We start from the raw sequence: 288,358 nt of genomic DNA on the forward strand, positions 1-288,358 counted from the left end.
ACTACCTGGTCCATTTAAACTCTCAAATATAGTTGGTGTAAGTTGCTATGCAAATGTAGAAATTAGTATTCTATTTCAATTACCACCAATTGTTGACAACATTTACTTACACAGTACAGACCCATTGTGTATGCAAATGTTAGTACTTCAGAGAAATGCAGCAAGCAATCCTGACAACACGTATAGTGTTTATGGAATAAGACAACAATTGGACTACAGTGCTGGAATGGTGGAATTAACTATAAACTCACAGGAAGACCCACAAGAATTTCTAATGTACTTACTACACGTACTGGAAAATAAAAACATACCTATAAATGAAATCTTCCAGATTTCATACATGTGGAAACATACATGCACTCTCTGTAACAATGTGACACAAGAAGAAATCCCCAATGAACGCTTCATATATATATATCAATACCTAATTGTGAATCCGTTCCATTTCAGCAACTTGTACAAAATGCAAACCATGGTAGATTATGTTCTACCTGCAATTCAGATAATCGCTCCACGTTAGTAACACAAACACATAGTAAAATAGTAAATACGTAATACTAATGCTTCTACGTTACAATGCAGATGGTACCAAAAACAACTGCCAGCTGACTGGATTCACACATGGTCAAATATCACATGGTAAGAAAACCTTCACAACAATAGGTATAATCTACCACGCAGGAGCCACAACCAATTTAGGGCACTACACTGCATATATAAAAAAGAAATGTGGATTGTTTGAATGTAATGATAGTACCATTACTCTAAAGCAGAGATTACCAGCGCTTATTTAATGTTCTTAAAACCAAAATTTGATAACTAAACTGTACTTAAACCTTAAGTAAACTTGTAGTAAAAAAATATAAACTGTTAGAATATTCCAAAAGCTATCTAACTGCCCAAAGATTGTACAACAACTAATCAGATAAATGAATACCACTAAATAAGAGCAAAAAATAGAGAGTTATAATACGCCAATTGGTATCTAACTGTCCCAAAATGTAACAATATCCAAACGGATAAATCCATACCACTAAAATATATCTTAAAAAATAGACAGTTAGAATACGCCAATTGGTATCTAACTGTCCAAAAATTTAACAATATCCAAAAAGATAAATCAATAGCACAAAATATATCAATAAATAGACAGTTAGAATACGCCTAATGGTATCTAACTGCTCCAAACTTTCATAATATCCAAACAAATAAATAATATGTTACTGCTCCAAAAAAGTGCAATAACCCAATGTATAAAGCATTAGCCAGAAGCAACAAGTGAACACTGAAAACAAACAAACAAACAAATAAACTGTAGTATAACAGAAAAAGTTTTTTTTTTAATCCAACATGGATTTTTTTTTCTCCCACAGACCCAATGATTTTAGCAACGAACACAGAAACTGAGCAAATTGCACAGTACTCTGGTTTGTGATCTACTAAAAAAGAGGATCCCAAAAAAAAAAATGTTCATTATACAATGCAATAAGTCATTACAAAATATTAATACTAACATGCTATTTTCTTTTATCACAGAAATTAACAAGAAATATATGTACTCCAGTTACTAAACCAAACAGTAAGTATATTATACACTCTATGCCATGGCCACAACCATCGCAGCATATCACACCAATAATATCTTATAACTTTGTTCCTTATAAATTTGTTTTTGACCCAAAGTTATAAGCAACTATAAGTGTGATATGCTGCGGTGGTTGTGGCCAGGGTATAGAGTGTTGGGTACATGACCAAACGGTCATGCACCCAACACTCTATGCCCTGGCCACAACCACCGCAGCATATCACACCCATAGAGTCAAACATTTCAACTATGGCCTATGGAAACTTTTAATGTCGGCAGACATTACCAGTGTTCTTCGAACACTTTCAACTTGCCAGTGAACAATACGGACAGCGTCTTCAGGACACCCCTTACGAACATTTCAGGACACCACAAGTGTTCTTAGAACACATTCAACTTACCATCGAACAATACAGACAGCGTCCTCAGAATACCCCCATTTTGTTTATTTGCAAACATTTCAGGACACCACGAGTTTTCTTAGAACAGATACAACTTGACAAAGAACAATACAGACAGCGTCCTCAGAACACCCCCATTTTGTTTATTTACGAACATTTTAGGACACTGCAAGTGTTCTTAGAACACATTCAACTTGACAAAGAACAATACGGAAACTGCGTGTGTTCTTAGAACACTTTCAACTTGCCAGCAAACAATACGGACAGCGTCTTCAGGACACCCCCTACGAACATTTCAGGACACCACGAGTGTTCTTAGAACACATTCAACTTGCACTGAACAATACGGGCAGCGTCTTAAGGACACCCCCTAAGAACATTTCAGGACAACGTGTGAGTTCTTAGAAAACACCCCCATTTTGTTTATTTGCGAATATTGCAGGACACCGCGAGAGTTCTTAGAACATTTTCAACTTGTCAACAAACAATACGGACAGCATCTTCAGGACACCCACTGCGAACATTTCAGGACACCACGAGTGTTCTTAGAACACATTCAACTTACCATCGAACAATATGGACAGCGTCCTCAGAACACCCCCATTTTGTTTATTTACGAACATTTTAGGACACTGCAAGTGTTCTTAGAACACATTCAACTTGACAAAGAACAATACGGGCACCGCATGTGTTCTTAGTACACTTTCAACTTGCCAGCGAACAATACGAACAGCGTCCTCAGAACTCCCCCATTTTGTTTGTTTGAGAACATTTCAGGACACCGTGAGTGATCTGAAAACACATTCAACTTGCCAGCGAACAATACGAACAGCGTCTTCAGGACACCCCCTACGAACATTTCAGGACACTGCGATAGTTCTTAGAACATTTTCAACTTGACAACGAACAATACGGACAGCGTCTTCAGGACCCCCCCTATGAACATTTTAGGACACCACGAGTGTTCTTAGAACACAATCAACTTGACAAAGAACAATACGGACAGCGTCTTCAGGACACCCCCTATGAACATTTCAGGACAATGCGAGAGTTCTTAGAACACTTTCAACTTGACAACGAACAATACGGACAGCGTCCTCAGAACACCCCCATTTTGTTTATTTGCGAACATTTCAGGACACCGCGAGTGTTCTTAGAACAGTTTCAGCTTGCTTGCAAACAAAATGGACACATATTGAGTCCTCAGAACACCCCCCATTCAGTTTATTTAGAACATTTCAGAACACCCGTGATGTCCGCAGACAAATCGAACACAAAAAGAACGTCTACCACATAAAAAAGCACAACATTTAATCTATCTCATACCCTCCCAATCTCTCCAAACACAGCTACGCACCAACACACTCTACTCAATACACATTTGAACAAACTTTCACCGCGCTGTCCGCGGACGTCCGCGAATCCAAGATGGCAGCCTCTACCGAAAATCTGACGCGCTTCATGCTTCACACCGTCCAATCAGCGAACATGCTGCATGTCCGCAGATATGACATAAGCCGCTCGGCCAATCAGGACACTGTCTGCGGAGCGAACAGGGAAGTGTGTCCGCAGACCGAACAAAGATATCACTAATTCTTTTTACCTACATTTTGGTCATTTTAAAAAAAACTACTGGACGGATTTTCACCAAATTTGCAAAAGCACGCTTTCGGGACCAAGCCGCTGCTCCTGGTCCAAATTTGGTGAAAATCCGTCCAGCGGTTTGGGTTGTAGGCGCAAGCAAAACATTTTTCCCGTTCAGTCTATGGGAAAAAAAAGTTTTGGGACCCTCTATAACTTTTTCCCCCCCTGGACGAATCCTCACCAAACTTTGCAAAAACAATTCAGAGTGGGCCATATTCTTTTTTTGCAAAGATTGGTGAGGATTCGTCCTGGGGAAGCGAAGTTATAAGCCGCCCAAAAAGTGCTCTTCTTATGTAAACTGCAACTTACCCATAACTACATGGCCACTACCGTGACCATATAATTCAGTGAAAAAACTTTGTTAAAGGAATGTTATGGTTAAGTTGTGCTCCTACAAACCTATGAAATTCAGTGAAAAATCTTTGTTAAAGGGACGTTATGGTTCCAAGTGAAACCGAAAAACCCCTGAAATTCACCAGTTATGGTAAACTAGGCAACCATAACTCGCGCCATCACCGTGCACTAATAAGACTAACACTCACGACATCAAAGATGACATCACAAATGTCATTGATGACATCAATGATGACATCACATGTGTATTTACTTTTCATGAAATATGTGTACAAGGGATTCTTATTATAATGTTGAGAAAAAAGTGTCAAGGATCATTTCAATAAATATCATAACCTAATTAGTGCATTGAACGATGCATTGATATAAATAGCATTCTATTATGGGGTTCTATCTAGTATACTAAGCTACTCATGCAGAAACATAGCATTGTGTGCAGCATACATGATGAAGGTACATACTTACCAACCCTACAGATTTAGGCACTAGGCTTCTGCCTTTTAAGCAGTCCTACCGCCTACAGATTTCAGTGACAGATCCTACTGCTTTTTACAGTGGCAGCATGTAATTTTTGTGACTCTAAGGCAGGCTTCAGGACAAAGCATGCAACACATTAGTCTGTCTATACAGTGGACTGGTAGGTGATTACTTTAATTCGACTCAGACCAATCCACTGAACTGACCGCTACTTGACTCTGTCCAGCACTCTTGCCGGGACAACTCTTAGGTGAACAACCAGTGAAAGCAAGTGGCAGAGTGTGACACCATCACACAGCATCTGCTGACAATTTGGTGTTAAGTTACCATTCACAATTATTCCATTTTGACATTTCAACATCTTTCCATGTTGTGCTGTTTGCATGTTTTGTATTTCCCTGTGATGTCATTGTTATGGGAATTATTATTTTTGAAACTTGAAAAATCCTACACATCTTTTTGGTCACAGAATGTTGGCAAGTATGAAGGTATAATATTCATAATGTTGATATGTTGAATAATGAAATAATAATTTTTGTATTAATATATTTTTGTGTACTGTGAAATATGTAATAAATAGATAATTAAACCCATGTATTACATAATTGCATTACTACAGACAAAACACAAAGAGACAAGAACACATACAAATATGGGTATATACAGGGAAAGTGAAGTTAGCAAAAAAGCAGAAGTAGTAGCAGAAAATGTTCATAAACTAACTGATTATCTTTATGCAGAGAAATGATTGCTCTGTTTCAAAGCTGCCATTTACCCTATGTATATGTATCACATGATGTGATTGGACCCTAAGGAAAGTAGTGTGAGTACAATGTATACAAATATGAGCATATACAGGGAAAGTACAGCCATAAAAACAACAGAACTATCAGAACGCGCTGATAAATCCATTGATTATCTTTATGCACAGAAAGAATTTCTGTCTTTCAAGCTTGTGTCTTCCCCTATATATATGTTTCATTTGATGTGACTGGACGCTGAGGGAATTACTGTAAGAACCTACTTGAAGGATAGGTCTACAAATAAAATAACATTTTTAGTTTCTGACTGTTACTGAAGAAAACCATGTGGCCTAAATATGTCAGTAAATGAAAAAAGAGTGAGCCAGACATGTGATGTCATCAGTGATGTCATCAATGAAATTTGTGATGTCATCTTTGATGTTGTGGGTGTTAGTCTTAGCAGTGCACGGTGGTGGCGCGAGTTATGGTTGCTTAGCATACCATAACTGGCAAATTTCAGTGGTTTTTCGGTTTTACTTGGAACCATAACGTCCCTTTAACAAAGTTTTTTCACTGGATTTTATAGGTTTTTAGTAGCGCAACGTAACCATAACGTCTCTTTAACAATTTTTTTTCACTGAATTTCATAGGTTTTTAGTAGCGCAACTTAACCATAACGTCCCTTTAACAACATTTTTCATTGAGTTTCATAGGTTTTTATTAGTGCAACTTAACAATAATGTCCCTTTAACAAAGTTTTTTCACTGAATTTCATAGGTTTTTATTAGTGCAACTTAACCATAACGTCCCTTTAACAAAGTTTTTTCACTGAATTTCATAGGTTTTTAGTAGCGCAACGTAACCATAACGTCCCTTTAACAAAGTTTTTTCATTGAATTGCATAGGTTTTTATTAGTGCAATGTAACCATAACGTCCTTTTCAATAGATGAAGACCACTAGCATCCTAGGTCCTCAAAGTGGGAACGCCGGGTGATAAAAAAAAAGATTTTTCTTCCCAAACTGGTACGCCTGCGGCGTCCCGGTGTAGGAAGGAAACTCTTTTACCAAGAAGGCCACCATGGAAAGGGAAACCAGGGTGTATAAAGAAAACACAACAGGGCATCAGCGGGGGGTGGGAAGGAAAAGGAGGGAGACACGGGGCATGAGCGGGGGTGGGGGGAACCGAGGTAGACATGTGGGCATGAGCAGGGGGTGGGGGGGAAAAGGAGGGAGACACGGGGCATGAGCGGGGGGTGGGGGGGAACAAGAGAGAGACGCGGGGCATGAGCGGGGGGTTGGGGGAACAGGGGAGACACGTGGGCATGAGCAAGGGGTGGGTGAACAGGGGAGACAAGGGGCATGAGCGGGGAGTGGGGGGAAAAGGAGGGAGACATGGTGCATGAGCGGGGGATGGGGTGAACAGGGGAGACATGGGGCATGAGCCTGGGGGTGTGGGGGAAGGAGGGAGACATGAGGCATGAGCAAGGGGTGGGGGTGAACGAAAGTAGACATGGGGCGTGAGCAGGGAGTGGGGGTGAATGGAGGTAGACACGGGGCATGAGCTGGGGGTGGGGGAACAAGAGAGAGACATGGGCCATGAGCAGGGGGGTGGGGGGAACAGGAGGGAGACACTGGCCACTAGCTGGGGGTGGGGGCAACAGGAGAGACACGGGGCATGAGCGGGGGTGGGGGCGAAAAGGAGGGAGACACGGGGCATGAGCGGGGTGTGGGGGAGAAGAGGGGAGACACGGGGCATGAGCGGGGCGTGGGGAGGAACACGCGAGACATGGGGCATGAGCAGGGGGTGGAGGGGGAAGGAGGGAGACATGGGGCATGAGCGGGGGTGGGGGGGAAAAGAAGGGAGTCATGGGGCATGAGCGGGGGGTTGGGGGGAACAGGGGGAACACGTGGGCATGAGCTGGGGGTGGGGGGGAACAAGAGAGAGACACGGAGCATGAGCGGGGGGTTGGGGGGTACAGGGGAGACATATGGACATGAGCGGGGGGAACAGGGGAGACATGGGGCATGAGCGGGGGGTGGCGGGGAAAGGAGGGAGAAACAGGGCATGGGGTGGGGGGAATAGCAGGGAGACACAGGGCATGAGCAGGGGGTGGGGGGGAACAGGGGAGACACGGGGCATGAGCGGGGGTGGGGGGGAAAAGGAGGGAGACACGGGCCATGTGCAGGGGGTGGGGGGAAACAAGAGAGAGACACGGGCCATGAGCGGGGGGTGGGGGGAACAGTACGGAGATACGGGACATGAATGGGGGGTGGGGGGAACAGAGGAGACATGTGGGCATGAGCGGGGGGGAACAGGGGAGACAAAGGGCATGAGCGAGGGTGGGGGGGAAAAATAGGGAGACATGGGGCATACGCGGGGAGTGGGGAGGCACAAGAGAGAGACACAGGCCATGAGCGGGGGTGGGGGGAACAAGGGAGACACGTGGGAATGAGCAGGGAGTGTTGGGGAACAGGGGAGACAAGGGGCATGAGCGGGGGGTGGGGGGGATACAGGGGAGACATGTGGGCATGAGCAGGGGTGAGGGAGAATATGGGAGACAAGGGGTATGAGCGGGGAGTGGGGGGGAAGGAGGGAGACACGGGGCTTGAGCAGGGGGTGGCAGGGAACAGGAGAGACATGGGGCATGAGCGGGGTGTGGTGGGAAAAGGAGAGAGACACGGGGCATGAGTGGGGGTGGGGGGAACCGGGGAGACATGGGGCATGAGCAGGGGGTGGAGGGGAAAAGGAGGGAGACACAGGGCATGAGCAGGAGGTGGGGGAACAGAGGTAGACACGGTGCATGAGCGGGGGTGGGGGAACAAGAGAGAGACATGGACCATGAGCTGGGGGTGGGGGGAACAGGAGGGAGACACAGGGCATGAGCGGGGGGTAGGGGGAACAGGGGAGACACAGGGCATGAGCAGGGGGTGGGGGAATGGGAGAGAGACACAGGGCATGAGCGGGGGTGGGGGTAACAGGGGAGACACAGGGCATGAGCGGGGGTGGGGGGGGAAGGAGGGAGACACGGGGCATGAGCGGGGGGTGGGGGGAACAGGGGACACACAGGGCATGAGTGGGGGTGGGGGTAACAGGGGAGACACAGGGCATGAGCGGGGGTGGGGGGAAAGGAGGGAGACACAGGGCATGAGCGGGGGGTGGGGGGGAAAAGGAGGGAGACACGGGGCATGAGCGGGGTGTGGCGGTAACAATAGAGACACGTGGGCATGAGGGGTGTGGGGGGAACAGGGGAGACACAGGGCATGAGCGGGGGATGGGGGGAAAAGGAAGGAGACACGGGGCATGAGCGGGAGTGGGGGGAATGGAGGTAGACATGGGGCATGAGCGGGGGGAACAATTGAGACATGGACATGAGCTGGGGGTGGGGGGTACAGGGGAGACAAGGGGCATGAGCAGGGGGAGGGGGGAAAAGGAGGGAGACACAGGGCATGAGCGGGTGGTAGGGGCAACAGGAGGGAGACACATAGGCATGAGCAGGGGGTGGGGGGAACAGGGGAGACAAGGGGCATGAGCGGGGTGGGGGGGAAAAGGAGGGAGACACAGGGCATGAGCGGGGAGGGGGGTATAGGGGGAGACAAGGGGCATGAGCGGGGGGAAAGGAGAGAGACACGGCGCATGAGTGGGGGGTGGGGGGGAAAAGGAGGGCGACACAGGGCATGAGCAGGGGGTGGGGGAAACAGGGGAGACAAGGGGCATGTGCGAGGGTGGGGGAAAAGGAGGGAGACACGGGACATGAGCGGGGGGTGGGGGGTACAGGGGAGACAAGGGTCATGAGCGGGGGGTGGGGGGCAACAAGAGAGAGACACGGGGCATGAGTGGGGGTTTGGGGGAAAAGGAGGGAGACACGGGGCATGAGCGGGGGTGGGGGGAACAGGGGAGCCATGTGAGCATGAGCAGGGAGAACAGGGGAGACACGGGGCATGATGGGGGGTGGGGGAAAAGGAGAGAGACACGGGGCATGAGCGGTGGGTGGGAGGAAAAAGAGGGAGACACGTGGCATGAGCGGGGGATGGGGGTAACAGGGGAGACACATGGCATGAGCAGGGGGTGGGGGGAACAGGGGAGACACGGGGCATGAGCAGGGGGTGGGGGGACACCGAGGTAGACACGGGGCATGAGCGGGGGTGGGGGGAACAGGGGAGACACGGGGCATGTACGGGGGAAGGAGGGAGACACGGGCATGAGCGGTGGTGGGGGGGTACAGGGGAGACACGTGGGCATGAGCGGGGGTGGGGGGGAACAGGGGAGACAAGGGGCATGAACGGGGGTGGGGGGAAAGGAGGGATACACGGGGCATGAGCAGGGTGTGGGGGGGAACAGGGGAGACACGTGGCATGAGGGGGGTGGGGGGAACAGGGGAGACACAGGGCATGAGCGGGGGGTGGGGGGAAAAGGTGGGAGACATGGGGTATGAGCAGGGAGTGGGGGGAATGGAGGTAGACACAAGTCATGAACGGGGGATGGGGGGAACAGGGGAGACACGAGGCATGAGCGGGAGGTTTGGGGGAAAAGGAGGGAGACACGGGGCATGAGCGGGGGGTGTGGGGAACGGAGGTAGACATGGGGCATGAGCAGGGGTGGAGGAATGGGGGAGACACGGGGCATGAGCAGGGGGTGGGGGGAAAAGGAGGGAGACACAGGGCATGAGTTGGGGGTGGGGGGAACAGAAGTAGACACGGGGCATGAGCAGGAGTACGGGGGAACAAGAGACAGACACAGGGCATGAGCGGGGGGTGGGGTAACAGGGGAGACACATGGGCATGAGCGGGGGGAGCAGGGGAGACACGGGGCATGAGCTGGGGGTGGGGGGGAACAAGAGAGAGACACGGGGGATGCGCGGGGGTGAGGTGAACAGGGGTGACACGGGGCATGTGCGGGGTGTGGGGTAAGAGGGGAGACACGGGGCATGAGTGGGGGGTTGGGGGTATGGGAGGGAGACACAGGGCATGAGCGCGGGGTGGGAGGAAAAGGAGGGAGACACGGGGCATGAGCGGGGGTGGGGGCGAACAGGGGAGACACGGGGCATGAGCGGGGGGTGGGTGGAACAGGGGAGACACTGGGCATGAGCAGGGGGTGGGGGGAAAAGGAGGGAGACACTGGGCATGAGCGGGGGTGGGAGGGAAAATGAGGGAGACAGGGGGCATGAGCAGGGGGTGCGAGGGAAAATGAGGGAGACAGGGGGCTGGGGGTAACAGGGGAGACACGTGGGCATGGGGGCGGTGGGGTATGAGAGGGAGACACAGGGCATGAGCGCGGGGTGGGGGGTAACAGGGGAGACACGGGGCATGATTGGGGGGTGGGAGGGAAAAGGAGGGAGACACGGGGCATGAGCGGGGGTTAGGGGCAAACAGGGGAGACACGGGGCATGAGCGGGGGGTGGAGGGGAACAGGGGAGACACTGGGCATGAGCAGGGGGTGGGGGGGAAAGGAGGGAGACACTGGGCATTAGCGGGGGTGGGGGGGAAAAGGAGGGAAACACGGGGCATGAGCGGGGGGTGGGGGGAACAGAGGTAGACACGAGGCATGAGCGGGGGTGGGGGAACAGGGGGGACACGGGGCATGAGCGGGGGTAAGGAGAGAGACATGGGGCATGAGTGGGGGTGGGGGGAAAAGGAGGGAGACATGGGGCATGAGCGTGGAGTGGGGGAACAGGAGGGAGACATGTGGGCATGAGCAGGGGATGTGGGAACAGGGGAGACATGTGGGCATGAGCGGGAGGTGGGGGGAACAGGGGAGACAAGGCGCATGAACTGGGGTAATGGAAAAAGGAGGGAGACACGGGGCATGAGCGGGGGGTGGGGGGAAAAAGAGAGAGACACGTGGCATGAGCGGGGGGTGGGGGTAACAGGGGAGACACGGGGCATGAGCAGGGTGTGGGGGGAACTGAGGTAGACACGGGGCATGAGCGGCTATGGGGGGAACAGGGGAGACACGGGGCATGTACGGGTGATGGGGGGAAAAGGAAGGAGACACGGGGCATGAGCGGGGGTGGGGGGGAACAGGGGAGACATGTGGGCATGAGTGGGGGGTGGGGGGAACAGTGGAGACAAGGAGCATGAGCGGGGTGGGGGGAATGGAGGGAGACACGGGGCATGAGCATGGGGTGGGGGGAACAGGGGAGACACGTGGGCATGAGGGGGGTGGGGGGAACAGGGGAGACATGGGGTATGAGCGGGGTGTGGGGGGTAACGGAGGGAGACACAGGGCATGAGCGGGGGGGTGGGGTGGAACGGAGCTAGACACGGGGCATGAGCGGGGGTGGGCGGAACAGGGGAGACACGGCATGAACGGGGGTAGGAGGTACAGGGGAGACAAGGGGCATGAGTGGGGGGGAAGGAGAGAGACACGGGGCATGAGTGGGGGGTGGGGGGAAAGGAGAGAGACACGGGGCATGAGCGGGGGGTGGGGAGAACAGGAGGGAGATACGTGGGCATGAGCGGGGGGTGGGGGGGAACAGGGGAGCCACGTGGACATGAGCAGGGGGTGGGGGGAAAGGAGGGAGACACGGGGCATGAACAGGGGGTGGGGGGGAACAGGGGAGACATGGGGCATGTGTGGGGGGGTGGGGGATCAGGGGAGACATGGGGCATTAGCAGGGGGTGGGGAAAAGGAGGAAGACACGGGGCATGAGTGGGGAATGGGGGGAACAGGGCAGAGACACAGGGCATGCGGGGGGGGTGCAGGGAACAGGGGAGACACGGGGCATGAGCAGGGGGTGGGGGGAACAGGGGAGACATGAGGCATGAGCGGGGGTTGTGGGGGAAAAGGAGAGAGACACAGGGCATGAGCGGGGGTGGGGGGGAACAGGGGAGACACGGTGCATGTGCGGGGGTGGGGGGAACAGAGGTAGACACGGGGCATGAGCAGGGGTGGGTGTAACAAGAGACAGACACGGGGCATGAGCGGGGGTGGGGTAACAGGGGAGACACGTGGGCATGAGTTGGGGGAACAGGGCAGACACGGGTATGAGCTGGGGGTTCGGGGGAACAAGAGAGAGACACAGGGCATGAGCGGGGGGTGGGGTGAACAGGGGAGACACAGAGCATGTGCAAGGTTGGGGTAACAGGGTAGACACGGTGCATGAGCGGGGGTTGGGTGTATGGGGGGAGACACAGGGCATGAGCGCGGGGTGGGGGTAACAGGGGAGACACAGGGCATGAGCGGGGGCTGGGGGGAAAAGGAGGGAGACACGGGGCATGAGCGGGAGTGGGGGGAATGGAGGTAGACATGGGGCATGAGCGGGGGGAACAATGGAGACATGGGGCATGAGCTGGGGGTGGGGGTACAGGGGAGACAAGGGGCATGAGCAGGGGGAGGGGGGAAAAGGAGGGAGACACAGGGCATGAGCGGGTGGTAGGGGCAACAGGAGGGAGACACATGGGCATGAGCGGGGGTTGGGGGGAACAGGGGAGACAAGGGGCATGAGCGGGGGTGGGGGGGAAAAGGAGGGAGACACAGGGCATGAGCGGGGAGGGGGGTATAGGGGGAGACAAGGGGCATGAGCAGGGGGAAAGGAGAGAGACACGGCGCATGAGTGGGGGGTGGGGGGGAAAAGGAGGGCGACACAGGGCATGAGCAGGGGGTGGGGGAAACAGGGGAGACAAGGGGCATGTGCGAGGGTGGGGGAAAAGGAGGGAGACACGGGACATGAGCGGGGGGTGGGGGGTACAGGGGAGACAAGGGTCATGAGCGGGGGGTGGGGGGCAACAAGAGAGAGACACGGGGCATGAGTGGGGGGTGGGGGGAAAAGGAGGGAGACACGGGGCATGAGCGGGGGTGGGGGGAACAGGGGAGCCATGTGAGCATGAGCAGGGAGAACAGGGGAGACACGGGGCATGATGGGGGGTGGGGGAAAAGGAGAGAGACACGGGGCATGAGCGGTGGGTGGGAGGAAAAAGAGGGAGACACGTGGCATGAGCGGGGGGTGGGGGTAACAGGGGAGACACATGGCATGAGCAGGGGTTGGGGGGAACAGGGGAGACACGGGGCATGAGCAGGGGGTGGGGGGACACCGAGGTAGACACGGGGCATGAGCGGGGGTGGGGGGAACAGGGGAGACACGGGGCATGTACGGGGGAAGGAGGGAGACACGGGCATGAGCGGTGGTGGGGGGGTACAGGGGAGACACGTGGGCATGAGCGGGGGTGGGGGGGAACAGGGGAGACAAGGGGCATGAACGGGGGTGGGGGGAAAGGAGGGAGACACGGGGCATGAGCAGGGTGTGGGGGGGAACAGGGGAGACACGTGGCATGAGGGGGGTGGGGGGAACAGGGGAGACACAGGGCATGAGCGGGGGGTGGGGGGAAAAGGTGGGAGACATGGGGTATGAGCAGGGGGTGGGGGGGAATGGAGGTAGACACAAGTCATGAACGGGGGATGGGGGGAACAGGGGAGACACGAGGCATGAGCGGGAGGTTTGGGGGAAAAGGAGGGAGACACGGGGCATGAGCGGGGGGTGTGGGGAACGGAGGTAGACATGGGGCATGAGCAGGGGTGGGGGAATGGGGGAGACACGGGGCATGAGCAGGGGGTGGGGGGAAAAGGAGGGAGACAAGGGCATGAGTTGGGGGTGGGGGGAACAGAAGTAGACACGGGGCATGAGCAGGAGTACGGGGGAACAAGAGACAGACACAGGGCATGAGCGGGGGGTGGGGTAACAGGGGAGACACATGGGCATAAGCGGGGGGAGCAGGGGAGACACGGGGCATGAGCTGGGGGTGGGGGGAACAAGAGAGAGACACGGGGGATGCGCGGGGGGTGAGGTGAACAGGGGTGACACGGGGCATGTGCGGGGTGTGGGGTAAGAGGGGAGACACGGGGCATGAGTGGGGGGTTGGGGGTATGGGAGCGAGACACAGGGCATGAGCGCGGGGTGGGAGGGAAAAGGAGGGAGACACGGGGCATGAGCGGGGGTGGGGGCGAACAGGGGAGACACGGGGCATGAGCGGGGGGTGGGTGGAACAGGGGAGACACTGGGCATGAGCAGGGGGTGGGGGGAAAAAGAGGGAGACACTGGGCATGAGCGGGGGTGGGAGGGAAAATGAGGGAGACAGGGGGCATGAGCAGGGGGTGGGAGGGAAAATGAGGGAGACAGGGGGCTGGGGGTAACAGGGGAGACACGTGGGCATGGGGGCGGTGGGGTATGAGAGGGAGACACAGGGCATGAGCGCAGGGTGGGGGGTAACAGGGGAGACACGGGGCATGATTGGGGGGTGGGAGGGAAAAGGAGGGTGACACGGGGCATGAGCGGGGGTTGGTGGCAAACAGGGGAGACACGGGGCATGAGCGGGGGTGGAGGGGAACAGGGGAGACACTGGGCATGAGCAGGGGGTGGGGGGGAAAGGAGGGAGACACTGGGCATTAGCGGGGGTGGGGGGGAAAAGGAGGGAAACACGGGGCATGAGCGGGGGTGGGGGAACAGGGGGGACACGGGGCATGAGCGGGGGGTAAGGAGAGAGACATGGGGCATGAGTGGGGGTGGGGGGAAAAGGAGGGAGACATGGGGCATGAGCGTGGAGTGGGGGAACAGGAGGGAGACATGTGGGCATGAGCAGGGGATGTGGGAACAGGGGAGACATGTGGGCATGAGCGGGAGGTGGGGGGAACAGGGGAGACAAGGCGCATGAACTGGGGTAATGGAAAAAGGAGGGAGAAACGGGGCATGAGCGGGGGGTGGGGGGAAAAGAGAGAGACACGTGGCATGAGCGGGGGGTGGGGGTAACAGGGGAGACACGGGGCATGAGCAGGGTGTGGGGGGAACTGAGGTAGACACGGGGCATGAGTGGCTATGGGGGAACAGGGGAGACACGGGGCATGTACAGGTGATGGGGGGAAAAGGAGGGAGACACGGGGCATGAGCGGGGGTGGGGGGGAACAGGGGAGACATGTGGGCATGAGTGGGGGGTGGGGGGAACAGTGGAGACAAGGAGCATGAGCGGGGTGGGGGAATGGAGGGAGACACGGGGCATGAGCATGGGGTGGGGGGAACAGGGGAGACACGTGGGCATGAGGGGGGTGGGGGGAACAGGGGAGACATGGGGTATGAGCGGGGTGTGGGGGGTAACGGAGGGTTGACACAGGGCATGAGCGGGGGGATGGGGTGGAACGGAGCTCGACACGGGGCATGAGCGGGGGTGGGCGGAACAGGGGAGACACGGGCATGAACGGGGGTAGGAGGTACAGGGGAGACAAGGGGCATGAGTGGGGGGGAAGGAGAGAGACACGGGGCATGAGTGGGGGGTGGGGGGAAAAGGAGGGAGACACGGGGCATGAGCGGGGGTGGGGAGAACAGGAGGGAGATACGTGGGCATGAGCGGGTGGTGGGGGGGAACAGGGGAGCCACGTGGACATGAGCAGGGGGTGGGGGGAAAGGAGGGAGACACGGGGCATGAACAGGGGGTAGGGGGGAACAGGGGAGACATGGGGCATGTGTGGGGGGGTGGGGGATCAGGGGAGACATGGGGCATTAGCAGGGGGTGGGGGAAAAAGAGGAAGACACGGGGCATGAGTGGGGAATGGGGGGAACAGGGCAGAGACACAGGGCATGCGGGGGGGTGCGGGGAACAGGGGAGACACGGGGCATGAGCAGGGGGTGGGGGGAACAGGGGAGACATGAGGCATGAGCGGGGGGTGTGGGGGAAAAGGAGAGAGACACAGGGCATGAGCGGGGGTGGGGGGGAACAGGGGAGACACGGTGCATGTGCGGGGGGTGGGGGGAACAGAGGTAGACACGGGGCATGAGCAGGGGTGGGGGTAACAAGAGACAGACACGGGGCATGAGCGGGGGTGGGGTAACAGGGGAGACACGTGGGCATGAGTTGGGGGAACAGGGCAGACACGGGTATGAGCTGGGGGTTCGGGGGAACAAGAGAGAGACACAGGGCATGAGCGGGGGGTGGGGTGAACAGGGGAGACACAGGGCATGTGCAGGGTTGGGGTAACAGGGGAGACACGGTGCATGAGCGGGGGTTGGGTGTATGGGGGGAGACACAGGGCATGAGCGCGGGGTGGGGGTAACAGGGGAGACACAGGGCAGGAGCGGGGGGGAGGGAAAAGGAGGGAGACACGGGGCATGAGCGGGGGTGGGGTTGAACAGGGGAGACACAGGGCATGAGCGGGGGGTGGGGGGAACAGGGGAGACACTGGCCATGAGCGGGGTGTGGGGGGGAAAATGAGGGAGACACCAGGCATGAGCGGGGGTGGGGGGAAAAAGGAGGGAGACAGGGGGCATGAGCGGGGGGTTGGGGGGAACAGGGGAGACACGTGGGCATGGGGGGGTGGGGTCAACAGGGAGAGACTGGGCATGAGGGGGGGTGGGGGGGAAAAGGAGGGAGACACGGAGCATGAGCAGGGGGTGGGGGGAACGGAGGTAGGCACGTGGCATGAGCGGGGATGGGGGGAACAGGGGAGACACGGGGCATGAGTGCCGGGGAAAGGAGAGAGACATGGGGCATGAGTGGGTGTGGGGGGAACAGGAGGGAGACACGTTGGCATGAGCGGGGGGTGGGGGGAACAGGGGAGACATGTGGGCATGAGCGGGGGGTGGGGGGAACAACTGAGACAAGGGGCATGAATGGGGGTGGGGGGAATAGGAGGGAGACACAGGGCATGAGCGGGGGGTGGGTGGAACAGGGGAGACATGTGGGCATGAGCGGGGGGTGGGGGGAACAACTGAGACAAGGGGCATGAATGGGGGTGGGGGGAATAGGAGGGAGACACAGGGCATGAGCAGGGGGTGGGGGGGAAAGGAGGGAGACACTGGGCATTAGCAGGGGTGGGGGGGAAAAGGAGGGAAACACGGGGCATGAGCGGGGGGTGGGGGGAACAGAGGTAGACACGAGGCATGAGCGGGGGTGGGGGAACAGGGGGGACACGGGGCATGAGCGGGGGGTAAGGAGAGAGACATGGGGCATGAGTGGGGGTGGGGGGAAAAGGAGGGAGACATGGGGCATGAGCGTGGAGTGGGGGAACAGGAGGGAGACATGTGGGCATGAGCAGGGGATGTGGGAACAGGGGAGACATGTGGGCATGAGCGGGAGGTGGGGGGAACAGGGGAGACAAGGCGCATGAACTGGGGTAATGGAAAAAGGAGGGAGACACGGGGCATGAGCGGGGGGTGGGGGGAAAAAGAGAGAGACACGTGGCATGAGCGGGGGGTGGGGGTAACAGGGGAGACACGGGGCATGAGCAGGGTGTGGGGGGAACTGAGGTAGACACGGGGCATGAGTGGCTATGGGGGGAACAGGGGAGACACGGGGCATGTACGGGTGATGGGGGGAAAAGGAGGGAGACACGGGGCATGAGCGGGGGTGGGGGGGAATAGGGGAGACATGTGGGCATGAGTGGGGGGTGGGGGGAACAGTGGAGACAAGGAGCATGAGCGGGGTGGGGGGAATGGAGGGAGACACGGGGCATGAGCATGGGGTGGGGGGAACAGGGGAGACACGTGGGCATGAGGGGGGTGGGGGGAACAGGGGAGACATGGGGTATGAGCGGGGTGTGGGGGGTAACGGAGGGAGACACAGGGCATGAGCGGGGGGGTGGGGTGGAACGGAGCTAGACACGGGGCATGAGCGGGGGTGGGCGGAACAGGGGAGACACGGGCATGAACGGGGGTAGGAGGTACAGGGGAGACAAGGGGCATGAGTGGGGGGGAAGGAGAGAGACACAGGGCATGAGTGGGGGGTGGGGGGAAAAGGAGGGAGACACGGGGCATGAGCGGGGGTGGGGAGAACAGGAGGGAGATACGTGGGCATGAGCGGGTGGTGGGGGGGAACAGGGGAGCCACGTGGACATGAGCAGGGGGTGGGGGGAAAGGAGGGAGACACGGGGCATGAACAGGGGGTGGGGGGGAACAGGGGAGACATGGGGCATGTGTGGGGGGGTGGGGGATCAGGGGAGACATGGGGCATTAGCAGGGGGTGGGGGAAAAAGAGGAAGACACGGGGCATGAGTGGGGAATGGGGGGAACAGGGCAGAGACACGGGGCATGCAGGGGGGTGCGGGGAACAGGGGAGACACGGGGCATGAGCAGGGGGTGGGGGGAACAGGGGAGACATGAGGCATGAGCGGGGGGTGTGGGGGAAAAGGAGAGAGACACAGGGCATGAGCGGGGGTGGGGGGGAACAGGGGAGACACGGTGCATGTGCGGGGGGTGGGGGGAACAGAGGTAGACACGGGGCATGAGCAGGGGTGGGGGTAACAAGAGACAGACACGGGGCATGAGCGGGGGTGGGGTAACAGGGGAGACACGTGGGCATGAGTTGGGGGAACAGGGCAGACACGGGTATGAGCTGGGGGTTCGGGGGAACAAGAGAGAGACACAGGGCATGAGCGCGGGGTGGGGGTAACAGGGGAGACACAGGGCAGGAGCGGGGGGGAGGGAAAAGGAGGGAGACACGGGGCATGAGCGGGGGTGGGGTTCAACAGGGGAGACACAGGGCATGAGCAGGGGGTGGGGGGAACAGGGGAGACACTGGCCATGAGCGGGGTGTGGGGGGGAAAATGAGGGAGACACCAGGCATGAGCGGGGGTGGGGGGAAAAAGGAGGGAGACAGGGGGCATGAGCGGGGGGTTGGGGGGAACAGGGGAGACACGTGGGCATGGGGGGGTGGGGTCAACAGGGAGAGACTGGGCATGAGGGGGGGTGGGGGGGAAAAGGAGGGAGACACGGAGCATGAGCAGGGGGTGGGGGGAACGGAGGTAGGCACGTGGCATGAGCGGGGATGGGGGGAACAGGGGAGACACGGGGCATGAGTGCCGGGGAAAGGAGAGAGACATGGGGCATGAGTGGGTGTGGGGGGAACAGGAGGGAGACACGTTGGCATGAGCGGGGGGTGGGGGGAACAGGGGAGACATGTGGGCATGAGCGGGGGGTGGGGGGAACAACTGAGACAAGGGGCATGAATGGGGGTGGGGGGAATAGGAGGGAGACACAGGGCATGAGCGGGGGGTGGGTGGTACAGCAGAGACAAGGGGCATGAGCGGGGGGAAAGGAGAGAGACAGGGGGCATGAGTGGGGGGGAAAAGGAGGGAGACACGGGGCATGGGCGGGGGGGTCGGGGGAACAGGGGAGACACGTGGGCATGAGCGGGGGGTGGGAGGGAACAGGGGAGACAAGGGGCATAAGCAGGGGGGTGGGGGGTACAGGGGAGACAAGGGGCCATGAGCGGGGTGTGGGGGGCAACAAGAGAGAGACATGTGGCATGAGTGGGGGGTGGGGGCAAAAAGGAGGGAGACACGGGGCATGAGCGGGGGGGTGGGGGAAACAGGGGAGACACAGGGCATGAGCAGGGGGTGGGGGAAACAGGGGAGACACGGGGCATGAGCGGCAGATGGGGGGAACGGAGATAGACACAGGGCATGAGCAGCGGTAGGGGGAACAGGGAGAAACGGGGCATGATCGGGGGGTGTAGGGAACAGTAGGGAGACACAGGGCATGAGCAGGGATGGGGGAACAGGGGAGACATGTGGGCATGAGCAGGGTGGGGGGAACAGGAGAGACAAGGGGCATGAGCGGGGGGTGGGGGGGAAAGGAGGGAGACATGGGGCATGAGCGGCTGGGTGGGGGGATCAAGGGAGACACGGGGTATGAGCAGGGGGTGGGGGAAAAGGAGGGAGACACGGGACATGAGGGGGATGCGGGGGTACAGGGGAGACACGGGGCATGAGCGGGGGGTGGGGGGAATGGGAGTGAGACACAGGGCATGAGTTTGGCGTGGGGGGTAACAGGGGAGACACGGGGCATGAGCGGGGGATGGGGAGAACAGGGGAGACACAGGCCATGAGCGAGGGGTGGGCGAGAACAGGGGAGACACAGGGAATGAGCGGGGGTGGGGGGAGAAGGAGTGAGACACGGAGCATGAGCGGGGGGTGGGGAGGAAAAGGAGGAAAGGAGGGAGACACGGGGCATGAGCGGGGTGAGGGGGAACAGGAGAGACACGTGGGCATGAGGGGAGGGTGGGGGGAACAGGGGAGACACGGGCATGAGCGGGGGGTGGGAGGGAAAGGAGGGAGGGAGACACGGGGCATGAGCAGGGGGTGGGGGGAACAGAGGTAGACACGGGGCATGAGTGTGGGTGGGGGGAACAGGGGAGACACAGGGCATGAGCGGGGGTGGGGGGTACAGGGGAGACAAGGGGCATGAGCGGGTGGCAGGGGGGAAAAGGAGGGAGTCACGTGGGCATGAGCGGGGGGTGGGGGGAACAGGGGAGACACGTGGGCATGAGCGGGGGGTGGGAGGGAACAGGGAGACAAGAGGCATGAGCGGGGGTGGGGGAAAAGGAGGTAGACACGGGTCATGAGCAGGGGTGGGGGGAACAGGGGAAACACGGGGCATGAGCAGGGGGTGGGGGAAAAGGAGGGAGACACGGGGCATGAGCAGGGGTTGGGGTGGAACGGAGGTAGACACGGGGCATGAGCGGGGGTGTGGGGAACAGAGGAGACACAGGGCATGAGCAGAGGGTGGGGGGAACAGGGGAGACACGATGCATGAGCTGGGGTTGGGGGGAAAAGGAGGGAGACATGGGGCATGAGCCGGGTTGGGGGAATAGAGGTAGACAAGGGGCATGAGCGGGGGTGGGGGAACAGGGGAGACACGGGGCATGTGCAGGGGGTGGGGGGAAAAGGAGGGAGACATGGGGCATGAGGGGGGGTGGGAGGAACAGGAGGGAGAAACATGGGCATGAGCTGGGGGTGGGGGGAACAGGGGAGACACGTGGGCATGCGCAGGGGGTGGGGGGGAACAGGGGAGACACGGGGCATGAGCGGGGGGTGGAGGGGAAAGGAGGGAGACACGGGGTATGAGCGGGGGGTTGGGGGAAAAGGAGGAAGACACAGGGCATGAATGGGGAATGGGGGGAACAGGGCAGAGACACGGGGCATGCTGGGGGGTGCGGGGAACAGGGGAGATACGGGGCAGGAGCGGGAGGTGGGGGGAAAAGGCGGGAGAAACATGGCATGAGCGTGGGGTGGGGGGAAAGGAGGTAGACAGAGGGCATGAGCGGGGGTGGGGGGAACAGGGGAGACACAGGGCATGAGTGGGGGTAGGGGGTACAGGAGGGAGACACGTAGGCATGAGCGGTGGGTGGGGGGGAACAGGGGAGACACGTGGACAATAGCAGGGGTGGGGGGGAAAGGAGGGAGACACAGGGCATGAGCAGGGGGTGGGGGCAAGGAGGGAACAGGGGAGACATGGGGCATGAGCTGTGGGTGGGGGGGAAATGGAGGGAGACATGGGGCATGAGCGGGGGGTGGGAGGGAACAAGAGAGAGACACAGGGCATGAGCGGGGGGCGGGAGCGAACAAGAGAGAGACATGGGCCATGAGCAGGGGGTGGGGGAAACAGCAGGGAGACACGGGTCATGAGCGGGGGGTGGGGGGAACAGAGGAGACACAGGGCATGAGCAGGGGGTGGGGGGAATGGGAGGGAGTCACAGGGCATGAGCGGGGGGTAGGGGTAACAGGGGAGACACGGGGCATGAGCTGGGGGTGAGTGGGAAGGAGGGAGACACGGGGCATGAGCGGGGGGTGGGGGGAAGGGGAGAAACGGGCATGAGTGGGGGGTGGGGGGAACAGGGGAGACACGGGGCATGAGCGGGGGTGGGGGAGGAAAGGAGGGAGACACGGGACATGAGCGGGGGTGGGGGGAACAGGGGAGACACGTGGGCATGAGGGGGGTGGGGGAAAAGGGGAGACACAGGGCATGAGCGGGGGTGGGGGGAACGGAGGTAGACACAGTGCATGAACGGGGGTGGGGGTAGCAGGGGAGAGACGGGGCATGAGCAGGGGGTGGGGGGTACAGGGGAGACAAGGGGCATGAGCGGGGGAAAGGAGAGAGACACGGGGCATGAGTGGGGGGTGGGGGGAAAACGAGGGAGACACGGGGCATGAGCGGGGGTGGGGGAAACAGGAGGGAGACACACGGGCATGAGCAGGGGTGGGGGGGAACAGGGGAGACACGTGGGCATGAGCGGGGAGTGGGGGGGAACAGGGGAGACAAGGGGCATGAGCAGGAGTGGGGGGGAAAAGAAGGGAAAAACGGGGCATGAGCGGGGGGTTGGGGAGTACAGGGGAGACACGAGGGCATGAGCGGGGGGTGGGGGGAACAGGGGAGACAAGGGGCATGAGCGGCGGTGGGGGGGAAAAGGAAGGAGACACGGGGCATGAGCGGTGGGTTGGGGAGTACAGGGGAGACACGTGGGCATGAGCGGGGTGTGGGGGAACAGGGGAGACAAGGTGCATGAACGGGGGTGGGGGAACAGGGGAGACACGGGACATGAGCAGGTGGTGGGGGGTACAGGGGAGACAAGGGGCAGGAGCGGGGGGAAAGGAGAGAGACACGGGGCATGAGTGGGGGGTGGGGGGAAAAGGAGGGAGACACTGGGCATGAGCGGGGGGTGGGGGGAACTGGAGGGAGACACACGGGCATGAGCAGGGGTGGGGGGAACAGGGGAGACACGTGGGAATAAGCGGGGAGTGGGGGGGAACAGGGGAAACAAGGGGCATGAGCGGGGGTTGGGGGGAAAAGGAGGGAGACACGGGGCATGAGCGGGGGGTTGGGGAGTACAGGGGAGACACGTGGGCATGAGTGGGGGGTGGGGGGAACAGGGGAGACAAGGTGCATGAACGGGGGTGGGGGGGAAGAGTGAGACACGGGGCATGAGCGGGGGGTGAAGGGTACAGGAGAGACAAGGAGCATGAGCAGGGGGTTGGGGGCAACAAGAGAGAGACACGGGGCATGAGTGGGGGGTAAGGAGGGGGACACGGGGCATGAGCGGTGGGATGGGGGAACAGGGGAGACATGTGAGCATGAGCGAGGAGAACAGGGGAGACACGGGTCATGAGTGGGGGGTGGGAGGGAAAGGAGGGAGACACGGGAGATCAGCGGGGGATGGGGGAAAAGGAGGGAGACACGGGGCATGAGCAGGGGTGGGGGAACAGGGATGACACTGGGCATGAGCAGGCTGGTGGGGGAACAGGGGAGACACGGGGCATGAGCTGGGGTGGGGTGAATGGAGGTAGACACAGGGCATGAGCGGGGTGGGGGAACAGGGGAGACACAGGGCATGAGAGGGGGGTGGGGGAAAAGAAGTGAGACACGGGGCATGAGCAGGGGGTGGGGTGAACAGGAGGGAGACATGTGGGCATGAGCGGGGGTGGGGGGGAACAGGGGAGACACATTGGCATGAGCGGGGGGTCGGCGGGAACAGGGGAGACAAGGGGCATGAGCGGGGGTGGGGGGAAAGGAGGGAGACATGGGACATGAGCAGAGGTTGGGGGAACTGGGGAGACACGTGGGCATGAGGGGGTCGGGGGAACAGGGGAGACACGGGGCATGAGCAGGGGGTGGGGGTGTTAGAAAGAGTTCTCTGTTTAGGCTGAATTTCCTAACCTAGTGAGTCCCCCAGCAGCTTTGCTGGATTTCTGGAGTTTGTTTTTTCCATCCTGCCAAGAGTGAGACTCTTTTTCTCCCACTCTTGGACATGAATGTGGTTAATTCCTTTGAATGTCAATGTGTTCTATGGGCTATGGGGTCTTTTACTCCATAGGGTCTCATATGTTTTACTATGTGTGTTACACCGCACCCTCCGTGCTGTAACACTGGGGCGTCCTAGAGGATCCCCACCATAGACTCCATACCCTGGGACCGACTACTGTCTCCCAGGGCATGTAAAGTCACCATTGGCTTTACTAGATCTAAATTTACTAACAGAACTAGTACAAACCATCCTATTGTGGACGTACTAGTAGGGGTGATTCGATTAGGCCTGGGTCTGTTATTCGAGGGGGCACTGTCCCGTCCCCCCTCGTCGAGTTTTGGCTGGTTGCAGTGGAAACTACTCGTTATATTAGACCCCGAATATAACTCTATGGGATTCTTCCCATTGTTGGAGGTTAATACTCTTTCTCGTTAATCTCTAACATACCACCGGTTTATTTATCTTAAATAAATCTATTGGTTGGTATTTTCTGCCAGAACTCGGTTTTTAAAATGGCGTCTGTGTTCATTTCTGTGACTCCTAAACCAAAGGTTGAGCCCTTTGTTCCACTTTTGGCGGGCTTCTGCACAGAGGCCCTCCAAAGTGGTGCCATTCTGTCTGGGTACCACAGGGGGTGTGGGAGGGGGTTTAGGCACCCTGGACTGAGTTGCCTTGCCAACTCAAGTCGCACTCTGGTGTGATTGGCCCAAGTGGTGAGCCACCCCGCTCACCACTTAGCGTGTTTTGATTGACAGCTAGGCTGATTGAATGGGGGTTTTCTGCATAAAAGCAGGGCTTTTGGGACTGGATCTTCAGAAGTTGCCACAGGACCTAAGAATCCGACGAGGGTAAAGCTGAGCTGGCCTGCAACGATGACACCTCCGGTGGAGCCCTGCTGAACCGACTCACCACTTCCCGACGACAAAGGAGATCTCCCCGCCGGAGAATCTCTTCCCCTGACTGATGGGAACAACGACTCCCCTTTGCTTTTTCTTCACTTCCAGAGTGTAGTGGTCGAATTGCCCGTGCTGAGCACCCCGGCAACCGGATAGCCACTAACCCGTACTGCGACCAAAAGGTGGTGCCTTGTGACTGAGCACTCCGCGGCTGGTCTCTTCCCTGGTGGTGCAACCATCTTCAACTTTCCTTCTACGACGAGATCATCTCTTCTCTTGGCAAAGCCCCGACTTGCATCCACCACCAGGAACAACTGCCCCCGCCGGAGCTGTCTCTCCACAAACAAGATACCATGTCCGCCTGGCTTCCCTTGTGTCGGTTAGCATGAGGTGTCTTAATCCTCGCCTCTCCATTGGGTCGCCTCCAAGCCTTCTTAACTTTCTGTTCTGAACTGGTCCAATCTTTCTATAACAATGTGCGACAAAGACTCAAAGTGCATTTCCGCTGTGATACTTTTTGGGACATATCGCCTTGCCTCTCTCCGAGTGGGCCTGGCCTCTGAACTTTGCGATCTACAGTAGACCCTGCCTTACTTGCCTTGCATTTGTTTGTAAAAGTGTTGGTACCAAGTTGATTTCATACCCTACCTTTTCTCTACCGTCCTAACGAATAGTAGAGTGCTCTCTAGGTTAAAGCATTCACCTCTGTCTGCAAATAAGTGGTGCCATTGAACTAAGACTTGTCGAACCATTGGGATTGATTTTTCTTATAGTAATTGTGATTGAAGTTGTTTGCCGTATAAGTGCCAGTGTATTTTTCATAGATGTGTTTTTATAAATAAATAACTATATATCTTTACACCGAATCTCTGTTCCGTGTTTGCTTGTTCTACTGTGTAAATTGCCCTATTTTGTATACTCTACATGCTGCCTAACTCTTCTTGAGAGAAGTCTGACTGCTCAGCCACAGCTACCAAGTGAATCTGTGTGGTACAGACTGCTACCAAGTGGGTTTACTGCCAAACACCTGTAGTCCTAAATCTTTTGCAGTGGTCCCAGAGGGAACTGCACAGGTTTCCACCTAACACTGGTGTACAGCGCGGGGATTTGTATCGAGTATACAGTTTAGAGTGCTTTTCAACACTTTAGGATAACTAACCACAAAGCTTAGCAATAAAAAGCAACTTTCAAAAACATGTCTACTATGGAAGTTTACAGTCAAGAGTCTTTGTCAGGTGAAAATAATGAGAGTTTACGAGCTCTCTGTAGACAAGAGAATCTTTCTGTAAGAGGCAAGAAAGTAGAACTGATAGCGAGATTGCTGGGAAACCAAAGTCTGGGTACTGGTTCAGAGGAACCAACTTCTCCAGCGAATGTAGAAAACAGTGATGATATTGATTTGAATCAAAGTATTGATAATGAGTCAGAAGAGGAAAGTGAACCTAATGAAGTTAGCCACTCTGAGCCTCTGTCTGCCTTACCAGCTGTACCTACAGGGCCCATACCAGTTCCCACATGTAACCCTGCTTATTTTGAACTTGAAAAAATGAAGCTTGAATTAGAATACAAGCGTTTCTTAGCTCAATCTGAAAGAAACCAAGAGCTAGAGTTCAGACGGATGAATGCCCCGGCTGAGCAGAAGCAAGCTGAGTTAAGGCTCAGAGAAATAGAACTTAATCATGAGTTAGAGATGAAAAAGTTATCTGTGGAAAATGCTTCTCTCTCCTCTGGTTCCTCTAGAAGTTCCAGTCGCAAAAGACCCTGGATGCCTAAGGAATTAGTGGGTATGTATGAATCGAGATTGGATGTGTTGGATTGGTTAAAACTGTTTGAATATTATCATGGGCTCCAGGACATCACAGGGAATGAGTTACTTCCCTGGTTGTTATCTAGGCTTCCCCCTGTTGCGACTGATGTGGTAATGGAGTTGGGGGAGGTGGATAAGAAGGATTACGAAAGTGTGAAACTAGCTTTGATAGATAGATTTGGGAAGACCCCTTCCCAGTATCTTAAGAGGTTTAGAACCCTCAAAAAGCATGATGGTACCCCTTGGGCTACCTGGGTGAGTGAAGGGTTGAAAAACGTAGAGGGATGGATTAAGGGTTACAAAGTGAACACTTATGAGGGTATGAAGAATATTTTTATGTTGGAGTCTATTTATGATGCCTGTTCTCCTGAGCTCAGACAGCACTTGGCTGATTCAAAGGAATTGGTTTCCAGGGAGCTAGCTAAGGCTGCTGACTTGTGGGTTGCCAACAGGGCTACTCATAAGGATTCTGGGGAAACTCAATAAAAGGATGAGGGAAAACAGTCTAAGAAAGACTCAAAAGAGAATTTGAATAACTCAAATTCCAAAGAGGGCCCCAACAAAAACCCAGAAGGGTAAGCCACAAGGAAAACCGCAGCAGAATAGTGTGTCTTCTGGTGCCAAACCGGAAGGAGGCCATAACAAGCCACGATTCCAGAAAGCATTCGGTAAATGCTTTGTTTGTGGCGCTACTGACCACGTGAAAGGAAATCCCAGATGTAAGGGTAAACCTTCAGGGGTCCAGCTTGTCTCCTTAACCTTCGCTCCAGAGGAGGAAGTCCAAATGGCAAGTGGAAACTTTCTACTGCTGGCTGATGAACCCATTGGAGTCTCAGCCAGTGTTTCTTTAGTGCCTCTGGGTTTGTGGGAACAACAGAATTTAGATGTCTATAACTCCATCCCCGATAATACTAAAGAGCATTATAAGGACAGTGTCCAGGTAAATGGTCAGGAGACTCCTGCCATTAGGGACACTGGGGACAGCATAACTGTGTTGGATATATCTTTTCAGGCTGAGGATGTTGCTAAGGCACCCAAACGCCTCACCAAGTTAGCTGGAGGGCCTGTGCAGATGCTTCCCCAATTACCAGTTCTCATCCAGTGTAACAACATGACTGTGAAGATCCCTGTCAGCATACAGAGTGAGGTACCAGGACGCGTTCTGTTGGGTAACGATTTGAAAACTCTCTGAGTTGTATCGCATACCCCCAGACCTCCTAGTAAACGGTTACAGGAGCTAACCAGACCTGCAAGGGAGAGAACCATGCGAGGTACCCTCCAGGAGATGATGAAGAAAGATATCACTCCTGCTCCACTGGAATTGGCAGCTGCTGTCTCCAAGAAATCAGAAGCGAAAGGGAAACCTAAGACTTCTATACCGAAACCAGCAGCCAGCATTTCAGTGCAGCCAACAAGGACTTCCCCTCGGTTGTCCAAATTTACACCCGTAACTCCCCCTCCAGCTCAGGCTGAGAGGGAGGTACAACCCTGTTTGGTAGAATTAGACTCTGAAGAGGAGCTAATGGAAGGCCAGGAACTCATTGGAGATCTGGATCCTATTGACCATCCTGAGCTGCAGTCTTTACTGGCAGAAGGTGGACCCAGCAGGGCGGACTTCAGTAAGGGACAGAGAGAATGTCCAACTCCGGAAGGTCTTCGACCCCAGGCAGAAGCTCAGGCTGAAGGGCAAGAGCCTGGGAAATACAGTTTGCACTGGGAAGAAGGCCTCTTCTACAGTGAACCGACTGAGTTTGCACCTGGAGACTACAAACGACATGTAGTACCCCAAGAGAACAGACCACCATTCTTGCAGTTAGCCCACGAGATTCCTTTGGCTGGTCACTTCAGTTTCAAGAAGACTAAGGAAAGGATTTCTCTCTACTTTTATTGGCTGAAGATGGGGGCCGAAGTAGAAAAACACTGCAGGAGCTGCCACACCTGCTCGACCTCTGGTAAGGTTGGCTCCAAGAATGTGGCACCTTTAGTGCCTCTCCCAGTTGTGGGAGTCCCATATGAGAGAGTAGGGATTGACATTGTTGGTCCCCTTGATCCTCCAACCTCCTCAGGCAACAGGTTTATACTTTTTGTAGTAGACCATGCTACTAGGTATTCTGAGGCAAATCCAATGAGGACTGTTACAGCTCTGGCTGTGGCTAAGGCCCTATTTGTTATTTTTACTAGGGTCGGGTTTCCTAAGGAAGTAATCTCTGACAGGGGTTCAAACTTTATGTCCCACTACATGAAAGCCATGTGGAAAACCTGTGGAGTTACTTACAAGTTCTCAACGGCTTACCACTACAAACCAATGGGTTGGTAGAACGGTTCAACCAAACCATGAAGAGCATGATAGGTGCTTTAGAGGATCCCCTTAAGCGTAAGTGGGACCTTCTACTGCCATGCCTTCTCTTTGCTTATAGAGAAGTCCCTCAGGAGGGAGTAGGTTATTCTCCCTTTGAGCTTCTCTATGGTCATCCCGTCAAAGGTCCATTGGCCCTGATTAAGGAGGGGTTGGAGAGTGCTCCTTCCCCCAAGCCAGTCAGAGTGACTGACTACGTGATAGGTCTCCAGAGGAGAATGTCGCACATGATGACAGAAGCAAGCGATACCTTGAAAGCTGGACAAGCATTGGTCAAGCACTAGCAGGATCAAAAGGCTAACATGGTTGAGTTCGCTCAAGACCAGCTCGTTCTCGTTATGATCCCAACAAGGCAGAGGGCCTTGCAAAACAAATGGATGGGACCCTTCATAGTTGTGGGTAAACTCAGAGAGGTCAACTTTCTGGTGGACTTGGGCAATCCCAAGGAGGCTCCGACAGTCTTCCACACCAACCGACTCAAAGCATATGTTTCAAGACCTGATGTAGGAGCGTTACTTCTAGCATCATCAGAGGAAGAAGAAGAGAGTGAAGCTCTTCCGGATATCCTCAGAGGCTTACCTTTAGATGAAGAAATTGAAGGAGTAAATCTCTCTTCAAATCTGACACCTGAGCAACAAGAAGAGTGCAAATCTATGTTGAATCAGTTTGCCTCTCTGTTCTCGCTTTCACCAGGCTTGACCCCTTGGAGCCAGCATGACATACTCACTGGTGACTGTCCGCCAGTCAAAAGCAGAGGATACCGAATGTCAGAAAACGTACAAACCCACATCAAAGGTGAGGTCAGCAAGATGCTTGATCTCGGGGTAATGGAGCCCTCTACTAGTCCATGGTCTAGCCCATATGTGTTAGTACCAAAGGCCGGATCTAAAGAACTTAGATTCTGCGTGGATTATAGAGCTCTTAATGCAGTCACCAAGACTGATGCCCACCCTTTGCCAAGAACAGATGAGTTGGTGGATAAACTTGGCGCAGCCAAGTTCCTCAGCACATTTGACTTGATGTCAGGCTATTGGCAAATAGCCCTGACAGACCATGCCAAGAAGAAAACTGCATTTTCTACCCCCGTTGGCTTATACCAGTTTAAGGTAATGCCTTTCGGATTGAAAAATGCACCTGCTACATTTCAACGGATGGTAAACCAGGTTCTGAATGGGATGGAGGACTTCTGCATGGCATACTTGGATGACATAGCTGTGTTCAGCAATTCCTGGGAAGAACATGTAACCCACCTGAGAGATGTTTTGCAGGCTCTTGGACGTGCCAATCTGACCATAAAGGCGAGTAAATGCCAAATTGGACAGAGTAGGGTAGTCTATCTTGGACATGAGGTAGGAGGTGGAGAAATAAAGCCTTTGCTCAGTAAGATTGAAGCTGTGCAAAATTGGACAACACCTACTACTCAGACCCAAGTAGGAGCCTTCCTAGGCCTCATTGGGTATTACAGGAATTTCATTGAGAACTATGGGACCACAGCTTCTCCTCTGAATGTCATCTCCTCGCCCAAATTTCCTAAAAAGGTTACATGGAACGAGGAGTGCAATCAGGCTTTTGAAAACCTGAAAAAGGCTCTTTGCCAAGCCCCGGTACTCAGAGCTCCCAATTACCAGCAAACTTTCATTGTGCAGACAGATGCTTCAAATGTAGGAATAGTTGCTGTACTCAGTCAACTGGATGGGAAAGGTAGGGAGCACCCCGTTTGCTTCATCAGCCGCAAGCTGAAGGATCCTGAAACAAGGTGGGCAACAATCGAAAGAGAATGCTTTGCTATCGTGTGGGCTCTGAAGAAGTTTAGGCCACACTTGTATGGTTCTACTTTTGTCATTCAGACTGACCACCAACCCTTGAGATGGTTAATGCAAATGAAAGGGGAAAACCCAAAACTACTGAGATGGTCGATCTGCCTGCAAGGGTTTGATTTCAACATTGAGCACAGGTCAGGGTGTCACCACCGAAATGCTTATGGTCTCTCTAGGATGTATGTCATCGACTAGAGGTATGAGATTCATCCAGGAGTGGATTAAATCCTCCTGTCCCTTAGTCTGGGGGGGGGGCGCGAGTGTTAGGGAGAATTCTCTGTTTAGGCTGAATTTACTAACCTAGTGAATCCCCCAGCAGCTTTGATGGATTTCTGGAGTTTGTTTTTTCCATCCTGCCAAGAGTGAGACTCTTTTTCTCCCACTCTTGGACATGAATGTGGTTAATTCCTTTGAATGTCAATGTGTTCTATGGGCTATGGGGTCTTTTACTCCATAGGGTCTCATATGTTTTACTATGTGTGTTACACCGCACCCTCCGTGCCGTAACACTGGGGCATCCTAGAGGATCCCCACCATAGACTCCATACCCTGGGACTGACTACTGTCTCCCAGGGCATGTAAAGTCACCATTGGCTTTACTAGACCTAAATTTACTAACAGAACTAGTACAAACCATCCTATTGTGGACATACTAGTAGGTGTGATTTGATTACTCCTGGGTCTGTTATTCGAGGGGGCACTGTCCCGTCCCCCCTCGTCGAGTTTTGGCTGGTGGCAGTGGAAACTACTCGTTATATTCGACCCCGAATGTAACTCTATGAGATTCTTCCAATTGTTGGAGGTTAATACTCTTTCTCGTTAATCTCTAACATACCACCGGTTTATTTATCTTAAATAAATCTATCGGTTGGTATTTTCTGCCAGAACTCAGTTTTTAAAATGGCGTCTGTGTTCGTCTCTTTGACTCCTAAACCAAAGGTTGAGCCCTTTGTTCCACTTTTGGCGGGCTTCTGCACAGAGGCCCTCCAAAGTGGTGCCATTCTGTCTGGGTACCACAGGAGGTGTGGGAGGGGGTTTAGGCACCCTGGACTGAGTTGCCTTGCCAACTCAAGTCGCACTCTGGTGTGATTGGCCCAAGTGGTGAGCCACCCCGCTCACCACTTAGCGTGTTTTGATTGACAGCTAGACTGAATGAGTCAGGGTTTTCTGCATAAAAGCAGGGCTTGTGGGACTGGATCTTCAGAAGTCTCCACAGGACCTAAGAATCCGACGAGGGTAAAGCTGAGCCGGCTTGCAACAACGACACCTCTGGTGGAGCCCTGCTGAACCGACTAACCACTTCCCGACGACAGAGGAGATCTCCCCGCCGGAGAGTCTCTTCCCCTGACTGGTGGGAACAACCAGTCCCCTTTGCTTTTTCTTCGCTTCCAGGGCGTAGTGGTCGAATTGCCCGTGCTGAGCACCCCGGCAACCGTATAGCCACTAACCCGTACCGCAACCAAAAGGTGGTGCCTTGTGATGGAGCACTCCACGGCTGGTCTCTTCCCTGGTGGTGCAACGATCTTCAACTTTCCTTTGACGACGAGATCATCTCTACTCTTGGCAAAGCCCCGACTTGCATCCACCACCAGGAACAACTGCCCCCGCCGGAGCTGTCTCCCAAATACAAGGGACCGTGTCCGCCTGGCTTCCCTTGTGTCGGTTAGCGTGAGGTGTCTTAATCCTAGCCTCTCCATTCGGTCGCCTCCAAGCCTTCTTAACTTTCTGTTCTGAACTGGTCCAATCTTTCTATAACAATTTGCGACAAAGACTCGAAGTGCATTTCCACTGTGATACTTTTTGGGACATATCGCCTTGCCTCTCTCCGAGTGGGCCTGGCCTCTGAACTTTGCGATCTACAGAAGACCCTGCCTTACTTGCCTTGCATTTGTTCGAAAAGTGTTGGTACCGAGTTGATTTCATACCCTGCCTTTTCTCTCCCTTCCTAACGAATACTAGAGTGCCATCTAGGTTAAAGCATTCACATCTGTCTGCAAATAAGTGGTGCCGTTGAACCTAGACTTGTCGAACTATTGTTAGGGGGATTGATCTACTTATAGTAATTGTGATTGAAGTTGTTTGCCGTATTAGTGCCAGTGTGTTTTTCATAGATGTGTTTTTATAAATAAATAACTATATATCTTTCCACCAAAGCTCTGTTCCGTGCTTGCTTGTTCTACTGTGCAAATTGCCCTTTTTTGTATACTCCACATACTGCCTAACTCTTCTTGAGAGAAGTCTGACTGCTCAGCCACAGCTACCAAGTGAATCTGTGCGGTACAGACTGCTACCAAGTGGGTTTACTGCCAAACACCTGTAGTCCTGAATCTTTTGCAGAGGTCCCAGAGGGAACTGCACAGGTTTCCGCCTAACAGGGGGGAAATGAGGGAGACACGGGGCATGAGCTGGGAGTAGGGGGGAACAGGAGAGACACGGGGTATGAGCAGGGGGGGGAGAGAAGGAGGGAGACACGGTTCATGAGCGGGGGTGGGGAGGAACAGGAGGGATACTTGGGACATGAGCGGGGAATGGGGAAACAGGGGAGAAACAGGGCATGAGCGGGATGGTGGGGGGAACAGCTGAGACACGGGGCATGAGCAGGGGGTGGGGGGAACGGAGGTAGACATGGGGCATGTGCGGTGGGTGGGAGGGAACAAAAGATAGACACAGGGCATGAGCGGGCAGAGGGGGTAACAGGGGAGACACATGGGCATGAGCAGGGGGAACAGGGGAAACACAGGTCATGAGTGGGGGTGGGGGGAACAGGGGAGACACGGGGCATGAGCAGGGGGTGGGGGGAAAAGGAGGGAGACACGGGGCATGAGCGGGGTGTGGGAGGGAACGGAGGTAGACACGGGGCATGAGCGAGAAATGGGGGGAACAGGGGAGACATGGGGCATGAGCAGGGGGTGGGGGAAAAGGAGGGAGACACGGGGCATGAGCGGGGGGTGTGGGAGGAACAGGAGAGAGAAACATGGGCATGAGCGGGGGTGAGGGGAACAGGGGAGACATGTGGGCATGAGCAGGGGGTGGGAGGAAAAGAGGGAGACACAGGGCATGAGCGGGGGGGTGGGGTGGAACGGAGCTAGACACGGGGCATGAGCGGGGGTGGGCGGAACAGGGGAGACACGGGCATGAACGGGGGTAGGAGGTACAGGGGAGACAAGGGGCATGAGTGGGGGGGGAAGGAGAGAGACACGGGGCATGAGTGGGGGGTGGGGGGAAAAGGAGGGAGACACGGGGCATGAGCGGGGGGTGGGGGGAACAGGAGGGAGACACGTGGGCATGAGCGGGGGGTGGGGGGAACAGGGGAGGCACGTGGACATGAGCGGGGGGTGGGGGAAAGGAGGGTGACATGGAGCATGAACAGAGGATGGGGGAACAGGGGAGACACCGGGCATGAGCGGGGTGTGGGGGGAAAAGGAGGGAGACACGGGGCATGAGTGGGGGGGTGGGAGGATCAGGGGAGACATGGGGCATGAGCGGCAGGTGGGGGGGAAAGGAGGGAGACACGGGGCATGAGCTGGAGGTGCGTGAAACGGAGGTAGACACGGGGCATGAGCGGGGGGTGGGAGGGAACAAGAGAGAGACACGGGCCATGAGCGAGGGGTGGGGGGAACAGGGTTGAGACACGGGTCATGAGCGGGGGGGGAACAGGGGAGACACAGGGCATGAACAGGGGGTGGGGGAAATGGGAGGGAGACACAGGGCATGAGCAGGGAGTGGGGGTAACAGGGGAGACACGGGGCATGAGCTGGGGGTGGGTGGGAAGGAGGGAGACACGGGGCATGAGCTGGGGTGGTCGAATGGAGGTAGACACAGCACATGAACGGGGGTGGGGGGAACAGGGGAGACACAGGGCATGAATGGGAGGGTGGGGGGAAAAGGAGGGAGACACAGGGCATGAGCGGGGGTGGGGGAACAGGAGGGAGACACGTGGGCATGAGCGGAGGGTGGGGGGGAACAGGGGAGACATGTGGGCATGAGCGGGGAGTGGGGGGGAACAGGGGAGACAAGGGGCATGAGCGGGGGTGGGGGGGAAAAGGAGGGAGACACGGGCATGAGCGGGGGGTGGGGGGTACAGGGGAGATAAGGCGCATGAGCGGGGGGGTTGGGGGTATGGGAGGGAGACACAGGGCATGAGCACGGGGTGGAGGGTAACAAGGGAGACACGGGGCATGACCGGGGGGTGGGAGGGAAAAGGAGGGAGACACTGGGAATGAGGGAGGTTGGGGGGGAACAGGGGAGACACGTGGGCATGAGGGGGGTGGGGGAAAAAGGAGGGAGACACTGGGCACGGGGGTGGGGGAACAGGAGGGAGACACAGGGCATGAGCGGGGGTGTGGGAACAGGAGGTAGACACGTGGGCATGAGCGGAGGGTGGGGGGAACAGGGGAGACATGTGGGCATGAGCAGGGAGTGGGGGGAACAATGGAGACAAGGGGCATGAGCGGGGGTGGGGGGAAAAGGAGGGAGACACGGGGCATGAGCGGGGTGTGGGGGGTACAGGGGAGGCAAGGGGCATGAGAGGGGGGTTTGGGGGTATGGGAGGGAGACACAGGGCATGAGCAGGGGGTGGGGGTGAACAGGGGAGACACGGGGCATGAGCGGGGGTTGGGGGGAACAGGGGAGACACTGGGCATGAGCGGAGGTTGGGGGGGAACAGGGGAGACACGTGGGCATGAGAGGGGTGGGGGGAAAAGGAGGGAGACACTGGGCATGAGCGGGGTTGAGGGGAAAAGGAGGGAGACACGGGGCACGGGGGTGGGGGGAACAGGAGGGAGACACGTGGGCATGAGCGGAGGGTGGGGGGATCAGGGGAGACACATGGACATGAGCAGGGGGTGGGGCGGAACAGGGGAGACAAGAGGCATGAGCAGGGGTGGGGGGAAAAGGAAGGAGACACGGGGCATGAGTGGGGGGTTGGTGGTACAGGGGAGACAAGGGGCATGAGCAGGGGGTGGGGGGAAAGGAGGGAGACACAGGGCATGAGCGGGAGTAGGAGGAACAGGGGAGACACGGGGTATGAGCAGGGGGCGGGGGGTAAGGAGGGAGACACGGGTCATGAGCGGGGGTGGGGAGGAACAGGAGGGAGACTCGGGGCATGAGCGGGGGATGGGGGAACAGGGGGGACACGGGGCATGAGCGGGGGGTGGGGGGTACGGAGGTAGACATGGGGCATGAGCGGGGGGTGGGAGGGAACAAAAGACAGACACGGGGCATGAGCGGATGGAGGGGGTAACAGGGGAGGCACATAGGCATGAGCGGGGGGAACAGTGGAGAAATGGGTCATGTGCGGGGGTGGGGGAACAGGGGAGATACGGGGCATGAGCAGGGGGTGGGGGGAAAAGGAGGGAGACACGAGGCATGAGCGGGGGGTGGGAGGGAACGGAGGTAGACACGTGGCATGAGCGGGGGGTGGGGGAACAGGGGGACACGGGGCATGAGCAGGGGGTGGGGGGAACAGGGGAGACACGGTACATGAGCGGGGGTTGAGGGAGAAGGAGGGAGACACGGGACATGAGCAGTGGATGGGGGAACAGAGGTAGTCAAGGGGCATTAGCGGGGGTGGGGGGAACAGGGTAGACACAGGGCATGAGCAGGGGATGGGGGAACAGGGGAGACACTGGCATGAGCGGCGGAAAGGAGAGAGACACGGGGCATGAGTAGGGGGCGGGGGGGAAAGGAGGGAGACACAGGGCATGAGCGGGGGTGGGGGGAACAGGAGGGAGACACGTGGGCATGAGCGGGGGGTGGGGGGAACAGGGGAGACACGTGGACATGAGCGGGGTGTGGGGGGAAAGGAGGGAGACACAGGGCATGAGCAGGGGGTGGGCGGGAACAGGGGAGACACCGGGCATGAGCGGGGTGTGGGGGGAAAAGGAGGGAGACACGGGGCATGAGCGGGGGGTGGGAGGGAACGGAGGTAGACACGGGGCATGAGCAGGGGGTGGAGGAACAGGGGAGACATGGGGCATGAGCAGGGGGTGGGGGGGAACAGGGGAGACACGGGGCATGAGCGGGGGTTGGGGGAAAAGGAGGGAGACACAGGGCATGAGCGGGGGGTGTGGGAGGAACAGGAAGGTAGAAACATGGGCATGAGCGGGGGTGGGGGGGAACAGGGGAGACACGTGGGCATGAGCAGGGGATGGGGGAAAGGAGGGAGACACAGGGCATGAGCGGGGGTGGGGGGAACGGAGGGAGAAACGGGGCATGAGCGGGGGTGGGGGGAACAGGGGAGACACGGTCATGACCTGGGGTAGGGGGTACAGGGGAGACAAGGGGCATGAGCGGGGGGGAAAGGAGTGAAACATGGGGCATGAGTGGGGGTGGGGGAAAAGGAGAGAGACACGGGGCATGAGCGGGGGGTGGGGGGAACAGGAGGGAGATACGTGGGCATGAGCGGGGTGTGGGGGGGAACAGGGGAGCCACGTGGACATGAGCAGGGGGTGGGGGGAAAGGAGGGAGACACGGGGCATGAACAGGGTGTGGGGGGAACGGAGGTAGACACGGGGCATGAGCAGGAGGTGGGAGGGAACAAGAGAGAGACACGGGCCATGAGCGAGGCGTGGGGGGAACAGGAGGGAGACACGGGTCATGAGCGGGGGTGGGGGGAACAGGGGAGACACTTGGGCATGAGGGGGGGTGGGGAACAGGGGAGACACAGGGCATGAGCGGGGGTGGGGGGAACAGGGGAGACACGGTCATGACCTGGGGTAGGGGGTACAGGGGAGACAAGGGGCATGAGCGGGGGGGGGAAAGGAGTGAAACACGGGGCATGAGTGGGGGTGGGGGAAAAGGAGGGAGACACGGGGCATGAGCGGGGGTGGGGGGAACAGGGGAGCCACGTGGACATGAGCGGGGGCGAGGGGAAAGGAGGGAGACACGGGGCATGAGCAGGGGGTGGGGGGAACAGGGGAGACACCGGGCATGAGCGGGGTGTGGGGGGGAAAAGAGGGAGACATAGGGCATGAGTGGGGGGGTGGGGGGATCAGGGGAGACATGGGGCATTAGCGGGAGGTAGGGGGAAAAGGAGGGAGACACGGGGCATGAACTGGGGTGGGGGAACGGAGGTAGACACGGGGCATGAGCTGGAGGTGGGAGGGAACAAGAAAGAGACACGGGCCATGAGCGAGGCGTGGGGGGAACAGGAGGGAGACACGGGTCATGAGCGGGGGGTGGGGGGGAACAGGGGAGACATAGGGCATGAGTAGGGGGTGGGGGGGAATGGGAGGGAGACACAGGGCATGAGCGGGGTGTGGGGGTAACAGGGGAGACACGGGGCATGAGCTGGGGGTGGGTGGGAAGGAGGGAGACACGGGGCATGAGCAGGGTGTTGGGGGGGACGGGGAGATATGGGCATGAGCAGGGGGTGGGGTGAAAAGGAGGGAGACACAGGGCATGAGTGGGGGTGGGGGGAACAGGGGAGACACTTGGGCATGAGGGGGGTGGGGAACAGGGGAGACATGGGGCATGAGCGGGGGGGTGGGGGGAAAAGGAGGGAGACACAGGGCATGAGTGGGGGTGAGGGCGAATGGAGGTAGACACAGCGCATGAACGGGGGTGGGGGGAACAGGGGAGACACGGGGCATGAGCGGGGGTGCGGGGTACAGGGGAGACAAGGGGCATGAGTGGGGGGGAAGGAGAGAGACACGGGGCATGAGTGGGGGTGGGGGGAAAAGGAGGGAGACACAGGGCATGAACGGGGGGTGGGGGGAACAGGAGGGAGACACGTGGGCATGAGCGGGGGGTGGAGGGGAACAGGGGAGACACGTGCATGAGCGGGGAGTGGGGGGGAACAGGGGAGACAATGGGCATGAGTGGGGGTGGGGGGAAAAGGAGGGAGACATGGGGCATGAGCAGGGGGGTAGGGGGTACAGGGGAGACAAGGGGTATGAGTGGGGGGGAGAGGAGACAGACACGGGGCATGAGTGGGGGGTATGGGGAAAAGGAGGTTGACACGGGGCATGAGCGGGGGGTGGGGGAAACAGGGGAGACATGTGGGCATGAGCGGGGGGTGGGGGGAACAGGGAAGACAAGGTGCATGAATGGGATGGGGGAAAAAGGAGAGAGACATGGGGCATGTGCAGGGGGTGGGGGGTACAGGGGAGACAAGGAGCATGAGCAGGGGGTGGGGGTCAACAAGAGAGAGACACAGGGCATGAGTGGGGGGAAAAGGAGGGAGACACGGGCATGAGCGGGGGGATGGGGGGAACAGGGGAGACACGTGAGCATGAGCGGGGAGAACAGGGGAGACACGGGGCATGAGCAGGGGATGGGGAAAAAGGAGGGAGACACGGGGCATGAGCGGGGGGTGGGGGAACAGGGAGGATACGGGGCATGAGCAGGGGGTGGGGGGAACAGGGGAGACACGGGGCAGGAGCGGGGGGTGGGGTGAACGGAGGTAGACAGAGGGCATGAGCGGGGATGGGGGGAACAGGTGAGACACAGGGCATGAGCGGGGGGTGGGGGAAAAGGAGCGAGAGATGGGGCATGAGCAGGGGATGGGGTACAGGAGGGAGACACGTGGCATGAACGGGGGTGGGGTGGAACAGGGGAGACATGTCGGCATGAGCGGGGGCTAGGGGGGAACAGGGGAGACAAGGGGCAGGAGTGGGGGCGGGGGGAAAGGAGGGAGACACGGGGCATGAGCGGAGGTTGGGGGGGAACAGGGGAGACACGTGGGCATGAGGGGGGTGGGGGGAACAGGGGAGACACGGGGCATGAGCAGGGGGTGCGGAGGAAAAGGAGAGAGACACGGGGCATGAGCGGGGGTGGGGGGAACAGGGTAGACACGGGGCATGAGCAGGGGGTGGGGGGAAAAGGAGGGAGACACGGGACGTGAGTGGGGGTGGGGGGAACGGAGGGAGACACATGGGCATGAGCAGGGGATGGGGGAACATTGGAGACACATAGACATGAGCGGGGAGTGGGGTGGAACAGGAGAGACAAGAGGCATGAGCAGGGGTGGGGGGAAAAGGAGGGAGACACGGGGCATGAGCGGGGTGTGGGGGGAACAGGAGGGAGACACATGGGCATGAGCGGGGGGTGGGGGGAACAGGGGAGACACGTGTGCATGAGCGGGGGTGGGGCAGAAGAGGGGAGACAAGAGGCATGAGCAGGGGTGGGGGAAAAGGAGGGAGACACAGGGCATGAGCGGCGGGTTGGGGGTACAGGGGAGACAAGGGGCATGAGCAGGGGGTGGGGGGAAAGGAGGGAGACACGGGGCATGAGCAGGGGGTAGGGGGGAACAGGGGAGACACGGGGTATAAGCAGGGGTTGTGGGGAAGGAGGGAGACACGGGTCATGAGCGGGGGTGGGGAGGAACAGGAGGGAGACTCGGGGTATGAGCGGGGGATGGGGAACAGGGGCGACACAGGGCATGAGTGGGGGGTGGGGGGATCAGGGGAGACACGGGGCATGAGCGGGGGTGGGAGGAAACGGAGGTAGACATGGGGCATGAGCAGGGGGTGGGAGGGAACAAGAGACAGACACGGGGCATGAGTGGGGGGAGGGGGTAACAGGGGAGACACATGGGCATGAGCGGGGGAACAGGGGAGACACGGGGCATGAGCGGGGGCTGGGGGGCTACAAGAGAGAGACACGGGGCAGGGGGTGGGGGGAACAGGGGCGACACGGAGCATGAGCGGGGGTGGGGTGATCAGGGAAGACATGGGGCATGAGCGGGGGTTTGGGGGCAATGGGAGTGAGACACAGGGCATGAGCGTGGGGTGGGGGTTGTTAGGCGGAAACCTGTGCAGTTCCCTCTGGGACCACTGCAAAAGATTTAGGACTACAGGTGTTTGACAGTAAACCCACTTGGTAGCAGTCTGTACCACACAGATTCACTTGGTAGCTGTGGCTGAGCAGTCAGACTTCCCTCAAGAAGAGTTAGGCGTATGTGGAGTATACAAAATAGGGCAATTTACACAGTAGAACAAGCAAACACGGAACAATGCTTCAGTGTAAAGATATATAGTTATTTATTCATAAACACACATCTATGAAAAACACTTGGGCACTAATACGCCAAACAACTTGAATCACAATTACTATAAGAAAAATCAATCCCTCTAACAATAGTTCGACAAGTCTAGGTTCAATGGCACCACTTATTTGCAGACAGAGGTGAATGCTTTAACCTAGATGGCACTCTAGTATTCGTTAGGACGGGAGAGAAAAGGTAGGGTATGAAATCAACTCGGTACCAACACTTTTACGAACAAATGCAAGGCAAGTAAGGCAGGGTCTACTGTAGATCGCAAAGTTCAGAGGCCAGGCCCACTCGGAGAGAGGCAAGGCGATGTGTCCAAAAAAAGTATCACAGTGGCAATGTACTTCGAGTCTTTGTCGCAAATTGTTATAGAAAGATTGGACCAGTTCAGAACAGAAAGATAAGAAAGCTTGGAGGCGACTCAATGGAGAGGCGAGGATTCAGAAACCTCATGCTAACCGACACAAGGGAAGCCAGGTGGACACGGTACCTTGTTTGTGGAGAGACAGCTCCGGCGGGGGCAGTTGTTCCTGGTGGTGGATGCACGTCGGGTCTTTGCCAAGAGAAGAGATGATCTCGTCGTCGAAGGAAAGTTGAAGATCGTTGCACCACCAGGTAAGAGACCAGCCGCGGAGTGCTCCGTCACAAGGCACCACCTTTTGGTCAGGGTACAGGGGTAGTGGCTATCCGGTTGACGGGGTGCTCTGTATGGGCAATTCGACCACTACGTCCTGGAACGAAGAAAAAGCAAAGGGGACTGGTTGTTCCCACCAGTCAGGGGAAGAGACTCTTCGGCGGGGAGATCTCCTCTGTCGTCAGGAAGTGGTGAGTCGGTTCAGCAGGGCTCCACCAGAGGTGTCGTCGTTGCAGGTCGGCTCAGCTTTACCCTCTTCAGATTCTTAGGTCCTGTGGCGACTTCTGAAGATCCAGTCCCAAAAGCCCTGCTTTTATGCAGAAAACCCCCATTCATTCAGCCCAGCTGTCAATCAAAACACGCTAAGTGGTGAGCGAGGTGGCTCACCACTTGGGCCAATCACACCAGAGTGCGACTTGAGTTGGCAAGGTAACTCAGTCCAGGGTGCCTAAACCCCCTCCCATACCTCCTGTGGAACCCAGACAGAATGGCATCACTTTGGAGGGCCTCTGTGTAGAGGCCCGCCAAAAGTGGAAGAAAGGGCTCAACCTTTGGTTTAGGAGTCACAGAGACGAACACAGACGCCATTTTTAAAAAATGAGTTCTGGCAGAAAATACCTACCGAAAGATTTACCTCCAACAATGGGAAGAATACCATAGGGTTATATTCGGGGTCGAATATAACAAATAGTTTCCACTGCCACCAGCCAAAACTCGACGAGGGGGGACGGGACAGTGCCCCCTCGAATAACAGACCTAGGAGTAATCGAATTACCCCTACTAGTACGTCCACAATAGGATGGTTTGTACTAGTTCTGTTAGTAAATTTAGGTCTAGTAAAGCCAATGGTGACTTTACATGCCCGGGGAGACAGTAGTAAGTCCCTGGGTATGGCGTCTATGGTGGAGGTCCGCTAGGACGCCCCAGTGTTATGGCACGGAGGGTGCATTGTAACACACATAGCAAAACATATGAGACCCTATGGAGTAAAAGACCCCATAGCCCATAGAACACATTGACATTCAAAGGAATTACAAACATTCATGTCCAAGAGTGGGAGAAAAAGAGTCTCACTCTTGGCAGGATGGAAAAAAACAAACTCCAGAAATCCAGCAAAGCTGCTGGGGGACTCACTAGGTTAGGAAATTCAGCCTAAACAGAGAATTATCCCTAACACTCGCCCCCCCCAGACTAAGGGACAGGAGGATTTAATCCACTCTTGGATGAATCTCATACCTCTAGTCGATGACATACATCCTAGAGAGACCATCAGCATTTTGGTGGTGACACTCTGACCGTTGCTCAATGGTGAAATCAAACCCTTGCAGGCAGATCGACCATCTCAGTAGTTTTGGGTTTTCCCCTTTCATTTGCATTAACCATCTCAAGGGTTGGTGGTCAGTCTGAATGACAAAAGTAGAACCATACAAGTATGGTCTAAACTTCTTCAGAGCCCACACGATAGCAAAGCACTCTCTTTCGATTGTTGCCCACCTTGTTTCAGGATCCTTCAGCTTGCGGCTGATGAAGCAAACAGGGAGCTCCCTACCTTTCCCATCCTGTTGACTGAGTACAGCACCTATTCCTACATTTGAAGCATCTGCCTGCACAATGAAAGCTTGGCGGTAATCAGGATCTCTGAGTACTGGGGCTTGGCAAAGAGCCTTTTTCAGGTTTTCAAAAGCCTGATTACACTCTTCATTCCATCTAACCTTTTTAGGAAATTTGGGCGAGGAGATGACATTCAGTGGAGAAGCTATGGTCCCATAGTTCTCGATGAAATTCCTGTAATACCCAGTGAGGCCTAAGAAGGCTCTCACATGGGTCTGAGTAATAGTGTTGTCCAATTTTGCACAGCTTCAATCTTACTGAGCAAAGGCCTTATTTCTCCACCTCCTACCTCATGTCCAAGATAGACTACCTTACTCGGTCCAATTTGGCATTTACTTGCCTTTATGGTCAGATTGGCTCGTCCAAGAGCCTGCAAAACATCTCTCAGGTGGGTTACATTCTCTTCCCAGGAATTGCTGAACACTGCTATGTCATCCAAGTCTGCCATGCAGAAGTCCTCCATCCCATTCAGAACCTGGTTTACCATCCGTTGAAATGTAGCAGGTGCATTCTTCAATCCGAAAGGCATTACCTTAAACTGGTATAAGCCAACGGGGGTAGAAAATGCAGTTTTCTCCTTGGCATGGTCTGTCAAGGCTATTTGCCAATAGCCTGACGTCAAGTCAAATGTGCTGAGGAACCTGGCTGCGCCAAGTTTGTCCACCAACTCATCTGTTCTTGGCAAAGGGTGGGCATCAGTCTTGGTGACTGCATTAAGAGCTCTATAATCCACGCAGGATCTAAGTTCTTTAGTTCCTGCCTTTGGTACTAACACAACTGGGCTAGACCATGCACTAGTAGAGGGCTCTATTACCCAGAGATCGAGCATCTTGCTGACCTCACCTTTGATGTGGGTTCGTACATTTTCTGACATTCGGTATCCTCTGCTTTTGACTGGCAGACAGTCACCAGTGAGTATGTCATGCTGGCCCCAAGGGGTCAAGACTGGTGAAAGCGAGAACAGGGAGGCAAACTGATTCAACATAGATTTGTACTCTTCTCGTTGCTCAGGGGTCAGATTTGAAGAGAGATTTTCTCCTTCAATTTTTTCGTCTAAAGGTAAGCCTCGGAGGAGATTCGGAAGAGCTTCACACTCTTCTTCTTCCTTGGATGATGCTAGGAGCAACACTCCCACATCAGGTCTTGAGGCACACGCTTTGAGTCGGTTGGTGTGGAAGACTGTCGGAGCCTCCTTGGGATTGCCCAAGTCCACCAGATAGTTGACATCTCCGAGTTTACCCACAACTCTGAAGGGTCACATCCATTTGTCTTGCAAGGCCCTCTGCCTTGTTGGGATCATAACGAGAACGAGCTGGTCTTGAGCGAACTCAACCATGTTAGCCTTTTGATCGTGCCAGTGCTTGATCAATGCTTGTCCAGCTTTCAAATTATCGCTTGCTTCTGTCATCATGTGCGACATTCTCCTCCGGAGACCTATCACGTAGTCAGTTACTCTGACTGGCTTTGGGGAAGGAGCACTCTCCAACTCCTCCTTAATCAGGGCCAATGGACCTCTGACGGGATGACCATAGAGAAGCTCGAAGGGAGAATAACCTACTCCCTCCTGAGGGACTTCTCTATAAGCAAATAGAAGGCATGGCAGTAGAAGGTCCCACTTATGCTTAAGGGGTTCCTCTAAAGCACCTATAATGCTCTACATGGTTCGGTTGAACCGTTCTACCAACCCATTGGTTTGTGGGTGGTAAGCTGTTGAGAACTTGTAAGTAACTCCACAGGTTTTCCACATGGCTTTCATGTCGTGGGACATACAGTTTGACCCCCTGTCAGAGATTACTTCCTTAGGAAACCCGACCCTAGTAAAAATACCAAGGAGGGCCTTAGCCACAGCCGGAGCTGTAACAGTCCTCATAGGAATTGCCTCAGGATACCTAATAGCATGGTCTACTACAACAAGTATAAACCTGTTGCCTGAGGAGGTTGGAGGATCAAGGGGACCAACAATGTCAATCCCTAATCTCTCAAATGGGACTCCCACAAATGAGAGAGGCACTAAAGGTGCCACATTCTTGGAGCCAACCTTACCAGAGGTCTGGCAGGTGTGGCAGCTCCTTCAGAGTTTTTCTACTTCGGCCCCCATCTTTGGCCAATAAAAGTGGAGAGAGCCTTTCCTTAGTCTTCTTGAAACTCAAGTGACCAGCCAAAGGAATCTCGTGGGCTAACTGCAAGAACTGTGGTCTGTTCTCTTGGGGTACTACAAGTAATTTATAGTCTCCAGGTGCAGACTCGGTCGGTTCACTGTAGAAGAGGCCATCTTCCCAGTGCAACCTGTATTTCCCAGACTCTTGCCCTTCAGCCTGCTCTTCTGCCTGGTGGCGAAGACCTTCCAGAGTTGGACATTCTCTCTGTCCCTTACTGAAGTCTGCCCTGCTGGGTCCACCTTCTGCCAGTAAAGACTGCAGCTCAGGATGGTCAACAGGATCCAGATCTCCAATGAGTTCCTGGCCTTCAGAGTCTAATTCTACCACACAGGGTTGTACCACCCTCTCAGCCTCAGCTGGAGGTGGGGTTACGGGTGTAACTTTGGACAACCGCGAGGAAGTCCTTGTTGGCTGCGCTGGAATGCGGGTGGCTGGTTTCGGGCTAGAAGTCTTAGGTTTCCCTTTCGCTTCTGGTTTCTTCGAGACTGCGGCCGACAATTCCAGTGGAGCAGGAGTGATTTCTTTCTTCATCATCTCCCGGAGAGTATCGCGCATGGTCTTCTCTCTTGCAGGTCTGGTTAGCTCCTGTAACCGTTTACTAGGAGGTCTGGGGGTATGCGATACAACTCCGAGAGTTTTCAAATCGTTACCCAACAGAACGCGTCCTGGTACCTCACTCTGTATGCTGACAGGGATCTTCACAGTCATGTCGTTACACTGGATGAGAACTGGTAATTGGGGAAGCATCTGCACAGGCACTCCAGCTAACTTGGTGAGGCGTTTGGGTGCCTTAGCAACATCCTCAGCCTGAAAAAACGATTTATCCACCACAGTTATGCTGACCCCAGTGTCCCTAATGGCAGGAGTCTCCTGATCATTCACCTGGACACTGTCCTTATAATACTCTTTACTATTATCGGGGATAGTATTATAGACGTCTAAATTTTGTTGTTCCCACAACCCCAGAGACACTAAAGAAACGCTGGCTGAGACTCCAATGGGTTCATTGGCTAGCAGTAGAAAGTTTCCACTTGCCATTTGGACTTCCTCCTCTGGAGCGAAGGCTAAGGAGACAAGCTGGATCCCTGAAGGTTAACCCTTACATCTGGGATCTCCTTGCACGTGGTCAGTCGAGCCACAAACAAAGCATTTACCGAATGCTTTCTCTAATGGTGGCTTGTTCTGGCCCCCTTCCGGTTTGGCACTAGAAGACACACTATTCTTCTGCTGTTTTCCTTGTGGCTTACCCTTCTGGTTTTGTTTGGGGCCCTCTTTGGAATTTGAGTTATTGGATTTCTCTTTTGAGTCTTTCTTAGGCTGTTTTCCCTCATCCTTTTTCTGAGTTGCCCCAGAATCCTTATGAGTAGCCCTGTTGGCAACCCACAAGTCAGCAGCCTTAGCTAGCTCCCTGGAATCCAATTCCTTCTAATCAGCCAAGTGCTGTCTGAGCTCAGGAGAACAGGAATGATAAATAGACTCCAACATAAAAAGATTCTTCATACCCTCATAAGTGTCCACTTTGTAACCCTTAATCCATCCCTCTAAGTTTTTCAACCCTTCACTCACCCATGTAGCCCAAGGGGTACCATCATGCTTTTTGAGGGTTCTAAACCTCTTAAGATACTGGGAAGGGGTCTTCCCGAACTTAGCTATCAAAGCTAGTTTCACACTTTCGTAATCCTTCTTATCCACCTCCCCCAACTCCATTACCACATCAGTCGCAACAGGGGGAAGCCTAGAGAACAACCAGGTAAGTAACTCATTCCCGGTGATGTCCTGGAGCCCATGATTGTACTCAAACAGTTTTAACCAATCCAAAACATCCAATCTCGGTTCATACATACCCACTAATTCCTTCGGCATCCGGGGTCTTTTGGGACTGGAGCTTCTAGAGGAACCAGAGGAGAGAGAAGCATTTTCCACAGACAACTTTTTCATCTCTAACTCGTGATTAAGTTCTATTTCTCTGAGCCTTAACTCAGCTTGCTTCTGCTCAGCCTGGGCATTCATCCGTCTGAACTCGCACTCTTGGTTTCTTTCAGATTGAGCCAAGAACCGTTTGTATTCTAATTCGAGCTTCATTTTTTCAAGTTCAAAATAAGCAGGGTTACATGTGGGACCTGGTATGGGCCCCGTAGGTACAGTAGGTAAGGCAGACAGAGGCTGAGAGTGGATAACTTCATTAGGTTCACTTTCCTCTTCTAACTCTTTATCAAGACTTCAATTCAGATCAATACCATTACTGCTTTCTACATTCGCTGGAGAAGTTGGTTCCTCTGAACCAGTACCCAGACGTTGGTTTTCCAGCAATCTCGCTATCAGTTCCACTTTCTTGCCGCTTACAGAAAGATTCTCTTGTCTACAGAGGGTTCGTAAACTCTCAGTATTTTCACCTGACAAGGACTCTTGACTGTGTATAGTAGACATGTTTTTGAAAGTTGCTTTTAGTGCTAAGCTTTGTGATTAGTTATCCTAAAGTGTTGAAAAGCACTCTAAACTGTATACTCGATACAAATCCCACCGCTGTACACCAGTGTTAGGCGCAAACCTGTGCAGTTCCCTCTGGGACCACTGCAAAAGATTTAGGACTACAGGTGTTTGGCAGTAAACCCACTTGGTAGCAGTCTGTACCACACAGATTCACTTGGTAGCTGTGGCTGAGCAGTCAGACTTCCCTAAAGAAGAGTTAGGCAGTATGTGGAGTATACAAAATAGGGCAATTTACACAGTAGAACAAGCAAACACGGACTGAGCTTCGGTGTAAAGATATATAGTTATTTATTTATAAAGACACATCTACGGAAAACACACTGGCACTATTACGGCAAACAACTTCAATCACAATTACTATAAGTAAATCAATCCCACTAACGATAGTTCGACAAGTCTAGGTTCAACGGCACCACTTGTTTGCAGACAGAGGTGAATGCTTTAACCTAGATGGCACTCTAGTATTTGTTTAGGATGGGAGAGAAAAGGCAGGTTATGAAATCAACTCGGTACCAACACTTTTATGAACAAATGAAAGGCAAGTAAGGCAGGGTCTACTGTAGATCGTAAAGTTCAGAGGCCAGGCCCACTCGGAGAGAGGCAAAGCGATATGTCCCAAAAAGTGTCACAGTGGAAATGCACTTTGAGTCTTTGTCGCAAATTGTTATAGAAAGAATGGACCAGAACAGAAAATTAAGAAAGCTTGGAGGCGACCCAATGGAGAGGTGAGGATTAAGACACCTCACTCTAACTGACACAAGGGAAGCCAGGCGGACACGGTACCTTGTTTGTGGAGAGACAGTTCCGGCGGCAGCAGTTGTTCCTGGTGGTGGATGCACGTCGGGGCTTTGCCAAGAGTAGAGATGCTCTCGTTGTCGAAGGAAAGTTGAAGATCGTTGCACCACCAGGGAAGAGACCAGCCGCGGAGTGCTCCATCACAAGGCACCACCTTTTGGTCGCGGTACAGTGGGTAGTGGCTATCCGGTTGCCGAGGTGCTCTGCACGGGCAATTCAACCACTGTCCTGGAACAAAGAAAAGGCCAAGGGGACTGGTTGTTCCCACCAGTCAGGGGAAGAGACTCTCTGGCGGGGAAATCTCCTCTGTCGTCGGGAAGTAGTGAGTCGGCTCAGCAGGGCTCCACCGGAGGTGTCGTCGTTGCAGGTCGGCTCAGCTTTACCCTCGTCGGATTCTTAGGTCCTGTGGCGACTTCTGAAGATCCAGTCCCAAAAGCCCTGCTTTTATGCAGAAAACCCCCATTCATTCAGCCTAGCAGTCAATCAAAACACGCTAAGTGGTGAGCGGGGTGGCTCACCACTTGTGCCAATCACACCAGAGTGCAACTTGAGTTGGCAAGGCAACTCAGTCCAGGGTGCCTAAACCCCCTCCCACACCCCCTGTGGTACCCAGACAGAATGGCACCACTTTGGAGGGCCTCTGTACAGAAGCCCGCCAAAAGTGGAACAAAGGGCTCAACCTTTGGTTTAGGAGTCACAGAGACGAACACAGACGCCATTTTAAAAACCGAGTTATGGCAGAAAATACCAACCGATAGATTTATTTAAGATAAATAAACCGGTGGTATCTTCGAGATTAACGAGAAACAGTATTAACCTCCAACAATGGGGAGAATCCCATAGGGTTATATTCGGGGTCGAAACCACATAAAAGAAAACATTTAGGTGCCGATTCATGGAACAAACGTGCGCCTAAAATCCCAGCGCAAGCAGGCGAAAGGTGGCGCAAGCGTGAGAAAGTAAGCGCACGCGCACACGTTCGATTCAAGGAAGGCGCTGCGCGTGTATACCACTGGTTGTGCGCCAAATCCGTGCACGGCGCACGCGGTCGCACACGTCATCAAACGGCGTGTGCTACGTGCACAGCGAAAGCGCACATAGTGCGGCGCACACAACAAAAGTGGGCGGAACAGTGAGCGTAACACAAGGAATGGGGAATAACGTGTGAAAAAGAAGGCATAACTGGGGAAGTACTGCAGGGAACTACACGGAACGCCCAAACGCACGTGAACAACCCATATTCATAGATCTGAATATGGGAAACCTGCACACGGCAAAAGACGCTCATAGGCTCAACGCATCCGCCACAGGAAGGCAGGCGGAAACATCCCCGAGCACAGTATAAAAGTGCGCGCAAACAACAAACACATATATACTGCTACAATGAATGCCTCATTTGTCGCAGCACTGATCGTGGGACACCGCAGGAGTAGGATAATAGCCAGGGCATGCATTTTTCAACCCGGACAAGCCTTTTTGGCATGCCTGACGACCAGGTCTACGGCAGGTATAGGTTTCCACCTTGTATCATCCTAGACGTGGTCAGGGAGTGGGAAGATGGCCTTACATCCCCCACCCTCTACTCCCAAGCATTGAGCCCCTTGGAGAAGGTGCTCAATTTCCTGCATGTTTTGGCCACTGGGTCATTTCAACGGACTACTGCCATAGTGGGGGGGGTCTCACAGGCCATGCAGTTACGCTGCCTACACCAGGTCTTGGCAATCATGACAGCACGCCCCTCAGTCCGCAGGCACATATACATGCCCAGAACACCTGCAGAAAGACAGGCCGTTGTCCAGGACTTTTAGAGGGTGGCACACTTCCCCAAAGTGCTCGGTGCCATAGATAGCACCCATGTGGCCCTACATCCACCTAGGGCCACTGAGCACATCTACCGAAACTGCAAGCACTGGCATTCAATCAACGTGCAGGTGGTATGCGATGCAAAGGGAATCATCACTTCTGTCTATGCAAACTACCCTGGCTCCACCCATGACAGTTTCATATACAGAATGTCCGCCCTGAGCCGGGCCCTGGAAGCTGGGCAGCATGGCGACACATGGCTCCTAGGTGAGTACAAATGCCTGTGCACATGCATGCATGTCACACACAAATACACAAACCCCAATAATCACAACCATCATCAACTCTCCAGCGGACAGTGCCTACCCTCTGAGCAATCACATGATGACGCCAATCCGGAACCCCACCACACCACCCCAGGTAAGATACAACGCTGCCCATATTGCAACCAGGGCCAGAGTGGAGCGGACATTCGGAGAGCGCAAGTCACGCTTCCGCTCTCTTGACCGATCTGGCGGGCAGCTACTCTATGCACCCCCAGTAGTGTGCAGGATCATTGTGGCAGCATGTGTCCTGCACAATGTTGCACCACGGCAGGGCATCCCGGTGAACATGGGGGTGCCCCCACACCCCCAACCACAGGCACAGGTGCTGCCCATGGGATGGGACAGGGCACGTGGCTAGGCAGCCCGGACCCAACTTGTGGCCACATTTTTCACCTAAACTCCCACCCTTGTGGAGTGCACACAGGCCTGGCACATACCAGGTGACAATCGATGATGACAACAAGACCGTCAACTGTCACAACCTTACCACCCTGAGAATGTTGCCATGGAAGTGCCACATTGTGTGCATCCCTAGCTACTTAAACATAAGCAATCCTGTGTGACCAAAAGGCACACATGCAAGGTGTGAATCACACAGACCTGCAAAACAGGCCATGACTATCACTGCTATGTCACCCAAACCCTCCCAAACTACAACATGACATGGCAAGCAATAGCTATACACCAACACAGTACCAATAAGGTACACATTGACATGTGAAAAATGTAAAGTGGCATCACACAATGATGCCTGACATGGAATCAGATCAAATGACTGACCAACAACCTCTCACCCAAAAGAAGTTATACCCAAATGCATTCCAACAGTTGTAGTTGTAACATAACTATGAATGCCTGTCTACATGCACATTGTGCATTGCGAAATCCACACTGCAGCTTCTGTGTGCCGTGCCCACCTCATGCAACACACTGCTCAGCGCACAGCATCGTGAACAGCCATTGTGTGTGACGCACACCCTGAGCATCACATCCAAGCGACAAAATACATCAACAAGCAAATCACGCAGGTACAGGATCCACAATTGATCATAGATCATGTGCTGCAGAGACACAGTGGGCACCAGAAGGCAAACAGAATGTACATGTGGACATGGAAGGGTGGCTGTACATGTAGTGGATCATAGAGCGAGTGTGTGGGTCAGTAGGGACATGCACTCAATATATGCATGTGCAATCAAGTGACCATCAGTTTCCTCTACACATCACATGTGAACATTCACCATGTGTACACCCTAGCATGTCAAGCCACAACTATTCCCTCACACCTGAAAGGTAAACACAACACATGAACAGGCATTGATCAGCAGAATACATCATGTACATAGGATACTGCAATTACAATGTCAGGGTGTGCATCACACTGTAGGGCAAGGCAACTGTCAACAACAAAACATCCCCCCTCCCTCACAAATCACCATGAGCCACTGACCAACTTCACCTGGGTTATCTAGCCTTCATCCTTGAAGTTCGCCTGGCCACAAGATCACCCTTCGCCTTTGTCACCATCTCCCACCTTGTGTGCAAAAAGTGTCCAGCACCCTCAGAGGCCGCCTTGACTTGCAAAAATACCACATCAAAGAGAACTCAAAGCAGGCCAACACAGAAGCCAAGCAAAAAGCCTGCAGACAGCAGAACAAACCAGAAGACCCTCCAGTAGATGACTTGAAGTAGCAGTACGTCACAAAGCCAAAGTACTACCACAATGACGTAACAACCAAGGTAGCACAGTAAACAATTTCACAACAGGATGTGTACCCTGTGTGGTACATAATATAGAATAATGCACCAAGAACTGATGTATACTGTCACTGCTCCCGTGTACAGGTGCAGGAGTGGCACGAACCAACCACCCCCACCGTGGCTGGGTGCCTGCAAGGCCAAACTCACACAGGCCTCTGAGACCCTGATGGGGAAGGAGGGTCAGGGATATGCAGTCGGGACAGGCATTGCTATACTGGATAACCGGAATGAGAGGCAGGAGAGGGGAGTAGGATTCACATGGGAAAGTAGGAAATGCACAAAACTGTACCACTCACATTAACACATACACAAGTACACCAAACCTGATCATCATGCACATAGTAACAAATTACTCAAATGGAAGACAAACAGAAACTTATCTCTGGGGTGAGTGCTGGCCTCCTGCCTGCGCAGTCTCAGATCCGGTAACAGGAGCAGTTTAATGCTGCAAAGAACACACAGTTACTAATCTGTGCGTGCCTATAACACACAAACACACCACCATATATACCCCAAAGTAACAAAATACTCTACAAACAAACAATCTGGTGTAGATGCTTCGTACCCATACGTAACATTACCCCTGTGATGGTTCATACACAGTCAATGCAGGAAGTCATGCGCCGCTGGTTGTGTTGCAAATGGAAGACCAATGTGTCACAAATCACACAACATGCAATGTTCACTGGGTAAGCAGCCAGACGCATATAGCAAGCAATGACTTCAGAACAAGTCGTGTTCCACCATGACCCAAAAAAAGTAGGTAGCGCATGTGTCAAATTCTACATGGTAATGAAATGCACTGCACACAAGTCTGTCCCTTGCTGTCTGTCCCTGTGAGCTGCTTCTTTCCATGTCTCGGAATGCTACATGGCTAATACAAGTGCCTCAATGGACCATGGTGGACCGGAGGGTATGTGCCACTGGCACTGCAGGTGCCCCAGACACATTTCCCATCAACTAGCCATTAGTCCACCAACGCATCTCATCTGTATTGTGCGCTTCAACACCAATATTTGTCCAAGCTCACCGTCAGTGCTGCTACTAAGCATGCATGTGCAACTGGCCAGGTGGAAGGTCTGCTGCGTTGTGGCCCCCCTGTCCTGCTCACCTTGCGTCAGCTGTTTTCGGATGTATGAGCGGAATCCCTATGCCTCTGCTTGCGCACACATGTGCATGTGGGCACCACCAATCGTGTCCAGCTTCCAGGCGTCCAATGGTCCCTGTCTGCTGGAAAAGGTGGCCTGGAGGCTCAACCACCTGCAGAAAGGGTATGAAACACATTATTAATGCTTTAAAATCATCTGTGTGTTTCTCTTCAGGCATTACATGACTGGACCATGTCAGAGACGTACAACACAAATCACACCATCAGTCCGTCTTTCACAGACAAACTGTTGAGCACACCATCTACGCCATGAATTGCAACAAACACATGTACAGTATGGATAATAAACATACTACACAATGAATAGCAATGAATGTACACATCAATCATGAAACCCTCCATCTAGCGAATGAAGAACAGTGGTCAATAACAACCCTATCATCCCCACTAGGGGTTTTAACACAAGTTTCACAGCAGCAGACATGCCACAGATATGATAGTCCATGGCCCTTGTGTAATAGGCTGTTACACCGAACCATTCTTGGGAGCCCATGGATAAGGGAAGCAGGAGTGGCATATGTGAGTCAAGGACCTCAAGCTGCAAACACATTCACAAGACAAGCTTGAAGGCCCAGCTGGATTAGACAGCGGATGCTCTCAAAAGCCACAAAGCACCACACCGTCACATGAAAGCACAATAGACAAACAATTTCAAACTATATTAGCTAATTACACTAACTATGAAAAACCTACATTACCTATTTAAACTAACTATCAAAATGAAACTAAACTAACTAAACTAAAAGAAAAATCAAAAATGGCCACATACGACCTGGGGGGGAGGCACCCAGGAGGGGGGAGGTACAGGGTGCTGCTCAACACCCACATGCGATGATGTTGAGGAAAAAAAAACCTCCATGGGCTCAACGCCTGCACAGCCCTACCTATGTGGGAGATAGATTGTCATCCGAGTCTGGCTCTTCCTGGAAAGGAGGACGTGGCACAGGAGCCTGCCCACGCCTAGCTGCAGCTTGCCCCTCGTCGGCAGTAAGTCTGCCGGACGGGTGAGCCTGGTTCTGTGCGGCGATCACATGTAGGTCTGCATGCAGAATCTCCCGTGATACACATGCTTCCTCTTGCAAGGTAGCACATGTAACATGGAGTTCATCCTGCAAGGCCTGGCTGGACAGCTGCTGCACCTCCTGGCAAGCATGTAGCTCAGCCGAGATGGTACGCTCAAGCTGCGCAAACCTCTGCTCTGCCCGCTCCCTCTGGGACATCAGAAGGACACCCAGAGTGGATCTGAGGGAAGCATACACTTGCCTCAGGGCCTCCATGTGTACCTCTACGTGAGCAGCAATTGCTTTACGCAGAGACGACATTTCAGCCTGGCGTGCCCTGTCTGAGGCCGCCATGCCCAGCCTGAGCGAGCGGGCCGTGCGGCCTGCTGCTGGAGAAGCACCTGCCTAGCAGCGGGGAACACGGATTGGGCCACACGCTCCATGCTCTCAGCGATGTTCTCTATTGCTGACCCCTGCCATTCAGAATTGGCAGTCATGTCTTACTCCCACCCAGTATACTGTGGTTGTGCATGGCGACCGCGTTGCTGGGCTTGACCCCTGTGGGACCCAAGGACTGGGTGTCCTCGTTGTGTTGGCACCGCCCGTGACTGCACGACTACATGCCCCCGTCGATGTGATGGCCCAGGCGCATCAGTGACTGGTGTGGAGGGTGACCCTGTGTCCCGATCCACCACAGGCAGCGGTTCCAAGACTGTCTGACCCCTCAGTGCAGGTGTCACGGACAGAGGAGTGTCCACATCAGAATCACTCACCCCTGACATATGGACCTGATGCTCATCCAACTCGACATGGATGTCAGAGTGGTCATCAGGGCTGGACTCATTGCCAACCAGAGACAAGATGGACTGTAGCACATGTGGGTTTTTGTGGCCTACCACCCCATGACCTCCACTTGTGCCGGGTTGCTGTAGTGATGACAACCCTGTGCCTGGCATTATAACACCATCCTCTGGCTCCATTGTGTCATCATCTGAAAAGTAGAGAGAAAGAAGGTCACTACACATGTTAGAAGCACACACAACACACACACAGACACCAAACACATCAAGCAGACATGTCACACACAAAATAGAACCTGCAACCGTCAACTTGAAATTGTTTCTGTGATTAGACATGTTGAAAGGTGTCAGTTTGCACTGAAGTGGGTCGATGCTGTGCAGCAAATATGTACGTTACTCACTATCTACATGTACAAGAACTTCATGATGTGTGTCAGAAAATGTGAAGGCAGTGCTAGGTCAACTTCAGGCATCACATGCAATGTGCATTCTACAAGTATGTCTACAAGTAAACCACCCCTCCCCCAAGTGCAAATACAGGGATGCCTAGAATGGTATCAAAAGGCTGAACATAGACCTGTGTATTGACAGACAGTGTTGACTAGCATCAACTGCATCATGTGAGTTAAGTGACAACACAGCAAATGATGATGGGACAGTAAGCAGGACACATGATGAAACCTTTGGAGTACACCCACGTGTGAAGAAGACACTACACCAGTTGGACAGAGTCATTGGCCATTAAACAGGCTGAGGCCTGTGACCCACACAGACCGTCACACCCTAAACATGTGTGTGACGCAGGACTGAGCCACAGTGGAAATGGGAAGGCTGATGAAATGCCATGCAATGTAGGTCCCCTTGACTCCTACCACAATGATCATCCAGTCAAGGACACATAGGGGCATGAGTGGAATACACATGGAGCATGAATGGGCACTCATGCCCCTGCTGGGCATCTGACCTCTGAACAGTCCAAGTGAGACACCCTTCATCAAGTACAAAGGATGTACCACACAGCATATGTCTGGCAGATTGGTTGCTGGAAGTCAGCATGTACACAGGACGCATGAACAGGGAAGTACTCAACGGCAAAATTGAAGCATACCAGTGTTAAGGTGGAATTGGGGTGCAGAATGGGGTGGAGGGGCAAGGGAGCATGCCTACATGGAGCACCCACATGCAGGCACAGGACACATGTACGTCAGTCATGCAATGACATAGTCCCTGGGCTGAGAGGAAGGTCACCCCACGCTACATGCTGAAGGGCCAGTGAGCTGGAACATGGACTTGAGGGGCATCCTGGTGACCAGCATGTGAGTAGGGTGCAATAGTGGTGATGCGGACAGTCCCCGTCCGCTACACATGTCCACCATCCAGCAGAGCAGACATGCATCAGGGAAGCATTGCATTACTTCCACATCAGAACCATGTACACGTGACATGTAGTGGCAGTCATGCACAACACATCACACAAGTGAAACACAATTGTCCACAACAAACACGCAGCAACACTCACTGGACTGGGCATCAAAGTCCGGAATCTCTCTGACTCCTTCTACCGATTCAGATGGTATGAACTCTGCAATGAGTGACTCATGCGGAGTGAGGTCTTCCTCCTCAGGTGCAGGCCCACTGCCAGTCACCAGAGTCAAGTTGTAATTTGAGGCACGCTTAGCCTTAACGCTGCGTTTGAGGTCATTCCAACGCTTTTTGCACTCTTGCACCGTGCGCACCTCATGGCCGAATGCACTCACATTTTCTGCAACTTGCTTCCAGTGGATATCATGGTGGGCAGCCGTAGTCTGACAATTAGGACCCACTAGCATATCACGGCTGTGGCCCAGCACGTAGTCCACGAGGCAGTCCAGTTCCTGGTTGCAGAAAGGCTGCAGGTGCAACCTTCCTCCTCTTGGATTGTGGCGCAGACCCTGGCTGGCAAATGCCGCCCTGATCACTATGGCCAGTAGCACCGGTGGATTGAGCCAAGGGAGTGGCTGTTGGAGGGTCGACCAAAGGCCTGACTTGCGTCAGTGGCAGCTGGCTGCCCTCTAATGGGCCATGCGCAGCAACATCTGCTGTGGCAGGGCCATTGACCGCGACTGTCCTGGTTGGCAGACTCACAACCAGGGTGTTGTTGGTTGCATCTGCCCCTGCACTTGCCAACACCAGGCTGGTCGGGGCAGCAGATGACATTACTGCCCCAGGGACACGTGTCTTGGTTAGGGCAGCCCTGCGTGCACCTATGGTTTCCCTCCTGGCCTGTTGGAAATCTTCCAAGGGCTCTTCAAGTGCCAACACAGCCTGCGCTAGCAGACCCTGAGACTGGGTGGTGGTGTCCACAGCTGCACCTGCAGCTACCACTACCCTTGAGCCCGTGACAGTTGATGAAACAGACTGCCGGGTCACACGGGCGCCAGTGTCAGATGCAGAAGCTGCATCTCCCGAAACCACAGGGGGTGGTGGCAAGACTGCACTGACACATGGCACAACATAGTGCTCAAGTGGCGCACCCCTGCCTCTTCCCCCTCTGCGGCCAACCTGAACACCCTGGAGTCCCCCTACTCCCTGGTCACCCCAGCCACGTCCCTGACCATGCCTGCCAATGAGGAGGACGCCCAGCTGAGGCGCCCCTTACCTTTGGTGGCCTCCCAACCATGGCACAGATGGAGTAGTGCCGGCACAGATGGAGGCGTGCCAATGGGAGGTGTACACCACAATTGTCCTGGGCAATTTTTTGTGAAGGGGGTGGGATGCAAGATGTTAACAGCCCCCCTGCACCTGCAAGGCTGTATGTCAACCCGGTGATGTAGTGACAGGTCACGCAACGCTCAAGCACCCCAAAACTACAGTAAAACCATGCACACAACCCTGCAGCCTGCGTGCGTGAAATCAACCTCCCGCAGTACGCGGTGGCCCGTAACATGAAAAACGTGTACGCGTGGGACACCCAGGCTACTATGACCTCGAAAACGGGTGTGATACACAGGGGCACCCACAGTGGGAAAAATAGCACGCGCGACTCACCTTCTGACTAGCGGGATAATGAAAAACACACGTAGCCAATACCCCCGCCAAAAGAAGAGATACGTCCTCGATCCGCTGTGAAGTTGTGATGGTGCGCGAAACAGCACGAAGCAACAACACACGTCGGCCTCCACGAAAGGCACGTACAGCGAACTGCTGGCCACGCTCACCTTTAACCCATGCTTAGGGAAACGCCCGGGCGCGTCACATCACTTACGCGTCGGCCCTTTCCTCAGATTACACACATTCACACGCAGACGTGCAATTTTTTCACGCGCGCTGAACCACTATGCCCACGTCACGAGGGAAACGCCCGCCCGCGTAATGTCACAGACGCGCTTACGCGCTAAGGGCCTTTCCTCGAATTACACGCAGACGTGCCATTTTTTCACGTGCCAAATCACTTCGTATCAAGCTGGCCACGCAACAACACACGGAAGACCACGCTCCTGCCCTGAAGGCCGAATTACTGCCCCACAGGGCCCCAAACACGCTCCCACCTGCCATCTGCTGCTGCCTGCCTGCTGCCCACGTGCCCTGCTATTTGCTGCCTGCACATCAGCCATCAGCAGGGTGCAGTTGTTGTGACCACCTCTGCTGGAACTGAAGACTCCCGACTGGGATACCATCGCTCCACAGCCCAGCCCCAGGACCCAGTTGCCCACCCACACCTGTCTCTGGGGTTGCCTTGTCGGGCACACCACCATCTGGCACCACTGGAAACCCCCAGCCAGAGAGGCAGAGGGCCACCAGCTTCAGTGACAGGGAAGTTGGTGTCCTGGTGGAGCAAGTCCTGGGCAGTATGATGCCCTCTCTGGAAGTTCTCGCGCCGACTATGAAGGACGGACCAGGATCTGGATGATACATCGTGACTGATATGATATGATAAGGCATTTGTAATGCGCCTATACACAAGTGTTTCAAGGCGCGACGAGGCAGGGGGGGGAACAAGGGGAGACAGACAACGATCTTACTAGGCCAGGTGTCATTCAGATCGCGCAAGTGCAAGGGTAGAGGGGAAGGGAAAAGTGCATGGGGGAAGGGAGAGGGGAAAGTGCAGTACAGGGTTATAAGCATACAGCATACAGGATAAATAACAAGGGCCAGCTGGTGGCAAGTGCGAGGTAAGTGCAGACGAGTGCTGGGAAGGGGGGCTGTATGGATACAGACACAGTCCCGTAGTGCAGGGGTTGCCGTGGAGGCAGTGCAGGGGAGAGTGGCTGGGCCGAGAACGGTGAATGGCCCAGTTGCAGATTCAGTGCAGTTTCAGTAGTATTAGCAGGGGAGAGGGGGAGAGAAAGCGGAGGCAAAGAGGAAGGTTTTGAGGTGCTTCCGGAACCGGAGGTGGTTCTCCTCAAGTTTCAGGGAGGTAGGAAGGCTGTTCCAGAGGGAGGCCCCTGCAGTGGAAAGAGATCTGCCCCCAACTTGTTGTTTGGAGAAGCGGCTGACCCTGAGGGAGTTGGAGGCGGATGAGCGAAGAGCTCGAGAAGGAAGATATTTAGGAAGAGAGAGTTGAAGGTATTTTGGCCCAAGGCCCCAGACGGCCTTGTGGACAATGCAGAGGGTTTTGAACTTGATCCTCGCAGTCATTGGGAGCCAGTGTAGTGATTTCAGTCCTGGAGAGATACGGTCCCTGGGCTTGAGGCCAAGGACAAGTCTTGCAGTCCTGTTCTGGATGAGTTGCAAAGGGCAGAGAGTAGAGACGGGCAGATTAAGATAGAGGCTGTTACAGTAGTCCAGCTTAGAGAGAACCAGGGCTCTAGAGACAATGAGCTTCTGGGGGAAGGAGAGGAAAGGAAGGATACCTCTGAGGAGGTGTAGCTGGTAGTGTGACTTCTTAGATACGTCGGATATGTGAGGAGAGAAGGAGAGTGTGGAGTCGAAGATGACCCCAAGGTTTTTTGCCTTGCAGGTAGGAGTAGGAAGAGGGCCCAGAGAGGCCGGCCAGAGAGCAGCAGGGAAGGAGGGAGTGGGAGTGCCGATGAGTAGAATCTCAGTCTTACTGGCATTAAGGCAGAGGTCGTTGGCGGCACACCATTCCTGGATAGCAGAAAGACAGTCAGAGATGAGGGAAGGAGAAGAGGAGGCCGAGGGTAGCCTGAAAATGAGTTGGGTATCATCCGCATAGCACTGAAAGTAGGGGCAGAGAGCGGTGATGTGGTGGGCGAGAAGTGCCAGATACTGCCATCAACGAGGAGGGTGTGGCAGTCCGTGACATCACACATGTCAAGAAGCACTGGGAGGACTTCAGGTCCAGGACCCTCAACAAGGCCCGGCACCTCTTGAAGGCAGCGGATGCCAAGGGGCGCCGGGGCCACCTGTCCGACCACCAAATGAGGGTCCTGGAACGCATATGCCCAGCGCTCCACATCCAGGTCCTTGAGAGGCAGACACATCTGGAGTCGAGCGGTAAGTGTACATGCATACTGATTGGACGCTGTGCGTGTCTTGGTGTGCCAGTAGTGTGCAGGTTGCACATGTGTTTTTGTGGGGCCATGTATGGATGTGTATGTACAGGGGCGTGAGGCTTACACATGCAAGTCCTCTCCTGTATGAGACACATGGATGGTGTATGTGTGGGTAAGCTTGCAGCCCAAATGCAGATGTGGGAGCACACATGTTTGAATTACTGTGTATGTACGTTGCCATGGTTGTGGTGTCACACATGGATGTTGGTTCCAGCTGCATGTATATGCACTGTGTACATGTGCATGTGTGTGCATTTGACAAGTGTGCAAGTGTGATGCAACATGAATGCATGTGACACTGATATGTAGAAGGCTGAATGCCAGATGTGACATGGATGGCGATCTCATCACTGCGACAGTTGGTGGAGATGTACACATGCATGTAAGTGTGGTGGCGTGTGTGCATGTCTTGTGCACTCCCCGTGTTTCATGTGATGTAATGCTCACCTTCGGCTGTTCATGCTGTTGTATGTGTATGGATGGTGCTGCCTGGTGCAATATTGCTGTGGAATTGCTCATGTGTGTGAGTTGAAATGACATGTGTGTTGGGGATTGTGTTGCCATGTCTGAAGTGTGACACTGCCACTCATGTGCAACTGTCATGTGTGTATCAGTCCATTGTACAGTGCCCTGGTGCCTGTGTCCTATCTCTCCCTGTCTGCATCATCAACTGATGAAGGTGCGGAGAGGGTGCTGTGGAGCAAGGTGGCAGGGATCGCACTGCCAGCTGGAGAAGCAAGGCCCAGCTCCCCTTCTAGGTTGTCATCTCGTCACGGAGTGAGGAGTCCGGTGCCGCATCCTAGTCCGCAGCTGCCGAAGGTAGGTCCAAGAGGTGGAGGTCGGAGTTGGACTCCTCCGCAGCAGAAGGGGCAGCTGAGACCCCACAGGGTCCGACGGAGGAAGATGGCATGGAGTCATCCAGGTTGGTGGGGGGTTTGGTGGAGGAGGAGGCTGTGGAAGGGACATACACGGGGTCTGGAGGTGGGGATTCCACTGGTGCTAGTGGTGCAGTGCAGGGGCAGCACAGGCCACCGCGCAGGTGCCTGTGTGTAACATTTCGGGCCCGCACTGTAGGCGCACGGCCCGTTCAAATACATTCAGACGGTTTGCGTCTCCATTCCTCCAACGTTGGAGGTTGCGGTGGAGACTTGGGGCTCGCCTCTCTCACCTCGGCTCCGAGTCAGGTGGAAGTCAGCTGACGGCAACACACCGAGGCCGCACCCCTCCAGCAAGGCATTCATAAACGCCAACCGCGCATCAGAACGCTACTTCTAATTAGCGTTCCTCATTTTTTCTAAATACTTATCTTGATTCCTGTTACCAGACTTCGGACCTCGACCCGACCTTGCTACTTTTCTACTCCCTTGGATTTGTCGAACTGGTTCCGGTTTCCGTACCGGTCTTTTGGAGGTAATTCCTCCTTAAAGTCTTCCCTGCTTACTGCAGCGTTCTAGACTTTCCTTTTTTGCTTGCTGCCTCTTCCGCTGTTAATATTCATTTCGGAGCTGCATTCATTCTCTCCTCCAGCGGCAACAGGAAACCTAACATCACCTCCAATACTTCTCTCCTGGAATTCTTGACACAGCCCTGTCAGCCTCAAGGTGAGATCCCAATCCTGTTTTTGTCAACACTGTATTACCCCTGCAATACATTCAGACTACCGCTTAGCTAACCCAAGGGTGGGTTGTCATTATTTCTTGACACTCTTCTGGAAATCAACCCATCTGTTTCCAAGTGGACCTTTTGATCTCAACACCTAGTAGTGACTCTTTCTGTGTGGAACTGTACGCCTTGGAAACCTTGTGCACTGTGGATGCTATCCTGTTGTTAATGCACCATCCCGGCTCTAGTTTGCATTCCGCTTGTCGTCCGGGGTACTTCCCGCTACTAACCTTCCTATTTGATATTTTCTCCTGTCGTTGTTTCTCAACCTCTTGGCCCTTCCTGCCTCATCGAGGGTAAGAACATAATAGGGTACTTATATAGGAATTATCCTATCACCTAAGGGGTAACTGGTTCCTTCTTGTTTTATCTCCTTTTTTGTTTCAGTTGTTGGCTATTTGGTACAGATCCATTCCTATTGAATCCCAAGTTCTGTCTAGGGGAATACAGGTAGAGTAACTTACTACCCCCATTTGTTCTGAAGGTAGTCCCTTTTCATCTGACTAACCTGTTGTTGTTTTTTCCTTACAGTCTTGGCGTAGCGGTGTGGGTATCTCCGCTCTTTTGAGGAAACCACCATTCTGTCTGTCATCCTACACAGCAGAAGGGTATATTGCTAAAAAGAGTTCCTCAAGTTGAGGTAGCCTGGTTCTGGGTGTATTCCTTTTGGGAAAAACACCACAGCTTGGGCTGAACTATTATCCAGAGCAGCTCCCTATCATCTGTGCATTTAGCTTGAGCAACACCCCGGCCTGTTCAGCTGTCGGTGAGTTACAGAATTAGAAGCCATGGATCTTTCGGAGATGATATGACAGATACTGCAGGTAGTTGCAGATTTAAGGGCTGAAATGTCTTCCATGAAGGATAATTTCCGACAGCGCGTTGACGTTATCCATTCGCTGGTGACCTCCAGTCAACAGGGAGAGGAAGCATCAGGAGCTACTGCTTCTGGCTCTGGTTTTCCTCCATCCAGACAGGAGGCTACGCGAAATAGTGCTTTCAGCACAATTCCCATTAGCTCCACTTGAGCGATTTATGGGCGACCCGAAGCATTACCGGACGTTTGTCAATCAGTGCAAATTACACTTCTTGTGTCGGTCCACTTCATTCCCCACCTCTACCACCAAGGCTGCTTTTATATTGTCCCATTTGGAAGGTACTGTTGCTGCATGGGCTAATCCTCTGCAGGAAGCCAACAGTCATGTACTGTCTAATTGTGAAACATTACTAACCGCCATGAGCAGGGTTTTTGATACTAGGTATACTTCCCAAGCCTCTGATCTGGAACTCCTCAAGCTTAGGCAAGGTTCCTCTTCGCTACTCACTTGCCTAGCCCGTTTCAATCAGTTAGCAGCCGAAACTGATTGGCCCGAAGAAAAGGAATAGGCCGTGTTTTATCAGGGCCTTTCTGACAAATTGAAAGATACTCTATCCACAGTACCCATTGTGCCAACTGTGTTCGGGGAACTACTGGACATGGTTCTTCAGATTTATGCCCGTAGGGCCGAACGGAAGGGTGAGAAATGTTCCAACATCCTTCCTCTGCTTCCAGAAGCCCCTACGGCAGTCGTCCCTGTACCTGAGCCTATTCAAATAGGAGCCGTTAGAGGACCTCTAACTCTGGCACAATGGGAATACCGCCGTAGTCACAATCTTTGTATGTATCGTGGGTCTTCTTAGCATCTTATTCCTGATTGCACCAAAAAACCCAAGAAGAAGTCGGGAAACGCAAGATCCCGACAGTAGACAGAGTCCATACGTCGGGAAGGCTTGCTTTGGACTCCCGCCTTCACAAGAAGACAGCGTTAGTTTATCTATCTGCTATATTTACAGTGGCTCCTGGTCTTTCATTCCCGGTGTCGGTGGTCATCGACTCGGGTGCCACTGGAAACTATATTGACCAACATTTTGCCATTAGTTCAGGGATCAAGCTGGTCGAAAAGTTACAACCCGAATCCGTCAGTGCGGTGGATGGTTCTGCATTGGTATCCGGTCTAGTCACTCAACAGACCGTTCCTATTTCCATGTGCACGTTGGAGGGACATTCCGAAGACATTGTTTTTGACGTTATCATGGCCCCTGCATACAAAGTCCTTACATGGCTTTGGCTACATAATCCTGCTGTAGACTGCGCTTTGGGTTTAATCCAATTTCCTTCCTTGTTCTGCAACAGTACGTGTCTTTCTACTCTTGAGATCGCTTCTGGGGTCCCTAGTCAAGCCTTATCTACTATACCTGCATGCATCGGGGCAGTCACACACGTCCCGACTCCGGCTGTCCCTGCGAATATGGCAAGTACCTTGATGTATTTGATAAAGGGAAAGCTGAGTCGCTACCCCCCCACCGAATATACAACTGCCCTATTGATCTCATCCCTGGGGCTAAAATTCCATCTGGTCATGTTTATTCTTTAACATTGAAGGAAGACCAAGTATTAAAGGATTATCTGGTTAAGTCCCTTGCTATGGGGTTCATTCGCCCCTCCAAATCACCTGCTGCCTCTCCATTATTTTTTGTGCCCAAAAAAGAGGGTGATCTACGTCCTTGAATCGATTACCGAGCCCTGAACGAGGTGACCGTCAACAACCAGTACCCGCTACCCCTGATTTCAGTCTTGGTTGACCAGTTGGGTACTTCCAAAATCTTCTCTAAGCTTGACTTGCGTGGTGCATACAATCTTGTTTGTATTCGAAGCGGCGATGAATGGAAAATGGCATTCAAGATAAGTTTTTGTTTCTATGAATATCTGGTCATGTCGTTTGGCCTCTGCAACGCCCCAGCCACCTTTCAGGCGTTCATGAACGACGTATTTCATGACATCCAAGACCAATACGTCGTAATTTTTCTTGGCGATATCCTCATCTATTCAAAGTCCTTGCAGGAGCATGTACAACACGTGTCTAATATTCTACAAAGGTGTAAAGACAGTCACCTGTACGTAAAGGCCGAAAAGTGTGTTTTTCATGCCACAGAAGTGGAATTCCTGGGCTTTGACATCACTAATCAGGGAATTTGGATGAGTTCCTCCAAGGTGAAGGCAGTGTTAGAATGGCCCATTCCTAAAACGGTGAAAGCGTTACAATCCTTCCTAGGGTTCGCTAATTTTTATCGCCGTTTTATCCAATCCTTTTCTGCCATATCAGCACCACTTACTGCTCTTACCAGTTCTAAAGCCGCATTCTTGTGGACTCCTGCAGCTCAAACAGCTTTTGATCAGTTGAAAGAGGCTTTTACTACGGCTCTGGGTTTCAAGCATCCCAATCCTGATCTGCCCTTCCTTGTGGAAGCCGATGCCTCGGGTTACGCTATAGGAGCAGTACTGTCCCAGTCTTGTCCACAATCAGGGGAGACTCACACGGTTGCTTTCTACTCTCACAAACTATCCAATTATGAGAGAAACTATTCCATCACGGAACAGGAACTTTTGGCCATTAAGGACGCCTTCATGGAATGCAGACACCATCTTCTGGGGGCCAGACATGTAGTCACCGTCTATTCCGATCACAGAAGTCTCCTCGCTTTCAAATCCATGAAGTGTCTTACTGCTCGACAAGCCCGTTGGCACTTGTTCTTTTCACAGTTTCAATTCATTATCACCTATCAACCAGCACGTTTGCATGTCCCTGCAGATGCATTGTCAAGGCAGACAGATATGGTCCAATCCCAGGAAAAGAATCCTGTTGCTCTTCTACCTGAAAAAGTCATTTGTGGCTGTTCTGTGCAACCTTCATTGCGTTCCATTATTGAGGACTGGGTATTATCAAGTCCAGCAGAACTGGATTCTTTAAACCTCGTCATCCAAAATGGTTCACCCTTTATTCAAGGTTGTGTCTTTGTACCGCCAGGCCAGGCACGCTTGCACGCCTTACAATGGGCACAAGACTCTGTTGTCGCGGCACATCCCGGTCATCAGAAGACATTAGAGTCACTCCGGCGTTGGTCTTGCTGGCCTTCGATGTCCCGAGACGTTATGGACTACCTGTCAACCTGTGCTGTATGTGCCCAATGCAAACCATCACGATCAAAGCCTATGGGTCTTCTGCAACCCCTACCTGTTCAGTATAAGCCATGGCAGATGTTGTCTACGGATTTTGTGGTGGAACTTCCTTCTGTTGACGGATTCGACACCATACTGGTTGTCATTGATTACTTTACCAAGTATGCCGTTTTTGTTCCATGTTCTGGACTTCCGTCAGCTCCTGCTTTGGCCACACTCTTTTCCGCTCATGTATTTAGACACTTCGGTCTCCCTTCTATTGTTGTAACTGACAGATGTTCGCAGTTTACTTCAAAGTTTTGGAAGGCCCTTACCTCGTCTCTTAATATCGAGGATCGTTTTTCTTCCGCCTTCCATCCACAGACAGATGGTCAGACGGAATGCCTGAATTCAACCATGGAGCAGTACTTAAGGTGCCTATGTCTGCAGTTTCAATGCATGTGGCTATCCGCCTTACCTCAAGCGGAATTTGCTTATAACAACTCAGCTGCGGGTTCTTCTCCATTTTTTGCTTTACATGGTTTTCATCCCCACTCTGCCACTAGAACCATCCTTGCCTTCCGGCAATCCGGCTGCTTTTGCCTGCATCCGGGGTATGGATCAGGTGCATCGAGATGTTCGTCTGCACCTTCAATGCGCCCAAGCCAGGGCTAAGAAATACGCTGATGCCCGTCGATCTTCGGCCCCTGCGTATTTGCCCGGTATGAAGGTTTGGTTATCCACTCGGAATTTGAAAATTCCTGGAAAGAAACTATTAATGCCTAAGTTTGTGGGTCCTTACCTTGTTGTTTCTGTGATAAATCTGGTGGCAGTCTGCCTAACTTTGCCCCCCTCTTGGTGGATACACCCGGTCTTTCATGTTTCACTGTTGAAGCCTTGCCATCCTGGTACCCGGCTGTTGCATAGACCGGACCCTATCTTGGTTGATGGAGAGGAGGCATTCAGGTTTCCGCTATTCTTGACGTCCGGTTGTCCAGGGGCAAACCGTTCTATTTGGTGGATTGGAAGGTTTACAGGCCTGAGGACCGGACCTGGGAACCTTTGGATCATATTCATTCATCTGATTTACTGCGGTCATTTCATGGTGCCAGGGGGTTGCCCTGGCCTTTGGGGGTGGATGCTGTAACATTTAATGCCTTGCTGTAGGCGCACGGCCCGTTTAAATACATTCAGATGGTTTCCGTCTCCATTCCTCCAACGTTGGAGGTTGCCGTGGAGACACAGGCTCGCCTCTCTCACCTCGGCTCCGAGTCACGTGGAAGTCAGCTGCCGGTGACACACCGAGGCCGCGCCCCTCCAGCAAGGTATTAATAAATGCCAACTGCTCATCAGAACGCTGCTTCTAATTAGCGTTCCTCGTTTTTTCTAAATACTTATCTTGATTCCTGTTACCAGACTTCGGACCTCGACCCGACCTTGCTACTTGTCTACTCCCTTGGATTTGTTGAACTGGTTCCGGTTTCCGTACCGGTCTTTTGGAGGTAATTCCTCCTTAAAGTTTTCCCCGCTTACTGCAAAGGCCTGGACTTTCCTTTTTGCTTGCTGCCTCTTCCGCTGTTAATATTCATTTCGGAGCTGCATTCATTCTCTCCTCCAGCAGCAACAGGCAACCTAACATCACCTCCAATACTTCTCTCCTGGAATTCTTGGCACAGCTCTGTCAGCCTCAAGGTGAGATCCCAATCCTGTTTTTGTCAACACTGTATTACCCCTGCAATACATTCAGACTACCGCTTAGCTAACCCAAGGGTGGGTTGTCATTATTTCTTGACACTCTTCTGGAAATCAACCCGTCTGTTTCCAAGTGGACCTTTTGATCTCAACACCTAGTAGTGACTCTTTCTGTGTGGAACTGTATGCCTTGGAACCCTTGTGCACTGTGGACGCTATCCTGTTGTTAGTGCACCATCCCGGCTCTAGTTTGCGTTCCGCTTGTCGTACGGGGTACTTCCCGCTACTAACCTTCCTATTTGTTATTTTCTCCTGTCGTTGTTTCGCAACCTCTTGGCCCTTCCTGCCTCACCGAGGGTAAGAACTTAATAGCGTACTTATATAGGCATTATCCTATCACCTAAGGGGTAACTGGTTTCTTCTTGTTTTATCTCCATTTTTGTTTCAGTTGTTGGCTATTTGGTAGAGATCCATTCCTATTGAATCCCAAGTTCTGTCTAGGGGAATACAGGTAGATTAACATACTACCCCCATTTGTTCTGAAGGTAGTTCCTTTTCATCTGACTAACCTGTTGTTGTTTTTTCGTTACAGTGTTGGCGTAGCGGTGTGGGTATCTCTGTTCTTTTGAGTAAACCACCATTCTGTCTGCCATCCTACACAGCAGAAGGGTATATTGCTAAAAAGAGTTCCTCAAGTTGAGGTGGCCTGGTTCTGGGTGTATTCCCTTTTGGGAAAAACACCACAGCATGGGCTGAACTATTATCCGGAGCATCTCCCTATCATCTGTGCATTTAGGTTGAGCAACGCCCCGGCCTGTTCAGCTATCGGTGAGTTACACTGTGTGTAATCCTGTCCCCGATCCTGTGACTGCATCATCCTGCACCAGCAGGGATGCCTACGTCCAGACCCGTTTTCAGGGGGGATCTGCTTACAACAACTGGCCTTCCTCTCCCTGTGGAGGTGGCTATCCGGGACTGGGTTGAGCCTGTCCTGAGTGGGATGGCGTTGCGTCAACGGGGCATGCGAGATTACCTGCAGTGTTTTCGTGAGGACACTGCACGTCATCTCGAATGCCTCATTGACTGCGTTGACCTACTGGGATGGGTCACCAGGGCCGGATTCCTCTGTTTGCTGCACCTTGTTCCGGCCCCCTCCTCACCTGAACCCCCTATGCACCAGTCGTCCTCCATGCCATCTTCCCACCCATGTATCACCTGGGTACCCTGTGGAGCTGTCTCTGACCCTGCGGCCAGGCTGGTGGAGGACACATCCCTGCCACAGTCGGAACTCGGACGTCCAGTAGGGGTGGCCACCTCAACAATTGCACCCCAGCCGGAGGAGGACATGCAGGCAGCAAGAGCCTGGGCACAGGCACAGCAGCAGCAACAAGGTGGGAGCCATGATGGCTCTGGGCCTCCAACATCGGAGGGGCAGGAATCGGCCAGAGGGCAGGAGGACCCAGGATTGGAAGTGTCTTCCGTGTGGCAGCGGTTGGGCCAGGCCATAGATGCGGAGCGGTAGCGGGCAGAAGAGGCACGGCTCACAATGCTCAGGGCGGAGAACTCCATGCGGAGGGCTCTGAGGCAGGCCTAGTCCCTCAAGGCGATTCGCAGGGAGTTGGAGGTCCACATGTCATCGTCCCTGCAAACCCTCGGGGCCATGGAAGAGGACCGCCTCCGGGACATCGAGCAGGAGTTCGATGATGCCCTGGCCCGGGAAATCAGGAAGTGAGCCGTCGGACTAGCCCGCTGCCATTGTAAATAGTTTTTAGAGTTAGGTTTCCTTTTCCTTTGATTTGTGGTGAATGGACTATGCCACACACATTTGTATATTGTTTTTTTTATTAGGTAGTTTCTTAGGTAGGCTTAAGTTCTATCGTTGGGCTTATGGACCCTTGACAATGTATTGTACATAGTTGGACAATGGATTTATTTGAACTTTTTCTTTTGATTTCACCATGGATAATTGGATTTTTCTTTTTACGTTTCATTTGGATTTGCGTTGGTGGAAGGAGAGTTTGGACTATTTTTCTTTCGGATTTATTTGGATTGGTTATACTTTTCATTTACGCGTCTTTTGCACATGCTTTTCATTTCATGTTTGCTATTTTGTTATGCTTTCATTTCATTGCTTTATTTTTGTACATAATACATTTTGATATTTTAGTTCCATGTGTGGGATTCGCTCATTGGGTTAATGCATGTGAAAATGTGGGTTTACAAAATCAATGCCAACCAGTGTGTATGTGTGTGAGACGGACATGTGTTGATGTACATAGTTGACTTTTGGTTTGTGTCTTGAGATAGGCATGTCAGTGGGGTGGATTGAGAAATCATTGCGTCTCAAGAATGGGGTGGCATGCTGTGGTTTTTTGGTGTACAAGTGGGCCATGATTGTGCATCTTTATTGCATGTAGACGGGGACATGAGTGGGGGCCTTCTGGCAGGCGCCCCTCACTGCTGGGGGGAAGGGGTGCAGGGGTACATGAGTGGGACATGAGTGGGGGCCTGCTGGCAGGTGCCCCTCACTGCTGGGGGGTAGGGGTGCTGGGGGACATGAGTGAGGGCCTGCTGGCAGGTGCCCCTCACTGTTGGGGGGTGGGGGTGCAGGGGGACATGAGTGGGGGCCTGCTGGCAGGTGCCCCTCACTGCTGGGGGGTGGGGGTGCAGGGGGATATGAGTGGGGGCCTGCTGGCAGGTGCCCCTCACTGCTGGGGGTGGGGGTACTGGGGGACATGAGTGGGACATAAGTGGGGGCCTGCTGGCAGGTGCCCCTCACTGCTGGGGGGTGGGGGTGCAGAGGGACATGAGTGGGACATGAGTGGGGTCCTGCTGGCAGGTGCCCCTCACTGCAGGGGGGTGGGGGTGCTGGGGGACATGGGTTGGTGATCATATTGCAACGTGACATGTGGCTTGGCTGGGGGGCATGCCCATGGTGGATGGGCTGCCTGCGTAACATGGCCAGGGGTGCAGGGTAGTCCCCTGTGGTGTGGGCTGCCTGCAGGGGCCGTGGAGGGGGTAGAGGGGACACCTGGGAGGACCCACACTGCCAATTCACGTGGAGGACTCCCCGCGCACCCCACTGGATACACGTACCCCGCTCTGCCAGCAAAATTGGATGTGAAACTTCATGCGCACCCCCAAAATACACGTACCCCACTCTGACAGCGAAATTGCGTGTGAAACGTCTGACAGCGAAACTGCGTGTGAAACTTCACGGGAACCCCAGTAATGCACGTAACCCGCTCGCACAGGGCCAATCGCATGTGAAACTCCCCGCAAAACCTCAGTAATACACGTACCCTGCTCGCACAGGTCCAATCGCGTGTGACACTTACCACGAACCCCAGTAATACACGTAACCCGCTCGCACAGGGCCAATCGCATGTGAAACTTCCCCCGAACCCATGTAATACATGTAACCCGCTTGCACAGGGCCAATCGCGTGTGAAACTTCCCGCGAACCCCAGTAATACACGTAACCCGCTCACACAGGGCCAATCGTGTGTGAAACTTCCCACGAACCCCAGTAATCGACGTAACCCGCTTGCACAGGGCCAATCGCATGTGAAACTTCCCGCGAACCCCAGTAATACATGTAACCCGCTTGCACAGGGCCAATCGCGTGTGAAACTTCTCACAAACCCCAGTTATGCACGTAACCCACTCCCACAGGGCCAATCGCGTGAGAAACTTCCCACGAACCCCAGTTATACACGTACCCTGCTCACACAGGGCCAATCGCGTGTGAAACTCCCCACGCCGGAGTGTACATGTATTCAGAGGGGTGTGTGGGGAGTTTTACAGGTGTTTTCGTGGTTGGGGCCTGTACACCATGTACAGGATTTGTGTGCTGTGCATGGCGCAAGGGGAGGGGTTGGGGCATAACTGGCGCTGCTGCAGGGTCACTGCGCCACTCTGCGCCACAGCTGGTTTTGGATGTTGAATTCCATGAATACGCTGTGCGCGGAAATGGATTTTAGCGCACGTAGCTGATGCAGACTGTCACACGCGCACACTGTGCGCCAGCCGCGTGCGACACTTGTGCGCTGGATTCTATGAATTACCCCCTAAAAATCACTGTCCCAAATGTACCTGTTCCCCTCTCCATATCCCAGTAAATTATCTCCTAACCCTCCCCATCAAGAAAAACGTTATGATGAGACTTCCATCCCTTCAGTACCCCTATCCATCATCTCCAAACCCCTAATTCCCCTGTATTTGTTTCAGTTTCTACTTCCCCCTCTCTTTCATAAATTTTATATTTGTATACAATAATAAAATATTATGTGTGTTGTTGCTTTATTCCTCTGTGTCTTATTTTTTTTTTTAAAAGGCAGTTTAGATGTCTGTGAACAGTGTGGGTGTCTGGAATGTCCATAATTAACCAAAATGGAGGTGTCCTAAGGACACTATACCTGTCCGTACTGTCCGCAATCAAAAGGGAAATGTTCTTAGAACACACTCGATGTCCGGGATGTCCGTAATTAACCAAATTGGGGGTGTCCTAAGGACACTATTCCTGTTCTTACTGTTTGTAATTAAAATGGGAGTGTCCACAGGACACAGCATCCGTTTGCATGACCGTAATTATTTCAATTAAGGTGTTCTAAGAACATCCCCCTGTTTGCAATATCCGCACCCAGAATAGATATGTCCGTAGAACACTTATCCCATCTGCCTGTCCGCAATGTTATGACGCACATTTATTTTATTCGGGGTCTCCGACACTGTCCGTTGAACACCTGCACACATGCATACCACACCCGTGGGTCCTATGAACATTGCACCTGTCCGTAACTGTCCGCCGCACATGTATTGCACTTTTAACCTTTTAACTGCCATGGGTTTCCCCCACAGTGCCAAGGCCTTTTTGGTGATTTCAGTATTTCACCATGCAAAGCCTTCTAACATGTTCTCCTTCATTAACCCCTTAAGTGCCAAGGATGAGCTATCTCATTCTTGGAACTCAGGAGGTAATCCCAAGGACGAGATACCTTGCCCTTGGCACTTAAAGGGTTAATTAGTTTGGGGACTAGAACACTGTCCGTAGAACACCAGCACGCATGCGCAAAGCTGAGCGTGTGTCCTTATTTGCAGACACTGTCCGGGCCCCCGAACATTTTAAAAGTGCTTTATTGGACAATCCAAGGTAGTTTACAGTAAAAGTTCACCATTGCACATGTCACAGACAATGTCCCTGTTGATCTACATACTTTTTGGAACTTTTTTGAGCCTTTTTTTGGTGTTCGATCTGTCCGTAGACAGCACAGCTGTCCGCAAAGCGTGCACCAGCATGCCTATAAAAGGCCACACACTCGAATTGCTCCTCATTGTGCTTCTGGCTACCTGGTAGAGCATTGCTTCTGACCTGCATTCACTGCATTGCTGCTGACTTCTGCCTGCTATCCTCCAGATGGAAACCATGGCTGCTTCGGCTTCATCACTGGCCGCACCCCCTCCACCACCACAACCTCCCCAAGGACCTGCAGAGGGGAACAGGCGTGAGGATGCAGAGGAGACGGATGAAGAAGATGACGAGGATGAGGTAGTGGAAGTCCCTACTACCAGCACTCGCCGTGAGTCTTGGGTGTGGCGGTTATTTACCACCCTTGATGGAGTGCCAAAAGCTTGTGCGAAATAGATGATCTGCAATCAGTGCATCATGGTGCTGAGTTGTGAAAGGCCTGGTTCCTATAGCTTTGGTACGACATCAATGAAGTGACACCTGAAGTCGTTCCACGGTTTGGCTATTCATAAGGTTCTACCTTGCGATAAATGTAGTAGGTTGAGTTCCCCTGCAGCATCCACCATTTCCACTCCTGCCACCACAAGAGACACTCCTGTGGGACAGCACATCTCTCCAGCTGCCTCGCAGGCCATTCATGATGCTGTTGACCCTTATCTTTCGAGGGTCACAATATTGTGCATGTACTGCGACACAGTACTCTGCAGGGGGGAGAATCTTCCCAGTGCTTTTGAGACTATGGTCAAGGAGCATGAGAAGAACTGCCCACTACCAGAATAAGGCCCACCCTACATCTTCCACTCTCTACCTGCGCTTTCTTATCCCCGTGGTTGGTGTCCCTTCCTTACCCTCCTTTCCCCTCCTTTCCTTATGTGTCGTGTTTAAAAAAACAAAAAATATATAAAACAACAAAAACAAAACAAAAAAAAGGCTATTTCCAGACCCGCATTTCACAGTTTAAAAATATAAGTGACAAATAAATAGTGCAGGGCCCTGCGCATTTTTTTAAGAATTCCGCGGACATTAACATTTTTGAGGGCATGCCCTATTAGAACTATTGCACTTTTCTCTGAAAGGAAGTGGTGGCTCTGAAAAGAGCCTTTTGGTGGAGTTTTTGTGTTTCATAAACTTCAAATGATTAACACCTTCTGCAAAATGTATTAATGTAATTCCAAAAATGTTGCAATGCATTTTGTATATTTCGAAGAAAAATCTGATTGCCAGCATAAGTAAGATGTCCTCCATCTCTGCGAAAAATGTATGTGCTACGTAAATTTTAAATAAATATTTTCATTGTGAAAAGAGGACATGTCAACATCTCTTAAAAAAGGCACAAACAACCTTATTGACTTTGCACCTCGCTTTCACCATTTGTGGACCAAGTGAAGAAGAACGCAGCCACATTTGTCTCTGTGCAATACGGGAAAAAAATACTTGGGAATTTGGAAACATGTCCATGACCTTCACAAGTCCTTCTTTCATTGCAAATTGAAAAGAAAACTGTTCCCTCCACAATGAATAATAATAATGTCTGGACAACAATGTGTCACCAAAGTAGCATAAAGAGGTACCAAATACAGCCACTTAATTCCACGCACTCCATGCCAGCACACTTACACTTGAGGGAATCCAAGATGTGCAGCCACTCCACAGCGTTCTGCATGCATCCATGAGTCTCCCAAAATCCAGATAATCTGTTTTTTGAAACACAGAGCCATAGCTATCTGTTCTTCTCTCAGGAAAAAAACTTTCTGACAAACTCTCTTCTTACACAGCACACCAAGTAAACCGTACTGGCCAATCCCTTGCTCTCCTCAGTCTCATTTGCATGCCTCTCAACCCCAAAATCCCCATATGTAATATGCGTTGTCAGTGGACAACCGAAGGGTCCGCGGACAAATTGAAAAATCTGATCATGGTGAATGTAACTGTAAATAGTGTAAGAGCCCTCCCTGTTTTATACGTGCAATAAGAATAAATGAGACACACCCCAGATGGGGAATGAGGCTAAGAGAACAGGTTGTGAGAGTTCAAAAATGTTTATATAGATTTGGCATCCAAAGAACTCTGCTGCCCGAGAGCCCCATGGCAAACATCTCAATTACATGATATTATAAAGAGAAAAATCATCATAAATGACGTAATTAACATAGGGTACTAAATCGATGCAGGATTGGGTAGGCATTATATGCCTATATGTCCATGGAGTCACTGTCTCATCCGTATTGGTTGCTTCTTTGGTTGGAGTGTGGACATCACATGGTCCGGCTGTTAGCGTCCAGGAGGGGTGAAGGTCAGGTTGCTGCGAAGTGGGGTGGCCACAAACTAAGCTAACATAATACATCTTATTGAAGCATGCACTAAATAATGATCATTGCAACTCTTTTGAACAAATCATTGTAAATCTATCAACTTCATTCATGTATTTACATCATTATTTATTGAGGCTTATATGGGGCATCAGGTTAATGCTCTTGACCGATATGATAACATTGATTGAAGCAAAGGTCTGGACTCGTAAAGAATCTAAGGCAGGTTGGCGTTTGTTAGTAGTAAGAGCCAATATACTGCAACAGAGGTCTAATGTTAGCTGGGGGCCCGCTAGGTGGGCCCCCAGCTAACATTAGACCTCTGTTGCAGTATATGGCGAGGTTGCATATCAGGTACATCAAGAGAATACCTTGCAGGGACACAGGGTTACACTGGCAGTAATTTTCCAATAACAAGGGTGAGGGGGCATAAACAGATTTGTGGAGAGGATGAGCTACAGGGCCTGGCTCAAGCCGGTTCACACGTGGGGCAGTGATCTCAGAGGGAGAGTAAGATGTTACATTTGTTCTTTGGTGCAATTACCTCCGGCTTGAGCGTGAGAATGGAGCTGCAGAGTTTTGCAGACACGGTGAGAGAAAAGGTGGGGGCCATGTGCACAGTGTGAGCGTTGCTGCAAAGGGGAGAGAAGCCTTTTCGTATTATCGCATTGAGGCCTAGTTACCAAGATGGAGTCAACGGGGCACAAAATGGATGCCACGTGTCCTGCACAACAGCCCATTCTACGTAAATGCCAGCCAATGCTGGTATTACATAAGGGTGACGGGGGCACTCCCCACCATTGGAGGCACATGGTCCAAGTTTGTACTAAGGAAAAGGAGGGACGGGGGCCTACAGGCCCCTCACTCCCACACAATCCCACTTAAGTTTCATCTAAAGTAACAAACTATTAGTTCTTTTTGTTCTCTCTTTGATAATACTCAGCTTTTTCTAGCGCTTCATCCCATGCTGGTGTACCATTTATGGGCATCCATGTCCTACATACGCTTTTCAGACTGTTCCCTTTTTTTGCATATTCGTCAGGGGTGCATGTCATGTATATCCCTCCATCCCCATCCAGGTTCACCCATACTTCATTGTACAATTGTAGCTCCCTTGGTTCTTTTATGGTGGTGTGATATAAGTTGTCAATCCTGTCCCCATTCTGGCGGTACACGGCTGTCATGCGATATTTTAGTGGGTTGGGTTCCCCAGTTTGCATTTGTGCATCTATCATAGTTGTTACCGTTACCTGTCAGCCCATCGTTATCATCATCATAGCTGAATTAGGCATAGATTTTGCATAACATTGGATACCTTATTGTTGTCACACAAAGAAGAACAGTATTATGAAGACGATGATAGGAAAACATATTTTTATCATGGTGTTGAACCAGGACGGTATCCAGCTGAACATGTTGTCAAACCAAGTGCTTGGTTCTGCTCCTCCTTCTTCCAACATTCTTTCTCCCAGGCTATGTACTGCTGAGATCACATGGAAAAGGGTTCCATTATCTGCATCTTCAGAGGGGCACAAATGTGCAACATGCACTTCCGATTTTTCCGCAAACACTGCCATCCATCGCTGTGAGGAGATCTAGGACGTACCGGTTCTGCATTGTCATTAGGGGCAAAGCACAAAGTTCCACTTTTATGACATGGAACCCTTCTTCAGTGTCATTGGCGAGTTGGATTAGCTCCCAGCAGACTATTTGTAACCACTTGGCGTTAGTTCGGGCCTGGAGCCCTGGCATTAGGAGCTAAGAAAAGAATGTCACTGCGGAGTTAAAGAGCTTGTATTTCGCCGGGATCTCAGCAAGAAGATGATTCGGAGGAGATGTAATTGGATGATCTCCTTTTGTGAGAGAGTCTGTCTTTTAAGTCATTGTCTGATAACAGTTCATATGCTGGGGGCTCTGTTGCCACAGGTTGGGGAGCTTTAGATTTGTCAGCCGATTGCCCTGGCTGATTCTCCTTTTCCTCCTTGGATATGGCTTTCCGGAATTACCATCAGAGCTGAATGTATGGTGGCTAGGGTGCAAGTGCCCTCCATGACACCAGGATGTGCAGGTATGCTTGTTTGCCACAGATCCAATACATATCGATGTGGGCCGCTGTGCCTTTCTTCATGTCTGGGATTATGATTGTCTTGTTGCATTGCTTGTTGGCACCCATGGGCACTTTTCCTTCTCCGTGAAAGCATAGTTCATGTGGTATTTCTTTTTGCGTCTTGATTGGCTTTTCTAGAGCAGTGACACAAGTGAGTTTGGCAATGTGCTGGGACCAGACGGGGCAACACGTTTCCTTTATCCACTGAAAGTTCTCTTCAGTGAGTCCTCTGAGTGCTTCAGCTTTGCACTCCATTGTTTCGTCATGCCATTTGTTTTCCGCGAATCTTGTTCCTTTTATGACGAAGAATGTTTCTTTGATGCAAATTACTCCTTGGCGTTTGCTTGTGCACGTTCTCTCGTTCTGCAGCATCTCTATTGTAACTGTGTGTGCCTGAAAGGTGCTCCAAATCATACACAATACGAGATGAATTAGACATTGGGCGTCTGACAAGGGTACCTCTTGTGGCACCAATATTTTTGGCATTCCTGATGCATGCGGTATGAGTGAGCGGACATAGCAGCTCTCATTCGTGGCTTGTTTTGCTATGGCACTCATGTCGGAGTACCATTTATTTGACTGGTCGGGGTGGCGGGGGTCTTCTATTTCATCTAATCCCAGGCCATGGTAGATGTCATATTAATTCCCACCCGCCCCCTTTTTCATATCCTGGACAATACATAGGATAGTGTAGTACCAGGCCATAAAGAATAACATTACAGAACACAAGATAGCAGAGTACTTCAATGTACACTCAACATTATGGTACTTATCAGCCCTATTGGCAACCCTATCGCTAACTAACATTAATCCATTATCTGTGAGCGCGCTCCTTTCGGCCATTATGTTACCTGGAGGGGAGATATAAAATGGTTAAGTGACGAGCATACATTAATTCATTTTATTACATAGTTCATTATCTTTTGTCATATTATCCTTATTAGATCTTATTTGTTGCTCTGCATGCTTCTAGTATACCTCTTTTCTATTCACTCTACACATTTCTTATAATGAGCTACTAACATCATTTCTTTATATACACAGTTTCTTTCATTTTTTATTGACATTGATGTAGAGTGGAGAAGGAGATACTATAAAGAATGTTATTGACGGAAACATAAGTTAGAGGGATAGAGAGAGAGAGAAAGAGAGAGAGAGAGAGAGAGAGAGAGAGAGAGAGAGAGAGCAATTTCAGTGTTGCTTATTTGCTCACACTGAGGGAGTGCACTATCACATGCTATCCTGACATCTGAGAAATGCACCCAATATTTCAGTCCCTTTATTTTTACAGCTGTGGGGGTACAATAAATGACCTCACAAGGTCCATGAAACCTCGGTGAGTTTCACCTCTGAACAAAACATCTTACATATACATTTTATCCTGTCATTAGTGGGCCCTCCGGAGTGTCTGGGGCCGGCATTGCAGTATCTGTCACAGCATTTTCAGTAAAAGGTGGTGCAATTTGTCGTGCTATGCTACGTACTGTGAGTGTCAACTGGGTAAGGTATTCCTTAAATACTTCCCCCAGTGCTTTGGCAGCCCGGTGCGCATCTGATGCTTTTATTATTGGGGAGGGTGGCGTATGAGTATTGCCTGCCCGTCACAATTTCGTGGGGGCTTGAATGGTGGTCCTTGCTTGGCTGAGTTCTGGGTTGAAACAGTGCTAGGGTCAGGCAATACACCCAGTTTTTCTTAAGTGTGTTGCACAACTTTGACAATTTACTTTTGAGCAGGTTGTTGATCTTTTCCTCCACCCCGTTAGACATTGGATGATAAATAGAACACAGTTTGTGCTTAACCCCTAAGAGTGATGTCATTTCTTTGAAGAGGTCATTCACAAAATGTGTGCCGTTGTCAGATCTTATTACATCGCAAATTCCCCACCTTGAGAACACCTCCTGTACCAAAAACTTTGCAGCACACTTCACGTCTGGGTGGGGACATGGTCCTGCTTCCACCCACCTTGAAAAAGGGAACTCCACCACAATCAAGTACCTTGCCCCATTACATCTCTCCCCCATGTCCGCATAGTCGATTGGAGCTCTCTAAAAGGCCCCACAGGACGCAGTAGAGTTCCTTGCAATGTTGTTAGGGTAATCCCTGAACTGTATGTTTGGCATGTGATGCATTCTATGATAGATTTTGACAGATGTTACTGCAGGTTGGGAACAAACCAATGTTCTTGTATGTCTGCCGAGATATGTTGTTTCGCTACATGGCCCGGGAAATGCAGCTGCTGGAACGCTACTTCTAATACCTCCACTGGCATCACTACCTTCCCAGTTACTTCCTGTCTCCAGATCAGATCTGTTAGTGATTGTTTGCACCCTCGTTTGGCCCACAACTCTTGCTCTTCTAATGTAACTCTATTATTTGCGTTATTGGTGTGTTGCTATACCCTTCTTCTGATGGTTGTGCGTTGGGTGTTTTGACAATACATTCAATTGTTTGGGGTACATTGAGATACGAGGCGTCTTTCGCTGCTGCGTCTGCTGCCGCATTTCCCAATGAGATCACATCTGTTTTGTTAGCATGGGTTTGGCATTTCACCACTGCCACTACTGATGGTTCCGCTAATGCTTCTATTAGTTCATTTAGTAATGCAGCATGTTGTACTGGAGATCCATCTGCCCTTCAAAACACTCTTCATCGCCATCGTGATAATCCTGAATGTACTGTTGTTGTGGCATGTGTTGAATCTGAATATATTGTTACTGCACATCCTTTTGCTGCATGCAGTCCTTCAATTAATGCCATTAATTCCGCCACTTGTGCGGAGTAATGAGAAGGAAGGCATTTTTGGACAATTATTTCATAGTTCTCTTCCTTCATTCTTACCACTGCAATCCCCATGTGTTTTTCGCCTGTTTCAGTGTCTATGGATGCTGACCCATCTATGAAGTATATTTCGCCTTCCTGTAATGCATTCTCACTTGCTTTACGGATATCATCTTCCTCTCCCTCGTATGTAGCACAGTCGTGTTCCTGCATGTCTTCTACAGTGCATGGTTCAGTAATGAATGTGGCTGGGTTTACTATTTTACATCTGACCACATGTACATTTGGGCTGGAGATTACTATTTCGTAGGCTGTTCCCCTCTGTGTTGTCAATGTTGATTTGGATCTTTTCTAAAATTGCAAAGAGTGAATGCTCTGCGTACAGCGTCACTGAGCAGCCCATTACAATTGTGGCGCTTTTTTCAATGTTGAAGGCCAATGCAGCAAGAGCTTGTTCACACGCGCACTGGCCTTGCATTTCCGCGTCCAGTATTCTGCTGTAGTAGGCCAAGTGACGTTTTCTGTGTCAATACTGCAGTCATTAATGTGCCATTGCAGTGTGAATTCCCTGTCATAATCTGGGTTCTGCGTGTGCAATCAGGTCTTGTAACTTGAAGTACATTTGTCCATTTTATTGGGGCATTATTGTTTTGGGACTCTTTTAGTGCTTGCAGCAGGGGGCGCGTATATGCTGCGTAATCAAGTATCCATGCGTGGCAGTAATTACAGATGCAGAGAAACTTTTGCATGTCTTTTACTGTTTTTGGTATTATCATGTGGCGTATGGCAGCTGCTCTGTCAGGAAGTATCCTTTTGCCCATCTTTAGATATTAGTTGCCCTAGGTACAGACCTTCAGCTAGGCATTTTTTCAATTTTCCTTTGTCTACCTTGTATCCTTTTGTGGCTAGCAAATTCAACTGTGTTACAGAATCTGCTCTACACTGTTCTTCGTTTTTGCTGCAGATGAGCAAATCATCTACGTACTGTATTATCATGTTCTCTACATCAATATTTCTAAGATCTTCGTGTAAGATCCTATTGAAAATGCTGGGGTTTTCACAATATCCCTGCGGTAACCTGCAATGTTCGTATCTGTTTCCCCCTAGCGTGAACGCTGTGAGGCACTGAGAGCCTGGGTCGAGTGGGATTGAAAAGAAAGCGTTTTTCAGGTCCACCACCGTAAAGCATGCTGCACAGTATTGATGCAGGGTTAGGCACTAATGGGAACTCTTTCTGGGTGATGTCATTGAGTGGGCAGAGATCTTGTATCATTCTCCATGTCCCTCGTTTTGCTTTTTTGATCAGAAAAATCACTGTGTTACATGGGGAGTTGGATGGTACTATTATTCCCTATTTTAGTAAAGCACTTATTGTTTCTCTGATCCCTTCTTCCGCCTCCTTTGATAGTGGGTACTGCTTAACCCTTGGGGGTATGGCACCTGGCTTCAATCTTATTTTAATGGGGGTCACTTCATGCACTAATCCTACATCATTGGGACTTGTTGTCCAAATCTCAGGCAGGACCCTTTCCATGTCTTCCTCAAATATGGTGGGCGGTACGTTGACACTAGCATGAGTGGATTGTGTATCTCCCTGTATTGGATCATGATGTTGCATGGTATACTTATTTCCATTATTATTTCCCCATCACTCTCACTATCCGTGAACAGCTTTTCAGTTAAATCGTGCAACATTATGTTTGGGTCTATGCATAGTACTGTTCTCCACTCGCATCCATGTGTGTCCAGTCCTTTTACCACAATACGTTTGCTTGAGACCTGAACCCTCTCTAGTTCAATGGACAAAATGGTTCCTGGCACAACATCTGTATTTACAATTGGACGAAAGATAAAGTCTGAGGGCACCCTCCATTCCTTTCTTATTATTTCTGGCACCACTTGAGCTAACAGTCTGATGCCGTAAATGAACGTATCCATGTCAATGGGCACCCCTCTTACTCCAACTTCGTTTGTCATAGTGCTGATCATTAACATTGCTCATACGGGGCATACTCCTGGGGTTGAGCACACTATTCCATGCTCGGTAAAAGAGATCATCATATTTAACTTACTCAACAAATCTCTACCAAGCAAATTGATTGGCACGTCTTTGTGATACAGTAAGGGTCCGCACACTGTTTTCCCCCTACTGTTATGTCAAGATCCTTTGTGTAAGGAACTTTTAAAATAGCCCCAGAGAACCCCTGCATTTCCAAATTTCTACCCGAGAGCGGTAACCGCCCTTCCATGAGACATGAATTTTCCGCTCCTGGGTCTACCATGAAGATAAACTGCTTGTTTCCTATCTCTCCTCCCACTAGTGGTTCCTCTTCTGCATGTAGGGTACTGAATAGGACTGGACACGCAAGTGCTCTCTGTGGGCTGTCCTAATATGCATATGTCTCAGTTCCTGGTACTGAGAAAACTTTGTCTCCTACCACCGCTGTGCCGCGAAAAGGTGCAGGTGCACCATTAGCTGATGTCGCAAAAATGTTATTGTTCGCATTCCCTACTGTATTTTTTCTGGCCATAGGCTGTTGCGCTCCCCTCTGTTGTGGCTGTTGTTGCTGGGGTTGCTGTCTCTGCTGCATTTGGGGCTCATTGTAATATTGCTAATTTTGCCCACCTCCTCCCATAGGTAACCCGTAGGGGCTACCCGGGTGTGGATGTCTGTACTGCTGTTCACTTCCCATAGGGGTCTGTCCTTGAAAGTAACCCATGGGTCACATTCTACAATCTCTTGAGTAGTGCCCCACCTCCCACAGTTCCAACATGACCCTTGTGGTCCTCCTCTCAGCCCAAACCCACCAAACCCTCTGTTTCCCATGCCTCTGAATCCACCTCTTTGTCCCCTGTACCCACCTCGTCCTCTTGTTGGTCTCCCCTGCCAGTGGGGCCTTCCGTATGTTTCAGCCATTCTTGCTGGTGCGTTTCCTGCTCCGTCATCCCCTTCACTGCTTCTATCAGTTGTTGTTGCTGTGTTCAACGCTGCAGCCTTCACTAATTTATTCTGCACTAACTTTGCTTCGTCTGCCAACCTTTTCTGTGCTATCTCCCTTTCTCTTTCTTTGATCCTCCTACAATGGTGTACAATTATGCTTTGAATCTCAGGCCAGCCCTTCGCTTCTATCCCACCTATTTTATCCAAGGCCTTCTATACCTCCTTCGGGAGCCCTTTTTTAATTATAAAGTAGAACAAGGCAGTGGATTGATCCCACACCGTACCCGTTTCACTTCTCCACAGGTCTTGCACCTGGAGGATAAATTGCATAGGCTCCTCCTGCTCTCCCATCGTGCACTGATCACTAAGTGTAAATCTGAAATGTCTGGAGACATTCGCCGCAATGCATCCCATAAGTGCGCTCGTACATTATTGAATGGCAATCCATCATGGTGGTCACAACTCATTGTCACTCCCGGGAACCCCGCTTTCACCCAACCTGGGTATGCCTGATCACCAACTGCGGAGACCAACAAACATTTTACATCCCCTATTGGCAATGGGACTCCTGCTATGTTCTTTTCAAATGTGTGTATCCATTTCCCCACCCTGCCTGAGAGTGGGGGGAGAAGTTTCAACAGGTTGTTCTTATCCATTTGGGCCCATGGAATGTAGTGCGGCCTTCCCACCCCTTTGTGTATCCTTGGCATATGTTTTTTGTGCTTTCTCCCTGTCTTACTTACTGTCCCCTTCTTTGTCTTACTCACCAGCATGTTTCCTACTCGTTGTCTTAACCTACCGTGCCATCTTGGTGGCACCCTTTCATCTAGCTCATCGAAATGGAATGACAGCGGGGATCCCACCGCAGCTACACCTTCTTCATATTCATCTAAATCGCTCCATACCTCCTCTACTTCTTCTTCCTGCTCCCTTTCTTCTTGTCCTTCCCCACGCTGGCTCTTTGGGGTTGTTGGTCATATTATTTTCACAGGCTTACAATTTAAATGGAACAGAAACTCTCCCAATTGCCACTCCTGCTCTTGCCCTCTTGGTATTTGCGCTGACTGTGACGGTGCTGGCGTCGCTGATTCTCCTGCGACACTCGGTCGGGGTGTGATGTTTGCTGCCGCCAGTGGTGACACTTCCCCTCCCGCTGGCAACATCTGGCCCCTATCGCATAACGCTCTTAATCGTGTTATTTCTATCTGCGCGTGTGCAAGCTGTTTGTCTAAGTCCCCAGTTAGTCATGCTAAATTCACTGGTGGGGTGCTCGTTGTGCTGTAAAGCACCCTCTGTCATAAGGGGTTCATGCAGTGGCTGCTGCCTCTGCTGGGGTGGTCGGGATAGGGCACGTGGGCACATATTGGGGCTCGCTGTATCCTACCACAGGCCTTGTCATCAGCGGGTATATTTTAGTAGTATCATTCTCAGTGTGGTTGTCGTACATTCTCCTCTTGCTGTTCCACCTACCTCTTCTGGCGCTTTCTCTTTCTCTACTGTTCTATTCATACTTACCTCACCTACGGGAGTTATTTCCTCAAACATCCGCCACAAATCTAACACTTCCCTCCTGTTCTGTAACTTTTTTCCCTTATATCTCGCCAGCAAATGTGTAGATACTAGATCCAGTACCCTCTTATCAAAAGACCCTCCCTCCAGCCATATGGGTGTTACGCTGTCTCCCTTTATTTCCGTTACCCATTGATCATGGTACTTCTGTATCTTCTCGCTATACATATGGGAAATGTTGGCAAATGTGCGCTAAAGGTGTTACTCCCCCCCTGATAATACAATTTCCTGTGTGTGTGTGCACACAGACGCTTGGTTGACACTCTTCTCGCTTCAATGTTCTTCTTACCTTTTGGTACCAAGGCTTTTTTCAACACCCTTTCCCCTTTTCACCACTTACTGAGACCGTAAATTATTTAAACTATGGCCATCCGTCATTTACCATTATTTAAAACATTTCCGTATACATTGCATTTTCAATTTTCTAAATCAACTTTAATTTGTTTTTCAACTTATATACACATAGATGGTTACTAACAGATAAACATGTAACACCTTGACACACATGAAAACATAAAACATGAAAATGCATAACATGTAACATATACTACCTGCACGCTTTACCCCCTCTTCCGATTACTTTAGTTTGTTACTCCCTGCTCTAGTTTTCTCATGCACTCCCCACCTCTTACTCCCCTCTCGCTACCTTACCAAGAATTCTGCTCACACAGAAAAAGAATATTCTAAATTACTACATATATGAGACTCCTACTATTTTGTATTTATCTTCACTTATTTATCTGCACTGGATGAGACAATGCTACGCGGCGCCGCCTTCTACCCCATTCGGGCTAGGATTCCTCACTCTTCTCTTACATCTTTATCTCCACCAAACCTAATGGCTTATAAAGGATAGATCAGAAAAACCTCAGTATCAGACACACAGACGCTAACTTCCTTCTTTCCCGCTCTGTTACCTGTTCCCCTTCTTCCTTAGCCCTTCCCTTACCTCTTGGGAACTTTCGCAACCGGTACTCACGTGTTTAGTAGGGTGGTCCGAGGTTCACCGTTCACGGTCTATCCACAATCTGGTCCACACCCCAACCAAGCCGTGGCCCGCCTCGCCGAACAGCTTTTTTCAGTTGTGTATTCGTTAACCAGGAACTCTTGGACCCTTCTCGTTGTGCGCACAGGCTGGTCGACCGCGGAGGCAATGGTTTTGCTGGGGGCATCCCTGATCTCGCCGCACTGCATTGGCCTCAAGGCACCCTTCCCAAATCACGTTGTGGGGGGTCACCAAATGTAAGAGCCCTCCCTGTCTTATACATGCAATAAGAATATATGAGACACACCCCAGATGGGGAATGAGGCTAAGAGAACAAGTTGCGAGAGTTAAAAAATGTTTATGTGGATTTGGCATCCAAAGAACTCTGCTGCCCGAGAGCGCTCTGGCAAACATCTCATTTACATGATATTATACAGAGAAAAATTGTCATAGATGATGTAATTAACATAGGGTACTAAATCGATGCAGGATTGGGTAGGCATTATATGCCTATATGTCCATGGAGTCACTGTCTCATCTCGATTGGTTGCTTCTTTGGCGGGAGGGTGGACATAACGTGGTCCGGCTGTCAGCGTCCAGGAAGGGTGAAGGTCAGGTCGCTGCGAAGCGAGGTGGCCACTAACTGAGCTGACATAATACATCTTAGTGAAGCATGCACTAAATAATGATCATTGCAACTCTTTTGAACAAATCATTGTAAACCTATGAACTTCATTCATGTATTTACATCGTTATTTGTTGATGCTTATATTGGGCATCAGGTTAAGGGTTTTGACCAATATGATAACATTGATTGAAGTAAGGGTCTGGACTCATAAAGAATCTAAGGCAGGTTGGTGTTTGTTAGTAGTAAGAGACAATATACTGCAACAGAGGTCTAATGTTAGCTGGGGGCCCGCTAGGTGGGCACCATGGCGAGGTTGCATATCTGGTACATCAAGAGAATACCTTGCAGGGACACAAGGTTACACTGGCAGTAATTTTCCAATAGCGAGGGTGAGGGGGCATACACAGATTTGTGGAGATGGATGAGCTACAAGGCCTGGCTCAAGCCGGTTCACACACGGGTCAGTGATCTCAGAGGAAGAGTGAGATGTTAAATGTGTTCTTTGTTGCAATTACTTCCGGCTTGAGCGTGAGAATGGAGACACAAAGTTTTCCAGACACAGTGAGAGAAAAGGTGGGGGCCATGTGCGCGGTATGCGTGGCGCTGCAAAGGGGAGAGAAGCCTTTTCGTATTATCGCAGTGAGGCCTAGTTACCAAGATGGAGTCAAGGGGGCACAAAATGGATGCCACGTGTCCTGCACAACAGCCCCATCTACGCAAATGCCAGCCGATGCTGGTATTACATAAAGGCAACAGGGGCACTCCCCACCATTGGAGGCACATATTCCAAGTTTTTACTAAGGAAAAGGAGGGACGGGGGGCCTACTGGTCCCTCATTCCCACACAATAATGTGCTCCATTTCCCCTTTGAGGTTGGCTTAGAAAAGAGCCTTTTTTTGTTTTTTTTGCAGATGCTTGAGAGACACCTTTTATTTTTGTATTTTTTTTTTCTTATTTTACTCCAAAAATCTTCACATTAGCTTCTACAAAGCAACCCTTATGTTCCAAAACAGCATGGAACTTACCATAAAAGATAAAAGAATACCATCTTCTGTAAAATAAACAACATTACCAGAATCAATGTCCTCATTATTACAAAAGAACATACAAGCTCTAAGCTTGGAAGCAAACTTGCCTCGGTGAATTGAACACCTAGAACTATTGTCCCATATTGCCCTAGGTATTAAACTAGAAAAAATAACTTTGGCATTTGGAAGTACTTTCATTACTGCTTGAACCAAGAGTTCTAAATCTGCCAACAAAGTAGGGGTACTGACATAGCTCAAATGCAAAGCACCACAGTGCAAAACTACCACATGGGGACTGTTCACCCTGCCCATATCTTCACAAACTTGTAAAATTCCCTTCCTGCACATTGAAATCAGGCACAGTGCTCCACGCCACTCCACTGCTTTAACATCAAAATGGTTTGCCACATTCCTGCATTTAGCATACTCCAAAACATGCACAAACTTTCCTCCAAGCACCAACACCCTGACTTTCTCCACCTCTGCCATCTTCACTACACACAGTCTCCTTCAACACAAACCACAACCTTAACACCTGATTGGCTAATCCTTACAGTCTATTTCCATGCCAAATATGTTCCGAAGTCCCGTATGTGGCACACGCCCTGCCGCGGACAGCCACTGTGCCCGCGGTGCGTGTAACTCTTGGACCGCCCTTCTACCCTTTCCACTTCCGCCTCTGCACCATTCCCTCATTGGCTACAGCTAAGCAGTCACACAGCCATTCACCAATCACATCCAAGAACTCTACATCTAACTCCATCATCATAGTTCAGCACTTCAGATGTACTGTTGATCACTCTGAGTACAAGTCTCATGTTTTGGAAAGCACCTACTACAAAAACTACTGAACAACTCTCCAAGATTTCTACTTGCAGTTTCATGCATATCCACATGCATGAACACAAACTACAGGTATGCATATTTTCTGCACAGTACACACACAGCTATCTAAAAAAGTGTAATTTCATATTAAAAGATGGAAAAAATAACATTATCATTGTAGAAAAACACTTTGTAGTGTATTATAAAATTACACACAGCTGGATGAATTCATGCATCTTTATACACTCACACAAATAGACGCTATCATTAGAAAGGGTCCCATCTGAAACAACACCACTGCCTCTACATCAAATCTTTCTGCTTTATTACCCACACCTTCACAAATGCATGCATTCCATGCTTTTCTATACAGTTTCTGCCATTTACCCTATAAAAATAGCAAAATAAGTATATGATTATTTCTTCTATCACATAACATCCAATAACACAGCCTTAAGAAGCCAAGTGCACAACCCTTAAAACCTACCATAGAAAATGAATCTTAGAAGCTCTCATAGACAGTGCAATCTTTCTCAAAAGAAAGTTATTTATTTTCGTTTTAAACAGAATGAAACCACTAACAAAACTAACTACTAAACTACAAAAAAGACTTCTCAATGAATGTAATGTCAACAAAAATAACCTCTTAAATATCTGTGGCGGTGAATTTATATACTATGGTATGTGTACTTTTCAAGTTATCTTTAAAAAGAAGAGTATTGTTAAAAGCCAGACATTGGGGGGAGGAGGGGAAATAATGAGAGGACAAGTAAGTCATGAGTATTTGCACACAATGTGGCAAGAGAGTTGGCAATCGTGGTCACTGGTGCAGTTATTTGCCCCTGATTGTGCCTGCTATTCAGGGCACAAGTAAAGGACACATGTGGGTGGACAGCATACATTTTATTTCAGAGGGTGGACGCAACCCCTTGGGGTTTTTTGAGGTTGGCAATCTTGCTCAAGTATTTGGCAAGCAGGATTTTACACAGTTTGTCATGTTCCCAGTGCAGACGCTTACCCTGCATATTTATTGGAACATTTCCTCTCTAAGGTTATTTTTCTGGTGTCCATTACTTTTTTTAAAAGTCAAAAACTATTTTGTCTTGTGCACTTTCTTCTAAGGGGAAGGCCAATTGAACTAGATTTGTATAGTTCACTTTAAGATATATGTTCACTTACTGTGCGAATTGGCATGGATGCCAGCTTGTGATTTCCGCTTTGGGAGTACATGGGCATATGTGATTCTTGCAGCCAGTCATTTTTTTCCCTCTATTCTGTGATACTTAAATGCAGTTAGTTGGGGTTGTGTGATGTATCAAAACAGTCACCAAGTGACAAGGAGCTTTATCATGTGATATCATCATTGTGGTCATAGGATTTGCAACAGGGGATGCAAAGTTAAGGAGGCCTTAGCTGCATTTCAAAGGTTTTGTTGCATTAATTTCTCACCTTAACGTCCCTGCAACTAAAGTTTTTTCATTGAATTTCAAAGTTTGTGTTACAATGTATTTCTCATCTTAATGTCCCTGCAACTAAATTTTTTCCTTGAATATATAGAAGAAGACTGATAGTTCCTTATCTTGACAATAAAAAATCTATTTGATGACAAGGAGGTGTTGTGAACCAGAAGGAGGACTCAGACTACATTGGGTCATGTAGTTAGGTAGTATTTAAAGTAAAAGAAAAATGCCTAGCTTGCTCTATAGCTACAAAAACTAAGGGTGCACATAAAGTCTTAAATGCCAAATCTTCAGTCCGAATCCTAAACAACTAACTGTCCCTCCACTTTAGAAAACCACAAACTAAAAGGAAAAAGCCGATCCTTGCACACTAGCCTCGGCAGCATTTCTGCCTGGCCCAAACTATATTAGACTTGTTTTATGTCTTCAAAGTTTCCTTTTTACTTCAGGATATTAATTCCAGTCTTTGTAAAAAGTTATGACTTTCAGTCTCTCCTTTTAATAAAGAAAACTGCCTCTTAATGCAAACATTGAACTCCCTCCAGGATTTTTTGCAAACACACACATTCAACTTTGAGGCATTGGCACTCTCTCAAAGTCCTGAAGTACTCAGATAGGTTGTATTTCTTTCACACATGTTATTTCATATAGGGCTGCTATCCACCCTGGTCTGTAAAACTTGTAATGCTTCCATGTTTTTTTCAACTCTAATTCAAAGTGTTAATGTCCCTTTCTTTCCTCCTTACATGGGGTATTCATGCACTCTGGTTTCTCAGGCTCCCGTAAACTTCATAACCCTCACAGATGTTATTCGCAATGTTCATATATCTCGCAATCGCCCTTTTATATGGTGTTTGTACATTCTTGTTCCTAAGGTTCCCCTAACATGGATAGCTTTCATAGCTGTCAATTACAATGTTTATATCTCTCCCATTCTCCTTTCATAGGATATTTGTATATTCAGGTTTATCAGGCTCCTGTAACCTGGATAGCTTTCAAAGATGCCACTCATGTTTGTATCCCACCCAACCCATTTTGCATAGGATATTTGTATATGTGTACCAGTATCCCGTAAGCATGTTGCCTTTGCCCCTCTGCTACTTGGCTTGGTAGTATGGTCCGATGTGTGTGGAGCTCTGGGACTCAGGCTCCCTCATACATTCTGGTCTCAGCTTCCCTTCTCAGGCTACCAGCCCACCATTGCTTATTAGTGGTTGTGCCACCAGATGAGACATGAGGATTCCTGTCTTAGCTTCCTCTCCAACCTCGGTTCCTCGGTAGGGTAGAATGCCGACTCCTAGCATTTCACTTGCCCTCCTTGCTGTCACTGACTCGGTCCAGCATGGCTCTTCCCCTCAAGGACGTCAATGATGCAGAGGCTCACCTCTGTATAGTGGTTCTCTACTCTCCATAGGAGTTTCCTCTCTTATACACCTCACATGCGTAAACAGCACAGTGTCCTTCTTTGCTGATCATGGCATTCAGGCTGTGTTGAGAGTTGAATGTAGCCAATTTATGTAAAGAAGGATCTTTGTCAAATATAGTTGTTTCAGGAGATATTAAAGTATTTTCCACATCCATGTATGCAGACAAGGTGGTTTACATTGGGAGTTTCAATCTGGAATGGGAGTCCTTTTCTCGAGATTGGATTCACCCCCACTGAGGTCCCCCTTGCCCAGACTCTTTGGGTGGGTCTTGCTTAACAGGCTCACCTCCCTTGCTTCACAGAGGTTTGCTCCCCTCTCAGGAGGAGGGATGAATTGTCAAGATTCATCACAGAGGTGAATTACTTTGCTAATTTGTCAGAAGCTTAGACTTAGACTTGGACTTTTTTGATTAAGATGTTATGGTCCAATATGCCAAATTCTGAATTTAGATCCAACAGCATAAGGTCACCCGAATCCCCACCACAAATAATGTTAAGCAACACATATTTTAGGATGATTAATACCAGTTCTGTGCTTCTGCTGGTCTGAGGCTGGATTAACCATCCCCCAGGAGAGTATGCTGTCCAGCAAAGTTTATCATTTTGACAACAGCAACTTTTTACAATACCTTCAACAAGAACAGCACATTATTAGTTGGATGTTAACTTGGACAAGCCATAGGACATAGGATGTTCTTCTTCAATAACAGAGTAACCCATTTGTGTTTCAAGGCATTATGATCTACTGCCTTATCGAATGAGGAATTTATGAGCACTAATCAGTGAAGGGAATTTTGAGAAATTGATCAGAGTTGTCATGTCTGGATGTTGCAAACCCTACTTCTCTGATGGTGGAAACTGCGTAAGCCTGTTAGTTGGGATAGTGATGCATGAAGCTGGGATATTGGTTTAAGCATTTTGTCGGTGTATAGAAACTATGCATGTATTTGAACCTATAGGTCTTCCAGTCCTAGCCTTACATTTCAGTAGAGTGAATTTAAAATCATGAAGTGTATTATATGGTTCAAAACATTTTCAACAATAAGGCTGTGTGTTTCTACTGACAACCTTATTTCCGGACCGCCAGAATTGGAATGAGGCCAGTTTCCCATATTGTGGGTCATAATCAAAGGCCCCAAACCAATGGAACTGAAGGGCCATGTGAAAAAGGTCATTACCAAAGGAAAAGCAGCATTTGAATTCACAAAGGCAGAAGAAATTCAAAAGTCCCTTTCACATGAAAAACAGTATTTTCAAACACTGACAGCAAAGCGGCTCTGCATTTGTGTTTAGGGATTAGAAAAATACATAAGAGCAATGTTCCCCTGCTAGCATAAAGATTTCAGGTAAAAGACATGATGGTGTGTGTGTTGACAAAAAGTGATGTATATTATGCTACACGTGCGACATACTGGCAAACATTTGAAAAGAAAAGCCCACTGTGTTGCCATGAAAAGTTCATGTAGTCCTTGTCGTTTTGCAGTGCAAATCCAGAGAAAGCTAAAACAAACATTTAATCTAAGTGCAGATTGGAAAAGCACATACCATTATTGGCTGATAAATAAATGCAGAATTTTCACTGAAACTGCCACCCATCAAAAGGAAGTGCTGTGGGACAATTTGAACCCACTTTTCAGCAGAAAAACGAACAGCAGATAATTAAAAGTGTATTTTATTTATGACAGAAAGAAACAGACCTGCCCTTTCAGTGGAAGAGCAAAGTGAACCCTGATCAGTAAAGCATACCAAATGTCACTGAATCGAGGCTGATGTTAGAGAATGCAATATGTAGACCATCCAAGAGATTATGGCATGAAATGGCAACTTTTGCAGCATTAAGCCTTATTTTTTGCTGCATTTTTGCAGCACACTTTTTATTAACTGGAGGGTCTAAGATGGCAAATTGCAAGAAAGGAGTAGTATCGAAGGCTACAAGAGAGCCAGGTTGTCATTATGTTCAACTTTTGTTTCAATTTAAAAGGAAGAGTCCCAGATATCTCTGGCTTGGCAGAATAGTGTTTGTTTTGGCTATGTGTTTGGTTTAATGTGCATGCCTATTTAATATTATTGACAGTATTGATCGTTATCAATTGTAATACTGAAAAAAAACCTTCTGTATTCTCCAAACCCCAACCACACCACACACTTCTCTCACCAACACAAATCACATGTCTCACCAATTCCCCATCACAACTTGCCTTCCCGGACCTCTCACTCTGTCATAAAGATACTCATGTGCTCTGTCACACTGCCAAGTCACAAGTTACACTCCCCAGTCCATGCCGCACTCCAAATCATACTCCAAACTCACATTTAATGCTCCCCAATTCCCCCGCAGTATACAGTGCTTCATTCTTTCATGCTACTTCTGCATCTTGCATTCTTTCTCCCATTCTATCGCATTCTTCCCTCCTCCTTTTTCCCAATCTGCAGCTTACTGCCTCTTTCCAGCCAACCATTCCCTCTCTGCTTTTTGGCCCCCTGCTCCCCCTAAGCCCACGCGCACCTCTAGTTTATGTACCTCCATTCCTTCTCTGATTTCTGGACCGCTACTCCCTCTCTGATGTCTGGTCCACCGCCCCATTGCTTCTCTTTGCTCTCTTGCCCACTGCTTCCCCGTCGGACCCACTGCTCTCCCTCTGCTTTTTTCCCTACCTCTCCAAATCTCACCCCTTACCCCTTCTCTCTCCGGTCCCTCTCATATTGTGACCATTTTTACATTTTATTAAAATATAGTTTAGGGCACGGATCCTCAAAAAATGGGGCATCTAAAAAAAGAGCAGAGTATGTGCTATTTTTAGATAACCCATTTTTTGGAAATAAGCAGGTCACCTTATTCTCAAAGGTGACCTACGCATTTCCACAGGGCTGAGCTGCGGCACAAATGATGTTCCGGCCACTGGCACCCACCTTTTGTGTAGGAAGCGCACTTCTGGCAATGTCCTACAGGCTCCCAGCACATTTCTTTGTGAAGGGCCATTAAGGGGCCTGCCCCTGTAAAATTCAACCTAAAAACACATTTCTGCAAGTGAGATAACAGCGGTTAATAACTCTGCTGTCACAAAAAAAAGTATGACCAGGTCAGGAAGACCCTATCATGCAGCAGCACCCACTGTGTGCCTATTTGCAGCAGGTGCATAGGGTTCCCTGAAATTTCTCAATTTCTGCACATTTAAAAGCGTATCTTGTTTGTAAATTTGGGATGCACTTTTAAATGTGCATAAACAGACCCTGATTTGCGTAACAGGGTGAAATAAGCCATCTGATAGGGTGCATATAAGATGATCACACTCAGATGTCCTTTTTCATTGTGCCATAGTGGACTGTGCTGCTTTTCTTTTGATGCAGGAGATGAGATGTGCTTGCGCATTCCATTTCTTGCATCACATTGTTTTGGGAGAACGTTACCTCGTGTGTTTTTTTTTTAATGGTAGTTTTTGCAAAAACTGCCATTTTCTTGGGTGTTTATGCAAAAACTGCAGTTTTTGTGCACTTTAAAAAAAAAAATACCTGCCATTTTCACAGCAATTATTGCGGGAATCGAAAAATCTCTATAAACCGGAGGCTCTGAATATGTGAGTTCCTTTCAGCCAAGGACAAATGGTGGATCTCTGGCCAAAATGTACGAAGGACTTCGACACGGAAGGCCTGGCTTTCATCCCAACTGTTTACAACTGCAATAAAATGTGGCCCAGAGGGTGTCGAAAACACAGTTTCCCTAGACCTGCTGTCTGAGGGCAGTTCTGAGCAGGACAAATGCTCTGGCTGGTGCATTACCAGAATACAGTGGGAGGAGTGAACACAGGGACTATAATCAAGGCTGAACTCTGGAGAAAAATAATACAGGAAAATAGAAACCTTTTCTTATTAAAAGGTGCATTAGCACACATTTGTAAAACTAGAATTTTAACTGCTCAGGAAAAACGAAATTGCACAGCATTGTATATGTAATGGAATTTGGTTGTTGACCAGTTCTGATTATTTCTTGAAGTGAACTCTTTAGGAAGAAAAGTATTGTAATTTGTGTTTTTCCCAACCCCTAGAAGTTAATTGTGAGCCACAAAGAAAGTGTTGTGTGTAGTTTAGTGGGCTTGCTATTACCTATAATTCAACTAAATACGAATATATATTTCCTGTACACTGACCTGGGTCTTGGCTCATTGGCAGCTCAGGGGGGAAGGATTCAAGGGGCATGATATGAGGCTGAAATAGTGCTGAATAAAAGAACTGACATTGACAGTTTTTTGTGTGACACTTAGCTTGGGGAGGGAAGGAACTCCCTGTCTTGAGGACACTTAGCTTGGGGAGGGAAGGAACTCCCTGTGTTGAGGATGGTCTCTCAATAAACTGTTACAATATATAGTATTCCCACTTGGGGCATTTCATGCACATAATCAAGTACTCAACATTTTTGAAGGTACTGTGAGAAACCTGAAGGTGTCCCACTTATTAGTCCCCGTGGATCTGTCTTCCAGGTTGCCAGGACACTGCCATCGCTATTGTATCCAGTTCCTGGAGGTGAACCAGTGGAGGAGGATCACCTCAGCGAGGAGTCTTCAGGGAGTTGAAGTGGGACATTGCGGGTTGAGACACTGTATCCTCTTCCTTGTAACACCTTTTCCCCATCCTACCTCGTAGGATATTCAGAAGCTCTAATGACCTTTTCTGACAGGAATACTTTCTTACACCATTATAGACAACTGACTAACACCGGAGCCGTTTACCTGACATCTCCCAACATGAGTTAGGCAAAGTCAGGCAATTGACAATAACCACTCACACCGGGTGGCGCTTTACCTTCCCCGCAGGGATAAAATGCGGAGCACGGGAGCACACTACAAGCTAGGCAGAACGCACGAGAAGACACCGAACCAGCAGTTCAAATGGAGAAGAAAGGTAGATATTAAAGCAGAGCAAACTGTAAACAGTGTGTCGAAGTAGCTATATGAACCCGATGGAGGGATGCCCAGGGGAGAGCTAATGTTAGTGATTCCTGCACCGTGACAAGAGAAAGTTGAAGTGTTTGACTTACAAGAGTAAACCCAGATATGGTTGTCCATAGTGAGAAGTTGTTCAAAAGGACATTGAGATGCTAGAAAAATGTAAGCTGTACTTGAAAGGCCACAGTGAATCCGACAGAGGGAAGCCTGAGTTGCAAGGGGGATCCAGCATGGCAGAGCGAGATCCTGGGGGCGAAGAGCAATCGCCCAAGGATGCAAGATCACAAGAGAACTTTTGTTTGTTTGTTTATTACTTGGTCTCAGCACTCCTTCTAAGACAAGAGTCTTTTGCAGGGAGGAGACTTAGGGCCTCATTACACGGATGGCGTTAGGGATTTACCGGTACCGGTAAAATACCGGTACCGGTAAATCCCTACCGCCTTACTAAGAGGTCCCTTTGTGGGTTGGGGGATTTAACGCCTGTTTTTTGCAGGTGTTAAAATCCAACCCGCTAAGGGACCTCGGAGCTAATTATGGCACCGCAAAATTGCGATGCCGTAATTAGCGCCTTCCCCATTCCCATAGAGCCCTATGGGGCAGAAATGGGAATGGGGAAGGGCAATGGCGGATGGGGGATTTACCGCCCCTCCAACCTTGGAATGGGGCAGTAAATCCCCTTTCCGCCACGGCGGTGCCGGTATTTTACCGGCATGAGCCATGGCGCTAATAGCGCCATGGTTCACCGCCTACCGTGTAATGAGGCCCTTAGTCTCTAAAGGTTTTTGATACTGTTGAACTGGAACTGTGTTTTGACCAGGCCAAGGAGTGTGCTGTGCTCGAGAGACCCGCGTGTCCCATGCTTCAAATGTGAGGAAGGGAGACCCAGCCATACCATCCTGATTTATAATTTTGTGAAAACTTCTTTTTTTTCTGGCACCGGACCCCATGCACCTGGACCTCAACTGGTCTTTCTTTAAAGTTCTCTCAACTTGGAGGATTTGACGTGACCCTTCTAGGACCACTCTGACGCCTTCCGCTACCCTTTCTAGGGCCTTCTGGTTCTTGTAGTTTCAAAACAGGTCCCGGTCAGAGTCTTTCGAATGAGCACCCATGTGGTGCCGGACCCCTCTGCACCTGGACCTCAACTGGTCTATCTTTAAAGTTTAAACACATACACAAATTCTCTCTCCTTCAAATTCCTTGCATTCCAAATGTTGCCGCTTGCTACTTTGGGCTCAAAACAGTTCAGTTTGCTTTCTGGTTTCTCCGACTCACCGGATATTAAATACCTACATGTTTGTAGTCATGCACTGTCTGGGGTTCATTGATAGTATCTTTCTAGCATGTGAACAGATTAGGTTTCTTATATTTTTGCATTGTATGGTTCCATTCACTGTAATTTTCTTTGAGATTGGGTGTTGTCATCGAAAACCTCTTTCAATCATTCAACGTGCTGGTGAATGGGTTGTAGTTCCTGTGCTTAAATGGCAAAGGGATGAGTATTGGTTTCTAAACTCTTAGTCAGTCCCATTTTCCACGTAAACCAGCAGTGATCTAATCGAAGGTAAAACAGGCACAACATGAACGGTACACCTGTTTAGTCTTGTTAAGGTAGCATGGTCTGAGGGCATGTATACTCTGAGAGGGGTGTGAGTCAGCAAGGTGACCGGAGAACATCACAGGGTTAGGGCGCTGGTCTTGGAAGCAAGACCCTGCAGAGCAACAAAGGTTTGAATCCCGGATCCGTATTTAGAAACCAAACTTGCATGTGTTATAAAAAATCAATAAAGAAAAATAAGGTAGCATGCTAAACAGCAATAGTACTGTGGTACCAAAACAAATGATATACTAAATGACAGTTCTATGAAAAAAATAGGAGTCTTTAATTAAAAAATTACAAGCCTTCTATTAAAAATACTAACAGCTCACCACTGCTGTAAAGGAATACAGGGAATATGAAAGGGGTACTATGGTTATGATGACAGGGGTATTCAGTCAATTGCCTTAGCAGCAACGTTCAACCTCAGTTATGTTTTTTGAAAAGATAAAGATTTGAGTTTTAAATGTTACGAGGGTCTTTAAAACCGGACGAGGGTTGCAGAATCGCTATAGATATCTTTGAATCTTGTTCTTTATTCCTGATAGCATTGAAACTGCTTGTGTGCACTTTTCAGTGGGATAATTCAGCATCAAAATGGTTCAGTCGCTTACCAATGATTCAAGCCTGTGTTGAGATGGTCAAGTTGGGCACTTCCCAAATGGGTGGATAGGGGAACTCATGACAATCAAGTAGTGCGCTTTAAAATGGGTTGAGTTGACATCAACACATTTAAATTGGGCACTTTTCAATGGTCGAAGTCAGGCACTTCCCAATGGCTCAACCCAGCATCAAGAGGGCTGAGTTGTACACTTTCCAATGCGTTGAGTAGCTGGCTCAAAAATGGATTTTTGAACTTTGAAAAACATAAATGTCAAAGGCAGCTTTGTTGGACTTGAAGCAGCTCAAAATGTATCAAAAGTAGTTGAGCCAGCCAGCTCTAAAGTGGTTTGAGGTGGAAACAGAGCGCAAAGCTTTGATCCTGGTCGATCTTGTGCTGTTGTTGAAGCTGTAGGACCTTGTCCAGGGTATCAGAGGATACGGTGATTACTTCTTCTGCCCTTTGCAGCTAAGAGGGTTGTGAGAGACTGCTTGCAGGGATGCCACTTGCAGTAGGAAGAGTCCTGGGTACCAGTGTCTAGTCAACAATTAGGCCTCTACCAGCAGCACCTCACTTCAAATGTTCCCCTGAAGTGGTTGAGGGGAAGGTGTGACTCATTTCTTGTAAAGCTTTAACTTTGCCTCAATGGCTGAGGACTGTCATACAACTGCACCCCAATAAAGTTAAAGAAAAATCATTATTCTTCCTAAGTCCAAAGATGATTGACGTAAGGAGTAGTGCATGCCTTAGGAATCTCAACGATGGTGGAACACTTTACCTGGCTGCATCTCCTTTCTAGTGTTACATTAAAAATCCCCTCTCCTGGTATACCTTAAACAAAAAAGATTCTATGAATGTGTGCCAACTATTTTTCGCTGACCCACAGTTTCACAGAATCTTTTTAGCTGACTTGTCTGCTTTCTTTGTTGCAGAAATGAAGGGGGAGTGGCCCCCGCAATCCTCCCTTATTGCCCCACCTCCACATATTATCTGCAATTTTGCAGCAAAAACAGTGGAACAGAAAGTTGGCAAATAACAATTTGGTGAAACTGTAGGTCAGCAAAAGTGAGCTAGACCACATACAATCCAGTCATTATCTTCCAGTCATGGTTTTCCCATAGTGGCTTCATTTGATGCAGGGGGCCTGTCCTCTGGGCCTTGGAAGATGAGATGTTAAGCTTTACCAGGCAGAGAACAAAGGGATCATCCAGGGTAGAACCCAGTATGTTGTTGTTGGTCTGTTCCAGACAGTAATACAGAAAGCACTGACAGTAATAGGGTCACTGGAAAACCTGCTGAATAAATCGGAAGGCTTTGGCAGCTTATACCTGAGTCACCACGCCGTCCACTATATCAAATAATTGTAGCTTTGTATTTATATTTAACCACATTGCCACTAGGCTTTGGGGATACACAGTTATATATAACATAGATTATGGGAGCCCATGGTAAAAGACAGACCATGGCTGTGGGAATTGATTTGGATTCCAGAAGGCTGTTTGTTAGGAATATACTTGACATGCACATGAAAGCTTAAGTGCCTGAGCATAGTGCACCAATGTTTGTTGTGGACAGAGCCTGTATGTAGCAGCATGATGACAACAAGACACCTAGCAGTGAAATGATACACAGTGTCGCCCATCGCTCTATTAGGCACATCTTGGAGCAACTTTTCAGCCAAAATGGTAGTGCTCTGTGTTAGGCAGAATCATATGCAGTACCCTTTGGGAACACCACACACAATTAAGACTACAAGTGCAAGTACAAATTCACTTTTGGTACAAGCCTGTACTACACAGTAAAGTGGTAGTGATGGCTGAGCAGCCAGACTTATCTCAAGAGTAAAGTGAGCAGTATCAGAAGTTACACAAAGGACAGCAATGACTATGGTTCAAGCAAACACTGATTCAAGGTTTCTGAGTAAAAGAATATACATGTATTTACACCGTCAGTTATAAAACAGTTCACTAATATAAAGAAGCAGAAAATCACAATCTTAATACACTACACACCACCCAATCAATTCTGGACAAGTTAAGCTCAAAATGAAGTGTGAGCAAAATGGCACTCCAGCAATTTAAAAAGGGAGACAAAGACAAGATTATTCAAAATCAAGCAGCACCAACAAGTAATAGGTAGGGCAATCTAGAAAAGGCTTACTACAACTAGGATGCAAATCTATAGGCCTGGGCCACTGTTAATGGTTCAGAGCATTTGCAGAGGATCACACAGTTCAGATTAGTTTGCAGTTAAGTCCTTGCCAAGAGTTTGAAACGAAGTTGGTCGGAAGAAAAGTTATTTAAAAGAGTAGAGAAGGGCAAGCCCTCGGATTGGTGAAAGATTTAAAACCTTTCACCGCGGTCAAACAGAATGAACAACCATATTTGAGCAGTAACTTAGTAGAAGAAGAATGCTGTAGCTGAGGCAGAAGTTCCTGGCAGGTCCTGCAGGCTCACGATTCCTGAAGCGACTGTCGGACTGACAAGGAGGAAGACTGGAGGGTCCTGCACTGCCCAGGGAAGAAACCAGCAGCAGAGCAAAGTGACGAATGAAAGGTACGCTCCTTAAAACCCAAACAGGGCCCGGTCCTCCTGGCTATCCAGTTCACTGCAGCGACGAACAGCAAATTCGACCTGGAGAGGGACGTCTTGCTTGGTGTTTGGTGAACTGGTTGGTCCCACCAGCTCAAGGAGAGACGATTCCTTGCAGATCTTCCCTGTCTTCGAAGTTTCAGGCGATTCGAACCTGGAGCAGGGCTTCACTGGGAGGTTCAGTAGTTGCAGTAGTCCTCTTCCTTCAGCTTCTCTTCGGTTCTCTCAATCCAGTGGCGACTCTGCCTTCAAGTCCCAGAGACCTGCTTTTAAGCAGTTTTCCCCCATTCAAACAGTCTGGCTGTCAATCACACAGCAGGGTGGATGTCCTGGCAGGACAGCCACCTAGCCAATCAAACTAGAGTGTGACTTGGGTCTCCAAGGAGACCCTGTGCAGGGGGCCTAAAACCCCTCCCTCACATCCTGTCTATCAGACACTCAGGCAACTAAGGAGGGCTTCTGTGCAGAAGCCTGTCAAAGGATGGTGAACAATGGAACCAAACCTGGTTTGGTGCGCAGAGTAAAACACAAGAAAGACCTTTACAAAGGAAATGGCGAATAAAACCAACTGGAATCAAATAAAATTAAAAGGGGTCCAGCGGAATAAAGTTTGAGGCTACCACCATAGCCTCTAACAGTACCAAGGCTATTTCCATAGTCTGCGGTAGGAAATAAATGGTAGAGACCACTGCCACCAGCCAAATCTTAGAGAAAGGTGAACAAAATAATGTTCCATGAGAAACAGACAAAAGGGATAAATATGAACCCTTCCAGTACTTTATGGACAATAGTTTGTAATGGGTCTGTACATTTAAAAAGACTAGTAAAGTCAATGGAAACTTTACATGTTCTGGGAGACAGTAGTCAGTCCCAGAAAATGGAGTTCAGATTGGGAAGTCTAAAAGACAACCCTGTGCCACTGCACTAAAGGTGCTGTATGACACATAGTAAAACGATGATGCCTATGGAGTAGGTGAGACTCCACAGTCTATGAACACAAAAATATAAAACACACAGCAAAACACATGTAAGAGTGGCAAAAAAGGCTCACACTCTTACCAGGTGAAAAAAAAAAATCCTATCAACCCAGTAAAGCTGCTGAGGGACCCAGTAGATAAGGGAAATTAGCCATTCTGGAGAATTCTCCCTAACACTCTGAGTTAATTAAATTTCTGTTTTGGGATGAGAAAAAATAGTGCTATGTCTAAATGTTCTTTCCTTTGCAAGTACAGTAGGCTGCAGTGGGAGCTTAGCTGGCTGTCAATTGATGCAGGCAGAGGGCAGTGAACTGCCTACGACCAAAAGGCACAAATTGATACAGACAGAGGAAAGTATGTACTATTTATTTATATGGAAAAATAATGTTCTTTTGATCACAAAAGAAAATACAATATATAAAATATCAGATTTGGCGGGCAGCAGGGAGTTACATACAATGGGATGAGTATGTGTGACATTCTGACCTGTTTGTAGTTGGGAGAAAATGGAACAGTAACTGTGGATAAAAACATGGGTGGACTAGATGAAGGACAATCAACATTAGATATTTTTAAGTGCCAGTAGTTGATAAAGCCAGCTGTATTTGGGATGTGACCATGTTAGACAAAGTGTTAGAATGGAGGCAGATAAAGTGAGGGACAGTGGAATGGTAGGGGTGAGGGAAACATATTAGTGTGAAGACAGATGAGAGGTAGGTTAAGAGTATAAACCAGAGGGAGGAGGTAGGCTTTCAATTTGACTTTGAACAAATAGATGTGGATTGTTTCTCAAATGTCCTGGGGAAGAAAAAGCCATGCAAGAGGAAAGAAAGAGCAGACTTGAGAGGAAGCACAGGGTGGTCAATGTGTCACAAGGGTAGGTAAGTACTAAGAGTAGAGATTACTAGAAGGCTTGTACAGTTGGATAGAGGAGGATAGATATAGTGGTGCCTTAAGAAGGATAGATTTGCGAACTAAGAAAAGACATGTAATTCTGCCCCTTTTTTGCATCATAAGCCATCCAGCATGGTGACAGTAAGAGGAAGTAGGTGTGAAGCAAGGGCATTCAAACAGAGTAATGGTTTCAAAGTTATTGATCTTGTGAAGAGGACAGGAAACATAGTTGGGAAGACAGTTTGATATTTTGATAGAGATATCAGAAGAGAGTTCTGGAAAAGACAAGATGATTTGGGTGTTTTCCGAGAAGAGTTGGTATGAGAACCCAAAGGAGAAGATTTGTGCCACAAGTGCAGAGTTGTAGAGTGTAAATAGGAGAGGACCCAAGACAGAGCCTTATGGAACACCAACAGTTAAAGGAGTGAGTTGAGAGTTATTGTCGTTCCAGGAGACAGAGAATCAGTTAAGTGCTAGGTAGGATTCAATCCAGTTAAGGGCTTGATCATGAATCCTGAGAAGAGAGAGAATATTAAGGAGATCAAAGAGATCCAGAGTCCAAAGGCAGCAGACAGGTAAAGAGGAATTTGATAGAGGATAGGATGAAGTGCTTAGAAAAGGCAATGAAGTTGGAGAGAGTCATGAGAGCAGTTTCCGTGGAGTGACAGGAGTGTGCACATGCCTGTCATGGGTCTCCAAGGTTGTGGATGTCTAAGGAAAATTCCCCTTTCCAGCACTTTAAAGTAAGGCAGAAAGATGGACAAAGGGTTAAGGTTTGCTCCAGGTTTGGGTTAGCCATTTACTTTTTTGGAGAGGGATGACCATGTCAGTTTTGAAAATGGAGGGAACGCAAGTAGATTCAGGAGACTTGTTGAAGAAATCAGCGAGGTGAGTGGCCCCTAAAGGGGCAATAGGATTTACTAACTGAGGAACAAGAGGGTCTAATGAAGCACAATAAGGGTTATCTTTCATCAGTAGTGCTAGGGCTTCTTCAGTATAGTGTGACTAATGTGGGAGATAAAGGCAGAGGATGATGATAGTACGCAGATTGTAAAATAAAGGAGAAGGCAGTGTGAGAAAGGTCAAGGAGAGAGTCTTTCATTTTGGAAATGTTTTCAGAAAAGCATTAAGCTATGTTGGTAGCTGTAAAAGTGGAGTTGATAGTCATAGGTTTAGGAGGAGTTAGAGGTGAGCTTAGAGTGCCCTGTAGCCGGTGAGCATGGTTGGATGAGATTTGATGAAGACGAGGTAGAATTCCCTTTTTCTCAATTGAGGGAGTACTTGATAGAGTTCAGCGCAGGTAGAGTTGCAGGTCCTCATGTGAGTGGGCACACCTCGATTTGTGCAGCAGCTAAATGAGTGGAGAATGGGTGATAAAGTAGTGATTGGAAGCTGGAGAAGGCAGTGATAGCGGAAGAGGCATCCAGTGTGAAGGAGGACAGTGGGAACTGTAGGTCAGTGAGAAAGGGAGGAATGGCATAAGGTTTACATTTCCTTTTAGTAATAGGTGAGGCATGTGGTGGGGAGAGGTCATATGGTGGAAAGGAGATTGTGGTGGAAACAATGGAGTAATCAGATAGGGATGGTGTGGCAGTAGTATTAGTGGCTGAGAGAGAGGATTAGATGAATAAGAGTTCCAAAGAGTTACCCTTATGTGAGTTGGTAGAATTTGGATAGAGTGGAGAGCGTGGTCACTAAGAAAATTCAGATTTCTGAGAAATGGTTGGTGAGGGAAGGTTTAAGTCACCTAATAGAATGAAGTGATGTTTAGTGAAAAGAGAGTCAAGGCGTTGCCCAAGTTCATCAAAGAATGGTCCAGTGGGACCACGACAGCAATGATGGAGATGATGTAAACCGAGAAACGGGCAGCAATGGTAGAGATGGTGACTTCAAAAGAAGTAGGAGAGGACGTGGCATTGAATATTTGTGAGCCGATGAGGCAGGAAGAGAGTAGGTGTTTGATGCCTCCACCTCTACCAATTTGATGAGGAAAGTGAATTAAGTATTATTTTGAGTCATGTAGGGCCATCAGGGTTGCTGTGGCAGATGGAGAAATCCAGTTATTAGCATACTTGATCACGGCCATTGACCACATAGTTATGTTAATTTTTGGGGTGAATTTTGGTCAATTTTAATTAAACATATATGTGAGGTGGGGTAAGGGAATAGGTTAAGGTGGGGTACGTGTTGGAGGGTGGGGGTTGTACCCCCACATTATTGACCAAGAAAACAAACATAAAAATATGTTCAATCCATAAAAGGTCAATTTGTTTCAATCAAGTTGAAATCCAGGTTTCAGTGATAGCAAGGGGATCTATGGGAGGGGAGCTGACATGAAAGTAGTCAGTGATAAAGACTGTGTTGTGGCACACAGACTGAGGGTTCTAGAGTGCAATATTCAGTTGATCTAGTGAGGAACAGAAGAGAAGTTTAGTCTCAGTGCCGAGTAGCTGTGCCCAGTGGCTGCATTGTGTTTTTATTCTGTCCTGATAAAATTGAATTTAGCTGTGTGCACTACCCTCTGCCTCCCTCCCCTCCTTTTTGCCCCCCACACAACCCCCCTTCCTTCATTGCCTGTGTGCCTCAGAACTTCAGACTGGTAAGTGTCCTCCCCACAACTGCAGCTAATTATGTTGCTATCTATCTCTCCAATCTTCTCTAACTGATTCACTATCTGTTATCCATCTCCTATCACTAAATCTTGCTGGAAGAAACTCAAGAAGGACATACTGGGCTCCAACCCAGGCCTTCCTATTGCAGGCACCTATGTCACAGCTTCCACCAGAGAGACGCTCACAGACATCCTCTTTTTCATTAACGCACCTGACCTATGGACTTGCTACATGGTCAGCTTTCTCTCTCCTATCACCTCTTCTCCCATTACTGGTGTCATTCGCTGGGAGGTTCTCCTTGGTATCTTCGCGATTTCCAGAGTCATCATTAATGTCTATTTCAATGTAACCTTCATGGTTCAGGGTCCTCAACCCAAACTTCTTCTATTTGACAGGCTCCTCCCTCGCCTCTCTAACCTTAACTCTCCCAGCAGACAGGCTCCCCTGCCTTCTGTGCCTATTTCCCCCCTGCACAGGCTTCCTTGCCCACTGGGCCTTCCTACTCTGCTGCACAGGCTCCCTTGCTCACTGTGCCTCCCTCCTACTCTTCATAGGCTACCTTACCCACCATGCTTGCTTCCTCCTCTGCACAGACTCCCTTGCCCACTGTGCCTCACTCTTGCTTTGCACAGGATCCCGTGCCCACCGTGACTTCTTCGTCCTCTGCCCAGACCCCCTTGCCCACTGTGCCTGCCTCCTCCTCTGCACAGGCTCCCTTGCTAACTGTGCCTGCATCCTCCTCTGCACAGACTCCCTTGCCCACTTTGCTTCCCTCCTCCTCTGCACAGGCCCCCTTGACCACTGTGCCTGCCTCTTTCTCTGCACAGGATCCCTTGCCCACTGTGCCTTCCTCCTCCTCTGTACTAGTGCCATTGCCTTGATGCAACGTCCTGGCTGCCTTGATGGCCTTGGCTCCATTGCCATTCCCTACTATCCCTCTGGCCGTCTTGTCATCCTTGGGGGGACCACCATCCCCTGCGCCCCCCATGGGAGACCTTCAAAGATGGCAAGCTGCTCCACATTGCCATGTTCAACACTCACTCGGCTTTCAAACACTCGTCTGACATCTGAAACCTCCTCTAACTCATGGATAATGATGTGCTTGCCATCATGGAGACTTGGTTCAAGGATAGCTCTGTCACAAGCTTTGACACACTCCTCCCTGAGTGCTACAAAAACTTTTCTGCACCCAGGCAAAAGAAGACAGATACTGGAGTGGCGCTGATCTTCCTGGAATGGATACCTGTGTCCATCATCCCTACTCAGGTCTACCCCTCCTTCAAGTGCCTAGTGTGCAGGTTCTCACTCTCTCAAAATCTTCTCTCCTCCTGGCCACGTTTTATTGACCATATATTCATACAAGGAAATCAGACTCTATTATTCTTATTTATATATGAATTGCATGGTGTCAATAGACCTTGTGTAGGGGACCTTCTAAAATTTACCTACATTGAATTGGCACTTTTTATTGACCACCAGGACAGTCCATTCTTTTCCTCTCAGAATGGGCTGACCTGGCCTCCTCTCTACTCTCCTCCTCTCAACTACTCTTGATGGGTGATCTCAACATCCATCTGGATTTCCCTGACTCCTCAGGACCTTTATACCACTTATGCGACTCACTCTCCCTTTCTATCATACCCTATGGCTCCACGCACACCGCGGGCGACACTTTGGATGCTCTCATCTCTACTGACATCCCTCTCTCGATCCCTCTCACTACCTCTCTCTCCTGGACTGACCACTCTCTTCTCTCAACTCACCTGAAGCTCACCTCTCCTCTTACAGCGGCATACCCAACACGTCCACTTGGCTTCAAAGTCACCAGACCCATGAGACTAGTGACAGTGGCTGCATGTGCCTCCACCTACTCTCCTCCTCCCATTCCTGCAGCTGATTCCCACCATGACACAGCCCTCGCTAACCTCAATTTCTCTATCTCCATCACCCTTGATACTCTTGCCCCTGTCATGAGGGTCTGTCTGAAGCCTCCCAAAAAGTGCAACTCTTGGAATGACTCTGACCTGGCTGTCCTGAAACGCAAGTGTTGGGCAGCTGAGTAGAAATGGAATTAGTCAGGTGACCCCACTGATAACTGGCCTGCCACCTCCTTCAAAGGCTATACTGACTCTGCATCTGCTCCAAGAAAAGAGCCTTTATTCAAGCCAGCATCTCTGCGGCTTCAAGCAACACGGCCAAGCTTTTCAAAGTGTGCAAGGAACTGGCCAATCCTGCAGCAGCCTCTTCTTCTGTTACACCCACCCAGGACCTCTGCTTGGCTCTGGCTGCACACTTCATCACAAAAACACAAGTCATCCTTTCCTCCCTCCACTCCACACCAAAGTGTACACCAACACTGGAGCCTCCCTTTCCCTCTCCTCCACTTCCCCTCTGTTTTCACTCATCCATCTCATCCGTTGAGGTCGCCAGACAGGCCCAGTCCATGAAGGCTTCATCCTAACAGGTGGACACCTGCCCCGCCAAAACCATTAAGGAAAACATTGACTCCCTCGCCCCAGCCTTGGCTGATCTTTGCAATCTCTCCTTTTCCACTGGGGTTTTCCCAATGGCTCTGGAGAACTCCCTTGTGCACCCTCTGCTCAAGAAAACCTCTGCCGACCCCTTCATTCCAATAAACTACCACCCTTTTTCTATCACTCCTTCCCTGGGCAAATAGCTGGAGAAGTTGGCTATCTCTCAGCTGACCCTCCACACTGAATCTGTTCGGTGCTTCCACAACCATCAGTCTGGCTTTAAAGCATCCAGAGGCACTGAAACTGCTCTTCTGAACACTTGTGAAGACTTTCTCTCAAACTTAACCCTCCCTCTGTCCTCATTCTTCTTGACCTCCCCTGTGCCTTCACCACTTTTAACCACAACATCCTGATTGCACATCTCCATGACACCCTGTGAATCACAGGTCAGGCTCTGGAGTTGTTAATGTTCCTCTCTGACCGCCCGTCCCAGGTGGAACACGGATCCTTTCTCTCGATTATCGCTCACTCATCCTGTGGTGTTCCCCAGGGATCTAACCTATCCCCCTGGTTCCTCAACGTCTACATTGCTGCATTGGCATGGGTGACTGCCACTTTCACCTCTAACTTTCAGTGCTATGTGGATGACCCACAGCTATCTTTCAGGCTACCCACAGCCTCCTCCACCTCCTCTCTCATGTCTGACTGTCTGCTATTCAGTCATGGTGTGCTGCAAATGACCTTTGCCACAATGCCAGTAAGACTGAGATTGTTCGCATTGGGACCTCTGCTCCTGCCTTCCCACTTTCACTCTGGCCGGCCTCCCTTAGCCCTGCACCTGCACCCACTTTGGAGGCTAAAACTTTGGGTGAACTTTGACTCCACCCTCTCCTTCTCCTCCCACATTTTGGACATCTCTAAAAAGTATAACTGTCAGCTTCACCTCCTCCGATTTACTCTACCTTTTCTCGCTTTCCCCCAGCGGCTCATCATCTCCAGAGTCCTGGTTCTCTCTAGGCTGGACTTCTGCAACAGACTCTTCTCAACCTCTCCGATTCTGCCCTGCGCCCTCTGTAACTCATCCAGAACAGAACCGCAAGACTTATCCTTGGCCTCAAGCCCAGGGACTGCATCTCTCTGGTGCTGAAATCCCTTTACTGGCTCTCCGTGGCTGAAAGGATCAAGTTCAAAACCCTCTGTATTGTCCACTAGGCTTTCTGGGTCCTGGGACCAACCTATCTGCAATGTTGCTTACCTAAACACTGTCCACCCAAGCCCTCCGCTCCTCAATCTCCAATCTTCTGCGAGGGAGCCGGTTCTCCAAGCAGAAATTTGGATTGAGATCCTTATTCTTAGCAGGGGCCTCTCTCTGGAATAGCCTCCATGCCACTCTCCATCTTGAGCCTGATCTCAGTGTTATGTAAACTCAGCAAGATCTTCCCCTTCTCCTCTTTCTTCTCTCTCCCTCTATCTGCTAACCTATCCCTCTGCTCTTTCCCTCTCTCACTCCTTTTCCTTACAGCTTGCTGACGGGCCACTTGGTGTACCTCAGAGTTTCACAGGTCCCTGACACCTCTGCCAGTCCTCTCTCGCACTTGCCTCATTGCCCTGCACTCATCCCCCCTCACTGAACTTGCAAAATGGACCGAGAGTGGTTCCACCGACTGGGTGCACTTGGACCTCCCCCTCCTTGCAACCATCTGTGCACCTGCACGTACCGAATTCACTGGTCCTGAAGATCGTCTGTCTGTTCTCCCCTGTCTTTCACCCCTTAATTGCACTTGGTAAAACTGCAGAATCGTCACCAGTCCTATTTTCTCTGTCTCAACTGGAAATTGTATTATTGGCACTTACTCTGCCTGTGCAGATTATTATCCTCTCAGAATTCCAAGGGCTCTGAATGACTGTTGTTTTTTCCCCATGTTCCCGCCCTTCAAAAGTGTTTTAAACACTTGCCTTGTGTATAGGCACTTTATAAACGAACATTACCATTATCATTACCAGGGGAAGCGAGGCTTTGGTGGATAGGTGTTAGCGGGTGTTTAGTTTGCTTGTCATATTTGTTTGTTAGTAGTAGGAGTTGCAAGAGAGATGGGGCGTGGGAATTTTGAGACTTGAGTATTATGAAAGCAAAAGGAAAGGAGAACATTGTAGCATGACTCGGAAACCATAGGGAGCGGTGAGTAGGAGGAGTAGCAGGAGCAAATGCATTATAGGTGAGTACCACAGTTTGTAGTGACAGTACAGTAATTAACAAGCTTGGGATACTCCCATGTACAGCAGGGTGGAAGGCAAAAGCAAAGCTCACAGGTAAAGAGGAAATAAATCTGGGCAATGCTGATCTTCGACCTTTACTGTTCTGCCCTATACTGGGACACACCAGGCTGGATGACCCTAGGGAGTTCAGATAAACCATCTCACACTCTTGTCACAGGATCACCTAGTCAATCAGTGGTTGTTCTTTTGATGCTGTCTCTGGTGCTGCTGCGATGAGGCAATTTCTTCCTGTTTGATGTTCCCAGAGGAGTCTCTTGTGAAATGTAACTGGCGTTGGTGATAAACTATGATGGCCACAGGAAGTGATGTTACAGACAGCTAATGATTTCATGGGCAGGAAGTGATGTTTCAGGCAGGAAGGGATGTCACAGTCAGGAAGTAAACCACAAACGGGAAGTGAATCCACTAACAGGGAGTGAAGCCACAAACCAGAATCAATGTCTCATGCTCGGGTCACCTGATTGCCTAGCCAATCAGTGGTTGGTGCGAGACAGGCATGGAATCAAGAGAGGTGACATAGGCAACATATGTACAGTTCCAAACAAATGTTTATTAATGATCATAATGGTGTAACGCCTTACTTGCCCCATGCTATTGTGGGATATTCCCCACCTAAATAAACTAAGTATCTCTCTATTCCTGAAATATCTCCACTGGCTCCCGGTGGCTGCAAGGATCAAGTTCAAGACCCTCTGCATCATCCACAAGGCTTTTGGCGGGGGCCTACACTACATTCAATACTCTCTTCCAAAATACCTTCCTGATTGAGGCCTTTGCTCTGCTGCCTCCAACTCTCTGAGGACCAGATGTTTCTCCAGGCAGAGAGTAGGGGGTATATCGCTTTCCTCTGCAGGTGCCTCCCTCTGGACTGGCCTCCCTGCCCCTCTCAAACTTTAGCTGAACCACCTGAAGGTCTGGTAGCAGCTCAAGACCTTCCTTTTTTCCTCTGCTTTCTCTCCCTTCCTTCCCTGCTGACCTACCTATTCGCGGTGCCAACTGGCAGCTTGGTTACCCTCTTTGTGTACAGACTCCTCTTTGACCAGTGTCTCTAGTGGCTGTAACTGTGACTCCTACAGTCCCCCGCCTGCTTGCACTTACCCAGTGCCGCACTTCCTTGCACTTACCCAGAGCCGCGCTGCCCTGGCTGCATTACCTCAGAGCAATGAAGCCCTGACCACACTTCCCCTTTCCCTCCCCCTTGCACTTCCCCATCCCCTCCCCCTGCAGTTTGCATTATGCACATGCATGATCTGAATGACACAAGGCCTAGTAAGATTGTTTGTCTAGTCCTCCCTCTTTACCCTCCTGTGTTGTCATGCTTAGAAACACATGTGTATAGGTGCGTTATACATGACTTATATCATATCAAGGAAAATCTGTATCTACAAGTCCAAAATATGAATATATCTGTAGCAAAACCTATGCTTGTCCTCACAACTATAACTAAACATGGTGAGGGAATCTTCTCAGCAAAATGTAGGTATTCAAAAGTAAAAGTTAAGCTACTTCCAGCTTGGGTTCCTCTTGAGTTCCCTATTTCAATTTCAATGCAGTTCCAATAGAGATTCACTTCAATAGTGTTCGGTCAAGTTCTGATATTACCTTCTCCAAGTTCAAATGTATCACAATTCACATAAAGAGGAAGTCTTTGGATTCCCTTGCCCAAGTTCAAATGAATCACAGTTCACACACAATGGAGGTCCTTGAGCTTTCTTCTCCAATACTTAGCACTCATGCTGGTTTCATCTGTGCAAAGTTGTCTGCTTGACCCACCTTTAGGTTTGCTTTACCAATTGTTTCATACTTCTTTTGCGGCTTGTTCACCATTCAGGGTTTCCTGTTCTATATGCAGTTGTCAGACCACACAGTCTACCCATCACAGGTCACGTAAACAGTAACCCAATACTTTGTCTTTGTCTTGATGCTTAATGGCTGTATCTTTCACATTAGGACACTTTCCGGTCTAGGCGCACTTTTCAGATCAGACAGTCCAACCATCGCAGGTTGCACAACCATAAATCCCCCCCCCAAAGCTGTTGCTCAATGATTCTCAAAACAACTCTTCAATTTCATAATAGATCTTAAGTTCTGTTCATATTGCGTTTTTCTGGAAGTGAGACATTTGATATGTCTATTTCACTTAAAGTATTAATGTACCATTCAGTATATCATAGTTTGGTCAAATAGTAGCTTTCTTTCAGTTTGGTATTCAATATATGTAGCATTGACTTGTGCTCACTCAAATAGCACCTTTCTTTCAGTTTGGTGTTCAATAGATGCAGCATTTTCTTGTGTTTATTCAAATAACAACTTTATTTCAGTTCGGTATTCAATAAATGCAGCTTTTACTTGTGTTCATTGACAGTTACTTATTTCCGGTCCCTTCAGAGCGCTCTAATCTTCCCAGTGTCTTCTGACACTTACCAGCTCTTAGCAGCTCCTTCCAGCAGCTCTCCTGAATGGTAAACCAAACCGGCAGTTCGCCGGGCACGTCGACATCCACACCGATTTCTGTCCTCTGCTCCACCTCTGCTATACAGCAGGAGCTGCTGCCCGCATTTCAATACGAGGGCGCTGGGTCCTGCACAGTCCATCTAGCAGGTCTCCCGGGAACGTTGCCAGCGTCTTGGATTACTAGTCCTCAAGCACATCAGATTCTCTCCTCTCTCTCGGTTCTGCTCTGCTGCTGCTTGTTTGCTTTTGGGCTCCACCTTTTATACAGTTTTCCATTCTTAACCGGCTGCAGGTGAAGTGAGTTCAACTGAATTGCCTGACCTTATGTAAGCCTGCTAGTGTGACATGCCTTATCTTCATTACTAGATGCCACCAGGCTCCTGTCTTTTCCAGTACTGGATTAGTGTTTGCAATAGGAAGTGTACACTAGTCTTAGCTGCCTCTTCCCCTTCTCAGTACTTGTTGTGAAACTACATGAAAATATAGAATAAGACAGACAATGTTCCATAAAGGCTGAGGGAGGGTCGGCAGGTCAGTGTGTGTGAAAGGGTGATACCATGTCTAGCCTTCAGGTACCCTCTCTCCAATCCCAAGCAACCTCCACCTGGTGTAAGTGATTTCAATCTGGCACACACCCAAGTCAAAGCCCAGCATGTAGTGCACAACTGAAACCCTTATTTATTTTTGTCTATAAGTTCAATATTCTGAAGGATATACCACTCATATCACTCCCTACTCCTGGAACCCCCCGATCACACTGAAACAGGAATCAGGCTGGTTTGCAAAGGTAAATATTTATTTATGTATTCAAATTTTAATCACAATATGTTTTAATAGATAAACAACAATCACTAATGGGGTGACAGAACACAGAAGAATATCTTTAATACACTAGGAATAAATAAGGAGCAAAACAAATGCAGCACAGAAAATAATACTTTTGTGTTGGTTCAGTTCAGATAGCACTATGGTTAGAGGTTCCCCCTGAAACACCCTTCAACCCCCAATAGGCAATGTAAGAGATGGGAGGAGAGAGCAGGTATTCAGGAATAGCACAAATCAAACAGAATATCAGTCCCACCTTTCCCACCTCAAACACAAGAGAAAAACGGAATTGACTTTTCAGCTGTCAGCTGGCTTTAAAATGTTCTTTAGAATTGACTGGGCAAAAACACCAAATATGGTCAAAACTACTTACATTTTTGTAAATTCCTATGGGAGACACTTTGAACAGTTGCACACAATCACAAGCAATAATTTAGTCCAAAGAAAACATTTGAAATCTTAAAGTCCAAGTAGGAAGCAGTTCACAGCTATTTCACATGTGTAAAACCTTTCAATTTTTTAAAATCGCAGCAAAATTTTCGTTGCGTGATTTTCGCTATAACGGTTCTATGGATAGCTATGGATGTTAGGTACAAGTAGGAGTTGAAATTTCGTTTCTATCACAAAAACTGAGGGAGTTATAGAGGTTTTAGTAAAGGTTGTTTTTGTAAAATAGGTGCAAGAATGGAAAACAGAAATGCACTTTTGAAAACGGCAAATGGGTTTGCTTACACTATAGGATGACCATGAAAAAGCGAATACCACTGAGGAATCTTTCAGTAACCTGATCAGTGTAACCCGCCCACTGTGGAAACTCGACTTCTTCAGATGAGAAAAGAGTCAGTGCAAAGATGGTTCTAACAATACTGGTTCTGAATGAAAGATAGGATGGGTTTGAGATAGGGATAAGACAATGCAAAGATACTCCTGACAATACCGGTTCTGAATGAAAGATTTTTAATTGGACCGTCAGTTCTGATCATGGATTGGGTCTGGTCAAGGAAAAACAGCACATCAGGCACGGTACTGAATCAGCTAGGCCAGTCACTGGATTTGTGCAGGATCGGCCTCCTAGTCTGTGGGCGTTTGAATCAGCTGGCTGGTGAGTTACTCAGGCAAGCCTAGTGGTGGCAAGCCAGAGGATTTCAGGATACTGGTTCAAAAGGAAGGCCTTCTCACACCACCCAGTGCTTCACTGGGTAGAGAGAATACATTTGAGGATTAGGGCCTTGCTGGAAATCAATAGTTATCTATTGCTGCCAAGAGTCTGGGCCTCTGGATCTGGAAGAATATTAAAGCTGGATGTAGAATGCTGGATCAGAGTGCTTCGCCGGAATCAGAAAAGTGAGTGGATCTATGATTCCCTATGTGTTGTCAGCTGACTCTATTTATGCTATACAATGACATCACAAAGGGGGTGTATGGGCTGGCTTAGCTAACCCTGCCCCTGTGAGCTGGGATTGGACCAAACTTCATCTACGCCTTGCAATTTGAGTGATTGGATCGAGGTCGGATGATGTCACATTTTATGGTTTACTTTACAATCCTCAGAAATCTCCCTTTAGCCACTGGTCTCAAAATCGGATTTGATATTAAATGGACATTTCTACATTGGTCACCTTTATACAAATCACACACAAAGATGCCATATTTTATGTAGCAGCTATTCCTCAAAACCCCACAGCGATGGGATCTTGTCTCAGCTCTCTACATAATTTTGTCCTTTTCGCTATGAACACAATTTCCAAATGTTATGAACATTTCCACAAATGTATGTGTTTAACATAGGGTTGTGCATGTAAATTTTCACAATTCTAACATGAATACATTTTCCATAAATCCACATATATTGCCATTTCTGTCCAGAAAATGTCACACAGTTCTACAACCTCTTCACACATGCAGCCAACAATTAAATTAACAACTCTGTCCTTTTTAGATTTTCCAACACTTTTAATAGCAAGTTATGAGTCTTTTAAAAATGGATTTTTGTTCATGTTTAGCAACAGATGGTCTGTCCCTTTTTGTCTCCCTGCAGTCCAGGGGCATCCCCCTCCTTGTTTGTTCCTTCCAGAGGCCATTTACAACCACCTTCACACCTCCAGTCTCCTGGGCTGCAGCTCTGTCATTATTCCTTCTCTTTCCATTGACAAAAGTCTGGGCTAACCTGCAATTCACACCTCCCAGTGAGTTTTTGCTGAGAGGAAGGCCCTCCTTATGGTAGAAACTTGTTTTTACAGTTCCTGCAGCTCAGCCAAGCTAATTAACTCCTTAAAGCCAGCAAAGACCTAATGTATTGCATTAAACATACATACATTTCTTTCTTAGCCTTAAAATCTGTGGGATCAAAAACACAAGTAAAATCTGTATTCCTTTTTGGCAACAATCCTTTTTATGTTTGCTAATCCAGCAGACTCTTTTTGGTTTTAGGTCACTTTTAAAGTTTCATAAGTAACTCATCTGAGAGCTGTCATTCAGGTAGCCCCAGGTACTGCACCCAGATTTTGGCATAGACTGTCAGTTTTCAGACAATCCAGTTTGTCTGAAGAATGTTTTGCTCTTTCCATTTGGACTTTGTATGTTCACAATGTTTCATTAGATACATGAATGTTATCACCAGGCAAGATTTTGAATGTTGAGAAGTGTTGTGTTATAGGCATTTTGGAGTTTTTAGCAACAAAGAAAATGTCATGTGTGGGCACATATTGGGGTTTCACTTGCAAAGTGCTGCTTCTCTCCATGCACTTTGTTTGCTGGTCATGGGGCCCACGGGCCCATTTTCTGCAGAGTGTACTCTATTTCCCCGCACATGCACCATGGGTGGCAGGTTGTGCATCCCTCTTTTTGTGTGCTGAAGCACAAAGTTTTTGTAGGTTTGTGGCACGCACAAGGGTTTTGCCGCCATTGTTGCCGTTTCATTCACCATAACTGGCAGGGTGATGCCGCATAGCATAGCGGAGTGGGTCAATACATCCCACAGAGCCCCCCCTCCCGACTTGATTTTGACCTCCCATCAAGGGGAAGTCAGGAGATTGGGATGTTCTTTTTCTGTCCGTGTGGAGAACTTCAGTCGCTTCTCCTGTCAGTGCTGGTTCTGGTTGGGAGTATGGAGCGGCACTCCGGGCTCCTTCTGTCTTCCTCCCGGTCCCCAAGTGGTCCTCCTTGGTAATCCTTTGGATGATTCTTAGTCCAGATGCTAGAAGATAGAACAGAGAATGGTTATGGATATTTTCTCACTACTGTGTCCACACGTCATCTGGTGATGTCAGCAGTGGGAAAGACACTTGCATTGGTTATAATTGACAATGTTCCCCATCTATGTTTACTAATGCTCTTAACACTCATCTTGCACATACACAGTGAACCTTTAGTGATTCTTCTATGTTTCCGGATTTTCCCCCTCTGGGGTTCCAGTTGGCTCCTCTATTTGCAGAAAAGTATGCCTGGAATGGCAACTTTTCAGCTGGTTCATGTGGACCCTCTTGTCTTCCCATTCTGCCAAACTGCCCTTGTGGATGCGGATTCTGTAGGCGATTGGTGAGATTCTGTCCACAATTTCGAAAGGACCCCGCCAAGTTGGGAGGAATTTGCGCTCTTTGGCTTGGTTCCTTTGGAAATTGTACAAGTAGACTCGGTCTCCTACTTGATATTCTTTTTTATTTGTCTGGAGTTCATAGTGGGTCTTCATACTGTCTGCAGATTTTTCTAGAATCCGCTGAGCATAGGCAAAAGCATGGTGAAGATGTTTTCTCAGATTCTCAACATACTCATGATTTGTGGAGGCATTTATGACGTCTACTCTTGGGTTCTGTAGAGCCGATGCTGGGGTAACACCATCATTCGTTCAGTCATTAGCTCAAATGGAGACATTTTTGTTGCTGATGGCCATCAGGACAAGGGGTCATCGAATTTCCCAACTTGGCCCAGAATCTGCCACAAACTTTTATTTTTATATGCTCACAATAGTCTTACTGTGCCTCTCAACTCCACCACTAGAGGATTTCTGGTAGGCAATGTGTACTTTCATTTTTACCCCAAGTATCTCCCACATCTTTGTCATCACTTCACTGGTGAAGTGGTTACCTCGGTCTGACTCAATCCTTTGGGGTAGTCCAAAACGCGAGAAGATGTGATTGATCATCAGGTCAGCTGCAGTTTCTGCCTTGCAATTTGGGGACGGGCGACATTCCACCCATTTAGGGAACAAGCATGTTACGGTCAACATGTACTTGTTCCCCCTAGGGGAGCGAAATATGGGCCTGATAAAATCAACTTGGAAATCAGACCAAGGCAGTGTCATCCCCCTCTTTTGGAGGGGAACACGGTGTGTGAGTGATGTTGGATGAAATTGTGCACACACAAGACACCCCTTCAAGTATGGGTGGAGGTCCTGCCCCATGTGTGGCCATTATGCAACCTCTCGCAAGATTTCTAATGTCGTATGAAACCCCTGATGACCAGCTGTGGCCGCATCATGAGCACGACTTAGCATCAGACCTCGGAATGATGTAGGGACCACCCACTGGTAATGGTCAGATATGGATCTCCTCACCAGCAAACCATCTTGGATTCAGACCATTTTTGGACATTTCATCAACACTCTGAGGTCCTCTTTCCCCATGTAATCGCTATCCGTCAGGGGAAGGTTCTCAGGGTCCTTAATTTGTTGATAAAACTTACAAATTATTGGATCCCCTCTTTGAGCCATACTCAAATCAAAATCTGGTGTCTCCTTACTCCATTGTGCAGTTGAGAGTTCATTGTGAGCATTTGTCTGGGACCTAGTGGTAGAAGTGACCTGGATTTCCCCAACAGGGACTCGAACTCAAGTAGATTCCCTTGGATGGCTCCGGTTTTGGCCAGCTGATCAGCTAGATCATTTCTAGTTTTGTCTGGTCCCTCTACTTTAGAATGACCCTTAATCGATTTCCAGCAGACGGTCATCCCATTCGAGGTGACCAGATCATCAATATTTTGAATTAATTTTCCGTGTTTTAAAGGTTTATTATTGGCACATAGCATGCCTCTGGTTTTCCAGTTAACCAGGTACTCCACAAACCCATTCCGTACATAATGTGAATCAGTGATTATGACTAGTTCGTGGAGTTGGTGTTGGACGGCAGTGAGGATGGCTTGATGCACAGCCATCAGCATTGCCACTTGACTACTTCGAGGACCGATTTTGTACCCAGCAGAGGATTCTGGGGCATCATTCACCCATCCAATCCCCACGCCGGCCACAAGTTCCTTTTCCCCATTGTTTTCAACCTGGTAGGAGCACCCATCCACATAGACAGTGGGCATTCCCTCACAGTTGTCTTTTTCATAGACTTTGTGAGGGGAATTAAGGTATGCCTCCATGTTGTCCTTGATTTTAAGGCTTTCGTCCTCAAGACAGTTTTCTCTGGCACAATCATGCAAGTCAGACAGACCTTGAGCGAGGGGACTCTTCTTTTTATGGCCATATCTGACCTCCACAGGAAAGCCTTGCATTGACAGAATCCAGGAATTAATTCGGGAATTACTCACATTTCAAGCCGGATTCTGTCACTTTGAAGATATTGCAAAGGTTGGAGTGGAATCTCCACTATGAAGTGTTCCCCCTGGATAAACAGGAGGTAATTCTTCAATGCCCACACGGTTGCCAGAAGTGCCTTCTCACAATCGTTCAATTTTTCCTCCACAGAGGATAAAGTCTTACTCGCATAGGAGATTACTTTATTGACCTTGTCATGCTTTTGATATAATACTGCAGTCAAGCATGTATTTGAGAACCCTGTCTCCGAGAAGAATTCCTTGTTTTTGACACGGTAAGCTAGGCAAGGCACTTGTGAGAGGCTTCTTTTGAGTTGTCTTACTGCCTCAGCTTTTTCTGGATCCCACTCCCACTTGACCCCCCTTCAACAGATGGATCAGGGGTCTTGTGATCTCTGCGTAATCCTAAATTAACTTTCTGCTGTAATTAGTCAGTCCACGAAGGCTCCTTAGTTCCAGCAGAGTTGTGGGGTCTTTTATTTTCTGGAGTGCTTCTACTTTCTTTTCCTGGGGACAGAGAACCGCAGGAGTTATCTCATGCCCCAAGAAATTGACATGGGTCCTACACCACTGTGCCTTTTGGAAAGAGAGTTTTGCTCCGGCAGCCCTCAACTGTGTCAGAACACAATGGATCTCTGCTATGTGTTCCTCCACAGTTGAGCTTTTGATTAGAACATCATCTACATAGGCCAGGTTGCCCCTTTCACCCAAGTCGGGCATGGCCTTATGCAGAAAGATGTTAAATTAATTGCCAGAATTGATTTTTCCGAAGGGAGTCCGGGTCCAAGTGTACTTCTGCCCCCCGAAGGTAAAGGCCAGCTTGTATTGGTCCTCCCTACTGACAGGTACAGTCCAATACCCATTGGTCAGGTCAATTGCAGTGAATACCTTTGATCCCTGGATCTTGGCCATCCCTTTGTCAATGTAGGGAAGAGGCCATGAGGATGTATGGACCCGTTTGTTGAACACCCTTAGGTCAGCACAAATTCTCCACTGGCCATTTGGCTTCAAAATCCCCACCACTGGATTATTGAAGGTGCTGTGGACTGGACAAATTATCCCACGGGACTCAAGGTTCTTCATTATTTCAGTAAGGGACTCCATTGATGCAAGAGGCAAGCAATATTGCTTCACAAACACTGGAGTCATGCCAGGGTCTGTGGGAATTGTTGTTGTGTGGATGTCGGTGCGACCACAGTCATGTGAGTCCACCACAAAGAGTTCTTGAAAATCTAAGAAAACGTGTTTCAATTTTTGCTTTTGCTCCCGAGTCTCACAGGCATCAGCTAGGTTGACTCTCTCTTCAACCATCAGCCTGAAGCCTGGAAAGACTTCTGGTTTGGCTATCTCAGCGGCCTCCTCCAGCTCAGTGGAGAATCCCTGGTCAAAGTATTGACTTGGACTGATGGCTTCAGGTGGGGAAGGCAGTCCAGGTGGACTTGAAAGATCACCTCATCCCTCCTGAAGTCACAGCTCACATCTTCCTTACCATAAGGGCAGGAAAAATGCACCAGGAAATTCCCCCCATGCCGGTGAAGATCCTGGCTGGTGTTGTGTCATCATCGCTATCACTGTCAAAACTGTCATTGGGGATCAGTCCTATCAGTTTGTTACCTAAATCTATGGAAAAATGTCAGTCATCAACTGCCATTCCAATAATGGTGCCTGTGCCCAGAGTGATACTCTTTAGGTCACTTTTATCCACCTCTACTGGAATGGCATCATGTTCTGTATTGAGTCGTGGTGTTGGGTTTACCCCTAATGAGCATTGAGGTAAACATAGGCGTTAGGATTTTCAGTTTCTGTCCTCTTTTAATCTTTACTTCAAGTGAGAATTGTCGGGTCCATTCTGGGATGGTGACTTCCTCTCCAATCTGAATTTCAACTGCGTATGGCAGTAGATGAGCTGACAGAAATTCTTTCTCTGGGTCATCAAAGTCCATGGGATTACCCACTAATCGGGACCAGACTTTGAACTTTATTAGTTCCAAATGAATGGCAAAGCGTTTGAGAATGTCACTGCCTAAATAACATGCAGCAGGGACATCTCACACGACCCAACAAATATGGACTATGCTCTTGTTGCCTATGGAAATTTTGAGCATACACCTGCTTGGCAGGTGATGTTTGGAATTGGGTGTTTCCGAGTCTATTTCCCATTTGACTAACAGCTTAAATGTGGGAATGGCTGGATCTTTTGGGAGTTTGCGGAACATGGCTTCGCTGATGAATCTCTTACCGTTGTTCACGCATACTCCTGCGAGAACAGAGTCCTTCTCTTCATTTAACTGAATAGGGATGAACAACTGCTCTCCAATTTTCTGAATATCAGCTAAGCTTTGAGCTGATTTCTCATCATTTTGGACCATAGGAGTAGGATTTTCTGATTGTGAATTTGTATAGAATTTCACAGTGTTCCCTTCCAGTGTGGAATGCCACCTTAGACTGGAAGGAAGGTTGATTTTCAGGTATTGAGAGGACTCCCCATAACCAGTTTGTTGTCCTACTGCAATTACTGTCACGTCTGGGATTTGGTTATTCTGGAAATGGAATTCAATTTGGTCAGGTTTTTGTTCAACCATTTGGCCTGTGCCATTTAAACTAACATGGTTGACACTATGTTTTACTTTTATTGGTCAGTTAATCTGGGTCCAGTCGACCTTGTTTACACAATCTATGAGGGGAGACAATCTACGCAGGATGTCATTCCCTAGTAAACATGGTGTGCCCTCTGGAGTCACTACTATGACCGGGTGCTTTACCTTATGTCGCCCAATTTTAATGTCTAAATCCACAGTTCCTTAGATCGTCACCAGAATTGGTTTGACCAAGGTGATTTTCTTGCTGATCATTTTGGGGTTTTATGATGGGTGGTTTTAACTTAGTCCCCACATCTACCCAGTCTTGATCAGGATCTCTTGGGACCCATTTTTCTTTGGGAGGAGTTCCCCCATCCCTGAAGGAGAAGATCCTTTTCCCAGAATCCTCTGAGGACCCCTTTCCTTCAAATTGGAAGATTTGCACCTCCTCCACAAAATGGGCCTTTTTAGGCTCTTCATTTCTCCTACCCGCCCTCTGTTCCTTAGGTTGCAGACTTTCGGGAGTAGGAGATTTTGGTTCCGGTTCCTGGGTTTCCAGGGGCTTTTCACAAATGGGCAAGGAAGCTTCCTCTAAGGCTTTACACCCCTTTCCCCTTGTGCCTCCTCCCTAGGAACCGGTGGGTTGTCGGGATTCTTCCCCTGTCATTGTTCTGTAGCACCGGACCCTTGATTTGAGGAGTTCTGAGTCACCATGCTCATCTGAGGGTTCTGTTGAGCCCTCAGAACCTAACCCAGATCCTGTGCCAAGTTCTGGATCTGGTGCTCCAGTTGGGACACCCGCTCTGGCTAGTACGGGGTCCTCCGGTCTACCCTGGGTTGATCACAGGAAGGGTAACTGTCCTTTCTCCCATAATACCACTGGTTGGGATAGTTTTGATACCCCTCCACCCTTGGCCTCCCCTTTCCCGGATTTGGCTGTCTGGGCCCAGGAAAGTGGGGAAAGAAAGAAGGGATGTTTTGGGGGTTGAGGTTTGGCGGATACTGGGGAAAGATACTCAGCCCGGCATTTGGGAGATTATTGCCCTCCTGTGGAAAGTGTGGAGGGAAGTTTCCTGGGTTGGTAGCTGCCTGGTTGGATCCCCCCTCTTGGGCTGGAGGAGTCCACACATAGCCGAGGATGGGTCTGTTGCCCTTGTAACAGGGGCTGATGTAGTCAGGGGAGTTAGGGGTCCCATTTGTGGGTTTACCTCCCTGAGTCCCTGTTTGGGATTGGCCCGAGGGCCTTCTGGGTCTTGGGTTGGTAGGATTCTGTGCAGGAATGTTTTTAGGCCCCCCCATCTCCAGATCTAAAATGGGGGCAACCTTCACCTCTGCCACCTTAGCAGCAGCAGGGGTTTTGGTTGGTTTTGGGTTTTCATTAGCATTGTTACTCTCTACTGGCTTCTGCACTTCATAAATGGGGGTCGCTTGTTCAATGACCAAGTCTAGTGTTCTTTTCTCATGAAAGTCCCTCACCAGCTAGGTCATAATGTATTTAGGGAGTGCATGAAAGAAGGTATTGACAAATTCCATACTGTCATTGTGCACCCTCTTGGTAGTCTGCGCAAAGGCACATTTCAGCTCTTAAACAAATTCTTGTGGAGCCTGGTCTTCCCCACATTGAAGGTTGTAGGCTGCCTTGTGGGCCTCTTGAGGGTTTCTATGGATTGAAAAATGCTTTAAGATGGCCGCCCTAGAGGTGGACCACCTTGAATGGTTCTGATCCTCCAGCCCCGCAAAGAAGCTGGAGTATTCAGGTGAAAATGTCCACTTGACATACTGAATACAGCTATGGTTGCCCTTCAGGTGGAAAGTCTCCATCATTTGCTCAAACAGCTCAAGGTGCTCCCAAACTGAATATTTGGCATTTTTATGATAGGGTGTGATGATACTCCTAATAGCCTTGATTTGCTTCAGGGGATCTTTCAGTAAAGCTCTCTTAACTTTGTTGGCCTTTTTAGCTTTGGTCACCCTGGCCAATCATCCTCTGACTACCAGAGGTGGCTTTCTGTTCCTCTAGGGTCTCCCTGATTCTGCAAGCTTGGGAATGGCTGGCAGAATGTGGGGACCTAGACTCTTGAAACGTGTGGTGCTCAGAAGAGTCTCCTGACTCTTCCTTGCTCCCAGGATTGGCTGAGTAACCCCCTCGTCCCCCACTGTCCTAGCTGGGAAGGGTTTTTTAAGATGCTCTTTGTGGGCCTAGTCTCATGGAATTCCCCACCAAATTTGACTGACTGATCTCTTGGTAGGTGATATTTCTGAGGATCCAGTTCTCTGATTCTCCCCTTACTGAAGTCTCCCTGATCAGAGACGCTGGCCCTAATATTTGGGAACCTGTACATAGATTCCCGCCCATCCATTTCTGGGAGGCGCTGACCTGTCGGTCCCATGCTTCCCATTGTGTTGAAGTCTTCCATCCCTGTGGCCCTTGGTTCATATGAGCCCGTGGGCATGAGGGTGGCAGAGTCCATGGAATTGAAGGGATTGAAGTCCATGATGCCAGGGGTCCTGAGATTATGCTCAGGGGTTTCTATTTCCCATCTTACCTCATCTTTTTCAGCCCTATTTCCTGATGACATGCTAAAATCTGACCTTTTTGCTCCTCTACTAAGGCCTTACTGGTCTTTATGAGTTGTTCTTGCATGGCTATTTGTTGGTGGAGCTGGTCATTTTTTTCACAGAGAGCCTCATTGTCTCTCTGTGCTTCCTGCCTTAATTGGGAGTATTGGGCCAGTATTGGACTCACCTCCTGAGTTTGGTCCTTACCGCTCTTATCATTCTTTTCCAAGGCATCCTCCACCCGCCTGGTGTGCTCTAGTAGCTTTTTGTAATCCATTTTGATTTCACCAAGTTCCAGAAGGGCCAGGTAATTTTCTTCTAACTTTATTTTTAAATGGCTGACTTCCTGGCCTAAGGCGTCCCTCTCCTGACTTAGAGTGCCCCTCTGTGCAGCCAGGTCATCCCTCTGCTTTTTAAGTGCCCCAGCTTTCTGGCGCTCCTCACCAAATCTGTTTGGGATTCTAGGTCTTTAATAATTAATTTATTGTTTTCCTCTTTTAATTTGTCTATGTTGTCTTGTAAGACACCTAACTGTTCTGCACAGACTTTGTTAATATGTAATTGCTGCTCGAGCTATTGTTGCTCTGTTGGAGAGAATCCAACCTTTCTTGACACTCGTTTTGCAGTGTATGTACCTGGGCATCTTGCTCTGCATTCTTTTGCAGTAAGAGCATCATTTCTTCTTGGAGCTTGGTGGCATACTACCTAGCCTCTGTTTTAGATTTCTTGCTATCCTGGAGCCTTTTCTCTGCAGAGTCCAGATTACTCTGGACATTCTGCAGGGCTTCTGCTTGCCTCTTCGTGAAATCTACATGGTCTGCATACTTTTCCTGTATGACTCCTATGTGGAGGTACAGGTAGGCCGCTATTTTGGCAATTTTGCATTGCTCCTCTTTTATTTTAGGGGTCATATACAATTCGCTAAGTGCTTGATGTAATGGCCCCTTGTCCTGCCAGTTATCAAGATTGATTACAGGGATTAACTGTTTTATTCCCTGCAGCCATACCAGTTCGTCCTGTTCTAGCCATTCACCCCTGACAAACAATTTGTGCAGTAGGTGTTCCCTTGCAATATTGATTTCCACTGGGGTCGCCATTCCGGAAATATAAATTTCCTTCTGGCTTAGCTCAGGGTTACTTTACTTTTGCAAACAGGCCCAACTCCTTTGAGTATTTCTTTTGAGGGGTGCTTATACAGTGTAGCACAGTATGGTAACCCAACAAGGTGTATGGACTCCGTCAGCTAGCACGCTGTGTTAGACTGTCATTAGTGGCATGTCTAAATCAGAATCGCAATGAGCCCCCAAGCTGTACGTGATTTCAATCCGGCACACACCGAAGTCAAAGCCCAGCATGTAGTGCACAACTAAAACCCATATTTATTTTTGTCTATAAATTCAATATTCTGAACGATATACAACTCATATCATACCCTTATCCTGGAATCCCCCGGTCACACTGAACCAGGAATCAGGCTGGTTTGCAAAGGTAAATATTTATTTATGCATTCAAATTTTAATCAAAATATGTTTTAATATATAAACAACAATCACCAATGGGGTGACAGAACACTGAAGAATATATTTAATACACTAGGAATAAGTAAGAAGCAAAACAAATGCAGCACAGAAAATAATACTTTTGTGTTGGTTCAAATCAGATAGCACTATGGTTAGAGGTTCCCCCTACAACACCCTTCAACCCCCAATAGGCAATGTAAGAGATGGGAGGAGAGAGCAGGTATTCAGGAATAGCACAAATCAAACATAATATTAGTCCCAACTTTCCCCCCTCCAACACAACAGAAAAACGGAATTGACTTTTCAGCTGTCAGAATGGCTTTGAAATTATCTTTAGAATTGATGGGGCAAAAACACCAAATATGGTCAAAACTACTTAAATTGTTGTACATTTCTATGGGAGCCACATTGAACAGTTGTACACAATCATAAGCAATGATTTAGTCCAAAGAAAACATTTGAAATCTTAAAGTCCAAGTTGGAAGCAGTTTAAAGCTATTTCACATGTGTAAAACCTTTCAAATTTTTAAAATCGCAGCATTATTTTCCTTGCGTGATTTTCGCTATAATGGGATTGGGTTCTATGGATACATATGGATGTTAGGAACTGACAGAGTTAAAGAGGTTTTAGTAAAGGTCGTTTTTGTAAAATAGGCACGAGAATGGAAAACAAAAATGCAGTTTTGAAAATGGCAAATGGATTTGCTTACACTAGAGGATGACCATGAAAAAGCGAATACCACTGAGGAATCTTTCAGTAACCTGATTAGTGTAACCTGCCTACTGAGGAAACTCGACTTCTTCAGATGAGAAAAGAGTCAGAGCAAAGATGGTTCTAACAATACCGGTTCTGAATGAAAGATAGGATGGGTTTGAGATAGGGATAAGACAATGCAAATACACAGTGGGCCACAATTCTTCCTATTAATACTCACAGGATAAGTTTTTAAATTGGACCGTCGGTTCTGGTCATGGATTGGGTCTGGTCTAGGAAAAACAGCACATCAGGCACGGTACTGGATCAGCTATACCGGTCATCAGATTTGCGCAATATCGGCCTCCTAGTCTGTGGGTGTTTGAATCAGCTGGGTGGCGAGTTCCTCAGGCAAGCCTAGTGGTGGCAAGCCAGAGGATTTCAGGATACTGGTTCAATAGGCCTTCTCACACCACCCAGCACTTCACTGGATAGAGAGAATACATTTGAGAATTAGGACCTTGCCGGAAATCAATAGTTCTCTATTGTTGGCAAGAGTCTGGGCCTCTGGATCTGGAAGAATATTAAAGCTGAATGTAGAATGCTGGATCAGAGTGCTTCGCCAGAATTTGGAAAGTGAGTGGATCTATAAGTCCCTATGTGTTGTTAGTTGTCTCTATATATGCTATACAATCACATCACTCAGGGGGTGTATGGGCTGGTTTAGCTAAGCCTGCCCCTGTGAGCTGGGATTGGACTAAACTTCATCTCTGCCTTGCAATTTGAGTGATTGGATCAAGGCCGAATGATGTCACATTTTATGGTTTACTTTACAATCCTCAGAAACCTCCCTTTAGCCACTGGTCTCAAAATCGGATTTGATACTAAATGTACATTTCTACATTGGTCATCTTTATACAAATCACACACAAAGATGCCACATTATATGTAGCAGCTATTCCTCAAAACCCTAAGCGATGGGATCTTGTCTCAGCTTTCTACCGAATTTTGTCCTTTTCACTATGAATACAATTTCCAAAGTTTATGCAAATTTCCACAAATGTGTGTGTTTAACATAGAGATGTGCATGTACATTTCCACAATTCTAACATTAATACATTTTGCATAAAACCACATAAATTGCCATTCCTGTCCCGAACATGTCAATCAGTTCTACCATCTCTTCACACGTGCAGTCAAAAATTAAATTAACAACTTTGTCCTTTTTATATTTTTCAACACTAGCAAGTTATGAGTCTTTTAAAAAGTGTTCTTTGTTCATGTTTATCAACAGATGGTCCGCCCTTTTTGTCTCCCTGCAGTCCAGGGGCATCCACCTCCTTATTTGTTCCTTCCAGAGGCCATTTACGATGACCTTCACATCTTCAGTTTCCTGGGCTGCAGGTCTGTCATTGTTCCTTCTCTTTCCATAGACAAATGTCTGGGCTAACCTACAATTTAGATCTCCCAGTGAGTTTCTGCTGAGAGGAAGTCCCTCTTTCTGGGAGAAACCTGCTTTTCCAGTTCTTGCAGCTCAGCCAAGCTAATTAACTTCTTAAATCCAGAAAAGACCACATTTGTTGCATTGAACATACATACATTTCTTTCTTAGCCTTAAAATCTGTGGGTTCAAAAACACAATTAAAATCTGCTTTCCTTTTTGGCAGCAATCCTCTTTATGTTTGCTAATCCAGCAGACTTTTTTTGGTTTTAGGTCACTTTTAAAGTTTCATCAGAAACTCATCTGACAGCTGTCATTCATGTAGCCCCGGGTACTGCACCCAGATTTTGGCATAGGCTGTCAGTTTTCAGACAATCCAGTTTGTCTGAAGAATGTTTTGCTCTTCCCATTAGGACTTTGTGTGTTCACAATGTTTCATTAGATACATGGATTTTAGCACCAGGCAAGATTTTGAATGTTGAGAAGTGTTGTGTTATAGGCATTCTGGAGTTTTTAGCAACAAAACAAATGCCATGTGTGGGCACATTTTGGGGTTACACTTGCAAAGTGCTGCTTCTCTCCCTGCACTCTGTTTGCTGGTCATGGAGCCCAATAGCCCATTTTCTGCAGGGTCTACTCTATTTCCCTGCACAAGCACCATGGGTAGCAGGTTGTGCATCCCTCTTTTTGTGGGCTGAAACACATAGTTTTTGTAGGGTTTTGGCGCGCACAAGTGTTTTGCCGCCATTGTTGCTGTTTCTTTCACCATAACTGGCAGGCTGATGCCACATAGCATAGCAGAGTCCGTCAATACTGTAAGTGGTTTCAATCCAGCACATCACCTAAGTCAATGCCTAGCGTGTAATGCACAACTGAAACCCTTATTTATATATTTGTGTCTAAAAGTTATTTTATTCTGAAAGATGTACCACTTATATCATGCCCCTCTCTTTGAACCCCCCCCCCCCCCGGTCACACTGAACCAGGAATCAGGCTGGTTTCCTAAGTTAAAATATTTATTTATATATTCACAATATATCACACTATTTTTAATGGGGATACAATAATAAAAACAATGCAGCACAGCAATAATACTTTTGTGGGTGTATGTTCAAATCAAATGGCCATGTGGTTACTATTTCGAACTGCACACCCCTCAGCCCCCCAATATGCAATGTAGAGAAATAGGAGGAGAGAGAACAGGTTTCATGAATGCAGAATTCAAATACAAGGCCAATCCCAATTTCCCCCCAGCAGGCACAAGAGAGAAACAGAGTTGATTGGCAAACTGTCAAACTTGTTTTTAAAGTTGTCTGAGAATGGATTGGGTAAAACACTAAATATGGCTTAAATCACTGAAATTGTTTAAATTCTAATGGGATCCGCTTTATATGGTTGCAGAAAAACACTAGCAATGATTTGAAACTAATAAGCAATGTGTAACCTGAAATTTGAGGTCGGGTGAAATCAAAAGCTGTTTTAGATGTTATAGATTTTGCCAAAATGAAAATATGCGGCAAACATTTCCACACGCTGTAATCTCAATCACGGGAGAATTATATGGATTTGGAGTGGAGTTTTGGTTCTGTGGAAAGCTGTGGATGTTAGCTACAAGCAGACGTTTACATTTTGTTTCTAGCATAACATTTGAAGATGTTATGGATGTTTTTGTGGAGGTTGTTTTTTCAGATACAGGTGCAACAATTAGAAACAAGGATGCACTTTTAAAAGACAAATAGGATTTCTTTACACTAGAGGGGGACTATGAAGAAGCAAATACTACACGGGGGCACAGCCACTAGACCAGGACGACTCTGGATCAAGTTTTTGCCCGTCGAGGAGCTTGCCTTCTTCAGATGAAATATATCAGTGCAAAGATATGTTTAACAATACTATTACAGAAGGAAGATAGTAGGGATGAGATAGAGAGTTCAGGCAATTCAAAATAATTCTAACAATGCAGTCTGGATATAAGAGAGGATGGATTTGAGATAGGGATTGACTATGGATTTGAGATAGGGATTGACTAAGGATAGCACATAGGCTATTGACACAGTCCTATACTATGGATACACACTATATATGTTTGAACAGAACCGTCAGGAATACTGGTCAGTCAATACTTCTGGACAGGAATTTTGCTGGGCACACCGGATTGAACAGGGTCTGCAATCAGCAAGGCGCTCTGGTCACCGCATGACACGACTGGACAGGATCGGCACAGCACGGCACAGGATTGGGTTTAATCTGCTCTGGTTCTGCAGATAATTATTTAGCAGGCAAGCAGTTACAGCACAGCCCGGCTGTTTTCTTTGATGTTCCGCTTTGGTGGTGGGATTCTAGTTCTGTAAATTCAAGGCCTAGTTGAAAATGGTTCAACTAATGGAATGAGCCTTTCTGCTTGCAAAGTTTCTGGAGTCTGGAGCAAGGAATATTGATGGATCTCCTTCAGGGTGCTTCGCCAGGATTGGGGTAGTGGGTGAATCGTGTGTCTTTCTAAGTCCTCAGCTGTCTCTTTTCATGCATTTGGTAAAGGGGTGTGTATGCTCTATTATCCTAAATGCTCCACCTTGGCTGGCTATAAGCTAGAATCTCCCCTCTCCCTTGATTGGAGGAGTAAACCGGGTGTTACCATGATGATGTGGTTTTATGAGTCAGAGAATCCTCCCTTGGCTTTTGAACATGAAATCTACTTTTAGTATAATACATATTTACAATTTTACGAACTTTATAACAATAACATATCTAGATCATATATTTTGTGGAGCACATGCTCTTCCAAGCTCCATCATTGTAGGATCTTGTGTCGGCTTTTGACAGAATTCTGCCCTTCTGGGCCGGAACACAATATCTAGTTTATCACAAAATTTTGTACAACTGAGCGCATTGTATCTGGGCATAAGCATGTGAAGTTTCATACTTTTGGACATAATTACCTTTGGTATAAAAACACAATTTCTACAGTTACTTCCCAGAACATAGTACAGAGTTCTGGCTTCTCTTAAAATGTGCAGCCAAAATTTAGGTTCAGAAGTCTGGGGTTTGTTTGCAATTGTACACAGTAAATTATCAGTCTATTTAGAAATATGCTTTTTGTCCAATGTGAATCAAAAAAAGTTGTCTGTCCCCGCCTCCTTCTCGCAGCTCAGAAGCAATCTCCTCCCCTTTCCTCCTGGCAGAGGCCATTTACAATCATTTCTGATTATTATCTCCTTGCCTTGGAGGAAGTTCATTGTGCCATTCCCAGAGCAGCCCAATTTTCCCTCCCCTCTTAATTATCACATGAATGTGAGTTCTTGATCTAGAGAGAAGAAGGGAGGTGTCTGGTCCTGTGGGGGAAGTTGTTTGTGATTTTGGTTTGGAGTCAGGCTTACTTTAAATGCCATTTTGTTACAAATTTTTCTTTGTTTAAATAAACTTGCAAATTTCAAACCAGGAGCGAGAACACTTATTCCAGACTCTAAACCATGAAGTTTAAATTATTACAACCTAGGTTTCTCTTGATAACAGGTCCCTTAGATATCAGACATTAGGTTTCAGTGTACAAGTTTAAATACTTATGAGGCAAACTACTGACAGCTGTCATACAGGCGGCTGCTGGTACTGCGCCCAGAGTTTGACAGATCCCACAGGCAGGCACCTTTTGCTGCGGGTGTTTAGATGATAAATTCAGCTTTTCAGGATACTGCAATTTCACAAGGATTTCTTGAACTCAGTGAATTGTGACACCCAGCAAGAAGATTGGATGTTTGTGGGTGTTTTGGATCAGAATTCTGTATTTTCAGCAACCAAGAAAAGATTTACAAACAAGATTCCGGTTTTCTTTCAGCAAGCACTGCTTTTCATGCAGGCTCCATTTTTACTAGTGGGGCAGCCCAGTGACATGTTTCAGGAGTGTGGTCTCGCTTCCACCACTGACAACATGCATGGTAGATTTGGCAGCCAAATTTTTGTGCTTTTTAGAACGCAATTTTCATAGGTTTTGGCACGCTCAGGTGTTATGCAGCCATTTTGATGATTCTGGTACTACCAGGACCCAGGGGGGCCGCAAGGCAGAGCATAAGTGGGTTAATACATCCCACAAAGCCCCCCCTCGTGACTTGACTTTTGAACGCCCGTCAAGGGGAAGTTGGGAGATTGGGATGTTCAGTTTTTCTTTTTGGTCCAAGGGACAAAAATGTGTCTGCTTCTCCCATCAGTGCTGGATCGACAGGTTCTCCTCGCCGGTTCCGGATGAGAGTATGGAGCGATACCTCGGGCTCCATGGGTCTTTCCTTCCGGTCCCCGAATGGCCCTCCTTCGTGCTTAAGATCCATGGTTTCAGTCCTATGATGACAAAACAGAGCATATTTGTGGACATTTCCCCACCACTATTGATGTAGTGGGGTAGACGCATACATTTAACATATAAATGACAATCTTTCCTGCTTATAATTATTACTGATTACAACAGATGGAATGGTTTTTACAGTCAACATTTTCTAGGGAGCTGGAATGTCCCCCTCTGGGTTCCCAGATGAATCCTCTAGTTGCTGCAGAGTATGCCGAGGATGGCAACACTTCTGCTGGTTGATGTGGACCCACTTATCTTCCCCTTCTGCCAAACTGCCTTTTGGGATACGGATTTTGTAGGCGACTGGTGAGATTCTGTCTACAATTTCAAAAGGACCCTGCCAGTTAGGAAGAAATTTGCACTGTTTGGCCTGGTTCCTCTGGAAATTGTACAAGTAGACCTGGTCTCCTACTTGGTACTCTTTTCTAGTTGTCTTAAGGTCATAGTGGGTCTTCATACTGTCTGCAGATCTTTCTAGATTCCGCTGAGCATAGGCAAAAGCATGTTGAAGGTGTGTTCTCAGATTCTCAACATACTCATGGGTTTTGGAGGCATTGATCAAGGTCTGCTCTTGGGTTCTGTAGAGCAGATTCTGGGGAAGCACCATCCTTCTTCCAGTCATCAGCGCAAACATTGACATTTTTATTGCAGAAGAAGGCGTAGATCTGATGGCCATCAGGACAAGAGGTAATCGAATGTCCCAACTTGGCCCATAATCTGCCACAAACTTTTTTAATATGCTCACAATTGTCTTGTTGTATCTCTCAACTCCACCACTAGAGGCTCGTCGGTAGGCAATGTGTAGTTTCCTTTTGACCCCAAGTATCTCCCACATCTTTGTCATCACTTCGCTAGTGAAGTGACTACCTCGGTCTGACTCAATCCTTTGGGGTAGTCCAAAATGCGAGAAGATGTGGTTGATCACCAGGGCAGCTGCTGTTTCTGCCTTGCAATTTGGGGCCGGGAGACATTCCACCCATTTAGTGAACAAGCATGTCACAGTCAAAATGTACTTGTTCCCCCTAGAGGAGCGAATCACGGGCCCGATAAAATCGACTTGTAAATCTGACCAAGGCAGTGTCGTCCCCCTTTTTTGGAGGGAAGCATGGTGTCTGAGAGATGTTGGCTGAAATTGTGCATACACAAGACACCCCTTCAAGTATTGGTCGAGGTCCTGCCCCATGTGTCGCCAGTATGCACCCTCTTTCAAGATTTTAAGTGTGGTATGAAACCCCCGATGACCGGCTGTGGCAGCATCATGGGTGTGACTGTTAGCCAGAATCCTGTGCAGTGCCCTTAGGGACCACAACACACAATTAAGACCACAGGTGGCAATACAAGTTTTACCTTTGGTACAAGCCCGTACTACTAAGTTATAGTGGCAGCAGTAGCAGAGCAGCAGGCTTATCTCAAGAGTATATGAGCAGTAGCAGAGATTACACAAAGGGACCACAGTTATGTGACGCAAGCAAACACTGACTCAAGGTTTCAGGTAAAAAATATAAGTACATTTATTTTTAAACTATCAGTTATAAACACAACACCTCTATTAAAATTTAAACAAAACCACAAGTTAAATATACTACAATTAACCAATTCACTTTGTACAGTATGTCTCAAGGTAAGTACCCTGTGTTTGGATGGGTATTACCCGAATTGTTCGTTTGCAATTGTTCGAATGCACAATTGCACGAATTTAAAGGGACACAATTGACCTTTTCACAATTGACCGCATATATATATATATATTTATATATTTCGCTTTGGTAGGGTTTGGGGCGGGTTTGGGTTGGGTGGGGGGTTGCGGGGGGTTTCCCCCCGCATATATGTTACAATTGACCTTCACAATTCGGTCAATGTGAAAAGGTCAATTGTAATTCGAGCAATTTGGAAACTAACAATTTGTATACATCCGTTTGGATGAACCGGTGTTATGAACAAAACACGATATCGCGGATACGGTTGCAATCACTTTTTGACAGTTCGGTCTACTCAATAAATGCATATCCGTGACATGAAATGCGACCGGGGCAAGAACACACTGATCACCTGAGATACCCAGAGGGAGTTGGAGGCAAAAATCACAGGCAATATTTAGGTTAGGCAGACAGCATCAAGAAACACTCAGAAACAGGAGACAAAAGTCAAAGGGTCGGAGCCAGGGTTAAGTGACACCGGAGACCTGTTGCCAAAGATCACACCGTTAGACAGTTCACGATTCAACGTAGCCCAAAAGTACTTGGATATTGTCAATGTTCGGAAGCAAAAATTATAAGAAGGAGGGAAGACAAGGACAAGCCTTGAGGTTGAAGCAAAGGGATCACCCAGTTTCCTCGAGTAGAGCACAGTACCTTATTTCCACGATGCAGCTGGTGCCCTGGCAGTTGTTCCTGTTGGTTTTCCGCAGACCCATGATTCCTGGAGCTTTGCCGGGAAGGAGGACGCCTGAAGGGGGTCAGCACCACACAGGGATGAAGCCGGCAGCACTGACAATGGATAAAAGGTGCGTTCCTTAAAAACAGGAGAGGCTTGGCAGGTGGCTATCCGGACCACTACAGCAGTGTGCAGCGATTTCGACCACGGTGGAGATCTCTGGCTGAAGAAGATGAGCTGGTTATCCCCTCTTAGTCGTCGAAGGGTAGATAGCTCAGGACTACAGTTCTCTCCACTTCTCTTCGGTTCCTTGTAGTTCCAGAGGCGACTCTGACTTCTAGCCCAAGAGACGTGCCTTTTATGTGCAAAAAACCCCATTCACACAGCCTGGCTGTCAATCACGCAGCAGGGGGGTTGTCCAGCCGGTACAACCACCTCAGCCAATCATGGCAGAGTGCAACTTGGGTTTCCTAGGATACTCTGTGATGGCGGTGACTACACCCCTCCCTCACATTCAGCCCACCTAGACACCCAGGTGCCTTGAGGAGGGCTTCTCTGCAGAAGCCCGCCAAAAGACGGTGAACAAAGAAGGCGAACCTAGTTTGCCGTGCAAAGTAAAACACAAGAAGGACTTTAACAGAAAGAAATGGCAAATAAACACAACCGGAACCAAAAGAAAGAAGATTTGGTAAATCGGGCTTATGTTCGAGGCTAATATAATAGCCAAAAACAGTACCACGTTTATCTAATATAATCGTGGTAGAAAAGTTAGGGTAGATACCACTGCCACCAGCCAAGTCTAAATGTTAAAAGAGCGAAACAATGCTCAGGGAGGTAAAGACAGAAAAGGGGTACAGATTATCCCTTTGCAGTACTCCATGTAAGATGGGGTGTACTGGGTCTATGGTAAAAATGACTATGTAAAGTAAATGGCAACTTTACCTTTCTCTGGGGGACAGTAGTCAGCCCCAGCAAAATGGAGTCAGAGGGAAGTCTTAAAGACAACCGTGGGTTACTACACTGAGGGTGCGGTATAAACCATATAAGAACAGGGGCACCTGGAGTGGTGTGCTCCAGTGCGCAAGATCACACAATGAGAAAAAACACATAGGCCAAAATACACGTAAGAGTGGAACAAGGATGTGCACTCTTACCAGGTGGAAATAATAAACTGAGGTGGGGACCACCCACTGGTCATGGCCAACTAGGGATCTCCTCACCAACAAACCGTCTCGGATTTGGAACATTTTTGGACATTTCATCAACACTTTGAGGTCCTCTTTCCCTATGTAATCGGTATCTGTCAGGGGAAAGTTCTCAGGGTCCTCAATGTGTTGATAAAACTTACCAGTTATTGTATCCCCTTTTTGAGCCGTAATCAAATCAGCATCTGGGGTATCCTTACTCCATTGTGCAGTTGAGAGTTCATTGTGAGCATTTGTCTGGGACCTAGTGATAGCAGTGTTCTGGATTTCCCCCAAAAGGGACTCGATCTCAAGTGGATCCCCTTGGATGGCTCCTGTTTTGGTAAGCTGATCAGCTAGGTCATTTCCAGTTTTGTCTGGTCCCTCTACTTTAGAATGACCCTTGATCTTTTTCCAGTAGACGGTCATCCCATTCGAGGTAACTAGATCATCAATATTTTGGATTAATTTTCCATGTTTCAATGGTTTATTATTAGCACACAGCATACCTCTGGTTTTCCAGTTAACCAGGTGTTCCACAAACCCGTTCCGTACATAATCCGAATCAGTGATTATGACCAGTTTGTGGAGTTGGTATAGGACAGCAGTGAGGATGGATTGATGCACAGCCATCAGCTCTGCTACTTGACTACTTTGGGGACCGATTTTGTACCCAGCGGAGGGTTCTGGGGCATCATTCACCCATGCATTCCCTACACCAGCCACAAGTTATTTATCCCCGGTAGGTAGGAGCACCCATCCACATAGACAGTGGGCATTCCCTCACACTGGTCTTCTTCATAGACTTTATTTGGGGAATTAAAATATGCCTCCATGTTGTCCTTGATTTTAAGACTTTCGTCCTCGAGACAGTTTTCTCTGGCACAATCATGTAAGTCAGCCAGACCTTACGTGAGGGGACTCTTCTGGTTTTGGCCATATCTGACCCCCACAGGAAAGCCTTGCATTGACAGAATCCAGGAAGCAATTCAGGAATTACTCACATTTCCAGCCCGGATTCTGTCACTTTGGAGATATTGCAGAAGCTGGTGTGGAGTCTCCACTATGATGGATAAACGGGCGGTAATTCTTCAATGCCCACACCGTTGCCAGGAGTGCCTTCTCACAATCGTTGAATTTTTCCTCCATGGAGGATAAAGTCTTACTCGCATAGGAGATTACTTTATTGACCTTGTCATGCTTTTGATATAATACTGCAGTCAAGCATGTATTTGAGAACCCTGTCTCCAAGAAGAACGCCTTGTGTTTGACAGGGTAAGCTAGGCAAGGCGCTTGTGAGAGGCTTCTTTTTAGTTGTCTTATTGCCTCGGCTTGTTCTGGACCCCACTCCCACTTGTCCCCCTTCAAAAGATGGATCAGGGGTCTAGTGATTTCTGCGTAGTCCCCAATGAACTTTCTGCTGTAATTAGTTAGTCCAAGGAGGCTCCTTAGTTCCCGCAGAGTTGCAGGGTCTTTTAATTTCTGGAGTGTTTCCACTTTCTTTTCCTGGGGACAGAGCCCCTGACGGGTAATCTCATGCCCCAAGAAATTGACACGGGTTCTGCACCACTGTGCCTTTTGAAAGGAGAGTTTTGCTCCGGCAGCCCTCAACTGTGTCAGGATATAACGGATCTCCACTATCTGTCCCTCCACAGGTGAGCTTTTGACTAGAACATCATCTACATAGGCCAGGTTACCCCTTTCACCTAGGTCGGGCATGGCTTTGTGTAGAAAGATATTAAATTCATTGCCGGAGTTGATGTATTCAAAAGAAGTCCGGGTCCATGTGTACTGCTGCACTTCGAAGGTGAAAGCCAGCTTGTATTGGTCCTCCCTACTGACAGGTACAGTCCAGTACCCATTGGTCAAGTCAATTGTAGTGAATACCTTTGATCCCTGGATCTGGGCCAGCCCTTGGTCAATGTAGGGAAGAGGTCATGGGGAAGTATGGACCCGCTAGTTGAACACCCTTAGGTCAGCACAGAGTCTCCACTGGCCGTTTGGCTTCAAAATCTCCAGCACAGGATTATTGAAGGTGCTGTGGACTGGATGAATTATCCCACGGGACTCAAGGTTCTTAATTATTTCAGTAAGGGACTCCATTGATGCGAGAGTCAAGCCATATTGCTTCACAAACACTGGAGTCATGCCAGGGTCCATGGGAATTGTTGTTGTGTGGATGTCGGTGGAACCACAGTCATGTGAGTCCACCGTAAAGAGATCTTGAAAATCTAAGAAAACGTGTTTCAATTTTTGCCTTTGCTCCAGAGTCTCACAGGCATCAGCTGGGTTGACTCTCTCTTCAACCATCTCCCAGAAGCCTGGAAAGACTTCTGGTTTTTGCTGTCTCAGCGGACTCCACCAGCTGAGTGGAGAAGTACCTGGTCAAAGTGCTGATTTGGACTGGTGGCTTCAGGTGGGGAAGGCAGTCCTCGCAGACTTCAAAGATCACCTCATCCCTCCTGAAGTCACAGGTCACATCTTCCTTATCATAAGGGCAGGAGGTGTACACCAGGAACTTCCCCCCATGCTGGGTGAATATCCTGTGTGGTTTTGTCTCATCATCACTATCACTGTCAAAACAGTCCTTGGGGATTGGTTTTAACAGTTCATTACCTAAATCTATGGAAAAATGTCGGTCATCAACCGCCATTCCAATAACGGTGCCTGCGGCCAGAGTGATACTCTTTAGGTCACTGTTATCCACCTCTATTGGAATGGTGTTGTGTTCTATGTTGACTAGTGGTGTTGGGTATACCCTCAACCTTTGCTGTTGGAAATCAGCATTCAGATGGACATAGGCATCAGGGTTTTCCAGTTTCTGTCCTCTTTTAACTTTCACTTACAGTGAGACTTGTCGGGTCCGTTCTGGGATGGTGGATTCCTCTCCAATCTGAATTTCAACTGCATAAGGCAGCAATTGAGCTGATCTAAATGCTTTCTCTGGGTTATCAAAGTCCATGGGATTACCCACTAATCGGGACCAGGCTTTGAAGTTTATTAGGTCCCAACTAATGGCAAAGCGATTGAGAATGTCACTGCCTAAGTAAAATGCAGAAGTGACATCTCGCACAACCCAACAATTATGGACTATGCTCTTGTTGCCTATGGAAATTTTGAGCATATACCTGATAGGCATGAGATGTTTGGAATTGGGTGTTTCCAGGTCCATTTCCCATCTCTCTAACAGATTAAATGTGGGAATGGCTGGATCTTTTGGGAGTTTGCGGAACATATCCTCGCTGATGAAGCTCTTACCGTTGTTCACACACACTCAGGCGAGAACAGAGTTCTTCCCTTCATTTAACTGTATAGGGATGAACAACTGCTCTCCAATTTTGTGAATATCAGCCAGGCTTTGAGCTGATTTCTCATCTTTCTGGAGTATAGGAGTGGGATTTTCTGATTGTGAATTTGTAAAGAATTTCAGAGTGTTTCCTTCCAGTGTGGGATGCCACCTTAGACTGGAAGGAAGGTTGATTCTCAGAAATAGAGGGGACCCCCCATCACCGGTTTGTTGTCCTACTGCAATTACTGTCACTTCTGGGATTTGATTATTCTGGAACTAAAATTCTATTTGGTCAGGTTTTTGTTCAACCATGTGGCATGTGCCGTTTAAACTAACATGGTTTACACTCTGTTTCAATTTTATTGGTCGGCTAGTCTGGGTCCAGAGGATCTTGTTTACACAACCTATCAGTGGAAACAACCTACGCAGGATGTCATTCCCTTATAAACAAGGGGTGCCCTCTGGAGTCACAACTATGACCGGGTGCTTCACCTTGTGTCGCCCAAAATTTAATTTCCTTCCCGTCGAAGTTCTGAAGTTGTCCAGGAAGAGGGGTGAGTGGAATTTGGTATTTCTCCCCTATCCCGAATTCAGTTGATCAAAGGCCCTTTTTGACAGAATGGTGGCTTGGGATCCAGTGTCCACCTTTGTCAAAATTGTACATTGCCCCTGTATTTGGACCGGGCATAGAATCTTCCCTCCCTCTCCTCAAGGGGGCAAAGATAATGTACATTTTTGGACAACTGGTTGGTTAGTTTCTTGGTTTTGGATACTGACAGAAAGGCGATTTGGGCAGGATTCTGTTTGGTGTCTTGGGAATCTGAAAGAAAACGGTGACAGCCAGATATGGGTGACGTTTTGGGTTCCCCTGGTTCTGATTCTGGGCTGCCCCCCCTTTTTTGAGGCAGTCACCAGGATGGGTTTGAACCAGGGTTTTTCGTGCTGGTGATTCTGAGTATCGATGACTGGTGGTTTCAACTCGATCCCCACGTCTTCCCAGTCTGAATTTGGATCCTTTGGGACCCATTTTTCTTTGGGAGGAGTTCCCCCATTTTGGAAGGAGAAGATCCTTTTCCCAGGATCCTCTGAGGATCCCTCTCCTTCAAACTGGATGACTTGTACCTCCTCCTCAAAATGGGTCTTTTTGAGTTCTTTATTTCTCCTACCCCCTCTCTGCTCCTTGGGTTGCAGACTTTCGGGAGCAGGAGATTTTGGTTCCAGTTACTGGGTTTCCAGGGGCTTTTTACAAGTTTGAAAGGAAGCTTCCTCCAAGGCTTTGCACCCCCCTTCCCCTTGTGCCTCCTCCCTGGGATCCAGTGGGTTGTCTGGGTTCTTCCACCCTCGTTGCTCTGGAGCACCAGGTCCTGGATTTGAGGCATTCTGAGCTGCCATGCTCATCTGAGGGTTCTGTTGAGCCCTCAGCATGTGACCCAGATCCTGTGCCATGTTCTGGACCTGGTGCTCTAGTTGTGACACACGCTCTGGCTGGTACGGGGTCCTCATGTTTCCCTTGGGTTGATCCTGGGAAGGGTAGCTATCCCTTCTCCCAAAACACCCTGGGTTAGGGAAGTTTGGGTACCCCTCCACCCTTGGTCTCCCCTCTCCCGGATTGGGCTGTCTAGGCTCAGGAAAGTGGGGAAAGAAGGATGGGTTGTTTTGTGGGTTGAAATTTGGCGGGTACCTAGGAAAGGCATTTTGGCCGGTATTTGGGGGATTACTGCTCTCCTGGGAAAAGTAAGGAGAGGAGTTCCCTGGGTTTTCTGCTGTCTGATTGGATTCCCCCCCTTGGGCTGGAGGATTCCACACATAACCCAGGATGGGTCTATTGCCCTTGTAGCATGGGCTGATGTAGTCAGGGGAGTTAGGGGTCCCATTAGAGGGGTTACCTCCCTGGCTGCCTGTTTGTGATTGGTCCGAGGTCCTTCTGGGTTTGGGGTTGCTTTGATTCTGTGTGGGCATGTTTTTAGGCCGCCCCATCTCACAACCTATAATGGGGGCAACCTTCACTTCCGCTACTTTAGCAGCAGCAAGAGTTTTGGTTATTTTGGGGCTTTTTCCACTATTTTTATTTTCCCTGGCTTTTGCACCTCATAAATGCATGTTATTGTTATTTTTATTGTTATTTTGCATTTATATAGCGCCTTATATAGCATTGGTATGGTCTGAAGGCGCTGGTAGGTTGAACGCCCTTGGGAACCGAAGTTCGGGTCAGTAGAGAGAGTGAAGAGAGTCAAAAGGTGCGTGTGCGCACAAGGTATGTGTGCAGCTGGTGCAGAGTTCATGTGGTAGCTGCCTCTTAGCAGTAGGTGTGGTGGTTGAGAGGTCAGGAGAATGTGTTCGCTCTGTCAGAATTCATCCAGCTCGAGTGTGGCTGCGTTAGGCCTGAGGAGAAACGCCTGGCTGGGCGTGTTAAACCAGCAGTGTTTACTTAAAGTGATGGGGAGTGAGCGGGAGATGTTGCTATGAGAACAGTTATACTGAATGGTGTCATAGTATCCCTGTGTTCTATTTGAGTGGTGGTGTAAAGAAGAGAGTAGGCGTGGGGTGTGGTATGATGTACGTTCTTTCAAATGTTCCCGCATACCAATGCATATTATGTACGTCACGCAATTTATGCAATCAGGTCCGTTCTATGCATTTTATTCATTTCAGGCATTCAAGATTGTCCTACACACCCCTGCCTGCTCGACACACTCGCGCATTCTAGTTCATGTGGCTTGTTCAATGACCCAGTCTAGTGATCTTTTCTCATGAAGGTCCCTCACTAGCTGGGTCATGATATACTTAGGGAGAGCATGAAAGAAAGTGTTTACAAATTCTTTACTGTCAGTGCTCACCCTTCTAGTGGTCTGCGCAAAGGCACATTTTAACTCTTGAACAAATTCTTGTGGGGCTTGATCTTCCCTACATTGCAAGTTATAGGCAGCCTTGCAAGCCTCTTGAGGGTTCCTGTGAATAGAATAATGTTTCAGGATGGCCGCCCTATAGGTGGACCATCTGGAATAATTTGGATCCTCCAGCCCCGCAAAAAAGCTGGAGTACTCGGGAGAAAATGTCCACTTTACATATTGAATACAGCTTCGGCTGTCCTTCAAATGGAAAGTTTCCATCATTTGTTCAAATAGCTGAAGGTGCTCCCAAACCGAATATTTTGCATTATTATGATAGGGCGTGATGACGCTCCTAATGGCTATTATTTGTTTAACGGGATCCTTGAGCAAGGCCCTCCTGACCTTGATGGCTTTCTTAGTTCGGGTCACCCTGGTCCACTCATCCTGTGACTCAGAGGCACTGCTACCAGAGGTGCCTGTCTGGTCTTCTAGGCTCTCCTAGAAGACCAGACTTTGCTGCTTATGGGTTTTAGAAAATGGTCAACAAATTTACATAAAGGTTCAAGTATAGACCCGCAACCTGACACAATGGGTCTCCCCGGGGGATTAGTTGGATCTTTATGAATTTTAGGAAGGGCATATAGGCAGGGTGTTCTGCCTTGTGATGTCTGGAGAAATTCAGATTCCTTTTCCGATATCCAGTCCCTTTCTAATGCGAATGCAACCATAGCTGAAATTTCTGTTTTTAAGTCTTTAGTGGGGTCTTTCTTGAGTGGTTTGTAGCTCTCTGAATCATTCAGGAGTTCCATAATCATGTGATGGTATTGATCAGATTTCATGATCACGATCCCGCCCCCTTTGTCTGCGGATTTGATGATGAGCTTTGGTTGCTTTGATAGTGCAGAGAGGGCATCTCTTTCTTGTCTGGTAATGTTTTGGTGTTTGGTAGGGCTGTTTCTCTTGCTCAATACTCTGAGGTCCCGCAGAACGCATCTTTCGAACGTGAGGTGGTCATCTGGGACTTGATTATCAGAGGGCGTGAAGGTGGATTTGGGATGTAAACCTGTGTCTTGAGCTGTTTCGATGTTTTCATGCTCATGAAAAATTGACCGTAATGTCACTGTGCGTAAGAACCTTCTAATTTCCATCTCACTATTATACCAATCAGTATTACTGGTAGGTACAAATGATAGGCCTTTAGAAAGTACAGAGATCTGTGAGGCTGTGAGTGGAGCCTTTGCCAGGTTAAAAATGGGTAATTCTGCATCTAGTTCTAAGTTTGTCTTCTCCTGCGTCTCGGTCGTCTGCGTTGGCCTTGAAAGGCGGGGTTCCATGGTGGTGGACCCCAGCCTCCGCCGGTACCTCCCCGGCCTAAAAAAGGTTTCGGGGGAGGTGGTGGGTAGTTCTGTGGTTGTGGGTAGCCAAATTGGTTCAGTTGAAATAGGTTGTAGCCCTAATTTGATTTGCCACTTAATGAACTGCTGCTCAACCCCAAAAATTAACCCCTCTCCTCCTTGGTCTTTGCTGTCCAGACTGGGAATTTCCAGTCTGTTTAATGTTCTTGGAGTATTCCTCAGTTGTGTAGGGATATGCTAGTTCTGTATTGAACTCTTTGATATCCTTTTGTAATTTCTTCGTTTTTCTAGCTAAGGTGTTGGTTTTAAAGATGGCAAATTGTTTGTTAGTCGCCTCTTTTTGATTTTTGGCGTCAGTGATGAGTGTGTTATTTATAAATTTCCTCTCTTCATCTTCCAAAGATTTTTGAAGTTCCGAGCTAATTCTCTGTGCAGTTGTTACTGTGAGTACCACAAGGTCTCTGCTACATTTTGTAGCGATGTAACTGAAATTGGTAGTGTATTCTTTGTCCTCTAGAAAGAGGCAAGGTTCATTTCGAACGATCAAGTCGGTGGGGATGATACTTGCTCTTAGATATTCTTTCAGAAAGTGTACATGTAATTCTGTTCTAAAAACTTTTTTCTTAAGTTTTAAGATATCCTCTCCCGTGTTGGCAGAGGACACTGGAGTGTTGGAACCGAGGGGATCAAAAAATGAGGGTCCCGAAAGTAGGTCGGATGTCTGTTCTTCAGTATAGCTTAAGGTGCATTTTCAGCCATAATTTGTATGCAGCCTTATCCTGATCCCGCAGGCCGTGTGGGAGAGTCTGCCCTTCAAGAGAAGATGTGTCAATTTGTATACTAAGGTTCATAGAGGTTCCATCATTGAAGCACTGGACAAGGTTACTACTTCCCTAGTGTGTGGGTGGGTGGGCAAGTTTCACAACGTATTGAAGTTGAGTGCCCTAATCCCACCACTCACCTTGCCAAAATGACAAGCTATAGTTGTCTAAAATTCAAAAACTGCACCCAAATATTCAGTGTACCCGTGGTGAGGAGTAGCAGACTCGGGTAGAAAATATACTAATACACAGAAACTAGTACTGCTACTGGGAAGGGTTCATCTTGATTGTGTGTCATTGAATAAAGCATGACCAATTTGTAAAATCAAGGAACCTTCACTGGTTTTACTGATCGAATGTACCTTGAAAGGAATATTTAACCCAAAAAGAACAAGTCCAGAAGGAAAACCCACATACACACGAGGGGTTGTGAAAATAAATAACTTGTATTGAACACACGTACTTACGATGTTGTGCAAATCATTTGACATTAATTACAAACAAAAACAAACCATAATGTTTCCAAAAAAACAATTATGCAACTTAAACATAGTGTAATAAAGAGAAATTCTAAAAATTTGACATAGAACAGAAAAATCGATACTGATCAACAACATATGCTCTTCATGAGTGTTTGCATTGAAACAAATTCCTAAGTTGATCCAGTAGTCTTAGAGCTATCAATCACTTTATATTGGGATAAAGTAATCCCAACTGGTTGTGTACCAGATGATTCCAACTAGATGTATGCCAACTGGTTATATGCCTATGCCAACTGGTTATATGTTTACCATGAAGATGTTAAACGTCATTAAAGGAACAATGGTGAATTGAACTTAATTCTACAATGTTCCTGATGAAGCATAGTATTATTCTATGGGACTGAAAATAAGTGTGGTGGAGAATCATGTTAATTATTTTAATTATTTGTTTTAGTTAGTTATATTAGTCATTTATTTTATCTATTTATTTTATGTTATTAGTTTTGTTATCATATATGAAATGTTGATTTCACAACTATATAAAGACAGTTGAATATACATGGACCATTCGGTTAGAAAGAAAGACGTGTGGATATTTCTTTATACATGCACATGCACATGTGTGTGAGGACTCATGGACCCATTTGGGATATGCTTTGCTTTTATTATGGTCAAGCAGTGATTAGTTATGAAATGTAAATGTTCATTTTACTAAGTTGCTATTATTTCAATTGTGATTTATATGATGGAAAAAGAAAGGAGAACAATTTTGGTTTCCTCCAATTTTGGATTTGGGTGGCCAGAATTGTTGGGAAAAAGTAGGGTATATGTAAGGACATGTATAGCATTTTGCAAAAATATAATAGCATTTTATTGCCAGCAGATAATAGCATTTTGTTAGCATGTAATATAGCATTTTCTTTTTTGCCATTGCCAGTATAACATAGCATTATTGGTAGTATGCAAGGTAAAGGATTTACAACACAGCCAAGCCCAATTTGAAACTGCAGATTTTCAGAGCATGTATAGAAAAGCTTAGTGTACTGCCAGATTCAAATAATGAAGTGCACCATTTTTTTTGGATGCTTCATGTATGAAGACTACATTATAATACATAACCAACTAACATTATTAACATTACTAAAATGATAATTCTAACTTCTTTAACATTAACATGCAGTCTCATATGCAAAATGAGGTGACATCCAAGTCTTGGTGGCACTTCTGAGATTAATATTTAAATGCACACTGGCGTTTTCTTCAGTTTATGGAGAACAGAAAAATGCAAATGGCAGGAAACAAAGTGAAACAGTAACGCTATGCTTAAAGCTTTCATTGTTCTGAAAATGAGGGCTGATACAGAGCACATCTTTTTTTTACTATGATTGGTGGAAATTGTAGGCAGATAAGCCACATCAAAAAGGGGATGGATAGGAGTTTTCTTCGTAACAAGACATGAGGAAAGCAGTTAGATCATGCTGGGCTGAGAAGAATAACGGAGGTTCCAAGGGGTAGAGCGCTAGATGTGGGACATAACTAGCTGGTGCTCCCCACACAAGATTACAGAAGAATTTTGCGCTGAAACTGGGTCTGCATCTGCGAACACAACAAGGTTGTGTGGGGGACTTCAAAGAAATACCCATCTTTTTAAGGTAAGTGCTAAGTGAGGACCAGCTAAAATGCTGTATGTGTGTCTACGATTTATTACTGTGTAGGGAAGTTAGGAAATATGTGCATGTTTATTTTTCATTATTTTCAGAATGTGGGAACATTAATCCATGTTTAAAAAATGTCTGCTTGTTCTGCTTTGTTCTCTTGTATTGAGCATGATGCTGTGAATAACCCATGGTAAGACTTGAATACATGTAAATAAGATTCAATATAAGAAGTATTTGTAATAATCATGGGGTTTTGTGTCATTCATGCACCTGTGATTTATTTACATAAGTGATGTATACAGGGGAGGCTCATATCAGTGCAGTAGTGCATTTGCCAATTTACCAATGCAAGTAAAATAACAAACCAGAGAAAGCTAGTAATAAACAGCTACAAAGCAAAGGTTTGTGTGTGGTGTGATGATTGGTTCCTTCCTTGCATGCTAATGGGAAGGTGTCTGATCTGATATATAGATTACATATAGATATGTAAATAAGCCAGTAATGTTTTATGGCACATAGATTACTGGATTTACACAAGCCAGTAATACCAGCCACAAACTGTAGGTGGCACTCTGAATAAAATCATTGGGTTCTGCTAAAGTGCATACATATGGGGCTCTCTACAGACAACTAGGAGGTATTCTAATAGAAAGGAAAGGTTTGTTTTATGATGGGGTTATAGTATAAAAAGAAAATCATGCTCACCACTATACCACAGGAATACATACTGCAAAACAAAATACCACTAAAATTACCACCAAAATAAGCTAACAAGGTATGGTCACTAAAATAATGTGATGCCAAACCCAATCCAAATGCAAGACTAATTTACCACCAAATTACCGCCAATATTTTTATGGTAAGAAAATACTGCCAAATCCCGAATTTACCCCAATAAAATAAAATCTCCCACAAGGTCCATTAATTAAATTGGGTCATAGATTTTTCTCAGTTGATATGATATCATATGTCATTTATTATGCACCTGTACACAGGTGTTTGTAGGTACAACAAGACAAGGGAGGGAAGACAGAGGGAGGACAAGACAAACAATCTTACTAGACCTTGTGTCATTCAGATAGTGCGAGAACTAGAAGTGCAAGGGGAAAGGGATGGGGGAAGTGCAAAGAAGAGGGGAGGGGAAAACATGACAGCAGTGCTCTGAGTAAATGCAGCCAGAGCAGCCCAGCTCCGGTAGTGCAAGGAGAACAAGGGACTGTAGGATAACAGTTACAGCCCCTAAGTGCGTGGTAGTCCTAGAGGCAGTGAAGGGGTAACTGATCAGAGCCTGGTACCCAGTGAGATTCTAAGGGTAGCCAAGCAAACAGTTTATACAGCAGTCAGGTAGGTCAGGTAGGTCAGGTAGGTCAGCAGGGGAGGGAGAGAGGGAAAGAAGGAATGTTTGGAGCTGCTTCCGAACCTTCAAGTGTTCTGGCTCAAGCAGTTTGAGACGGGAAGGGAGGCCATTCCAGAGGGAAGCACCTGCAGTGGGGAGAGATCTATCCCACCCTCTGCTTGGAGAAGCGTCTAAACCTCAGAGAGTTGGAGGTATCTGAGTGAAGACCTCAAGAAGGGAGTTATTTTTGAAGAGAGCGTTGGAGGTATTGTGGGCCCCAGGCCCATAAAGCCTCGTGGACAATGCAAAGGGCCTCGAACTTGACCCTTGCAGCCACCAGAAGCCAGTGGAAAGATTTCAGGGCTGGAGGGTTATGGTCCCTGGGCCTGAGTTACCTACTCAGAGTCCAATTTATAGGGGTAGTAACCATGGGCAGTCCCGCCAGCTGCTCACTCATTGCATATCAGGCAGGCAAGATGGAAGTGATGACTTGTGGCAGCATGTTCTACCCTGGGCAAGAATGCCGGCCACTTTGGTCTGGTTGATAGAGCTGCTGGGGTCTACATGTGTGGGTTACAGACCTGCAGGATGACTGTGTGGGAGCACCAACATGAAGAGCCTCAGTGGAGTGTACAATCCATCAGAGCTCCCCATACTGCATACTTCATATTTGTACCAAGAGTAGTCTGAAGGGCCACACTTGCAAACAATCTCAGGGGCAACACGTTTTTCTTGGAAGCAAGACAGTGCAGCGCAACACAGGTTTGAATCCCGATCCTGCGCTTAGAAACCACTCGCTGGTATTAAGTGCGTTATAAATGAACAATAAAATAAAAATAAAATCATGAAAGGCATGGCAGCCAAGAGGATCCCCTCTAGTTTAGCCATCAACACAAGGCTGATATAGACATAGGAGTGCTATCTTCTTGTGTTGATTAAATGTGCAACGATTTTTTAGGTTTAGGTTTTTCTGACTGTTGGAATATGAATGGGTGGTGCTATGGTGTTTTCTAGAATTCCTGTTATCTTTGTTTTCTGATTGTGCACATATGTTCTCCTTGTGGTACCCTCCGTATATTCAGCACTAATAAAATATTTGGTAACAATCATTAGGCTGCTGTATGCTTCAGTGTGTCTGAAAGTGGCAGAATAACACTGCATTTGTCTTTGCTTGTGTTGTGCATAAACAACACCCGCCCATCACTATTCCATTGATTTTAAGATCTAGTATTGCTTGCACACTTCTCCTATCGAACAATATAAATACATGTACCATAGTGCACTCTGATGAGTTTCTTCCTGTTTTTCTGCTTGATTTGCATCCTTTTTTGTGAATATGGAACATATATCTTAAAAAAATCAGTAAAGAAAATAAATAAGTGTTTTATCTAATACATCATTTCTCATATTTGATTTAATCTCCAGAAGAATGAAAGGTTGTCCTCCATGCTTTTTCATCTCACACAGAAGGAGGGAATTCTAAGCATTGTCCATTATCGTATCACTCTCCAGCATCACATGCTTCCAAATGGTCCTTATTTTTGTCCTAGGAATGCATATTTATGATGGATATGAACTTTCCTTAGTGATCAAATACATAGATAGATAACACAGCTTTGGCATTCCAGGCAGTGGGTGCCATACACATGAAATGTGATCTTTTGACAATAAACTTCGTGATGGTAGGTGAAAGTATGAACATTAAATGGGGACAAATGACAGATGAAAGAGCAGGGCGGAGTACCTGCAGGGAGTTATAGGAAGACGGAAGGCTGAAATTGTAGGTGGATGCCTATTTCATTTCTATACGTTTGGACCAACTACTATCAGATACCTAAAATTTATTTGTACACACATTTGGTACAAATGTGGTCCTTGGTACTTCAGTAAAAGAAAACTGATATACCTAGATGCAATAAATTAGGTATTGACAAGAGGTACACGTTTATGCAAACCAGGGGACAGTTGAGGATCTTATTATTTGTGAGTTGTAATGAGAGAGAGGTAAGGAGGAGTAAACACAACAGGGTTACAGATATGATGTGAAAGGGAAAAAATATGCAACGGGAAGTGAGGTATCCTAAGTCTGTGGTGCATTGAAACAATTGTACATAACATGATGATCTTTAAGTACAAAGTAATAGAGAAAAAAACTAATTATCAGTTTGGTGGTATATGTTAATAGTAGCGGTAACAGAATTACCACCACTTTTACATTACACTGAAAAAAGAGTCAACACTGTTACCACCAACATCTGGCCTAATTAGCACCGGGTTGAATTCTGCCAGTGGAATTACCACAGAGAACAAAAACTGTATTTCCACCACCTTGAAATACCACCAAAAATGGGAGGTAATCCTGCCAAAAATACAGTGCAGTTACCTCCACATAAAAAGGTGTAGAAAAATGCATACAGGTGATGGGAAACAAGTGACAAGTGCACCCAATCCACCCTGAAAGACTAAAAAAAGGCCTGCCCTGATCGCGATACACTTGCCAACACCATACTGCACTAGCTGCTGGGAACTGGGAAATGCAACTCTTCCTGCTCCACATTGAACTGCAGCGGTAGGAACAGCAGCACAGGTCACAGAGAGGAAGAGGAGTGGCATATGCAAGGTGAGTGAAAATACTCTGTGTCGGGGCTCCACCCTTGATATTAACTGCCACCCACCTGATTATTCCGCACCGGCTCAACGGTTCAGCGGGAGACCATCCTTGAGCCACGTGCCCTGATCCATGTTGACATACAGAGCAGGATCAACATGAGAACTGCCACACCCCTGCCGGCATGTCATGTCCCAGCCCACATATACACATGTGCTTGTGCAGGTGCATGTGGTACTGCTGCACCATGCTTCCATCTCCCTGCCCATCTCTGCAGCACAGATACATGCCACAAAGGTACATTTGTACTCAGCAGCCCACCTGCACAAAGTTATAGCTGCTCTGGACTGCACCCATGTGGTGTGGGTGGCCCCCTGGGATCCAAAGAGTCGTACCACAACAGGAAACAGTATCACTCCTTGAATGCCGAGGTCACCTGCAATGCTGTCCTTGTGATCACACAGTGCTGTGTGTGCTTCCCTTGTTCCACCCATGATGCCATGGTCCTGAAGAGCAGAACAATGCCTGCAAACATTGAGAGCCACAGAGGCCAAAGGACATGGATACTGGGTGAGTACAAGTGCCACACAAGCTAATCGTGCGGCATGAGGGAAATGCAATATGAAAGCGGGGACATCACACAAGTGATCAATGCATGCCCTGGTATGGCATTGTTCATGCAGGAATTGCCCTCTCACCCTGCACATGACAGACACCAACCCACAGGACTAGGCCATGCAGGACAAACAGATATTGCCCCAACAAGTAAGTAATACATGCACAGGTAACTGCAGGAACCACAATGCATTGGGAACGCATATCCGCACACCCAATGTCACAGTTCAACACTGCACAAAGTCCATGCAACACTGTCAGACAGTGATTGCATGCAATCCGGAAATCATGTATGTGAAGCCATAATGGAAGGAAAGCACAAACTGCAAACATGGACAAAAACAAACAATCATCCATTGGGGCATATGCATGATAGAGGCGGACAGGCCCAACACAGGAAACATGCACCGTGCAATGCCATTCACAGGCCATGAAGTTGATAGCTGTATGCATGGAGTAACACGACAATGCATGTGTAACCCCCATAACAAATTATAGTACATGACTTGGGATGGAAAACCATGTTCTGCAACAATGTTTAAAAAATTAATGAACAGAGTGTCCATCAATATGTCTCTTGAAAAGGGAACACATCCACAATGCACTGTGACTGACACCTGTTACCTTTGCCCTTGCAGATGACTCTGGATACCCCCAGCTTAGACATGACAAATGTGACTGCGTTCTTCCTCATTTGGTCCACAAATGGAGAAAGCAATGTCAATAAGGCTGTTTGTGCCTTTCTAAGAGATGTTGGCATGTCCTCTTTTCACAATGAAAATATTATGTTTCATAGCACATTCATTTTTCGCAGAGATGGAGTCCATCTTACATATGCTGGAAATCAGATTTTTCTTAGAAATGTACAAAATGCTTTGCAACCTTTTTTGGAATTATAGTCATCTATTTTGCATTAGATGTTGATGTATCCAAGTTTTTCAAACACACAAAACACTCACCAAAAGGCTCTTTTCAGAGCCACCATTTACTCACAGAGAAAAGTGCATTGGTTTTGCTAGGGCAGCACCCCAAAATGTTATCTGTCCTAGGTCTGTCCACTGACTTTTAAAAAATGCGCAGGGACCTGCACTGTTTATTTGGTAGTTCTATTTTTAAACTGAGAAAGGCGGCTATGAAAAGAGACTTTTTTTGTTGGATTTTTGTTGTTTAATATTTGTTTTGTTTTTTTTACACACAACACACTAGGAGAGGAGGTGATAGGAGGGTAAGGAAGGGACACCAACCACAGGGATAAGAAATGGCAGGTGGAGAGAGTAAGATGTAGGCTGGGCTTTATTTAGGTAGGTAGCAGGTCTTCTGGTGGTCCGTGACCGTAGTCTTGAAAGCACTTCGAAGACTCTCCCCCCTGCAGAGTACTGCATCGTAGTACATACACAATATTTTGACCCTCAAAAGGTAAGGGTCAACAGCATCGTGAATGGCCTGTGAAGCAGCTGGAGGGATGCGCTCTCCGACATGAGTGTCTCTTGTGGTGAGAGGAGCAGAAACAGAGGATGCTGTGCAGGAACTCAACCTACTACGTTCATCACAAGGTACAACCTTGCGAATGTCCGCACCGTGGAACAAAGTTAGTTGTTGCTTCATCGATGTCGTACCAAAACTGTATGAACCACATCTCCCACGACTCAGCACCAATTTGCCATTGTTACAGGTGACCCTGTTTGCACATGCTTTTGGTACGTTACCATAAATGGTAAACAACCGCCACACCCAAGACTCCCGGCGAGTGCTGGTAGTAGGGCATTCTTCCACCTCATTCACTTCATCCTGTTCATCCATGTTCTCTACATCCTCACGCGTGTTCCCCTCTGCAGGCCCTTGGGGAGGTGGTGGTGGTGGAGGGTTTGGGGGTGGTGCTGAGGCTGATGAGGCAACAGCAGCCATGAATGCCATTAGAGTTGATGAGGTAATCTCAGGTAGAGCACTAAAGGCAGCAAAAGTCAATCTGCAATAACCAGAAGTACAATGAAGATCAGCTCTGGGGTTTGGCCTTTTATAGGGGTGAAGGGGTGCGTCTCGAGAACATATCAAACACTCAAAAGCATTCAAAAAGTTACAAAAAATATGTGGAAAGCCAGGGCCATTGTCTGGGACATGTGAAATGGTGATTCTTTTCTGTAAAATAATTTGGATTGTCTAAATAGGTTGTTTTAAAATGTTGGCCACCCGGACAGAGTCGCAAATTAGGACACACGCTCAGTGTGGGTGCGGTCACATGATGACGTCGGGAACACGTCTGCAAAGGGAACGAGTGTCCGCAGGACAGCAAATGCACAGGAGAGGTTGTGTGCATGCGCGCATGTGCTCTATGGACAGTGTTTGGGTCCTGAAACTAATTAAAAGTGTGACACAAGTGAGACGGACAGTTACAGACAGGCACAATGTTCACAGGACTTACGGGTATGGTGCGCATGTGCGTAGATGTTCTGCAGACTGTACGGCCAGGTATAGTGTTCTAAGGACACCTCAATTTTCTTTGACTATGGACATCACGGACACCGCGTCTGTTCTACGGACAGTTTCATCTTGGTTACGAACGTTACGGACAGGTATAGTGTCCTTAGGACACCCCCATTTTGTTCATTTACCGACATCCCGGATACCTGGTGTGTTCTAAGAACAGTTTTATCTAGGTTGCGAATGGTACGGACTGGTGTAGTGTCCTTAGGACATCCACATTGTGTTAATTATGGACAGGCTGGACAGGCACGCTGCCACGGACATTTTAACTGCTTTTTAAAAACAAATAAGACACAAAGAATTTCATTACAAGAAACATAACATTTTTTTATTATATACATATATACAAATCATGAAAGAGAGGGGGAAGCAGAAACTGATACAAAAACAGGGGAATTAGGGGTTTGGAGAGGATGGATGGAAGGGGATGAAGGGATGGAAGTCTCATCAAAACCTTTGTCTTGTTCATGGTTTGGGGATTGTTCACTGGGACATGGAGAGGGGGCACAGGTACAGGTGGGACAATGGTACTTAATGTGTTCTTTGATGTGGTCCTCTACTAGTTGTTTCAAACTATTGAAATTTTCCTTCAGCATGTCTACTTTCTGTTCAATGCATTTGAGAGTCTTTTCCATTGTGTCTTTGTATGGTCTGTAAAAAATAAATATATACATATATATGTTAAGTACACATTAGGTAATGATTATTAATTTCCTTTTATAGACAAGTGTCTACCATTATTATCAGACATTTCCTCATGTGGAAAATTTTCTTCCAGCCACTCCAAAGTACTGCACATTTCTGTGTGAAAAACAAAAATATATTAATTATACTGTACCTCATATAAAAAGTAGAGCAATATATACAAAAAATGAAGTTTACTTACCAGTTTCTGGTAAATTGTATTTGTTGTGTTGTGTAGGTCTACTGTTGCTTCTAGCTCTGCAGTTTCTGTGAGGTAATTATGTTGGAGGCATATCTGTTTTGTTATCGTATAATACATTTTTATTACATATAGTATTTAAATGGATGGTTGATGTGTTAATTATGTAAGTTCCACTGCTTATTTATTAATATATATAATGTGTATATGTGCTGCTTTTTGAACTTGCATAGTGTTTATATGGTATGATAGAACAATTTCCGATACCCCCTGCGTGTTTGGGTAGTGTTGATGACGTCCGTGATCGTCCGCGGACATCAAAATCATTAGCGGGGTGTTTCGGTATGTTCTAAGTTAATTGTTTATAAATTAAGGGAACCCTACTACACATCTATCAAAATGACACTATGAAAATGTATATTCAATAAAAAAAATGTGTTAAAGGGACATTGGGCCTCATTACAACTCAGGCGTTAAGGGTTAACGCCACCGTTAACCCTTAACGCCTGATTCTGATTTTAACGCCTGCTTTTAGCGGGCGTTAAAATCCTTGGCGCTAACCTGCCATGGTGCTAATTACGCCGCCGTAATTTACGGCGGCGTAATTAGCGCCTTCCCCACTCCCATTATGCCCTATGGGGCAAAAATGGGAATGGGGAAGGGAAAATGGGAAATGGGGATTTACCGCCTCACTCACCTTGGAATGGGGCGGTAAATCCGCCATCCACCATGGTGTAAACAGAGTTTACACCATGGTGGTAAAGTTGGTGCACTTAGCATCAAGGTTGTAATGTGGCCCATTATGTTTAAGTTGTGCTGCTAAAAACCTATGAAATTCAGTGAAAAAACTTTGTTAAGGAGACGTTATGGTTAAGTTGCGCTACTAAAAACCTATGAAATTCAGGAAAAAAACTGTGTTAAAGGGACATTATGGTTAAGTTGCGCTACTAAAAACCTATGAAATTCAGTAAAAAAACTTTGTTAAAGGGATGTTATGTTCCAAGTAAAACTGGAAAACCCCTGAAATTCACCAGTTATGGTAAGCTAAGCAACCATAAATCGCTCCACCACCGTGCACTGCAAAGACTACCACCCAGCACATCAAAGATGACATCACAAATGGCTGGACACGGTAGTTTAGGGGGATGGTGAGATCAGTAGGCAAGCATGAATGGTAGCAAGCCAGACTGGATCAGAATTAATTCCTGAAGTTCTTTTGGGATGGTACCGGATTTGGGCCTAGCTGAAAAGAGTTCAGCAATTACTGAGGCCTGAGTTTTGTAAAGAAGTCTGGAATCAGCTGCAAGATGAAGAATTCTGGAACAGCGCGTCACGCGGCAATCAGGATGGAGTCAGGAATCAGTGTCCCTATGTGTTGTGAAGTTCCTATATTTATCATGCTAAGTGACATCACAAAGTTCATGGGGCAGAATTTCAAACCACACCCTCACGGCTATGCCTTGTTCTGGTTGGAAGTCAGAAAAGAGCTGTCATCTTTATGATGTGATTAAGTAACTCCCACATTGATTTGAACCACTTTTGCAGAAATGCACATTTCTATAATTATGCCCCCTAATATAATCAGAAACATACATTATATATTTTGTGAGTTATCCTTACGTCCAATTCCCATCTCTGTGAGAGCTGTCTTTGTTTTTCTGTGCAATTTTGTCCATTTTAATCATAACGGTTTGGCCTAAGAATTTCTAATTCAATACATATCTGGGCGATTACCCCTAGAACATGGCTATACAATATCATATTTGCAGCATCAATAGTTTTGCCACAATTAGGGTTTTGGTGTAACTTTGGTTCCTTATGTAGTACAGTGTTCACTAACGTCTCCACTGAAAGAGCATAAAATTAGATTTACAACTACCAATTTTTAGATTTGTCCTACATGTTGCAAAGTTAAAGGTTTTCAAAGGTTAATCGCACATAGGCATTTTAAACAACAGATTTCTTTGAGCAGTGCTTTTTTTTCTCCCCTTTCAACAAACAACAGCTGTCAAATCCCTTTGATCAGGTTGGGGTGTAGAGGGAAGTTTCCTGCCCCTCCCCAGAAGAGATCAGTGCTCAGCCTTCCATTGTCCTTGGCTCAGACAAGATGAATGTCTAATGAGGGCTTGTTCTAAATATGCGAGAACCTCCAGCATCAATTAAGCCTTCCTTGTAGCAGCAGAGTGTCAACATGAAGTGTCATCTTTCCCAGGCTGGGCACTGTCCAATCAGAATTAACCAGTTAACTCCAAACTGGTTTACTTTAAGATTCACCTAAAATCATTCATTTAAAAGATATAAAATGAGTTTATAGGGGATTTTGTCTATTAAAGGAATGAAGCCCTTCACAAAAACATGCTTTTAAACAGCCACATTTTGCACTTCTTCAGAGAAAAAGCACATTTAAACTGAGTCTTTTACATCAGCTTTTCTTCTGCAGCATACACATTTATTCATCACCATTTCTGTCCTTGAGTGCTGGAAATTGTCTGCAGTCTGGAAATAAGTATTCAGCCTTTGCTTGGAGTTTTCTCTGCACAGCTGAAATTATTATATGTTGCCACTTTTAGCTGCATTTCTCCCATGGAACTTGAAATAAAGGTTGCTGGGTTGCCTTTTTCATGAAATACATTTCTTAGCTGCTGTCAGTCAGTGAGGCCCAGTTTCTTCTGAGCCAACTGGACGATCTGCGATTTCAGCATACTTTTAATTTCAATAGTTCTCTTGGAAAATGACTGGATTTAGTGCCAAAACATCACCTTGAAGGTTGCAATTGGTTGGGGAAGCTGCATTTTAAAAGACATTTTCGGTTTTTAGTCCACATCTGTGTTCTTGCTTCATGTTACATGTAAGAGCACCCACTGGCATTCTCCTGCAGTGAATTCTGTTTTTACCCCAACTTTGACTGTGTATGGCAGGGGTGTGCAGCCTTTTGTGATTTTGAACCATGCGCAGTTTTGCAGATTTTTTGGTGCACAGGGTTAAGCACATCCATTCTTGGCTGTTTCTTTTCCTATTGGTAAAGGGGTGCAGATTCAAACACAGAACAGATAAGGCACAATGACATTGCAGTGAAACCGAGCGTTATTAAGACTCCAAGGTGTGAGGAAGTTAAAGCTGCAACATATACCTGTGCAGGCAGAGTCAAAATTACTATTAGACCATTTAGAGACACCGTCGTGCGCCACTCATGGAAGCCCAAAAGTGTGGGGCTTACCTTTCCTGGAGTCTGTGCCATGGATGCAAAGGGAGTCTTAGGCCGGTGGGAGAGGAAAACTGCAGCCGCTATGGCAGGGACATCAGTGAGGGGGAGAGAAGAAAGAAAGTGCAGGGTGAGGGGGCCTTGGAGTGGGCCTTGTCAAGAGGGCCGGCCAAGCCTGCTGGACTTCCCATTGGCCCAGATGATCAGGGCAGCAGCCAATCCTGGACCCCCAGAAGCACCATGCCTAGCACTCCGGTGCAGGCAGCGAACACAGCCATGTTGGAATGGCAGATTCAAACACAGAATGGATAAGGCACAAAAATATTGTGGTGAAACTGAGCGTTGTTAAGGCTCTAAGGTGTGAGGAATTTCAGGCTGCAACAAATGCCTGTGCAGGAAAAATCAAAATAACTATTAGTCCATTTCAAGGTGCCGTTGCGCGCCGCTCATGCAAGCCCAAAAGTGTGGGTCTTACCTTTCCTGGAGTCTGTGTCACAAATTCAAAGGGAGTCTTAGGCTAGTGGGAGAGGGAAACTGCAGCCGCTCCGGCAGCCACATCAGTGAAGGGGAGAAAAAAAGAAAGTGCAGGGTGAGGCGGCCAGGAGTGGGCCATTGATGAATCATCTTCCATTAATCAGGCATATCTGGCGAGCACAGGCTCCTCCCCATCACATATCTGAATGGGGAAAAACAACTGTCTGCCCTTTTTCTGAATGTCTGTCAGACTTTGATTCTTCATCGTCTTTGTTCTTCATCGTCTTTTTTATATGAGATTAAGTATTTCTTATGGTTTTGGACTGGTGTAAAATTTCAAGTGTTCCCTTCCTTAAAACTGGATGAAAGTTTTATTTTCAAGAATGGAGAAGGGTTCCCATCACCAGAGATGATGGTGATGTTTGTGTCCTGGTTATTATTAAAATTGAATTCTACCTTCTCAGAGCAGTGGTCAATTAAATGGCAGGTACAATCCATGCTGGCATCATTTGTATTACTTTCCAGTTTGATAGGCCAGTTAGTCTGGGTCCAGAGGACCTTGTTTACACAGTTGATCATAGGTGATAACTTCCTCAGGAGATCGTTCCCCAGTAAACAAGGTGTTCCCTCTGGAGTCATGACTATGACTTCCTGTTTCAACCCATGTTGCCCAATTTTTTATTCCAGATCTGGAGTCCCTTTGACAGAAAAGTAATTCCCATAGAAATTTTGGAGTTGTCTGGGAAAAAATTTGAAAGAAATTTGGTGACCCACCCCTCCTTGCGGAGTTGAGTTGGTCAAAGGCCTTTTTGCATTGGAGTGTGGCTTGGGATCCAGTGTCCACCAGAGCTGATCATTCACATTGACCCTGCACCTTGACCAGTGTGTAGAATCTGCCTTCTTTTTCCTCATGGGTTCAAAGAAAGGGAGAGTTATTTAGCAGCCCGTGGTCATTTTCTTGATATTGAACTCTGACAACATGTGATCTTTGGTGATCTTTTGTGGCAGAGATAAGAAATCTGTAAGGAAGGTTTTACAAATAATAATGGGCAAATTAGGGACTTTCCCCTAATTCCTTGCTGTCCCCCTTCACCTGGAGACAGTTCTCAGAATCCGTTTGGGGGAAGGACACCTTCTCTATTTCAAATCTGTCTAGCTTGCATTTTTGGGGTTGAAAAGTCTCTTTATCTAGTTCAGCTTCCATACTTACCCTGTCCCAACTCATGATCTTTAGGGACACATTTTTCTTTGGGAGAGATGCCCCTGTTCCTGAAAGAGAAGGCTTACTTATATGGATCCTCCAGAGACTCTTCAGTTTCAAAGGGCATGATCTTCACCTCCTCCACAAAGCAGTTTCTTATTTGGGCTCTCATGCTTCCCCTTTGCTCTTTGGGTTCTAACTTTCCAGAGGTAGCAGAAGGATTTTCAGGCTGGGAGCTTTCTAGGGGTTCTGTCTGGGTTAGGAAGGATGCTTTCTCTAGGGCTTGGCATCTCCCCTCCACCATGGCCCCCTCCTCAGGTACCTGTGGCTTGTTGGACGTTTCCTCCTGGCATTTCCCCACAGGGCATCCAACCTGGGTGTTGGTGAATTCTGGGAAGCATGGTTAGGTTGAGGGTTGGATTGAGCCCTCAACATGCGCCCCAAATCACATATCAGTTGCTGGGCTTGTTGCTCCATCAGCAAGATTTTTTCTGGGTTGAAAGGAGGTTCTAGAATCATACATCTGCTGCTCCCTAAAAGGGTAACTGTAACTTCTTTTGGAAATGCTTAGGTGCTGGAAATTTCCCCCATCATTTTTCATCCGGAGTCTCTCTTCTCCCGTGTTCAGGGATCTATTATCCTGAAAGTGGGGAGTGAGGAGGATTATTTTGGAACTTCTGGTTTGTGAGAAAAAGTTCAGGCTGGGAGGTGGAGTGATACTTCTGTCCTGAGGGAAGTTTGGGGGGAAGTTTCATGGGGCAGTACTTACCTGGTGGCCCTTCAGGCCTGGGGAGTGTATACATACCCCAGGATTTGTTTGGTACCCTTATACCCCAGGCTTACATAGGTGGCAGGGTCAGAGTGATCATTGTTCTCGAACTCTGCCTGATTACCAAGCAAATGGCCTGGGGTGGGGGGAACCTTCTGCCTTTCATTTTGCTTGTTGGTAGGAGTGGTAATTTTAGGCCCCACATCTACATGTCCAGAGGAGAGGTGTCTTGCATCTCTGTCAGCTTCGCAGCATCAGGTGTGTTAGATGTTTTGGGGGTTTTGGAGTTGTTTCTACTCTCATTGGTCTTCTGGACCTCATAGATCCTGATGGCTTGTTCAATTACCCAATCCAGGGCCCTGTGCTCATGTAAACCATGCACCAACTTAGTCATAATGTATTTAGGAAACACATGGAAATAGGTGGTCACATACTCCCTACTATTGGTGTTCACCCGCCAGAAAGTCTGGGCAAATGCATTCTCTAGCTCCTGCACAAACTTCCTAGGCGCCTGATCCTCCCCACATTGCAAATGATATGTACCCTTATAGGCTTCTTGTTGACTATCTCTCAGACTCCTAAAATCTGGACTCCTCTCGCCTGGATTGCAGTGAATTCTCTGAGTCACTTTCCCTGTGGTCAGTTTTAGGCCCAGGATAAAACACAGTTTCTTCCTCCCTGCTTCCAGCGAATCTGGGGAAATCCCCCCTCCCCCTGAATATATGGAGGTTTGTAGTATGCTCTTTCCAGGCTGGAGCTTGTGTTTTTCTCCTGCAGCGAAGCAACAAGATGGTCTCTTTGTAGTCTCATCTTCAGCCAATATAACTGCCAGATGTTCTCATCATAGGAGTTTCCATGGTCTGAAGTACTCACAATATTCTTTGCAGTCTCCCAGGATACACTGGTCCATCCCCCATACTTTCTGTGTGGTAGAGGTGAATATTCGTCTATATCAGACAAGGACTGGCCTTCTGGATCAGTTTGGCTAAGCCTGGGTAATTCAAACTGCCTCATGTTCCCCTGTTTTTTGCATGAGGTCAATTCCCGTGTGTGCATTGGAAATGATGAATATCTAGCCTGAGGTCTCTAATGGGAGGGGTGTATCTCCTTGATCAGAAGGCCCTACCTCATTCCCTGATTGCTCAGGTTGCCTCAAGGCCAGTTTATATTTTTCAATTTCCTTTAGAAAATCCTCACACCTACTTCTCTCTGTCCTTATTTCCTGTTGGTATTTTAATTCTGACACCGAGGCCTGACTAGTCTTGAGCACTCTGCTCCAAACCACTAATCGATCCTTCATTTGCTGCAATTCCTCCTTAAATGCTTCATTTTCTTTCTGGGAGTCCTGTAGTATGCGTTTATATTCTTGGAACTTGTCTTTCAAGAAACAAATCTCTTCCTCTAATGCACCCCAACAATTTGCTGCTTATGACAAGTCAGCTTCTGATTGCTTCAAATGCTCCACAAGCTCCATGTTCTGTTCCCTCATTCTGGTTATTTCCTGAGAATCTGACTGGCCCCTTTCTGCATCCATTTTCAATTCTAATGAATCTTGGTCTTTACTCATGTATACACTCTGTTGCTTCAGAATATTTAAATCTTGAAGCAATTGCACAAACTCCTGTTGTGAGTCCATCTCTTTAATGATGAACTGACAGTTTTCCTTTGTAATTACCAAATTTGTTGTTTGAGGGCTATAATGCCATCTAACAGCCCTCTTATGTGACTAGTTTGGTCCCTCAATTACCATTGGAGATGGATCACAGTTTATGTACTCTCTTTGCATGTGTCTTGAAGTGCAGTGCCTTCTTTTTCTTGCTTTGCACTGGCTTGTAGGTGGGTCTTCACCTAATTGAGTAATTGCTCAAAGAGGTTTTGTTGTTTTTTTATAAAAATAAATATGGCTCTATTGTGCTTTATCAGCTACCTGTTTGATTTATTTCTGGGCCTCTTTCAAAATCTCAGTCTGATTCAGCACACAGACCTCACTTTTTTGCACCCGTTCCTCCACTAACTGTAAGTGGAAATACAAATAGGCTGTGAGCTGAGCCATTTAACCTAGTTCCTCATGAGCATTCTAGGTCACTAAAAATGCATCTAATGCTTTATGTAATATCCCACCTTCAGGCTAAATGTCAGTGCTCACTGAGGTAACCTCCTGGACATTTCTGGTTTGCCAGCACCCAGCTATGCCCTCAATCCATTCTCCTTGAATGATAAGCTTAGCCAGGAGATGTTACCCTGCATCACACACTTCGTCAACAGTCATTTTTAATATGGCTCTTGGCAACTTTGTAACACTTTCTTCAAGCGGGGTCACAATCACCGTGTTCCTGCTTGATTTCCACACACAATGCCAAAACAAAAATCAATTCTAATCAATTACCTTTTTGAATTGACACTCTACACAATCTTTTTTTTTACACCATACAAATCCCTAGAACTCAGATGTCAAGTCCTTGTTGTATTTTAACGAAGCAAATACAACTTTCTGTCCACCTCAATGCGATTATACCAGAATGAATAATCTATCACAATGCACTTGTGATGAGTCAAAAGACAGTACGCGAAATCCTGGCATGAGCTCCCACTTTGTAATATTATATTGGGAGACCAAGGTCAACGTGGGGAGTCCCTTCCCCCCATATTAAACAAAACCACAACACATCATTGTTTGCGATTCCACACTCCCTCTCTATGGCTTACATAGAGCCTCTTAGAGCCCTCCCCCTCTGCTAACAATGAGAAAAGAACCGGGCAGGATTATAGGCAGAATATGTATTTATTTATCATTTATGTTCGATAGATCTTCACTGGTAACACCCACCTCCTTCTCTGCAGCACCAAACAAAGCTTCAACATAACATACCGTTTCCTTTTTGTAATAAACTGGCAAATATTACTTGATAAGATTTAGATTGAACACAAGCACGGTTTGATTTTAAAACAAGTGTCACATTGACATGTACAGTGCTTGACACCTGGGTTTTCACTGCACACTGGAAAATATTGGCAGTTTTGAAAACACAGATTTGTACAAATGCATGTGACCAATAGCACCCTCTTTCCTTTTCACCCAAAAGCAATGCAAAATTGTTCTGCTATTAGGATCACTTACTCCCAGGAGAGAGTTTATATTGTTAAATGGAAATTACAATAGTTTCTCTTTGCAAAGCACCTTTTCCCTCAGCACCAACCTGTGCATTAATGATATGCAGCACTCGTTTTGTTTAACGACCATGGGCCTCATTACAACTCTGGGGGTAGCCGTGCCCTTAAGAGTTGCATTTCTTCTGGCACCCATGAATGGGCAAGGACCGGGTCATGCCGAGCTCGGCGGACCCGGTAATTGCCCATTTGCAGGTGCCAGAATCAACGGCCTCCCGATCCCCATTCTGCCCCATACGGCTGAATGGGGTTGGAGAGGTTGGATGCACTGGCACATACAGAGTTGTGCCGGTGCATCCAACATGCTCTGCTCACGGATGCTGTTACACCCGCCAGGAAAACCTTGCTTCCTGGTACCGTAGTTCCCGTACCGCCATGCTTGTAATGAGGCCCCATTTCTAGGGAGTGGACACCATTTAGAAATGTTGTTTGGGACCAAGGGCACCCCTTAGTTTAAATACAATGTTTCAAGAATGGTGACAATGGGGAATTTCGTTTTAGGATAAGTATACCTTTTATTTAATAGCAAACTTTGGGAAGGGGTATAATTTGGGAGTTTCCTTTTAAGGACAAGGTTCTTTATTGGGAATGGGACAAAGGGTGGACATTTTGAAATCTTCCAAGCTCCCTGCTGCATCAATCTATTTGGGAGTTTATTAAATTAATATGCAGTTATATCTGCTAAGGGCCTTCACAATACCCCCCACACACAATATTAAGGGAAGATAATAAGTTAGGCAGATGCCCACACAGTTTGTTTCAAATGTATAAATTGTAGTTAAATGGGACCTCTGTTTTGGGGTGCCTGAGGAAGACTCTCAGGCTTCTCTTTGGACAGCACAGGGTCTATTCTCTTCAGTCACAGATCATCACCAGATTTCATCCCTCAACTGGCTCTTCTTATGGATCAGGGCCTAGTCAGCTGTTGGCTTCCCCGGTTTCTCTCTCCCAGGAAAAGTTTAAGGACTCTCAAAATTAAGGCCTCTCCAGCCAAGATGGTTTAGGCAGCTGTCTCAGGATCCTCCCAGGAGGGTTAAGGGCAGTTCTTCTTCAAGATGTTTAGCAGCTCTCCCTTTTGCCCTTCTTTGTATTTCCTTGTCTGTCTCGTTCAGTCCCTTTCTCCATACAACAAGTGTGTTTTAATTTTAAGTGCCACCCACACAATATTAAACTCATGGGGTATCAATGTATTAGTCTCCAATTTCCATTGGACCTCTGCAGTGCTCTCCCCCGCTTCACGATACCACCCCTGTCTGCCTGTAGGCCTGGGGAGTTCAATGATTGAAGTGAAGTGGAGAAGTGCACACGTTCTATCATTTCCATTTTTTGGCTGCCAGTTTTTCCACTCAAAAAGTCCCTACATGGCAAATTTGAGTAACTTAACAAAAAAATGCCATAATATATAGATATTAATATTCCCCTCCTCATGATGATTCGGTAGAGGTTTCTTTCATCTTGGCACGCTATTTCACTGGTGCTATGGGTTTTTGACATTTATTGGAAAACTAACATCATTAGGAATATGAAAATTCCCAATCAAATACTCAATTTCAAAAGTCATAAGCTTCCCAACTTTCAGATTCAGGAGATTTCTGGGTAACCTAGAAACACCTTTTGGATATGTTCAGGGTTATAAAAAATCAAATCAGATACACATGACATCAGCAACCATCACCTTGACAACAGCTTTCAAATGAGAGCAGTTCCAAGTCTGTAAGTATTATTGAATAGGAAGATATTGTCAATGAAAGTCAATGACCAAATATGCCTACATATAAGTAACAGTTTGTTTTTATTTCTTGGTTTCATTTCCCTGAAAACATGTGGTTCAGAGCATCTGGGCTGAATGTTGGTTTACGGATCAGGTAAAAGCCATTAGCCTTTAGTTCTTTGAGAGTTGATGGGCTGAGGAGATTCTTTCCCTGCAGCAGACAGCCCCTCTCTGCCCTCTGACATCATGAAGCCCTGCTGGCCTCTGCCATTTTGTTTGTCCTTGTGATCTTAAGTTGACCACAATTATGATCTAAAACTTTATATTTCTTTGATCACTGAACCCACCCTGGATGGTCGTACATACCTGGTATGCTTGGGCGAGGTCCCACAAATATCTGGCTTCTAGATACGAGCCAAAATGCCTGCAGTGGGGAAAGGCACTTGAGAATTCTGCCCAACAACAAGAAGCATTTTTCTGTGTTTGAGGAGATTCATCTGTTGCATCTGAAAGAAAATGCACTTTTAAATTGAAGGGCATATATTTTCAATGTGAACCCTTATATTCCTGCATCTTGCTAACACTGTTCAAGCCTTCCTTATGATATTTTCATTTTGGAATCTGAACAATGTTCTCCATATGTTAATTTACAGTTGCAAAATGCACACCCTTCTGCACATTGCAGTTTCAGTCCCTTGATTTGCACACAGCATTTCTTTCCACTGAAGAACTGAAAGTGAAGCTCTGTTGTTCATTTTGGTCATTTACCGTGTGCATTTTTATTTAAAATGATGTCAGTGTCTGCGTTGAAAAGTACATTGTCATTTTCAGCAACTAATTTTCAGCAAGACCCATATTTCCTATGAGACACTCTTTATTGGGTCATTTCATCAAGACTCATATTTGCAGTCACTACACCCTTCTGCTATGTTAAGGGTTGGTTTGGCATATTTAGCCCACTATTTATTTTTCCCATTAGACCACTGCATTTTGCATTAAGGCCTAACTTGGTCTTTCAGTTAAGACATTCTGAGGCTGCCATTAAACCCCACAGCAATTAGTTTTATGTTTTAGAGTTCTGTGCTGTCTAGAGGTGTTAAGTATTGCTGTTGGAATGAGGAGGAATTGTGCACTGATCATTATTGCCCAACTTTATCATGTTTGGGGATGCTGAGTGGGTTAATTTTCCCTGACTGTCTTCTCCCCTTTCTCCAAAACTGCTTTGTGGAATCAGACAAACTGTTTGAAGGTACAGAAAAAAAGAAAAGAAGTTAGCCTCCTGTCTTGGATAAAAAATTAGATTTGGCTCATTTAGGTGGCACTTTAGTGACATGTATATGTCAACCAAAATTAAAGTGATAGATTATGTACAGATAAGAGCTGCCTGGAGGCAGAGCTAAACGATTGAATGATGTTTGACTGAAATACCTTGAGCCTCAGCAAGCAGACGTTTTAGTGCCTGGTATTTCCAACTATTCATACTGTGGGCCCTGAGGGGCAGCACACAACTTGGCTGATGAGAAGCCCCCATCCGGGTGCATGCAGCTTCTTACACACACAGAGCAATACTAATAGATATTGTTAAAAGAAACTAATTTTTAGATTCAAACCTAATTACTGAGGGCCTGATTTCCAAAAAAGTTTTCAATCGGGTTTTCCCATTCAAAAGTGTTTTTGTAATCCAGGCCATAAGTATGTATGGCCAATTTCAGTAATTATGGGCCTCATTAAAAGGTTAGAGGTAAAAAACAGTTTTTACCGGCATGGAGCAAATACTGTGTCTATGTAGGAAAGAGGCTGCTAACAGTGGCCCATTATGAGTTTGTGTGCACAAATGTAGCGGCATGCCGGTAACAACATTACCGGCATGCCGCTAAAGTCCCAAAAATGCTCCTTAGTGGCATCATGGAAGCGCAGACAGCAATACTGCCACCATCCACCTCTAAATAACGTGCCCAGCATCAGAGAATATGCCATTAATGTTCACTGCTAATAGCGGAACCGGAACTAACGTCATCGCGCCAGAACGGGAAAGGGCACAGCAGCCATCTTTAAAAACACAATCCATTTCCATCCTCACTACACATGACCTGCAGCCTCATTCAGACAGAAGAAAAACATCTACTCCACCAGCATCATGCCAAAGGCAGTGAAGAAAGGGGCATTGCGGCAGCGTAAGGAGCGGTTCTCGGAGGACGAGCTCACAATGCTAGCAGTCACGCTGGCTGAAAATGCTGAGGTGGTGTTTGCAAATGACCTCAAGAGAGCAGCCCAGCTCAAGAAAAAAGAGATCTGGGAACTAGTAGCCCATAAAGTGAGTGCAGTTGGGAACACCCCCGCTCAGTGAAGGACATGAGTAAATGTTGGGACAACCTGCGCCTCAGAGTGTGTAACATCATGTCGGCCAACCGGAGCTAGGGCCTGGCTACTGGCGGTGGCCCTAGCTCTCCAATTAAACTCAGCTGCTGGGAGGAAACCTGCGCCAGCACTATCGGCATTGAGTCGATTGAAGGTGTGGGCGAGATGGAACATGGCGCCATGTAGTCGACAGATGGAGTTGAGTGTCCTAAGAAAACACTGTAATGCAAAGTATGATGATAGTCCTCCAATGTGACCGTGCCATGAGGCAATACAAGGGCCATTGCAGACACATGGACACATCCCTGCATAGATGCCGTCTTCAGCTCTGACACATCCACATGCCTGCAGCATGCCAATGCCATACCTGAGAAACATCCCATAAACATAGAAACAGCATTTGTCACACTGCACGCAGTCCACAACAAAAAAGCATGTCATACAGCATATTCCACCTCAAACATGTGTTAACCTGACGTATGCCTGCATGCTCCCCCCATATAGGAAGCAACCTGAATGTCAAAACTCCAATTCCTAATCCTCTCTAATGTGTAGAACATCAATAACACCAATGTATGCATGATACATGTAGAAATATCACTGATGCCATCCATTTCTCGGTCCCCCACAGGCTCAGATCCTGACAGCGAGGCCCGGGACTCAGAGGCGCAGGCAACAACTACTAGAAAGAAGGCCAGGGGCAGGGAAGAAGGTAACAGGCCTTTTACATCAAAAGGCCCATGCAAACCACAACTACCACAGAAGGGGAAGACACCACAGGATGCTACGTCACTGGGCCACCTAAGGACCACTTCCACAGCAAATGGGCCCACAACTGCTGTTCCCACTGCAGAGGAGCCAGTGGCCGATGGTGTCCTTTCAGCTACCAACAGCTCTATCAGGCAGGCGGCAGCCATGGCACCCCAGTGTGATGAGGATGCACAGAGCCAAAGCCAGGTGTGTATCCCTGTGGAGGATGAGTCATCAGACTTACCTGGCACACCCAACCCCCCACCATCACCCCAGATCACCCCATTCAGCAACACCAATGACAGCACACAGGAGCAGATTGGAGGAGAGCTAAGGCAAGGGAGCTGGAGCCCCACAGTGGAGCCACATAATATGGGACACTTGCCACATGCAGCATCCACCTCCCCTGGTGTCCAGGATGGGGTGCAGCAGATGGCACACATGGAGCAATGCCAGGAGGAGCTGACAGGGCTTGTCAGACAGTTTGTATAGGACAGTGCCCAGGCAATGCAGGAGGGCTGGGACAACACAGCGTCTTTGAGACAACTATAGAGGCGAGTACAACTCGCATCTGCAAGGAGTTGTCTGCAGTAAGGCAGGTCCTTTCCCGAAGAGTGGATGCCCTGGAGGCAGAGCGTCCTGCCCCAAGACTGGAGCAAGCAGGCACGGCCTCCTCTTCGAGCTCCACTCAGACCAGCACCCTTCGCCGGTCTGTGGGCACCTTGCAGCGCTCAGACATTCCCCCACCAGATGTGGGAAGTGGGAAAAAGTAGCAGGGGCTCCCTGAATATGGCAAATGATGCTGCAACCTGCAGCATTCAATAGAACACCATGTGTGGGGGTGTTGTGGGGGGAGGTGGAGGGGGGAGAGCGTGTGCGGGGGAGTTGTGGGGGGAGGAGGGAGAGGGTGTGTGGGGGAGTTGTGGGGGAGGGGGAGTCGGGAGAGGACGTGTGGGGAGTTGTGGGGGGAGGGGGAGGGAGAGAGGGTGTGTCGGGGAGTTGTGGGGGGAGTGAGGGGAGCAGAGGTTGTGTGGGTGAGTTGTGGGGGAGGGGGAGTGTTTGAGGTGGAGGGTATGTGCACTTTTTACTTTTTATAGTTTAATACACCTGTTGTGTACCTGTAAAAATACTTGAGTGGACATTCCTTATTGTGTATGTGTCATTTATTGGTTTACAGTGTATAGTGTCCATGTACTCCCACACCCAGGGACCTCAGTCCCACTTTCATGGCACCCTCTGCACCCATGTGTCTCAGAAATATTGTCCAATCACAGACTGGTGCACGGCACGTCCCTCCTGTGCATTGCCACCGCGATGATGTGCGCCCACATCTTCATTTTCTTCATCATCACCTGGTGGTTGCTGTACATTGTCAGGGGGCAGGGACATGTTTCGTCGGATGCACATGTGCAGCATGACACATGCCATTATGATCTTGGCCACCTTCTCATGCCTGTAGAGGAGTGCCCCACCCGACCGGCTGAGACAGGGAAAATGTGCCTTCAACAGACCAAAGGTCTGCTCGATGACCACACGGGTACGGGTATGGGCATGACTGTAGTCCTCTTCATGTCTGTTCTGTGGGTTCCGGACAGGGGTGAGGAGACACGTCTTCAAGGGATAACCACTATCACCTGCATGGGTGCAAAATAAGGTATGTGTCAGTAAATTCATGATGGACAGCTGTACTTATCACACATGCCTGCAGATATTTGTGGTTCACATGAACATGTCCCTGGTTGTATGCACACATTTTGCCTTGCCGCAATGTGTGCTGTGCCATGGTCTTATGGTGTGGATTGTGCCTTCAAGATGATACATGGTGTACACTGCCTTGATGTTGCTCATGCACTGTGGGCGCAAACCGCTGTGTTTGTTTTAAATATGTGATGTGTAGTGTTCAGTATGATTTACTTACTGGCAGCGTTGGCAGTAGTCTCTGCATTATTTTACATTCAGCGCTTATTATTCCCATGGTGACATGCTGCGCTACTGTGGTGGTGGCCCTGTGACAAGCAGTGGATTCCCTTGGTGGTTTTGATTTGTGCACTCTCATGGATGCATGTCCTGTGTAGTGATTTGCTGCAGACATTTACATTGTACATACTCACAGCATGTTGCTGGATTGTGTTACGGAGGATGAGGACTGATGATGGGTGGTGGACATGTTGTGGGATCTGGGGTGGTAGGAAGTTTGCCATGGTGTGCTTGGTGTGCAGCTTCCATCATTGCTATGGGGATTGGTTGCCATGTTCAGTTTGGGATGCTTTGGGGCACAGTGTTTTGGGATGTGGATATTGTGCAGTCGCCACAACAATAACACCATGGTAGTGTGTGCATCTCCCCCCCATACACTGCCATGTGCCTGTCATGCAACTTACCAAGCAGCCAGGCATGACATCCTGCATGTCACTCCATTTAGCGTGGTAGCGTGGAGTTGCGCAGTACCATTGAGTGATGGGTTGATCTGGGAAATCGGGCACAACAATGTGTGATGATCTTGCTGGAGTCACATACCATCTGTACATTGATGGAGTGATATAGTTTATGGTTGCGGTACACCACCCCCGTTGCATGCCGGACCACCAATTCCACATGGGTGCAGTCAAGTGCACCAATACAATTTGGCATGCCTGCCAGTGCATGGAAGCCTACTTTCGTGTCAAAGATCTCCTGGGCAGTCCGTGGTAGGGATATGTAGTTCCTTGAGTGCTTCAGGAGGGCATCCAGCACTTGGTTCAGCATTCAAGAAAATAAGGGTTATGATATGCCATGCATCTGCCCCACTGTATGCTGGTAGGTGCCTGTGGCCAGGAAGTGGAGCACAGACACTACCTTCAGTAGAGGTGGGATGGTGGTGCGTATTTCAATAAGGCTGACAATGTTGTCATGTATTATGTCCACAATGGTGGTGATGGTGTCCCGGTGCCGACGGTACTGGGTGTGTATCTGCTCAGGGGTTAGGTTGAATGGACTGGCTCTGATGTGAGGGATTGGGGGTTGCCTGCGTGGTACCACTGGCTGCACTGGTGGGGCTTGCTGGGCCTCTCTCACCCTCCTTCTCCTCCTGCGTCTCCTCTGTGATGCCTGTTGTTGTTGTTGTCGATGGTGTAGCAATGTAAGCATGTCCTCCAGCCCCAGTATTGCTGCTACAAGTGGAATCATTTTGGTGTGGAAAGGGGTGTGGTGTGTGGGTGTGCTCCTTTTATGTTGGGCCAGACTCCATTGCCTCCACCTGTGCTGATTGTGTGCACCTGTGGCAGTTGGGAACACTGCACATTGTTGTTTGCGGGTGGTTTACGATGCCGGTATTTCTGGCATCCTGGTATCCCTTATTACCTCCTTCATGATGCTGGTATTTGCATGTCCGCCTGACTTGTGATGTCCTCCTGTTAGCGGCATCCCAGTATTGCCAGACTGAAGGGCCGCGTGCCCGCGCGCATTCCGGTAAAGGGGAGCATGGTATCAGCGGTGCCGCTAATACCGGGTTCTTGAGTCGGAATAGCCCGGAGCGGTATGCAGTGCCGGTAATCCCTTACCGGCATTGTTTTTCCATTATCTCCAACCTCGTAATGAGGCCCTATGTCATTGTGTAGTGCTATTATCGAAACACTGACCTGAACGCACTTTTGGACCATTAAAAGAAATTACTTGTTATCTAGAGCACATTTATACTTATATGTAGGCTATACGATTGATTCAAAGGTAAGCAGGATTGTCAAGGTCGATGAACACATCAGCCTCGAGTATCTTCTATCTTCTGAGTCAGGCTATTAGGGAGTTTAGCAGCTGAACCTATTCTGTGTTGTCCTACGTTTGGAAGAAGTGTGTGATGTGAGGAAGTGGAGAGATTGCAAAGCAGTAGTGGGAGTAGACCTATGTGTGGAGTGAAGCGGAAAAGGGGGGTGAAGGTATTATTAAGTTAAAGGCGGGGACAGTGTGGTATGGCATGGACATTGAATTAAGGTGTAGTGATAGTTGGGGGGTGTAGTGTATTTTAGAGATGAGGAGAGGAGGAGGAGGAGAATTTTGAAAGAAGTAGAGCGAGTGTGTATGAAAACCAGAAGGAGTGGGAATAGCGAGAGAAAGGGAAGAAAGGAAGGAGGTGTCAAGATCAAGGAGGAGAATGAAACAGAGCAACTGAGGTGGAGACTTTTCCGTTAAGCCACATTGACAATCCTGGGGAGTGTTAGGATAGGGCAGCTATATTAAATTCCTGGAGTGAGCTGCATAGATATGACTGTTGTCTTTAGCCCTCATTTCCATCTAAACATAGACAGTAGGTATTACTGATCGCTAGTGGGTATCCCTGGCATTTAGAACACCTGGCATAGAAAGGGAAAGGCTACTGAACTTTTTAACATAGGTTGTTACTCCTTCTACAGGCAGGTGCATGTCATTGACCAGTTGCCTATCAAAACATTAAACATCCTGAATTTCTTAACAGTGAATAATCTGCTCAATGTCTGTTGTTTAAAATTATTTATAAAACCTTGCACTCTGTTGGAGTTGTCACACATTTGTAAGGCCATTTGTGGTACAATCGTGTGAGTACTGCGGAACACAGGCTGAGGGGCAATGAACCTTGCTCCATGGGGCAATCTGAGGACCCTATTGTTGTAAAGTCAGCCATATTTTGGAACCTAAGGTGAAAAGCATCTTGCAAGCAGCTGTCCACACTGTCTAATCCAAGGGCTGCCTTCACAATCCGTTTGTTCAGCCTTTAGGGGAACACATTTCTGTCTCATCTCTGAAAGAAGCATCCAGCCTATTGTTTTTTTCTAGATCTTATTCTTTTTCACTTGATCTGAGCTTTTGAAGGTTCAGCATCTCATAAGGGGCTGGAGATACTTCAGAATCCAGATAGGAGTGTTTTTGGTTTGCAGACTGAACCCAATGGCTGCCATTCAATCTTCAATCCCCTTCCTTGCTCTGACAGTATTCTTCTATTTTCCATCCTGCAGTTGCTGAACTCCATTTAGTTCAACCTATGGTGCACCCTCCTTCGTGGAAATATTTGAGCATGTTTCTATTAACATTTTAATCTTTCCTGTTCCTTATCTCATCAACCTACCTATGTAGAACCTTCTACTGTCTTTCATCAATATTGTGAAAATAAAATGAGATGCTGCTTCAATTTCAGCTGCTTCTTGGGATGTCTGGTTAGTGACTTCGTGTGTCATGTAGGAGTGGGCTGTTGCCTGTTTCGGATACTCGTTTAGCCTTCTGGGAGCAACGAACAGGGATTCTGCTCACTGTTCTAATAGCCTGAAAAACATAATTATTTTCCTGATTGGCAAAGTCCCAGTGCTGTACATAGCTTATGAGCAAGTTAGTGAAGTTTGAGGCTGCTCTCAGCCTACCAACCAACATGACAAGGAAGGGGAAAAGAGCTCCGGGGCATCCCCTTCTCGGAAACGATAACATTGATGCCTCCCAGGACTCTTAGACCTACTTAGGGTAATGAGTGGAGTTCCCAATAAGCAGGCTGCCCTCCACTTCCATATTATGGTAACTGTTGCACATTGTGTACAGTGTATCAATTTGAATGAAAAAGAGAAGAAAGATAGTGGGCAGAGAAGGTAGGGAGAGTGGGAGGTTACAAGTGTCAATGGGGGTGATTACGACCCTGGCGGTAGCCGTGCCAGTAAATACGCCGCCGGAGTCATGAATTTACCGGCACCAGGCAATGGGGACTAACCGGGGCATTACCGGGTCCCGGTAAATCCCCATTCCTGGGTGCTGGTATTTATTACTCCCCATTCCGATTTGAGTCCCGACTCAATGGGAATGGGGAGGACGGATGCACCAGCAACATTCATGAATGGTGCTGGTGCATCAGTCGCGTTCTGCGAGCAGGTGCTGTTCCGCCCACCAGGTGAGACCCTGGCTCTGAAAGGCACCCGCTCACAGAACTCGTAGTTTGCTGGTCCGGAAACAACGGTACCGGCAAGCTTACCAGTACCGTTGTTTCAGGACTGGGAAACACGTAATGAGGCCCAATGTGTTTTGACTTGTAATGCTTGGACATGTATGTTTTGTCTTTTAATGCTTTTTCAAGTCTTGCTATCCCATGCTATACCTTGCTATATGGGTATGCTTCATTGTTTGCGCCCTTCAGGTTCCAGCACACCTTTGTGCCTACTCTACACACGTTCACTATGCACTCAGACCGCAGGTGAACACCAGCTACTGTCATTATCGCCAGTACACAATAACGCCATTCATGTTCTGCACTGCTCTCCCCACCTTGTAACACACAGCCCTTCATAAACACTCAGCCCATTCTTGTCCTCAAAGCAAACTACGTTGGTACCAAACAGACCAGTGTACTCATGTCTGGGCCTTTTTTTCTCGTTATACTTACCCTAGCAACCCTCAGTACAACTCATTTCGATGCATACCGCCGTACAGAACATGAGTTCTTCTAGTCTGCACAGCACTGCACTGCCGATTTCACATCTTGCCTCTCCCTCGCATTTCAATCACGTAACCTCCCCCTCTCCTACAGGAACAAGTGCCAAGAGACTTACAAAATGGCAGCAATTCCTCTATTCAAAGCTACTCTACGTTACATACACCTACACATTCACAACTCCCTACAGCTCGGTACCATGCACTTCTCACGTTCTTCCTATTTATTTAATTTCCTTTCATGTGTCACCCGATCATCTTTTCTACTGAACGCATCGACATTATTTTTAAAATCACGCTGGTGCATTTTTATCTAACAATATATGTAATATTTAATGGACCCAAAAACAGAATGTGCTAATGCAAGTTGGAAACTTGGCATGTTCGACATATCATCCTGTTTTTCCCATTATTAACTAATCCGTGCCATGCGTGGGATCAAAGGGGTTAGATCAGATGCTCAGTGTCGGCATTAAGCATGCTTGTGGATGGGTAGTTATGCATGTGTGCGGAATTAGATATCTGTATTCCTTCGATGGAAATTCAGCTGAATGTGCTTAAGGATTGTGCAGAAAAAAGGCAGGATATAGAAAGTTCTTGACAGTTTGACAATCCAAGACATTTTCACACTTCTCGGTTATGAAGAATTGACTGCAGAAAGTGAACGTTTTACCATATTCATTAGTCATGAACAATTTGAGAATAGATTGGGTACTTTGAAACCACCAGCATCTTAAAGCTCTGTCAAATGGAGTGATTTCCATTGTATTTTTACATAATAGGCTTGCATACAGCAGCACAGAACGGAGGAGGGAGGTTGATTTGCAGTGTTCGAGAAACCTCAATAAAAAAAGGCTCATCAGTCTGAAACCTTATCCCCAAGAGTGCGTGAGTTGCATCACAAGCATGACCTACTAAACATAAAGATGGGCCACACCACGGTCCGTGCATGGCTGGACCTCCGTGTATGTAAAATGTGCATGATGAACGAAGAAAGTATGTATTTTAATCAAACCTTAACTCTTTTACCAAGGGTAGAAACTAAGGGTATATGCCTGGCTCCCCAGTCCTGAAACCCAAATGTACCAGCCAACTCCGTGTGTGGCCAGTGAAATTTGGCACAGTTATGACACCATAAGAAAACATGTTCATGCTGGCTCAGCTACTGTCCCCATGTATGAGGGTTCTCTTGTTGGCTGTGCCCTTAATGCCAGTAATCCTCTCCTGCCACAAGAAGAAAAGATGTTACTGCTGCTGCACAAATCTCGCACCACCATGTATGAATACTCATGGTGACTTTGGCCTCAATGCCAGTAAAACATGCACTGTTACACTGTTACAGTAAAGAACCATTTCCTTGCTTGGCTGCACATATGCCTCCACCCAATATGTAAAAACACTAATCAAATTGGTTTTGCCTATAACACCAGAAAAACATGCAATGACACAGTTCTTGACTGCACAAGTGCCCCGAACCTCCCCATGTAAGAACACACATCATGCTGGCCTTCTCTCTTATGTGAGTAATACGTGCCATGCCAAAGAAAGAAAATGTCCTGTCTGCCCGCCCCATTGTGCTAAAATCCCCACCCCTCCTCCATGTAATAACATACGTCAAGTTGGCATTGCCCAAAAATACCAGTTAACCATGTAAGAAAACATCAATGATACAATGCCCCTTACCTGGGCCCCAGCCTTGCATGCACACATTTATATCCATTCACCCACCAACCACCCATTTGCGGGTAGTGATTACGTTAACTGGAGGGGTGTAAACATTATCCACAAATATGCTAGAGCATTTAAGCGTAGCAAGGGAGTTCTCTGTGTAACCAACAGTGACTCGGGGTGGGAAAGGATCCATCCCTCTCTGAGAAATATTTTTGAATACTAGATTTAAATGGTGTGATATATAGCACCCTTACTGTGGAAAAACTGGTTAAAAATCTGAACAATTTGCAATTGGCGTTTAATCCAAAAATCCAACAGATGAAATTCACCATCAGTGCACAGGAACATTTCCATAATGCCTTTGCCCACAATATTTGCCATGCTGACTGTGCCCATACATGCCCGCTTTGGAAGCACCTATGTACATGCCAGTATTCCCATATAAGAACAGACACATTTTTGCTTTGCGTGTAATGATATTATTAGAAAATATATCTAGGCTGTCTCAGCCAGTATCCCTGCAGTAGACATACTCCTGTTGGCTTTGAATTCGAAATGGCATTCCACAATAAGAAAACAGTCCAAACTGGCTGCATTCAAATGCCAGTCTACTCGTGTATTAAGACTTATCATATAATAACATATCATGCTTGCTTCATCATGGATGGCTGTCCATAAAAAATGTTATGCCACAATAAGAAATGGCTCAATTGATTGCACCCAAATGCCAGTCTAGCCAAGTAATAAAACTTATCATGCTTGCTTTATCATACATGCCCTGTACAAAAAGGCATGCCACCGTGAGAAATGCCTAGACTGCCCTGCAACCAATTGCCAGGTAATAAAATGTTATGCTTGAAGCTTGCTTTATCATGGATGGATGCCTAAAAATGCACAACCGCCATACAACACACCAACCCCTCCCTTCCCTGCCACCAACTCCTGCCCCTCGCCTGCCAAAATCAGCTCCATCAGCCAAAACTAACTGACACATGCATTGAATGAATTGGGCTGGAAAAAGATGTAGCTGTGCTTCGGTTAAAATTGTCTTGCGGAGCGCCAATTTGTGTAGACCTGAGGCCCAATCCCTGCCCCCTCAAGTTGAGGAAGCTCTCTAACCCTGACTGCCGCAAGTCTCATGATCGCTGTGCATTTGTAGTCTCAATGCATGCACTGATATCGCCTTCACAAACTACATCTGAAAGCCGTCCTTTGCTCACCAGGATAGCCCAAACTTGTTTGTACACATTTTACTGTCATGATGACTATTCTGACAGCTCAAACGAGCATCATACTAAGCATGCATTGCATGATCAGAAGGAATGCACATTTAAATTCTATCAATTAGTGGTCATTTCTTTTGTTAACATACTTCTATTTTATCGCAGTTTTTGTAACATTAATGGAGATTGAACCATGCACCATTTACACTGTGTTAATATCCAAACAACATAGCTGGCAAAACGTATACTTTTAGAGTACCTGGAGCATCACAGAACTTGTGCATTAACATAACAATATAGAAATCAATCGATCAAAGCTCCACTTTGACCCATTCAACTCTTCGGCTTATTCGATTCAGCCTTAAGAATTTGCAATGCACCATCTTACAGATGAATAATACATCAAAATACTTGGGGGTCATTCTTATTTTCACAAAATGCACTTTGTTTTAATACAAAGCAACCAACATGGCATTGGATATACATCTTTTTTTTTCTTCACAATTTCTTGTGTTTACCTTTACTGTCTATAAAGGGGATTCCATGGTTGCACACAGAGTATTAATAGGCATAGCAAAATGACTGTGTCCCACTGTGATGGAGATCAAAGATATACACTGACTACTAAACCCAGTCACTTGCATTGTAGCATGAAAAACACAAATATAGTACAACTCGCAGTACGATACAGGGAACACAGGTTTGCGGGAAAAAGTGGTTAACCTCAGATCCATTTATGGGCGTTTGGTAGGCAAACAGAAGGCAAAAGAAATGATGAAGAACCATTGGAAAACTACTGTTTTAATTGAAAACTGGACAGTCCATTGCTCCTCCAACCAAGGTTTAGCACCTGAATTATTAATGGACCAGGGGTGGAAGAGTGTTAGGGAGAATTCTCTGTTTAGGCTGAATTTCCTAACCTAGTGAGTCCCCCACCAGCTTTTGCTGGATTTTTGGGGTTTATTTTTTTCTCCTGCCAAGAGTGAGACTCTTTTCCCCTCACTCTTGGGCATGATTTGAGTGTGTTTCTTTGACTCTAGATGTGTTTAATGGGCTATGAGGTCTTTTACTCCATAGGCTTCATGTGTTTTTGTGATGTGTGTTACACAGCACCCTAAGTGCAGTACCACAGGGCTGTCATAGTGACCCCCCCAATATAGACTCCATACCCTGGGACTGACTACTGTCTCCCAGGGCATGTAAAGTCACCATTGACTTTACTAGTCTCAAATTCTGAACAGAACCAGTACAAACCATCATATTGTGGACGTACTGGCTGGGACAATTCGATTGCCCCGGGGTCTGTTAGTCGAGGGGGCACGTCACCGTTCCCTCTGATCGAGTTTTGGCTGGTGACAGTGGATACTACTTTTTATATTCGACCGCGAATATATCCCTATGGGATTTCCCATTGTTCTAGGCTACCAACTTTAATTATTTAATTCCTATAGCCTCGAACATACCGCCGGTTTATTTATTTAATATTAATTCTCCGATTGATATTTTTTGCCAGAACTCGGTTCTAAAATTACGTTTGTGTTCACTTCTGTGACTCCAACCCAAGTTAAGCCCTTTGTTCCACTTTTTGGCTGGCTTCTCCACAGAAGCCCTCCAAAGTGGTGCAACTCTGTCTGGGATACTTAGGAGGGGTGGAGGGCGATTTAGGCACCCTGGACTGAGTTGCCTAGGCAACTCAAGTCGCACACCGTCCTGATTGGCCCAAGTGGTGAGCCGGCCGGCTCACCACTTAGCATGTTTGAGGGACAGCTAGGCTGAGTGAATGGGGGTTTTCTGCATAAAAGCAGGGCTTTGGGGACTGGAACTTTAGAAGTCGCCACAGGACCTAAGAATCCGACGAGGGACAAGCTGAGCTGACCTGCTACAACGACACCACCGGTGGAGCCCTGCTGAACTGTCTCACCACTTCCCAACGACAGAGGAGATCTCCAGCCCGGAGAGTCTTCTTCCTTCGACTGGTGGGGATAACCAGTCTGCTTCCTTTTTCACTTCCTGGAGCCTCTCGTGGCCGCCTTGCCTGTGCCAAGCACCCCGGCAACCGGGATACCACGTTTCACCCCTACCGCGAATCAAAGGGTAGTACTTTTAACCGGAAAACTCTGCGTCTGGTTTCTTCCCTGGCAGTGCAACAACCTTCATCTTTCCTCCACGTCGAGATCTTCTCTTCTTCTGGACGACGATGAAACTTGCACCCACTGCCAGGAAGAACTGTCCCCGCTGGAGGATCTTTCCACATAAGGTACCGTGTTCCGCCTGGCTTCCCTTGCAACCGACTGTACGGGGTAGTTTTAGCCTCCGGCTTTTGAACCTGGGTTAGCCTGGGACACCCTGGCTAAACTTTTCTGAGCCTAACTAAAACCTTTCTGAACTCCCTGCAAGACTTTTTAAGCCTCTTGTCATTGTGTGAACTTGGGTGCATTTGTGCCCTGCTCTCTCCAAGAGTGGGCCCGGCCTACGGACTTTGGCTCACAAGTAACTTTTGAGTTTCCTGCCTTGCTTAAGAGTTCCTAAGTATTAGTGTGGTGTATTTTCCTACATTCTGCCTTTTCCCCTCCCTTTTTCGTTACTTTATTGGAGTACCATCTATAGTTAAGCGCTCACCTCTGTCTGGAAATAAGTGGTGTTAACTAAGACTTGTCTGATAAGGAATAAGGGATGTATATATAATAATAGTAACTGTGTTGAGAGTGATTTACAATAATAGTGCTGGAGTGTTTCAATCAGTGTGTTTTAAAATAAATAATTATATACCTTGATACCAAAGCTCTGGTCAGTGTTTGCTTGTGCTATTGTGTCTGAGTGCCTATTGTGTATACTTTGCATACTGCCTAACTCTTCTTGAGGGAAGTCTGACTGCTCAGCCACAGCTACCAGGTAAATCTGGGTGATACAGACTGCTATCAAGTGGGTTTACTGCTAACACCTGTAGTCCTAAATATTTTGCAGTGTTCCCAAAGGGAACTGTACAGGTTTCTGCCTAACAAAGAACATCCAGACATCCAAAGGAAGAGAAGGGCAGCCAAAACAGGGAACTCTTTTAGCTATTTGTGTTAAAGGAGGTGCTGGGAGTGGGTATCGATAGCCAGGTTGAATATGTCAGTCTATGTTAAGAATGCAAGAGCATACCTTATAATAACTGTATCATGGTCTGAGTCTATTTTCCTCTTATGTTGGCATTATGCATACCCAAACATGAACTTCGCTTCTGCCCACTTCTATGAAGTCGAAAAGCAATCTGTGTTGTACTGCTGTTCTGTACAGTACATACCGTACAGTGGTGTGCTGTGCATGATGTCCCAAAGAGTTGGTGTCAGAGAGGAAGTCTGGGGTGGGGAGGATGAAACCAAGGAATGGGAAGGAGACAAGCGTGGTTGGAATATTTGAGCATTGTGCTCCGGTGTCAGTCATCTTAAGCTGAAGACGTTGGGTGGCGGAGAGTTTGGAGCCCAAATGAAGTGCCCTTTCCCCTTCAAGTACAGTACGCCTCAATCCCAGGTACTTCACTTTGTCTTAAATGCAGATTTTTTCCATGTTTTTCCTTTAACTGGTGTTCCCCTTGGCAATCCTTCCCGGCATTTCCAGATCCCACATTGTGTGATATTGTCTTTCTTTCAAGAGAGCATCCTTTTAAGCGTGCACTAAGGCCATGGATGCAGACAGCAAAGTGTAGATAAATGGCTTCACATATGTTTGAAGTCATGGCAGTCTCACTATACCAGATGGTCCTATAGCCCAGTATTCACCACTTGCGTTAGATTGGTTTTCCATAAGCATCCTGTATTCAGGGCACCCGCATTATTTGACACTTAGCTCTGCGCTTCAATACCCCCCTACACCACTGGCAGTGGTGTATTGTTATGAAATCTCTAAAGATACACTGTGTCATTTAAGGTGCTCTGAAGACTGTAGTGAAGTTCTGAAGACAGTAGCGGTGCCGTCATTGATTACATCAGCAGCCATGAGAATGCATTCATTGCTCGCAGGTGTTTCCAGAGATGTATCAACGCTCTTGGATAGGACTTGGATAGGACTTTTAATGGGAAGAAGTTATCTGGCGACCAAATTAATTTTTGGAAATTTCTTTCAGGTTTCCTAAATCCACGACAGTGTGGGAGGGTATCAACCATGCCAACGCTCTGAGTGTACTGTGCTTCCGCATAATCGGCAGTACAGAAAAGCTTGTAGAGGTGCAGGAAGCTGACCCTCTCACGCCCTACTTTGGGAAAAGAGTTGACTAGACAGGCAGAAAGTTATTAAGAACAAAGATTGTGGACTTGTGGCGTCTGGGCATTGACTAGGCGTCGGTTTACCCGATTGACATTAATCCTGGGTGCTTGCTATACAGCTTCAAGATGACATTATGGTTCAACAGGTCAGAGGGAGTGTTTTCAAATTGAATGTTGTTTTTTGTATTTCGTATGGTGCCACATGACCAGGAAGGTGAGCACGCTAAGTAAGATACTACCTAGGGGTCAGGGAAAGTGGGGCCTCACTGGGACTGACTCCCCTCTAGGGGGCAAGCACTCCCATTCCTACAAGGAAGTCCCTATGAAGAATACACTGTCTGCATATATGTGAATAGAAGAGACTTATGTTGCTTCAGTTTTGCATCCAACAAAAAATGACATTTATTTTATATAATTTGCTCAAGGTAATACTGGTATCCCCTTGAACTCAGCAACTGATTAAAAGCAAAACATCCCTTTTGAAGTACGTCAGCGAGAATTAAGAGACGAGGAACCTTGAATGGAGGAGGAAGAATCCTTCACAGAGGCGAGCCTTCGACTTTTAAACATCCTTGAGGGGTGGAGCTATGCTACACCATGGAGGCAGTTGTAGCATGGAGAGATGATGCAAGAAAGGCCATACAGCTGAGAAAGAGATGGCAATGTAAGGACCATTTTACCTGCTGACATTACCACACTGCAGTTGCTGTGGATCTGGGACCCACAAACCAACACCGAGATCAGGATAGAAAGAAGGAATGAATACTCTGCTTGGAATGCATGGACCTTGGAGACTTACCGGGTCTGTCAGAAATAGAGAAGCAGATACTTACCTGCCACAGACACCAAGGAGAGGGACAAACAGCAACATCCCCACTGGGATGCTATACCACTGGAGCACACCCAAACCCAGATAAGGTAACAAGGTTGTCCAAACTGAAGGAAGGAGAGCAGAACCAAACAAGAGAAATACACTGACAAGGAGTGTTACAGGAGTCCTTGAAACCAGAGTGATGAATATTGGCAAAGAGCACAGATACAGCAACAACGTTTAAGGAACTTAAAAGCCAGAGGGAACTGGGGTGCCCTTGAGGAATCAGCAACATTTGTCAAACCATAAGAAAAGGGGAACTTGGAGGGCTCAATCAATTTGTTCAAGATATAAAACCAATAGAAGGAAAACAACCAAGGTGGTGCAATTGGAATAAGGGAATCATTTCCATGTAAAGAGGTTGAAGCATTTGATTTATACAATTCAGATTCTTTGGTCCTATGGCGACTTCTGAAGTTCCAGTCCCCAAAGCCCTGCTTTTATGCAGAAAACCCCCATTCATCAGTCCTACCTGTCACTCAAACATGCTGGCTCACCACTGGGCCGCCAATCACACAAGAGTGTGACTTGAGTTGCTGAGGCAACTCACTCCAGGGTGCCTAAACCCCCCCCCACACATCCTGTAGACCCAGACAGAGTGGCACCACTTTTGGAGGCTTCTGTGCAGAAGCCTGCCAAAAAGTGGAACAAACGGCTCCACTTGGGTTGGAGTTACAGAGGTGAACACAAACGCTGTTTTAAAACCGAGTCCTGGCAAAAAGACCCAACCGGGGAATAAATATTAAATAAATAACCCGGCGGTATCTTTAACATTGCACCAAAAAAGTGGTGCATTTAAAATGAATGGGAAAATCCCATAGGAAATATTCCAGTGGAATATTTTGCGTGGTAACCACTACCACCAGCCAGAAACTCGATGAGGGGGGACTGCACAGTGCCCTCTCGAAAAACAGACCCTGGGGCAATCTAATTACCCCTACCAGTACTTCCACAATATGATGGTTTGTACAGGTTCTGTTCACAATGTAAGACTAGTAAAGTCAATGGTGACTTTACATGCCCTGGGAGACAGTAGTCAGTCCCAGGGTATGGAGTCTATGTTTGGGGGCACTGTGACACCCCTGTGTTACTGCACTGAGGGTGCTGTGTAACACACTTACCAAAAATACATGAAACCCTATGGAGTAAAAGAACCCATCGCCCATAAAACATATTACAAAGTCAAAGGATATCTCAAATCATGTCTAAGAGTGGGAGAAAAAGAGTCTCACTCTTAGCAGGAGAAATAAAATAAACCCCAAAAATCCAGCAAAGCTGCTGGGGTACTCACTAGGTTTGGGAAATTAGCCATAACAGAGAATTCTCCCTAACACTCGCCACCCCCCCCCCCAGACTAAGGGACAGGAGGATTTAATCCACTCCTGGATGAATCTCATACCTCTAGTCGATGACATACATCCTAGAGAGACCATCAGCATTTGGTGGTGACACCCTGACCTGTGCTCAGTGGTGAAATCAAACCCTTGAAGGCAGATTGACCATCTCAATCGTTTTGGGTTTTTCCCCTTCATTTGCATCAACCATCTCAAGGGTTGGTGGTCAGTCTGAATGAAAAAAGTAGAACCATACAAGTATGGCCTAAACCTCTTCAGTGCCCACACAAGAGCAAAACATTATCTTTCAATTATTGCCCACCTTGTCTCAGGCTCCTTCAGCTTTCTGTTGATTAAGCAAATGGGGTGCTCCCTACCTTTCTCATCCAGTTGGCTAAGGACTGCACCTATACCTACATTAGAAGCATCTGTCTGCACAATGAAAGTTTGGTGATAGGAGCTCTCAATACTGGTGCTTGGCAAAGAGCTTTCTTCAGGTTTTCAAAGGCCTGATTGCACTCCTCATTCCATTTGACCTTCTTAGGGAATTTTGGAGAGGAGGTTACATTCAGTGGAGAAGCTATGGTCCCATAGTTCTCTATGAAATTCCTGTAATACCCAGTGAGGCCTAGGAAGGCTCTCACCTGGGTTTGAGTAGTAGGTGTTGTCCAATTTTGCACAGCTTCAATCTTACTGAGCAAAGGCCTTATTTCTCCACCTCCTACCTCATGCCCAAGGTAGACCACCTTTCTCTGACCAATCTGGCATTTACTTGCCTTTATGGTCAGTTTTGCATGTCCAAGAGCCTGCAAAACATGTCCTAGGTGGTTAACATGCTCTTCCCAGGATTGGCTGAATACTGCAATGCCATCCAAGTATGCCATGCAGAAGTCATCCATCCCAGCCAGAACCTGATTTACCATCCTTTGGAATGTTGCAGGTGCATTTTTCAGTCCAAAAGGCATAACCTTAAATTGGTATAAGCCAACTGGGGTAGAAAATGCAGTTTTCTCCTTGGCATGGTCTGTCAGGGCTATTTGCCAATAGCCTGATGTAAGGTCAAATGTGCTGAGGAACTTGGCTGAACCAAGTCTATCCACCAACTCATCTGTCCTTGGCAAAGGGTGGGCATCAGTCTTGGTGACTGCATTAAGAGCTCTATAATCCACACAGAATCTCAATTCTTTGGATCCTGCCTTTGGTACTAACACAACTGGGCTAGACCATGGACTAGTAGAGGGCTCTATTTCCCCAAGATCAAGCATCTTCTTGACCTCCCCTTTTATGCGGGTCCTTACATTTTCTGACATTCTATATCCTCTGCTTTTGACTGGCAGGCAGTCACCAGTGAGTAAAGCATGCTGGCCCCAAGGGGTCAGGCCTGGTGAAAGTGAGAATAGGGAGGCAAACAGATTTAACATAGATTTGCACTCCTCTTGTTGCTCAGGTGTCAGATTTAAAGAGAGATTTACTCCTTCAATCTTTTCATCCAAGGGTAAGCCTCTGAGGAGATCAGGGAGAGCTTCACTCTCTTCTTCCTCTTCTGTTGAAGCTAGAAGCAAGGCTCCTACTTCAGGCATGGCGACATAGTCCTTTAGTCGGTTGGTGTGGAAGACTCTGGGAGCCTCCTTGGGATTCCCCAAGTCCACCAGATAGTTAACCTCTCCAAGTTTACCCACAACCTTGAAGGGTCCCATCCATTTATCTTGCAACGCCCTCTGCCTTGTTCGGATCATAACTAGAACTATCTGGTCTTGAGTGAACTCAACCAGGTTAGCCTTTTGATCATGCAATACTTGACCAAAGCTTGCCCAGCTTTCAGGTTATCACTAGCTTCTGCTATCATGTGTGACATTCTCCTCCAGAGACCTATCACATAGTCAGTCACTCTGACTGGCTTGGGGGAAGGAGTACTCTCCAACCCCTCCTTAATTAGGGCCAATGGACCTCTGACTGGATGACCATAAAGAAGTTCAAAAGGAGAATAACCTACTCCCTCCTGAGGGACTTCTCTATAAGCAAAGAGAAGGCATGGCAGTAGAAGGTCCCACTTTCTTTTAAGGGGATCTTCCAAAGCACCTATCATGCTCTTCATGGTTCTGTTGAACCTTTCCACCAACCTGTTTGTCTGAGGGTGGTAGGCGGTAGAGAACTTGTTAGTAACTCCACAGGTTTCCCACATGGCTTTCATGTAGTGGGACATAAAATTTGACCCCCTGTCAGAGATTACTTCCTAAGGAAACCCAACCCTGGTAAAAATACTAAGGAGGGCCTTAGCCACAGCCTGAGCTGTAACAGTCCTCATAGGAATTGCCTCAGGGTATCTAATAGCATGGTCTACTACAACAAGTATAAACCTGTTGCCTGAGGAGGTTGGAGGATCAAGGGGACCAACAATGTCAACCCCTACCCTTTCAAATGGGACTCCGACTATTGGGAGAGGCGAGGCACTAAAGGTGCCACATTCTTGGAACCAACCTTACCAGAAGATTAGCAGGTGTGGCAGCTCTTGCAAAACTTATCTACCTCAGCCCCCATCTTTGGCCAATAAAAGTAGAGTGAATGCCTTTCCTTGGTCTTCTTGAAACTCAAGTGACCAGCCAAAGGAATCTCATGTGCTAGTTGCAAGAACTGTTGTCTGTTTTCTTGAGGTACTACAAGCCGCTTGTAGTCTCCAGGTGCAGACTCAGTCGGTTCACTGTAGAAGAGGCCATCTTCCCAGTGCAACCTATACTTCCCAGGCTCTTGCTCATCATCCTGAGAAGCTGCCTGTTGGCGAAGACCTTCAAGAGTTGGACATCCTCTCTGTCCCTTACTGAAGTCTGCCCTGTTGGGTTTGCCTTCTGCCAGTAAAGACTGCAGCTCAGGATGGTAAACAGGATCCAGATCTCCAATGAGTTCTTGGCCTTCCACTAGCTCCTCTTCAGAGTCTAGCTCAACCACACAGGGTTGTACCGCCCTCTCCGCCTCAGCTGGAGTTGGAGTTACAGGTGTAACTTGGGACAACCTAGGGGAAGTCCTTGTTGGAAGCACTGGAGTGCTTGCTGCTGGCTGTTTCCTAGAAGTCTTGGGTTTCCCCTTTGCTTCTTGTTGTTCAGAGATAGCAAGTTGTAACTCCAGTGGAGTAGGAGTGTTATCCTTCTTCATCATTTCCTGGGGAGTACCTCTCATGGTCCTCTCCCTTGCCGGTCTGGTGAGCTTCTGTAACCTTTTACTAGGAGATCTGGGGGTATGTGACACTACTCCAAGAGTCTTCAGGTCATTTCCCAACAGAACCCTTCCTGGTACCTCACTTTGTATGCTGACAGATATCTTCACAATCATGTCATTACACTGGATGAGAACTGGTAACTGGGAAGCATCTGCACAGGCCCTCCAGCTAACTTGGTGAGGCGTTTGGGTGCCTTAGCAACATCCTCCGCCTGAAAAAATGATTTATCCACCACAGTTATACTGGCCCCAGTGTCCCTAGTGGCAGGAGTCTCCTGACCAGTCACCCGGACACTGCCCTTATAATACTCTTTAGTATTATCCGGAATAGAATTATATACATCTAAATTCTGTTGTTCCCACAACCCCAGAGACACTAAAGAAACACTAGCTGAGACTCCAATGGGTTCATCAGCTAGTAACAGAAAGTTTCCACTGGCCATCTGTACTTCCTCCTCTGGAGCGAAGGCTAAGGAGACAGTGTGGACCCCTGAAGGTTTACCCTTGCATCTGGGATCCCCTTTCACATGGTCAGGCGAGCTACAAACATAGCATTTTCCAAATGCTTTCTGGAATGGTGGCTTGCTCTGACCTCCTTGTGGTTTGGCACCAGAAGGTACACTAGCCTGATTCGTTTTCCCTTGTGGCTTACCCTTATTGTTTTGTTTGGGGCCCTCTTTGGGATTGGAATTATGAGAATTCTCTTTCGAGTCCTTTTTATGCTGTTTCCCCTCATCCTTTTTCTGAGTTACGCTAGAGTCCTTGTGAGTAGCCCTGTTGGCAACCCACAAGTCAGCAGCCTTAGCTAGTTTTCTGGAATCTAATTCCTTTGAATCAGCCAAGTGCTGTCTGAGCTCAGGAGAGCAGGCATCATAAATTGACTCCAACATCACAAGATTCTTCATTCCCTCATAAGTGTTCACCTTGTAACCCTTAATCCATCCCTCTAAGTTCTTCAAACTTTTACTCATCCAGGTAGCCCAAGGGGTACCATCATGCTTTTTGAGGGTCCTAAAGCTCTTAAGGTACTGGGAAGGGGTCTTCCCAAATATAGCTATCAAAGCTAGCTTCACACATTCATAATCCTTCTTATCCTCCTCCCCCAACTCCATTACCACATCAGTTGCAACAGGGGGGAGCCTAGAGAACAATCAGGAAAGTAACTCATTTCCTGTAATGTTCTGGAGCCCATGATTATACTCAAACAAACTCAACCAATCCAACACATCCAACTTAGGCTCATACATACCCACAAGCTCTTTAGGCGTCCGGGGTCTTTTGGGACTGGAACTCCTAGAGGATACGGAGAGAGAAGCATTTTCAACAGACAATTTCTTCATCTCTAGCTCATGCTTGAGCTCCATTTCCCTGAGCCTTAGTTCTTGATTCAGTTCTTGGTGTCTTTGTTCTGCTAAAGTATTACGTTTCTTAAACTCCAATTCAAGTTTCATTTTCTCTAGTTCCAGATATTGAGGACTAAATGTGGGACCTGGCAAAGGTCTAGTAGGCACAGCTGCCAGAGCAGGTAGAGGCCTAGGGGGGACAACTACATCATCTTCACCCTCATCTTGTGGTTCTGACTCAGGGGTATCAATACTTGGATCAATATCAATATCATTACTGTTATCTACATTTGCTGGAGTGGTAGGTTCCTCTGAACCACCATCCAGACTTTGGTTTGCTAACAACCTTTCTATTAGCTCCATTTTCTTGCCTTTAGTCAGGAGATTCTTATGCTTACAGAGAACTCTTAAACAATCAGCAGTTTTTGTAGCAAGGGACTCTTCACTATAACTTTCCATAGTTGACAGGTTAGAAAATAAACTTTTTAGTGCTAAGATTTGTGGTTAGTTGCACTAAGGTATCTATAAGCACACTAAAATGTATACTCAATACAAATCCCACCGCTGTACACCAGTGTTAGGCAGAAACCCGTGCAGTTCCCTTAGGGACCACTGCAAAAGGTTTAGGACTACAGGTGTTGGCAGTAAACCCAATTGATAGCAGTCTTTACCACCAAGATGTACCTGGTAGCTCTGGCTGAGCAGCCAGACTTCTCTCAAGAAGAGTTAGACAGTATATAGAGTATACAAAATAGGTACAGAGATACAGTAGCACAAGCAAACACTGACCAGAGCTTTGGTATAAAAGTATATAATTATTTATTTAAAAACACATTTGGAAAATACACTAACACTAATATGGCAAGCAAGTTCAAACACAGTCACTATCAATATATATACATCCCTGATTACTTATTGAACAAGTCTTAGTTAAAACACCACTTATTTGCAGACAGAGGTGAGCACTTAACCTAAGATGGCACTCGAATAAGTTGGTTAAAAAGGGAGGGAAATAGTCAGAATTAGGAAAGTACACAATACCAACACTTTAAAAAGAACCACAGCAAGTCAGAAAGGCCGAGTCTACTGTTAGAGCAAGAAAGTTCATAGGCCAGGCCCACTCTTGGAGAGAGCAAGGCAGAATGTGTCCAAGATCACACAGTTGAATAATACTTTAACAAATCTTTGCAGATAGTTCAAAAAGGGTTGGATCAGTTCACAAAAAGTTAGTAAGCAGGTCCCAAGTCACCCCAGGATAGAGAGTCAAGGATTTACGGGACAACTTGAACAGTCTGTTGCAAGGGAGACCAGGCGGAACACAATACCTGAAATGGTGAGAAAGCTCCAGCGGGGTCTGTTGTTCCTGGCAGCGGGTGCAAGTCGGTGTTTCATCCAGGGGAAGAGAAGATCTCGACATGGAGGAAAGCTGGAGGTTGTTGCACTGCCAGGGAAGGAACCAGCCGCGGAGATTCCGGGTTAAAAGGTACTACCCTTTTATTCGCGGTAGTGGTGAAGCATGGTTATCCGGCAGCCGGGGTGCTTGGCACGGGCGATTCGACTATGAGACGATCCAAGAAGGTGAAAAGAGGGCAAACTGGTTATCCCCACCAGTTCAGAGGAAGAAGACTCTCCGGGATGAAGATCTTCTCTGTCGTTGGGAAGTGGTGAGACGGTTCAGCAGGGCTCCACTGGTGGTGTCATCATTGCAGGTCGGTTCAGCTTCTCCCTCTTCGGATTCTTTGGTCCTGAGGCGACTTCTGAAATTCCAGTCCCCAAAGCCCTGCTTTTATGCAGAAAACCCCCATTCATCAGTCCTAGCTGTCACTCAAACATGCTAAGAGGTGAGCCGGCCGGCTCACCACTGGGCCAATCACACAAGGGTTCGACTTGAGTTGCCCAGGCAACTCAGTCCAGGGTGCCTAAACCCTCCTCCCACACATCCTGTAGACCCAGACAGAGTGGCACTACTTTTGGATGCTTCTGTGCAGAAGCCTGCCAAAAAGTGGAACAAAGGGCTCGACTTGGGTTGGATTTACAGAGGCAAACACAAACGCCATTTTAAAACCGAGTCCTGGCAAAAAGACCCAACCGGGGAATAAATATTAAATAAATAACCCGGCGGTATCTTTAACATTGCACCAAAAAAGTGGTGCGTTTAAAATGAATGGGAAAATCCCATAGGAAATATTCCAGTGGAATATTTTGCGTGGTAACCACTGCCACCAGCCGGAAACTCAACGAGGGGGGACTGCACAGTGCCCCCTCGAAAAACAGACCCAGGGGCATTCTAATTACCCCTTCCAGTACTTCCACAATATGATGGTTTGTACTGGTTCTGTTCACAATTTAAGACTAATAAGGTCAATGGTGACTTTACATGCCCTGGGAGACAGTAGTCAGTCCCAGGGTATGGAGTCTATGTTTGGGGATCACTATGACACCCCTGTGTTACTGCCCTGGGTGCTGTGTAACACACTTACCAAAAATACATGAAACCCTAACGAGTAAAAGACCCCATAGCCCATAAAACACATTACAAAGTCAAAGGATATCTCAAATCATGTCTAAGAGTGGGAGAAAAAGAGTCTCACTCTTAGCAGGAGAAAAAAAATAAACCCCAAAAATCCAGCAAAGCTGCTGGAGGACTCACTAGGTTTGGGAAATTAGCCTTAACAGAGAATTCTCCCTAACACTGGCCCCGCCCTCCAATACCATGGTTTTGGCTGACCCCACCTCCAATACCATGGTTTTGGCTGGTCCCACCTCCAGTTACATGGCTTTGGTTGGCCTGCCTCCAATACCATGGTTTTATCTGGCCGCGCCTCCAATACCATGGTTTTGTTGGCCCCGCCTCCAATACCATGGTTTTGGCTGGCCCAGCCTCCAATACCATGGTTTTGTTGGCCACACCTCCAAAACCATGGTTTTGGCTGCCCCGCCTCCAATACCATGGATTTGGCTGGCCCTGCCTCCAATACCATAGATTTGGCTGGCCCCACGTCCAATACCATAGTTTTGGCTAGCCCCGCCTCCAATATCATGGTTTTTGCTGGCCCCGCCTCCAATACCATGGTTTTGGCTGTCCCCGCCTCCAGTCCTTGGTTTTGGCTGGTCCTGCCTCCAATATCATGGTTTTTGCTGGCCCCGCCTCCAATACCATGGGTTTGTCTGGCCCCGCCTCCAATACCATGGTTAAAGCTGGCCCCGCCTCCAATACCATGGATTTGGCTGGCCCCGCCTCCAATACCATGGTTTTGGCTGTCCCTGCCTCCAGTCCTTGGTTTTGACTGGCCACGCCTCCAATACCATGGTTTTGGCTGGCCTCGCCTCATGGATTTGGCTGGCCCTGCCTCCAATACCATGGTTTTGGCTGGTCCCACCTCCAGTTACATGGTTTTGGCTGGCCCGCCTCCAATACCATGGTTTTGTCTGGCCCCGCCTCCAGTTACATGGTTTTGGCTGGCCCGCCTCCAATACCATGGTTTTGGCTGGCCCCGACTCCAGTACCATGGTTTTGTTGGCCCCGCCTCCAATACCATGGTTTTGGCTGGCCCCGCCTCCAGTTCCTTGATTTTGGCTGGTGCCGCCTCCAATACCATGGTTTTGGCTGGCCCTGCCTCCAATACCATAGATTTGGCTGGCCCCACGTCCAATACCATAGTTTTGGCTCACCCCACCTCCAATACCATGGTTTTGGTTGGCCCCACCTCCAGTTCCTTGATTTTGGATGGTCCCACCTCCAATACCATCGTTTTTGCTGGCCCTGCTTCCAATACCATGGTTTTGTCTGGCCCCACCTCCAATATCATGGTTAAAGCTGGCCCCGCCTCCAATACCATGGATTTGGCTGGCCCCGCCTCCAATACCATGGTTTTGGCTGTCCCCGCCTCCAGTCCTTGGTTTAGGCTGGCCATGCCTCCAATACCATGGTTTTGGCTGGCCTCGCCTAATGGTTTTGGCTGGCCCTGCCTCCAATACCATGGTTTTGGCTGGTCCCACCTCCAGTTACATGGTTTTGGCTGGCCCGCCTCCAATACCATGGATTTGGCTGGCCCCGCCTCCAGTTACATGGTTGTGGCCGGCCTGCCTCCAATACCATGGTTTTAGCTGGCCCCGACTCCAGTACCATGGTTTTGTTGGCCCCGCCTCCAATACCATGGTTTTGTCTGGCCCCACCTCCAATACCATGGTTAAAGCTGGCCCCGGCTCCAATACCATGGTTTTGGCTGGCCCTGCCTCCAATACCATGGATTTGGCTGGCCCCGCCTCCAATACCATGGTTTTTGCTGTCCCTGCCTCCAGTCCTTGGTTTTGGCTGGTCCTGCCTCCAATATCATGGTTTTTGCTGGCCCCGCCTCCAATACCATGGTTTTGGCTGTCCCCGCCTCCAGTCCTTGGTTTTGGCTGGTCCTGCCTCCAATATCATGGTTTTTGCTGGCCCCGCCTCCAATACCATGGGTTTGTCTGGCCCCGCCTCCAATACCATGGTTAAAGCTGGCCCCGCCTCCAATACCATGGATTTGGCTGGCCCCGCCTCCAATACCATGGTTTTGGCTGTCCCTGCCTCCAGTCCTTGGTTTTGACTGGCCACGCCTCCAATACCATGGTTTTGGCTGGCCTCGCCTCATGGATTTGGCTGGCCCTGCCTCCAATACCATGGTTTTGGCTGGTCCCACCTCCAGTTACATGGTTTTGGCTGGCCCGCCTCCAATACCATGGTTTTGTCTGGCCCCGCCTCCAGTTACATGGTTTTGGCTGGCCCGCCTCCAATACCATGGTTTTGGCTGGCCCCGACTCCAGTACCATGGTTTTGTTGGCCCCGCCTCCAATACCATGGTTTTGGCTGGCCCCGCCTCCAGTTCCTTGATTTTGGCTGGTGCCGCCTCCAATACCATGGTTTTGGCTGGCCCTGCCTCCAATACCATAGATTTGGCTGGCCCCACGTCCAATACCATAGTTTTGGCTCACCCCACCTCCAATACCATGGTTTTGGTTGGCCCCACCTCCAGTTCCTTGATTTTGGATGGTCCCACCTCCAATACCATCGTTTTTGCTGGCCCTGCTTCCAATACCATGGTTTTGTCTGGCCCCACCTCCAATATCATGGTTAAAGCTGGCCCCGCCTCCAATACCATGGATTTGGCTGGCCCCGCCTCCAATACCATGGTTTTGGCTGTCCCCGCCTCCAGTCCTTGGTTTAGGCTGGCCATGCCTCCAATACCATGGTTTTGGCTGGCCTCGCCTAATGGTTTTGGCTGGCCCTGCCTCCAATACCATGGTTTTGGCTGGTCCCACCTCCAGTTACATGGTTTTGGCTGGCCCGCCTCCAATACCATGGATTTGGCTGGCCCCGCCTCCAGTTACATGGTTGTGGCCGGCCTGCCTCCAATACCATGGTTTTAGCTGGCCCCGACTCCAGTACCATGGTTTTGTTGGCCCCGCCTCCAATACCATGGTTTTGGCTGGCCCCGCCTCCAGTTCCTTGATTTTGGCTGGTGCTGCCTCCAATACCATGGTTTTGGCTGGCCCCACCTCCAATACCATAGATTTGGCTGGCCCCACGTCCAATACCATAGTTTTGGCTAGCCCCGCCTCCAATACCATGGTTTTGGTTGGCCCCACCTCCAGTTCCTTGATTTTGGATGGTCCCACCTCCAATACCATTGTTTTTGCTGGCCCTGCCTCCAATACCATGGTTTTGTCTGGCCCTGCCTCCAATACCATGGTTTTGGCTGGGCCCGCCTCCAATACCATGGTTTTGGCTGGGCCCGCCTCCAATACCAAGGATTTTGTTGGCCCCGCCTCCAATACCATGGTTTTGGCTGGCCCCGCCTCCAATACCATGGTTTTGGCTGGCCCCGCCTCCAATACCATGGATTTGGCTGGCCCTGCCTCCAATACCATGGTTTTGGCTGTCCCCGCCTCCAGTCCTTGGTTTTGGCTGGTCCTGCCTCCAAAATCATGGTTTTTGCTGGCCCCGCCTCCAATACCATGGTTTTGTCTGGCCCCGCCTCCAATACCATGGTTAAAGCTGGCCCAGCCTCCAATACCATGGTTTTGGTGAGCCCCGCCTGCAATAACATGGATTTGGCTGGCCCCACCTCCAATACCATGGTTTTGGCTGGCCCTGCCTCCAATATCATAGTTTTGGCTGGTCCCACCTCCAGTTACATGGTTTTGGCTGGCCCGCCTCCAATACCATGGTTTTGGCTGGCCCCGCCTCCAGTTACATGGTTTTGGCTGGCCCGCCTCCAATACCATGGTTTTGGCTGGCCCCGACTCCAGTACCATGGTTTTGTTGGCTCCAATACCATGGTTTTGGCTGGCCCCGCCTCCATTACCATGGATTTGGCTGGCCCCGCCTCCAATACCATGGTTTTGGCTGGTCCTGCCTCCATTTACATGGTTTTGGCTGGCCCCGACTACAATACCATGGTTTTGGCTGGCCCCGCCTCCAAAACCATGGTTTTGTTGGCCCCGCCTCCAATACCATGTTTTGGATGGGCCCGCCTCCTATACCATGGTTTTGGCTGGCCCCACCTCCAATACCATGGTTGTGGCTGGCCCCTCCTCCAATACCATGGAATTGGCTGGCCCTGCCTCCAATACCATGGTTTTGGCTGGCCCAGCCTTCAATACCATGGATTAGGCTGGCCACACCTCGAAAACCATGGTTTTGGCTGGCCCCGGCTCCAATACCATGGATTTGGTTGCCCCCGCCTCCAATAACATGGTTTTGGCTGGCCCCCACCTCCAGTTACATGGTTTTGGCTGGCCCGCCTCCAATACCATGGATTTGGCTGGCCCTGCCTCCAATACCATGGTTTTGTCTGGCCCCGCCTCCAGTTCCTTGATTTTGGCTGGTGCCGCCTCCAATACCATGGTTTTTGCTGGCCCCGCCTCCAATACCATAGATTTGGCTGGCCCCACGTCCAATACCATAGTTTTGGCTAGCCCCGCCTCCAATACCATGGATTTAGCTGGCCCTGCCTCCAGTTCTTTGATTTTGGATGGTCCCACCTCCAATACCATGGTTTTTGCTGGCCCTGCCTCCAATACCATGGTTTTGTCTGGCCCCACCACCTATACCATGGTTAAAGCTGGCCCCGGCTCCAATACCATGGTTTTGGCTGGCCCCGCCTCCAATACCATGGTTTTGGCTGGCCCCGCCTCCAACACCATGGATTTTGTTGGCCCCGCCTCCAATACCATGGTTTTGGCTGGCCCCACCTCCAGTTACATGGTTTTGGCTGGCCCCACCTCCAATCCCATGGTTTTGGCTGGCTCCGCCTCCAATACCATGGATTTGGCTGGCCCCGCCTCCAATACCATGGTTTTGGCTGTCCCCGCTTCCAGTCCTTGGTTTTGGCTGGTCCTGCCTCCAATATCATGGTTTTTTCTGGCCCCGCCTCCAATACCATGGTTTTGTCTGGCCCCGCCTCCAATACCATGGTTAAAGCTGGCCCAGCCTCCAATACCATGGTTAAAGCTGGCCCAGCCTCCAATACCATGGATTTGGCTGGCCCCGCCTCCAATACCATGGTTTTGGCTGGCCTCGCCTCATGGTTTTGGCTGGCCCTGCCTCCAATACCATGGTTTTGGCTTTTCCGCCTCCAGTTACATGGTTTTGGCTGGCCCGCCTCCAATACCATGGTTTTGGCTGGCCCCGCCTCCAGTTACTTGGTTTAGGCTGGCCCGCCTCCAATACCATGGTTTTGGCTGGCCCCAACTCCAGTTCCATGGTTTTGTTGGCCCCACCTCCAATACCATGTTTTTGGCTTGCCCCGCCTCCATTACCATGGATTTGGCTGGCCCCGCCTCCAATACCATGGTTTTGGCTGGCCCCGCCTCCAATACCATGGTTTTGGCTGTGTCACAATGCCCGCTCCCGGGGAGCCGGCTCAGGTCCTGCGTCCCCGAAAGCAGACATCAAGTCCCCGGGGAAGGTCCCAGCAACCCCTTATAGGGGCCCTTTGGACAGCGTCCTGGCGCCTATGGTGCTAGGCTCATAGAAAACGTCAGTCCTGGCGCCATAGGCGCCAGGCTCATTATGAAAGTGTTTGGGTGCACTTACCTGATGCAGACCATGCTGCAGAACCCCAGCCTCCTTGAGGCCTGAAAGGAACTACTTTACCTGTGGGACTCATTTACCACCCGGGCGTGGTCGGGGAAGGATACATACCTGATTGGAGGAAGGACACATTCTAAGAACTTCTTCCAAGGCTATTTAAACCACACCCGATCAGCCACACGTGCTACGCGTTGTTCTGCATCTAGCAGCTGGACGCTCACCGTGTCTGCTCCTGCATCTTGACTTCTGCCACACCTGCCAGCATCCTGAATCACCTGCAAAGGAAGGGAACAAGAGAACAGAAGAAGGAAAAGGCCTCACCTGCTAAATCTGCATCCCAGAGACATTTCGCCAACAATCCTGGAAAGGAAGACATTTATTTTTTAAAGCACATCGCATCGATCGCTGCAGCGCCGCATTCGACTCACATTTACAGGGCGCCTCCATGTTCAGCAGTGACCATCCGGATTCGCAGTCGCGCCCCCGCGCCTAGGGAGAAAAAGACAAGAACAAAGGTGAGAGAAAGAAGGGAAAAGGGAAGCTAAAACTCCAGGTCAAGACTTACCTGTTGGGTCATTCCCTTTTCATTTTGGGTCCGGGCCGCATCCAGGCATTTTCGGACCCCGTCCCCTAAGGGGAAAAAGACATCAGCGTTAATGAGTGAATGAAAAGACATTACCAAAACACTCATTAAAGACTTACCTGATTTCCACAAGGATTTCACCGCTCACCTCGGGTCGGTGCCTGTTCCCCAGCATTCCGTACCCCGGCCCCTATGGGGAATAAGACACTAGCATTAGAACATTAATGCATGGACACAAGGGGAACCACTTATAGAAAAACTTACCTGGAAGCCAAGCAAGTTTGGTTCTCACCCATCCGTAAATCCAGTGACGTAACTGGATACCAACGCACCCCTGCATCAGAAGCAGGATGGAGAGCTTGTCCTTCCAGACCCTAGGGTGAGACGCTACGGGGAAGCACAGAAGGGTTTTGAGGAGGGTGAGAGGGGTAAGTGGGAGGCCGATTGCATTACCCCGCAGACAGTTAACCCCCTATTCTCACCTACAGAAGGATACTTCTGCGAGTCAGACAAGCCAGATCTGGGGCCCGGTCCAGTCCATCCTCCGAACCCTGCGCATCACCTTAGATGAGGTCACAGCAGCGCGAACCAGGCCAGCGCCCCTGTGGGAGTCAGGTGAGCGTTACAGAACGCGAAGCCTTCCTACAAATTCCCACCCAGGCACTATGGAAACTTCTGAGACTGATCAGTTGGCCCAATTACTGGGGGAATTACGGGCCGAAGTACATGCCGCTCGTCAAGAGACTAATGCCCTCAAGAGGGAATTAATAATATCAAAGGAAGAACTGATGACCTGGCCAGACAGCTTTTGCAAGGTCAAGCTGGACAAACTCCTCTACCTTGTTCCGGAGGGAACCCCGCTCCTGTGGTTCCCAGTAACCCTGTGCAGATTAATCTACCTTGAAACATGCCGCTGGCCCCACCTGAACGCTTTGCTGGGGACCCCAAACGATTCGCTGTATTCATGAATCAGTGTCGTTTGCACTTCCTATGCAGACCTGGGGCCTTCCCTAATGATCAGACCAAAGTAGCCTTTGTATTGTCATATTTCAGCGGCTGCGCTGCCGATTGGTCAGTTCCACTGGTTACTCAAGATGACCCGATTCTCCGTGATTTTCAAGGATTTCAACCAAGCATGGAAAGGTTATTTGCTCGACACTCTCAGGGGCAGGCTCTGGATGACGAACTTCTATCCCTGCGACAGGGCAATCAGGACCTCCTATCCTATATTGCAACCTTTAATAGACTAATTGTTGAAACGGGATGGCAAGAGGTTAAAAGAGTCACGTTATTTTATCGAGGTCTACGCGGAGAACTTAAAGATGTCTTGGCCCAAGTTGTAAATCCGCCCCAAGAATGCAGAGAATATATGGACTTAGTGGTCCAATTGGATCACAGACTTCAAAACAGAAAAACAGATCGGTCCAGGTTTGAGACCCGGGTGTTGGTCAAGACCCATGCTAACCCCAAGGGAGTTGATGTCTCTGAGTCTATGCAAATTGGAGGGGTTAAAGAACCCTTAACTCAAAAGGAACGTGAAAGGAGGCGGCAGTTAAAATTATGTCTATATTGTGGGAACTCTGGACACTTTCTACGAGATTGCCCGGCAAAACCGCCCCGAAAAGCGGTAGGAGCCGCTGATAAAAACCATGAAGACTCTGTTTCGGGAAACGACTCAGCCCGACAAGCTTAGGGGTCCGCTTGCCGAGCTTGAAAACTAACTCTCAGACCTCGCATTTCATTGTGCCAATGGTTCTCGTAGATCCAGAAAAGCCTAAGTGGTTGCATGCAATAAAGGCATACATCGATAGTGGGGCTATTGGAAACTATGTGGATCGTGAATTGGCCTCTAGGATTAACCTCCCTCTCCGTCCTAAAACCAGCAAAGATGTCATCACCACAGTCGATGGAACTGAAATTGCCTCTGGACCGGTAACACATTCCACTACTGGGGTGACTCTTATTGGTCCTGACGGCCATCGGGAGGCAGTTGTGTTTGATGTAATCAAGGCTCCACAGTTTCAGGTTATTCTTGGAATTCCTTGGTTAGAGACACATAATCCTCAAATTGATTGGCGAGCTAAGAGAATAACCTTCCCGGATTGTGCACAAACATGCTACCCAGAAAACCTGAAGATTAATCTAGCATCTGTAACCTCTTCCTCCATGCAATTACCTCCGGAATACCAGGACTTTCAGGACGTCTTCCAAAAGGAACAGGCCAACACGTTACCTCCTCACCGATCGTACGATTGCCAAATCGATCTGGTGCCCGGTGCACAACCCCCTTGTAGCAGGATTTATGCCCTTACCGAACCTGAGAACCAGCATTTGAGACAATATTTGGATCAATACCTCGCCAATGGTTTTATTCGCCCGTCAAAGTCCCCGGCATCCTCGGATTTGTTGTTTGTGCCTAAAAAAGAAGGCGACCTTAGAACTTGTATCGATTACCGCGCATTGAACCAGATAACGGTTAAAAACCGTTATCCTCTGCCTCTGATTCCTGAACTTCTTGACCAAGTGAAGGACGCTTGCATATACACCAAGTTAGATCTCCGGGGGGCATATCATCTGGTGCGAGTAAAAGAAGGCGACGAATGGAAAACAGCCTTCCGTACAAAATATGGATTATTCGAATACCAGGTAATGCCTTTCGGGTTGTGCAATGCGCCTGCTGCCTTCCAATTCTTCATTAATGATGTCCTTCGGGAACTCATCGATGTTTGTGTTGTCGTATATATCGATGACATTCTAGTGTACTCCTCTTCGGAATCTGATCACAGAAAACACGTTAGGGCAGTTCTGGAAAAACTGCGCCAACACAAACTATTTGCTAAACTGGAGAAATGTGTTTTCCATACCACAGACGTTAAGTTTCTCGGTTTCATCCTGACACCCAAAGGAGTCCGAATGGACTCAAGAAAAGTGGATGCCATCCTCAAATGGCCATCACCTAGCTCTGTAAAAGGGGTTCAAAGCATGCTCGTCTTTGCCAATTTCTATCGCAGGTTTATCCCGGAATTTTCACGCATAGTACAACCCATTACTGCACTCTTGAGGAAAAATAAATGTTTTGAATGGTCTGAAGAAGCAGAGCAGGCCTTCCAGGATTTAAAAGCTAAGTTTACCTCTGCACCTATATTGAAACACCCACGTCCAGATCTTCCGTATGTCGTCGAAACTGACGCATCCAGCCTAGCCATGGGAGCAGTTCTGTCTCAAAGAGATCCTGAAACCAACCAACTGCATCCCGTAGCATTTTGGTCCAGAAAATTCTCGGCACCAGAGATTAATTACGCAATCACTGACAAAGAACTGTTAGCCATAAAGTCCGCTTTTAAAGCGTGGCGGCATTACCTGCTTGGCGCTCGACATACCATCACGGTGATCACTGATCACCGGAATTTACAGTATTTGAAAACCGCCAAGGCTCAGTCATCACGGCAGCTCCGATAGGCTTTGTTTTTCGCTGAATTTGATTTCGTGATTACCTATCGACCTGGCTGCAAGAACGGCAAAGCAGACGCCTTATCCCGAATTGGAATGGGAGAATCTGATACAAACTCAGAACCATTACCAATAATTCCCGAACAGAGAATTCTAGGCATGACTTTGTTACAGACACTTGAAGACATTCAAGTCAGAGTGAAACAACTCCTGGACCCTACAGTCCTACAGGATTGGATACAAAAGGGATCATACTTTACCATAGATAATGGTTTGCCTTATTACCAAGGACGCTTATTCCTGCCGCACAAGGATTTACACGAACTAGTTATTTCAGGTTATCATGATACATTAATAAAGGGACACCCCGGTATTGCCAAGACAATGGAAAAGGTGAAACAACAATTCTGGTGGCCCTCTTGGCGAAAAGATGTTAAATCCTTTGTGATGTCCTGTGATGTTTGCGCCCAAAATAAAGATCAAAAGAAAAGACCAGCCGGTCTCCTTCAACCTCTAGACATACCGCCAGCACCCTGGCACACCCTATCAATGGATTTTATTACGGACTTGCCTCCTTGTTCAGGATACAATACCATTCTGGTAATTGTGGATTTGTTTTCCAAAATGGCCCACTTCATTCCTTTGAAAGGTTTACCTTCAGCTTCTGTCCGAGCCAAAGAATTCCTCGAAAATATTGTTCGGCTACATGGATTCCCATCTATACTAATCTCTGACCGGGGAAGCCAATTCATTTCCCACTTCTGGCGCAAATGTTGTCAAATGGCACAGATCGACGTAAGATTATCGACCAGTCACCACCCTCAGACCGATGGTCAGACCGAGAGGACAAATCAGACCCTTGAGCAGTACTTACGGTGTATCTTACAGCAATCTGAAAGCAACTGGAAAGACATTCCTTGGATAGCCGAATACGCATATAATAATTCGGTACACTCTGGAACTGGCCATAGTCCTTTTTATACCTTGTTTGGACATCACCCTCGAACCTCAAACCTCGACTCACCTCAGAACCTCGGAGTGCCCGCAGTAGAACATCTGCATTCTACCATTACCTGAGCCTTCAAAGAGGCAACCACGCATTTACAACAAGCCAAGAGAAAATACAAGGAGAATGCTGACCTACATCGGAGTGAAACACCTCTGTATCAGATTGGGGATCAAGTGTGGTTAGCTACCAGACATTTACTGCTCAAAGGCCCTCGAACTTTTAACCCAAAATATCTGGGACCTTATTCTATTATGGCAATAATTAACCCAGTAGCGGTTAAACTTGATTTACCAGCTAATATGTGAATTGACCCTGTTTTTCATGTGTCACTTCTAAAACCAGTGGTCCCCGGAACCCGACTACTCAAACCTCCAGAACCTATTCAAATAGATGGGGAACCCGAATTCGAAGTGAAGATTATTTTAGATTCAAAAATGTTTAGGTCAAAGCTTTTCTACCTAATTGATTGGAAGGGGTACGGACCTCAGGAGAGGTTGTGGGAACCCAGTGACCATGTGCATGCAGCTCGATTAGTCAGGAAATTCCACCGACTCTTCCCAAATAAACCAAAACCCCCGGAGGGAACAACCTTGGGAGGGGCCTTGGGGGGGAGTGCTGTCACGATGCCCGCTCCCGGGGAGCCGGCTCAGGCCCTGCGTCCCCGAAAGCGGACATCATGTCCCCGGGGAAGGTCCCAGCAACCCCTTATAGGGGCCCTTTGGACAGCGTCCTGGCGCCTATGGCGCCAGGCTCATAGAAAACGTCAGTCCTGGTGCCATAGGCGCCAGGCTCATTATGAAAGTGTTTGGGTGCACTTACCTGATGCAGACCATGCTGCAGAACCCCGGCCTCCTTGAGGCCTGAAAGGAACTACTTTACCTGTGGGACTCATTTACCACCCGTGCGTGGTCGGGGAAGGATACATACCTGATTGGAGGAAGGACACATTCTAGGAATTTCTTCTAAGGCTATTTAAACCACACCCGATCAGCCACACGTGCTTCGCGTTGTTCTGCATCTAGCAGCTGGACGCTCACCGTGTCTGCTCCTGCATCTTGACTTCTGCCACACCTGCCAGCATCCTGAATCACCTGCAAAGGAAGGGAACAAGAGAACAGAAGAAGGAAAAGGCCTCACCTGCTAAATCTGCATCCCAGAGACATTTCGCCAACAATCCTGAAAAGGAAGACATTTATTTTTTAAAGCACATCGCATCGATCGCTGCAGCGCCGCATTCTACTCACCTTTACAGGGCGCCTCCATGTTCAGCAGCGACCATCCGGATTCGCAGTCGCGCCCCGCGCCTAGGGATAAAAAGACAAGAACAAAGGTGAGAGAAAGAAGGGAAAAGGGAAGCTAAAACTCCATGCCAAGACTTACCTGTTGGGTCATTCCCTTTTCATTTTGGGTCCACGCCGCATCCAGGCATTTTCGGACCCCGGCCCCTAAGGGGAAAAAGACATCAGCGTTAATGAGTGAATGAAAAGACATTATCAAAACGCTCATTAAAGACTTACCTGATTTCCACAAGGATTTCACCGCTCACCTCGGGTCGGTGCCTGTTCCCCGGCATTCCGTACCCCGGCCCCTATGGGGAAAAAGACACTAGCAATAGAACATTAATGCATGGACACAAGGGGAACCACTTATAGAAAAACTTACCTGGAAGCCAAGCAAGTTTGGTTCTCACCCATCCGAAAATCCAGTGACGTAACTGGATACAAACGCGCCCCTGCATCAGAAGCAGGATGGAGAGCTCGTCCTTCCAGACCCTAAGGTGAGACGCTACGGGGAAGCACAGAAGGGTTTTGAGGAGGGTGAGAGGGGTAAGTGGGAGGCCGATTGCATTACCCCGCAGACAGTTAACCCCCTATTCTCACCTACAGAAGGATACTTCTGCGAGTCAGACAAGCCAGATCTGGGGCCCGGTCTAGTCCGTCTTCCGAACCCTGCGCATCACCTTAGATGAGGTCACAGCAGCGCGAAGCAGGCCAGCGCCCCCGTGGGAGTCAGGTGAGCGTTACAAACTGGTCCTACCTCCGTTTACATGATTTTGGCTGGCCCCGACTACAATACCATGGTTTTGGCTGGCCCTGTCTCCAATACCATGGTTTTGTTGGCCACCCCTCCAATACCATGGTTTTGGCTGGACCCGCCTCCAATACCATGGTTTTGTTGGCCCCACCTCCAATATCATGGTTTTGGATGGGCCCGCCTCCAGTGCCATGGTTTTGGTTGGCCCCGCCCCCAATACCATGGTTTTGGCTGGCCCCGCCCCCAATACCATGGAATTGGCTGGCCCGGCTCCAATACCATGGTTTTGGCTGGCCCAGCCTTCAATGCCATGGATTAGGCTGGCCACACCTCGAAAACCATGGTTTTGGCTGGCCCCGCCTCCAATACCATGGATTTGGTTGCCCCCGCCTCCAATAACATGGTTTTGGCTGGCCCCCGCCTCCAGTTACATGGTTTTGGCAGGCCCCACCTCCAATACCATGGATTTGGCTGGCCCCGCCTCCAATACCATGATTTTGGCTGGCCCCGCCTTCATTTACAAGGTTTTGGCTGGTCCCGCCTCCAATACCATGGTTTTGGCAGGCCCCACCTCCAGTTACATGATTTTGGCAGGCCCAGCCTTCAATAACATGGTTTTGGCTTGCCCCGCATCAAATAGCATGGTTTTGTCTGGCCCAGCCTCGCCTCCAGTTACGTGGTTTTGTCTGGCCCCACCTCCAATACCATGGTTTTGGCTGTCCCATCCTCCAATATCATGGTGTTGGCTGGCCACGCCTCCAAAACCATGGTGTTGGCTGGCCCCGCCTCCAATACCATGGATTTGTTTGCCCCCGCCTCCAATAACATGGTTTTGGCTGGCCCTCGTCTCCAGTTACATGGTTTTGTCTGGCCCCACCTCCAATACCATGGATTTGGCTGTCCCTGCCTCCAATACCATGGTTTTGGCTGGCCCCGCCTCCATTTACATGGTTTTGGATGGCCCCGCCTCCAATACCATGGTTTTGGCAGGCCTCACCTCCAGTTACATGCTTTTGGCTGGCCCGGCCTTCAATACCATGGATTTGGCTTGCCCCACATCAAATACCATGGTTTTGGCTGGCCTCGCCTCGTCTCCAGTTAGAAGGTTTAGGCTGGCCCCACCGACAAAACCATGTTTTTTCTGGCCCCACCTCCAATACCATGGTTTTTTCTGGCCCCACCTCCAATACCATGGTTTTGGCTGGCCACGCCTCCGATACCATGGTTTTGGCTGGCCCCTCCTTCAATACCATGGTTTTGGCTGGCCCCATCTCCAATACCATGGTTTTGGCTGGTCCCGCTACATGGATTTGGCTGGCCCCGCCTCCAATACCAAGGTTTTGGCTGGACCCGCCTCCAATACCATGGTTTTGGCTGGACCCGCCTTCAGTTACATGGTTTTGGCTGCCCCGCCTCCAATACCATGGTTTTGTTGGCCCCGCCTCCAATACCATGGTTTTGTTGGCCTCGCCTCCAATATCACGGTTTTGGATGGGCCCGCTTCCAATACCATGGTTTTGGCTGGCCCCGTCTCCAATACCATGGTTTTGGCTGGCCCCGCCTCCAATACCATGGTTTTGGCTGGCCCCGCCTCCAATTCCATGGATTTGGCTGGCCCCGCCTCCAATACCATGGTTTTGGCTGGCCCTGCCACCAATACCATGGTTTTGACTGGCCCCACCTCCAGTTACATGGTTTTGGCTGCCCCACCTCCAATACCATGGTTTTGGCTGGCCCCGCCACAAATACCATGGATTTGGCTGGCCTCGCCTCCAATACCATGGTTTTGGCTGGCCCCGCCTCCAATACCATGGTTTTGTTGGCCCCCCCCTCCAATATCATGGTTTTGGCTGGGCCCACCTCCAATACCATGATTTTGGCTGGCCCCTCCTCCAATACCATGGTTTTGGCTGGCCCTGCCTCCAATACCATGGATTTGGCTGTCCTCGCCTCCAATACCATGGTTTGTTGGCCCCGCCTCCAATACCATGGTTTTGGCTGGCCCTGCCTCAAATACCATGGTTTTGGCTGGCCCCGCCTCCAATACCATGGATTTGGCTGGCCTCGCCTCCAATACCATGGTTTTGGCTGGCCCCGCCTCCAATACCATGGTTTTGGCTGGCCCCGCCTCCAATACCATGGTTTTGTTGGCCCCGCCTCCAATATCATGGTTTTGGCTGGGCCCACCTCCAATACCATGATTTTGGCTGGCCCCGCCTCCAATACCATGGTTTTGGCTGGCCCTGCCTCCAATACCATGGATTTGGCTAGCTTCGCCTCCAATACCATGGTTTTGTCGGCCCCGCCTCCAATACCATGGTTTTGGCTGGCCCCGCCTCCAATACCATGGTTTTGGCTGGCCCCGCCTCCAATACCATGGTTTTGTTGGCCCCGCCTCCAATACCATGGTTTTGGCTGGCCCCACCTCCAATACCATTGATTTGGCTGGCCCCGCCTCCAACACCATGGTTTTGGCTGGCCCTTCCTCCAATTCCATGGTTTTTGCTGGTCCCGCTTCCAGTTACATGGTTTTGGCTGGCCCGTCACCAATACCATGGTTTTGGCTGGCCTGTCTCCAATACCATGGTTTTGACTGGCCCCGCCTCCAGTTAGATCGTTTTGGCTGACCCCGCCTCCAATACCATGGTTTTGGCTGGCCCCGCCTCCAATACCATGGATTTGTTGGCCCCTCCTCCAATACCATGGAATTGGCTGGCCCCGCCTCCAATAACATGGTTTTGGCTGGCCCAGCCTTCAATACCATGGATTAGGCTGGCCACACCTCCAAAACCATGGTTTTGGCTGGCCCCGCTGTTAGGCAGAAACCTGTGCAGTTCCCTTAGGGACCACTGCAAAAGATTTAAGACTACAGGTGTTGGAAGTTAACCCACTTGGTAGCTGTCTGTACCACCCAGAATCACATGGCAGCTGTGGCTGAGCAGTCAAACTTCCCTCAAGAAGAGTTAGGCAGCATGCAAAGTATACACAATAGGCACTTAGATACAATAATACAAGCAAACACTGCCCAGAGCTTTGGTATCAAAGTATATAATTATTTATTTAAAAAACACACAGTTTGAAACACTCCAGCACTCTTATTGTCAAATATTCTAAACACAGTTACTATTGTAATATATACACCCCTTTTTCCTTATCAGATAAGTCACAGTAAAACACCACTTATTTTCATACAGAGGTGAGCGCTTAACTAGATTGCACTCCAATAAGTTTGTGAGAAAGGGAGGGAAAAAGACAGAATATGGAAAGGTACACCACTCTAAGATTCAGGAACACTATAAGCAAGGCAGAAGAGCAAAAGTCACTGGTGAGCCAAAGTCCAAAGGCTGGGCCCACTCTTAGAGAGAGCAGAGCACAAATGTGCCCAAGATCACACAATTACACTAGGCTTAGAAAGTCTTGCAGAGGGTTCAAAAAGAGGTTATAGAGGCTTAGGAAAGCTTTGCCAGGCTAACCCAGGTTCGAAAACCGGGGGCTAAATCTACCCCGTACAGTCAGTAGCAAAGGAAGCCAGGCGGGACACTCTACCTTAAGTGGGAAGGATCCTCCAATGGTGGCAGTTGTTCCTGGTAGTGGGTGCAAGTTGCGTTGTCGTCTTTTAGGCAGAAACCTGTGCAGTTCCCTTAGGGAACACTGCAAAAGATTTAAGACTACAGGTGTTGGCAGTAAACCCACTTGGTAGCAGTCTGTACCACCCAGATTTACCTGGTAGCTGTGGCTGAGCAGTCAGACTTCACTCAAGAAGAGTTAGGCAGTATGCAAAGTATACACAATAGGCACTCAGACACAATAATGCAAGCAAACACTGACCAGAGCTTTGGTATCAAAGTATATAATTATTTATTTAAAAACACACAGTTGAAACACTCCAGCACTCTTATTGTAAAATATCCTAAACACAGTTACTATTATGATATATACACCCTTTTTTCCCTATTAGATAAATCACAGTAAAACACCACTTATTTTCATACAGAGGTGAGCGCTTAACTAGATTGCACTCTAATAAGTTTGTGAGAAAAGGAGGGAAAAAGACAGAATATGAAGAGGTACACCACTCTATGATTCAGGAACACTGTTAGCAAGGCAGAGAGCAAAAAAGTCACTGGTGAGCCAAAGTCCAAAGGCTGGGCCCACTCTTAGAGGGGGCAGAGCACAAATGCGCCCAAGATCACACAGTTACACTAGGCTTAGAAAGTCTTGCAGAGGGTTCAAGAAGAGTTTAGAGAGGCTTTAGAAAAGTTTAGCCAAGGTGTCCCAGGCTAACCCAGGTTCGACAGCCGGGGGCTAAATCTACCCAGTACAGTCGGTAGCAAGGGAAGCCAGGCGGGACACGGTACGTTAATTGGGAAGGATCCTCCAGCGGTGGCAGTTGTTCCTGGTACTGGGTGCAAGTTGCGTCGTCGTCCAGGGGAAGAGAAGATCTCGACTTGGAAGAAAGATGAAGGTCGTTGCACTACCAGGGAAGAAACCAGCAGCGGAGTTTTCCAGTTAAAGGTGGTACCTTGGTTTCGTGGTCGTGGTAAAACGTGGTATCCCGGTTGCCGGGGTGCTTGGCACTGGCAAGGCGGCCACGAGGTATGTCAGGAAAGCGAAAAGACGGTGAAACTGGTTATCCCGACCAGTCAAAGGAAGAAGACTCTCCGGCGGGAGATCTCCTCTGTCGTTGTGAAAAGTGGTGAGGCAGTCCAGCAGGGCTCCACCGGTGGTGGTGTCGTGGCAGGTCAGCTCAGCTTCTCCCTCGTAGGATTCTTAGGTCTTGTGGCGACTTCTGAAGTTCCAGTCCCCAAAGCCATGCTTTTATGCAGCAAACCCCCATTCACTCAGCCTAGCTGTCACTCAAACATGCTAAGTGGTGAGCCGGCCAGCTCACCACTTGGGCCAATCAGGATGGAGTGCGACTTGAGTTGCCTAGGCAACTCAGTCCAGGATGCCTAAATTCCCCTCCACCCCTCCTAAGTACCCCAGACAGAGTGGCACCACTTTGGAGGGCTTCTGTGGAGAAGCCCACCAAAAAGTGGAACAAAATGCTCGACTTGGGTTGGAGTCACAGAAGAGAACACAAACGCCATTTTACAATCAAGTTTTGGCAAAAAATACCAACCGGAGAATTAATATTAATTAAATAAACCGGTGGTATGTTCGAGGCTACTGTAAATAATTAAATAAAGATAGTAGCCTAAAACAATGGGAAATCCCATAGGAACATATTCGCGGTTGAATATAAAAAGTAGTATCCACTGCCACCAGCCAAAACTCGATCAGGGGGGACGGAGACGTGCCCCCTCGACTAACAGACCCTGGGGCAATCGAATTGCCCCAGCCAGTACGTCCACAATATGATGGTTTGTACTGGTTCTGTTCAGAATTTAAGACTAGTAAAGTCAATGGTGACTTTACATGCCCTGGGAGACAGTAGTCAGTCCCAGGGTATGGAGTCTATACTGGGGGGTCACTAAAACACCCCTGTGTCACTGCACTGAGGGTGCTGTGTAACACACTTCACAAAAACACATGAAACCCTATGGAGTAAAAGACCCCATAGTCCATTAAACACTTCTTGATTCAAAGAAACACACTCAAATCATGTCCAAGAGTGAGGGTAAAAGATTCTCACTCTTGGCAGGAGAAAAAAATAAACCCCAAAAATCCAGCAAAGCTGCTGTGGGACTCACTAGGTTAGGAAATTCAGCCTAAACAGAGAATTCTCCCTAACTCTCGCCCCCCCAGACTAAGGGACAGGAGGATTTAATCCACTCCTGGATGAACCTCATACCTCTAGTCGATGACATACATCCTAGAGAGTCCATCAGCATTTTGATGGTGACAACCTGACCTGTGCTCAATGGTGAAATCAAACCCTTGCAGGCAGATTGACCATCTCAATAGTTTTGGATTTTCCCCCTTCATTTGCATTAACCATCTCAAGGGTTGGTGGTCAGTCTGAATGACAAAAGTAGAACCATACAAGTATGGCCTAAACTTCTTCAGTGCCCACACAATAGCAAAGCATGCTCTTTCTATTGTTGCCCACCTTGTCTCAGGATCCTTCATCTTACGGCTGATGAAGCAAATGGGGTGATCCCTACCCTTCTCATCCAGTTGGCTTAGAACTGCACCTATACCTACATTGGAAGCATCAGTTTGTACAATGAAAGTTTGGTGGTAGTCAGGAGCTCTCAATACTGGAGCTTGGCAAAGAGCTTTCTTCAGTTTTTCAAAGGCCTGATTGCACTCCTCATTCCATTTGACCTTTTTAGGGAATTTTGGAGAGGAGATTACATTCAGTGGAGAAGCTATGGTCCCATAGTTCTCAATTAAATTCCTGTAGTACACAGTGAGGCCTAGGAAGGCTCTCACTTGGGTTTGAGTAGTAGGTGTTGTCTAATTTTGCCCAGCTTCAATCTTGCTGAGCAAAGGCATTATTTCTCCACCTCCTACCTCATGCCCAAGGTAGACCACCTTACTTTGACCTATCTGGCATTTACTTGCCTTGATAGTCAAATTGGCCTGTCCAGGAGCCTGCAAAACATGTCCTAGGTGGTTCACATGATCCTCCCAGGAGTGGCTGAAGACTGCAATGTCATCCAAGTATGCCATGCAGAAGTCTTCCATCCCAGCTAGAACTTGGTTCACCATCCTTTGGAATGTAGCAGGTGCATTTTTTAATCCAAAAGGTGTGACCTTAAATTGGTACAAGCCAACTGGGGTGGAAAATGCAGTTTTCTCCTTGGCATGGTCTGTCAAGGCTATTTGCCAATAGACTGACGTAAGGTCAAATGTGCTGAGGTACTTGGCTGCACCAAGTTTATCCACCAGCTCATCTGTCCTGGGTAAAGGATGGGCATCAGTCTTGGTGACTGCATTAAGAGCTCTATAGTCCACACAGAATCTCAAGTCTTTGGATCCTGCCTTTGGTACTAACACAACTGGGCTACACCATGGACTAGTAGAGGGTGCTATTACCCCGAGATCAAGCATGTTCTTGACCTCCCCCATTGATATGGGTTCTCACATTTTCTGACATTCGGTATCCTCTGCTTTTGACTGGCAGACAGTCACCAGTGAGTATCTTGTGCTGTCCCCAAGGGGTCAAGCCTGGTGAGAGTGAGAACAGGGAGGCAAACTGATTTAACATAGATTTGCACTCCTCTTGTTGCTCAGGTGTCAGATCTGAAGAGAGATTGACTCCTTCAATTTTTTCATCTAAAGGTACACCTCTGAGGAGATCAGGGAGAGACTCACTCTCTTCTTCCTCTGCTGCTGAAGCTAGAAGCAAGGCTCCTACTTCAGGTCTGGAGATGTTCGCTTTCAGTCGGTTAGTGTGGAAGACTCTAGGAGCTTCCCTGGGTCTGCCCAGATCCACCAGATAGTTGACCTCTCCACGTTTACCCACAACTTTGAAGGGTCCCATCCATTTGTCTTGCAAGGCCCTCTGCCTTGTTGGGAGCATAACGAGAACTAGCTGGTCTTGAGTGTACTCAACCATGTTAGCCTTTTGATCATGCCAATGCTTGACCAAAGCTTGTCCAGCTTTCAGGTTATCACTAGCTTCTGCCATCATGTGTGACATTCTCCTTCGAAGACCTATCACATAGTCAGTCACTCTGACTGGCTTGAGGGGAGGAGCGCCTTCCAACCCCTCCTTAATCAGGGCCAATGGACCTCTGACCAGATGGCCATAGAGAAGTTCAAAGGGAGAATAACCTACTCCCTCCTGAGGGACTTCTCTATAAGCAAAGAGAAGGCATGGCAGTAGAAGGTCCCACTTTCTTTTCAGAGGTTCTTCTAAAGCACCTATCATGCTCTTCATGGTTCTGTTAAATCTTTCCACCAGTCCATTGGTTTGGGGGTGGTAAGCGGTTGAGAACTTGTAAGTAACTCCACAGGTTTTCCACATGGCTTTCATGTAGTGGGACATAAAGTTTGACCCCCTGTCGGATATTACTTCCTTAGGAAACCCAACCCTGGTAAAAATACCAAGGAGGGCCTTAGCCACAACTGGAGCTGTAACAGTTCTCATAGGTATTGCCTCAGGGTATCTAGTGGTATGGTCTACTACAACAAGGATAAACCTGTTGCCTGAGGAGGTAGAGGGATCAAGGGGACCAACAATGTCAATCCCTACCCTCTCAAATGGGACTCCCACAACTGGGAGAGGCACTAATGGTGCCATATTCTTGGTGCCAACCTTACCAGAAGTTTGGCAGGTGTGGCAGCTCTTGCAGAACTTATCTACTTCGGCCCCCATTTTTGGCCAGTAGAAGTAGAGTGAGAGCCTTTCCATGGTCTTCTTGAAACTCAAGTGACCAGCCAAAGGAATCTCGTGGGCTAAGTGCCAGAACTGTTGTCTGTTTTCTTGAGGTACTACAAGGTGTTTGTAGTCTCCAGGCTCAGACTTAGTTGGTTCACTGTAGAAGAGGCCATCTTCCCAGTGCAACCTATACTTCCCAGGTTCTTGCCCATCAGCCTGAGCAGCTGCCTGTTGGCGGAGACCCTCCAGAGTTGGACATTCTCTTTGTCCCTTACTGAAAGCTGCCCTGCTGGGTCCACCTTCTGCCAGTAAAGACTGCAGCTCAGGATGGTCCTCAGGGTCTAGATCTCCAATAAGTTCTTGGCCTCCCACTAGCCCTTCTTCAGAGTCTAGTTCAACCATACAGGGTTGTACCTCCCTCTCAGCCTCAGCTGGAGGTAGAGTTACAGGTGTAACTGTTGGAAGCACTGGAGTGCTTGCTGCTGACTTCTTCCTAGGAGTCTTGGGTTGCCCCTTTGCTCCTGATCTGGTAGTTACTGTACTGCAGTGAGTTGCTCCAGTGGTAAAGGAGTGATCTCTGTCATCATCTCCTGAGATAACCCTCTCAGAGTTTTCTCTCTTGCAGGTTTTGTGAGCTCCTTTAACCTTTTACTAGGTGGTCTGGGGGTATGTGACACAACTCCAAGAGCTTTTAGGTCATTACCCAACAGAACCCTACCTGGCACTTCACATTGTACACTGACAGGTATTTTTACAGCCATGTCATTACACTGGCTGAGAACTGGTTACTGGGGTCACATCTGCACAGGCCCTCCAGCTAACTTGGTGAGGTATTTGGGTGGCTTAGCAACATCCCCTGCCTTGAAAAATGATTCATCCACCACAGTTATGCTGTCCCCAGTGTCCCTAATGGCAGGAGTCTCCTGACCATTCACCTGGACACTGTCTTTATAATACTCTTTAGTATTATCAGGGATAGAATTATACACATCTAAATTCTGTTGTTCCCACAACCCCAGAGAGACTAAAGAAACACTGGCTGGGACTCCAATGGGTTCATCAGCCAGCAGTAGAAAGTTTCCACTTGCCATTGGGACTTCCTCTTCTGGAGCAAAGGCTAAGGAGGCAAGTTGGATCCCTGAAGGTTTACCCTTTCATCTGGGATCTCCTTTCACATGGTCAGTAGAGCCACAAACAAAGCATTTACCAAATGCCTTCTGGTATGGAGGCTTGTTCTGACATACCTCTGGTTTGGCACCAGAGGAGACACTATTCTGCTGTGGTTTCCGTGGTGGCTTACCCTTCTGGTTTTGTTTGGGGCCCTCTTTGGAATTTGCAGTATTAGAATTCTCTTTGGAGTCCTTTTTAGTCTTTTTCCCCTCATCCTTTTTCTGAGTTACCCCAGAATCCTTGTGAGTGGCCCTGTTGGCTACCCACAAGTCAGCAGCCTTAGCTAGCCTTCGGGAATTTAATTCCTTTGAATCAGCCAAGTGCTGTCTGAGCTCAGGAGAGCAGGCATCATAAATTGACTCCAACATAAAAAGATTCTTCATACCTTCATAAGTGTTCACTTTGTAACCCTTAATCCATCCCTCTAAGTTTTTCAACCCTTCACTCACCCAGGTAGCCCGAGGGGTACCATCATGTTTTTTGAGGGTTCTAAACCTCTTAAGATACTGGGAAGGGGTCTTCCCAAACCTAGCTATCAAAGCTAGTTTTACACATTCATATTCTTTCCTATCCTCCTCCCCCAACTCCATTACCACATCAGTTGCAACAGGGGGAAGCCTAGAGAACAACCAGGTGAGTAAGTAATTTCCTGTGATGTTCTGGAGCCCATGATAATATTCAAACAGAGACAACCAATCCAACACATCCAACTTAGGCTCATACATACCAACCAATTCTTTAGGCATCCGGGGTCTTTTAGGACTGGAACTTCTAGAGGAGCCAGAGAGAGAAGCATTTTCGACAGATAATTTCTTCATTTCTAGCTCATGCTTCAGCTCCATTTCCCTTAGCCTTAGTTTTTGATTCATTTCCTGATGTCTCTGTTCAGCCAGAGTATTCAGTCTCTTGAACTCTAGTTCAAGTTTCATTTTCTCTAATTCGAGATATTGATGACTTAGTGTGGGACTTGGTAAAGGCCCAGTAGGCACAGCAGGTAGAGCAGACAGAGGCCTAGGGGGGACAATCACAGCAGCCTCACCCTCCTCTTCTGAATCTTCCTCAAGATTATCAACATTTTGATCAATATCAATTTCTATACTGTTATCTACATTTTCTGGCATGTTAGGTTCCTCAGACCCATCATCCAGACTTTGGTTAGCTAACAACCTTTCTATTAACTCCATTTTCTTGCCTTTAGTCAGGAGGTTCTTATGCTTACACAATACTCTTAAACAATCAGCAGTTTTTGTAGCAAGGGACTCTTGACTATAGGTTTCCATAGTTGACATGTTAGAAAGATTACTTTTTCAGTGCTAAGATTTCTGGTTAGTTGTACTAAGGTATCCTCAAGCACTCTAAAGTGTATACTCAATACAAATCCCACCGCTGTACACCAGTGTTAGGCAGAAACCTGTGCAGTTCCCTTAGGGAACACTGCAAAAGATTTAAGACTACAGGTGTTGGCAGTAAACCCACTTGGTAGCAGTCTGTACCACCCAGATTTACCTGGTAGCTGTGGCTGAGCAGTCAGACTTCCCTCAAGAAGAGTTAGGCAGTATGCAAAGTATACACAATAGGCACTCAGACACAATACTACAAGCAAACACTGACCAGAGCTTTGGAATCAAAGTATATAATTATTTATTTAAAAACACACAGTTGAAACACTCCGGCACTCTTATTGTAAAATATCCTAAACACAGTTACTATTATGATATATACACCCCTTTTTCCCTATTAGATAAATCACAGTAAAACACCACTTATTTTCATACAGAGGTGAGCGCTTAACTAGATTGCACTCTAATAAGTTTGTGAGAAAAGGAGGGAAAAAGACAGAATATGAAGAGGTACACCACTCTATGATTCAGGAACACTGTTAGTAAGGCAGAGAGCAACAAAAGTCACTGGTGAGCCAAAGTCCAAAGGCTGGGCCCACTCTTAGAGGGGGCAGAGCACAAATGCGCCCAAGATCACACAGTTACACTAGGCTTAGAAAGTCTTGCAGAGGGTTCAAGAAGAGTTTAGAGAGGCTTTAGAAAAGTTTAGCCAAGGTGTCCCAGGCTAACCCAGGTTCGAAAGTCGGGGGCTAAATCTACCCCGTACAGTCGTAGCAAGGGAAGCCAGCCGGGACACGGTACCTTAATTGGGAAGGATCCTCCAGCGGTGGCAGTTGTTCCTGGTAGTGGGTGCAAGTTGCGTCGTCGTCGAGGGGAAGAGAAGATCTCAACTTGGAAGAAAGATGAAGGTCTTTGCACTACCAGGGAAGAAACCAGCAGCAGAGTTTTCCGGTTAGAGGTGGTACCTTGGTTTCGTGGTATTGGTAAAACGTGGTATCCCGGTTGCCGGGGTGCTTGGCACTGGCAAGGCGGCCACGAGGTATGTCCGGAAAGCGAAAAGACGGTGAAACTGGTTATCCCGACCAGTCAAAGGAAGAAGACTCTCCGGGGGGAGATCTCCTCTGTCGTTGTGAAAAGTGGTGAGGCAGTCCAGCAGGGCTCCACCGGTGGTGGTGTTGTGGCAGGTCGGCTCAGCTTCTCCCTCATCGGATTCTTAGGTCCTGTGGCGACTTCTGAAGTTCCAGTCCCCAAAGCCCTGCTTTTATGCAGCAAACCCCCATTCACTCAGCCTAGCTGTCACTCAAACATGCGAAGTGGTGAGCCGGCCGGCTCACCACTTGGGCCAATCAGGATGGAGTGCGACTTGAGTTGCCTAGGCAACCCAGTCCAGGAAGCCTAAATTCCCCTCACCCCTCCTAAGTACCCCAGACAGAGTGGCACCACTTTGGAGGGCTTCTGTGGAGAAGCCTGCCAAAAAGTGGAACAAAGGGCTCGACTTGGGTTGGAGTCACAGAAGAGAACACAAACGCCATTTTAGAATCAAGTTTTGGCAAAAAATACCAACCGGAGAATTAATATTAATTATTTAAACCGGCGGTATGTTCGAGGCTATTGTAAATAATTAAATAAAGATAGTAGCCTAAAACAATGGGAAATCCCATAGGAACATATTCGCGGTTGAATATAAAAAGTAGTATCCACTGCCACCAGCCAAAACTCGATCAGGGGGGGCGGAGACGTGCCCCCTCGACTAACAGACCCCGGGGCAATCGAATTGCCCCAGCCAGTACGTCCACAATATGATGGTTTGTACTGGTTCTGTTCAGAATTTAAGACTAGTAAAGTCAATGGTGACTTTACATGCCCTGGGAGACAGTACTCAGTCCCCGGGTATGGAGTCTATACTGGGGGGTCACTAAGACACCCCTGTGTCACTGCACTGAGGGTGCTGTGTAACACACTTCACAAAAACACATGAAACCCTATGGAGTAAAAGACCCCATAGCCCATTAAATACTTCTAGATTCAAAGAAACACACTTAAATCATGTCCAAGAGTGAGGGTAAAAGAGTCTCACTCTTGGCAGGAGAAAAAAATAAACCCCAAAAATCCAGCAAAGCTGCTGCTGTGGGACTCACTAGGTTAGGAAATCCAGCCTAAACAGAGAATTCTCCCTAACACTCGCCCCCCCCAGACTAAGGGACAGGAGGATTTAATCCACTCCTGGTTGAACCTCATACCTCTAGTCGATGACATACATCCTAGAGAGTCCATCAGCATTTTCATGGTGACACCCTGACCTGTGCTCAATGGTGAAATCAAACCCTTGCAGACAGATTGACCATCTCAATAGTTTGGGATTTTCCCCCTTCATTTGCATTAACCATCTCAAGGGTTGGTGGTCAGTCTGAATGACAAAAGTAGAACCATACAAGTATGGCCTAAACATCTTCAGTGCCCACACAATAGCAAAGCATGCTCTTTCTATTGTTGCCCACCTTGTCTCAGGATCCTTCATCTTACGGCTGATGAAGCAAATGGGGTGCTCCCTACCCTTCTCATCCCGTTGGCTTAGAACTGCACCTATACCTACATTGGAAGCATCAGTTTGTACAATGAAAGTTTGGTGGTAGTCAGGAGCTCTCAATACTGGAGCTTGGCAAAGAGCTTTCTTCAGTTTTTCAAAGGCCTGATTGCACTCCTCATTCCATTTGACCTTCTTAGGGAATTTTGGAGAGGAGATTACATTCAGTGGAGAAGCTATGGTCCCATAGTTCTCAATTAAATTCCTGTAGTACCCAGTGAGGCCTAGGAAGGCTCTCACTTGGGTTTGAGTAGTAGGTGTTGTCCAATTTTGCCCAGCTTCAATCTTGCTGAGCAAAGGCATTATTTCTCCACCTCCTACCTCATGCCCAAGGTAGACCACCTTACTTTGACCTATCTGGCATTTACTTGCCTTGATAGTCAAATTGCCTTGTCCAAGAGCCTGCAAAACATGTCCTAGGTGGTTCACATGATCCTCCCAGGAGTGGCTGAAGACTGCAATGTCATCCAAGTATGCCATGCAGAAGTCCTCCATCCCAGCTAGAACTTGGTTCACCATCCTATGGAATGGAGCAGGTGCATTTTTTAATCCAAAAGGCATGACCTTAAATTGGTACAAGCCAACTGGGGTGGAAAATGCAGTTTTCTCCTTGGCATGGTCTGTCAAGGCTATTTGCCAATAGACTGATGTAAGGTCAAATGTGCTGAGGTACTTGGCTGCACCAAGTTTATCCACCAGCTCATCTGTCCTTGGTAAAGGGTGGGCATCAGTCTTGGTGACTGCATTAAGAGCTCTATAGTCCACACAGAATCTCAAGACTTTGGATCCTGCCTTTGGTACTAACACAACTGGGCTACACCATGGACTAGTAGAGGGTGCTATTACCCCGAGAACAAGCATCTTCTTGACCTCCCCCTTGATATGGGTTCTCACATTTTCTGACATTCGGTATCCTCTGCCTTTGACTGGCAGACAGTCACCAGTGAGTATCTTGTGCTGTCCCCAAGGGGTCAAGCCTGCTGAGAGTGAGAACAGGGAGGCAAACTGATTTAACATAGATTTGCACTCCTCTTGTTGCTCAGGTGTCAGATCTGAAGGGAGATTGACTCCTTCAATGTTTTCATCTAAAGGTACACCTCCGAGGAGATCAGGGAGAGACTCACTCTCTTCTTCCTCTGCTGCTGAAGCTAGAAGCAAGGCTCCTACTTCAGGTCTGGAGATGTTTGCTTTCAGTCGGTTGGTGTGGAAGACTCTAGGAGCTTCCCTGGGTCTGCCCAGATCCACCAGATAGTTGACCTCTCCAAGTTTTCCCACAACTTTGAAGGGTCCCATCCATTTGTCTTGCAAGGCGCTCTGCCTTTTTGGGAGCATAACGAGAACTAGCTGGTCTTGAGTGAACTCAACCATGTTAGCCTTTTGATCATGCCAATGCTTGACCAAAGCTTGTCCAGCTTTCAGGTTATCACTAGCTTCTGCCATAATGTGTGACATTCTCCTTCGGAGACCTATCACATAGTCAGTCACTCTGACTGGCTTGAGGGGAGGAGCGCCTTCCAACCCCTCCTTAATCAGGGTCAATGGACCTCTGACCGGATGGCCATAGAGAAGTTCAAAGGGAGAATAACCTACTCCCTCCTGAGGGACATCTCTATAAGCAAAGAGAAGGCATGGCAGTAGAAGGTCCCACTTTCTTTTCAGAGGTTCTTCTAACGCACCTATCATGCTCTTCATGGTTCTGTTAAATCTTTCCACCAGTCCATTGGTTTGGGGGTGGTAGGCGGTTGAGAACTTGTAAGTAACTCCACAGGTTTTCCAAATGGCTTTCATGTAGTGGGACATAAAGTTTGACCCCCTGTCGGATATTACTTCCTTAGGAAACCCAACCCTGGTAAAAATACCAAGGAGGGCCTTAGCCACAGCTGGAGCTGTAACAGTTCTCATAGGTATTGCCTCAGGGTATCTAGTAGTATGGTCTACTACAACAAGGATAAACCTGTTGCCTGAGGAGGTAGAGGGATCAAGGGGACCAACAATGTCAATCCCTACCCTCTCAAATGGGACTCCCACAACTGGGAGAGGCACTAATGGTGCCATATTCTTGGTGCCAACCTTACCAGAAGTTTGGCAGGTGTGGCAGCTCTTACAGAACTTATCTACTTCGGCCCCCATTTTTGGCCAGTAGAAGTAAAGTGAGAGCCTTTCCATGGTCTTCTTGAAACTCAAGTGACCAGCCAAAGGAATCTCGTGGGCTAAGTGCAAGAACTGTTGTCTGTTTTCTTGAGGTACTACAAGGCGTTTGTAGTCTCCAGGCTCAGACTTAGTTGGTTCACTGTAGAAGAGGCCATCTTCCCAGTGCAACCTATACTTCCCAGGTTCTTGCCCATCAGCCTGAGCAGCTGCCTGTTGGCGGAGACCCTCCAGAGTTGGACATTCTCTTTGTCCCTTACGGAAAGCTGCCCTGCTGGGTCCACCTTCTGCCAGTAAAGACTGCAGCTCAGGATGGTCCTCAGGGTCTAGATCTCCAATAAGTTCTTGGCCTCCCACTAGCTCTTCTTCAGAGTCTAGTTCAACCATACAGGGTTGTACCTCCCTCTCAGCCTCAGCTGGAGGTAGAGTTCCAGGTGTAACTGTTGGAAGCACTGGAGTGCTTGCTGCTGACTTCTTCCTAGGAGTCTTTGGTTGCCCCTTTGCTCCTGATCTGGTAGTTACTGTACTGCAGTGAGTTGCTCCAGTGGTAAAGGAGTGATCTCTGTCATCATCTCCTGAGATAACCCTCTCAGGGTTTTCTCTCTTGCAGGTTTTGTGAGCTCCTGTAACCTTTTACTAGGTGGTCTGGGGGTATGTGACACAACTCCAAGAGCTTTTAGGTCATTACCCAACAGAACCCTACCTGGCACTTCACATTGTACACTGACAGGTATTTTTACAGCCATGTCATTACACTGGATGAGAACTGGTAACTGGGGTCACATCTGCACAGGCCCTCCAGCTAACTTGGTGAGGCATTTGGGTGGCTTAGCAACATCCCCTGCCTTGAAAAATGATTCATTCACCACAGTTATGCTGTTCCCACTGTCCCTAATGGCAGGAGTCTCCTGACCATTCACCTGGACACTGTCTTTATAATACTCTTTAGTATTATCAGGGATAGAATTATACACATCTAAATTCTGTTGTTCCCACAACCCCAGAGAGACTAAAGAAACACTGGTTGAGACTCCAATGGGTTCATCAGCCAGCAGTAGAAAGTTTCCACTTGCCATAGGGACTTCCTCTTCTGGAGCAAAGGCTAAGGAGGCAAGTTGGATCCCTGAAGGTTTACCCTTGCATCTGGGATCTCCTTTCACATGGTCAGTAGAGGCACAAACAAAGCATTTACAAAATGCCTTCTGGTATGGAGGCTTGTTCTGACCTCCCTCTGGTTTGGCACCAGAGGAGACACTATTCTGTTGTGGTTTCCCTGGTGGCTTACCCTTCTGGTTTTGTTTGGGGCCCGCTTTGGAATTTGCAGTATTAGAATTCTCTTTAGAGTCCTTTTTAGGCTGTTTCCCCTCATCCTTTTTCTGAGTTACCCCAGAATCCTTGTGAGTGGCCCTGTTGGCAACCCACAAGTCAGCAGCCTTAGCTAGCCTTCGGGAATCTAATTCCTTTGAATCAGACAAGTGCCGTCTGAGCTCAGGAGAGCAGGCATCATAAATTGACTCCAACATAAAAAGATTCTTCATACCTTCATAAGTGTTCACTTTGTATCCCTTAATCCATCCCTCTAAGTTTTTCAACCCTTCACTCAACCAGGTAGCCCAAGGGCTACCATCATGTTTTTTGAGGGTTCTAAACCTCTTAAGATACTGGGAAGGGGTCTTCCCAAACCTAGCTATCAAAGCTAGTTTTACACATTCATACTCTTTCCTATCCTCCTCCCCCAACTCCATTACCACATCAGTTGCAACAGGGGGAAGCCTAGAGAACAACCAGGTGAGTAAGTCATTTCCTCTGATGTTCTGGAGCCCATGATAATATTCAAACAGAGACAACCAATCCAACACATCCAACTTAGGCTCATACATACCAACCAATTCTTTAGGCATCCGGGGTCTTTTAGGACTGGAACTTCTAGAGGAGCCAGAGAGAGAAGCATTTTCGACAGATAATTTCTTCATTTCTAGCTCATGCTTCGGCTCCATTTCCGTTAGCCTTAGTTCTTGATTCATTTCCTGATGTCTCTGTTCAGCCAGAGTATTCAGTCTCTTGAACTCTAGTTCAAGTTTCATTTTCTCTAATTCGAGATATTGATGACTTAGTGTGGGACTTGGTAAAGGCCCAGTAGGTACAGCAGGTAGAGCAGACAGAGGCCTAGGGGGGACAGTCACAGCAGCCTCACCCTCCTCTTCTGACTCTTCCTCAAGATTATCAACATTTTGATCAATATCAATTTCGATACTGTTATCTACTTTTTCCTGGCATGTTAGGTTCCTCAGACCCATCATCCAGACTTTGGTTAGCTAACAACCTTTCTATTAACTCAATTTTCTTGCCTTTAGTCAGGAGGTTCTTATGCTTACACAATACTCTTAAACAATCAGCAGTTTTTGTAGCTAGGGACTCTTGACTATAAGTTTCCATAGTTGACATGTTAGAAAGATTACTTTTTCATTGCTAAGCTTTGTGGTTAGTTGTACTAAGGTATCCTCAAGCACTCTAAAGTGTATACTCAATACAAATCCCACCGCTGTACACCAGTGTTAGGCAGAAACCTGTGCAGTTCCCTTAGGGAACACTGCAAAAGATTTAAGACTACAGGTGTTGGCAGTAAACCCACTTGGTAGCAGTCTGTACCACCCAGATTTACGTGGTAGCTGTGGCTGAGCAGTCAGACTTCCCTCAAGAAGAGTTAGGCAGTATGCAAAGTATACACAATAGGCACTCAGACACAATAATACAAGCAAACACTGACCAGAGCTTTGGTATCAAAGTATATAATTATTTATTTAAAAACACACAGTTGAAACACTCCAGCACTCTTATTGTAAAATATCCTAAACACAGTTACTATTATGATATATATACCCCTTTTTCCCTATTAGATAAATCACAGTAAAACCCCACTTATTTTCATACAGAGGTGAGCGCTTAACTAAATTGCACTCTAATAAGTTTGTGAGAAAAGGAGGGAAGAAGACAGAATATGAAGAGGTACACCACTCTATGATTCAGGAACACTGTTAGCAAGGCAGAGAGCCAAAAAAAGTCACTGGTGAGCCAAAGTCCAAAGGCTGGGCCCACTCTTAGAGGGGGCAGAGCACAAATGCGCCCAAGATCACACAGTTACACTAGGCTTAGAAAGTCTTGCAGAGGGTTCAAGAAGAGTTTAGAGAGGCTTTGGAAAAGTTTAGCCAAGGTGTCCCAGGCTAACCCAGGTTCGAAAGTCGGGGGCTAAATCTACCCCATACAGTCGGTAGCAAGGGAAGCCAGGCGGGACACGGTACCTTAAGTGGGAAGGATCCTCCAGCGGTGGCAGTTGTTCCTGGTAGTGGGTACAAGTTGCGTCGTCGTCCAGGGGAAGAGAGAGAAGATCTCAACTTGGAGGAAAGATGAAGGTCGTTGCCCTACCAGGGCAGAAACCAGCCGCTGAGTTTTCCAGTTAAAGATGGTACCTTTGTTTCGCGATCGTGGTAAAACGTGGTATCTCGGTTGCCGGGGTGCTTGGCACGGGCAAGGCGGCCACAAGGTACGTCGGGAAAGCGAAAAGACGGTGAAACTGGTTATACCTACCAGTCAAAGGAAGAAGACTCTCCGGTGGGAGATCGCCTCTGTCGTTGTGAAAAGTGGTGAGGCAGTCCAGCAGGGCTCCACCAGTAGTGGTGTCATGGCAGGTTGGCTCAGCTTCTCCCTCGTCGGATTCTTAGGTCCTGTGGCGACTTCTGAAGTTCCAGTCCCCAAAGCCCTGCTTTTATGCAGAAAACCCCCATTCACTCAGCCTAGCTGTCACTCAAACATGCTAAGTGGTGAGCCGGTTGGCTCACCACTTGGGCCAATCAGGATGGAGTGCGACTTGAGTTGCCTAGGCAACTCAGTCCAGGGTGCCTAAATTTCCCCCCACCCCTCCTAAGTACCCCAGACAGAGTGGCACCACTTTGGAGGGCTTCTGTGGAGAAGCCCGCCAAAAAGTGGAACAAAGGGCTCGACTTGGGTTGGAGTCACAGAAACGCCATTTTTGAATCAAGTTTTGGCAAAAAATACCAACCTGAGAATTAATATTAATTAAATAAACAGGCGATATGTTCGAGGCTACTGTAAAAAATTAAATAAAGATAGTAGCCTAAAACAATGGGAAATCCCATAGGAACATATTCGCGGTTGAATATAAAAAGTAGTATCCACTGCCACCAGCCAAAACTCAATCAGGGGGGACGGAGACGTGCCCCCTCGACTAACAGACCCTGGGGCAATCGAATTGCCCCAGCCAGTATGTCCACAATATGATGGTTTGTACTGGTTCTGTTCAGAATTTAAGACTAGTAAAGTCAGTGGTGACTTTACATGCCCTGGGAGACAGTAGTCAGTCCCAGGGTATGGAGTCTATACTGGGGGATCACTATGACACCCCTGTGTCACTGCACTGAGGGTGCTGTGTAACACACATCACAAAAACATATGAAGCCCTATGGAGTAAAAGCCCCAATAGCCCATTAAACACTTCTAGATTCAAAGAAACACACTCAAATCATGTCCGAGAGTGAGGGTAAAAGATTCTCACTCTTGGCAGGAGAAAAAAATAAACCCCAAAAATCCAGCAAAGCTGCTGGGGACTCAATAGGTTAGGAAGTTCAGCCTAAACAGAGAATTCTCCCTAACACCCGCCTCCAATACCATGAATTTGGTTGCCCCTAGCCTCCAATAACATGGTTTTGGCTGGCCCCCGCCTCCAGTTCTCCAGTTACATGGTTTTGGCAGGCCCCACCTCCAATGCCATGGATTTGGCTGGCCCTGCCTCCAATACCATGGTTTTGGTTGGCCCCGACTCCAATACCATGGTTTTGGCAGGCCCCACCTCCAGTTACATGCTTTTGCCAGGCCCGGCCTTCAATAACATGGTTTTGGCTTGCCCCGCATCAAATACCATGGTTTTGGCTGGCCCCGCCTCGCCTCCAGTTACATGGTTATGGCTGGCCCCGCCTCCAATACCATGGTTTTGGCTGGCCATGCCTCTAATACCATGGTTTTGGCTGGCCCTGCCTCCAATACCATGGAATTGGCTGGCCCTGCCTCCTATACCATGGTTTTGGCTGGCCCAGCCTCCAATACCATGGATTAGGCTGGCCACGCCTCCAAAACCATGGTTTTGGCTGGCCCCACCTCCAATACCATGGATTTGGCTGGCCCCGCCTCCAATACCATGGTTTTGGCTGGCCCTGCCTCCATTTACATGGATTTGGCTGGCCCCGCCTCCAATACCATGGTTTTGGCTGGCCCTGCCTCCATTTACATGCTTTTGGCTGGCCTGGCCTTCAATACCATGGATTTGGCTTGCCCCGCATCAAATACCATGGTTTTGGCTGGCCTCGTCTCCAGTTACCTGGTTTTGGCTTGCACCTCCTTCAATACCATGGTTTTGGCTGGCCCCACCTCCAATACCATGGTTTTGGCTGGTCCCGCCTCCAGTTACATGGATTTGGCTGGCCCCGCCTCCAATACCAAGGTTTTGGCTGGACCCGCCTCCAATACCATGGTTTTGGCTAGCCCTGCCTCCAGTTACATGGTTTTGGCTGCCCCGCCTCCAATACCATGGTTTTGTTGGCCCTGCCTCCAATACCATGGTTTTGGCTGGCCCCGCCTCCAATACCATGGTTTTGTTGGCCACGCCTCCAATACCATGGTTTTGGCTGGCCTCGCCTCCAATACCATGGTTTTGGCTGGCCCTGCCACCAATACCATGGTTTTGACTGGCCCCACCTCCAGCTACATGGTTTTGGCTGCCCCGCCGCCAATACCATGGTTTTAGCTGGCCCCACCTCAAATACCATGGTTTTGGCTGGCCCCGCCTCCAATACCATGGATTTGTCTGGCCTCGCCTCCAAAACCATGGTTTTGCCTGGCCCCGCCTCCAGTACCCTGGTATTGGATGGCCCCACCTCCAGTTACATGGTTTTGGCGTGCCCCACATCCAATACCATGGTTTTGGCTGGCCCTACCTCCAGTTACATGGTTTAGGCTGGCCCCTCCTCCAATACCCTGGTTTTGGCTGGCCCCGCCTCCAATACCATGGTTTTGTTGGCCCTGCCTCCAATACCATGGATTTGGCTAGCCTCGCCTCCAAAACCATGGTTTTGTTGGCCCCGCCTCCAATACCATGGTTTTGGCTGGCCAAAACCTCCAATACCATGGATTTGGCTGGCCCCGCCTCCAACACCATGGTTTTGGCTGGCCCTGCATCCAATTCCATGGTTTTGGCTGGTCCTGCTTCCAGTTACATGGTTTTGGCTGGCCCGTCTTCAATACCCTGGTTTTGGCTGGCCCGACTCCAATACCATGGTTTTGGCTGGCCCCGTCTCCAATACCATGGATTTGGCTGGCCCCGCCTCCAAAACCATGGTTTTGCCTGGCCCCGCCTCCAGTACCCTGGTATTGGATGGCCCCACCTCCAGTTACATGGTTTTGGCGTGCCCCGCATCCAATACCATGGTTTTGGCTGGCCCTACCTCCAGTTACATGGTTTAGGCTGGCCCCTCCTCCAATAGCCTGGTTTTGGCTGGCCCCGCCTCCAATACCATGGTTTTGTTGGCCCTGCCTCCAATACCATGGTTTTGGCTGGCCCCGCCTCCAATACCATGGTTTTGTTGGCCACGCCTCCAATACCATGGTTTTGGCTGGCCTTGCCTCCAATACCATGGTTTTGGCTGGCCCTGCCACCAATACCATGGTTTTGACTGGCCCCACCTCCAGTTACATGGTTTTGGCTGCACCGCCGCCTATACCATGGTTTTGGCTGGCCCCACCTCAAATACCATGGTTTTGGCTGGCCCCGTCTCCAATACCATGGATTTGTATGGCCTCGCCTCCAATACCATGGTTTTGGCTGGCCCTGCCTCCAATACCATGGTTTTGGCTGGCCCCGCCTCGAATACCATGGTTTTGTTGGCCACGCCTCCAATACCATGGTTTTGGCTGGCCTCGCCTCCAATACCATGGTTTTGGCTGGACCTGCCACCAATACCATGGTTTTGACTGGCCCCACCTCCAGTTACATGGTTTTGGCTGCCCCGCCGCCAATACCATGGTTTTGGCTGGCCCCACCTCAAATACCATGGTTTTGGCTGGCCCCGCCTCCAATACCATGGATTTGTATGTCCTCGCCTCCAATACCATGGTTTTGGCTGGCCCTGCCTCCAATACCATGGTTTTGGCTGGCCCCGCCTCGAATACCATGGTTTTGTTGGCCCCGCCTCCAATATCATGGTTTCTGGCTGGGCCCGCCTCCAATACCATGATTTTGGCTGGCCCCGCCACCAAGACCATGGTTTTGGCTAGCCCTGCCTCCAATACCATGGATTTGGCTAGCCTCGCCTCCAATACCATGGTTTTGTTGGCCCCGCCTCCAATACCATGGTTTTGGCTGGCCAAAACCTCCGATACCATGGATTTGGCTGGCCCCGCCTCCAACACCATGGTTTTGGCTGGCCCTGCATTCAATTCCATGGTTTTGGCTGGTCCCGCTTCCAGTTACATGGTTTTGGCTGGCCCGTCTTCAATACCCTGGTTTTGGCTGGCCCGACTCCAATACCATGGTTTTGGCTGGCCCCGTCTCCAATACCATGGATTTGGCTGGCCCCGCCTCCAAAACCATGGTTTTGCCTGGCCCCGCCTCCAGTACCCTGGTATTGGATGGCCCCACCTCCAGTTACATGGTTTTGGCATGCCCCGCATCCAATACCATGGTTTTGGCTGGCCCTACCTCCAGTTACATGGTTTTGGCTGGCCCCTCCTCCAATACCCTGGTTTTGGCTGGCCCCGCCTCCAATACCATGGATTTGGCTAGCCCGGCCTCCAATACCATGTTTTTGGCTGGCCCCGCCTCCAATACCATGGTTTTGGCTGGCCCAGCCTCTAGTTACATGGTTTTGGCTGGTCCCGCCTCCAATACCATGTTTTTGACTGGCCCTGCCTCCAGTTACATCGTTTTGGCTGACCCTCCTCCAACACCATGGTTTTGGCCGCCCCACCTACAATACCATGAATTTGTTGGCCCCACCTCCAATACCATGGTTTTGGCTGGCCCTGCCTCCAATACCATGGTTTTGGCTGGCCCGTCTCCAATACCATGGTTTTGGCTGGCCCCGACTCCAATGCCATGGTTTCGGCTGGCCCCGCCACCAATACCATGGATTTGGCTGGCCCCGCCTCCAATACCATGGTTTTGCCTGGCCCCGCCTCCAGTACCCTGGAATTGGATGGCCCCACCTCCAGTTACATGGTTTTGGCTGGCCCCTCCTCCAATACCATGGTTTTGGCTGGCCCCACCTCCAGTTACATAGTTTTGGCTGGCCCCGCCTCCAATACCATAGATTTGGCTGGCACAGCCTCCAATACCATGGATTTGGCTGGCACGGCCTCCAATACCATGGTTTTGGCGTGCCCCACCTCCAATACCATGGTTTTGGCTGGCCCTACCTCCAGTTACATGGTTTTGGCTGGCCCCTCCTCCAATACCATGGTTTTGGCTGGCCCCGCCTCCAATACCATTGATTTGGCTAGCCCGGCCTCCAATACCATGTTTTTGGCTGTCCCCGCCTCCAATACCATGGTTTTGGCTGGCACCGCCTCTAGTTACATGGTTTTGGCTGGCCCGTCTTCAATACCCTGGTTTTGGCTGGCCCGACTCCAATACCATGGTTTTGGCTGGCCCCGTCTCCAATACCATGGATTTGGCTGGCCCCGCCTCCAAAACCATGGTTTTGCCTGGCCCCGCCTCCAGTACCCTGGTATTGGATGGCCCCACCTCCAGTTACATGGTTTTGGCGTGCCCCGCATCCAATACCATGGTTTTGGCTGGCCCTACCTCCAGTTACATGGTTTAGGCTGGCCCCTCCTCCAATAGCCTGGTTTTGGCTGGCCCCGCCTCCAATACCATGGTTTTGTTGGCCCTGCCTCCAATACCATGGTTTTGGCTGGCCCCGCCTCCAATACCATGCTTTTGTTGGCCACGCCTCCAATACCATGGTTTTGGCTGGCCTTGCCTCCAATACCATGGTTTTGGCTGGCCCTGCCACCAATACCATGGTTTTGACTGGCCCACCTCCAGTTACATGGTTTTGGCTGCCCCGCCGCCAATACCATGGTTTTGGCTGGCCCCACCTCAAATACCATGGTTTTGGCTGGCCCCGTCTCCAATACCATGGATTTGTATGGCCTCGCCTCCAATACCATGGTTTTGTTGGCCATGCCTCCAATACCATGGTTTTGGCTGGCCTCGCCTCCAATACCATGGTTTTGTTGGCCCCGCCTCCAATATCATGGTTTCTGGCTGGGCCCGCCTCCAATACCATGATTTTGGCTGGCCCCGCCACCAATACCATGGTTTTGGCTAGCCCTGCCTCCAATACCATGGATTTGGCTAGCCTCGCCTCCAATACCATGGTTTTGTTGGCCCCGCCTCCAATACCATGGTTTTGGCTGGCCAAAACCTCCGATACCATGGATTTGGCTGGCCCCGCCTCCAACACCATGGTTTTGGCTGGCCCTGAATCCAATTCCATGGTTTTGGCTGGTCCCGCTTCCAGTTACATGGTTTTGGCTGGCCCGTCTTCAATACCCTGGTTTTGGCTGGCCCGACTCCAATACCATGGTTTTGGCTGGCCCCGTCTCCAATACCATGGATTTGGCTGGCCCCGCCTCCAAAACCATGGTTTTGCCTGGCCCCGCCTCCAGTACCCTGGTATTGGATGGCCCCACCTCCAGTTACATGGTTTTGGCATGCCCCGCATCCAATACCATGGTTTTGGCTGGCCCTACCTCCAGTTACATGGTTTTGGCTGGCCCCTCCTCCAATACCCTGGTTTTGGCTGGCCCCGCCTCCAATACCATGGATTTGGCTAGCCCGGCCTCCAATACCATGTTTTTGGCTGGCCCCGCCTCCAATACCATGGTTTTGGCTGGCCCAGCCTCTAGTTACATGGTTTTGGCTGGTCCCGCCTCCAATACCATGTTTTTGACTGGCCCTGCCTCCAGTTACATCGTTTTGGCTGACCCTCCTCCAACACCATGGTTTTGGCCGCCCCACCTACAATACCATGAATTTGTTGGCCCCACCTCCAATACCATGGTTTTGGCTGGCCCTGCCTCCAATACCATGGTTTTGGCTGGCCCGTCTCCAATACCATGGTTTTGGCTGGCCCCGACTCCAATGCCATGGTTTCGGCTGGCCCCGCCACCAATACCATGGATTTGGCTGGCCCCGCCTCCAATACCATGGTTTTGCCTGGCCCCGCCTCCAGTACCCTGGAATTGGATGGCCCCACCTCCAGTTACATGGTTTTGGCTGGCCCCTCCTCCAATACCATGGTTTTGGCTGGCCCCACCTCCAGTTACATAGTTTTGGCTGGCCCCGCCTCCAATACCATAGATTTGGCTGGCACAGCCTCCAATACCATGGATTTGGCTGGCACGGCCTCCAATACCATGGTTTTGGCGTGCCCCACCTCCAATACCATGGTTTTGGCTGGCCCTACCTCCAGTTACATGGTTTTGGCTGGCCCCTCCTCCAATACCATGGTTTTGGCTGGCCCCGCCTCCAATACCATTGATTTGGCTAGCCCGGCCTCCAATACCATGTTTTTGGCTGTCCCCGCCTCCAATACCATGGTTTTGGCTGGCACCGCCTCTAGTTACATGGTTTTGGCTGGCCCGTCTTCAATACCCTGGTTTTGGCTGGCCCGACTCCAATACCATGGTTTTGGCTGGCCCCGTCTCCAATACCATGGATTTGGCTGGCCCCGCCTCCAAAACCATGGTTTTGCCTGGCCCCGCCTCCAGTACCCTGGTATTGGATGGCCCCACCTCCAGTTACATGGTTTTGGCGTGCCCCGCATCCAATACCATGGTTTTGGCTGGCCCTACCTCCAGTTACATGGTTTAGGCTGGCCCCTCCTCCAATAGCCTGGTTTTGGATGGCCCCGCCTCCAATACCATGGTTTTGTTCGCCCTGCCTCCAATACCATGGTTTTGGCTGGCCCCGCCTCCAATACCATGCTTTTGTTGGCCACGCCTCCAATACCATGGTTTTGGCTGGCCTTGCCTCCAATACCATGGTTTTGGCTGGCCCTGCCACCAATACCATGGTTTTGACTGGCCCACCTCCAGTTACATGGTTTTGGCTGCCCCGCCGCCAATACCATGGTTTTGGCTGGCCCCACCTCAAATACCATGGTTTTGGCTGGCCCCGTCTCCAATACCATGGATTTGTATGGCCTCGCCTCCAATACCATGGTTTTGGCTGGCCCTGCCTCCAATACCATGGTTTTGGCTGGCCCCGCCTCCAATACCATGGTTTTGTTGGCCATGCCTCCAATACCATGGTTTTGGCTGGCCCTGCCACCAATACCATGGTTTTGACTGGCCCCACCTCCAATACCATGGTTTTGTTGGCCACGCCTCCAATACCATGGTTTTGGCTGGCCTCGCCTCCAATACCAGGTTTTGGCTGGCCCCACCTCAAATACCATGGTTTTGGCTGGCCCCGCCTCCAATACCATGGATTTGTATGGCCTCGCCTCCAATACCATGGTTTTGGCTGGCCCCGCCTCCAATACCATGGTTTTGTTGGCCCCGCCTCCAATATCATGGTTTTGGCTGGGCCCGCCTCCAATACCATGATTTTGGCTGGCCCCGCCACCAATACCATGGTTTTGGCTAGCCCTGCCTCCAATACCATGGATTTGGCTAGCCTCGCCTCCAATGCCATGGTTTTGTTGGCCCCGCCTCCAATACCATGGTTTTGGCTTGCCAAAACCTCCGATACCATGGATTTGGCTGGCCCCGCCTCCAACACCATGGTTTTGGCTGGCCCTGCATACAATTCCATGGTTTTGGCTGGTCCCGCTTCCAGTTACGTGGTTTTGGCTGGCCCGTCTTCAATACCCTGGTTTTGGCTGGCCCGACTCCAATACCATGGTTTTGGCTGGCCCCGTCTCGAATACCATGGATTTGGCTGGCCCCGCCTCCAAAACCATGGTTTTGCCTGGCCCCGCCTCCAGTACCCTGGTATTGGATGGCCCCACCTCCAGTTACATGGTTTTGGCGTGCCCCGCATCCAATACCATGGTTTTGGCTGGCCCTACCTCCTTTTACATGGTTTTGGCTGGCCCCTCCTCCAATACCCTGGTTTTGGCTGGCCCCGCCTCCAATACCATGGATTTCGCTAGCCCGGCCTCCAATACCATGTTTTTGGCTGGCCCCGCCTCCAATACCATGGTTTTGGCTGGCCCAGCCTCTAGTTACATGGTTTTGGCTGGTCCCGCCTCCAATACCATGTTTTTGACTGGCCCTGCCTCCAGTTACATCGTTTTTGCTGACCCTCCTCCAACACCATGGTTTTGGCCGCCCCGCCTACAATACCATGAATTTGTTGGCCCCACCTCCAATACCATGGTTTTGGCTGGCCCTGCCTCCAATACCACGGTTTTGGCTGGCCCGTCTCCAATACCATGGTTTTGGCTGGCCCCGCCTCTAATGCCATGGTTTCGGCTGGCCCCGCCACCAATACCATGGATTTGGCTGGCCCCGCCTCCAATACCATGGTTTTGCCTGGCCCCGCCTCCAGTACCCTGGAATTGGATGGCCCCACCTCCAGTTACATGGTTTTGGCTGGCCCCTCCTCCAATACCATGGTTTTGGCTGGCCCCGCCTCCAGTTACATAGTTTTGGCTGGCCCCGCCTCCAATACCATAGATTTGGCTGGCACAGCCTCCAATACCATGGATTTGGCTGGCACCGCCTCCAATACCATGGTTTTGGCGTGCCCCACCTCCAATACCATGGTTTTGGCTGGCCCTACCTCCAGTTACATGGTTTTGGCTGGCCCCTCCTCCAATACCATGGTTTTGGCTGGCCCCGCCTCCAATACCATTGATTTGGCTAGCCCGGCCTCCAATACCATGTTTTTGGCTGTCCCCGCCTCCAATACCATGGTTTTGGCTGGCACCGCCTCTAGTTACATGGTTTTGGCTGGCCCTGCCTCCAATACCATGTTTTTGACTGGCCCCGCCTCCAGTTACATCGTTTTGGCTGATCCCGCCTCCAATACCATGGTTTTGGCCGCCCCACCTCCAATCCCATGGATTTGTTGGCCCCACCTCCAAAACCATGGTTTTGGCTGGCCCTGCCTCCAATTCCATAGTTTTGGCTGGCCCCACCTCCAGTTACATGGTTTTGGCTGGTCCCGCCTCCAATACCATGTTTTTGACTGGCCCGCCTTCAGTTATATCGTTTTGGCTGGCCCCGCCTCCAATACCATGAATTTGGCTTGGCCCGCCTCCAATACAATGTATTTGGCTGGCCCCTCCTCCAATACCATGGTTATGGCTGGTCCCGCCTCCAATACCATGGATTTGGATGGCCCTGCCTCCAATACCATGGTTTTGGCTGGCCCTGCCTCCAATACCATGGATTTGGCTTGTCCCGCCTTCAATAACATGGATTTGGCTGGCCCCGCCTCCAGTACTATGGTTTTGGCTGGCCCCGCCTCCAATACCATGGATTTGGCTGGCCCCACCTCCAATACCATGGTTTTGGCTGGCCCCGCCTCCAATACCATGGATTTGGCTTGCCCCGCCTCCAATACCATGGTTTTGGCTGGGAGACCTCTAGATACATGGTTTTGGATGGTCCAGCCTCCAATACCATGTTTTTGACTGGCCCCTCCTCCAGTTACATGGTTTTGTCTGGCCCTGCCCCACCTCCAATACCATGTTTTTGGCTGGTCCCGCCTTCAGTTACATGGATTTTGCTTGCCCCGCCTCCAATACCAAGGTTTTGGCTGGACCTCCCTCCAATACCATGGTTTTGGCTGGCCTCGCCTCCAGTTACATGGTTTTGGCTGTCCTGCCTCCAATACCATGGTTTTGTTGGCCCGCCTCCAATACCATGGTTTTGGTTGGCCCCGATTCCAATACCATGGTTTTGTTGGCCCCGCCTCCAATACCATGGATTTTGCTTGCCCCGCCTCCAATACCAAGGTTTTGGCTGGACCTCCCTCCAATACCATGGTTTTGGCTGGCCTCGCCTCCAATTACATGGTTTTGGCTGCCCCGCCTCCAATACCAGGGGATTGTTGGCCCCACCTCCAACACCATGGTTTTGGCTGGCACTGCCTCCAATACCATGGTTTTGTTGGCCCCGCCTCCAATACCATGGTTTTGGCTGGGCCCGCCTCCAATTCCATGGTTTTGGCTGACCCCGCCTCCAATACCATTGTTTCGGCTGGCCCCGCCTCCAATACCATGGTTTTGGCTGGTCCCGCCTCCAATACCATGGATTTGGCTGGCCCCGCCTCCAATGCCATGGTTTTGGCTGGCCCCGCCTCCAGTACCATGATATTGGCTGGCTCCGCCTCCAGTTACATGGTTTTGGCTGGCCTCTCCTCCAATACCATGGTTTTGGCTGGCCCCACCTCCAGTTACATGGTTTTGGGTGGCCCCACCTCCAATACCATGGATTTGGCTGGCCCCGCCTCCAACACCATGGTTTTGGCTGGCCCTGCATACAATTCCATGGTTTTGGCTGGTCCCGCTTCCAGTTACATGGTTTTGGCTGGCCCGTCTTCAATACCCTGGTTTTGGCTGGCCCGACTCCAAAACCATGGTTTTGCCTGGCCCCGCCTCCAGTACCCTGGTATTGGATGGCCCCACCTCCAGTTGCATGGTTTTGGCGTGCCCCGCATCCAATACCATGGTTTTGGCTGGCCCTACCTCCAGTTACATGGTTTTGGCTGGCCCCTCCTCCAATACCCTGGTTTTGGCTGGCCCCGCCTCCAATACCATGGATTTCGCTAGCCCGGCCTCCAATACCATGTTTTTGGCTGGCCCCGCCTCCAATACCATGGTTTTGGCTGGCCCAGCCTCTAGTTACATGGTTTTGGCTGGTCCCGCCTCCAATACCATGTTTTTGACTGGCCCTGCCTCCAGTTACATCGTTTTTGCTGACCCTCCTCCAACACCATGGTTTTGGCCGCCCCGCCTACAATACCATGAATTTGTTGGCCCCACCTCCAATACCATGGTTTTGGCTGGCCCTGCCTCCAATACCATGGTTTTGGCTGGCCCGTCTCCAATACCATGGTTTTGACTGGCCCCGCCTCCAATGCCATGGTTTCGGCTGGCCCCGCCACCAATACCATGGATTTGGCTGGCCCCGCCTCCAATACCATGGTTTTGCCTGGCCCCGCCTCCAGTACCCTGGAATTGGATGGCCCCACCACCAGTTACATGGTTTTGGCTGGCCCCTCCTCCAATACCATGGTTTTGGCTGGCCCCGCCTCCAGTTACATAGTTTTGGCTGGCCCCGCCTCCAATACCATAGATTTGGCTGGCACAGCCTCCAATACCATGGATTTGGCTGGCACCGCCTCCAATACCATGGTTTTGGCGTGCCCCACCTCCAATACCATGGTTTTGGCTGGCCCTACCTCCAGTTACATGGTTTTGGCTGGCCCCTCCTCCAATACCATGGTTTTGGCTGGCCCCTCCTCCAATACCATGGTTTTGGCTGGCCCCGCCTCCAGTTACATAGTTTTGGCTGGCCCCGCCTCCAATACCATAGATTTGGCTGGCACAGCCTCCAATACCATGGATTTGGCTGGCACCGCCTCCAATACCATGGTTTTGGCGTGCCCCACCTCCAATACCATGGTTTTGGCTGGCCAAACCTCCAGTTACATGGTTTTGGCTGGCCCCTCCTCCAATACCATGGTTTTGGCTGGCCCCGCCTCCAATACCATTGATTTGGCTAGCCCGGCCTCCAATACCATGTTTTTGGCTGTCCCCGCCTCCAATACCATGGTTTTGGCTGGCACCGCCTCTAGTTACACGGTTTTGGCTGGCCCTGCCTCCAATACCATGTTTTTGACTGGCCCCGCCTCCAGTTACATCGTTTTGGCTGATCCCGCCTCCAATACCATGGTTTTGGCCGCCCCACCTCCAATCCCATGGATTTGTTGGCCCCACCTCCAAAACCATGGTTTTGGCTGGCCCTGCCTCCAATTCCATAGTTTTGGCTGGCCCCACCTCCAGTTACATGGTTTTGGCTGGTCCCGCCTCCAATACCATGTTTTTGACTGGCCCCGCCTTCAGTTATATCGTTTTGGCTGGCCCCGCCTCCAATACCATGAATTTGGCTTGGCCCGCCTCCAATACAATGTATTTGGCTGGCCCCTCCTCCAATACCATGGTTATGGCTGGTCCCGCCTCCAATACCATGGATTTGGATGGCCCTGCCTCCAATACCATGGTTTTGACTGGCCCTGCCTCCAATACCATGGATTTGGCTTGTCCCGCCTTCAATAACATGGATTTGGCTGGCCCCGCCTCCAGTACTATGGTTTTGGCTGGCCCCGCCTCCAATACCATGGATTTGGCTGGCCCAGCCTCTAGTTACATGGTTTTGGCTGGTCCCGCCTCCAATACCATGTTTTTGACTGGCCCTGCCTCCAGTTACATCGTTTTTGCTGACCCTCCTCCAACACCATGGTTTTGGCCGCCCCGCCTACAATACCATGAATTTGTTGGCCCCACCTCCAATACCATGGTTTTGGCTGGCCCTGCCTCCAATACCATGGTTTTGGCTGGCCCGTCTCCAATACCATGGTTTTGGCTGGCCCCGCCTCCAATGCCATGGTTTCGGCTGGTCCCGCCACCAATACCATGGATTTGGCTGGCCCCGCCTCCAATACCATGGTTTTGCCTGGCCCCGCCTCCAGTACCCTGGAATTGGATGGCGCCACCTCCAGTTACATGGTTTTGGCTGGCCCCTCCTCCAATACCATGGTTTTGGCTGGCCCCGCCTCCAGTTACATAGTTTTGGCTGGCCCCGCCTCCAATACCATAGATTTGGCTGGCACAGCCTCCAATACCATGGATTTGGCTGGCACCGCCTCCAATACCATGGTTTTGGCGTGCCCCACCTCCAATACCATGGTTTTGGCTGGCCCTACCTCCAGTTACATGGTTTTGGCTGGCCCCTCCTCCAATACCATGGTTTTGGCTGGCCCCTCCTCCAATACCATGGTTTTGGCTGGCCCCGCCTCCAGTTACATAGTTTTGGCTGGCCCCGCCTCCAATACCATAGATTTGGCTGGCACAGCCTCCAATACCATGGATTTGGCTGGCACCGCCTCCAATACCATGGTTTTGGCGTGCCCCACCTCCAATACCATGGTTTTGGCTGGCCCTACCTCCAGTTACATGGTTTTGGCTGGCCCCTCCTCCAATACCATGGTTTTGGCTGGCCCCGCCTCCAATACCATTGATTTGGCTAGCCCGGCCTCCAATACCATGTTTTTGGCTGTCCCCGCCTCCAATACCATGATTTTGGCAGGCACCGCCTCTAGTTACACGGTTTTGGCTGGCCCTGCCTCCAATACCATGTTTTTGACTGGCCCCGCCTCCAGTTACATCGTTTTGGCTGATCCCGCCTCCAATACCATGGTTTTGGCCGCCCCACCTCCAATCCCATGGATTTGTTGGCCCCACCTCCAAAACCATGGTTTTGGCTGGCCCTGCCTCCAATTCCATAGTTTTGGCTGGCCCCACCTCCAGTTACATGGTTTTGGCTGGTCCCGCCTCCAATACCATGTTTTTGACTGGCCCCGCCTTCAGTTATATCGTTTTGGCTGGCCCCGCCTCCAATACCATGAATTTGGCTTGGCCCGCCTCCAATACAATGTATTTGGCTGGGCCCTCCTCCAATACCATGGTTATGGCTGGTCCCGCCTCCAATACCATGGATTTGGATGGCCCTGCCTCCAATACCATGGTTTTGACTGGCCCTGCCTCCAATACCATGGATTTGGCTTGTCCCGCCTTCAATAACATGGATTTGGCTGGCCCCGCCTCCAGTACTATGGTTTTGGCTGGCCCCGCCTCCAATACCATGGATTTGGCTGGCCCCACCTCCAATACCATGGTTTTGGCAGGCCCCGCCTCCAATACCATGGATTTGGCTTGCCCCGCCTCCAATACCATGGTTTTGGCTGGCAGACCTCTAGATACATGGTTTTGGATGGTCCAGCCTCCAATACCATTTTTTGACTGGCCCCTCCTCCAGTTACATGGTTTTGTCTGGCCCTGCCCCACCTCCAATACCATGTTTTTGGCTGGTCCCGCCTTCAGTTACATGGATTTTGCTTGCCCCGCCTCCAATACCAAGGTTTTGGCTGGACCTCCCTCCAATACCATGGTTTTGGCTGGCCTCGCCTCCAGTTACATGGTTTTGGCTGTCCTGCCTCCAATACCATGGTTTTGTTGGCCCGCCTCCAATACCATGGTTTTGGTTGGCCCCGACTCCAATACCATGGTTTTGTTGGCCCCGCCTCCAATACCATGGATTTTGCTTGCCCCGCCTCCAATACCAAGGTTTTGGCTGGACCTCCCTCCAATACCATGGTTTTGGCTGGCCTCGCCTCCAATTACATGGTTTTGGCTGCCCCGCCTCCAATACCAGGGGATTGTTGGCCCCACCTCCAATACCATGGTTTTGGCTGGCACTGGCTCCAATACCATGGTTTTGTTGGCCCCGCCTCCAATACCATGGTTTTGGCTGGGCCCGCCTCCAATTCCATGGTTTTGGCTGACCCCGCCTCCAATACCATTGTTTCGGCTGGCCCCGCCTCCAATACCATGGTTTTGGCTGGTCCCGCCTCCAATACCATGGATTTGGCTGGCCCCGCCTCCAATGCCATGGTTTTGGCTGGCCCCGCCTCCAGTACCATGATATTGGCTGGCCCCACCTCCAGTTACATGGTTTTGGGTGGCCCCACCTCCAATACCATGGATTTGGCTGGCCCTGTCTCCAATGGCATTGTTTTGGCTGGCCCTGCCTCCATTTACATGGTTTTGGCTGGCCCCGCCTCCAGTTACATGCTTTTGGCTGGCCCGGCCTTCAATACCATGGATTTGGCTTGCCCCGCATCAAATACCATCATTTTGGCTTGCCCCGCCTCTCCTCCAGTTACATGGTTTTGGCTAGCCCCACCGACAAAACCATGGTTTTCTGGCCCCACCTCCAATACCATGGTTTTGGCTAGCCACGCCTCCAATACCATGGTTTTGGCTGCCCCTCCTTCAATACCATGGTTTTGGCTGTCCCCACCTCCAATACCATGGTTTTGGCTGGTCTCGCCTCCAGTTACATGGATTTGGCTGGCCCTGCCTCCAATGCCTAGGTTTTGGCCGGACCCGCCTCCAATACCATGGTTTTTTGCTGGCCCCACCTCCAGTTACATGGTTTTGGCTGCCCCGCCTCCAATACCATGGTTTTGGCTGCCCCGCCTCCAATACCATGGTTTTGTTGGCCCCACCTCCAATACCATAGTTTTGGCTGGCCCCGCCTCCAATACCATGGTTTTGTTGGCCTCATCTCCAATACCATGGTTTTGGCTGGCCCCGCCTCCAATAGCATGGTTTTGGCTGACCCCGCCACCAATACCATGGTTTTGGCTGTCCCCGCCTCCAGTTACATGGTTTTGGTTGCCCCGCCTCCAATATCATGGTTTTGTTGGCCCCGCCTCCAATACCATGGTTTTGTTGACCCCGCCTCCAATACCATCGTTTTGGCTGACCCCGCCTCGAATACCATGGTTTTGGCTGGCCCCGCCTCCAATGCCATGGTTTTGGCTGGCCCTGCATCCAATACCATGGATTTGGCTGGCCCCGCCTCCAATACCATGGTTTTGGCTGGCCCCGGCTCCAATACCATGGTTTTGGCTGGGCCCGCCTCCAATACCATTGTTCTGGCTGGCCCTGCCTCCATTTACATGGTTTTGGCTGACCCCTCCTCCAATACCATGGTTTTGGCTGGCCCCACCTCCAGTTACATGGTTTTGGCTGGCCTCGCCTCCAATACCATGGTTTTGGCTGGCCCCGCCTCCAATACCATGGATTTGGCTGACCCCGCCTCCAATACCATGGTTTTGGCTGGCCCCACCTCCAATACCATGGTCTTGGCAGGCCCCGCCTCAAATACCATGGATTTGGCTTGCCCCGCCTCCAATACCATGGTTTTGGATTGCCCTGCCTCCAATACCCTGGTATTGGCTGGCCCTGCCTCCAAAACCATGGATTTGGCTGGCCCTGCCTCCAATACCATGGTTTTGGCTGGCCCTGCCTCCAATACCATGGATTTGGCTTGCCCCGCCTCCAATACCGTGGATTTGGCTAGCCCCGCCTCCAATACCATGGTTTTGGCTGGCCCCGCCTCCAATACCATGGATTTGGCTGGCCCCACCTCCAATACCATGGTTTTGATGGCCCCGCCTCCAGTTACATGGTTTTGGCTGGCCCCGCCTCCAATACCATGGTTTTGGCTGGACCCGCCTCCAATATCATGGTTTTGGCTGCCCCGCCTCCAATACCATGGTTTTGTTGGCCCCGCCTCCAATACCATGGTTTTGGCTGGCCCTGCCTCCAATACCATGGTTTCGCTGGCCCCGCCTCCAATACCACGGTTTTGGCTGGCCCCGCCTCCAGTACCATGATATTGGCTGGCCCCACCTCCAGTTACATGCTTTTGGCTGGCCTCCCCTCCAATACCATGGTTTTGGCTGGCCCCACCTCCAGTTACATGGTTTTGGCTGGCCCCGCCTCCAATACCATGGATTTGGCTGGCCCCACCTCCAGTTACATGGTTTTGGCTGGCCCCTCCTCCAATACCATGGATTTGGCTGGCCCCGCCTCCAATACCATTGTTTTGGCTGGCTCCACCTCCAGTTACATGGTTTTGGCTGGCCTCTCCTGCAATACCATGGTTTTGGCTGGCCCCACCTCCAGTTACATGGTTTTGGGTGGCCCCACCTCCAATACCATGGATTTGGCTGGCCCTGCCTCCAATGGCATTGTTTTGGCTGGCCCTGCCTCCATTTACATGGTTTTGGCTGGCCCCGCCTCCAGTTACATGCTTTTGGCTTGCCCGGCCTTCAATACCATGGATTTGGCTTGCTCCGCATCAAATACCATCATTTTGGCTTGCCCCGCCTCTCCTCCAGTTACATGGTTTTGGCTAGCCCCACCGACAAAACCATGGTTTTTCTGGCCCCACCTCCAATACCATGGTTTTGGCTAGCCACGCCTCCAATACCATGCTTTTGGCTGCCCCTCCTTCAATACCATGGTTTTGGCTGTCCCCACCTCCAATACCATGGTTTTGGCTGGTCTCGCCTCCAGTTACATGGATTTGGCTGGCCCTGCCTCCAATGCCTAGGTTTTGGCTGGACCCGCCTCCAATACCATGGTTTTTTGCTGGCCCCACCTCCAGTTACATGGTTTTGGCTGCCCCGCCTCCAATACCATGGTTTTGGCTGGCCACGGCTCCAATACCATGGTTTTGGCTGGGCCCGCCTCCAATACCATGGTTCTGGCTGGCCCTGCCTCCATTTACATGGTTTTGGCTGACCCCTCCTCCAATACCATGGTTTTGGCTGGCCCCACCTCCAGTTACATGGTTTTGGCTGGCCTCGCCTCCAATACCATGGTTTTGGCTGGCCCCGCCTTCAATACCATGGATTTGGCTGACCCCGCCTCCAATACCATGGTTTTGGCTGGCCCCACCTCCAATACCATGGTCTTGGCTGGCCCCGCCTCAAATACCATGGATTTGGTTTGCCCCGCCTCCAATACCATGGTTTTGGATTGCCCTGCCTCCAATACCCTGGTATTGGCTGGCCCTGCCTCCAAAACCATGGATTTGGCTCGCCCTGCCTCCAATACCATGATTTTGTCTGGCCCTGCCTCCAATACCATGGATTTGGCTTGCCCCGCCTCCAATACCGTGGATTTGGCTAGCCCTGCCTCCTATACCATGGTTTTGGCTGGCCCCGCCTCCAATACCATGGATTTGGCTGGCCCCACCTCCAATACCATGGTTTTGGCTGGCCCCGCCTCCAGTTACATGGTTTTGGCTGGCTCCGCCTCCAATATCATGGTTTTGGCTGGACCCGCCTCCAATATCATGGTTTTGGCTCCCCCGCCTCCAATACCATGGTTTTGTTAGCCCCGCCTCCAATACCATGGTTTTGGCTGGCCCTGCCTCCAATACCATGGTTTTGTTGGCCCCGCCTCCAATACCATGATTTTGGCTGGGCCTGCCTCCAATACCATGGTTTTGGCTGACCCCGCCTCCAATACCATGGTTTGGCTGGCCCCGCCTCCAATACCACGGTTTTGGCTGGCCCCGCCTCCAGTACCATGATATTGGCTGGCCCCACCTCCAGTTACATGGTTTTGGCTGGCCTCTCCTCCAATACCATGGTTTTGGCTGGCCCCACCTCCAGTTACATGGTTTTGGCTGGCCCCACCTCCAATACCATGGATTTGGCTGGCCCCACCTCCAGTTACATGGTTTTGGCTGGCCCCTCCTCCAATACCATGGATTTGGCTGGCCCCGCCTCCAATACCATTGTTTTGGCTGCCCTGCCTCCATTTACATGGTTTTGGCTGGCCACGTCTTCAATACCATGGTTTTGCAAGGCTCCACCTCCAGTTACATGCTTTTGGCTGGCCCCATCGACAAAACCATGGTTTTTCTGGCCCCACCACCAATAATATGGCTTTGGCTGGTCTTGCCTCCAGTTACATGGATTTGGCTGGCCCCGCCTCCAATACCAAGGTTTTGGCTGGACCCGCCTCCAATACCATGGTTTTGGCTGGCCCCACCGACAAAACCATGGTTTTGGCTAGCCCGACCGACAAAACCATGGTTTTTCTGGCCCCACCTCCAATACCATGGTTTTGGCTGGCCACGCCTCCAATACCATGGTTTTTGCTGCCCCTCCTTCAATACCATGGTTTTGGCTGTCCCCACCTCCAATACCATGGTTTTGGCTGGTCTCGCCTCCAGTTACATGGATTTGGCTGGCCCTGCCTCCAATGCCTAGGTTTTGGCTGGACCCGCCTCCAATACCATGGTTTTTTGCTGGCCCCACCTCCAGTTACATGGTTTTGGCTGCCCCGCCTCCAATACCATGGTTTTGGCTGCCCCACCTCCAATACCATGGTTTTGTTGGCCCCACCTCCAATACCATAGTTTTGGCTGGCCCCGCCTCCAATACCATGGTTTTGTTGGCCTCATCTCCAATACCATGGTTTTGGCTGGCCCCGCCTCCAATAGCATGGTTTTGGCTGACCCCGCCACCAATACCATGGTTTTGGCTGTCCCCGCCTCCAGTTACATGGTTTTGGTTGCCCCGCCTCCAATATCATGGTTTTGTTGGCCCCGCCTCCAATACCATGGTTTTGTTGACCCCGCCTCCAATACCATCGTTTTGGCTGACCCCGCCTCGAATACCATGGTTTTGGCTGGCCCCGCCTCCAATGCCATGGTTTTGGCTGACCCCGCATCCACTACCATGGATTTGGCTGGCCCAGCCTCCAATACCATGGTTTTGGCTGGCCCCGGCTCCAATACCATGGTTTTGGCTGGGCCCGCCTCCAATACCATGGTTCTGGCTGGCCCTGCCTCCATTTACATGGTTTTGGCTGACCCCTCCTCCAATACCATGGTTTTGGCTGGCCCCACCTCCAGTTACATGGTTTTGGCTGGCCTCGCCTCCAATACCATGGTTTTGGCTGGCCCTGCCTCCAATACCATGGATTTGGCTGACCCCGCCTCCAATACCATGGTTTTGGCTGGCCCCACCTCCAATACCATGGTCTTGGCAGGCCCCGCCTCAAATACCATGGATTTGGCTTGCCCCGCCTCCAATACCATGGTTTTGGATTGCCCTGCCTCCAATACCCTGGTATTGGCTGGCCCTGCCTCCAAAACCATGGATTTGGCTGGCCCTGCCTCCAATACCATGGTTTTGGCTGGCCCTGCCTCCAATACCATGGATTTGGCTTGCCCCGCCTCCAATACCGTGGATTTGGCTAGCCCCGCCTCCAATACCATGGTTTTGGCTGGCCCCGCCTCCAATACCATGGATTTGGCTGGCCCCACCTCCAATACCATGGTTTTGGCTGGCCCCGCCTCCAGTTACATGGTTTTGGCTGGCCCCGCCTCCAATACCATGGTTTTGGCTGGACCCGCCTCCAATATCATGGTTTTGGCTGCCCCGCCTCCAATACCATGGTTTTGTTGGCCCCGCCTCCAATACCATGGTTTTGGCTGGCCCTGCCTCCAATACCATGGTTTCGCTGGCCCCGCCTCCAATACCACGGTTTTGGCTGGCCCCGCCTCCAGTACCATGATATTGGCTGGCCCCACCTCCAGTTACATGGTTTTGGCTGGCCTCCCCTCCAATACCATGGTTTTGGCTGGCCCCACCTCCAGTTACATGGTTTTGGCTGGCCCCGCCTCCAATACCATGGATTTGGCTTGCCCCACCTCCAGTTACATGGTTTTGGCTGGCCCCTCCTCCAATACCATGGATTTGGCTGGCCCCGCCTCCAATACCATTGTTTTGGCTGGCTCCACCTCCAGTTACATGGTTTTGGCTGGCCTCTCCTCCAATACCATGGTTTTGGCTGGCCCCACCTCCAGTTACATGGTTTTGGGTGGCCCTGTTAGGGAGAATTCTCTGTTTAGGCTGAATTTCCCTACCTAGTGAGTCCCCCAGCAGCTTTGCTGGATTTCTGGGGTTTCTTTTTTTCTCCTGCCAAGAGTGAGACTCTTTTACCCTCACTCTTGGACATGTTGAAGTGTGTTTTCTTGGTTAAACCTTGTGTTGAATGGGCTATGGGGTCTTTTACTCCATAGGGCCTCATGTATTTTTGTGATGTGGGTTACACAGCACCCTCTGTGCCGTGACCCAGGGGTGTCCTAGGGACTCCCCAACATAGACTCCATACCCTGGGACTGACTACCGTCTCCCAGGGCATGTAAAGTCACCAAAGACTTTGCTAGTCTTGAATCCTGAACAGAACCAGTACAAACCATCATATTGTGGACGTACTGGCTGGGGCAATTCGATTGCCCCAGGGTCTGTTAGTCGAGGGGGCACGTCTCCGTCCCCCCTGATCGAGTTTTGGCTGGTGGCAGTGGAAACTACTTTTTATATTCGACCGCGAATATTTTCCTATGGGATTTCCCATTGTTTTAGGCTAACACATTTAATTATTTATTTACGGTAGCCTTAAACATACCGCCGGTTTATATATTTATTATTATAACTCCGGTTGGGACTTTTTGCCAAAACTTGATTCTAAAATGGCGTTGGCGTTCGCCTCTGTAACTCTGACCCAAAGTGGAGCCCTTTGTTCCACTTTTGGCGGGCTTCTCCACAGAAGCCCTCCAAAGTGGTGCCACTCTGTCTGGGGTACTTAGGAGGGGTGGAGGGGGGTTTAGGCACCCTGGACTGAGTTACCTTGGTAACTCAAGTCGCACTCCGTCCTGATTGGCCCAAGTGGTGAGCCGGCCGGCTCACCACTTAGCATGTTGAGTGACAGCTAGGCTGGGTGAATGGGGGTTTGCTGCATAAAAGCAGGGCTTTGGGGACTGGAACTTCAGAAGTCGCCACAGGACCAAGAATCCGACGAGGGAAGAGCTGAGCCGACCTGCTTCGACGACACCACCCGGTGGAGCCCTGCTGAACCGTCTCACCACTTTTCCCGACGACCGAGGAGAACTCTTAACGGAGTGGCTCCTTCCCTTGACTGGTGGGGACAACCAGTTTTCGCCTTCTTTTCGCTTCTCGAGGTATCTCGTGGCCGCCTTGCCAGTGCCAAGCACCCCGGCAACCGGAACCCCACCACTTTTTACCCCAACCACGAAAGTCGGTACAACCCTTTAACCGGAGGACTCCGCGGCTGGTTTCTTCCCGGGCAGTGCAACGACCTTCTTCTTCTGCTCTTCAGCGAGAACTTCTTCTCCCCTGACCGATGTCGAGCCTTGCTGCCACTGCCTGGAACAACTGCCACCGCTGGAGGATCCTTTCCGCTTAAGGTACCGTGTTCCGCCTGGCTTCCCTTGCTACCGACTGTACGGGGTAGATTTAGCCCCCGGCTTTCGACCCTGGGAGTGCCTGGGACCCCCTGGCTAAACTTTCTAAGCCACTCTAAACTCTTTCTAACTCTTTGCAAGACTTTGAATCCCTAATAACAGTGTGATCTTGGGCACATTTTCGCTCCGGCTACTCTAAGAGTGGGCCCTGCCTAGTGACCCTTGCTCACTTGTGACTTTGTGCTTCTTTGAGCCTATTGCAAGTGTTCTGGACCTTAGAGTGGTGTGTTTAACCCATTTATGTTCTTTTTATCCCTTTCTTGAACCTACTAGAGTGTCATCTAACGTTAAGCGCTCACCTCTGTTTTAATTATGTGGTGTTAACTTAGAGTTGTCTAGATAGGAGTAAGGGTTGGAACTGCTTTCATTATAACTGTGTTTGAAGTGTTTTTACTATACTTTGCTAGAGTGTTTTCAACTTATGTGTTCTTAAAAATAAATAACTATATACTTTTGAAACCAAGCTCTGGTCAGTGTTTGCTTGTGCTATTGTGTCTGAGTACATATTGTGTATACTTTGCATACTGCCTAACTCTTCTTGAGGGAAGTCTGACTGCTCAGCCACAGCTACCAGGTAAATCTGGGTGGTGCGGACTGCTACCAAGTGGGTTTACTGCTATACCTGTAGTCTTAAATCTTTTGCAGTGTTCCCCAAGGGAACTGCACAGGTTTCTGCCTAACACTGGTGTACAGCGGTGGGATTTGTATTGAGTATACATTTTATTGTGCTTTAGATACCTTAGTGCAACTAACCACAAAGCTTAGCACTGTAAAAGTAATCCTCTAACATGTCAGTTATAGAAAGCTATAGTCAAGAGTCCCTTGCAGCCAAAACTGCTGATTGTTTAAGAGTGCTCTGTAAACATAAGGATCTCCTGACTAAGGGCAAGAAAATGGAGCTGATTGAAAGATTGTTAGCTAACCAAAGTCTGGGTGATGGTTCAGAGGAACCTACCACTCCAGCAACTGTAGATGACAGTATTGAAGTTAACATGGAGCAAAATGTTGATGATTCTGAGGGAGAGTCAGAAGAGGAGGGTGAGGCTGTTGTGACTGCCCCCCCTAGGCCTCTGCCTGCTCTACCTGCTGTACCTACTGGACCTTTACCAGGTCCCACATTTAGTCCTCAGTACTTTGAACTGGAGAAAATGAAACTAGAATTGGAGTATAAGAAACTTAATGCTCAAACTGACAAAGAACTAAGGCTAAGGGAAATGGAGCTCAAGTATGACTTAGAAATGAAGAAATTATCTGTTGAGAATGCTTCTCTCTCTGGCTCCTCTAGAAGTTCCAGTCCTAAAAGACCCCGGATGCCTAAAGAATTGGTTGGTATGTATGAGCCTAAGTTGGATGTGTTGGATTGGTTGTCTCTGTTTGAATATAATCATGGGCTCCAGAACATCACAGGAAATGACTTACTCACCTGGTTGTTCTCTAGGCTTCCCCCTGTTGCAACTGATGTGGTAATGGAGATGGGGGAGGAGGATAGGAAGGATTATGAATGTGTGAAACTAGCTTTGATAGCTAGATTTGGGAAGACCCCTTCCCAGTACCTTAAGAGGTTTAGGAGCCTCAAAAAGCATGATGGTACCCCTTGGGCTACCTGGGTGAGTGAAGGGTTGAAAAACTTAGAGGGATGGATTAAGGGTTACAAGGTGAACACTTATGAAGGTATGAAGAATTTGTTTATGTTGGAGACTATTTATGATGCCTGCTCTCCTGAGCTCAGACAACACTTGGCTGATTCCAGGGAATTAGATTCCCGGAAACTAGCTAAGGCTGCTGACTTGTGGGTTGCCAACAGGGCCACTCACAAGGATTCTGGGGTAACTCAGAAGAAGGATGGGGAGAAACAGCCTAAAAAGGACTCCAAAGAGAATTCTAATACTACAAATTCCAAAGAGGGCCCCAAACAAAACTATAAGGGTAAGCCACAAGGGAAACCAAATCAGGCTAGTGTACCTTCTGGTCCCAGACCAGAAGGAGGTCAGAACAAGCCTCCATTCCAGCGAGCCTTTGGCTCATGCTTTGTCTGTAAGGCTACTGACCATGTGAAAGGAGATCCCAGATGTAAGGGTAAACCTTCAGGGGTCCAGCTTGCCTCCTTAGCCTTCGCTCCAGAAGAGGAAGTACATATGGCAAGTGGAAACTTTCTATTACTAGCTGATGAACCCACTGGAGTCTCAGCTAGTGTTTCTTTAGTCTCTCTGGGGTTGTGGGAACAACAGAATTTAGATGTCTATAACTCTATCCCAGATAATACTAAAGAGTATTATAAGGACAGTGTCCAGGTGAATGGTCAGGAGACTCCTGCCATTAGGGACACTGGAGCCAGCATAACTGTGGTGGATGAATCATTTTTCAAGGCAGAGGATGTTGCTAAGGCACCCAAATGCCTCACCAAGTTAGCTGGGGGGCCTGTGCAGATGTGTCCCCAGTTACCAGTTCTCATCCAATGTAATGATATGGCTGTAAAAATACCTGTCAGTGTACAATGTGAAGTGCCAGGTAGGGTTCTGTTGGGTAATGACCTCAAAGCTCTTGGAGTTGTGTCACATACCCCCAGACCACCTAGCAAAAGGTTACAGGAGCTCACAAAACCTGCAAGAGAGAAAACCCTGCGAGGGTTATCTCAGGAGATGATGACAGAAATCACTCCTCTCCTACTGGAGCAACTTACTGCAGTAACTACCAGATCAGGAGCAAAGGGGCAACCCAAGACTCCTAGGAAAAAGCCAGCAGCAAGCACTCCAGTGCTTCCAACAAGGACTTCCCCTAGGATGTCCAAAGTTACACCTGTAACTCCACCTCCAGCTGAGGCTGAGAGGGAGGTACAACCCTGTGTGGTTGAGCTAGACTCTGAGGAAGAGCTAGAAGGAGGCCCCAACCTTATTGGAGATTTGGACCCTGAGGACCATCCTGAGCTGCAGTCTTTACTGGCAGAAGGTGGGCCTAGCAGGGCAGCTTTTCGTAAGGGGCAAAGAGAATGTCCAACTCTGGAAGGTCTCCGCCACCAGGCAGCTTCTCAAGCTGATGGGCAAGAGCCTGGGAAGTATCGGTTGCACTGGGAAGATGGCCTCTTCTACAGTGAACCCACTGAGTCTGAACCTGGAGACTACAAACGCCTTGTAGTCCCACAAGAGAACAGACAACAGTTCTTACAACTAGCCCATGAGATACCTTTGGCTGGTCACTTGAGTTTCAAGAAGACCAAGGAAAGGCTCTCACTCTACTTTTATTGGCCAAAGATGGGGGCTGAAGTAGATAGATATTGTAAGAGCTGCCATACCTGCCAGACTTCTGGTAAGGTTGGTTCCAAGAATGTGGCACCTTTAGTGCCTCTCCCAGTTGTGGGAGTCCCATTTGAGAGGGTAGGGATTGACATTGTTGGTCCCCTTGATCCCCCAACCTCCTCAGGCAACAGGTTTATACTTGTTGTAGTAGACCATGCTACTAGGTACCCTGAGGCAATTCCTATGAGGACTGTTACAGCTCCGGCTGTGGCTAAGGCCCTCCTTGGTATTTTTACCAGGGTTGGGTTTCCTAAGGAGGTAATCTCTGACAGGGGGTCAAACTTTATGTCCCACTACATGAAGGCCATGTGGAAAACCTGTGGAGTTACCTACAAGTTCTCAACCGCCTACCACCCACAGACAAACGGGTTGGTTGAAAGGTTTAACAGAACCATGAAGAGCATGATAGGTGCTTTAGAAGAACCCCTTAAGAAAAAGTGGGACCTTCTACTGCCATGCCTTCTCTTTGCTTATAGAGAAGTCCCTCAGGAGGGAGTAGGTTATTCTCCCTTTGAGCTTCTCTATGGCCATCCAGTCAGAGGTCCATTGGCCCTGATTAAGGAGGGATTGGAAGGTGCTCCTCCCCTCAAGCCAGTCAGAGTGACTGACTATGTGATAGGTCTCCGGAGGAGAATGTCACACATGATGGCAGAAGCAAGTGACAACTTGAAAGCTGGTCAAGCCCTGGTCAAACATTGGCACGACCAGAAGGCTAACATGGTTGAGTTTACTCAAGACCAGCTAGTTCTAGTTATGCTCCCAACAAGGCAGAGGGCCTTGCAAGACAAATGGATGGGACCCTTCAAGGTTGTGGGAAAACTTGGAGAGGTCAACTATCTGGTGGATCTGGGCAGACCCAGGGAAGCTCCTAGAGTCTTCCACACCAACCGACTAAAAGCATACATCTCCAGACCTGATGTAGGAGCCTTGCTTCTAGCTTCAGCTGCAGAGGAAGAAGAGAGTGAATCTCTCCCTGATCTTCTCAGAGGTGTGCCTTTAGATGAAAAAGTTGAAGGAGTCAACCTCTCTTCAGACCTGACACCTGAGCAACGAGAGGAGTGCAAATCTATGTTAAATCAGTTTGCCTCCCTGTTCTCACTGTCACCAGGCTTGACCCCTTGGGGCCAGCATGAGATACTCACTGGTGACTGTCTGCCAGTCAAAAGCAGAGGATACAGAATGTCAGAACATATCAGAGCCCACATCAAAGGAGAGGTCAAGAAGATGCTTGATCTCGGGGTAATAGAGCCCTCTACTAGTCCATGGTCTAGCCCAGTTGTGTTAGTACCCAAGGCAGGATCCAAAGACTTGAGATTCTGTGTGGACTATAGAGCTCTAAATGCAGTCACCAAGACTGATGCCCACCCTTTGCCCAGGACGGATGAGTTGGTGGATAAACTTGGTGCAGCCAAGTACCTCAGCACATTTGACCTGACGTCAGGCTATTGGCAAATAGCCCTGACAGACCATGCCAAGGAGAAAACTGCATTTTCAACCCCAGTTGGCTTGTACCAGTTTAAGGTCATGCCTTTTGGACTAAAAAATGCACCTGCCACATTCCAAAGGATGGTGAACCAAGTTCTGGCTGGGATGGAAGATTTCTGCATGGCATACTTGGATGACATTGCAGTCTTCAGCCACTCCTGGGAAGAACATGTGAACCACCTAGGACATGTGTTGCAGGCTCTGGAACAGGCCCATTTGACAATCAAAGCCAGTAAGTGCCAGATTGGTCAAAGTAAAGTGGTCTACCTTGGACATGAGGTAGGAGGTGGAGAAATAAGGCCTTTGCCCAGCAAGATTGAAGCTGTGCAAAATTGGACAACACCAACTACTCAAACCCAAGTGAGAGCTTTTCTAGGCCTCACTGGATATTACAGGAATTTCATTGAGAACTATGGGACCATAGCTTCTCCACTGAATGTAATCTCCTCTCCCAAATTCCCTAAAAAGGTAAAATGGAATGAGGAGTGCAATCAGGCCTTTGAAAAACTGAAGAGAGCTCTTTGCCAAGCTCCAGTATTGAGAGCTCCTGACTACCACCAACCTTTCATTGTACAAACTGATGCTTCCAATGTAGGTATAGGTGCAGTTCTAAGCCAACTGGATGAGAAGGGTAGGGAGCACCCCATTTGCTTCATCAGTAGGAAACTGAAGGATCCTGAGACAAGGTGGGCAACTATCGAAAGAGAATGCTTTGCTATTGTGTGGGCACTGAAGAAGTTTAGGCCATACTTGTATGGTTCTACTTTTGTTATTCAGACTGACCACCAACCCTTGAGATGGTTAATGCAAATGAAAGGGGAAAATCCAAAACTATTGAGATGGTCAATCTGCCTGCAAGGGTTTGATTTCACCATTGAGCACAGGTCAGGGTGTCACCATCAAAATGCTGATGGACTCTCTAGGATGTATATCATCGACTAGAGGTATGAGGTTCATCCAGGAGTGGATTAAATCCTCCTGTCCCTTAGTCTGGGGGGCGCGAGTGTTAGGGAGAATTCTCTGTTTAGGCTGAATTTCCCTACCTAGTGAGTCCCCCAGCAGCTTTGCTGGATTTCTGGGGTTTCTTTTTTTCTCCTGCCAAGAGTGAGACTCTTTTACCCTCACTCTTGGACATGTTGAAGTGTGTTTTCTTGGTTAAACCTTGTGTTGAATGGGCTATGGGGTCTTTTACTCCATAGGGCCTCATGTATTTTTGTGATGTGGGTTACACAGCACCCTCTGTGCCGTGACCCAGGGGTGTCCTAGGGACTCCCCAACATAGACTCCATACCCTGGGACTGACTACCGTCTCCCAGGGCATGTAAAGTCACCAAAGACTTTGCTAGTCTTGAATCCTGAACAGAACCAGTACAAACCATCATATTGTGGACGTACTGGCTGGGGCAATTCGATTGCCCCAGGGTCTGTTAGTCGAGGGGGCACGTCTCCGTCCCCCCTGATCGAGTTTTGGCTGGTGGCAGTGGAAACTACTTTTTATATTCGACCGCGAATATTTTCCTATGGGATTTCCCATTGTTTTAGGCTAACACATTTAATTATTTATTTACGGTAGCCTTAAACATACCGCCGGTTTATATATTTATTATTATAACTCTGGTTGGGACTTTTTGCCAAAACTTGATTCTAAAATGGCGTTGGCGTTCGCCTCTGTAACTCTGACCCAAAGTGGAGCCCTTTGTTCCACTTTTGGCGGGCTTCTCCACAGAAGCCCTCCAAAGTGGTGCCACTCTGTCTGGGGTACTTAGGAGGGGTGGAGGGGGGTTTAGGCACCCTGGACTGAGTTACCTTGGTAACTCAAGTCGCACTCCGTCCTGATTGGCCCAAGTGGTGAGCCGGCCGGCTCACCACTTAGCATGTTGAGTGACAGCTAGGCTGGGTGAATGGGGGTTTGCTGCATAAAAGCAGGGCTTTGGGGACTGGAACTTCAGAAGTCGCCACAGGACCAAGAATCCGACGAGGGAAGAGCTGAGCCGACCTGCTTCGACGACACCACCCGGTGGAGCCCTGCTGAACCGTCTCACCACTTTTCCCGACGACCGAGGAGAACTCTTAACGGAGTGGCTCCTTCCCTTGACTGGTGGGGACAACCAGTTTTCGCCTTCTTTTCGCTTCTCGAGGTATCTCGTGGCCGCCTTGCCAGTGCCAAGCACCCCGGCAACCGGAACCCCACCACTTTTTACCCCAACCACGAAAGTCGGTACAACCCTTTAACCGGAGGACTCCGCGGCTGGTTTCTTCCCGGGCAGTGCAACGACCTTCTTCTTCTGCTCTTCAGCGAGAACTTCTTCTCCCCTGACCGACGTCGAGCCTTGCTGCCACTGCCTGGAACAACTGCCACCGCTGTAGGATCCTTTCCGCTTAAGGTACCGTGTTCCGCCTGGCTTCCCTTGCTACCGACTGTACGGGGTAGATTTAGCCCCCGGCTTTCGACCCTGGGAGTGCCTGGGACCCCCTGGCTAAACTTTCTAAGCCACTCTAAACTCTTTCTAACTCTTTGCAAGACTTTGAATCCCTAATAACAGTGTGATCTTGGGCACATTTTCGCTCCGGCTACTCTAAGAGTGGGCCCTGCCTAGTGACCCTTGCTCACTTGTGACTTTGTGCTTCTTTGAGCCTATTGCAAGTGTTCTGGACCTTAGAGTGGTGTGTTTAACCCATTTATGTTCTTTTTATCCCTTTCTTGAACCTACTAGAGTGTCATCTAACGTTAAGCGCTCACCTCTGTTTTAATTATGTGGTGTTAACTTAGAGTTGTCTAGATAGGAGTAAGGGTTGGAACTGCTTTCATTATAACTGTGTTTGAAGTGTTTTTACTATACTTTGCTAGAGTGTTTTCAACTTATGTGTTCTTAAAAATAAATAACTATATACTTTTGAAACCAAGCTCTGGTCAGTGTTTGCTTGTGCTATTGTGTCTGAGTACATATTGTGTATACTTTGCATACTGCCTAACTCTTCTTGAGGGAAGTCTGACTGCTCAGCCACAGCTACCAGGTAAATCTGGGTGGTGCGGACTGCTACCAAGTGGGTTTACTGCTATACCTGTAGTCTTAAATCTTTTGCAGTGTTCCCCAAGGGAACTGCACAGGTTTCTGCCTAACAGGCCCCACCTCCAATACCATGGATTTGGCTGGCCCTGCCTCCAATGGCATTGTTTTGGCTGGCCCTGCCTCCATTTACATGGTTTTGGCTGGCCCCGCCTCCAGTTACATGCTTTTGGCTGGCCCGGCCTTCAATACCATGGATTTGGCTTGCTCCGCATCAAATACCATCATTTTGGCTTGCCCCGCCTCTCCTCCAGTTACATGGTTTTGGCTAGCCCCACCGACAAAACCATGGTTTTTCTGGCCCCACCTCCAATACCATGGTTTTGGCTAGCCACGCCTCCAATACCATGCTTTTGGCTGCCCCTCCTTCAATACCATGGTTTTGGCTGTCCCCACCTCCAATACCATGGTTTTGGCTGGTCTCGCCTCCAGTTACATGGATTTGGCTGGCCCTGCCTCCAATGCCTAGGTTTTGGCTGGACCCGCCTCCAATACCATGGTTTTTTGCTGGCCCCACCTCCAGTTACATGGTTTTGGCTGCCCCGCCTCCAATACCATGGTTTTGGCTGGCCACGGCTCCAATACCATGGTTTTGGCTGGGCCCGCCTCCAATACCATGGTTCTGGCTGGCCCTGCCTCCATTTACATGGTTTTGGCTGGCCCCTCCTCCAATACCATGGTTTTGGCTGGCCCCACCTCCAGTTACATGGTTTTGGCTGGCCTTGCCTCCAATACCATGGTTTTGGCTGGCCCCGCCTTCAATACCATGGATTTGGCTGACCCCGCCTCCAATACCATGGTTTTGGCTGGCCCCACCTCCAATACCATGGTCTTGGCTGGCCCTGCCTCAAATACCATGGATTTGGCTTGCCCCGCCTCCAATACCATGGTTTTGGATTGCCCTGCCTCCAATACCCTGGTATTGGCTGGCCCTGCCTCCAAAACCATGGATTTGGCTCGCCCTGCCTCCAATACCATGATTTTGTCTGGCCCTGCCTCCAATACCATGGATTTGGCTTGCCCCGCCTCCAATACCGTGGATTTGGCTAGCCCTGCCTCCTATACCATGGTTTTGGCTGGCCCCGCCTCCAATACCATGGATTTGGCTGGCCCCACCTCCAATACCATGGTTTTGGCTGGCCCCGCCTCCAGTTACATGGTTTTGGCTTGCTCCGCCTCCAATATCATGGTTTTGGCTGGACCCGCCTCCAATATCATGGTTTTGGCTCCCCCGCCTCCAATACCATGGTTTTGTTGGCCCCGCCTCCAATACCATGGTTTTGGCTGGCCCTGCCTCCAATACCATGGTTTTGTTGGCCCCGCCTCCAATACCATGATTTTGGCTGGGCCTGCCTCCAATACCATGGTTTTGGCTGACCCCGCCTCCAATACCATGGTTTGGCTGGCCCCGCCTCCAATACCACGGTTTTGGCTGGCCCCGCCTCCAGTACCATGATATTGGCTGGCCCCACCTCCAGTTACATGGTTTTGGCTGGCCTCTCCTCCAATACCATGGTTTTGGCTGGCCCCACCTCCAGTTACATGGTTTTGGCTGGCCCCACCTCCAATACCATGGATTTGGCTGGCCCCACCTCCAGTTACATGGTTTTGGCTGGCCCCTCCTCCAATACCATGGATTTGGCTGGCCCCGCCTCCAATACCATTGTTTTGGCTGCCCTGCCTCCATTTACATGGTTTTGGCTGGCCACGCCTTCAATACCATGGTTTTGCAAGGCTCCACCTCCAGTTACATGCTTTTGGCTGGCCCCATCGACAAAACCATGGTTTTTCTGGCCCCACCACCAATAATATGGCTTTGGCTGGTCTTGCCTCCAGTTACATGGATTTGGCTGGCCCCGCCTCCAATACCAAGGTTTTGGCTGGACCCGCCTCCAATACCATGGTTTTGGCTGGCCCCACCGACAAAACCATGGTTTTTCTGGCTCCACCTTCAATACCATGTTTTTGGCTGGCCACGCCTCCAATACCATGGTTTTGGCTAGCCCGACCGACAAAACCATGGTTTTTCTGGCCCCACCTCCAATACCATGGTTTTGGCTGGCCACGCCTCCAATACCATGGTTTTTGCTGCCCCTCCTTCAATACCATGGTTTTGGCTGTCCCCACCTCCAATACCATGGTTTTGGCTGGTCTCGCCTCCAGTTACATGGATTTGGCTGGCCCTGCCTCCAATGCCTAGGTTTTGGCCGGACCCGCCTCCAATACCATGGTTTTTTGCTGGCCCCACCTCCAGTTACATGGTTTTGGCTGCCCCGCCTCCAATACCATGGTTTTGGCTGCCCCGCCTCCAATACCATGGTTTTGTTGGCCTTACCTCCAATACCATAGTTTTGGCTCGCCCCGCCTCCAATACCATGGTTTTGTTGGCCTCACCTCCAATACCATAGTTTTGGCTCGCCCCGCCTCCAATACCATGGTTTTGTTGGCCTCACCTCCAATACCATGGTTTTGGCTGGCCCCGCCTCCAATAGCATGGTTTTGGCTGACCCCGCCACCAATACCATGGTTTTGGCTGTCCTCGCCTCCAGTTACATGGTTTTGGTTGCCCCGCCTCCAATATCATGGTTTGTTGACCCCGCCTCCAATACCATCGTTTTGGCTGACCCCGCCTCGAATACCATGGTTTTGGCTGGCCCCGCCTCCAATGCCATGGTTTTGGCTGGCCCCGCATCCAATACCATGGATTTGGCTGGCCCCGCCTCCAATACCATGGTTTTGGCTGGCCCCGGCTACAATACCATGGTTTTGGCTGGGCCCGCCTCCAATACCATGGTTCTGGCTGGCCCTGCCTCCATTTACATGGTTTTGGCTGGCCCCTCCTCCAATACCATGGTTTTGGCTGGCCCCACCTCCAGTTACATGGTTTTGGCAGGCCTCGCCTCCAATACCATGGTTTTGGCTGGCCCCGCCTCCAATACCATGGATTTGGCTGACCCCGCCTCCAATACCATGGTTTTGGCTGGCCCCACCTCGAATACCATGGTCTTGGCTGGCCCCGCCTCAAATACCATGGATTTGGCTTGCCCCGCCTCCAATACCATGGTTTTGGATTGCCCTGCCTCCAATACCCTGGTATTGGCTGGCCCTGCCTCCAAAACCATGGATTTGGCTGGCCCTGCCTCCAATACCATGGTTTTGGCTGGCCCTGCCTCCAATACCATGGATTTGGCTTGCCCCGCCTCCAATACCATGGATTTGGCTAGCCCCGCCTCCAATACCATGGTTTTGGCTGGCCCCGCCTCCAATACCATGGATTTGGCTGGCCCCACCTCCAATACCATGGTTTTGGCTGGCCCCGCCTCCAGTTACATGGTTTTGGCTGGCCCCGCCTCCAATACCATGGTTTTGGCTGGACCCGCCTCCAATATCATGGTTTTGGCTCCCCCTCCTCCAATACCATGGTTTTGTTGGCCCCGCCTCCAATACCATGGTTTTGGCTGGCCCTGCCACCAATACCATGGTTTTGTTGGCCCCGCCTCCAATACCATGATTTTGGCTGGGCCTGCCTCCAATACCATGGTTTTGGCTGACCCCGCCTCCAATACCATGGTTTCGCTGGCCCCGCCTCCAATACCACGGTTTTGGCTGGCCCCGCCTCCAGTACCATGATATTGGCTGGCCCAACCTCCAGAGACATGGTTTTGGCTGGCCTCTCCTCCAATACCATGGTTTTGGCTGGCCCCACCTCCAGTTACATGGTTTTGGCTGGCCCCACCTCCAATACCATGGATTTGGCTGGCCCCACCTCCAGTTACATGGTTTTGGCTGGCCCCTCCTCCAATACCATGGATTTGGCTGGACCCGCCTCCAATACCATTGTTTTGGCTGGCCCTGTCTCCATTTACATGGTTTTGGCTGGCCCCGCCTTCAATACCATGGTTTTGCAAGGCTCCACCTCCAGTTACATGCTTTTGGCCGGCCCCATCGACAAAACCATGGTTTTTCTGGCCCCACCACCAATAATATGGCTTTGGCTGGTCTTGCCTCCAGTTACATGGGTTTGGCTGGCCCCGCCTCCTATACCAAGGTTTTGGCTGGACCCGCCTCCAATACCATGGTTTTGGCTGGCCCCACCGACAAAACCATGGTTTTTCTGGCTCCACCTCCAATACCATGGTTTTGGCTGGCCACGCCTCCAATACCATGGTTTTGGCTGCCCCTCCTTCAATACCATGGTTTTGGCTGTCCCCACCTCCAATACCATGGTTTTGGCTGGTCTCGCCTCCAGTTACATGGGTTTGGCTGGCCCCGCCTCCAATGCCTAGGTTTTGGCTGGAACCGCCTCCAATACCATGGTTTTGGCTGGCCCCACCTCCAGTTACATGGTTTTGGCTGCCCCCCCTCCAATACCATGGTTTGGCTGCCCCGCCTCCAATACCATGGTTTTGGCTGCCCCGCCTCCAATACCATGGTTTTGGCTGGACCCGCCTCCAATATCATGGTTTTGGCTCCCCCGTCTCCAATACCATGGTTTTGTTGGCCCCGCCTCCAATACCATGGTTTTGGCTGGCCCTGCCTCCAATACCATGGTTTTACCCCGCCTCCAATACCATGGTTTCGCTGGCCCCGCCTCCAATAACACGGTTTTGGCTGGCCCCGCCTCCAGTACCATGATATTGGCTGGCCCCACCTCCAGTTACATGGTTTTGGCTGGCCTCTCCTCCAATACCATGGTTTTGGCTGGACCCACCTCCAGTTACATGGTTTTGGCTGGCCCCACCTCCAATAGCATGGATTTGGCTGGCCCCACCTCCAGTTACATGGTTTTGGCTGGCCCCTCCTCCAATACCATGGATTTGGCTGGCCCCGCCTCCAATACCATTGTTTTGGCTGGCCCTGCCTCCATTTACATGGTTTTGGCTGGCCCCGCCTCCAATACCTTGGTTTTGCAAGGCTCCACCTCCAGTTACATGCTTTTGGCTGGCCCCATCGACAAAACCATGGTTTTTCTGGCCCCACCACCAATAATATGGCTTTGGCTGGTCTTGCCTCCAGTTACATGGATTTGGCTGGCCCCGCCTCCAATACCAAGGTTTTGGCTGGACCCGCCTCCAATACCATGGTTTTGGCTGGCCCCACCTCCAGTTACATGGTTCTGGCTGGCCCCACCTCCAATACCATGGATTTGGCTGGCCCCCCCTCCAATACCATGGTTTTGGCTGGCCCTGCCTCCAATACCATGGTTGTGGCTGGCCCCACCTCTGACACCATGGATTTGGCTTGCCCCGCCTCCAATACGATGGTTTTGTATTCCCCCGTCTCCAATAACATGTTTTTGACTGGCCCTGCCTCCAGTTACATGGTTTTGGCTGGCCCCGCCTCCAATACCATGGATTTGGCAAGCCCCGCCTCCAATACCATGGTTTTGGCTGGCCCCGCCTCCAATACCATGGTTTTGGCTGGCCCCACCTCCAATACCATGGTTTTGGCTGGTCTTGCCTCCAGTTACATGGATCTGGCTGGCCCCGCCTCCAATACCAAGGTTTTGGCTGGACCCGCCTCTAATACCATGGTTTTGGCTAGACCCGCCTCCAGTTACATGGTTTTGGCTGGTCCCACCTCCAATCCCATGGATTAGGTTGGCCACGCCTCCAAAACCATGGTTTTGGCTGGCCCCGCCTCCAATACCATGGATTTGGTTGGCCCCGCATCCAATAATATGGTTTTGGCTGGCCCCACCTCCAGTTACATGGTTTTGGCTGGCCTCACCTCCAATACCATGGATTTGGCTGGCCCCACCTCCAATAACATGGTTTTGGCTGGCCCCGCCTCCAAAACATGGATTTGGCTTGCCCCACCTCCAATACTATGGATTTGGCTGGCCCCGACTCCAATACCATGGGTTTGGTGGCCCCACCTCCAATAGCATGGTTTTGGCTGGCCCCGCCTCCATTGACATGAGGCTGGCCCTGCCTCCAATACCATGGTTTTGGCTGGCCCCACCTCAAGTTACATGGTTTTGGCTGGCCCCGCCTCCAATACCATGGTTTTGTGGCCCCCCGCCTCCAATACTATGGTTTTGGCTGGCCCCGCCTCCAATACCATGGTTTTGTTGGCCCCGCCTCCAATACCATGGTTTTGGCTGGGTCCGCCTCCAATACCATGGTTTTGGCTGTCCCCGCCTCCAATACCATGGTTTTGGCTGGCCCTGCCTCTAGTTACATGGTTTTGGCTGGTCCCGCCTCCAATACCATGTTTTTGACTGGCCCTGCCTCCAGTTACATCGTTTTTGCTGACCCTCCTCCAACACCATGGTTTTGGCCGCCCCGCCTACAATACCATGAATTTGTTGGCCCCACCTCCAATACCATGGTTTTGGCTGGCCCTGCCTCCAATACCATGGTTTTGGCTGGCCCGTCTCCAATACCATGGTTTTGGCTGGCCCCGCCTCCAATGCCATGGTTTCGGCTGGCCCCGCCACCAATACCATGGATTTGGCTGGCCCCGCCTCCAATACCATGGTTTTGCCTGGCCCCGCCTCCAGTACCCTGGAATTGGATGGCCCCACCTCCAGTTACATGGTTTTGGCTGGCCCCTCCTCCAATACCATGGTTTTGGCTGGCCCCGCCTCCAGTTACATAGTTTTGGCTGGCCCCGCCTCCAATACCATAGATTTGGCTGGCACCGCCTCCAATACCATGGTTTTGGCGTGCCCCACCTCCAATACCATGGTTTTGGCTGGCCCTACCTCCAGTTACATGGTTTTGGCTGGCCCCTCCTCCAATACCATGGTTTTGGCTGGCCCCGCCTCCAATACCATTGATTTGGCTAGCCCGGCCTCCAATACCATGTTTTTGGCTGTCCCCGCCTCCAATACCATGGTTTTGGCTGGCACCGCCTCTAGTTACATGGTTTTGGCTGGCCCTGCCTCCAATACCATGTTTTTGACTGGCCCCGCCTCCAGTTACATCGATTTGGCTGATCTCGCCTCCAATACCATGGTTTTGGCCGCCCCACCTCCAATCCCATGGATTTGTCGGCCCCACCTCCAAAACCATGGTTTTGGCTGGCCCTGCCTCCAATTCCATAGTTTTGGCTGGCCCCACCTCCAGTTACATGGTTTTGGCTGGTCCCGCCTCCAATACCATGTTTTTGACTGGCCCCGCCTTCAGTTATATCGTTTTGGCTGGCCCCGCCTCCAATACCATGAATTTGGCTTGGCCCGCCTCCAATACAATGTATTTGGCTGGCCCCTCCTCCAATACCATGGTTATGGCTGGCCCTGCCTCCAATACCATGGATTTGGCTTGTCCCGCCTTCAATAACATGGATTTGGCTGGCCCCGCCTCCAGTACTATGGTTTTGGCTGGCCCCGCCTCCAATACCATGGATTTGGCTGGCCCCACCTCCAATACCATGGTTTTGGCTGGCCCCGCCTCCAATACCATGGATTTTGCTTGCCCCGCCTCCAATACCATGGTTTTGGCTGGCAGACCTCTAGATACATGGTTTTGGATGGTCCAGCCTCCAATACCATGTTTTTGACTGGCCCCTCCTCCAGTTACATGGTTTTGTCTGGCCCTGCCCCACCTCCAATACCATGTTTTTGGCTGGTCCCGCCTTCAGTTACATGGATTTTGCTTGCCCCGCCTCCAATACCAAGGTTTTGGCTGGACCTCCCTCCAATAACATGGTTTTGGCTGGCCTCGCCTCCAGTTACATGGTTTTGGCTGTCCTGCCTCCAATACCATGGTTTTGTTGGCCCGCCTACAATACCATGGTTTTGGCTGGCCCCGACTCCAATACCATGGTTTTGTTGGCCCCGCCTCCAATACCATGGATTTTGCTTGCCCCGCCTCCAATACCAAGGTTTTGGCTGGACCTCCCTCCAATACCATGGTTTTGGCTGGCCTCGCCTCCAATTACATGGTTTTGGCTGCCCCGCCTCCAATACCAGGGGATTGTTGGCCCCACCTCCAATACCATGGTTTTGGCTGGCACTGCCTCCAATACCATGGTTTTGTTGGCCCCGCCTCCAATACCATGGTTTTGGCTGGGCCCGCCTCCAATTCCATGGTTTTGGCTGACCCCGCCTCCAATACCATTGTTTCGGCTGGCCCCGCCTCCAATACCATGGTTTTGGCTGGTCCCGCCTCCAATACCATGGATTTGGCTGGCCCCGCCTCCAATGCCATGGTTTTGGCTGGCCCCGCCTCCAGTACCATGATATTGGCTGGCTCCACCTCCAGTTACATGGTTTTGGCTGGCCTCTCCTCCAATACCATGGTTTTGGCTGGCCCCACCTCCAGTTACATGGTTTTGGGTGGCCCCACCTCCAATACCATGGATTTGGCTGGCCCTGCCTCCAATGGCATTGTTTTGGCTGGCCCTGCCTCCATTTACATGGTTTTGGCTGGCCCCGCCTCCAGTTACATGCTTTTGGCTGGCCCGGCCTTCAATACCATGGATTTGGCTTGCCCCGCATCAAATACCATCATTTTGGCTTGCCCCGCCTCTCCTCCAGTTACATGGTTTTGGCTAGCCCCACCGACAAAACCATGATTTTTCTGGCCCCACCTCCAATACCATGGTTTTGGCTAGCCACGCCTCCAATACCATGGTTTTGGCTGCCCCTCCTTCAATACCATGGTTTTGGCTGTCCCCACCTCCAATACCATGGTTTTGACTGGTCTCGCCTCCAGTTACATGGATTTGGCTGGCCCTGCCTCCAATGCCTAGGTTTTGGCCGAACCCGCCTCCAATACCATGGTTTTTTGCTGGCCCCACCTCCAGTTACATGGTTTTGGCTGCCCCGCCTCCAATACCATGGTTTTGGCTGCCCCGCCTCCAATACCATGGTTTTGTTGGCCCCACCTCCAATACCATAGTTTTGGCTGGCCCCGCCTCCAATACCATGGTTTTGTTGGCCTCATCTCCAATACCATGGTTTTGGCTGGCCCCGCCTCCAATAGCATGGTTTTGGCTGACCCCGCCACCAATACCATGGTTTTGGCTGTCCCCGCCTCCAGTTACATGGTTTTGGTTGCCCCGCCTCCAATATCATGGTTTTGTTGGCCCTGCCTCCAATACCATGGTTTTGTTGACCCCGCCTCCAATACCATCGTTTTGGCTGACCCCGCCTCGAATACCATGGTTTTGGCTGGCCCCGCCTCCAATGCCATGGTTTTGGCTGGCCCCGCATCCAATACCATGGATTTGGCTGGCCCCGCCTCCAATACCATGGTTTTGGCTGGCCCCGGCTCCAATACCATGGTTTTGGCTGGGCCCGCCTCCAATACCATGGTTCTGGCTGGCCCTGCCTCCATTTACATGGTTTTGGCTGGCCCCTCCTCCAATACCATGGTTTTGGCTGGCCCCACCTCCAGTTACATGGTTTTGGCTGGCCTCGCCTCCAATACCATGGTTTTGGCTGGCCCCGCCTCCAATACCATGGATTTGGCTGACCCTGCCTCCAATACCATGGTTTTGGCTGGCCCCACCTCCAATACCATGGTCTTGGCTATCCCCGCCTCAAATACCATGGATTTGGCTTGCCCCGCCTCCAATACCATGGTTTTGGATTGCCCTGCCTCCAATACCCTGGTATTGGCTGGCCCTGCCTCCAAAATCATGGATTTGGCTGGCCCTGCCTCCAAAACCATGGTTTTGGCTGGCCCTGCCTCCAATACCATGGATTTGGCTTGCCCCACCTCCAATACCGTGGATTTGGCTAGCCCCGCCTCCAATACCATGGTTTTGGCTGGCCCCGCCTCCAATACCATGGATTTGGCTGGCCCCACCTCCAATACCATGGTTTTGGCTGGCCCCGCCTCCAGTTACATGGTTTTGGCTGGCCCCGCCTCCAATACCATGGTTTTGGCTGGACCCGCCTCCAATATCATGGTTTTGGCTCCCCCGCCTCCAATACCATGGTTTTGTTGGCCCCGCCTCCAATACCATGGTTTTGGCTGGCCCTGCCTCCAATTCCATGGTTTCGCTGGCCCCGCCTCCAATACCACGGTTTTGGCTGGCCCCGCCTCCAGTACCATGATATTGGCTGGCCCCACCTCCAGTTACATGGTTTTGGCTGGCCTCACCTCCAATACCATGGTTTTGGCTGGCCCCACCTCCAGTTACATGGTTTTGGCTGGCCCCACCTCCAATACCATGGATTTGGCTGGCCCCACCTCCAGTTACATGGTTTTGGCTGGCCCCTCCTCCAATACCATGGATTTGGCTGGCCCCGCCTCCAATACCATTGTTTTGGCTGGCTCCACCTCCAGTTACATGGTTTTGGCTGGCCTCTCCTCCAATACCATGGTTTTGGCTGGCCCCACCTCCAGTTACATGGTTTTGGGTGGCCCCACCTCCAATACCATGGATTTGGCTGGCCCTGCCTCCAATGGCATTGTTTTGGCTGGCCCTGCCTCCATTTACATGGTTTTGGCTGGCCCCGCCTCCAGTTACATGCTTTTGGCTGGCCTGGCCTTCAATACCATGGATTTGGCTTGCCCCGCATCAAATACCATCATTTTGGCTTGCCCCGCCTCTCCTCCAGTTACATGGTTTTGGCTAGCCCCACCGACAAAACCATGGTTTTTCTGGCCCCACCTCCAATACCATGGTTTTGGCTAGCCACGCCTCCAATACCATGCTTTTGGCTGCCCCTCCTTCAATACCATGGTTTTGGCTGTCCCCACCTCCAATACCATGGTTTTGGCTGGTCTCGCCTCCATTTACATGGATTTGGCTGGCCCTGCCTCCAATGCCTAGGTTTTGGCCGGACCCGCCTCCAATACCATGGTTTTTTGCTGGCCCCACCTCCAGTTACATGGTTTTGGCTGCCCTGCCTCCAATACCATGGTTTTGGCTGGCCCCGGCTCCAATACCATGGTTTTGTCTGGGCCCGCCTCCAATACCATGGTTCTGGCTGGCCCTGCCTCCATTTACATGGTTTTGGCTGGCCCCTCCTCCAATACCATGGTTTTGGCTGGCCCCACCTCCAGTTACATGGTTTTGGCTGGCCTCGCCTCCAATACCATGGTTTTGGCTGGCCCCGCCTCCAATACCATGGATTTGGCTTGCCCCGCCTCCAATACCATGGTTTTGGATTGCCCTGCCTCCAATACCCTGGTATTGGCTGGCCCTGCCTCCAAAACCATGGATTTGGCTCGCCCTGCCTCCAATACCATGGTTTTGGCTGGCCCTGCCTCCAATACCATGGATTTGGCTTGCCCCGCCTCCAATACCGTGGATTTGGCTAGCCCTGCCTCCAATACCATGGTTTTGGCTGGCCCCGCCTCCAATACCATGGATTTGGCTGGCCCCGCCTCCAATACCATGGATTTGGCTGGCCCCACCTCCAATACCATGGTTTTGGCTGGCCCCGCCTCCAGTTACATGGTTTTGGCTGGCTCCGCCTCCAATATCATGGTTTTGGCTGGACCCGCCTCCAATATCATGGTTTTGGCTCCCCCGCCTCCAATACCATGGTTTTGTTGGCCCCGCCTCCAATACCATGGTTTTGGCTGGCCCTGCCTCCAATACCATGGTTTTGTTGGCCCCGCCTCCAATACCATGATTTTGGCTGGGCCTGCCTCCAATACCATGGTTTTGGCTGACCCCGCCTCCAATACCATGGTTTCGCTGGCCCCGCCTCCAATACCACGGTTTTGGCTGGCCCCGCCTCCAGTACCATGATATTGGCTGGCCCCACCTGCAGTTACATGGTTTTGGCTGGCCTCTCCTCCAATACCATGGTTTTGGCTGGCCCCACCTCCAGTTACATGAATTTGGCTGGCCCCACCTCCAGTTACATGGTTTTGGCTGGCCCCTCCTCCAATACCATGGATTTGGCTGGCCCCGCCTCCAATACCATTGTTTTGGCTGCCCTGCCTCCATTTACATGGTTTTGGCTGGCCACGCCTTCAATACCATGGTTTTGCAAGGCTCCACCTCCAGTTACATGCTTTTGGCTGGCCCCATCGACAAAACCATGGTTTTTCTGGCCCCACCACCAATAATATGGCTTTGGCTGGTCTTGCCTCCAGTTACATGGATTTGGCTGGCCCCGCCTCCAATACCAAGGTTTTGGCTGGACCCGCCTCCAATACCATGGTTTTGGCTGGCCCCACCGACAAAACCATGGTTTTTCTGGCTCCACCTCCAATACCAGGGTTTTGGCTGGCCCCACCTCCAATACCATGGTTTTGGCTGGCCCCGCCTCCAGTTACATGGTTTTGGCTGGCTCCGCCTCCAATATCATGGTTTTGGCTGGACCCGCCTCCAATATCATGGTTTTGGCTCCCCCGCCTCCAATACCATGGTTTTGTTGGCCCCGCCTCCAATACCATGATTTTGGCTGGGCCTGCCTCCAATACCATGGTTTTGGCTGACCCCGCCTCCAATACCATGGTTTCGCTGGCCCCGCCTCCAATACCACGGTTTTGGCTGGCCCCGCCTCCAGTACCATGATATTGGCTGGCCCCACCTCCAGTTACATGGTTTTGGCTGGCCTCTCCTCCAATACCATGGTTTTGGCTGGCCCCACCTCCAGTTACATGAATTTGGCTGGCCCCACCTCCAGTTACATGGTTTTGGCTGGCCCCTCCTCCAATACCATGGATTTGGCTGGCCCCGCCTCCAATACCATTGTTTTGGCTGCCCTGCCTCCATTTACATGGTTTTGGCTGGCCACGCCTTCAATACCATGGTTTTGCAAGGCTCCATCTCCAGTTACATGCTTTTGGCTGGCCCCATCGACAAAACCATGGTTTTTCTGGCCCCACCACCAATAATATGGCTTTGGCTGGTCTTGCCTCCAGTTACATGGATTTGGCTGGCCCCGCCTCCAATACCAAGGTTTTGGCTGGACCCGCCTCCAATACCATGGTTTTGGCTGGCCCCACCGACAAAACCATGGTTTTTCTGGCTCCACCTCCAATACCAGGGTTTTGGCTGGCCACGCCTCCAATACCATGGTTTTGGCTAGCCCGACCGACAACCATGGTTTTTCTGGCCCCACCTCCAATACCATGGTTTTGGCTTCCCACGCCTCCAATACCATGGTTTTGGCTGCCCCTCCTTCAATACCATGGTTTTGGCTGTCCCCACCTCCAATACCATGGTTTTGGCTGGTCTCGCCTCCAGTTACATGGATTTGGCTGGCCCTGCCTCCAATGCCTAGGTTTTGGCCGGACCCGCCTCCAATACCATGGTTTTTTGCTGGCCCCACCTCCAGTTACATGGTTTTGGCTGCCCCGCCTCCAATACCATGGTTTTGGCTGCCCCGCCTCCAATACCATGGTTTTGTTGGCCCCACCTCCAATACCATAGTTTTGGCTGGCCCCGCCTCCAATACCATGGTTTTGTTGGCCTCACCTCCAATACCATGGTTTTGGCTGGCCCCGCCTCCAATAGCATGGTTTTGGCTGACCCCGCCACCAATACCATGGTTTTGGCTGTCCCCGCCTCCAATATCATGGTTTGTTGACCCCGCCTCCAATACCATCGTTTTGGCTGACCCCGCCTCGAATACCATGGTTTTGGCTGGCCCCGCCTCCAATGCCATGGTTTTGGCTGGCCCCGCATCCAATACCATGGATTTGGCTGGCCCCGCCTCCAATACCATGGTTTTGGCTGGAACCGGCTACAATACCATGGTTTTGGCTGGGCCCGCCTCCAATACCATGGTTCTGGCTGGCCCTGCCTCCATTTACATGGTTTTGGCTGGCCCCTCCTCCAATACCATGGTTTTGGCTGGCCCCACCTCCAGTTACATGGATTTGGCTGGCCCTGCCTCCAATACCATGGTTTTGGCTGGCCCTGCCTCCAATACCATGGATTTGGCTTGCCCCGCCTCCAATACCATGGATTTGGCTAGCCCCGCCTCCAATACCATGGTTTTGGCTGGCCCCGCCTCCAATACCATGGATTTGGCTGGCCCCACCTCCAATACCATGGTTTTGGCTGACCCCGCCTCCAGTTACATGGTTTTGGCTGGCCCCGCCTCCAATACCATGGTTTTGGCTGGACCCGCCTCCAATATCATGGTTTTGGCTCCCCCGCCTCCAATACCATGGTTTTGTTGGCCCCGCCTCCAATACCATGGTTTTGGCTGGCCCTGCCTCCAATACCATGGTTTTGTTGGCCCCGCCTCCTATACCATGATTTTGGCTGGGCCTGCCTCCAATACCATGGTTTTGGCTGACCCCGCCTCCAATACCATGGTTTCGCTGGCCCCGCCTCCAATACCATGGTTATGGCTGGCCCCGCCTCCAGTACCATGATATTGGCTGGCCCAACCTCCAGTTACATGGTTTTGGCTGGCCTCTCCTCCAATACCATGGTTTTGGCTGGCCCCACCTCCAGTTACATGGTTTTGGCTGGCCCCACCTCCAATACCATGGATTTGGCTGGCCCCACCTCCAGTTACATGGTTTTGGCTGGCCCCTCCTCCAATACCATGGATTTGGCTGGACCCGCCTCCAATACCATTGTTTTGGCTGGCCCTGTCTCCATTTACATGGTTTTGGCTGTCCCTGCCTCCAATACCATGGATTTGGCTTGCCCCGCCTCCAATACCGTTGATTTGGCTAGCCCCGCCTCCAATACAATGAATTTGGTAGGCCCCGCCTCCAATACCCTGGTATTGGCTGGCCCTGCATCCAAAACCATGGATTTGGCTGGCCCTGCCTCCAATACCATGGTTTTGGCTCACCCTGCCTCCAATACCATGGATTTGGCTTGCCCCGCCTCCAATACCGTGGATTTGGGTAGCCCCGCCTCCAATACCATGGTTTTGGCTGGCCCCGCCTCCAATACCATGGATTTGGCTGGCCCCACCTCTAATACCATGGTTTTGGCTGGCCCCGCCTCCAGTTACATGGTTTTGGCTGGCCCCGCCTCCAATACCATGGTTTTGGCTGGACCCGCCTCCAATATCATGGTTTTGGCTCCCCCGTCTCCAATACCATGGTTTTGTTGGCCCCGCCTCCAATACCATGGTTTTGGCTGGCCCTGCCTCCAATACCATGGTTTTACCCCGCCTCCAATACCATGGTTTCGCTGGCCCCGCCTCCAATACCACGGTTTTGGCTGGCCCCGCCTCCAGTACCATGATATTGGCTGGCCCCACCTCCAATAGCATGGATTTGGCTGGCCCCGCCTCCAATATCATGGTTTTGGCTCCCCCATCTCCAATACCATGGTTTTGTTGGCCCCGCCTCCAATACCATGGTTTTGGCTGGCCCTGCCTCCAATACCATGGTTTTACCCCGCCTCCAATACCATGGTTTTGGCTGGCCTCTCCTCCAATACCATGGTTTTGGCTGGCCCCACCTCCAGTTACATGGTTTTGGCTGGCCCCACCTCCAATAGCATGGATTTGGCTGGCCCCACCTCCAGTTACATGGTTTTGGCTGGCCCCTCCTCCAATACCATGGATTTGGCTGGCTCCGCCTCCAATACCATTGTTTTGGCTGGCCCTGCCTCCATTTGCATGGTTTTGGCTGGCCCCGCCTCCAATACCTTGGTTTTGCAAGGCTCCACCTCCAGTTACATGCTTTTGGCTGGCCCCATCGACAAAACCATGGTTTTTCTGGCCCCACCACCAATAATATGGCTTTGGCTGGTCTTGCCTCCAGTTACATGGATTTGGCTGGCCCCGCCTCCAATACCAAGGTTTTGGCTGGACCCGCCTCCAATACCATGGTTTTGGCTGGCCCCGCCTCCAGTTACATGGTTCTGGCTGGCCCCACCTCCAATACCATGGATTTGGCTGGCCCCCCCTCCAATACCATGGTTTTGGCTGGCCCTGCCTCCAATACCATGGTTTTGGCTGGCCCCACCTCTGACACCATGGATTTGGCTTGCCCCGCCTCCAATACGATGGTTTTGTATTGCCCCGTCTCTAATAACATGTTTTTGACTGGCCCTGCCTCCAGTTACATGGTTTTGGCTGGCCCCGCCTCCAATACCATGGATTTGGCTAGCCCCGCCTCCAATACCATGGTTTTGGCTGGCCCCGCCTCCAATACCATGGTTTTGGCTGGCCCCACCTCCAATACCATGGTTTTGGCTGGCCACGCCTCCAATACCATGGTTTTTGCTGCCCCTCCTTCAATACCATGGTTTTGGCTGTCCCCACCTCCAATACCATGGTTTTGGCTGGTCTCGCCTCCAGTTACATGGATTTGGCTAGCCCTGCCTCCAATGCCTAGGTTTTGGCTGGACCCGCCTCCAATACCATGGTTTTTTGCTGGCCCCACCTCCAGTTACATGGTTTTGGCTGCCCCGCCTCCAATACCATGGTTTTGGCTGCCCCGCCTCCAATACCATGGTTTTGTTGGCCCCACCTCCAATACCATAGTTTTGGCTGGCCCCGCCTCCAATACCATGGTTTTGTTGGCCTCATCTCCAATACCATGGTTTTGGCTGGCCCCGCCTCCAATAGCATGGTTTTGGCTGACCCCGCCACCAATACCATGGTTTTGGCTGTCCCCGCCTCCAGTTACATGGTTTTGGTTGCCCCGCCTCCAATATCATGGTTTTGTTGGCCCCGCCTCCAATACCATGGTTTTGTTGACCCCGCCTCCAATACCATCGTTTTGGCTGACCCCGCCTCGAATACCATGGTTTTGGCTGGCCCCGCCTCCAATGCCATGGTTTTGGCTGACCCCGCATCCACTACCATGGATTTGGCTGGCCCAGCCTCCAATACCATGGTTTTGGCTGGCCCCGGCTCCAATACCATGGTTTTGGCTGGGCCCGCCTCCAATACCATGGTTCTGGCTGGCCCTGCCTCCATTTACATGGTTTTGGCTGACCCCTCCTCCAATACCATGGTTTTGGCTGGCCCCACCTCCAGTTACATGGTTTTGGCTGGCCTCGCCTCCAATACCATGGTTTTGGCTGGCCCCGCCTCCAATACCATGGATTTGGCTGACCCCGCCTCCAATACCATGGTTTTGGCTAGCCCCACCTCCAATACCATGGTCTTGGCAGGCCCCGCCTCAAATACCATGGATTTGGCTTGCCCCGCCTCCAATACCATGGTTTTGGATTGCCCTGCCTCCAATACCCTGGTATTGGCTGGCCCTGCCTCCAAAACCATGGATTTGGCTGGCCCTGCCTCCAATACCATGGTTTTGGCTGGCCCTGCCTCCAATACCATGGATTTGGCTTGCCCCGCCTCCAATACCGTGGATTTGGCTAGCCCCGCCTCCAATACCATGGTTTTGGCCGGCCCCGCCTCCAATACCATGGATTTTGCTGGCCCCACCTCCAATACCATGGTTTTGGCTGGCCCCGCCTCCAGTTACATGGTTTTGGCTGGCCCCGCCTCCAATACCATGGTTTTGGCTGGACCCGCCTCCAATATCATGGTTTTGGCTGCCCCGCCTCCAATACCATGGTTTTGTTGGCCCCGCCTCCAATACCATGGTTTTGGCTGGCCCTGCCTCCAATACCATGGTTTCGCTGGCCCCGCCTCCAATACCACGGTTTTGGCTGGCCCCGCCTCCAGTACCATGATATTGGCTGGCCCCACCTCCAGTTACATGGTTTTGGCTGGCCTCCCCTCCAATACCATGGTTTTGGCTGGCCCCACCTCCAGTTACATGGTTTTGGCTGGCCCCGCCTCCAATACCATGGATTTGGCTTGCCCCACCTCCAGTTACATGGTTTTGGCTGGCCCCTCCTCCAATACCATGGATTTGGCTGGCCCCGCCTCCAATACCATTGTTTTGGCTGGCTCCACCTCCAGTTACATGGTTTTGGCTGGCCTCTCCTCCAATACCATGGTTTTGGCTGGCCCCACCTCCAGTTACATGGTTTTGGGTGGCCCTGTTAGGGAGAATTCTCTGTTTAGGCTGAATTTCCCTACCTAGTGAGTCCCCCAGCAGCTTTGCTGGATTTCTGGGGTTTCTTTTTTTCTCCTGCCAAGAGTGAGACTCTTTTACCCTCACTCTTGGACATGTTGAAGTGTGTTTTCTTGGTTAAACCTTGTGTTGAATGGGCTATGGGGTCTTTTACTCCATAGGGCCTCATGTATTTTTGTGATGTGGGTTACACAGCACCCTCTGTGCCGTGACCCAGGGGTGTCCTAGGGACTCCCCAACATAGACTCCATACCCTGGGACTGACTACCGTCTCCCAGGGCATGTAAAGTCACCAAAGACTTTGCTAGTCTTGAATCCTGAACAGAACCAGTACAAACCATCATATTGTGGACGTACTGGCTGGGGCAATTCGATTGCCCCAGGGTCTGTTAGTCGAGGGGGCACGTCTCCGTCCCCCCTGATCGAGTTTTGGCTGGTGGCAGTGGAAACTACTTTTTATATTCGACCGCGAATATTTTCCTATGGGATTTCCCATTGTTTTAGGCTAACACATTTAATTATTTATTTACGGTAGCCTTAAACATACCGCCGGTTTATATATTTATTATTATAACTCCGGTTGGGACTTTTTGCCAAAACTTGATTCTAAAATGGCGTTGGCGTTCGCCTCTGTAACTCTGACCCAAAGTGGAGCCCTTTGTTCCACTTTTGGCGGGCTTCTCCACAGAAGCCCTCCAAAGTGGTGCCACTCTGTCTGGGGTACTTAGGAGGGGTGGAGGGGGGTTTAGGCACCCTGGACTGAGTTACCTTGGTAACTCAAGTCGCACTCCGTCCTGATTGGCCCAAGTGGTGAGCCGGCCGGCTCACCACTTAGCATGTTGAGTGACAGCTAGGCTGGGTGAATGGGGGTTTGCTGCATAAAAGCAGGGCTTTGGGGACTGGAACTTCAGAAGTCGCCACAGGACCAAGAATCCGACGAGGGAAGAGCTGAGCCGACCTGCTTCGACGACACCACCCGGTGGAGCCCTGCTGAACCGTCTCACCACTTTTCCCGACGACCGAGGAGAACTCTTAACGGAGTGGCTCCTTCCCTTGACTGGTGGGGACAACCAGTTTTCGCCTTCTTTTCGCTTCTCGAGGTATCTCGTGGCCGCCTTGCCAGTGCCAAGCACCCCGGCAACCGGAACCCCACCACTTTTTACCCCAACCACGAAAGTCGGTACAACCCTTTAACCGGAGGACTCCGCGGCTGGTTTCTTCCCGGGCAGTGCAACGACCTTCTTCTTCTGCTCTTCAGCGAGAACTTCTTCTCCCCTGACCGACGTCGAGCCTTGCTGCCACTGCCTGGAACAACTGCCACCGCTGGAGGATCCTTTCCGCTTAAGGTACCGTGTTCCGCCTGGCTTCCCTTGCTACCGACTGTACGGGGTAGATTTAGCCCCCGGCTTTCGACCCTGGGAGTGCCTGGGACCCCCTGGCTAAACTTTCTAAGCCACTCTAAACTCTTTCTAACTCTTTGCAAGACTTTGAATCCCTAATAACAGTGTGATCTTGGGCACATTTTCGCTCCGGCTACTCTAAGAGTGGGCCCTGCCTAGTGACCCTTGCTCACTTGTGACTTTGTGCTTCTTTGAGCCTATTGCAAGTGTTCTGGACCTTAGAGTGGTGTGTTTAACCCATTTATGTTCTTTTTATCCCTTTCTTGAACCTACTAGAGTGTCATCTAACGTTAAGCGCTCACCTCTGTTTTAATTATGTGGTGTTAACTTAGAGTTGTCTAGATAGGAGTAAGGGTTGGAACTGCTTTCATTATAACTGTGTTTGAAGTGTTTTTACTATACTTTGCTAGAGTGTTTTCAACTTATGTGTTCTTAAAAATAAATAACTATATACTTTTGAAACCAAGCTCTGGTCAGTGTTTGCTTGTGCTATTGTGTCTGAGTACATATTGTGTATACTTTGCATACTGCCTAACTCTTCTTGAGGGAAGTCTGACTGCTCAGCCACAGCTACCAGGTAAATCTGGGTGGTGCGGACTGCTACCAAGTGGGTTTACTGCTATACCTGTAGTCTTAAATCTTTTGCAGTGTTCCCCAAGGGAACTGCACAGGTTTCTGCCTAACACTGGTGTACAGCGGTGGGATTTGTATTGAGTATACATTTTATTGTGCTTTAGATACCTTAGTGCAACTAACCACAAAGCTTAGCACTGTAAAAGTAATCCTCTAACATGTCAGTTATAGAAAGCTATAGTCAAGAGTCCCTTGCAGCCAAAACTGCTGATTGTTTAAGAGTGCTCTGTAAACATAAGGATCTCCTGACTAAGGGCAAGAAAATGGAGCTGATTGAAAGATTGTTAGCTAACCAAAGTCTGGGTGATGGTTCAGAGGAACCTACCACTCCAGCAACTGTAGATGACAGTATTGAAGTTAACATGGAGCAAAATGTTGATGATTCTGAGGGAGAGTCAGAAGAGGAGGGTGAGGCTGTTGTGACTGCCCCCCCTAGGCCTCTGCCTGCTCTACCTGCTGTACCTACTGGACCTTTACCAGGTCCCACATTTAGTCCTCAGTACTTTGAACTGGAGAAAATGAAACTAGAATTGGAGTATAAGAAACTTAATGCTCAAACTGACAAAGAACTAAGGCTAAGGGAAATGGAGCTCAAGTATGACTTAGAAATGAAGAAATTATCTGTTGAGAATGCTTCTCTCTCTGGCTCCTCTAGAAGTTCCAGTCCTAAAAGACCCCGGATGCCTAAAGAATTGGTTGGTATGTATGAGCCTAAGTTGGATGTGTTGGATTGGTTGTCTCTGTTTGAATATAATCATGGGCTCCAGAACATCACAGGAAATGACTTACTCACCTGGTTGTTCTCTAGGCTTCCCCCTGTTGCAACTGATGTGGTAATGGAGATGGGGGAGGAGGATAGGAAGGATTATGAATGTGTGAAACTAGCTTTGATAGCTAGATTTGGGAAGACCCCTTCCCAGTACCTTAAGAGGTTTAGGAGCCTCAAAAAGCATGATGGTACCCCTTGGGCTACCTGGGTGAGTGAAGGGTTGAAAAACTTAGAGGGATGGATTAAGGGTTACAAGGTGAACACTTATGAAGGTATGAAGAATTTGTTTATGTTGGAGACTATTTATGATGCCTGCTCTCCTGAGCTCAGACAACACTTGGCTGATTCCAGGGAATTAGATTCCCGGAAACTAGCTAAGGCTGCTGACTTGTGGGTTGCCAACAGGGCCACTCACAAGGATTCTGGGGTAACTCAGAAGAAGGATGGGGAGAAACAGCCTAAAAAGGACTCCAAAGAGAATTCTAATACTACAAATTCCAAAGAGGGCCCCAAACAAAACTATAAGGGTAAGCCACAAGGGAAACCAAATCAGGCTAGTGTACCTTCTGGTCCCAGACCAGAAGGAGGTCAGAACAAGCCTCCATTCCAGCGAGCCTTTGGCTCATGCTTTGTCTGTAAGGCTACTGACCATGTGAAAGGAGATCCCAGATGTAAGGGTAAACCTTCAGGGGTCCAGCTTGCCTCCTTAGCCTTCGCTCCAGAAGAGGAAGTACATATGGCAAGTGGAAACTTTCTATTACTAGCTGATGAACCCACTGGAGTCTCAGCTAGTGTTTCTTTAGTCTCTCTGGGGTTGTGGGAACAACAGAATTTAGATGTCTATAACTCTATCCCAGATAATACTAAAGAGTATTATAAGGACAGTGTCCAGGTGAATGGTCAGGAGACTCCTGCCATTAGGGACACTGGAGCCAGCATAACTGTGGTGGATGAATCATTTTTCAAGGCAGAGGATGTTGCTAAGGCACCCAAATGCCTCACCAAGTTAGCTGGGGGGCCTGTGCAGATGTGTCCCCAGTTACCAGTTCTCATCCAATGTAATGATATGGCTGTAAAAATACCTGTCAGTGTACAATGTGAAGTGCCAGGTAGGGTTCTGTTGGGTAATGACCTCAAAGCTCTTGGAGTTGTGTCACATACCCCCAGACCACCTAGCAAAAGGTTACAGGAGCTCACAAAACCTGCAAGAGAGAAAACCCTGCGAGGGTTATCTCAGGAGATGATGACAGAAATCACTCCTCTCCTACTGGAGCAACTTACTGCAGTAACTACCAGATCAGGAGCAAAGGGGCAACCCAAGACTCCTAGGAAAAAGCCAGCAGCAAGCACTCCAGTGCTTCCAACAAGGACTTCCCCTAGGTTGTCCAAAGTTACACCTGTAACTCCACCTCCAGCTGAGGCTGAGAGGGAGGTACAACCCTGTGTGGTTGAGCTAGACCCTGAGGAAGAGCTAGAAGGAGGCCCCAACCTTATTGGAGATTTGGACCCTGAGGACCATCCTGAGCTGCAGTCTTTACTGGCAGAAGGTGGGCCTAGCAGGGCAGCTTTTCGTAAGGGGCAAAGAGAATGTCCAACTCTGGAAGGTCTCCGCCACCAGGCAGCTTCTCAAGCTGATGGGCAAGAGCCTGGGAAGTATCGGTTGCACTGGGAAGATGGCCTCTTCTACAGTGAACCCACTGAGTCTGAACCTGGAGACTACAAACGCCTTGTAGTCCCACAAGAGAACAGACAACAGTTCTTACAACTAGCCCATGAGATACCTTTGGCTGGTCACTTGAGTTTCAAGAAGACCAAGGAAAGGCTCTCACTCTACTTTTATTGGCCAAAGATGGGGGCTGAAGTAGATAGATATTGTAAGAGCTGCCATACCTGCCAGACTTCTGGTAAGGTTGGTTCCAAGAATGTGGCACCTTTAGTGCCTCTCCCAGTTGTGGGAGTCCCATTTGAGAGGGTAGGGATTGACATTGTTGGTCCCCTTGATCCCCCAACCTCCTCAGGCAACAGGTTTATACTTGTTGTAGTAGACCATGCTACTAGGTACCCTGAGGCAATTCCTATGAGGACTGTTACAGCTCCGGCTGTGGCTAAGGCCCTCCTTGGTATTTTTACCAGGGTTGGGTTTCCTAAGGAGGTAATCTCTGACAGGGGGTCAAACTTTATGTCCCACTACATGAAGGCCATGTGGAAAACCTGTGGAGTTACCTACAAGTTCTCAACCGCCTACCACCCTCAGACAAACGGGTTGGTTGAAAGGTTTAACAGAACCATGAAGAGCATGATAGGTGCTTTAGAAGAACCCCTTAAGAAAAAGTGGGACCTTCTACTGCCATGCCTTCTCTTTGCTTATAGAGAAGTCCCTCAGGAGGGAGTAGGTTATTCTCCCTTTGAGCTTCTCTATGGCCATCCAGTCAGAGGTCCATTGGCCCTGATTAAGGAGGGATTGGAAGGTGCTCCTCCCCTCAAGCCAGTCAGAGTGACTGACTATGTGATAGGTCTCCGGAGGAGAATGTCACACATGATGGCAGAAGCAAGTGACAACTTGAAAGCTGGTCAAGCCCTGGTCAAACATTGGCACGACCAGAAGGCTAACATGGTTGAGTTTACTCAAGACCAGCTAGTTCTAGTTATGCTCCCAACAAGGCAGAGGGCCTTGCAAGACAAATGGATGGGACCCTTCAAGGTTGTGGGAAAACTTGGAGAGGTCAACTATCTGGTGGATCTGGGCAGACCCAGGGAAGCTCCTAGAGTCTTCCACACCAACCGACTAAAAGCATACATCTCCAGACCTGATGTAGGAGCCTTGCTTCTAGCTTCAGCTGCAGAGGAAGAAGAGAGTGAATCTCTCCCTGATCTTCTCAGAGGTGTGCCTTTAGATGAAAAAGTTGAAGGAGTCAACCTCTCTTCAGACCTGACACCTGAGCAACGAGAGGAGTGCAAATCTATGTTAAATCAGTTTGCCTCCCTGTTCTCACTGTCACCAGGCTTGACCCCTTGGGGCCAGCATGAGATACTCACTGGTGACTGTCTGCCAGTCAAAAGCAGAGGATACAGAATGTCAGAACATATCAGAGCCCACATCAAAGGAGAGGTCAAGAAGATGCTTGATCTCGGGGTAATAGAGCCCTCTACTAGTCCATGGTCTAGCCCAGTTGTGTTAGTACCCAAGGCAGGATCCAAAGACTTGAGATTCTGTGTGGACTATAGAGCTCTAAATGCAGTCACCAAGACTGATGCCCACCCTTTGCCCAGGACAGATGAGTTGGTGGATAAACTTGGTGCAGCCAAGTACCTCAGCACATTTGACCTGACGTCAGGCTATTGGCAAATAGCCCTGACAGACCATGCCAAGGAGAAAACTGCATTTTCAACCCCAGTTGGCTTGTACCAGTTTAAGGTCATGCCTTTTGGACTAAAAAATGCACCTGCCACATTCCAAAGGATGGTGAACCAAGTTCTGGCTGGGATGGAAGATTTCTGCATGGCATACTTGGATGACATTGCAGTCTTCAGCCACTCCTGGGAAGAACATGTGAACCACCTAGGACATGTGTTGCAGGCTCTGGAACAGGCCCATTTGACAATCAAAGCCAGTAAGTGCCAGATTGGTCAAAGTAAAGTGGTCTACCTTGGACATGAGGTAGGAGGTGGAGAAATAAGGCCTTTGCCCAGCAAGATTGAAGCTGTGCAAAATTGGACAACACCAACTACTCAAACCCAAGTGAGAGCTTTTCTAGGCCTCACTGGATATTACAGGAATTTCATTGAGAACTATGGGACCATAGCTTCTCCACTGAATGTAATCTCCTCTCCCAAATTCCCTAAAAAGGTAAAATGGAATGAGGAGTGCAATCAGGCCTTTGAAAAACTGAAGAGAGCTCTTTGCCAAGCTCCAGTATTGAGAGCTCCTGACTACCACCAACCTTTCATTGTACAAACTGATGCTTCCAATGTAGGTATAGGTGCAGTTCTAAGCCAACTGGATGAGAAGGGTAGGGAGCACCCCATTTGCTTCATCAGTAGGAAACTGAAGGATCCTGAGACAAGGTGGGCAACTATCGAAAGAGAATGCTTTGCTATTGTGTGGGCACTGAAGAAGTTTAGGCCATACTTGTATGGTTCTACTTTTGTTATTCAGACTGACCACCAACCCTTGAGATGGTTAATGCAAATGAAAGGGGAAAATCCAAAACTATTGAGATGGTCAATCTGCCTGCAAGGGTTTGATTTCACCATTGAGCACAGGTCAGGGTGTCACCATCAAAATGCTGATGGACTCTCTAGGATGTATATCATCGACTAGAGGTATGAGGTTCATCCAGGAGTGGATTAAATCCTCCTGTCCCTTAGTCTGGGGGGGGCGAGTGTTAGGGAGAATTCTCTGTTTAGGCTGAATTTCCCTACCTAGTGAGTCCCCCAGCAGCTTTGCTGGATTTCTGGGGTTTCTTTTTTTCTCCTGCCAAGAGTGAGACTCTTTTACCCTCACTCTTGGACATGTTGAAGTGTGTTTTCTTGGTTAAACCTTGTGTTGAATGGGCTATGGGGTCTTTTACTCCATAGGGCCTCATGTATTTTTGTGATGTGGGTTACACAGCACCCTCTGTGCCGTGACCCAGGGGTGTCCTAGGGACTCCCCAACATAGACTCCATACCCTGGGACTGACTACCGTCTCCCAGGGCATGTAAAGTCACCAAAGACTTTGCTAGTCTTGAATCCTGAACAGAACCAGTACAAACCATCATATTGTGGACGTACTGGCTGGGGCAATTCGATTGCCCCAGGGTCTGTTAGTCGAGGGGGCACGTCTCCGTCCCCCCTGATCGAGTTTTGGCTGGTGGCAGTGGAAACTACTTTTTATATTCGACCGCGAATATTTTCCTATGGGATTTCCCATTGTTTTAGGCTAACACATTTAATTATTTATTTACGGTAGCCTTAAACATACCGCCGGTTTATATATTTATTATTATAACTCCGGTTGGGACTTTTTGCCAAAACTTGATTCTAAAATGGCGTTGGCGTTCGCCTCTGTAACTCTGACCCAAAGTGGAGCCCTTTGTTCCACTTTTGGCGGGCTTCTCCACAGAAGCCCTCCAAAGTGGTGCCACTCTGTCTGGGGTACTTAGGAGGGGTGGAGGGGGGTTTAGGCACCCTGGACTGAGTTACCTTGGTAACTCAAGTCGCACTCCGTCCTGATTGGCCCAAGTGGTGAGCCGGCCGGCTCACCACTTAGCATGTTGAGTGACAGCTAGGCTGGGTGAATGGGGGTTTGCTGCATAAAAGCAGGGCTTTGGGGACTGGAACTTCAGAAGTCGCCACAGGACCAAGAATCCGACGAGGGAAGAGCTGAGCCGACCTGCTTCGACGACACCACCCGGTGGAGCCCTGCTGAACCGTCTCACCACTTTTCCCGACGACCGAGGAGAACTCTTAACGGAGTGGCTCCTTCCCTTGACTGGTGGGGACAACCAGTTTTCGCCTTCTTTTCGCTTCTCGAGGTATCTCGTGGCCGCCTTGCCAGTGCCAAGCACCCCGGCAACCGGAACCCCACCACTTTTTACCCCAACCACGAAAGTCGGTACAACCCTTTAACCGGAGGACTCCGCGGCTGGTTTCTTCCCGGGCAATGCAACGACCTTCTTCTTCTGCTCTTCAGCGAGAACTTCTTCTCCCCTGACCGACGTCGAGCCTTGCTGCCACTGCCTGGAACAACTGCCACCGCTGGAGGATCCTTTCCGCTTAAGGTACCGTGTTCCGCCTGGCTTCCCTTGCTACCGACTGTACGGGGTAGATTTAGCCCCCGGCTTTCGACCCTGGGAGTGCCTGGGACCCCCTGGCTAAACTTTCTAAGCCACTCTAAACTCTTTCTAACTCTTTGCAAGACTTTGAATCCCTAATAACAGTGTGATCTTGGGCACATTTTCGCTCCGGCTACTCTAAGAGTGGGCCCTGCCTAGTGACCCTTGCTCACTTGTGACTTTGTGCTTCTTTGAGCCTATTGCAAGTGTTCTGGACCTTAGAGTGGTGTGTTTAACCCATTTATGTTCTTTTTATCCCTTTCTTGAACCTACTAGAGTGTCATCTAACGTTAAGCGCTCACCTCTGTTTTAATTATGTGGTGTTAACTTAGAGTTGTCTAGATAGGAGTAAGGGTTGGAACTGCTTTCATTATAACTGTGTTTGAAGTGTTTTTACTATACTTTGCTAGAGTGTTTTCAACTTATGTGTTCTTAAAAATAAATAACTATATACTTTTGAAACCAAGCTCTGGTCAGTGTTTGCTTGTGCTATTGTGTCTGAGTACATATTGTGTATACTTTGCATACTGCCTAACTCTTCTTGAGGGAAGTCTGACTGCTCAGCCACAGCTACCAGGTAAATCTGGGTGGTGCGGACTGCTACCAAGTGGGTTTACTGCTATACCTGTAGTCTTAAATCTTTTGCAGTGTTCCCCAAGGGAACTGCACAGGTTTCTGCCTAACAGGCCCCACCTCCAATACCATGGATTTGGCTGGCCCTGCCTCCAATGGCATTGTTTTGGCTGGCCCTGCCTCCATTTACATGGTTTTGGCTGGCCCCGCCTCCAGTTACATGCTTTTGGCTGGCCCGGCCTTCAATACCATGGATTTGGCTTGCTCCGCATCAAATACCATCATTTTGGCTTGCCCCGCCTCTCCTCCAGTTACATGGTTTTGGCTAGCCCCACCGACAAAACCATGGTTTTTCTGGCCCCACCTCCAATACCATGGTTTTGGCTAGCCACGCTGTTAGGCAGAAACCTGTGCAGTTCCCTTGGGGAACACTGCAAAAGATTTAAGACTACAGGTAGAGCAGTAAACCCCTTTGGTAGCAGTCTGTACCACCCAGATTTACCTGGTAGCTGTGGCTGAGCAGTCAGACCTCTCTCAAGAAGAGTTAGGCAGTATGTAAAGTATACACAATATGTACCAAAACACAATAGCACAAGCAAACACTGACCAGAGCTTGGTTTCAAAAGTATATAGTTATTTATTTAAAATACACATAAGTTAAAAACACTCTAGCAAAAATATAGTAAAAGCACTTCAACACAGTTATAATGAAAGTAGATTCAATCCTTTCTCCTATCTAGACAACTCTAAGTAAACACCACTTAATTAAAACAGAGGTGAGTGCTTAACGTTAGATGACACTCTAGTAGTTTCCAAGAAAGGGAGAGAAAAAGCAGAAATGGGTTAGACACACCACTCTAAGGTCCAGAGCACTTGCAATAGGCTTAAAGAAGAATAAAGTCACAGGTGAGCAAAAGTCACTAGGCAGGGCCCACTCTTAGAGTAGCCGGAGCGAAAATGTGCCCAAGATCACACTGTTAGTTAGAGATTCAAAGTCTTGCAAAGAGTCAAAAAGAGGTTAGAGTGGCTCAGAAAGTTTAGCCAAAGTGTCCCAGGCACTCCCAGGTTCGAAAGCCGGGGACTAAATCTACCCCGTACAGTCGGTAGCAAGGGAAGCCAGGCAGAACACAGTACCTTAAGCGGAAAGGATCCTCCAGCGGTGGCAGTTGTTCCAGGCAGTGGCAGCAGGGCTCGACGTCGGTCAGGGGAGAAGAAGTTCTCGCTGAAGAGCAGAAGAAGAGGGTCGTTGCACTGCCCGGGAAGAAACCAGCCGCGGAGTCCTCCGGTTAAAGGGTTGGTACCGACTTTCGCGGTATGGGGGTAAAGTGTGGTATTCCGGTTGCCGAGGTGCTTGGCACAGGCAAGGCGGCCACGAGATACCTCAAAGAACGGAAAGAAGGCGAAAACTGGTTGTCCCCACCAGTCAAGGGAAGGAGCCACTCCGTTAAGAGTTCTCCTCGGTCGTCGGGAAAAAGTGGTGAGACGGTTCAGCAGGGCTCCACCGGGTGGTGTCGTCGAAGCAGGTCGGCTCAGCTCTTCCCTCGTCGGATTCTTGGTCCTGTGGCGACTTCTGAAGTCCCAGTCCCCAAAGCCCTGCTTTTATGCAGCAAACCCCCATTCACCCAGCCTAGCTGTCACTCAAACATGCTAAGTGGTGAGCCGGGCGGCTCACCACTTGGGCCAATCAGGACGGAGTGCGACTTGAGTTACCAAGGTAACTCAGTCCAGGGTGCCTAAATCCCCCTCCACCCCTCCTAAGTACCCCAGACAGAGTGGCACCACTTTGGAGGGCTTCTGTGGAGAAGCCCGCCAAAAGTGGAACAAAGGGCTCCACTTTGGGTCAGAGTTACAGAGGCGAACACCAACGCCATTTTAGAATCAAGTTTTGGCAAAAAGTCCCAACCGGAGTTATAAAAATAAATATATAAACCGGCGGTATGTTTAAGGCTACCGTAAATAATTAATTAAATGTGTTAGCCTAAAACAATGGGAAATCCCATAGGGAAATATTCGCGGTTGAATATAAAAAGTAGTTTCCACTGCCACCAGCCAAAACTCGATCAGGGGGGACGGAGACGTGCCCCCTCGACTAACAGACCCTGGGGCAATCGAATTGCCCCAGCCAGTACGTCCACAATATGATGGTTTGTACTGGTTCTGTTCAGGATTCAAGACTAGCAAAGTCTTTGGTGACTTTACATGCCCTGGGAGACAGTAGTCAGTCCCAGGGTATGGAGTCTATGTTGGGGAGTCCCTAGGACACCCCTGGGTCACGGCACAGAGGGTGCTGTGTGACCCACATCACAAAAATACATGAGGCCCTATGGAGTAAGAGACCCCATAGCCCATTCAACACAAGGTTTAACCAAGAAAACACACTTCAACATGTCCAAGAGTGAGGGTAAAAGAGTCTCACTCTTGGCAGGAGAAAAAAATTAAACCCCAGAAATCCAGCAAAGCTGCTGGGGGACTCACTAGGTAGGGAAATTCAGCCTAAACAGAGAATTCTCCCTAACACTCGCCCCCCCCAGACTAAGGGACAGGAGGATTTAATCCACTCCTGGATGAACCTCATACCTCTAGTCGATGATATACATCCTAGAGAGTCCATCAGCATTTTGATGGTGACACCCTGACCTGTGCTCAATGGTGAAATCAAACCCTTGCAGGCAGATTGACCATCTCAATAGTTTTGGATTTTCCCCTTTCATTTGCATAAACCATCTCAAGGGTTGGTGGTCAGTCTGAATAACAAAAGTAGAACCATACAAGTATGGCCTAAACTTCTTCAGTGCCCACACAATAGCAAAGCATTCTCTTTCGATAGTTGCCCACCTTGTCTCAGGATCCTTCAGTTTCCTACTGATGAAGCAAATGGGGTGCTCCCTACCCTTCTCATCCAGTTGGCTTAGAACTGCACCTATACCTACATTGGAAGCATCAGTTTGTACAATGAAAGGTTGGTGGTAGTCAGGAGCTCTCAATACTGGAGCCTGGCAAAGAGCTCTCTTCAGTTTTTCAAAGGCCTGATTGCACTCCTCATTCCATTTTACCTTTTTAGGGAATTTGGGAGAGGAGATTACATTCAGTGGAGAAGCTATGGTCCCATAGTTCTCAATGAAATTCCTGTAATACCCAGTGAGGCCTAGAAAAGCTCTCACTTGGGTTTGAGTAGTTGGTGTTGTCCAATTTTGCACAGCTTCAATCTTGCTGGGCAAAGGCCTTATTTCTCCACCTCCTACCTCATGTCCAAGGTAGACCACTTTACTTTGACCAATCTGGCACTTACTGGCTTTGATTGTCAAATGGGCCTGTTTCAGAGCCTGCAACACATGTCCTAGGTGGTTCACATGTTCTTCCCAGGAGTGGCTGAAGACTGCAATGTCATCCAAGTATGCCATGCAGAAATCTTCCATCCCAGCCAGAACTTGGTTCACCATCCTTTGGAATGTGGCAGGTGCATTTTTCAGTCCAAAAGGCATGACCTTAAACTGGTACAAGCCAACTGGGGTTGAAAATGCAGTTTTCTCCTTGGCATGGTCTGTCAGGGCTATTTGCCAATAGCCTGACGTCAGGTCAAATGTGCTGAGGTACTTGGCTGCACCAAGTTTATCCACCAACTCATCTGTCCTGGGCAAATGGTGGGCATCAGTCTTGGTGACTGCATTTAGAGCTCTATAGTCCACACAGAATCTCAAGTCTTTGGATCCTGCCTTTGGTACTAACACAACTGGGCTAGACCATGGACTAGTAGAGGGTTCTATTACCCCGAGATCAAGCATCTTCTTGACCTCTCCTTTGATGTGGGCTCTGATATGTTCTGACATTCTGTATCCTCTGCTTTTGACTGGCAGACAGTCACCAGTGAGTATCTCATGCTGGCCCCAAGGGGTCAAGCCTGGTGACAGTGAGAACAGGGAGGCAAACTGATTTAACATAGATTTGCACTCCTCTTGTTGCTCAGGTGTCAGGTCTGAAGAGAGATTGACTCCTTCAACTTTTTCATCTAAAGGTACACCTCTGAGGAGATCAGGGAGAGATTCACTCTCTTCCTCCTCTGCAGCTGAAGCTAGGAGCAAGGCTCCTACATCAGGTCTGGAGATGTAGGCTTTTAGTCGGTTGGTGTGGAAGACTCTAGGAGCTTCCCTGGGTCTGCCCAGATCCACCAGATAGTTGACCTCTCCAAGTTTTCCCACAACCTTGAAGGGTCCCATCCATTTGTCTTGCAAGGCCCTCTGCCTTGTTGGGAGCATAACTAGAACTAGCTGGTCTTGAGTAAACTCAACCATGTTAGCCTTCTGGTCGTGCCAATGTTTGACCAGGGCTTGACCAGCTTTCAAGTTGTCACTTGCTTCTGCCATCATGTGTGACATTCTCCTCCGGAGACCTATCACATAGTCAGTCACTCTGACTGGCTTGAGGGGAGGAGCACCTTCCAACCCCTCCTTAATCAGGGCCAATGGACCTCTGACTGGATGGCCATAGAGAAGCTCAAAGGGAGAATAACCTACTCCCTCCTGAGGGACTTCTCTATAAGCAAAGAGAAGGCATGGCAGTAGAAGGTCCCACTTTTTCTTAAGGGGTTCTTCCAAAGCACCTATCATGCTCTTCATGGTTCTGTTAAACCTTTCAACCAACCCGTTTGTCTGAGGGTGGTAGGCGGTTGAGAACTTGTAGGTAACTCCACAGGTTTTCCACATGGCCTTCATGTAGTGGGACATAAAGTTTGACCCCCTGTCAGAGATTACCTCCTTAGGAAACCCAACCCTGGTAAAAATACCAAGGAGGGCCTTAGCCACAGCCGGAGCTGTAACAGTCCTCATAGGAATGGCCTCCGGGTACCTAGTAGCATGGTCTACTACAACAAGGATAAACCTGTGGCCTGAGGAGGTTGGAGGATCAAGGGGACCAACAATGTCAATCCCTACCCTCTCAAATGGGACTCCCACAACTGGGAGAGGCACTAAAGGTGCCACATTCTTGGAACCAACCTTACCAGAAGTCTGGCAGGTATGGCAGCTCTTACAATATCTATCTACTTCGGCCCCCATCTTTGGCCAATAAAAGTAGAGTGAGAGCCTTTCCTTGGTCTTCTTGAAACTCAAGTGGCCAGCCAAAGGTATCTCATGGGCTAGTTGTAAGAACTGTTGTCTGTTTTCCTGTGGGACTACAAGGCGTTTGTAGTCTCCAGGTTCAGACTCAGTGGGTTCACTGTAGAAGAGGCCATCTTCCCAGTGCAACCTATACTTCCCAGGCTCTTGCCCATCAGCTTGAGAAGCTGCCTGGTGGCGGAGACCCTCCAGAGTTGGACATTCTCTTTGCCCCTTACGAAAAGCTGCCCTGCTAGGCCCACCTTCTGCCAGTAAAGACTGCAGCTCAGGATGGTCCTCAGGGTCCAAATCTCCAATAAGGTTGGGGCCTCCTTCTAGCTCTTCCTCAGAGTCTAGCTCAACCACACAGGGTTGTACCTCCCTCTCAGCCTCAGCTGGAGGTGGAGTTACAGGTGTAACTTTGGACAACCTAGGGGAAGTCCTTGTTGGAAGCACTGGAGTGCTTGCTGCTGGCTTTTTCCTAGGAGTCTTGGGTTGCCCCTTTGCTCCTGATCTGGTAGTTACTGCAGTAAGTTGCTCCAGTGGTAGAGGAGTGATTTCTGTCATCATCTCCTGAGATAACCCTCTCAGGGTTTTCTCCCTTGCAGGTTTTGTGAGTTCCTGAAACCTTTTGCTAGGAGGTCTGGGGGTATGAGATACAACTCCAAGAGCTTTGAGGTCATTACCCAACAGAACCCTACCTGGCACTTCACATTGTACACTGACAGGTATTTTTACAGCCATATCATTACATTGGATGAGAACTGGTAACTGGGGACACATCTGCACAGGCCCACCAGCTAACTTGGTGAGGCATTTGGGTGCCTTAGCAACATCCTCTGCCTTGAAAAATGATTCATCCACCACAGTTATGCTGGCTCCAGTGTCCCTAATGGCAGGAGTCTCCTGACCATTCACCTGGACACTGTCCTTATAATACTCTTTAGTATTATCTGGGATAGAGTTATAGACATCTAAATTCTGTTGCTCCCACAACCCCAGAGAGACTAAAGAAACACTAGCTGAGACTCCAGTGGGTTCATCAGCTAGTAATAGAAAGTTTCCACTTGCCATGGGTACTTCCTCTTCTGGAGCGAAGGCTAAGGAGGCAAGCTGGACCCCTGAAGGTTTACCCTTACATCTGGGATCTCCTTTCACATGGTCAGTAGCCTTACAAACAAAGCATGAGCCAAAGGCTCGCTGGAATGGAGGCTTGTTCTGACCTCCTTCTGGTCTGGGACCAGAAGGTACACTAGCCTGATTTGGTTTCCCTTGTGGCTTACCCTTATAGTTTTGTTTGGGGCCCTCTTTGGAATTTGTAGTATTAGAATTCTCTTTGGAGTCCTTCTTAGACTGTTTTTCCCCATCCTTCTTCTGAGTTACCCCAGAATCCTTGTGAGTGGCCCTGTTGGCAACCCACAAGTCAGCAGCCTTAGCTAGCTTCCGGGAATCTAATTCCCTGGAATCAGCCAAGTGTTGTCTGAGCTCAGGAGAGCAGGCATCATAAATAGTCTCCAACATAAACAAATTCTTCATACCTTCATAAGTGTTCACCTTGTAACCCTTAATCCATCCCTCTAAGTTTTTCAAACATTCATTCACCCAGGTAGCCCAAGGGGTACCATCATGCTTTTTGAGGCTCCTAAACCTCTTAAGATACTGGGAAGGGGTCTTCCCAAACCTAGCTATCAAAGCTAGTTTCACACATTCATAGTCCTTCCTATCCTCCTCCCCCATCTCCATTACCACATCAGTTGCAACAGGGGGAAGCCTAGAGAACAACCAGGTGAGTAAGTCATTTCCTGTGATGTTCTGGAGCCCATGATTATATTCAAACAGAGACAACCAATCCAACACATCCAACTTAGGCTCATACATACCAACCAATTCTTTAGGCATCCGGGGTCTTTTAGGACTGGAACTTCTAGAGGAGCCAGAGAGAGAAACATTCTCAACAGATAATTTCTTCATTTCTAAGTCATACTTGAGCTCCATTTCCCTTAGCCTTAGTTCTTTGTCAGTTTGAGCATTCAGTTTCTTATACTCCAATTCTAGCTTCATTTTCTCTAGTTCAAAGTACTGAGGACTAAATGTGGGACCTGGTAAAGGTCCAGTAGGCACAGCAGGTAGAGCAGGCAGAGGCCTAGGGGGGACAGTTACAACAGCCTCACCCTCCTCTTCTGACTCTTCCTCAGAAACATCAACATTTTGTTCCATGTTAACTTCAACACTGTCATCTACAGTTGCTGGAGTGGTAGGTTCCTCTGAACCATCACCCAGACTTTGGTTAGCTAACAATCTTTCAATCAGCTCCATTTTCTTGCCCTTAGTCAGGAGATCCTTATGTTTACAGAGCACTCTTAAACAATCAGCAGTTTTGGCTGCAAGGGACTCTTGACTATAGCTTTCTATAACTGACATGTTAGAGGTTTTACTTTTTCAGTGCTAAGCTTTGTGGTTAGTTGCACTAAGGTATCTAAAGCACAATAAAATGTATACTCAATACAAATCCCACCGCTGTACACCAGTGTTAGGCAGAAACCTGTGCAGTTCCCTTGGGGAACACTGCAAAAGATTTAAGACTACAGGTAGAGCAGTAAACCCCTTTGGTAGCAGTCTGTACCACCCAGATTTACCTGGTAGCTGTGGCTGAGCAGTCAGACCTCTCTCAAGAAGAGTTAGGCAGTATGTAAAGTATACACAATATGTACCAAAACACAATAGCACAAGCAAACACTGACCAGAGCTTGGTTTCAAAAGTATATAGTTATTTATTTAAAATACACATAAGTTAAAAACACTCTAGCAAAAATATAGTAAAAGCACTTCAACACAGTTATAATGAAAGTAGATTCAATCCTTTCTCCTATCTAGACAACTCTAAGTAAACACCACTTAATTAAAACAGAGGTGAGTGCTTAACGTTAGATGACACTCTAGTAGTTTCCAAGAAAGGGAGAGAAAAAGCAGAAATGGGTTAGACACACCACTCTAAGGTCCAGAGCACTTGCAATAGGCTTAAAGAAGAATAAAGTCACAGGTGAGCAAAAGTCACTAGGCAGGGCCCACTCTTAGAGTAGCCGGAGCGAAAATGTGCCCAAGATCACACTGTTAGTTAGAGATTCAAAGTCTTGCAAAGAGTCAAAAAGAGGTTAGAGTGGCTCAGAAAGTTTAGCCAAAGTGTCCCAGGCACTCCCAGGTTCGAAAGCCGGGGACTAAATCTACCCCGTACAGTCGGTAGCAAGGGAAGCCAGGCAGAACACAGTACCTTAAGCGGAAAGGATCCTCCAGCGGTGGCAGTTGTTCCAGGCAGTGGCAGCAGGGCTCGACGTCGGTCAGGGGAGAAGAAGTTCTCGCTGAAGAGCAGAAGAAGAGGGTCGTTGCACTGCCCGGGAAGAAACCAGCCGCGGAGTCCTCCGGTTAAAGGGTTGGTACCGACTTTCGCGGTATGGGGGTAAAGTGTGGTATTCCGGTTGCCGAGGTGCTTGGCACAGGCAAGGCGGCCACGAGATACCTCAAAGAACGGAAAGAAGGCGAAAACTGGTTGTCCCCACCAGTCAAGGGAAGGAGCCACTCCGTTAAGAGTTCTCCTCGGTCGTCGGGAAAAAGTGGTGAGACGGTTCAGCAGGGCTCCACCGGGTGGTGTCGTCGAAGCAGGTCGGCTCAGCTCTTCCCTCGTCGGATTCTTGGTCCTGTGGCGACTTCT

This window comes from Ambystoma mexicanum, chromosome 12 (assembly GCF_040938575.1).
Source record: "Ambystoma mexicanum isolate Mex_15411 chromosome 12, UKY_AmexF1_1, whole genome shotgun sequence".
NCBI lineage: Eukaryota > Metazoa > Chordata > Amphibia > Caudata > Ambystomatidae > Ambystoma > Ambystoma mexicanum.